We start from the raw sequence: 246,369 nt of genomic DNA on the forward strand, positions 1-246,369 counted from the left end.
CTGAGGAACAACAACTATATTTAGTTATTAAAATTATGTTTCTAAGGCACCTGGCTGGTTCAGTTGGTAGAACATGTAACTTTTGATCTCAGGACTCTAAGTTCAAGCCCCATATTAGGTGTATAAGATTACTTAAAATTTTTTTAAAAATCTTCTTCAGGGGATCCCTGGGTGGCTCAGTGGTTTAGCGCCTGCCTTCAGCCCAGAGCATGATCCTGGAGACCCGGGATCGAGTCCCACGTTGGGCTCCCTGCGTGGAGCCTGCTTCTCCCTCTGCCTGTGTCTCTGCCTCTCTCTCTCTCTCTTTCTGTGTGTATCTCTCATGAATAAATAAATAAATAAAATCTTAAAAATATATATATTTTCCTAGAAATTCAAGGTCTAATCAGTTCTTCTACATAGGAATTCATTTTCATTCACTGATTTAATAACTTATAGTTAGCATCTCCTATAGGATTGGCAGTGTGTTGGACCATGGGGATTTAAAGATGAATATTAATTAGTTCAGGGTAAAAGTTCATAGATTTGTGGAGGAAATAAAAATATGATAATACAGTACTTGAAACAGAGTTGGATAGAATTTTGTCCTACAGTAGAAAAGTCGCTATTTGTTGGAATGAACAAGGCTTCTGAGAAAGCTGGTACTTGCTAGCTATATTTGCCAGACGAAGAATCCATGAGCTAAAGACTATATCCCGGGCACCTGAATGGCTCAGTCGGTTAGACATCTACCTTCAGCTCAGGTCACGATCCTCGAGTCCCAAGATCAAGTCCTGTATCAGGCTCCATGCTCAGCAGGGAGTCTGCTTCTCCCTCTCCTGCTGCCCCCTCCCTGCTAGTGCTCTCTCTCTCAAAAAAATAAATAAAATCATTAGAAAGACAGACTGACTGACTATACCCCAAGGTAAAGAAAACCGTGGGGCCAGAAGCAAGGAGTGGAGACAGGACAGATGTTGGGTCAAAGATCATAAAAAGTTTACTGTGGCAGAGCATAATAATGGTAATCGAGAGGCTGAAGTTATTGCTGGTCATCAGTATCCTTTTCAAATACGAAAAGCCATAATCTAATCAGTCCTGGTCTCTCAGATTGAGATGATAATACAGACAGGATCCTAGTAGGTGAACTACTGAATGTTCACTGTGAGAGACCCTCTCCTGAGCACCCATCTACCGTCCGTTTCAGCCCCGTTTGTTTCACCATCTTCCCTATGTTGACAGGGAGGCTGAGACACAAACATATTAGCAGTCATGCCAACATCACAACACTGCTAAGTGATGGACTTAAGATTAACACCCAACACCTGAGCTATCTTGTCTTCACATCAGCTCAGGCTGAATTGTCAGCCCATATCACGTAAGCATGGTACCATGGGTCCACAAAGAACCCCAGCTTCTCCTGAGAACAAGTACTGAGGCAGTAACAATCTGGCTGGACTGGAAAGTAATTATGCTGAAAGGTTACAAACTGTAGGATGCCAATTTTATAACAGGCTGGAAATGGCAAAATTGCAGAGTCTGAGAACAGGTGAATGGTGGCCAGGTGGTAGCCCTTAGGAATCCTCTCTGAGGCGGTCAGCCCCCCTCTCCTCGTATCTCCTGAGCTCCCCCGAAGGTTTTCTTCCACCTCCAAAGCCAGTCTTCCTCTCTTCCAACGATGCTGCTACAGCTCTTTCTGGGAGCTTCATTCTTCTCATTGAGTCAGGATAGGAGACACCAATTTTCTCTCTGCACCCAAGGGACCTTCTACAGACTAACACTTTTCCCAAACTCTGAAGAACCAAACGTGCATTACTTTCTAGCTATGAACAAATGCACCACACAAAGTCAAGAGGAAGCCAACATATCCATCAAAGAGCAAACCCGAGCACTGCAAAGTGATCGATGGCTGATGGATGATTTAATCCCCTCCATAAACATCGACGCCACCTGAGACCCAGGTCCCCAGCCTGCCCGCCCCAGGTACAGCAAGAGACCCACTGAGGTGGGGGGTGCGGCACAGCTCAGGGTCAGCCCTGGGGGAAAAAGCCCAGCATTCCCAAACCTTGACCTCATGACCTCATGATGAAGGTGTTTGTCAGGAACACCTTCTCCCACCCACTCCTATGTCCTCTACCATTTGTCTCAGTGTTTCCTTCACTTTCAACGTAGAAGTAATAAATACTAAAATCTCACTATCCCCTAAGAACACTGGTGCTCACTCTATCTCCATCTCTATCTCAAATAAATAAATAAATAAAATCTTAAAAAAAAAAAAAAGGAATTTAGAGTAGCCGGGGAAAATGTCTAAAAAGAGAACACCCCAGCATTGAGCAAGCCGGGTTCTGTATCAGCCCTTATTCATGCTCCCCACACTCTAATCATCTCTGGAGTGGTGGTTCTTTCTCAAACACTCCTGCTTCTAAAGAATTTGGAGGAGAAAAAAAGATGATCTCCTTGCTGCTCATTTCCCATTCCCATCATGTCCCCGTTTTCCTCCTTCAATGCCCATCCCCTCTGAAATGCAAGCCATCAGACTCCTACCTCTGTACTGCAGTAGGATCTACCCACAATTAGCCAATTCCTTCATTCACTGAAGACTCTTCACCTGGCTTAGAGTCTTAATCCTTCATGACATTACTCTCCATCATGCATTTCAGCTGTGGTCACTGATTATCACTCTAGTACCTTGGACCCAGTTCCTCAACCTCATTTTCAATAACCCTTTCTGCATCTTACCTGGTCATTGTCAACTTTGCCACTTCCCACATGTCCACTTCAAGCATCCTACTCTCCAAAAACCACTTTCTATTTTCTTTTAAAGATTTTGTTTATTTATTCATGAAAGACACAGAGAGAGAAAGGCAGAGGGAAAAGCAGGCTCCAGGCAGGGAGCCTGATGTGGGACTTGATCCTGAGACCGTGGATCATGCCCTGAGCCAGGGGCAAGTGGTCAACTGCTGAGCCAACCAGACATCCCTCTTTTTTCTTACCACACATCTTAATAGTTCTTCTCCAGTGATCCCTCGGCCCCTTTGAGGCCTCCATGATTGGTTCACTTTTTTTTTAATAGAATTTTTTATTACTTTTATGTACAAAAAATTCAACAGTTTAGCCCAGTTTGGTGGCCAGTTCTTTAGCCTTCACCCTTTCCAGCTCGGCAAGGTGAGCCACCTACTTTGTACCTAGGACATTGCCTCCCTAGTGACAGCAGATCTCATCATATCTGTCATGGAATTGGTCCTGATAACTTCCACCAGCTTAGCCAAAGCTTCTCACTGTTGCAGCCGGATGCAGCAGGGCCTTTTGACAAGATGGGTGAAGTCCCTTTTGGGCTGGATGTCCTATCCAATGCTAAAATTATTGGTCCTTTTCTCAAACAGGGGATTGACCACCTTCTCAACCTCTAGCTTCTTCACAGCAATAGGGACAGGGCCCACCTTCTTCCCTTTAGCCTTCTTTCCTTTTGGAACCTTGGATGGCTGGAGAAGAGTGGCTCACCACTCTTGCTGCCCATAACCCACTTTGTTTCTTCGCCTCCCTTCCACCTAGTTACAATACTGTGACCCCATCACTATAATAATTCACTTCAGTAATCATCAACTCCCTATTCTTTCTGTACCCCAACCCTAGTCGATTTAACTCTACTTATTCGTCACTTGAATCTGAGCAGCTTAATGTGGTGGAAGGAAAAAACCAAACAAACTAGATGTGTGTAGACTGATCTCACATCTAGTTTCTAATCGTGAATCTTATTTGGCCCTTGGCATTATCTAGCAGTCTTACTAGATTTCTCCCATCAGTTTACTCCTCCATTCTCTGAAATATCATATCGTACCTCCTTTTATATCCGAATTCCAGCATTCCTCTCATTTCAGCTTTGACCATTTCTTGATTTACTGAAAATAGAAGAGCCGCCTCACTTTCCAAATCTTCCAACCTGCTTGCACTTCATCCACATCATGTCCTGGTAAAATGCATGGCCCACCTCTGCTCTTACTAAGGTCAACAACTGCTCAGTCTCCCTTCTCTGCTAGTCACTCCCATATATAAAAAACCTTTTCTTTGACTCCATGGTCCACTTCCCCATGTTCCACAACTACAGCTAGTTTCTCTGCTTTCCTTTATTTTCCTTTATAGCAAAATTCTCCAGAAGAACCGTCTGTGCTTGTGATCCCTGAAAATGCCACTCTCTCTATCCAGTTCAGTCTGGTTTTATCTCTACAACTCTATGGATTGTGTTCTTGTGTAAATCACCAACAACCACCATTTTTCTCCAATACAAAACCAATTTCCAAATAAGTAAAATTACAAATTTTGGTTAGCAGAATTGGAAAGCACAATGAAATCTTAGCTTATGAGAAGAGTGAAAGAAAACTTATGGTAAATGTTCCATCAAACACACTATAATAGTGCAACATCTGCCTAACAAATTGGCAGATATTCTTAAAATATGCAAATTCTCATTGGTAAGGAAGATATAAGCAGTCGCTCATATACCGAGAAGGCTGGGTCAGCCTACTTATAGGGAAATTTGAGAATATATATTAAAGGCCAGACACATGTACTGCTTGACCCAAGAATTCTACTTCAAAGTAATTTTTCTAAAAAAAAAAAAAAAAAAAAAAAAAGTAATTTTTCTTTTGGAATGAATTAGAACTAATCATTAAAATTAATGTAAATAATTGGTGCCTGGGCAGCTCCGGTGGCTTCAGCAGTTTAGCATCACCTTCAGCCTAGGGGATGATCCTGGAGACCCGGGATCAAGTCCCACGTCAGGCTCTCTGCATGGAGCCTGCTTCTCCCTCTGCCTGTGTCTCTGCCTCCCTCTCCCCTCCCCCTCTCTCTCTCTCATGAATAAAATAAATAAAAATGTTTTAAAAAAAGAAAAAAAGAAGAAGAAGAGGTGCCTGGATGGCTCAGTCGGTTGAGCATCAGACTTTTGGTTTCAGCTCAGGTCCTGATCTCCGGGTCGTGGAATCAAGCTCCCTTTCTGCTCTGTGCTCAGCAAGGAGTCACTTGAGATTCTCTCCCTCCCCTCTGCAACCCGCCCCCCACTCTCCCTCTCTAAAATAAAATCCGTTTTTTTTTTTTTTTTAAGATTTTACTTATTTATCTGACAGAGAGAGCACAAGCAGAGGAAGTGGGAGAAGGAGAGGGAAAAGAAGGCTTCCCACCAAGCAGAGAGCCTGACGTGGGACCCGAGCTGAAGGCAGACACTTAAATAACTAAGCCACCCAGGCACCACTAAATAAATTCTTTCTTTAAAAAAAAAAGAGTAATGTAAAGGAAAGTCATAGCAGCAGTATTAAAAGAGTGATAATTGTTAATAATCTAAAGGCCAGGCCAAGTAGTATGAATCAATTGATTATGGAACACTCACAATATAGAATATTATAGTCTTTATGCTACTGATTTGGAAGACTCTTAAATGAGAATATTCTCCCAGGTATGACAAAATAATGAGTATATTCCTATAATATATATATAGTATGATTCTAATTTTGCATCATGTTTCTGTATATACAAAACATTGGCTCATTATTATTTTATATATATACACATTTACCGATTATATGTAGAAACGAAGTGATGATAATATCCTTGTAAATCCTTCTTTAAAATTTCCTTGTTAATAAAGACCAAAAGAAGTAAAATAAATAGATAAATAAATAAATAAATAAATAAAATTTCCTTGTTTTTCCTTCTTTAAAATTTCTTTTTAGATGTTCTTAGATACCTGAAAATGTCAGTGATGATATGTCACTGGGGGAAATTCCCTCCAAGCTCATGTCTACTCTTATCTGTTGGGGTATCTCAGTCCTTCCTTTCATTGCCAAGTTATTTGAAATAGGAAGCCATGCTCACGGTACTCACTTTGTCCACCTCCATTCACTCCCCTTGGCAGGGTTATTTCCTCATTCTTGTCCTAATATTGCTATCAAGGAGAGTCTTGGTCTCCTAATTTTCTTTCTTTTTTTTAAGATTTTATTTATTTATTCATAATAGACATAGAGACAGAGAGAGAGAGAGAGAGAGGCAGAGACACAGGCAGAGGGAGAAGCAGGCTCCATGCAGGGAGCCTGATGTAGGACTCGATCCTGGGACTCCAGGATCGTGCCCTGGTCCAAAGGCAGGCTTTAGCTAAACCGCTGAGCCAGCCAGGGATCCCCCGGTCTCCTAATTTTCAAATCAGATTTCCACCTCTAGGTTCTTACTTGAACCCAAGGCATTTTACACTGCATTCCATCATTTAATTTTCCAAAATCTGTACTCATTTGCTTTCTGTAGCAGTGACCACTCCTGGCTTTTCTTGCAGCCCAGTGCTTGCTTCTTCAGTCCATCCCATTTAAGTGGGTCCATCCATGCTCTTTTTTCTTCTCATGTTGCACACATTACCTGATTTTTTTTTAATATTTGTTTATTCATGAGAGACACAGAGAGAGGCAGAAACATTGGCGGAGTGAGAAGCAGGCTCCACGCAGGAAGCCTGATGCGGGACTCGATCCTGGGATTCCAGGATCATGCCCTGAACCAAAGGCAGACACTCAACTCCTGAGCCACCCAGGCGTCCCTTTTAGATTTGATTTATTTATTCATGAAACACAGAGAGAGGCAGAGACACAGGCAGAGGGAGAAGCAGGCTCCTTGGAGGGAGCCCGATGGTGGGACTCGATCCCCAGACCCAGGATCATGACCTGAGCCAAAGGCAGATGCTCAACCACTGAGCCACCCAAGCATCCTGTCACAGTACCTGAATTTTTAATTCCAGTGGAAGATTTACCATGAGGCCTATAAAGTTTATCCCTTATGGCCTCTCACTCACAATTTGCATGGGCTCCTTTGAAGGCCCTGGGAAGGAACCTAGTATTTTTTTTAAAGATTGTATTTATTTATTCATGAGAGACACAGAGAAAGAGGCAGAGACGCAGGCAGAGGGAAAAGCAGGCTCCATGCTGGGAGCCCGATATGGGATTCGATCCCGGGTCTCCAGGATCACACCCTGGGTTGAAGGCGGCACTAAACCACTGAGCCATCCAGGGATCCCCAGGACCCTATTATTAAAGGATTTTTTAAAGGTATTAGTATGACTTTCATACAAATATAAAATAAACAGGGATCCCTGGGTGGCGCAGCGGTTTGGCGCCTGCCTTTGGCCCGGGGCGTGATCCTGGAGACCCGGGATCGAATCCCACGTCGGGCTCCCGGTGCATGGAGCCTGCTTCTCCCTCTGCCTGTGTCTCTGCCTCTCTCTCTCTCTCTCTCTCTCTCTCTCTGACTATCATAAATAAATAAAAAATTAAAAAAAAAAAAAAAACAAATATAAAATAAACATGTTAAAGATTTTAAGCATAGTGAGGGAACCAGGCAGATGTTATATCTAGTTCAAAGGAAAAAACAAAGAACAGACACATTTACAAATCAGGAATATTGAAATAAGTGTACAAATGGAGACAAAGCTCCCTCCACTGGGCAGAATTCATTTGCACTTTAACATATAAGAATTATCTTATGTTGCTCTCAGTTGTCTACAATTTAGAGTTGTTAAATGGCTCCATACAATCAGCTCCATACTTCGCAGCTAATACAGAAGACATGTTGTAGGTAAGTTTTCTATGAAGCACAGATTTTTCTCTACAGTGCAGCAGTGTAACATGATTACAGCTTCTATTTAATAAAACAGACAAAAGTAAGATATCTCGACTGTACTTGGTTAAGGCTGCTCTCTTCCCACCTGGAGTTTGCACATCCCGTGGCAGAGGCTCAGGGCTGGCCATTGACATTTTGGGGGACCCAACTAAGGGAATATTGAGCTGAGAATATACTTAGATTGAACAGGATATATTTCTATGGTCCCTCATCACCTCTGAATATAATTAAGTCATTGCTAACTGTCATGGTACAGAAATGGCAATAGTCTTACTTATCTGACATGAAGCAAATGTGCCGAGCCAGACCCAAAATTGAGGCTGTTTCATGGCAACATCAATTTGCCACCAAGTATCACCAACCTAAATAATATTTAAGATTGATTACTGGATTTACTGGATCCCCAAGTCTTACCCCTCAAAGGAGAGAAGCGTGATACAGGTTTTCTCATATTTGACAATAATTTGACAAATCTCAAGAATTTGCAAGACACATTATAAGGCTTAATGAGCTGTGGTGCTGAAAGACACTTTTCTAATCTATCAGTAATGAAAAAGTTTTGATCCCATGCTAGAGGTAAGATTGAACTACCTCTGTATTCTCTCTGTAGAATACAGAGGCAGAGACCCAGGCAGAGGGAGAAGCAGGCTCCATGCAGGGAGCCCGATGCGGGACTCGATCCTGAGCTTCCGGAATCACACAGCCTGAGCTGAATGAAGGCAGACGCTCAAACGCTGAGCCACACAGGCACCCCTGATTATTGTCACATCTCAAGTGACTGACCAGCAACTAAGCCCTTGTGAACTGTGCTGCAGCCGCTAGGGGTCAGGGATGACACGGGTCCCTATCAGACCAACACCATCCTTACGAGATGCCTCCTGAATGTGACTAAATTACAAACCTTCTACGGGTCAAGCGGTTGTCCCACTGCCAACACCTAGAGTGGGGCAGCCTGTTCCTCAAATAGGAAGCCAGTGTCCTAAGGGTGGCTCCCATCCACCAAAGCTTCAAACGCTCAGTAAAGCCCGTTCTGCTTGTTCATTATTTTACTTATTTCTCACCCTGATCCTGCACAGCAGCTACTAGAATTTCCACTTCACAGTGAGGACTCTGAGATTTGAGAGAGGTGTAATAACCCAGCCAGGGTCACTAATAAGCTAATATGTAGTGATGCCAGGACTTTGTGACCAGTGCTAGACAGGGCCTCTCCTTTCCCTTCATACCAATGCACTTCTCTGTGCTGCAGAACTAGCAGTGACACTTGACACCCAGCGTGTGGCCACTTGCCAGCATCCACCATGCCCTGCATCACTTGAGCCCCAGGGCAGTCCTGTGAGGTAAGGCAGGGCAGGGCTCAGGCCCTTGGTTTGCTCAATGGCAAACCCAGGAGAGGAGATGGTTTTCAAGGAATATCGGGGAGGCCCACCTTCCTAGCATGGAGTAGATGAGAAATGGGAGCCCAGAGAAGAGACAGCTTCACTTGGTGAGGAGGTGGCAGGTCTGAATTAGGGCCTCAGAGAGCTGGCATTTCTGGGCCTCAGCCCACAGAGGTCTTTCCTGAAGGCTGGATGACAAGATCTGAGAGAGAAGGGAGAAAAATTCTCCCTGGATTCACCAGCTCCAAAATAGAGAAAGGTCTTGAGCACAGGTTGAATCAGAGCTCCCTGGGTTTTGGGCTCCTCTCTGACCTCAGGCAAGTTACTGATCCTCTGAGTGACCTCCTGATTCCTCTCCACCTCCAGTTCTACCAATAGGCCTTCCAGCTCCCCACTGCCATGTTTTCCCCTTTAGACCTTTAGATTTCTTGGTTGGAGATATTCTCACCTACCGCTGTCTCCCTCTGGGCCTCTTTTTTTTTTTTTTTTTTTAGATTTTATTTATTTGACAGAGAGAGAGCACATGCGAGGGGAGCAGCAGAGGGAAAAGGAGAAGGAGGCTCCCTCTCAGCCTCAATTCAGGGCTCAATCCTAGGACCCTGGGATCATGACCTGAGTCAAAGGGTAGACACTTAACCCACTGAGCCACCCAGGTGCCTCAGCCACCCAGGTGCCTCTTGATTCCCACCCTCACCTCAGCCTCCTGTACCTGCTGAAGAATGAGGCTCCCAAACTTTGGCCATCCCTGCTCCCTTATTACCCACCCACCAGGAGTTCCCTGTGGGCAGGGCAAATGGGCCCTGAGGGAGGGGGAGGGGTCTTGGAGCTCAGCCTAGTGGCTTGGTTTTTGTGTGTGGGTGATAAGGGAGCATGTTGCTGTGTCCATGTTGTTCATTGTAGTATCCCTAGCACCATGAACAGTGCCTGGCTCATAGAGGCTTTCAAGAAAAATTTGTTCTAGAGCAGACCATAGAGTGAAGTGATGGCACATGAAAGCAAAACCATGATTAGTTGAAATTTATCTTGCTTACAAAATTCTAAATACCTTACATAGATTTATTTGTTCATTTTTCAGCTACATATTGTTTGCTTCATGCTGGACACTTTAGGCACTAGAAATAGGGCAGTGAATAAGCCCAAAGAAGGAGGTGATTTTTAAAAAAATACAAGCCAAATTAATCAATAAGCAAGATAACCTAAGTGATAAATACTAATAAAAAATGAAAAAGAGGGATGCCTGGGTGGCTCAGTGGTTGAGCTTCTGCCTTCAGCTCAGGGCATGATCCCAGGATCTGGGATCAAGTCCTGCATTGGGCGCCTTATGGGGAGCCTGCTTCTCCCACCACCTGTGTCTCTGCCCCTCTCTCTCTCTCTCTCTCTCTGTGTCTCTCATGAATAAGTAAAATCTTTAAAAAATTTTTTTTTTTAAAATAAGAAAACGGGATCTCTGGGTGGCTCGGCGGTTTGGCGCCTGCCTTTGGCCCAGGGCGCAATCCTGGAGTCCCCGGATCGAGTCCCACGTTGGGCTCCCGGCATGGAGCCTGCTTCTTCCTCTGCCTGTGTCTCTGCCTCTCTCTCTCTCTCTCTCTCTCTCTCTCTGTCTCTCTCTGTGTCTATCATGAATAAATAAATAAATAAATCTTTTTAAAAAAATAAGAAAATAGAAAAATTCGACAAATATCTGGATATTTGACTATTGAATAAACTAATGAATAAATAAAATGGCATTGCCAAAGCCTCTAGTGTATCAGTGGAAGGGTCCATGGCAGGCCTGAGGAGGCTGCTAAGGGAGGCCAGGTGGCAGGAAAAAGAGAATATGTGATCAATTATATAGCATGTTAAGTTTGGTAGTGGCAGAGAGTCCTGGAGACTTGATAAATAGGAAACTGAACTTTTAGATTCATAGTCATATATACAGACACGTATGTATCCAGCATGATCAGGAATGAAAATACTTAAAGCAAAAGAAAAGAGAACCCAAATGAGTAGGGAGTGGCCTTTCAAAACCAGAAGGCGGGGATCCCTGGGTGGCTCAGCAGTTTAGCGTCTGCCTTTGGCCCAGGGCGTGATCCTGGAGTCCCGGGATCGAGTCCCACGTCGGGCTCCCGGTGCATGGAGCCTGCTTCTCCCTCTGCCTGTGTCTCTGCCTCTCTCTTTCTCTCTCTGTGTCTCTCATGAATAAATAAATAAAAATCTTAAAAAACAAAAACAAAAAACAGAAGGTGCTATGTGGCCTGTGTCCCAACAGAGCAAACTGCCCCACCTACATAAGGCACACACTGGGCCATTCCTCCATCTCCAACACTACTTCCTCCTCTGAGGCTGGCTTCTACCTTCTTCTTGGTCTCTGCCTTGCTTTAGGAAAAATGTCCTGGAGGGAGATCTTTTCAGGGGAGTTGCCGTTGTTGTTTTGTGGAAGGTGTAGCAATGACAAGCGGTGCTGGAATCCTGACACAGCCTGTTTCTCAGGGATTCTGCTGGAGTTGGCTGAGAACCTTGACATGCTGGCACCTGCCCAGCCCTCCTTGCATGAGGGGCACAGGACAGTGTGTTCTGGGTGGATCCCTCACCCTCTCTCTCCTCATTCCCATGACAAACATGAACACTGTGGGCACATTCATAAACTGAGTACCCTGAGGACCTGATGGGAAGTCACAGTCCAGGTTGGACACCTCTCCTACCCCCTTCTTACTGAGCACTCGTCCCCGTGTCAGCTTCTCACAGATAACCAGTGACTCATCTGGCAGACCAGTGGTCCATGCTGCTGTTGAAATCCCATGCAGCATAAGAAATTATACTGCCTAGAATACAGTGTAAGAAATTATAAATTACAGATTCAGTGACAGCACAGTCCAGAGAAAATAGTCTGTCTTTAGCCTTCTGTAGCAAGGATAGCACATATTACTATAAACAGAACTCTGGATGTTATATATGATAGCCATTTTTATTCTATTCTATTCTATTCTATTCTATTCTATTCTATTCTATTCTATTCTATTCTATAGATTGTATTTATTTATTCATGAGAGACACAGAGAAAGCGGCAGAGACATAGGCAGCAGGAGAAGCAGGCTCCCCCATGGGGAGCCCAGTGTGGAAGGATCACAACCTGAGCCAAAGGCAGAAGCTCAACCACCGAGCCACCCAGGTGCCCTATGATAGCCATTTTATTTTATTTTTTTTAAGGATTTTACTTATTTATTCATGAGAGACACACAGAGAGAGACATAGGCAGAGGGAGAAGCAGGCTCCATGCAGGAAGCTGGATGTGGGACTCCATCCCAGGACTGCAAGATTATGCCCTGAGCCAAAGGCAGATGCTCTACCACTGAGCCACCGAGGCATCCGCGATAGCCATTTTAAAACCTGTTGGGAATGCTTGACTGTAAAAGTTGCCAAGATAAGCCTCAATCACTGAAATCAAAGTTGACATCTTTTGAGTGAAACACCAAGAAACTACCCCACCCAAGAAAACAAAGTTGTTGTCAGGCCACCTGTCCTAGCAGGCCCCGAAAGGGCTTAGTTGAGCAGAAAGTACATTCACATCACAGAACCCACCAGGCATAAATGTGTGAATACCCAGTCAAAACCATGTGTCTGTATGACTTTGGAGTAAAAAGGACATGTTCCCATTTCTCAGTGTTGCTGGAAAATTTTGTTCCCAAACCCAGCTCCAAACTCCATACATCTTCCTCTTAAAGGGTTACCCTCTCATCCTCATTTCTTCCAGAAGTACCCTCATTCTAGCATTAGGCTAGGCACAGAGGGTCAAGAGTAAATGTAAATCATAACCCTGCCTTAAAAAAATAAATCATAGCCTTGTGGGGGAAAAGAAGATCAACACTGGAAATGGTGAGTTAATTGGGAAGACTATAATTGGTTTTAAACTGCCCTAGAGGGACACCTGAGTGGCTCAGTAGTTGAGCGTCTACCTTTGGCCCAGGGTGTGATCCTGGAGTCTCAGGATGAAGTTCCACATTGGGCTCCCTGCATGGAGCCTGCTTCTCTCTCTGTCTATGTCTTTGCCTCTCTCCTTCTCTCTCTATATCTCTCATGAATAAATAAATAAATCTTAAATAAATAAATAGAATAGAATAGAATAGAATAAACTGCCCCAGACGATGCTTAAATGAAACTACCACTTCCTGAATATGAAGAATTAGAAAGAATAAGCCAACACACCCAAAACCTTTGCAGGTGGGAACATGGCCCCCACTTGAATGAAAAATGCTGCAAGTCAGGCATGAAATTAAACCACAGATGGACTTGGCTTACATCCCTGAATATAGCTCACTTCCACACCGTCTACTATTCATTCCTAACTCTGAATGCGTACAGTATTTATGTTGAGGAGAGGGCAATATGAAAGAATATAGCAAGTCCATCCCTATCCAGATGCCAACAGCATTTTTCATAGAACTAGAACAAAATTTCAAAATTTGTATGGAGCTACAAAAGGTTCCAAATAGTGCAAGCAATCTTGCAAGAGAAAAACGGGGGTGGGGGTGGGGGTGACTGGGTGGCAGGCACTGAAAGGGCACTTGACGGGATGAGCACTGGGTGTTATTCTGTATGTTGACCAATTGAACACCAATAAAAAATAAATTTATTAAAAAAAAGAAAGAGAAAAACGAAACTGGAGGTATTACAATTCCAGATTTCAAGTTATACTACAAAGCTATAGTAATCAAAACAGTATAGTACTGGCACAAAAATAGACACATAGATCAATAGAATAGAAAGCCCAGAAATAAACAATTATATGTTCAATTAATATTTGACAAAAGAGGCAAGAATATGCAATGGGAAAAGACAGTCTCTTCAACAAATGGTGTTGGGAAAACTGGACAGCTACATATGAAAGAATGAAACTGGATCACTTTCTTACAACATCCAAAAAAGAAAGTCAATGGAACAAGGACAGGGGCACCTGGGTGGTTCAGTCAGTTAAGTGTCAGATCCTTGATTTCAGTTCAGGTCATGATATCAGGGTTGGGAGATCAAGCGCTATGTCAGACTCTGTGCTGAGTGTGGAGACTGCTTAAGATTCTCTCTCAGGGTGCCTGGTTGGCTTAGTCAGTTGAGCAACTAACTGCCTTTGGCTCAGGTCATGATCTCCAGATCCTGGGATCAAGCCCTGAATCAGACTTTCTGCTCAGGGGGAGTCTGCTTCTTTCTTTCTTTCTTTCTTTCTTTCTTTCTTTCTTTCTTTCTTTCTTTCTTTCTTTCTTTCTTTCTTTCTCTCTCTCTCTCTTTCTTTCTTTCTCTTTCTTTTAGTTCTCTCTCAAATATATAAAATCTTTAAAATAAAAATAGAACTACCATATGATCAGTAATCATATGACTAGGTATTTACCCAATGACTACAAAAACATTAATTTGAGAGGATACATGCACCTTTATGTCTATTTATGTTTATTTATTTTTTTAAAGATTTTTTATTTTTATTTTTTTACTAGGCCTTTTTTTTTTTTTTTAAGATTTTATTTATTTATCCACAAGAGACACAGAGAAAGAGAGAGGCAGATACACAGGCAGAGGGAGAAGCAGGCTTCATGCAGGGAGTCCGATGTGGGACTCGATCCCAGGACTCCAGGATCATGCCCTGGGCGGAAGGAAGGTGCTAAACCGCTGAGCCACCCAGGCATCCCCCCCCCCTTTTTTTTTTTTAAGATTTTATTTATTTATTCATGAGAGACACAGAGAGAGAGAGAGGCAGAGACACAGGCAGAGGGAGAAACTGGCTCCACGCAGGGAGCCTGATGAAGATTTTTATTTTTAAGTAAGCTCCATACCCAACATGGGGCTTGAACCCACAACCCAGAGATCAAGTCACACACTCCACCAGCTAAGCCAGCCAGGCATTCCCACCTCTATGTTTATTACAGCATTATTTACAATAGCCAAATCATGGAATAAGCCCAAGTGTCTATTGATAGATGAGTGGATAAGATGTGGTATATATACAGGGGAATATTACTCAGCCATAAAAAATGAATGAAATCTTGCAATTTGCAACAACTCAGATGGATCTAGAGAATATAAAGCTGAGGGAAATAAGTCAGAGAAAGACAAATACCATATGATTTCACTCATAGGTAGAATTTAAGAAACAAAACAAATAAAGGGAAAAAAAGAGACAAACCAAAAACAGACTCTTCTTTCTAGAGAAAAGATAGTTACCAGAGAGAAAGGTGGGAGGGGATGGGTGAAATAGGTGAAGGGGATTAAGAGTTCACTTACCATGGTGAGCACTGAGTAATGTATAGAATTAAACACCTGAAACCAGTTTAACACTGTGTGTTAACTATGCTGGAATTAAAGAAAGAAAAAAGATATAGAAAGTCCATAAGGAGAAAATAAAGCCTATAGGGACACCTGGGTGGCTCAGGGGTTGAGCATCTGCCTTTGGCTCAGGGTGTGATCCCAGGGTTGGGGATAGAGTCACACATCGGGCTCCCTGCAAGGAGCCTGCTTCTCCCTTTGCCTGTGTCTCTGCCTCTCTCTCTCTCTCTCTCTCTCTCTCTCTGTGTGTGTGTGTCTCTCATGAATAAATAAACAAAATCTTAAAAAAATAATAAAAAAATATAAAGGAGTTTGAGGGGCTCCTGGCTGGCTCAGTCACTAAAGCATGTGACTCTTGATTTCGGGGTTGTGAGTTCAAGCCTCACATCTGGTGTAGAGATTACTTAAAAATAAAATATATTTTTTATTTTTTTAAAAAATAAGTTCGACTTTTTTACAATCAATGACATAGCATTTTATACATTTTAGGGGGAGCAAATGGTTGTTGTTGAGGAGTGAGGCAATAAGGAAAGACTACTCTTCTGACCTGCAGCAGGCCAAACCCAAGTCCATCCCATACCTGGACACTGTAACATCTACTTCAACCACTGAGGGAGGGGAGGGCCTTGGCATCTCACCCTGAGTTGTTTTTGTATTTACTTTGGTAAGTGTGATATAAAGGGAAAAACTTAAGACATTTTCCTTTCCTTATTTTGTACTCAAGATTTTGCTGATATTTGTCTGCTGATCAGTGTGTAAACACCATGAATAATTTCAATATGATTCTTAACATAAGCATGAACTTCTAATGTCATGTTAATACAACTCTTCTCTAAAGAAGTATTCTAACCACCTTCCAAGTTAAAATTTAGAAGCAATTTTTCCCCCAAAATGAAAAGCTCGGGCAGCCCAGGTGGCTCAGCGGTTTAGCGCCACCTTCAGCCCAGGGCCTGATCCTGGAGACTCGGGATCGAGTCCCACGTCGGGCTCCCTGCATAGAGTCTGCTTCTCCCCCTGCCTGTGTCTCTGCCTCTCTCTTTGTCTCTCATGAATAAATAAATAAAATCTTAAAAAAAAAAAAAAACCAACAAAACACCAGTTTAATCGTGAGAAAACCAGACATATTCAAAGTGAGGAAATATCTAAAGATAACCCTCAAAAGTATCAAAGTCATGAAAAATGAAGAAAAATTGATAAACACCACAGATTGGAGCTTATTTGGGAGCATGATGACTAATAACAGAATTAGTCGCAGGACAGAAAAAGTACATTAGTGGCTAAACTGATGAATCAAAAAGAGTCTCTGGTTTAATTAATGGTATGGACTTGATGGGATGAGCACTGGGTGTTATTCTGTATGTTGGCAAATTGAACACCAATAAAAAATAAATTTATTATAAAAAATAAAAATAAAATAAAAATAAAAAACTGTAATGTATAAAAAAATAATTAATGGTATGGTACCGGGATCCCTGGGTGGCGCAGCGGTTTGGCGCCTGCCTTTGGCCCAGGGCGTGATCCTGGAGACCGGGGATCGAATCCCACATCGGGCTCCCGGTGCATGGAGCCTGCTTCTCCCTCTGCCTATGTCTCTGCCTCTCTCTCTTTCTCTCTCTCTGTGACTATCATAAATAAATAAAAATTTAAAAAATTTTAAAAAAAATGGTATGGTACCAATGTTAATGTATTAGCTTGATATATATGTTATAACATTAGCAGACTTTTGGTGAAGGGTATACAGGAACCTTCCATGTAATCTTTGCAAGTTTTCTGTAAATCTACAATTACTTCAAAATAAGTTTAAAAAATAGAAGAAGGAATTCTATATGTTGGCAAATTGAACACCAATAAAAAATAAATTTATTAAAAAAAATAGAAGGAACAAGAAAAGGAGGAGAAAAGCAAAGGGAAGCAGGAAAACACAATTGGCAGGATTGTAAAATGGTACAACTGCTATGGAAAACAGTATAGCAGGCCCTCAAAAAATTAAAAATGGAATTACTATATGATCCAGCAATACCACTCCTGGGTAAATACCCAAAGAACTCAAAGCAGGATCACGAAGATATACTTGCACATCCATGCTCCTTTCAGCATTAGTCCTCATTGCCAAGAGGTAGCAATCCAAAAGTTCATCAGTGGATGAATGAAGAAAGAAAATGTGGTATACACATAGAGTGAAATACTATGCAGCCATAAAAAGGAAATTCTGTCATAAGCTACAGTGGGCCTCCAGGATATTATGCTAAATGAAATAAGCCAGTCATACACAAAAAAATATTGTATGATCTCACTCATATGAAATGTCTTAGGTAGTCCAAATCATAGAAACAGAAAGTGGAAAGGTGGTTGCCAAGGGCTGGGGGAGGGGAGAGGAGGAATTAGTGTCTAATGGATATAGTTTTATAAGATGAAAAAGTTCTAGAGATCAACTGTACAACAATATGAACATACTTAACATTACTGAACTGTGCACTTAAAAATCATTATCATGGGGGGTGTGGTGCGGGGGGCTCTGTCTGTTAAGCATCCAACTCTTGATTTCAGCTCAGCTCATGATCTCAGGGTCTCAGGATTGAGCTCAGTGTCAGGTCCCACACTTAGCACAGAGTCAGCTTGAGGATTTCTCTCCCTCTCCCTTTGCCCCTCCCTATGCTTACACTCTCTTGCATACTCTCTCTCTCAAATAAATAAATAAATAAATCTTTTAAAAAATGGTCAAGATGGTAAGTTTAATATTATAGGGTTTTTTTTTTACCACAAAAAATACGATATAGCAGATTAAAATTCAACAACTGAAAAATATAAAAACTAAAAATCAAGAACTCAATAGATGAATTTAAGAGAGATTTCGTCAACTAGAAGACAGGTTTTAAAAAAAATCTAAAAATGAAGTTCAGAAAGACAAAAGATGGAAATGTAGAAGCAAAGGTAAGAGATACAGATGATACATGAGAAGATCTAGCATACATTTAATAAGACTCCTTAGAGACAGAGGAAATAATGAGGCAGAAGCAATAAATAAATAATAATTAATAAATAAAAATAAAATAAAATAAAATAAAATAAAATAAAATAAATAAATAAAATAAAATAATGACTGGGGCACCTAGCTGGCTCAGTCAGTAGAGCATTCGAATTTTGATCTCGGGGATGTGAATTCAAGCCCCACACTGGGCATAGAGCTCAATTAAAAAAATTAAAAAGATACTGAGTGAAATTTTTCCAAAATTGTTGGACAATGACCAGAGGCAATTTCACCGCAAAGCCAATGAGGTCTAGATAGCTTCTGTCTCCTTCAGGAAGAGTCAGCCTCGCCCTGGTGGTGGTCCTGAAGCTGCAGGCAGGGGAGGCGGTTGGCCAGTATGATCACTATGTCTGGTCAGCAACAAACAACCCACAGTGGGTCTCACGAGCAAGCACACCATGTATTTAATCCCAAGAAGGATTTATGCTAAGTGCTTCCTTGCTTCCCACTCAGAGACTACCTTCATAGTTACTGCGCCTCATCCAAGATGGGTGGGGATGCAGCCAGGAGAGGAATCCCAGAAGCAGGGGGACATGGACTACCCACTGGGCCACTGTGTGCCATGTGCAGCAGGATCAGGGCTAGTGTTCCCTCAAGGCTTGGCAATCCCTTACTCCCTCCCCACCCCAATCACACTGAACAAGTTAGATGAGACAGACAAAAATGAGCTATGAAGCTGAAATGTTCCTAAATTATCAATAATAAAAAATAAAGTTAAATCAACCATTCCAGAGGATTTTTCTTTTCCCTCTGAATAACATGAGATTTTATCTTTTTTTAATAAGGAAATATATATATTTTTTAATTTTTATTTATTTATGATAGTCACAGAGAGAGAGAGAGAGGCAGAGACATAGGCAGAGGGAGAAGCAGGCTCCATGCACCGGGAGCCCGACGTGGGATTCGATCCCGGGGCTCCAGGATCGCGCCCTGGGCCAAAGGCAGGCGCCAAACCGCTGCGCCACCCAGGGATCCCTAACATGAGATTTTAATATATAGTTGCCTTATGAAGAGGCAATTAAAAGAGTCTGGGGCCAAAAATATATGGCTGGAAAATGTTATAGAGATGTGTTGACAGTTACTAATAAATGTTTCCCTTTAATTTTGTGATAATTATGGTACCCATCAGCATTTTAAAGAATTTATTTATTTATTAGACACACACACACACACACACACACAGAGAGGCAGAGACACAGGCAGAGGGAGAAGCAGGCTCCATGCGGGGAGCCCGACGTGGGACTCGATCCTGAGTCTCCAGGATCACACCCTGAGCTAAAGGTGGCACTAAACCGCTGAGCCACCGGGGCTGCCCCCCACATTAGCATTTTAGAAGTTATTAGGGACAACTGCGTGGCTCAGTAGTTAAGCACCTGCTTTCAGCTCAGGGCCTGATCCCAGGGTCCTGAGATCAAGTCCCACATCTGGCTCTCTATAGGGAGCCTGCTTCTCCCTCTGCCTGTGTCTCTGCCTCTCTGTGTCTCTCATGAATAAATAATCTTTTTACAAATCTTTAAAAAAAGGTGGGGGGGGATCCCTGGGTGGCTCAGCGGTTGAGCATCTGCCTTTGACTCGTGGCATGATCCTGGGGTTCTGGGATCGAGTGCCGCATGGGGTTCCCTGCCTGGAGCCTGCTTCTCCCTCTGCCTGTGTCTCTGCCTCTTCTCTGTGTTTCTCATGAATAAATGAATCAAATCTTTAAAAAAAAAAATCTTTTTTAAAAAAGTTATAATTAGTTGTGTAGTTGTGATTTCTTTTCTCATTCAAAAATTCACTTTTATACCTATTTTGTATTCATAATTTTATGTTTATATTTTTATAAAAAGAGTCTTGAAAGTTGTACAGGCTTCAGTCTCCACAAGTTATAGATCTGTCACTAGTAGTCACTACAAGAATAAGAAAAGGAATGTATAGTTTCAAAGGTAATAGGGCAATAAAGAGTAATTTTTAAAATCCTTAAACCAAAGAAAGTATGAAAGGAAGGAACGGGAAAGGAGCTAGAATAGTAACAAAGCACATAGTGTGCAAGACTGAAACCTACCAGCCACCCCACTTCTGAGAATTAGCACTGAAGATACATCTCTACCAATAAGCAATAGAAAGGCACAACTACTGTCACCAGGTTATTCTCTGCAAAATATTGCAAACCACCCAAATGCTATACACTAGGAGTGGTTGCGGGGACTATGGGAACCACATTGCAGAGTATTATACAGCTGTAAAAAAGAATAAGGATAATCTCTATGAGGTGCCCTACCCTTCTGGTCATTTGTTCAATGAAAAAAGCAAAGTGCAAAAGAGTACAATATGCTCCCTTCGTGCAGAAAAGATGGGAATCTAAGAATATTTATGTATTATGTATTATTATGTATGTATTATGTATTTCTCATTCATGCCAAAAAACTTCAGGAAGGATAAACCACAGACTAAAGAGAGCAATTGCCTACAAGGGGGGTGGGTGGGGCAGGGTGGAAGGAATGGGAGGGTAGGAATGGAATTGTGGGCACGACGGGAAAGTAAGGCTTCTCTCCATGTACCTTTACCTTTTGTTTTTAGCAATTTTTTAAAAGGTATTTATTCATGACAGACACAGAGAGAGACAGAGGGAGAAGCAGGCTCCATGCAGGGAGCCTGATGCAGGATTCTATCCCAGGACCCCAGGATCACGACCTGAGCTATAGGTGGATGCTCAACCACTGAGCCACCCAGGTATCCTTTTTAAAGCAATTTTAAAAGATTTTATTAATTGAGAAAGAGGGAGAGGGGGACTGTAGGAGTCCCCACTGTAGGACTCGATCCTGGGATCCCAGAATCCTCAGGCAGATGACTGACTGAGCCACCCAATTCCACATCTTAATGTATCTTTGTGTATAGCTTTGACTTTTAGAACCTGGTAATGTTTTACATAACCAAAAGTAAATAATTGCCCTTAACCCAAATGTGGGAGAAAACTCAGAAGAGAAAAACTCAGAAGAGAAAAAATAACAAATGAATCTAACTGTATTATAGTCTGAATACCTTGGTGAGTTTGGGTTAGAAAAGAACCTAAGAAGTCTTGGAAGACTGTATTTTGTGAGACTTATTGATAAAAACAACAGTACACAAATATGGTATATTTGTTAATAAATTTGTTTTCAGATGAAAATGGGTTAGCATTTCTGAAACTACTGGAATTGTATTCTAGGATTGGGCAAATGAGTAAATATGTTGTGGATAACAGGTCCTGGATTTCTCTTCCTGTGAAGAAATGGAGTTGCAAATTATAAATGGGAAAAAGCTAGCATGAAGCCTTTGGGGTTGGACTAGAATCCTCACCATCACTATGAACTCATGGTGTTTAGTATATTACAGACAGATGTAGAAACAGAGGAGATGACCGACATCTCCCACCTTGCCCAATCCTCTTTTGAACCGGCTTTACCATTCTTCCATTCCTTTATTAGTGAGCTGAGCAAATCTGGGACATGGGCACACTCTCTATTGTGGGAGTTATTTAACTTCTTGAAATTCATACTTTGTCAGGCTCATCCTGAAAGAATCTAAAAACTAAAGGTCACCATTGCCTGAACTATTATTTCTCTGGTGGACCCACTGTTTGTTGAAAACGGCTAGTCCTGAATCCAATGATTCTATTCAGGTGAAATTCTGGAGGAAGAAAAAGAGGAAAAACAAACAAAAGAAAGAGAAGAGAGAAAACAACAAGGGAACACCTCAGAGCAGTGACTGTCTGGGTTGAGGTTGTTGGAGGGATTGACAAAGTGCCCAAGGATTTGGGGCAGGATGGAGCTTTTTCTAGGTCTTGATCATGGTGCTGGTTACATGTCTGTACATTTATCAAAACTCACAGTAAAAAAAAAAAAAAAAAAAAACCACCTCACAGTAATGTGTATCAAAAACAGTTAACTCCATTTTATGTAAAGCATATCTATATTCCCAAAATGAAAGGTGCTAGTCCCTTAAAATTGAATTCCATCTCAATAATCCACCAGGTTATATATATATCTTTACATTGATCTACTCCAGTGTTTACCATCAAATATTAGGTGAATGACATCGCTTGTAGCCTAGGAAACATAAAACCCCTTTTTAAACAAGTCTAAATCTAGCATGAGACACATAGGGAGAAAGAGTGGTCACAGGTAAGCAAAAACCAATGTTCAACATATCTGAGGGAGAGGGGGTGGTAGAGGGGCGAGGTGGGGGCACCACTTAGATCTTTTGTGGAAAGGAGATTTCTTGAATTTTATACTACTCTGTTCTTTCTAGAAATGCAAAGTTCTATCCTTGTTCCTATCTTTCAGTCTTTCAAGTGTCCTATTTTATGAACAAGTTAGAATTTTTACTGGAAGAAAAGGAAAAACAGAAGTTGTAGGATTTTCATCTTCTTGGTCATCCTCCATTTTTTGTAACCATAAGGGTATTGGTTGCTTTTTCTCTTCAGATTCATTCATTCATTCATTCATTCATTCATTCATTCAAGACACAGAAAGAGGCAGAGACATAGGCAGAGGGAGAAATAGGCTCCCTGCAGGTGCTCGATGAAGGACTCAATCCCAGGACCCTGGGATCATGCCCTGAACTAAAGACAGACACTCAACCACTGAGCCACCCAGGTGTCCCCAGATTGGTTGCTTTCAACTTTACAACTCCCTCTAACAAGGAATCCACCTGCAACCCACCAAGCCACTTCACCCTCACTGAACAAAAACTAAATTGATAACAAATATCTAGCATTGACTTTTTATCCCCAAACGTTATGTAAAAGGTACGGTATAAAGTCATTCAGGAATTTGCTCTTTTCACTCAACATTAAGATTTTCAGATATACCCACACAGCTCCCACACATTCATTCTGACTTCCATTGAATAGATGAAATAGGTTCTTCTCTTCCTCCACTAACAAGATCCTTGGTGTGGCCAACACTGGGCAACAAGGTCACTGTGTATGTCCTGCTGTTAATTCTTGAAGGTGAAATGAATGGATCTTTTTTTTTTAATATTTTATTTACTTATTTATTCATTCATAGAGACAGAGAGAGAGGCAGAGACACAGGCAGAGGGAGAAGCAGGCTCCATGCATGGAGCCCGGACGTGGGACTTGATCCCGGGTCTCCAGGATCATACCCCGGGCCGAAGGCAGCACTAAACCACTGCGCCACTGGGGCTGCCTGAAATGACTGGATCTAAGTGTACCCCCTCTGCCCCCGACCACTCCCCATCGGCTTCATCAGCTACACTCTTTACACTCCCACTAGCTGTGGATGCTTCCTATTTCCCACCAACACTTACTATAATTAGACCTTTATATTTTTATCAAGTTAATGGGCATGAAATTATCTTATTGTTGCTTTAGTTTGTATTTCTCAGACTTCTAGTGTAGGTAAGCCCTGTAAATTATGAAAGCACATCCTTTACCTGCTTTAAAAAATTAGATTATGTTGGGGCACCTGGTTGGCTCAGTCAGAAGAGGATGCAACCCTTCAATAATATAAACACATACATAAATACATTAAAAAGGTAAAAAATAAAAATCAGGTTGTTTCCTTAACAATTTGTAGGTCTTACTTTGCTTTTTGTTGGTTTTTCCAGGTCTTTATTTTGGATATCAATTCTTTGTTAGTTGTAACTTACCCCTATAGTTTTGTTCTTATTTTAGTATTGTTCATTGGACACATTTTTTAGACATTTTTAAAAAAAGAAAAATAGGGCACCTGGGTGGCTCAGTGGTTGAGCATCTGTCTTTGGCTCAGATGTGATCCTGGGTCCTGGGATTGAGTCCTGCATAGGGCTCCTGGCTGAGCAAGAGCCTGCCTCTCTCTCTCTCTCTCTCTCTCTCTCTCTCTCTGGGACTTTCATGAATAAATAAAATCTAAAAAAAAAAAAAAAAAAAAAAAAAAAAACCCACAACTGTATGCATTTTGACCATATATACATCCTGGTTGGCTGGGTGTGCTGCCTATGACAGCCTCACTCCCAGATTCTGGCCACCTTCCATTAGAATATTGCCTGTGGCTGTGGGAGGGGCCAGAGCTCTGCAATGAAACAGCTTGGCTAGGAAGTGGCACCATATCACTGCTGCTCACACCCCACTGGGAAGAACTATTGTCACAAGGAGGCCAGAAAAGGCAATCAGCACCTTTCATTTAACATGTTTTCAATGTAGTCAGATGTACTAATTGTTTTTTTTTACCTGTTGCCTGTACCTCCTCATATTCACATATCATAAAACTTACCTAGTTATAAAACCATCACCATTATCTAATTCCAGAATATTTCCATCATCCCCCAAGAAAACCCCAGGAGGATGCTGGTAATGTGGGAAGGCTATCTATGTGAGCAGGGGGAGGCAATCTCTGTACCTTCCTCTCAAATAAAAAATGTTTTACAGGGGCATCTAGGGCAGTCGCTTGAGCTTCTCACATCCACATCGGCTTGGGTCGCGATTTTTGGGTCCTGGATCAGCCCTGAGTTCAGTGGGAAGACTGCCTGTTCCTTCCCTCTGCCCCTCCTCAGCCCCCACTTGTAATCTTTCTCCCTCCCTCAAATAAAATCTTTCAAAAAAGAATGTTTTACAAGGGTACCTGGCTGGCTCAGAGGGTGGAGCACACAACTCTTGATCTCAGGGTTCTAAGTTGGAGGCCCACATTGGCAGGAAAGATTACCTACATGATATCTTAAAAAAAACAAAAAACAAAAACAAACAAACAAACAAAAAAAAAACCGTGTCTTGAGAGCCTGGGGTGGTTCAGTTGGTTAAGTATTTGCCTTTGGCTCAGGTGGTGATCTCAGGTCCTAGGGGCCAGCCCCAAGTCTGGTTCCATCAGGCTCCCTGCTCCAAGGAGAGCCTGCTTCTCCCTTTGCCCCTCCCTCTCTCATGAATAAATAAAAATCTTTAAAGAAAAAAATAGGGTCTTAAAAAAACAAACCCATAGCAGTCACTGCCATTCAACCAAAAACTCCCAGCGCCCAGCAACTAGTGATGTGCTTGGTCTATTGGCCTACTTTGGTTATGTCGCGTAGATGAAGTCATGCCTGGTTGGCTTCTCACATCTTCCTGGTTCATCCACGCAATATCAGTACTTCATCTCTTTGTATGGCTGAGTAATATTCCACTGGGAGGATATACATTTTGTTTATGCAGTCATCAGTTCCCATGTGGCTTGCTTCCACTTTTTGGCTCTTATGAATGTTACCATAAACATTCACATACTGGTTTCTGTGTGGACAAGTCTTTGATTCTCTCAGATATACACCTAGGAGTGGCATTGCCGAGTCCTGCTCAACACTTTGAGAATCTGCCAGGTGGGTCCCAAAATATTTTTTACCACCTTATAATCTCATTGGTAACGTATGTGGGTTCCGATGTGATAGCTGGCCGTTCACTTTCCGGAAGGGCTGGCCTAATGGCCAGCTGCACAGGAAGGCAGTTACCCTCAAGAGGTTTGGGTCTTTCCAAGCTCGCCTCATTCACTGGAAGAGACTGAAGGCACTAGGGTGCACGCCTAAAGATGAGGTCTTGATTTGTTCCAGAGCTTTCCTGCTCTGCCACTTCCCTCAGAAATAGGTCCTTCCTCATCTTTTTAGCCTCATCTTTTTTTTCCTGGGTCTTTCAGAGGATTAAGATTCTTTTCCTTTTTAAAAAAAAAAAAAAAAGTGCAACCATCCAGCTTTTTACATTTTAGAGTGTCTCCCACGGTGTTCAGTTAAAGGTAAGGGGGAAGGATATGAGGGACCTGGAAATGGAAAACAACAGGTACTGGGCTCACTCCCAGCTTGAGTCTTCAGGAAACTGTTGCTCACAATGTGTCACGATTTCAAAACTAAGGTATCAATGTGGCAAACAAAACAAAAAACACTTTAAATGCTCACTGCCAACACAGGATCTAGTGAAGGAAAGCACATTAGGTTCCTTATGCTGGGCGCTGCTGCTGGTTGGCACTTAAACAAGGTGGTTTCTGTACTGGAGGGTACTACTTACCCCCGTTAGAACCCCTGTGAAGGCTCATCACAGCAGGAAAGGGACATGGGACGGGAGGAAAGTTATGGAAGCCGGTGCACTGCTCACCTCTGTCCAAAGATCAAACTGATGCTGTTTGAGACACAGACAACAGGGTGAGGAAGGTTGGGGGACCCTTGGCTCCAATGAAAAATGACAAATGATGTCTTCCAGTAAACTGTGAACACACTGGGCTCAGAAGAGGTCTTGATCCACCTGGCGTCTATGGTAGGTACCCTGCCAAAGAGCAGCTGCTGGAGCGAGGTGCTCACTCTTCCCGGGGCCAAGTCTCCATGAAGGCAGAGGCATCTGTGGAGAAGGGGGCGTAGGTGGCAGAGGACTGCAATGAATGGGAGAAAAACACCTGTCCCTCTACAGGGTCATCTGCTACTCAGGAGAAAGTGGACCTGGGGCTCCCAGATCCCCAATTCCCCCAGGATCCACAAGTCCAAGTGTGACCACATTCAGTCTACTTAATATTTCCTCTATTTTAAGAAATGTTAGTAGCAACCACTTTTTTAGAAACCCTGCATGGACCCAATAGGCACATCCACTGGAATACAACCTCTGGACCATCCTCCTCACAGATTGCCTTTCCCCGGAGCACAATAAACACAAACCTCTTTTATTCTGGATTAAAAAGGATCACACAGACACAGATTTCCATGGAAAAACCCTCTTGTTTATTTGATTAAACAAAAATAAAATAAGCTGCATAGGAACAATTTTAAAGTCCAAAGAGACACCAACTTTGTTTTAAGGCTGCAGTAGCTGATACAGCATCTCCTTGCTACCTTCTCCAGCCTTCTCTGTGGACCACAGTGATACATTCAGAAGCCTTGTTAGCTAACACACGAGTTTTCAAACACTTTCCCATTGGTTCTTCACCTGCTCATTGCCTGTCATGCCTGCACAGCCTGCAGGATAACATATAAGATTTAAAAGTAAAAATTCAGAGGGTGGAAAAACCCACTCCAAACAAAAACCCACTTTAAAGATGTGGGGGGAAGTCTTTGCTCCCCCATTCTTCACTAACTGATGGGGTCTGCACCACCACTGCAATGCCCATTTTTAAAAAGTGTCAAAAGGCAGTCAGCACCCCCAGATGAGCTTGCAGGAGCTTCTGTGGCCCGGACAGTTACTCTGGTGGTGCATATTCCTTACTCCTTACATCAGGTCTGCCTTGGACCAATTAAAAAAAATTTTTTTTAAAGGCTTAACTTAGTCATTTTAACATCTGGCAACATGCCCATGTTAATCTCTCCAATTCTGCATTTACCTTTCCCACAAAACAAAAACAAGTCGTGTTCTACACTTAAAAATTATTTTGCTGACTGGGCATGACAGCTAATGGACAGTATTAAGCAAGATTCATTTAAAAAAAAAAAAAAAAACTACCCTCCCACCCACCCAATTATAACTAACATGCTACTTAAAAATAACATCCCTTACCCACAACCCACCCTCTCACCTGCATTGATTTTAGGGGAAAAGAATGGGGGTAAAAAAGGAAAGAAACCATACCACCCTAAAAACAAGAACACCCCAGAAATGTGAAAAATCTTCCTCTGAAGAAAAACTACACAGACTGCTAGAAACAAAGAACTATTCCAGAGCTGGTTAAAGAAAGTAAACACTTTGCTACACACGTTAACATTCAGTCAGTGTGCTCCAAGACAGAGCCTTAAGAAAAATACTACCTGAGCTTGTAAGTTAATACAATCATTAAAAGGAGGTCTAAGACCATGTGGATACACAAAACTTTTAGAACCATTACTGGTTAAATGATGGATGGAAAACATCCCACCAGGCTGGCTTGTTAACCCGTAAGATCAGTTTTAAAAATAGACATCACTGAGGTACTGCTTCACCATGACATTTTAAACCCAATCTGCAATCATTACAGTGGTCTTAGGACCCCTCTCGTCCAACCAAAACAAAAAAGAACCAGGGGAATAAGAGAGGCAATACAGTATATCATGGTAATGTGCTTCAACTTCATCAAGTATTTAATTAAGAAAAACAAAAAACAGTAAAGAACAACCCGTCAACATGTTACCTTTGGTAGAAAAAAAAACAACACACAAAACAAAAGAGCAACACACACTTCACCAGTCACTGCTCAGTAAGGTAGTGACTGTTGCAATGTCATGGTGATGAACATCCTGCTGGGTCCGGGAAAAGGTACAGATACAATCAAAGTCTAAAGGATTCTTATTCCCTTCAAATATTTGATGTTTCCAAAAACTAGACCCTCAGAATTGCTCTGAAAAGGGTAAATTTGCAGGCATTCAAAATACAGATAAAATATTTTTCTCTTGAAGAGGAAAAAGAGACCTAAAGGTCTTTCTTTGCAGGTAAAGTCCTCAAATAGGTCAGATGAACCAGTAGTTTTATAATACTGAACAACAAGGTAATGGTGTGCATAATTCCTAGTGGGGTGGAAAGGTCAGGTTGGTTAAGGAATCCTTGGGATTTAGGACTACATTTGCCTGAGTACAGGAATATTTGGTTTCAAAGTATCTTTTTCAAGGTCAATCAAATGTTTCTCCTGAGAGAAAACAGTCCTGCATTTATAAAAGCATTTTCTTCTAGAGGTAGCTTCCCACTCCCCCACCCATGCCACACCCCGTGGATTAATACTATGCTTTTCAGAGACCCATTAGATGCTAACATGAGGTAGATGACTTTCGCCAAAAGTGAGGTAGAAACTAAACAAAAGCAAATGGTGTGGTGTGGAATGCTATGTGTGTCCTGTGCCCCTGGCCTGCAGGAAGCCAGAGAGCTAAAGCCCCAGGAAGTCCTGGCTCTAGGGTATCATCACATGCGACGAAGTACAGGAGTTTGACTTTTATACAGCCCCAGACTGTTGGGATAATCAATGAGTGATGTTTTTAAATAAATACCCTAAATACTTTTTGGCACCACTGGATTTTTGTTTTTAAACAGAAAAACAAGCCTATAACTTTGGCATATCTTCCGCTATCTACCAGAACACAGCAATTGTAGAATCTTCCAAAGAGGAAGCCAAAACATATACAAACAGTATTCTGCTCCTTCAAGCCTAAAAAGACTTCCCTCCTCAAATTATTAAGCTTTGGCTTAACTAGAATAAAACACACTGAGCCAATCTCAAGACATTCTCTTATAGCTCCATCACAAAGTGCCTTAAATCTGGCAACTTTTTTGGCCCAACACACAATTTAGATTCTATTTATGGTACCCCTGTAGGTATTTTCCCCAAATAAGTTAGACTTAAAAGGGCATCTATCAATCAATCAAAGAGTTAGTGCACTTGGGTACTGCCTGGGCCACTGGGCTCCAGCCAACTCAACTCACGTGCCACCTGCCAGCCAACATAAAGCACAGGTTTCTGAGACAGCATTACTTCTTGGGACCAAATTTACAGAGTAGTGATTTACCAAACAAACAAAAAAACCAGCACTTTTGAAACGTTAACTCAGTCAACCAAAAGTGGCTTTTATCTGCGTGTTATTTAGATCTCCTTTAGTCATCTCATACCCAAACTTACAAATCCAAATCCAATTGGCATCTCCAAACATAAACTGACCTCATACCCCCAACGCCACCCTGCCACCTGACCAGATCAGACATGCATGGGGACTTTGTCTGAATACCTCATTTACTTGACAAAAAGTTTATACTCCCCCCTTGCAGCACCCACAACCTGGTCTTTTCACCGTGTTCAAGACTCCCCTCCTCGACCCAATTCCTACCTACCCTAGCATCACCTCCTAACAGGCAGGAGATATCCAGTTGAAAACCCCAATTTTGAACAGCCTCACTCACACCAGACTTCCAAATGTTGGCTTTCCCCATCTTTCTTTGATTTGGAGCATTCCACATGGTACAATAAACACACTCCAAAGTGCTTCGCACCAATCCATGTGGGTCAGGAGTCAACCATGGGCAGCCAGAGGTACCTAATGTTTTAAAAACAAAAGCTTCTCAAGAGTGTGACCATGTTTGTCAAATGGCAGTTTGGGTGCAGAAAGGGGAGGAGACGTACCAGCACTGAGGGGAAAGAGGCAGCTTCCTGCACCTACACACTCCTATCGGGGGAGGACCTTCCAGCTTAGAGCCCGCAAACTTGTCTATTAAGACCTGATCATTTCAGTCACATGTGGAATCTCTGGCTTTACAACCAAATCCACAGACAAATGTTACCTACACAATTTTACATTACCGCTATTCACCAGGAAAATTTCTCACTCAGGTCCCACGATGCCCCCACATAGGGGGACACTGGGAAGGCGGGAGAATCAAAGGTAGTGACTATCTGAAGTAAGTCATCTCAGGTTGCTGAGAACATTTTTGAGAATTTCCAAGTTTCACTTCAATAAAATTTTCTAAGTATTTAAAACCAGTTGTCTTTGGTGTTTCCAGGGTGGTTTGCTGGGGGATGGGGTGGGGAGTGGGGGGGTGGGGCGAAGAGGAGGGTCAGCACCAAGTCATTTCCAAAATAAAAAGTGGTTAATTACACAAACTGTTCACCAAAGAACTTAGAACCTAGAGGCAAATACAAGGCAACTGAATAGGAGTGGGGGAAGGATTCAATCTTAAATGCTTCAATAGAAGAAAGAGTGGTTCTACAAAACAAATTCTCCTGCCTCCTTCTCGTTCTGGAACACAGCAGGTGGAGGCAGCAACTTCACTACTTTCCAATTTTTTGATCGTTTATTGCATGCGGTTCTCCATTATGAAAGGAGTTTTTCCCGTTTTGGTCATTCAGAAATAAAGCAAAGGGGAAGACACAGGGTACCTCCCGTCCTTCAAGGGCCGGACGGGAGAACAAATTTGATTGATTTGCTACACGGCCCCCATCATCTCCTTTCCTTCTGGGATGACAAAAACAAATTCCTCCATGTGTTACTTTATTCTGTTCACTTAAGACTAAACATCTCTATTGCAAGGGGTATTTCTCTTAAATACAGAAACAGAAACTGATGTGTCCTGTCTTTGTTTCAACAAGAGGTTTCCCTATAAGCCATGATCATTGAGCACCTCTCTCCTGAGGAGTGCTACTCTGGAATCTGGTTCTTATTCAGTTATCTGGGGGAGTGCAGGGACCTATATAGCTTCTCACAATCAAGGTATCTGCTATACCTACTTTCTGCCTGTAAGACAGATAATGCCCAGAAGCACAAGGCTTTGTACCCAAGTCCAGCTCACTACAAACCAACCCTGTAAAGTGACAGATGCCAGCCCAGTTCTGCAGCGAGAGCCTGGCTTTAGTTTTCATTCTTTGGTACCGAGACAGAGGTATACATCCTACATTTTGGGTTGGGGCAATTTGGTTTACAAATCTTTTACATTCAAAGGCATTTGGGGGAAAAAAGTTCACGTTAACCACGAGGTCCTACTGCTTGGCTCGGAGCAGAGAGTAGCAGACTACTCTGTAAGTGACCCGAGCGGAGAGTGTGCAGGGATGGGCTGTTCTTATTTTCACTTTCAAAAATTCTATTTTCCCTGAACTTCCAAAGCAGGAAAAAATTGTGCTTTTAAAGTAAAAGTTCATTTCTTTGCCTACTCTTCTGAGAAAAAGAAATACCTAGCATTAACAGAATAACATTCAAGCTGGGGTCGGGGACTGACCTCTGCCCTCCTGCAGATTTTGAGGGTAGCCAGTGTCTTTCTCATGCTCTCTGCAGATTACCTTGGCACATGCGTGCCCGCCCTCACTCAAGTCCACAGGCCAGGCAAGTCTGACACCCTCTTTTTGAGAATGAGGTTGGTTTTCTTCTTCCTTCCACTGAACTTTATAACCAATGACAAACTAAGAATACTTAACTTTTGAGAATACTTTTAATCAAAAATCCTAAGCTACATCTATTTTTTAGAAACCAAAGTGTGAAAGAAAAGTCCCTTTGGGTGGTGGTGTATAATCTTCAGCTTTACTATTTTGGTGTAAGATGGCTCAGTACACACACACACACACACACACACACACACACACCATCCTTAAAAGAAGCAAAGATTACATACCCTAAAACATCAATAGTCTGCTTTTCTTGGCTAGCAAGCCACAGCCACATCCACATCTTCTAAGAATAAGAAAAGATGCTGAACAGGATGATAAACACACTGAGGTATTAAAGGAGAACACAAAAAAGTTCTCTGTGGCAGCATTAAAAAAAAAGGGGGGGGGGAGATTTCCTAAAAAGATCAAGATAACAACACAATCTAATCCAATAAACAGTATTCTCCAGAACACAAATACTCTATCATTCAGCATTTTAAATCTTATTTTTCCACATTTTATAGTTTTTCTTTTTTTTCTCTTTTTTACTTAGTAGTTCTTTCATGTTTCCTTGGCTCAATCTACAGAACAAAACCCATGCCACACATCCAGTGCCCCCCCCAGCCAGAGACGCCAGGCTTGTGCATATCACGCCCCACAAAGGGTCTGAGGGGACCGTGAACTCCAGAGTGCGGGTGGGGACGAGGGCAGAGGGCCTGCTGGAGAAGGAAATGTAAAGATTTATGAGGTAGATAGAAATTATCACGTCACAGGCTCAGTCCCTGCAGAAAAGATAAGTACATTCATCTGTAAAAAAATAAAGATGAGGTAGGACTCAAGCAATGTTGTACTCTTCTTGTTCTCTTTAAACAAAAGAAAAAAAGAAATTTCCCTGAGACTGTTTCTTCTTTGAAATTCAAAAGGGGGGGGGAGGAGAGGATGGGAGGGAGGAAGGGAGAGAGGGTGGGGGAGAGAGAGAGAGATGCATGCACACACGCACGCCCCAAACACAGAAGCCTAGAGAACGTGATTAGAAAATGAGGATCCGATTGTTGCCAAAGTCCACCACCACGATCATGCCATCGGGGGTGACAGCGATGCCAGAGGGCCGGTCCATCTGCCCAAAGCCACTGCCCTGGGTGCCAAACTTGCACAGGAAGCTGCCATTTGACTCGAACATCTGCACCCGGTGGTTCCTGGAATCGGCCACAATGATGCGCCCCTCCTGGTCCACGGCCACACCCTGTGGGCGCAGGAACTGCCCATTGCCAGTGCCCTCAGAGCCCAGGAAGCGCGCAGACTGGCAATCAGGGTGGATGACCAGGAGACGGTGGTTGTTGAAGTCGGTGACCACCAAGTGGCCCTCATGGTTGAAGGCCACGCCCCGGGGGGAGTCAAAGTGCTTCCAGAGTGCTCCCTCGAAGCCATACTTATTCAGGAAGACACCGTCAGGCCCAAAAAGCTGGATCCGGTGGTTACGGGTGTCAGAGACCAGGATCTTGCCCTCAGAGTTCACCGCCACATCCCAAGGGTAGTTGAACTGCCCATTTTTGGTTCCTTTCTCACCAAACTTGAGCAAGAACTGGCCCTCGAACGTGAAGACTTGGATGCGATGATTGTCCTTGTCTGCCACCACAATCCTGCGGGAGGTGTCGCAGGCCACGCCGGCTGGCCGGTCGAATTGCCCAGGCCGGGAACCCAGGGTGCCGAATTTGTGGTGGAAGGTGCCACATGGCTTGAACACTTGGATGCGGTTGTTGCTGCGGTCGGCCACTACAATGTAGCCTTCCTTGTCCACACTCACGCCCCAGGGCCGGCAGAGCTTGCCGTCACTGTCGCCCTCGCTGCCGAAACTCAGGCCCGGGAGCCCAATGCCCACATAACTGCGACCCGACTTGACCACCACCTTGAAGGGGCTGTTCTCGATGTGCTGGTTGCACATGGTGACTGACACCAGGTGCTCACCCTCCAGCTGCGGCCGGTAGCTGACCACGTAAGTCCCATTCTGCTGATCGCTCACCTCGGCACCAAACAGGTTGCCATCAGGGCCCAGGACCACCGCTGACATCAGGTCACCTCCTGAGAGGCGAGGCTCCCCATCGTGGTCATAGCCAATAACAGTGAAGGAGGCCACCTTCCCCTGGAGGGCTCGCTTGAGGCCATCACCCGTGGCCTTGGTGAGCGGTGCAAAGGCCCCGCTGCTGACGAAGCCAAAGGACTTGATGGCAAGGTACAGTGCCTGGTCGGGGGGCGTGAACATGACGCGGTCATCCTCTTGGGGCTGTAGGAAGCTACGCACGGTCTTCAGCTCCTGCACCTGGGCCAGCATGCGGTCCCGGGCCAGCAGGACATCCAGCGCCCGCCCTTCCTCCAGGACCTGCTGGACAGCGCTGATGGTGCTCTCAAGCTTGTTTAGGCTTTGCCGTAGCTTTTCCACTTGCAGATAGAGGGACTTGGCTTTCACCTGGCGGATCTTCTCTACCTGTAGGGAGAGGAGACAGAGGCTTTGAAGCCAGCAAAACAAAACAAAACACACACACACACACAAAAAAAAACGCCACTACACCATCTGACATGGATCACAGGAAGTTGCCCTTAGACCCATGATGAAAAGGTGGAGGCTAGGGCTCCAGAAACAACTATTCTGCTCTTCAAAATGGCAAAGATCCAAGGGCAATGGGAGCCTGAGGAACTGTACCTAATACAAGAGGTGACTGCTAAAAGAACCAGTATTTGCAGAGCGGGACCATGGACTGGGGGGACACTGACGGACAGTGCTGGTGCACAGTGACCAGGCACAGAGGGATTAGACACCAGCATGGAATCAAGATTGGATTTCCTGCTTTTGAGGAACTGTGATGATGGAAGAGAATACCCTTGCTGAGAGCAAATAAACACAGAAATGTTGAGGGCTAAAGAGGCATCCAGTCTCCAACACGTCACCTTACTCTCCCCTGAATCACATTACATACAAGAGTAGACACAGAGAGAAGAATGAAAAGGGGGCAAAATGCAAATAATCAGTAAATCTGAGTGAAGGATATATGCACCCCTTTTACCATTCCTTTCACTTAGAAACAAAATAGAAAAGCTAAGAACTGAGCACCTCCTCAGCACCTGCTGTTTACTGAGCACCTGCTCTTGTGCCAGGCACTGAAGGTGAATAATGACCAGTACAGAATATGGTCCTTGCCCTCACCAGCAGGACTTGCCCATGGACAAGACTTGCACAGGCCAGTCTTGCGTCCCCCTAAGGGCTGAATTCTCAGCACGACTACAGAGCCTGCCATCTCTTCCTATTCTCCTTTGCTCCACCCCCCTACCTTGCCCCAAGCCCCCACCAAGACAGAGACAGAGAGAGACAGAGAGAGAGATGTGGGGAGGGGGGAGAGAGAAAAGACAGTGTGTGGAGAGAGCGAAGGGATTTGTTGAGATCCTAATTCAAGGTTACAACCTGTACCTCTCCACCCTGCCACACATCCCATCTTCATCTTCTCTGTCCTTCTGTCTTCACAGGGAGCCTAAACCTCAGTCCCCAAATATGGATATAGTAAGTCTTTGGAAACCATTGGCTTGTATAATTTCCAGAGGGGCTCTCAATATCTAAATTGCTGTAATACATAAATCTAAATTGTGACCTGCTCAGATAATTCCCGTTTCTGAGGTTCTCAAACCACATTGCTCTTAGAAATGTGGGATTTTGTCTGACCAATGAAACAGAGCCACTTCTCCATTCTTAAGTATTAAATCTGTACAAGTCCTTCAATTCTAAGTGAGTTCTCCTGTGAAGAGGATAACTGAGTCACCCAGCTGATTTGTGCCATTTTGTAGAGAGAACCAGGACTTCTGAGAGTTCTACTAGTCAGAATGCTACAGAAAGTCTATTTCAGAATAAGGCCCCACTGTTGGGGAGGCCTGGGTTTCAGTTAGATTTTTCCCCTGGGAAGGGGGGTGATGATGTGAGTTTTGACCCATCCATGCTTTTCTGTCCACTCTGGAAGCAGGACCCATGTGCGCAGAGGGCCCATGTGGGGACAGATCAAAGAGAAGCTTTGTCCTTTGGTTTTGCATTGGGCCAAACCTCTGGGCTTTGGTTTGGATTCCTCAGCCAGGTGGTTGCAGCGAGTCCCACTAGGTAGCCAACTCCACTAGAAACCTGTAAGCCACAAGCATGAAGAAGTCCATCTAGATACACAAAATGGGTCACCTGGCACTCAAGTGTCTTTAAGTAACGGGGAATGCAAGAAAATAAGATGTGTAACAAGGAGGTGGCAGGGCAGAGACAGGCAGGAAAGCTTTGCTGCAGGGGGCAGAAAAGTCAGTAAAACAGAGTGGGACTCCCACAGGTTTTGAGCTAAGGTACCATAATAAAAATTAAAGACAAATGGGACTCAGGTGTTCAGAAGGAGTAAGCTTATTTTAGAGGTTATCTGAGAATGAGTTTTTGGAAATGAAGTAAAAACAAAAGTATATTACACAAAGAGACCAACTCTTCTTTTTTTTTTTTTTTTTTTTTTTTTTTTTTTTTTTTTTTTTTATAAATTTTTATTTATTTATGGTAGTCACACAGAGAGAGAGAGGCAGAGACACAGGCAGAGGGAGAAGCAGGCTCCATGCACCGGGAGCCCGACATGGGATTCGATCCTGGGTCTCCAGGATCGTGCCCTGGGCCAAAGGCAGGCGCCAAACCGCTGCGCCACCCAGGGATCCCGAGACCAACTCTTCTAAATTTGCTTCTCCAAGACTAAAAACTTGCTTTCCAAGCCTTCTGAAAGAGAAGTGCCTTTGGGGAGAGGACAGGAGTCGGCCTCACAGGAGGGAGGGTACCTAAGGTGAGATCTGCAGGAACTCCTATGCACAAAGGCCTTTTCATCAGCAAATCCAGAAGAGCAAGTTTGTGGCAGAGTGCACCAGAGAGCTCTCAGGTTGCATGAAGTGGGCCTCTTTCAGTTATAAGTAACATTCGTGGGTGGCATGAGCCTGGCAGACCACGGGGGCATGTGAATGTCTGGAAGCCATGCCATGCCATGTCCACAAAGGTGCCTGCCTAAAATAAGTGCTGAATTAAATCCTAAGACTTTCTACGCAAGGATTCTTCTCTTCTTGTCAAAAGGCAACTGAGCATATTTCTTGAGGGCAGCAGAGGCAGAAAGCAATTATTTATGAGCTAACTAAATGGAAAAATGCAATGAAAAACCCAACATAGCCTTCCCGAAACAGAGATCCCACCTCTACCTTCACATAGTTTAGAGGATTAAAACGAGCATTCACACACTTAAGTGCACCCTTTAAGTCAGCTATGTATAAAGTCTTATGCATTAAGAGAATGTAATTATATAGCTGAATTCACTTGAGATACTGGTCCCTTCATAGGCACATGCTCCCCTCCCCTCTTTCTGAGGAGGGGGGGATGGTAAGATCATAGAAGAAAATGTTGGGATAAGGACTTGGGTGGGGAAAGCCCACCTACCAGCTGATTTTTACGTGCACAGCACACCAGCACGCTAGGCACTCTTTCCTGCCGCACCAGAAGAAAGGGTGCTCGCTCATTGCCCTCTCAAGTGGGAAGCTGTTTTTCAAGGGGTCAGAAAGTGCAAAATAAGGCAGGACACCCAAAATAAGGATACTTCCTAGCAGCCTGCTTTCATACCAACAGTCTCAATCATGCTCTCGTGTCTCCTTGAGTGTGTGCAACATAAAATCTGAGGTTTCTTCCAGTCCTGGGTACCCGACTACTTCTGAGAAGGCTTCTTGTGGCTGTAGTGCTCAGATGGCATCCACAATGTTATAGGGATCCCTGCACCTGCTGCCAACCAGCTTTATATGTAAAATCTCCAAGTGTTCTAAAGTTAGACATTAGAATCCAGCTAATTAGAATTAGCTGCAGTTCACTGAAAAAGTGCTGGCTAGACCAAGAGGCCCAGGTGGGGGTGGGCAAGCTCCTGTTACCTTCCATAGCAGCTCGCACTCCCGCTCCTCCAGGGCTTTCTTGTGCCTTGCAGTCACAGCTTTGACCTCCGACTGTACCACCTTTGCCTTCATCTCCACCTGCTCCGCCACAGTCTGGGCCTGCTCGATGCTCAGCTGAAAATCAAGAACAAGCTCATGCCATTAGAAGGACTTCCACTCCTCATGCAAAACATTTAAGTCTACTTGTTTCAAATCCAAAAAACTAACACCCTGGGCCCCTAGACCACTTGATCCACTTCCTTGGAAAGAAAGCGGGCACATAGGGAGAGAATGGCATCTGTTGGACATGTAACTGAAGGAGTTGCTGGCAAGTGCTGTGTTTCTTTGTATGGGAAATGGCACCTACACAGTGAATGTCAGGACTATTAAGAGCTGCTCTGACACAGTGAAACCAGTATAGTTGGGATCAATGTGAAATGTACCACTCCCAGCACACGAACCACTTCCCACAGACTTTTCTGGCCTTACTTGTGGCCTGGGAAACCCCCGCAGGCTGGCACAGCGCTCATGTCAAGGTGCAGAACAGCTGCAGGCCAGCAGTTAGCCACCATGTTCCTGTCGAGTCATTACCAACTCAGCTCTTTCCAGCCCGCACCTGCACCAAGCAACACTGGGGATACTGTCTGAGCCACCAAAGAAACCACACGTGCCCTGTGGTCAGCTTGCCAGACTCTCTACGCACCACCACACACCCTACCCTTTACCACCAGCCCTGGGTAAATCATCCAGTTTAATCAGAAGTATTCTTGTTCATAAAAAATTAATCAAGACAGAAGGCCCAGTGTTGTCATTATTAATATTAGATGATGTGTCTTGAAAAGCCACAGGATTTCTTTGATATACTGAGGTATTAAATCAGGGATTCCAAACTGCTGGTGGTGCAACAGTTCTTAGGGTGTATGCTCCAAATCAGGAGGTGCCTAGAGAAGCACAAAGGGTTTGTAACCTGGTTTGAGATCAAGAATTGCTCACGGGTGACCAACCACCAAGTGTGCCCTGGACTAAGGGTTTCCAGCATGTGCAGCACATCTACAACTGAGGCTGTCCAGTCCTCCTAGGAATCAGGCTTCAAACCCTACCTCCACATCCTTTTATCTGCAAGACCCCAGGCAAGTGCCCGGACTTCTGCAATCTTGGCCAATGGGAGAAGATAGAATAATAGATGGAAGACCCAACCTAGCTCGTGTCATACAGGTACAGTCATGTAACTAGGCCTACTCACACTTCCTGACCCATTTTGCTTTTTAAATTGTGATAAAATACATAGAACTAAAATGTACAGTTACTGACATTTAGCACATTCCACCCAGCTCCCAAAAACTTCCATCACTGAAAGGAAGCTTCCATACCCATTAGGTAGGCCTTCTCCATCTCCCCTCCCTCTCCTCCATTGCAATCATAATGGTTTCTATTCTGGATATTTCACAGAAATGGAATCAGACAATACACTGGCAGCCTTATTTGTATATGAATATGGCTATGATTCGTTTAGCCACTTACAACTAGGAGGCTCCTCACCCCCTTAATTCTCTCAGTCTAGAGGACACGCCAATGGTACAAAAGTCACATCCACATCGCAGGTGCCCCCTCATCACCCATGGTTGCCATAGCTAGGTGCTTATGGTATTCTCTGCCCCATCCCTGTGAATACACGTGTTGCATGGACTGATCTGGAAGGCTCATAGACTATCCATGGGCTGGAATGCCTTCTCTTCCAAATTCACCCGAAATTCTAATCCCAGCTTAGATGCCACTTCCTTCCTGAAACTGGCAATGAAGGACACCTTCCCATGTTTCTGTTCACCTTTACTACCCCAAGTGTCATTACACATCCAACTATTGGGGGGGGGGGGGCGCGCTAACGGGTTAGGTATATATAGTTCATGATACTTAGCCACTGTTGTAGCAGAAATAATCTCTATATATTTTACACTTGCTCACTTCTACAGCCATAAACATTTATCAAAGCAGTTGTTAACTATATTGTTTTAAACACAGTCTCCCCCAAATTCAGGCTGACTAGTCAAGAGCAGGTCATACCAGATAGTGCAAGTCCTAAATCCAATGACTAAAAATCACGTAAGGTCACATGGAGACAGGCATGTGAAGGGAAGATGGAGGCAGAAATTAGGACTGATGTAGCTAACAAGCCAAGGAAAACCAAGGATTGCTGGAAAAAGCACAGAAAGATTCTTCCCTACAGCCTTCAGAGAGCACAGCCCTGCTGACACCTTGCTTTTGGACTTTTAATACACTAAATTATATGAGAATAAATTCCTATTATTTTAAGTCACCAGATTATAGTAATTTGTTATATCAGCCCTAGGAAACAGTAGCCAACAAACTGAAGCAGATGGAAATACCAAATTACCCAAAGATAAAACAAAAAATTGATCAATCAGTGGATGAATCTAAGCACCTATCCTAATAGACTTGGCAGATTTCAAATGTCTCAGGCAGTCAGGATTGATTTAGAAAACGGGAAAAATCTCATTAGACATATACACAGAGAGGATTTAACGTAGAAAATTGTGGTTGAACAGGAAGTGGAAAACTGCCAGGGCAAAGGGCACTCGCAAGATGAAAGACGGACAGTGCCTGCCATGAACAGCAACCACCCTTGGGCCAGGAGGACACAGAGAAGAGAGGAGGGGTTACAAGTAGAGACTAGGGGTCCATGCCCAGCTCATTCTGGAAGCGGCTGAAGCTGCAAACTGGAACTAATCTCTGCTGCTGGGGTGAAAAAAAATGCTGCTGCTAAGAACAGGAAGCCAAACAAAGAAGGAAGTCCCCTTTCCCAACTTCCGGATATGTGGTTTGAAGTGCTGCAGCCCAGCACCACGTGTGAAAGGGTCGGTTATAATGGAGAGCATAGAAGAAGTGACCCACACATGCTGTCTTCAGATGTGCTGGTAGTAATTAGCACTAGCTGATGTCCAAGTCAATACATGACCAAGGCAACCAAAACTTCGTACACGTATTTCTTAGATTACTCAATGGAAAACACAGGCGGCAAATGCTTTCTATTTATATTGATGCTATATTATATATTGAATGAACTGATTCTCTGTAAATACCAGAAGAAATCAAAGCAACAGGCCTACATTCCTGCAGGGCAAGAACAGGCAGGAGGGTACAGTGACCACCCCCTTGTGTAGCAAGAGGGTCTACACAGCGAATGTCTGTCTATTTACCTCCCCCTCCAGTCTCCTAGCCAGGCCTGCTCCCTCGTGTTTCCTGCCAGGTCCCTAGCAGGTCGTTGGGTCTGGAATTCCCGTTCTGCGACAAGAACGGTTTCTTGCATTTTTTAATCAGGTAGAAGGGGTACAAAGCCCTTACTGTGATTTGAGGGATCCCCAAGTGTGCAGGGTTAGGATCATTCCTCGAGTTAAGAGTCATAAGAGCCCTATGTGTGGAGACAAAAAAACAAAGCTTTCTTTTCCAAATCATACGCAGTCAGGCACTGCATTCCAAGATGTATAGACCAGGACCTGCTTAACTAGTTCCCATTATCTAAACAGGGCATTTGAGGGAACCCAGAGGTAGGTGGGGTGTGAAAACAACAGCAGGTAAAAAATGCCGGGTAAATCTCAAAAACAGAAACACAATTTGAAATACAGAGAGAAAATTTAAAAACTACCCACCCAATAAGCACGGGGCTTGAGAAGAAAAATAGAAGTCATCTTTTAGATGTTAATGCTGTGTGCCAGCTGAGCACTGAGTGCTGGCCACTGAGTACAGAGGAAGCAGAGGCCGCCTGGGTTTCACAGGGAAGAGTACGGAAAGTGATGAATGATGTCTGCTTGTGAAAACTGCGGTGGCCAGATGACTGGTGTTGAATACCAGTACGGATAGGGACACACAGGTTGGCTTAGTCTGTTAAGCATCTGACTTCAGCTCAGGTCATTTTCTTTGGGTCCCGGCATGGAGCCATGCATTCAGCTACCCACTCAGTGGGCAGTCTGCTTGTCCCTCTCCCTCTGCCCCTACTCCTGCTCACGCTCTCTTAAATAAATAAAATCTTTAGAAAAAGAAAAGAAAATGTCCTGATAGAACATAACAGAATGCAAATGTCACTCAAAAACTCAGACCACAAAACCACGTATGCGAACTACTGTATTTCACTCTAAAATATAATTTTATCACACTTAATACCCTGAAACTATGATTTATCTTAAGTGTCAATGGGCTTTTCCCTCTGCTAAGTGTATATAAAATAAATGTACATATTACAATCAATGGTGTCTTATGTGTGATAAAGAAATACAGTAATTGGGACGCCTGGGTGGCTCAGCGGTTGAGCATCTGCTTTTGGCTCAGGACGTGATCCTGGAGTTCTGGGATCAAGTCCCGCTTTGGACTCCCTGCATGGCACCTGCTTCTCCCTCTGCTTATGTCTCTGCCTCGCTCTGTGGGTCTCTCATGAATAAATAAAATCTAAAAAAGAAATATAGTAAATGAAAAATCAAGGCACTCTTCGCATGGGCAGCAACTATATTGTTGGTCCTAATTATGGGTATCTCCCCCACCCCAGATCAGTGCACCTTAGGAAATCCTCTAATTACGTTAAGTGGCCAAAATGTTGTACTTCCAAGAAGACTCAAAGTGAAAGTAACAAGATGTTTTCAAAAGCAATAAAAATGAGTAGTCACGCTGAAAACATTTATGAGGTACACTACATCTTTCATGCTTCCTTTGTTGTAGGTAGCTCTGGACCCTCACCAGGATCAATTCTTTTTACAGGAGTAAATATAAGTAATTGGGAGAATTTACATTTGGGTGCTTTTTTCTAGAACTGAGTCTTTCAAGCTAAATATACACAATAGTGAGTCTTGTAGTCATAACTTAGAAACTGTAGTTCATAGTCAACTGTACATTGGAAAGTTATAATTTAATAATGAATAAATGTCCCTGGTTGAAGAAAGGGACTGGAGGTCCCGAAAGTATTTTCTAAACAAAAGCTAGTTAAAGGAAATGAAAACATACAAATCCCAAGTTGTACTGAGTTCAGATATATTGTAAAAGGTCACTGATACTCAAGGAAGGTGGTGTAAAGTTTCTAAGAACTTATATCTGCCTGCAGATTTGGTCTGGCGAGTGTCCTTTAATTTTGGGATATGTCCACGCATTTTCATCTGGTCCAAAGGAAGCTCCAATCTGTGCTACCCAAGCACGGTGCCCAAGGAGAAATGAAGGATGCCAGGCCAATCAAGAGCCCTTCCCTGAAATTTTACAAATGGAGGTGCCAACCTCTCCCTCCACCCCAAAAGAGGAAAGGAGAGGAAAAAGGAAAATGCTTCCCTGAGGAAGGCTTGCTTGAACAATGCAAGACTGAAGAGATATCCATGTATGCCAATCATGTTCAATAGCAAGAATGAGGTCACCATGGAGAGAGGCAGAGTTAAGTGACAGAGTACTGGCATCAGGGTCTGAGTCCCTGGACACCTGAAGCCTGATCCATCTATATTCTCCTACCCAGTCACCTGAGACTATTCATCTCCTTTCATTCAACCACCACCAAGCATCCTAATTAAGAGAGCATGGGGGAAACGTTAATTAGGTCATGGCATATTAAAGTTCTTCAACCATTTTTCTTCACCTTTCCATACATTTATGTGTGAATGTACAAGAAGGGAGGGTAGGTGTGAACTGCGACCCCAAATGAGAGGTAACCATCAGTTTTGGATTCAAACCGCAATTCCTCTACTCATTGTTAGTGTGACTTCTGGAGGGTTACCTAATCTCTTTTAAGCAAAGTTTTGCAAAATGGAAAGCATGACACCCAAACCCCAGGCATTATTTACAGAAAATGCCTGTTGCAATGTGCTCAGTAGACAGGGACTCTTAATTCTTGCTGATGAAAAGAGAAGGCCTATGGTTAAGTTAATGAGATCTGGGATCTTAGGCACAGCAACTAAATTTTGTGCTTCCATTTTCCTATCTGTAAAAGTAATTTCTAATAAAAACAATGTCTTCTTGATCTACTTCCTGGGCTGGTTTACATTAATTCATATAAAATAGACATTCTCCGCATTCCTCATGGCAAGGAGTTCCTGCAGGTTACGTGGTCAACAAGTGATCAAACAAAAAAAGTCAGGGAACCAAAGTAGTGCAGAAAGTCTAAAAGTAATTTACATTTTCATTTACAAAACTTAAGAAAATTATGCTTAGTCATCAACTCAGCACTCCTAATTTTTAAAAAATATATATATTTATTTTTTCATGAGAGACAGAGAGAGAGAAAGAGAGAGAGAGAGGCAGAGACACAGGCAGAGGGAGAAGCAGGCTCCATGCAGGGAGCCAGATGCGGGACTCAATCCTGGGTCTCCAGGATCCCGCCCTGGGCTGAAGGCAGCGCTAAACAGCTGAGCCACCAGGGCTGCCCAGCACTCCTAACTTTTTGCTAAATGGTACAGTATCACTCTTGTTTAACATGAAGAGTTTTTTTAACCAGGTAAACAACTTACGTTCAATAAGGGACTCGTCACCCTTATCATTATTATTTACTTTATACTAATATCAGATGAAAAGTAACAGAAAGGTCTATCTTATTTATTTTTTATTTATTTATTTATTTATTTATTTATTTATTTATTTATTTATTTATTTATTTATTTATTGTCTATCTTATTTAAGGCTATAATGAACATGGATAAAAACTCCCCTGAAAATGGCTAAAATAAATACCACAGGAAAACAACGCTGGTTAAGATGTGGAGAAAGGAAGGGGAACCCTCTTAAACTGTTGGTGGGAATGCAAGCTGGTGTAGTCACTCTGGAAAACTGTATGAAGGTTCCTCAAAAAGTTAAAAATAGGGGCGCCTGGGTGGCTCAGTGGTCTGCCTTTGGCTCAGGGTGTGATCCTGGGATCAGGATCAAGTCCCACATCAGGCTCCTTGCATGGAGCCTGCTTCTCCCTCTGCCTATGTCTCTGCCTCTCTTTCTGGGTCTCTCATGAATAAATAAATAAAATCTTTAAAAAAACTTTTTAAAAAGTTAAAAATAGAACTGACCTATGATCCAACAATCCAATTCTAGGAATTTACCTAAAAGAAAAATACAGGGAACCCTGGGTGGCGCAGCGGTTGAGCGCCTGCCTTTGGCCCAGGGCGCGATCCTGGAGACCCGGGATCAAATCCCACGTCGGGCTCCCGGTGCATGGAGCCTGCTTCTCCCTCTGCCTGTGTCTCTGCCTCTCTCTCTCTCTCTCTCTCTCTCTCTCTCTCTGTGACTATCATAAATAAAAAAAATTAAAAAAAAAAGAAAAATACAGAGGGTACACATGAACCCTGAGGTATATAGCTGCATTATCAACAATAGCCAAATATGGAAAGAGCCCAAATGTCCACCAACTAATGAATGGATAAAAGGTGTGTGTGTGTGTGTGTGTAATGGAATATCACTCAGCTACCAAAAAAGAATGAAATCTGGCCACATTCAACAATACAGATGGAGCTAGAGTATGTCATGTTAAGTGAAATAAGTCAAAGAAAGACAAATATTGTATGACTTCCACTTAAATGTGGAATTTAACAAAACAGATGAACATAAAGGGGAAAAAGGCAAACCAAAAAATAGACTTTTTTCAACATTTTTAAGATTTATTTACTATTTGTTTGACACAGGAGACAGAGCATAAGCAGGGGAACAGCACAGGGAGGAGAATCAGACACCCTACTGATCAGGGAGACTGATGCAGGGCTGCACCCCAGAACCCTGAGATCATGACCTGAGCCAAAGGCAGATACCTAACCAACTTAGCCATCCAGGCACTGAAGAAACAGACTCACAGAGAACAAACTTGAGGGTTGCTGAAGGGGAGGTGGCTAAGAGGATGGGCTAGATGGGTGATTAAGGACAGCACTTGTGGTGTGGACTGGGTGTTGTACGTTAAGTGATGAATCACTGAATCCTAAACCTGAAAATAGTACTATACTGTATGTTAACAAACTGGAACTTAAAAACTTGGAAGGAAAAAAACAAAACTCCCCCTTGCAACTGATGTGGAAGACTGGATTTGGGCCAATGGATTTAAGTGTTGTGCAAGCCATCTGGGAATACTCAATAAAAGGTGGGAGAATGCCTGTTTCCTTTCAATGGTCCAGAATATAGATGTGCTATCTTGTGTTCCATCAGCCATTTGTGGCCATAGGGATGAATGTTAAATACATTTCTATTTCCTCTCATAATCTTTTTATGCATTGTTTAACTGTTTTTTTGTGATTTTTCCTGAGCTAACTTCAGGGTTTGCTAATTTTGGTTAACACTGTTTTGTAATGTGATCACAAACATTTTATAAGTTTAAGGGGCTAAAAAAACCCCAATTCCTGTTCTTGACCATCCATGCCTTGGCTTTGCAGATTCCTACAAGAGGCCCTTCCATATGTGAAGTTCCAGATATTTTTCAAAACAGGTTAGCCCACCCACAAAGATTAAGCGTGGTATACATACTTACTTACCAAAAATAGAACTCTCTAGTGTCTTTTTAATTGGTTTAACTGCTCAGTTTGCATTAAGTGCTTGGACTGTCCTTTGGAAGGTGTTTGCATCTCTTTCATTCCTTTATCTGCTTGTGCTTTCCTTCCTAAAAATAGTGCTTACCTATTATGATCTTCTCAGAACAACTATTTCTCTACCCCATTTCTACTTTTTACTTTTTTTTTTCCCCCTTAAAGCTGGTCCCATGCTGGGCTCCAATCCAGGACACTCAGGAAGATTGACAAGGAGTCAGGCACTGTGGCTCAGGTCGGGATTCAGGGGTCCCTGCAAGGAGCCTGCTTCTCCCTCTGCCTATGTCTCTGCCTACCTCTGTGTCATACATACATACATACATAAAAATCTTACCCAAAAAAGAGGCGCTTAACCAACTGCCTTTGGCTCAGGTCATGATCCTGGAGTCCCAGGATGGAGCCCCACGTGGGGAGTCTGTTTCTCCCTCACCCTCTCCTCCTCCCACTTGTACTTACTCTCTCAAATAAATAAAATCTTTTTAAAAAATGGTAATAATATGCCCAAGTTCTTGGGGCTCCTGGTTGGCTCAGTCAGAAGAACATGAGATTCTTGGGACACGGGGTGGCTGAGTCTCTGTCTTCAGCCCAGCATGTCATCCTGGAGTCCCAGGATGGGGTCCCCCATCAAGCTCTCGCCAGGGAGCCTCCTCTCTCAGCCTATCTCTCATGAATAAATAAATAAAATCTTTAAAAAGAAGAATAAGAACAGCAAAAACAACATCATCATGAGAATCTTGATCACGGGGTCATGAATTCAACCCCGTGTTGGGTATAAAGGTTACTTAAGGTTACTTAAAAATTTGGGGGGAAAATGCACAGGTTTCTTGTATCCCATATAATCTTAGAATGCTTTTGCGTCTCTGGGTATTTTAACATATATATCCACTTTCAGTTTGGGTTTCTCTTTTGTTTAAATACTGGCCCCCTCCTTTCCATGCAATATTCCTTTAACCTAGTTTGGTTTTTATTCTGGTATTTGCTACAATTTAAATCTATTTATATATATATATATATATATATATATATGCCTTTATCACCTCTTATTTAGTGTGATGCCTTCTTAAGTTATTAGCAGAAGTAAAGCCTATTTCCAGGATATATACTGTTTCTTGGATCTGCCAATTTGCCAATACAAACAAGCAGCACCTAAAAGCTCCCGAATGATATGTTTATTCAGTATTACTATTTTTTTTTAAAGATTTTTTTATTTATTCATGAGAGACAGAGAGAGAGAGAGGCAGAGATACAGGCAGAGGGAGAAGCGGGCTCCATGCAGGGAGTCCGACGTGGGACTCGATCACGGGGCCCCGGGATCACTCTCTGAGTCAAAGGCAGACGCTCAACCACTGAGCCACCCAGGCGTCCCAGATTACTATTTTTTTATTATTATTCAGTATTACTATTAAGAGTAAATGAACAGGTTGAGGACAGTTTCTTAGACCAGTGACTTCCGACTCAAACTTGTGATTTAAATGTTCCTTGAAAAGGAAATCAGAATCTCTTTTTACCCTGTGATCAGAATTATTCTGTATTTTGGTTAAATGGATTTAGTGATTTAAAGGGTGGAGGAGGGCTGTGTGGCACCAATTATATGTATTTTTTAAAATAACTTATCACTCCCCCAAAATTTTATTGTAATTGCCTGTGTTCCTCCTTCCTTCCCCAGTTTGCAGAAACCAGTCTTCTGATATATTCTTTAATATAAAAGCTATAAATGGCAGCATAAAAATTATATGGTTGGGTCCTTTACCTCATTAACATTTTAATCAACTGCAAGGGAAAAAAAAAAAAATCAAGGACCTGAAGCACCATACACCCAAAGCTGTGTCTGTTCCTGGCATTTCAAGGTCACTTCTTTACCCTGTGGGGAACCTCTCAAAATCTCAGAATTTGTCATCTTGAGTGACCAAAGGAGAAAACACCTGTGGATTCACATACAAGTCTTATTATCTCTTTATATCAATAAACAAAAGCGTGCCCTGTACTAGATGGTGGCTGTCTTTTCCAGTGTCTTCTAGATGGCTTTTAGAGGAGTCCCTGAGACAGAACTCTACACAACCTTTCAGAACTGTATTATCCCTTAATAAAGCAAAGGCTCAGTTAAATATTCACTTAACACATGCAAACTCCTCTCCATTCTCAATGAGTTTCAATGACACACAACTGAGTGTCCAGACCCCTAGAAGGAATCCATTTGCAAAACACTAGCTCACAATGAAAAGTGGGTCATACCCACTCTGACTTTGGAGACAGAGCTTGTTTCTAAGGCTCTCATGGGAACAAACTGGTTCTTCAGGCAAGGATTTTTGAGCAAAACTAACTTGTTCTCAATCTTTACTTCAATTTCTCTTTCCCCACAAAGGCATGTGTTGGCATCAGAGTGAAAGCAGAGGGAAAGAAGGCTGTGTTTTTTCTATCAACATCAAGAGGAGTTCCTTCTTAACAGGTACGAAGGCCTCATTAGAGGGCCCCCAGATAATCTTAGGAATGGTCAGTGTGTTGAGAAACTGACAAGAACACCCAGACAGAAATGGGTAGCCAATCATGCCTTAATCTTCAGATCATTGGGCGAATGTAGGTTCTGAAGAATTATAACCAAGAGCCACAAAAGAGTACCCTTCCTGCCTCCCACACACTCTTAATTACACAAGGACTTCTAGAAGTTAATTCATAACTGATGCAATTGATGTTCAGCAGATGTAGCTGGATGTGGCCATACAAACTGAGCCTTCCACCTCAGCCCAGGTATCCCACCTGCCACTTGGCTCCTCTACCCATCAGGCACAGTACAGTAGTACCAACTGACATTTGAGTTTCATCCCAAGGTTCTTTTCACTACTCATACGGCAGACCCTCAGCTAACACTGACTGTGTTTGCTGTAGAAAGATAAGCCCTGCAGACAAATTTTCTGCACGTCTACTTTCTTTCCTCTCCACAGAAAATTGAAATTTCTACTTCCTTGAGATTTCATCATTTTAACCACAGATCTCTCCTTAAGCCTCTAGCAATTCTCTCAAACACGTTTTAGAGACCCCTGAGTGTTCTCAACCTCCAAGGACAGAAAGGGGTTAATAACATTATACCACAACCTGGGTGGCAGAACTCAGACACAGCAGGTCTTTAAGCTCACCCAGGTGATACTGACAGCAGCCAGAGTCCAGGAGACACCAGCAGGGTAAGGCAATTAATCGACCGAGTCCTAATGGTAGTGGGAAGCCATAGACCATTTCATCCACGGGGACAAGTTCACCGAAATAGAACAGAAATAAAATAGAACCATGCACTAGCAGGGATGCTGGCAAGCAATGATTTAAGAGCAACCAAGAGCCACTCTAAAGGCATACAAAAGAAAGCAGACAACTCTGGCATAAGAATATGCCAGAATTAGTCACTGCAGAAACAGATTCTCAAACCTCTAATTATATGACTTAAATATCTGATGGTCTGACTCTTCAGAAAGACTACTTCACTATCATGCATAGGAATGTGATAGTTGCTGAGAAACTTGCTAACACCCAAAACCATTCATCCGCCCCTTCAATAGAACACAGGATCCATTTTTCACCATTTCAAAAAAAAAAAAAAAAAATCTTATTTTTTTTAAAAACAATTCACATATTCAAATACTCTTCAGAATGTCATTAGCAGTTTCCCATTCAATTTTTCCTCTAACGATTAGCAATGTTTCCTGGCTTTCAAGCTTTATCCTAGGAGACAAAAACACATCCCATGATTTTTTTTCTTTTCCTAAAACCCTGTCACCTGGACCAGACAAGAAGATTGTAAATGAATTTAGTCATGCCATCACTTAACTGTAAAAGAACTCTGCTATGTCCCAAAGTTACACCTAACCCAAAACGGATGGGGACTCAACAGAAACACAAGGTCTCAGTTACCAGGTGGTGGCTTTATTACTTAGAAAGAATTTGAGATAAACTTCTGTTGCTCACTGATTGCTCACCTATAAATAAATAAATCTGAGCAGCAGAGATATCTCTCTTGAAAGCATTAAGTAGCCAGTCTTCCTGCAGTCCCGGCTGAGGTATGCTGGATGCCCACCTCTCTTGGGGAGAGGTCTGGAGGAGAAGCAGGCTGATGGCGTGGTGGGGGCCCAGCCTCAGTGTCCACAACAAGCCCTGACTGGCTAGTCACCTTCAGCCACACCCCTCTCATCTTCACAAACCCTCCACCTGCCCCCAAGGGATTACTGCTGGGTGGATGTCACATGAGCTCATTGGTTCATTGTTCCATGGCCCCCACACACTGGAACCTGCCCAGTAATCTACACATGCCATCTGAAAGGGAGTGGGAAAGGTTTTATGTGCAAGAAAGAACAAGGAAAGCAGATGAAAGGCAGAGAAACACTGACCTGGATTGCCTGGCGGCCCTGCTGTGCGTCAGCCAGCAGCTGGATGGTAAGTGCCCGCGAGTCCTGCAGCGCCTCCTGGAGGTAGATGAAGCTGTGGCCCCCATGCCGGCCCATTGTGCACTCACGACAGATGGGCACTGAACAAGTGTCACAGTACAGGTGCAGCACCTGCGGACCAGAGAGGAGACAGGCATTATTAATCAGAGATTTGGGACTAGTGGGGGAGGGGGGCAGCCATGGGGGTGCTCTGTGGATTCCAGAGCCTCAGCCAACTGCTTCCAATTTAACAAACACACCCCTACAGAAATAGGGAGCACTTCAATGTGAGCACAGCATGCCCTCCTTCCCACCCCCTCTGCCCCAAAAATCAAAGAAAAAAATAACCAATTCCTCTATCCACTCCAGTTTCGTTCAGACCTATAACTGAGACACTCCAAAGGCAAAGAGGAAACAAAACAATTCTCCTGGCATAAGAGATTTTCCCTATATCTCCCATTAATTACCTAGAAAAGTTTTAAGGTTATATTTCCCTGGTCTGAGATTGGTGGCCCAAATGAAAGAATACACCAGAAAAATCTGTCTTGCCACCCGTGTCTGATTCTGTGAAAGGAGGTTAGGAGCCAGTATTAATCACCCTCACACCACAGCGTGCAGCCACCCTCCAATCAAGGAGATTAGTGCAAAGTGCAAACCATGGTTCTCCCAGGCACTCAAGCTACAGGCTTAAGCTTCTGGAAAGAAGGCAAAAAGCTAGTGGTAAGGTCAGCCAGCTTCTTGTCTTTCTTCTTCCTGCCAAGTCGTTCCAAGGAGTTGACCCTGAGAGGCAGCCCATGCTGACAGACCGCTTTATGTGATGTTCTGTATTTCCTGGGGCCCAGCATGCTGGGAGGCAGAAGGGTTGGCACAACCTCCACCTGCTGATAAATGAGAAGCTCTTAAGAGTGAAAGCTCCTTGGCACAGAAACTGTGCCAGTCTGGTTGCATCCCTCCAGAGCAGAGCACTTAGCACCACTCTCTGTAAATGTTTGCTGGACTGCTTTCAAGAGCAGGGCTTAAATTTGCTGCTGGTATACCTGGGTGTGAGCAAAAGCCAACCAACATGCAACAGGCAGAGAAGCGGTGTCCAAGGGGCAGTTTTCCTATACAGAATATGCTTAATCCCCAGAGGAAGACAAGAGGTCATGTCGTCTTAGGGCCACACAGCAAGCAAGGGCAGAAGTGGGGGGCCAACATAAGCCTTGTGGAGAGCTGGTTCCAAGATATGCCTGACACCAGCTCTTCACCAGAGCACTAAGCACCTTAACTCAGTAAGGTGAAATAAGTCCTGTATGGGAGACTTGAGGCAAGGTGATTCCATGTCGCACAGTAGAGGAGCTCACCCTGGCCCAGGAGCAGACAGTGTTACAGGACACAGAGATGGGGAAGGAGGGCTCCAATGTTTCCAACAGGAAGACCCACACAGAAAGGGCCCTGGGTAGAAGTGAGAATGTTGCATCTCTTCTCTTCAGGTTATTTTAAAGATTTATTTATTTGAAAGCATATGCTAGCTCAAATAAATGAGTGGGGAGAGAATCTCAAGCAGATTCCTCATTGAGCAGAGCCGCAACGAAGTGAGATCACAACGTGAGCCCAAACCAAGAGACAGACGTCCAACCAGCTGAGTGACCCAGGTGCTCCCCATTTACATTATCTTATTAACTAACCAACACATTGGAAGAGAGCGTGTCCACTAGAAAATAAACTCAGGGACACCTGGGTGGCTCAGGGGTTGGGTGCCTGCCTTCGGCCCAGGGCCTGATCCTGGAGTCACGGGATCGAGTCCCACATGGGGGTCCTTTCAGGGAGCCTGCTTCTCCCTCTGCCTGTGTCTCTGCCTCTCTCTCTCTCTGGGTCTCTCATTAATAAATAAATAAAATCTTAAAAAAAAAAAAAGAAGAAAAAAGAAGAAACTCAGAGCTCAGTCAGGGAAGCAGGCCTACTCCACTCAGGGTTCAGGGCATTCAAAGTGATCCTGCATGGGTTAGTCTAATTCTCTGGAACTTTTGGATTCACAAATAGGGGGAAGATTTAGGATATGATGTTCCTATTTCTAAGAAATGGTTCTGATATGGAAAAGTTTTATGGACCCTGTTTTATAGGAGGGAAATGGGACCAGGTTTGTGACTGGACTCGGACCCTTTGTCCAATGCAGTGCTTCCCCAGGAACCTTGGGAGACTGAAATTTGGGGATGGTAATTTGCCTTCAAGACCAATAGTGTTTGGGGGAGGGAGAGGATCTTAGGCAAGCTCCACACTCAGCCCAGATCCGGCCTGCTGCTGGGCTAGATCCCATGACCCTGAGATCATGACCTGAGCTGAAATCAAGAGTCGTATGCTTAACCAACTGAGCCACCCAGGGGCCCCATGACCAATAGCATTTTAAAATAGGTTCACCTTTTAGAGATGATCTAATCTTTCTAATCTGATAAAGCTAAAATTCTCAAGCTAACTTTCAATGCTAAACTGGAAAAGCTTAGGAGAAATTCTTAGTCTCTTTTCATAATGTGGTGCTAAAGCAACCCCTGCTCCCGTTTCAACAACTCAACCTCATGTTTCCATCTGTGCAAGCATAACCACTCTCACTTATACAGTGAGTGGGAAGAACCTGAGGCTGTTAGCCCCAGCTTGGCACCATCTGGCCACGAAGCCATCTATCCAATCACCTGACTGAGTTTGTCTCATATATGAAACACAAGGGTTCTGGCTAGGTGCCTCAGGAGACCACTTTCATCCATAAAATCCCAGGAACCCTATTCTCAGGAACCCAACACCAGAAACCAAAAGGCTTTAAAATAATCCTAGGCTAAGCAAGGAAGCCAGGCACCAATTGTGTAACTACAAGGGACAACGGTAATTTTTCCAGGTTTTAGGTTTTTATAATCCAGAGCCTGGATGATGTTGTACATAGGAGATACCTTGCAAATAGTTAAGTTTTAAAGCATTCTGCAGAGGAAGTAGCCAGAAAAGAAATCCTGGTCATAACAGGTAGCAACAGGGTACCCACAGCCCCTGGCACTGGGCCACTCTCAATACCTATCCCTGAGAGCCCAGATATCTCCAAAGTGGGCAGTGGGGTCCTCTGGATGCAATCCTGCCTGGCATCACTTCACAGAGGATTGATGCAGCTCTAAGTGCCTAGAACACTTACAACATTATCACACTGTAATTTTGGAGGTGCCAGTACTCTGCAGTTCCAGGAGGACAACAGGGTCATCACAGAGGTGCTAGGGGACACCCACATAGTTGATAATAAAAAGCTATGGGTGAGTAAAACAGCATAGTCCCAGTAGTGCTTATAATGAATAAACGATGAACTTTTTAAATAAAAAGGCCCTAAAACTGAAAATATGGCCAATTTTTATACACCGTCTAGCTAAAGCTGGCATAAACCTTTGGGAAGATTTCAAGTTCTACTTAGAAACTCCACATCATCTACGTGCAATTTCTAAGGTCAAAAACCCACAATTTTAGAGCCTGTGATAACACAGATAATAGGTAAGGGTGCACGTGGGTGCAATTCTCTCTGAAATAGCTGGAAGATTATTTGTTTATTTATTAAAGATTATTTATTCATGAGACACACACAGGCTTCCCGTGCGGGAACTCGATCCCAGAACTCCGGGATCCCAGAACTCCGGGATCCCAGAAGTCCAGGATCCCAGAACTCTGGGATCACATCCTGAGCCAAAGGCAGATGCTCATATGCTGAGCCACCCAGGCATCCTGGAAGATTTTTTTTTTTTTAATTTTGATTTATTTATGATAGTCACACACAGAGAGAGAGAGAGAGAGAGAGAGAGAGAGAGAGAGAGAGAGAGAGAGAGGCAGAGACATAGGCAGATGGAGAAGCAGGCTCCATGCACCGTGGGATTCTATCCCGGGTCTCCAGGATTGCACCCTGGGCCAAAGGCAGGCGCTAAACTGCTGCACCACCCAGGGATCCCTGGAAGATTATTTTATTTTATTTATTTTTTTTTTTTAAATTTATTTATTCATGATAGTCACACGGAGAGAGAGAGAGAGAGAGGCAGAGACACAGGCAGAGGGAGAAGCAGGCTCCAAGCACCGGGAGCCCGACGTGGGATTCGATCCCGAGTCTCCAGGATCACGCCCTGGGCCAAAGGCAGGCGCCAAACCGCTGCGCCACCCAGGGATCCCTGGAAGATTATTTTAAATGAAAAAACTGGAACCCACGTCCTCCAAAGGGCTAGAAATGTGGCAGAGGCCATGAACTGCAGCTCCGGAAAGCTGGGGAAGGAGTGGTCCTCTGGCGGCAGGAATTCCAGGGCCTGGAGCTGCCTGTTTGGGGCTTCCCAGGCAGATGCACAACACGCCCCCCTCCATCCCCCCCTCCTCCTTTGCTTGGCGACAATCTGGCTGCCCCAGCTGAAAGGAGCAGGCTGACCTCTGACCTTCCAAGTGACCACCCTCTTCCCTGCCCCCAGCTTTCAGAAAGCCCCACCCACTGCCTTCCTCTCCCATAATTTCTAAAATACCAGGCAGAGACAAAGACCTAGGAATGTGGGCCCAGCAGGAGAGGAAGGAGGGAGGTTAAAGAAAAAATAAATAAATAAAAATACCAAGCAGGCAGGTTTACCTTAGCCAGGATCTAAATAAAGTGCTTTATTAATGAACAAGACTGTGTATGTGTTTCTGGAATCTACTTTTTATACTACCTGAGATGAAACAAAGAAAACACACACACACCCAGGGGACTCCTATTAGAGCACCGTGCATCTGAAAGAATGAGCTTCCAGTTTAAAATACAACTAACCACATCACTAAAGAATGTAAACTGAAAGGATGGAGGGGCTACTCCTCATCGAAATGCCCCAACAAACCGAAATGTATCAACTGCTGTACATTTACATTGGAGATTTCTTTCACATCCCTTAAAACAACTGGGGACATATGGCCTCCCACAAACTCAGGCCTGAACAAAAGGAGGTCACCACGCACGCAAAGGGGGTTCTAAGCCTCCCACTACAGAAATGAATTGGAGGATGGCGGGTGACAACCAAAAGCCTTACCTGCATAAGCCACCCTGCATGCTATTAAAAAAAAAAAAAAATTAAACCAACTTCAAGGAGTAGAGTCGAGCCAGTCTGAAACTAAGCCTATTCAATAACCTCAAAACCAGCTTTTACATGATTTAGGGAAAATATACAGAATGCCAATGCTCCAAAACCAAGTTCAAATCTGGAGTCCCCCCTGCATCTCTGGCCACGTGCTGATACAGAGCTGTGACCTGGGGGCCATGGAGAAGAGGGGAACGAAAGAATCTCTACCAGCTGCACGCACAATCACTACCACCACCTCAAATCGGCAGAATCATAGCTGAGGATGAGTTAATGTGGCCGGGGCGGGGCGTGTGCTGAAGCATTTAAAAAAATGTTTTAGGGGATCCCTGGGTGGCGCAGCAGATTGGCGCCTGCCTTTGGCCCAGGGCGCGATCCTGGAGACCCGGGATCGAATCCCACGTCGGGCTCCCGGTGCATGGAGCCTGCTTCTCCCTCTGCCTGTGTCTCTGCGCCTGTGTGTGTGTGTGTGTGTGTGTGTGTGTGTGTGTGATGACTATCATAAATAAATAAAAAATAAAAAAAAAAGTTTTAGGAGGGTGCCTGGCTGGCTCAATTGGTAGGGCATGCAACTCTTGATCTCGGGATTAGGAGTTCTAGCCCCACATTGGTGTAGAAATGACATAAAAATAAAATCTTAAAAAAAAAAATACTAGGGAACACATATGCATTTTTAGTGCAAAACGATGTAAGTACAAAGTTTTTTTTTTTTACAAATAGTTTTTAAAATCTCCCAATTTAGGGATCCCTGGGTGGCGCAGCGGTTTGGCGCCTGCCTTTGGCCCAGGGCGCGATCCTGGAGACCCCGGATCGAATCCCACGTCGGGCTCCCGGTGCATGGAGCCTGCTTCTCCCTCTGCCTGTGTCTCTGCCTCTCTCTCTCTCTCTCTCTCTCTGACTATCATAAATAAATAAAAAATTAAAAAAAAAAATAAATAAATAAAAAAAAATAAAAAAAAAAAATAAAATCTCCCAATTTCTCACTTGTTTCTTTTTTATGTAACCATCTAAAAATATGTTACATTCTATGCATATGTAAATTTTTAAAAATTTTTTATTTATTCATGAGAGACACACACAGAGAGAGAGGCAGAGACACAGGCAGAGAGAAGCAGGCTCCATGCAGGGAGCCCGACGTGGGACTCGATCCCGGGACTCCAGATCATACCCTGGGCTGAACGCAGGTGATAAACCACTGAGCCACCCAGGCTGCCCATATGTAAATTTTTAAAAAGACACAAATAGGAATATATTTTGTCAGCCTTTTTCACTTAACTATATTTACTTGGAGAATGTTCTGGGTCAAGCTGCCTGTTTTATAAATGGCTGCATGGTATGTTGCCTGTGGATGTACCACAACTTATTTAATTCGTACCTGCTAAGACTTTTAAAGCCATTTCCTGGTTTTAAAAAAAAAAAAATCACAAGCAATGCTATGTTGCATTACCCTTGTTCTTTATACACCTCTATTCCAATTTGGCAATATATATAAGATTGCTACATCACTTGAAGTATGAGAAGAAAAATATACTTGCGAGGGTGAATAACAAAGATTTTCGAACTTACTAACTTTAAATCTCATCAACCTCCACACAGGTGAAAAAAGGTTGTCAAGGCCCAGTTTCTGTTCCTGACAGGATCAAACATACACAAAAAGCCAGCAGGGGGACACCAGATGAGATGGTCAATGTTGGGATTGGGAGTTAAAGTCCATTTCTGCTTGGCTAGAAGGCTTCAGTGGACACTGAGACTAAAAAGAACCAGCTCAGAGGAGCAGCAATAAAGCAAGCCTTGTGTTTTGTATCCTCAGTGGTTGGTAAGGAGATGGTTCCCAAACACAAAGGCATGGGGACAGTGGGGCTGCTAGTTGGGGGTGTCTTTGGAGGTGGATAGCAGAAAGGGTCTGAGGCAATGTACATGGAAAGAGGTGTTAAGAATAAAAACAACAGGGCAGCCAGGGTGGCTCAGCGGTTTGGCACCGCCTTCAGCCCAGGGCGTGATCCTGGAGACCCGGGATAGAGTTCCAGGATAGAGTTCCACGTCAGGCTCCCTGCATGGAGCCTGCTTCTCCCTCTGCTTGGGTCTCTGCCTCTCTCTCTCTCCTCTCTGTGTATTCTCATGAATAAATAAATAAAATCTTTAAAAAAAAGAATAAAAACAACACTTATCAGTCCCAGAGAATATTGTTCGAACACCATGTGAAGCAAACATTGGGGATCCATATGCAAACCCACAATGCCCTTTCTGCAATTCCCAAATCAACAGGCTCTGGAAACCCAGTGTTTATATAAGCTATTTGGCAGCAAAACCCAAACAGGCATGAAAATGATTTATGACTTTTACCTATAGCATTTAGTGTGAGAGTTCATGCACTTCACATGAGAAACACTAATATTCATTATTTTGTGGCATTGTTACTTAATATACGTACACAATATTAACTGTCTAAAATCAGAAATCTTACATGTCGAGGAACATCTGAATGCAAGGACTTAGGGTATTGTCTATCTGGATTTGGACTGCCTATCTGGCCAGTAGTTGAGCAAGATTCATTCCTAAGCTAAACTAAGAAAGAGTCAGAACTACCTGGTGGTGGAGTGGAGTGTCCAAGAACAGCCCAAACTGAGGTCACAGGAACCTACTCAGCTCCAGACCAAAATTTTAGGCTTGGCATGGATAGGACAAATTTTATAAAGAAGGGTTAAAAACAGAGAGGAATGTCATTAAACTCTAACAGCTTCAGGCTGGGGTTTGGTGCCAACAGAGACACATTACTTTGAAGACCCTGAAAAGCCATGTGCTTTTCACTTGAGGTTTCTGTGCTACCCTCCAAAAGCCATATATTGATGTTCTGTCCCCAACCCGCCTTTTAAAGCCAAACTTATCTTCAAGGTGGGGCTAGAACTCACAATCCTGAGGTCAAAAGTTGCATGCTCCTCTGAGCCCAGCCAGGGGCCCCTCCCTTCCCTATTTTTTTTTTGAGAAAACTTCACACTTCCAATGGACACTGAACCCTCTCTTTCCAACACCAGCAAACTACCACCAAACAGGGCCCAGCTCACAAGGTTACCCAACCCTTTAATAGATCCTTCCCAACCCCCTCCCATCACCTGCTTTCCTGCTGGTGAGAACCAGGTTCCAAAGCCCCAGAGCCAGGTATACAGGTCCCCATTTTCTATCCTAACAACGCTGCCACATTATTCCCTGGTCTCAGAGCCCTCACATATACCATTCCTTCTCCCTAGAAGGACACTCCCTGAGCACACAGCTTTTGATACTGATATATACAAAAACAGAACCATTACCCTTTTAAAGCTAAAAACCAGGGACACTTAGGAGGCTCAGTGGTTGAGCGTCTGCCTTTGGCTCGGGGCGAGGTCCCAGGATCCAGGATTGGGATAGAGTCCCTCGCAGGGAGCCTGCTTCTCCCTCTGCCTAGGTCTCTGCCTCTGTGTGTTTCTCATCAATAAATAAATAAAATCTTTAAAATGAAAATAAAGGTAAAAACCGAATAAAAAGAAAATTAGATGAGTAATTCTGCTTTCAAATTGAGTGCTTGAATTTGGCTGGGCTTACGTGCAGATGGGGGTTTTTTAAAAAATATTTTATTTATTCATGAGAGAGGCAGAGACCTAGAAAGAGGGAGAAACAGTCTCCATACAAGGAACCCGACGCGGAACTCGATCCCGGGACTCCAGGATCATGCCCTGAGTCGAAGGCAGATGCTTAACCGCTAAGCCACCCAGGCGTCCCACCTGCAGATTAAAACAAACAAACAAAACCTCAATTTATGGTCCCCAGAAATGTTAGATTAAAAAGTATGAAAGGGACTTTTTGAGTTCATCCTGGAAGAAAACCCCTCCTCTATCAAGGGTTCTCAACGATGGAAACCCCAGAGAACAATGACACCCTGGGCAGCACAGCACACAACGCCTTCCAGTTTTGTCAGTCACAGACAAAATACGTTCACAAATTCTTATGACGGCCACCTCTTATTTAAAGCTGAGGGTACAGCAGTAAACGTGACAAGAAAGGGCCTGTCAGGGGCAGCCCGGGTGGCTCAGCGGTTTGGCACCGCCTGCAGCCTGGGGTGTGATCCTGGAGACCCGGGATCGAGTCCCACGTCGGGCTCCCTGCGTGGAGCCTGCTTCTCTGCCTCTCTCCCTCCCTCTCTCTCTCTCCCTCGGACTCTCATGAATAAATAAATAAAATCTTTAAAGGGGGGGGGGGCTGTCAGAGGCAAAAAATGATGATACAGGCCACGTTTTGGACCCTACTCAGAGAGCTGTGGTTTTGACAGGGCTGGGCAAACCCTCCAGGTGAGCTCTCAGGGCAGAGCTGAGGTGGGAAGGAGGCACAGGGATTTGGAGGAAAACCAGCCTGCATAAGGTCCATACCTCCCACACTGAGCTACAGTCCGCAGTTCTCAGAACCTTTGAAGTCACAAAAAGACACATTTAGTTTTTTCCCCTCTCTTTTTAGAAAAGATTTAAATAATCTCTACCACCAATGTGGGGCTCAAACACAATCTCGAGATCAAGAGTCGCATGCTCCATTGACTGAGCCAGCCAGGTGTCCCTAATTTTATTTATTTTTTTAAAAGATTTTATTTATTTATTCATGAGAGACCGAGAAAGCAGAGACACAGGCAGAGGGAGAAGCAGGCTCCCTGTGGGGAGCCCAACATGGGACTCCATCCCAGGACCCCAGGATCACACCCTGGGCCTAAGGCAGACACTCTACTACTGAGCCACCCACGTGTCTCCACACCTCTAATTTTTTTAAGGTATTAATCATGATGTCACAAAACACTATGTGTGAGACAATATACATAGCAACTCTGGGGGTGAGCAGCTAAGCCTCTTTCAAACGGTTTCTGTTACCTGAAACATCCTCCCTATACTAACAGCTCTCTATCCCTCCTATTCCAGTCAGGCTTTGCAGCAGGTGGCACAGGTGGCAGTGAGGGCATGACAGTCCCACCCTTGGTAGGCCTGCTTCCATCTTGCTTCCTCCTGCCTCTCACAGCTGCTGATAAACTCCTTCTCCAGCGTCTGCCCCTAGGGAACCCAACCTGTGAGAGCTCCCTTGATTACTGGACTATTTATTCATTAGTCTCCTGGTCAGACTCTGGTTTTCAGGCTGGAGCCTTGTTATCTTTGCCCAACCTATGCAGCCTAAGGCACATTCCCTGCTGACCATAGCCACACCAAGACCAGCAGAGTTTACGCCCATGGCCTGGAGTTCCTCTCATACTCCCTGAAGGCTTTAACAAAGGCCCACAGTCAAGGAGTATATTCTTGTCACTTGCAAGTGACCCACTTGTGCTTGGGGGCTCCTTCAATAGATCAAGTTATATTACATGACACCAAGGGACATTTTAGAACATGCCAGAACTGTGGGGTGCCTGGGTGGCTCAGCCAGTGAAGCATCTGCCTTTGGTTCGATCATGATCCTAAAGTCTTGGAATTGAGCCAGGCGTCAGGCTCCCCGCTCATTAAAGAATCAGCTTCTCCTTCCTCTCCCTCTGCCCCTCCAGGCCCCACAAGTGCTCTCTATCCAAGTATGAAGGGGGGTGGGGGTGGGGAGAACATGCCAAGAACATGCCAGAATTGTATTTTTATTTTTTTTAGACGAGGGGAAGGGTAGAGGGAGAAGGAGAGTATCTTAAGCAAGCTCCATGCCCAGCACAGACCTAACAAACCCTAAGATCATGACCTGAGCTGAAATCAAGAGTTGGGCGCTGAGCCACCCAGGTGCCCCGAGACTTGTGCTTTGGACTACTGCCTACCAAACAGTTTTTAATAAACTTGTTGACTTAAATAAAACTGGAGTTACTTAAAAATTGTTCCACTTCAAAAGCCGAAACAAAACTTCCATATCAGAGAAACAGACTATGGTAATATCTGCACAATTTTTCAGACTCATTTATTTGAAAGGATTATAATTGCTGGAAAAAGCCAAAATAAAAAAATATACTATTTAAGGAGTGCACTTGCTGTGATGAGCACCAAGTTATAAAATGCGAATATTTCTAAGACTTTAATAAAAACTATTGTTTAAAAAATTAAAATATACTGCATGATTTCACTTACAACGAAGGCAAAACTAAGGTGAAAATATCAAGAGAAGCTGACAAAAGGGGTGTTACAGAAGTATATAATTGTCAAAATTCAAAATGTACAATTATGTTTATTTTATGTAAATTATGCCTCAAAAAAAAGTGAGGGGAGAAACCCTCCCACCAATGACCTAGTGTGGCCATGATGTGGGGGGATTTGGAGCCCTGACTCAGTGGTGAGGCACTCATCCTGGCTACGGACCTGACAGATATACTCATGGAGCTCATGAATGAGTTGCTCTGACAGCCCCACATAATTTACTTTAATAGGTTACTATCATTCTTTCCACAATGTTCCCATTAGTTATTATTTTTCCTTTGCCCTCCACTATAAATATTATCTTAAGTTCTATCTCACAAGAAGTGTTGGACTAACTCCCGTGAGGTTTTGAAAAAATTAGAACTCTGAGCCCGATTTACAGCGCCACAGGCCATCGGCACTCATACAAAGCCGTATGAAATCATCAGTGTCCCAGCTGCCGCCCCGGCATGCATCTGACCTCTGATGTACTAATGAGTGGCCCAGGCAGCTTCCAGCAGCAAATAAAAGAGATTTGTTCCAACACTGAGATCATTGCCCACGTAAATTACAGATTTTTAAACCAGACATGAAAAGATAGATTTTGACATAGATGCACAGCTTTCCTGTTGCCTCCAAGGTCACAAAAGGCAGAGTTTTAATCTGTTGTGTTCTGGACCAGAGTAGGTGGTGCTGCGGGCTGACTTAATAAAATGGCCAGACTCCGTAGGTGGCCATGTAACTCAGTCCTCACCTCTTAAACAGCGGGCAACATTGTGCACCTGAAACCTTTTCACTCCCTAAACTAGCAAAAGGGGTTTCAATTGCCTCTGTGGCTCAGATCACATGGACAGGTGAATTTTAAGCAAGAAAGCGCACTCATCACCTGGAGAAAAGTGTCCCAGTGAGGGACAGTCGAAACAAAGACTCGGGTAATAACAAAAAGGGTTTTTAAATATTACTAGCCATATTTTCTCCACCCAACAAAACAAAATGAACACTTTCTTTTCCCATTCCAGCAAGTTTTATATTCCTGAGTAGCTGGACTCCTACATTTATTACTCCGACCTGGGTAAAAAAGGTCCAACTCTAGCTTTCCTAATGGCCCAAGGTTCGAGGTCACATCCACTGACAATTTTAAGAGCAGTTCCCTAATAAGCAATGCCTCCAAATCCAGACGTCAACCAAGTATTTATATTTTTTAAAGATTTTATTTTTGGGGACTCCTGGATGGCTCAGGGGTTGAGCGTCTGCCTTCGGCTCAGGGCATGATCCTGGAGTCCCAGGATCGAGTCCCACATCGGGCTTCCTGCGTGGAGCCTGCTTCTCCCTCTGCCTAGGTCTCTGCCTCTCTCTTTCTGCGTATCTCTCAGAGACACAGGCATCTCTCAGAGACACAACCCCTGAGCCATCCAGGAGTCCCTCAACCAAGTATTTAATTGCTGTAGAAATTGTTTTAATCTGGACTTGTTTGCAGCCAGGTATTGGGTAGCCCAGTCTCTTGGTTTTGGCTCAAGTCATGCTCTCCAAAATGTAGGATCAAGCCCTGTGTTCCAGGCTCTGCCTTCCATGGGGCATCTGCTTAAGGTTCTCCCCCTCCCTCTTCCCCTCCCCCCCTAAAAAATGGGTAAATAAAATCTTAAAAAATAAAAAAAACAAACTGAGAAAGAGACCAATCAAGAAAGCAGTGGACAGCCTGTAAGTTCTCTGCCTTCCAGTAAGTGCCCACTCCCCAACAGGAGGCTATGGTGCACATGCCTGGCAGCACCCTTCTTCACAAGGTCCCCAACAAGACAGGCATTCAGGGACGCCTCGGTGGCTCAACAGTTGAGCATCTGTCTTCCACTTAAGGCGTGATCCTGGGATCCAGGATCGAGTCCCACGTGGGGCTTCCTGCATGGACCCTGCTTCTCCCTCTGCCTGTGTCTCTGCCTCCCTCTCTGTCTCTTTCATGGACCAATAAATAAATCTTAAAAAAGAAAGAAAAAAAAAAAAAAAAGACAGGCATTCAATATGAAAAACAGCCAGACAGTATTCATGGCACCTCCTCCTTCCCCCACCAGCACACCACAGGAACCTTTCTCAACAGCTTCCTCTGAGTAAAAGCAGGAGAGCAAAAGGGGGCTTAAGACAGTTCTCTAGTGCCACAGCAGAGGGGGAGGGCACACGAGAAGACCTGAGTTGTGTCAGGAATGGATTTCCTTTTTATTTTTTTTTTAATTTTTACTTATTTATTTATGAGAGAGAGAGAGAGAGAGAAGCAGGCTCCATGCAGGGAGTCTGACGTGGGACTCGATCCCGGATCTCCAGGATCAGGCCCTGGGCTGACGATGGCGCTAAACAGATGAGCCACCTGGGCTGCCCTGGATTTACTTTTTAAACGCTTCACATGGGACACCTGGGTGGCTCAGTGGTTGAGCATCTGCCTTTGGCTCAGGTCATGATCCTGGGGTCCTGGGAGGAGTTCTGCCTTGGGCTCCTAGCAGGAAGGAAGCCTGCTTCTCCCTCTGCCTGTGTCTCTGCCTCTGTCTCAAATGAATGAATTGATAAAATAAAGTCTTTAATTTTTTTTTTTTTTTATTTATGATAGTCACAGAGAGAGAGAGAGAGAGGCAGAGACACAGGCAGAGGGAGAAGCAGGCTCCATGCACCAGGAGCCCGATGTGGGATTCGATCCCAGGTCTCTAGGATCACGCCCTGAGCCAAAGGCAGGCGCCAAACCGCTGCGCCACCCAGGGATCCCGATAAAATAAAGTCTTTAAAAAAAAACTTTTACATGTTAGCAGCTTGTGAGGCAATTAATTTAAGTCGCCCATTCCTTCCTTTCCAACAATAGGAAAACAGGTCCCATAGACAAATGCCACAGGGGCACTGGCTAGCCAGAGCCAGGCCAAGCCAGGAGACCAACTGTAAAGAGCCTCCCCTCCAGCCACCCAGGCTGGTAGCCACCAGAACAGCAGCCGGGGGCAGTTTCTGCCATCCTTGCAGTTCCGGGGGCAGGTCTCCCCTTGGAGATCTCCTATCAGTGACCTCTGGAGTCTGGCAGGGCACAGGTAGGGCAGGGACAGGAAAGCTAGTTAAACAAGACAAGCAGACATTTCAGACTGAGACATTAACATTTCAAGGCCTTTAAAAGAAGGGTGTGGAGAACAGAAAAGAAGCTCTTGAAAGGGTGAGACAAAGAGCCTAGGCAAACCAGCAGGAACTGGTCCAAAGGGAAGAAGAAAGTTGGATTCCTGTTTTAAGTGAGGAGGCACAGTGTAGACTGCCCAGAGTGTGCTGGAACCACAGGGGACAAATAGGGATAAGCCTACAAGTGCAAGGGAGTGAGCCAGCTGCCAAACCAGGGCCAGAAACGGAAGCCCTCGTCCCTCAGAACTCACCCCTCTTTCCCACAAGTGTGCACGGGATTTGAAACAGCTGTGCTCTGGGGGTGCCTGGGTGGCTCAAGGGGTGAAGTATCTGCCCTTGGCTCAAGTCCTGAACCCCGGGCCCAGGGATGGAGCCCTTGCTTAGCGGGGAATCTGCTTCTCTTCTCCCTCTGCCCCTCCCTGTTCCTGCTCTCTCTCAAATAAATAAAATCTTAAAAAAGTAAATAAAACAGGGATGCCTGGGGGGCTCAGAGGTTGAACATCTGACTTCTGGGAGTCCCGCATCGGGCTTCCTGTGGGGAACCTGCTTCTCCCTCTGCCTATGTCTCTGCCTCTCTGTCTCTCATGAATAAGTAAAATCTTAAAAAACAATCAGGGGTATCAGTTATGTCATCTAAAGCTTCAGGAGGAACATAAGGGAAAAGAATAGCCCTTCAGTTGGTCTCTACTTGGTCCTGAAATTCCTAACTTCATCAAACCTTATGCTGTTGGGTTTTGGGGTTTTTTTTTTTTGCAAGTCCCTCCTATTCTGGCTAGCACCTATGTACCAGGAAAACGTGAGCTATGAGGCAGGAGAACTCTAAATACAGGTCACCCTTGAAAAACATGGAGTTTAAGGGTGCCGACCTCCCGCAGTTGAAATTCCACCTACCACTTATGGCTCCTCAAAAGCTTAACTACCAACAGAGCCTACTGTTCACCAGCAGCCTTACAGATCATACAGTTGATGAACGCATATTTTATATTTATATGTATCATATTATACTATGTTTTTGGGATCCCTGGGTGGCGCAGCAGTTTAGCGCCTGCCTTTGGCCCAGGGCGCGATCCTGGAGACCCGGGATCAAATCCCACGTCGGGCTCCCGGTACATGGAGCCTGCTTCTCCCTCTGCCTACTAGGTCTCTGCCTCTCTCTCTCTCTCTCTCTCTCTCTCTTGCTGTGACTATCATAAATAAATAAAAATTGAAAAAAAAATTTATACTATGTTTTTACAACAAAGATGGAAAAAAACAAAGATGGAGAGAAAATGTTATTAAGGGAATCATAAGGGAAAATATAGTACTGTACAATATTTATTGGGAGGAAAAAACGTATCAAATGGACCCATGCAGTTCAGATCTGTGTTGTTCAAGGGTCAACTGTAACTGGCTGCAACTGATCCTCAAATTCATGTTTTGAAGTTCTGGCCCATGTGGGTTTTTCCTTCAGCCACATGAATCCCACTGAACTAAAACTACCTTCTCCATAAGAAACTGACCTGGGAGGCTCAGGCTAGCCTGTTGCCTAATGGTCAGCTGTGAGGGGCCTGGGCCTCCTGGTCTCCCAACACTTCCTTCCCTGGGTGTTGGGCTTCCTCTGTTTTATTCAGAGAGGGCTCTTCTACTTGGCCTGCACTCAGGCTGGAGTCTCCTGAATCAGTCTCTGAGGCCACAATACCCTTATATCAAGTGTGCTGTTTAAGTTTTGTTTTTTAAATTCATGAGACAGAGAGAGAGAGGCAGAGATATCCTTGGGGACGTGGAAGGAGAGCTGGGCACATACACGGGGGCCATTTCATATGGAGGAGTCAAAAACCTAGGTTCAAATGTCCACGTGGCCCTGCCTCCTGCAGTTCTGTAGGTTAGGCTGGCTCACTGAGCTCTCTATTCCTACCCATAAAATGGGCATTGTACATCTTATCTCATAGTTGGTAGTTTCCAAGTCATGAGAAAAGGTGCAGGAAGCAAACACGGACCAGCAGTCCTACACAGGACAGGGACGGCAGCCTGCAGCCTGCCCCTGTGGGGGCCAGGCAGTACATAACAGGGCAGCTTACTTGGAACTCTAGGAGTACATCTGTAAGGCAGGACTGGGAATGCTGAACAGCCACGCAAATGGCCTTTGGGTCAGGGCTGTTGTTTTTGTTGGCCCACTGAAAAGAATGTGAGAGATTCCAGTCTCTTGGAATTGGAGATTGCAATAAGCGTATTGGGCAACAACAGACCTGTGGAGGTCTCCAATTTTGTGTGGGGCCGTGGGGCTTGCCTCTGGGGCCAGACTCTGCCCTCCACATGTGACCAATCACACTAGCCTCTTTCTACCCCCACCTGCATTCCACATTTACCATGAATTCCCAGGACGCACACGGTGCTCAGCACTGCACCCTTGTCCTCAAAGGGGTTTCAGTCCACTAGGAGGAACACGTGCTATTACATTACGGAGGGGAGAAAACCAGGAAACACTGGGCCCAGCATAGAATCCCAGCGGACTTCCTGAAAGAAGGGAAGTCTGAGACTTCAGCCTAAAAGTGTAACAGAAATGGGTGGGAGGAAGTTCCAGACAAAGAACGCTGTTAAGGGAAAAGCAAGATACCTTCTCACTCTACCTTTCAAAGTGGAGATGGAACCGCAGGCACTGCTCAGGATGAGGCTGTTAGAAAGGGCCAGTGTGGGGATCCCTGGGTGGCTCAGCGGTTTGGCGCCTGCCTTCGGCCCAGGGCATGATCCTGGAGTCCCTGGATCAAATCCCATGTCAGGCTCCCTGCATGGAGCCTGCTTCGCCCTCTGCCTGTGTCTCTGCCTCTTTCTCTCTGTCTCTCATGAATAAATAAATAAAATCTTTAAAAAAATAAGAAATTAAAAAATGGCCAGTGTCCCCAACCTCTGGCCGTGCATCCTTAGCACTGTGTGCTGCCAATACCACAGGTTAATATCAAGACACCTGCTCAGCACTGAGCCCCTGCTAGGCCAGCCTAGGCTGCTCAGCATCCCCCACTTCCCTCCCCTGGTAGATCTGAGGTCCCTCTGAGGCCACTGCCCCTCTCAGGCAGGGCCTGTCCGCGGTGTCCCCCAAACCACTTTCCCTGAGCAGCAACCTTTATCCTGGCACAAGGCCCTGTGCAGAATCCCTGTCCCCAGACATTCCTGCACAGGCCACCACTTTTCAGACTGCCGGGAGGCTTGGGACTGGGCCCTTCCCTGCTCCAGAGAGCAAGAGAGAGCGAGAGCGCTTTCCATCAAGTCAGACAGACCCCCGGGGATGCTCAGCAAAGCTGCATGGCACTCCCAGAGGCCACTGCACTCCCGGGGGCCACTCTGCGTATGAGGTTTGGCAGGGCCATCCAGGATCCTTGGCGTTCCTTTAACACAGGTGTATTATACTTGCTGTTCTCTCTGCCTGAGAGCTCTGGCCTCACCCCACCTCTGCAGCGACCCCATATCTGTACCTTTGCTGCTGCTCTTCACGCCAACATATGGAGTCTGTTTCCACTATGCTTGTGTCCAGTCTGAACCTGCCTTGCCCAGTGAGATGTGAAAGTCAGACTATGAAACAGCAGAGGGACAGCCAATGCTTTCGAGTGCCCAGAACAGTCTCAGAACCAGTGGCCACACTGTGAGGAGCCCAGGCCACATAAAGGGGTTAGAACCCAGGCCAGATGAGGGAGCCACCTTGGAGATCCTGCCTCCAATAACAAATAGGATGAAAGACTTGCTCCACCTACAGATTCATGACAAACAATTGATAAAAGAATTTAGTTTATCTATTGAAGATAAAACAGCATTTTAAGGAGTTAAGAGCTGAGAGCTACAGATTTTCTTCAGTTAATGCCTTCCTTCCTCCTTGAGTAAACCCTACCAAGATGGAATAGGATATTCTAGTTTCCTTCCTCAAACTGTCAAAATTGAATCCAGGGTTGCATTCCAAAGCCATCCATGGTCAGGCAGCAGCCACAAAGGGAAAGCCAGAGGGAAATTACGGTTCCCCAAACCCCAAAAGCTAGTTATTACCTCTCAGGGCCTCAACACAGTGAGTATTAAGTGTCCAGAAGCATCTTTCCATGTCTTTCCGAGGTCTATAAACCAGGTGGTCCTCCAGAAGTAACTATCCAGAAGTAACTATCCAGGAGAATGTGGTAGAAAACAAACTCAAATAAACTCATTAAAAAGGAAGGGGGAAGGGATCCCTGGGTGGTGCAGCGGTTTGGCGCCTGCCTTTGGCCCAGGGCGCGATCCTGGAGACTCAGGATCGAATCCCACGTCGGGCTCCCGGTGCATGGAGCCTGCTTCTCTCTCTGCCTGTGTCTCTGCCTCTCTCTCTGTGTGTGTGTGACTATCCTAAGTAAATAAAAATTAAAAAAAAAAAAAAAAGGAAGGGGGAAAATGCAAATCCCCAGTAAGCTTCCAAAGGGGTTAACCCTAAGGAATCTTTCCATGGGTTTCCCTAAGCCACCATCTCGCCACACACTTTTGACAAAAAAGAACTCCAGGGGCACCTGGGTGGCTCAGTCTGTTAAACATATGCCTTCAGCTCAGGTCACACGATCTCCGAATCCTAGGATGATGGAGCTCTGCATTAGGCTCCCTGCTCAACAGAGTCAGCTTCTCCCTCTCCCTCTGCCCCTCCCTGTGTTCTCTCGCTCACTCACTCTCTCTCAAATAAATACAAATTTTAAAAGCTTAAAAAAAAAAAAAAAAACAGAACTCTAGATCTGGGACGCCTGGGTGGCTCAGCGGTGGAGCATCTGCCTTTGGCTCGGTGTGATCCCAGGATCTCGGATCAAGTCCACATCGGGCTCCCTGCATGGAGCCTACTTCTCCCTATGCCTATGTCTCTGCCTCTCTGTGTCTCTCAGAAATAAAATCTTATTAAAAACAACAACACAGAACTCTAGATTTGACCTGCTGTGGCCCAGAACTCTATAATCTTACTTCTCACCACTGACCCAATGTGATCTCAGGAAAAGCTATAACCTCCATTTCTTCTCAGGAAAAAAAGAGGGCATCCTTTCTCCAGTAAACAAGAACCTTTGCAAGCTTTAGGACAGATCTATGTTCAAGCCATCCAGGTAAGAACGAGGCATTTCCTTGAAAATACAGATGATTTATGACACCATATTTGTGATGAGAAGTAAACCAAATGTCCATTAATATGACTGGATAAATAATTAAGAAGAGTGATAATGTAAGGGACCACTGGGTGGCTCAGGGGTTGGGCGTCTGCCTTCGCGTAGGGCATGATCCCGGAATTGAGTACCACACAGGGCTCCCTGCATGGAGCCTGCCTCTCCTTCTGCCTGTGTCTGCCTCTCCGTCTCTCATGAAATAAATAAAGAAAGAAGAATCTTTTTTAAAATGTTAAAAAACAAAGATTACTGGGCAACCATGAAAAAGAACGAGATGCTCTGCACCCATGGAATTATCTCCAAAATACATCACTATGCAAAAAAGTAAGCAAGGAGTTATATACATAGTATTCTAGTCTATCTGTGTAAAGGAAGAAAAATAGGTACAAGTATTCCTTGCTAATTAAACCTTATAGAAGTGTACCTGAATGTGCCTGGATGTCAGAGAATACTACTGTGTTTTTTTTCCTATGCCAAACTGGGGTGTGTTTATGTAGTTACTTAGGACTTAATGAGATTGCAAATTTCCTTCACATCCTTAAAATATCTTAAGATAAATTACACATTTAATTACAATTCATATTAAGTAACAACACCCAATAAAAAAGAACAAAATACAAGTTATTTACAATATGAACTTAGTTGTTGGGAAATGAAAGAATACCTTTTTCTACTTCTTTTTTCTTGTTTTTTTTTTTTTTTGTTTTTTTTTTTTAAGATTTATTTATTCAGAGAGAGCGAGAGAGGCAGAGACACGGGCAGAGGGAGAAGCAGGCTCCATGCAGGAAGCCCAACGTGGGACTCGATCCCGGATCTCCAGGATCACACCCCGGGCCAGAGTCTAAACCGCTGCGCCACTGGGGCTGCCCCCTTTTTCTTTTTCTTGAGAGAGAACACGCATTTGTGAGTGGTTGTGGGGGTGGGTAGAGGGAGAGGGAGAAGCTCAAGCAGATCCCAAGCTGAGCACAGGGCCCAACACGGGGCTCTGTCTCACAATCCATCTCACAACCATGAGATAAAGTGTTGGACACTTAACTGACTGAGCCACTCAGGCAATCCAGAAATGTCCATACCTTCTTTTAAGCCATATTAGCAAGAATGACATATATCAAAATGGTAATATTTATCTCTGGGTTAAGATGATCAGCAATTCTCGGGATTCCTCCCTGAGTGGCTCACTGGTTGAGCGTCTGCCTTCGGCTCAGGGTGTTGATCCCAGGATCCGAGATCGAGTCCCACATCGGGCTCCTTGTGGGGAGCCAGCTTTTCCCTCTGCCCGTGTCTCTGCCTCTCTCGCTCTCTCTGAATAAATAAATCTTAAAAAAAAAAAAGATGATCAACAATTCTATTTCTAGGTTTCCCCACAGGGCAAACAGGAAGCTTAAATGAAGCATACGGCTCTCTCCCCTGAGGTTCTTTTACTCAAGCTTCGTCAGACCCAGAAAAAGTTGAATAATAACAAATGTTTTTCTAGGTATGCTTTAAGGTCACTTATCCTGATCACAACATTATGGGGTAGCTATTATTATCTTTTTACAGATGAAGAGATGGAAGCATAGATAGTTACTTGCTCGAGAATACAAGCAGAGAGTGGTAGATAGAGCCTGACTCCAGAGTTAACACAGAAACCACCAGGCTTTAACAGTAACAACACTCTCTACCCTACTGCTTTGAAAATCTCACCTCTGTAAACTTCCATCTACCATGCTAGGATCTCATAAAGCCTGTGGCATTTTTATCTGTGTACCAGATAACTGATTCCCAAACTTAATGTACCTTGATGGCTCCCCTATTGCCTAGGAGTCAGGAATAAATTCCTCAATTTTATTTTAGGGGGGAGGAGGAGCAGAGGGAGAGGGAGAATCTTAAACAGGCTCCATGCTGTGGTGCTACATCTCATAAGCCCCTGAGATCCTTACCTGAGCTGAAATCAAGAGTTGGACACTTAACCGTCTGAGCCACCCAGGTGCCCCAACATGCCAGACTTCACAACAGTAACTGCCAAGGCATCTTAAAATGAACCTAGTTGATGAAACCTCTAGCCAAACATATGCTTAGGGACCCCACCCTCCTCTGAACTCTTAGAGAGCCCTCTTCTTCAGTGCATTTATTCCAACCACTCATCTTGCCCCTAATACCTCAAATTTCTATACAACTCCATCAGGCATAACTCAGAAGTGGACACTTGGTGAAGCTGGAAAAGCCTATTTATCCTACCCCCACCCCACTCTGGTCAGAGGGAAGAACATGATCTCCATGTCCTTCCCCAGGATGTGACCCCCGGGGGCTCCAGTTTAGGCCACAACACTGTCCCTGTCCCTAATTTCACTCATGGCCCCACAATCCAAAGGCTACCACTACCCCCAGGGGACCTGTGATCAATTTAGTCCTAGAGTCAGGGCCAATTGTAAAACAGCTGGACCAAGGTGGCAGCTGGTCCAATACAGAGCCTTTGTTGTTATAGGTTCCCTCGGGCATATTCCAGCAGGAAGGTTCCAGGCACTCTCTCTCCTGCTCAACAGTCTCTTGAAAGTGAGAAGCGGACAGAACATTCCTCACTCACTCCCCCAAAAGAAATTAGCTGTTCTATTATGCCTGCATGGTAAAAGGAGCTTTTCTTTTTATTTTGCAACTTTGATATACTCTTCTCTTTCACACACACACACCCACACACACACATTTTGCTACCCTGAAATCCTTAAATTCCAAAAAGTAAATTTTTTTTTATAGCTGGCACATAAGGAGTCTTACTTTAAACCCATCCCTTCCAAAGCTGTCAGCTCTATTATCATTACTAGTCAGAAGGTGTGGATAACACTAGACTTCAAACACTTTACATTTTTAGCTGAGTGTATTAAGTTGAGGAGGAAGGCATTCGGTCAATTCTGCATATGCTTGTCATTGACTCAGCTCTTTTGCTAATTACATCAGCTCTATTACTAACTGTATTCATCTCTATTATCAATTGTATTCCATTCCAACTAGGAGTGGGGGTGGGGAGGGAAACGACACCCATCTCAAAAAGAACTTCTCTCTTTGCCCCCAAGAAACACTGTCAAACAAGGTTTTAAAATATACTGACCTGAAATAGTGACATTTCCAATCACATTTTGAGAAAGGGAACTTTTTTTTAAAGGTCTGTTTCACAAAAGTTCCACTTAAAAAAAAAAAAGTAAGGTGGGGACAATAGCTTTTAAAAATAATTTGAGGGGGGCAGCCCCGGTGGAGCAGCGCCGCCTGCAGCCCAGGGCGTGATCCTGGAGACTGGGGATCGAGTCCCACGTAGGGCTCTCTGCATGGAGTCTGCTTCTCCCTCTGCCTGTGTCTCTGCTTCTGTCTCTGTCTCTATGAATAAACAAATAAATAATCCTAAAATAAATAAGTAAGTAAATAAATAAATAAATTAATTAATTAATTAATTAATTAATTTGAGGGACGCCTGGGTGGTTCAGTGGTTGAGGGTCTGCCTTCAGCTCAGGGCGTGATCCTGGAGTCCCACATCAGGCTCCGTGCATGGAGCCTGCTTCTCCCTCTGCCTATGTCTCTGTTTCTCTCTGTGTGTCTCTTGTGAATAAATAAATAAAATCTTTTTAAAAATAAAATAATAAAAATATTTTTAATTAAAAAATAAAAATAATTTGAAAGAGATAAATAGTGTTTTTTATTTACGCCCCTTCCCCCTCACACCTCAGGTTTTTCTGAGGTGAACAGGGTTGTTGGTGGGGGTGGAGAAAGAACTTGAGATTTCGGGATTTGATCAATGCAACATGTTAGGGGCAGAGCACAAGGTCAAAAGGAAATGATTAATCCCACAAGAGAAACAGGCGGATGGATGGGGCAGGGAATGGTTTCCCTACAAAATCCTGACTAATAAACAGGTTAAAAGATACTCTGGTTAGCAAAGTTTTCTCTGAACTTGTTTGCAGTTATTTCATCCTAAAACACATCTTTATGAAGCCCAAAGAATATTAATCTACACAAGCTAGTTTTCCTTATAAGTTATATTTACTTGCTGGCTACACTTGCTTATTGCCAAGGAAGGCCCAGAATTGGGGGGGGGGGGGGGGGGGGGGGAATGACCCCAGGCATCTGGAGGAGTACTACATTCTATGACAATTTCCATTACTACAGGGAACCATGCTGATCATTAATGGAGAAGGGGATATTTTAGGCCTACTTAAAAGAAGTTACCAGTCAAGACATACAATATCCCTTTGAAATGCTATGACATCAACACTCTGAAAGTACATAAATAGGTCAAACACAAGAGGAGGGGGAAGGGAAATGCCTTACAAAAATCCTTTGGGAGACAGCTTTCCTCTTAGCTTTTCTCCCTCCCAAAGCCTGCTTGCTTTCAGAAGTGCATGCAAAAATTTGCATTATTAATTAATGATGCAAATTTCCCTCTTTAATCCCTACTTTCTCATATACAAACCCCAGATTTGCCACACAGCTGGCATTTTAAACAAGCTCAGGGATCCCTGGGTGGCGCGGCTGTTTAGCGTCTGCCTTTGGCCCAGGGCGAGATCCTGGAGACCCGGGATCGAATCCCACTTCGGGCTCCCAGTGCATGGAGCCTGCTTCTCCCTCTGTATGTCTCTGCGCCTCTCTCTCTCTCTCTCTCTCTCTCTCTCTCTGTGTGTGTGTGTGTGTGTGTGTGTGACTATCATAAATAAATAAAAATTAAAAAAAATAAAAAGATAAAAAATAAATAAACAAGCTCAGAACTCCCTCAACACCATTCTGCCCCAGTGTACCTCTTCCTCCAAAGCAGCACGAATACAGAAGACTGGAAGGCTTCACCACCACTGGCTCAATCTGAAACCATCCAGGCTGGGTGTGGTTTTGTTCTGCTTTTTAAAATTCATGATAACAGAAGGACTATCCTGCTTTTGAAAGGCACCGGAGACATTCCCCCACCAAAAGTGCTTTGAGTCATAAAATCTTTTTTTTTTAATATTTTATTTATTTATTCATGAGAGACACACAGAGAGAGGCAGAGACACAGGCAGAGGGAGAAGCAGGCTCCATGCAGGGAGCCCGACGTGAGTCTCCAGGATCACACCCCGGGCTGCAGGTGGCACTACACTGCTGAGCTACCCTGGCTGCCCTGAGTCACAAAATCTTAACTAGATGGGAGCAACCCTCAATTTGAGTGGAAAACTGTCAGTGTACACATTTTTCTGGGAAGGAAGTATACATGTTAGAGATTTTAAAAAGGTACAGAATCAAAAAAAAATAAAAAAAAATAAAAAGGTACAGAATCTGCAACCCATGCACTCAACTCTGCCAATTCCACTAGACAACAAAGTGGAAGGGAAGGAGGCCTGTTTATCCAAGTGAAACAGGCACAAGTTAATGTAGGAATAAGGATTAGAATTCGGGGGGAATAAAAAAAAAAGAAAAGAAAACAAGAGGGGAGGGGAGGGGAGGGGAGGGGAGGGGAGGGGAGGGGAGGGGAGGGGAGGGGAGGGGAGGGGAGGGGAGGGGAGGGGAGGGGAGGGGAGGGGAGGGGAGGGGAGGGGAGGGAAAAAAAAAAGATTAGAACTCGGGCCCCCAGTTCTTTTCAGGCTCCTGCCTCTAACCATGCTGTTAACAAATTAGTGGTGGGAGGGGATCACAATACCAAGTTTATAATCTAAGGAAGGTAAAAGGACTCAGCTCTGCCTTCCCTATAAAAGCATGTTTAATCACCAAGATTTCATGGTAGCTCCACAAGATCTGGTTCCTTCTGACCATATCCATCCAAACAGAGGTCTACTTTCTAATATACAGCTTTTATTTTTTTTTATTTTTTTATTTTTTTTTTTTTACAGCTTTTAAATTTAAGTTGTACGGGATCCCTGGGTGGCTCAGCGGTTGAGCACCTGCCCTGGGCCCAGGGCGTGATCCTGGAGTCCCCGGATCAAGTCCCGCATCGTGCTCCCTGCATGGAGCCTGCTTCTCCCTCTGCCTGTGTCTCTGTCTCTCTCGTGTCTCTCATGAATAAATAAAATCTTTTGAATGAATGATTGAATGAATGAATGAGGAAGGTTGTACAGAGACACCTGATGCCTGGGTGGCTCAGCAGTTAAGGGTCTGCCTTTGGCTCAGGGTGTGATCCTGTTGTGCGCTTCGGGCTCCCTGCATGGAGCCTGCTTCTCCCTCTGCCTAGGTCTCTGCCTCTCTGTAGGTGTCTCTCATGAAATAAACAAACAAATTTAAGTTTGCACATATCATGCTTACCACCCTCTCTGCCCCAGCTCTTTGTTTAAGGCCCCTCTTGACTGCCCAGGGCCAGGATCACTAAGAGATCAATTCCTAAAACAAGGAGAATCCTTGAAATTTTTAAAAAGCATCTTAACCCTTTCTCAAACCCAGACACTGTAGTTGCAGGGAACTCTCTGATGGAGGCAGGGATGTGCACCCCATGTTAAGTGGGCTCTGGCATTTCTAGTGGGGCTTGGTGTAACTAGAAGGGGCAGGAGCGCCAACCTGGCTCTGGGTTTTCTTGCAACTTTGAGTCCCAGGGGCTCCTCCACCAGGCACCTTGGTTTGGCCCCAGGCCCAGGTTTCATGCAACCTACCATGACCAGTGGCTAAGGGGCACAAAGGAAAAGGACATCAGTATTTAAGGACTGCCTGGCAAGGGAAAAGGGACCTCAGGCTCCTACGCACGGATTAAGTGAAGTGTATTCTGGAGCCTCATTTCCCAAAAGAAGCGATGAAATAAGCAAATTATTTAGAAATATGAAATGGTGAACGGGGATGCAAAGAATCAGCAAAAACCATCTCCTGTTTCTTTGGAGAGACACCCTCCCAGGACTCAAGTGCCTATCCCTCCAGAGAAGATGAGTGGTATCAGGGACAGAAGTGAGCAACAGACCAGCTGACTTCTGGAGAAATGATAAAGTTTATGGGCCTGACCTTGTGAAACTCCCTTGGCAAGATTCCTCCATCCTGTAGAATCAAGAGGGCAGAGGACCACACCCTACCCCAAGGTGTACAACTGTCAAAACACAAGCATTTCAGATCTGTGCATATAGGAATGAACCTATCCCTATTTAACACATAGGGAAACCAATGCAGAAATCCACTACCTTGCATGAGGTCACTCATGAGAGTAAGTGGCACTTTGCTCTTTGCCACTCTTAAAAAAATTACACCCAAACACATTACTTCCACAGTATGTCCTATCACAACTACAAAGAAAAGGACAGAGCCCCGTACAGAGAGCAACCTGAGCTAAGGCTCTCGGAAGCCCAGTGTGGGAGGGGGCAGACCCTAAGCAAATCTGTTTGGTTGTCAGCACATTCATTTGTCACATGAGGAAGGGGCCGCATTTCACTGACTGCAATGCTGATTCTCCATGTACACTTGCCAAATGGATGGATACAATAGGTCAGGCACCCGGCTGAACGCTTCCCTGTATCATCACATTTCAAAAGCACAACCTAATGAGCCATAGTCCTGTCTCCACTTCACAGATGGTGGAATGTGAAGTTTTGCCCAGGTCATATAGCTGGTAGGCAACATGTCCCAGAAACCTCTTAAAGACCCCAAGGTGCTTTATTCCCTCAAAGGGCTGGGCGAGTTCACATGATTAATCCACAATTCATACAATTGGCTTAAAACCTCATATAATAATGCTCTGTTACCTGGTACCCACTGCTGTAAGGAAAGATCTGTACCTGTGAGTAACTCTAAGCAAACCCTTACCAACCTGCTAGAGTGTGCCAAAGACATCAGTGCTGATTTATGAAAGAGCTAAGTGCTTTATGGGGGAGACATAAAAAGAGGCAGGAGGGAAAGCTGCCACCCTGGTGTGGCAGCAGGAGACTCCCAGCCAAATGAAAGATGTGGGGAGACCTGAGAACCAGCTGAGAATGAACAGCTGCTTTCAGCTTCCATCCTCTTTGCCCCCAGGGATTCCTACATCTTTGCAAGCCTTTTGTTTTGTGGGTCTAGTTCCCAGTCTCCAGTGTTTCCACCACCATGGGCACTGGAGAGCAGCCCTGGATGAGTCTCAGAGACAAAGCCACAAGCCCAACATCTCAGCTTAATCTTAAAATTACTGTATTCCCCACCCCCACACACACAGCACAGCAGCAGTGGTTTTTATACAGTCTTCAAATGAAAACAGGGACGCCAGGGAAAGATGTGTCCCATTTGAACATACCTCCCTACACTTGTCAGAGGCTGCTGCAGGGGAGGGGAGAGAGATTAGTTCAAGATGGCCTTTGCCACTGTAAAGCATTTGTACAAAACAAGTAGACCAAGGGAGCTTATCTACTGACTCAGTCTTTCAAGGAAACACGGAGATAAGAAATAAAAATACTGGGCTATAGCACAATAGTAACATAAATTTTCTGAGAGAATAAAACAGTGTAGCTCTAAGAAAATCTTATTTCTTAAGCCAAAATGAAAGTTAGAACTGCGACACAGAGATGAAGGCCTGGGCTCCTTTGGGGAGTGCTAGGATCATTACCGACTCAGGAGAGGGGGCCACCGTTCCTAAGCTCCCCTAAGATCCTTCTGCAACCTTCTAGCAGCGCCCTGGGCTCTGGGTCCTACAGACAGGTACCTGGAAAGCCTCCAGGTAGCTCCCAAAAGGCTCTATTTGCATGAAGGAGATGCCAAATGGCAGCAGGACCAGGAGCTGAAGACCTGACAAGAGACACAGCTTCACACTGTCCACACGCTGTGTGGACACCCGGAATTTGGTGCCAGGATCCAGTTGCCAAGCAGCTAACCTAGTTCCAGATGCTTTTATGTTCGGCAACAGTTCCACACGCAAAGTAAGTTATTGTCTTCCTTAACCCAGTTAAACCGGATTTTCTTTCTAATGCCATTAAGACTGGAGAACTCTGGAGAAATAGGGATTTCTTAGAAACATAATGTTCTCCCTGGCCCCTCTTTTTCAAGAGGCTGAGGGGGTGATGTTATGGCTTGAAGATGAATAAACACCAAATAATGATAAGTTAAAGCATAATCAAGGATCACTTTAAATCAGGCCATCTGATGATAAACACCTGTTACAACTCAGGTGCAATCACTGAGACAGAATAAAGGAAATATAGACAATTTATGATTGACAACTGGCGAATTAATATGCCAATACAAAAAAATCGAAACTGCACTCAAGGACTGCAGTGACCTCAAATCCACTCGTCGGGGGCATCATTTAAATCTATTTCTTCAAGGGGCCATCTACATTAGAACCCTGAGGCTTCGGTTTAAAAATGCAAATCTAAGCCCCACCCCAGTTTTAAAGCATCTCTAGGAATCTCTACAAGGGAGGGAGCCCCAGGGTTAAGCAACTGTTAAATAGGGAAAGGCGGATTTAAACTAAAAATTGAGCCTGGATGACAAAAAAGCAAAACACTCGCGTGCACTCATGGTGGGCAGTCGACTAAAAATGCTTTTTGCATAAAATACTTCAAGAAAATACTTCTACTCTAATAGTTTAGGATACTTTTGTTTTTCTTTATTTCACTTCCAGGCACCTCAAGTCCTTAGAAGAAAAAGTCCATTATCTGGAATTATTTGCATAACATAACATCTAGGAGGATTCAAGAAGACCCTCCACAGAGGAAGGCTGAGCTGAGTTTCCGGGGCTGGAGGGCCCAGGTTAACCCTTGCCTATGCCCTAGACGCTTCCTAGTGGATTTCTGGGCTGGCTCTACACCTTCCTAGAATGTAGCAAAATGGGAGAAGATTCAGGGATGTTCCAATGGCCCTTGAGCAAAGAGCCCTTCTCAGAAGGATCCTTGTCCTTGGCTGGACTGGAACAGAAAACTCAGCAGGTAACGGGATAAGCAGGCAGGCGGGAAGCTTCCCGGGGAAGATTAAACACAGTTAATTAAAACCCTGCAGAACGGGAGGCAGGGGATTAGTGGGGGGAACGGGGGGGGGGGGGGCCTGCTAGCAGGAGAGTTGATGCCTGCCCAGAGGTTTCCTTCCCAGACCTTTTTTGCAGCTAATCAAGATTAAATGTGCTGTGCACCCCAGGATCCATTCCATTTTGACAGATATCCCAGCCACTCTATAAGCCTGTCCGAAGAGATGGGCAACCCCACATATGTTTGCTGTTATTCCTCAAAAATTAAGTTTACTAACAATTTAAAAATAAAAAATAAAAATTAATCTTACTGCTATCCTAAAACTGGTGAACGAAACACAGAAAACAGGGTGGGATTATCAGCACATCTCTCCCTATGCCCCGACCCTGCGGCAGGCCAGATGTGGGGGACTGCAAGCAGCAGCAAGAGAGTGTCGCCAAGAGAGGGATGCCCTGCCCCTCCAGGACCCTCCTGCCATATAAGTTCAGTACAACCTAGCTCCAACACCTAGGGAACACTTGCTCACTCACAATGCCTCCAGCTCAAGCCACCACCACGGTAATCCTACAAAACCTCCCACCCCACCTTCCAATTACAGAAGACCAAGGGCATCACCATCAAAAAGCATTTATTAACCACCTAAATGCCTAGGGTCTGGGTAAAGATTCATAGGGGCCTGGCCCCTGCCCTGGGAGAGGGTCATTTATGACCATTAAGGCCAGAGTAAGGCAGGCTCCCAGAGGCCCATAAAACTCCCAGGGAAGGAAGTGGGGATTAACCACTTCCTCCTGCCCCTCAAGAAGGGGTTTCAAGCTCTACCAAATTGCAGAGGGTTCCTGGGAGGGGGTGGGGAGACCTGGGTCAGAAGATCCTACATCCAACCAGAGCCTCTGCTCTGCTCAGAGACATGACTAACCCTGGGGTTTCTCAAATTGCTTTCCTACAGATGAGGGCTTTGTCACCCTGCTGCCCTAGCAGCTCTCTGAGGCACATTCTAGCAAGCCTCTCCACCACTCTTCAGCTTGGGTCTGAACTCTGTCCAGGGAGGGACAGAGCATACATGAGGATTATGCACTTGTTTGACAAGTACTATACTGCTACAATGGCTTAATTCTTTTACATATTCATCAGCCAGATTTATGGGAAAACTGTTCCTATCCTAGGGGCTTTACAATCCTCTCATCTTTCATTCAATTTTTATTGAAATGTATTTCAGCAACTTTCACCAAATCTAAGAAAAGCAGCTTACAAAACCAGTAACATGCAGAAACAAGGTTGAGTCAAGAAAGGAGAAGCAGGTCACTGAGACTTCCTGGATTGAGACCATGAGTTTGGCTCAGAGCTTCCTGGCAGTCAAAGCAAAATGAGCAACACTATACAATTATGTCATTGTCAAACCATCAGTTTGAGAAAGGACCAATAGTTTTCCTGGCAGCAAATCCCAAAGAAACAGTAGTGGAACCTACAAGTTTTCCCCTTCTAGGCAACCCTAAATAGAGAGCTTTGAGCCCACAGTATAACCTGCTCGGACCTTCCCTTCTTCCTGAACTGTGGAAATCCCTGCTGGCACGTTACAGGGATGAACGTTCTCGTGCTGGAGCAAAGCAGATGCCCAGATACAGGTGCCCAGAACTAAGTGGGATGCCTCCACAGTGCATGGAGCAAATTCCCAAAAATCTGTACCCTAAAAATTATCTTCTAAAATACCCAGGAGGGCAGCCCAGGTGGATCAGCGGCTTAGTGCCGCCTTCAGCCCAAGGTGTGATCCTGAAGACCCGGGATCGAGTCCCACGTCAGCCAGCTTCTCATTCTGCCAATGTCTCTGCCTCTCCCTCTGTCTCTCATGAATAAACAAAAAAAATTTTTTAAATAAATAATTAAATAAAAAACCCAGGAACTATTCTCCCTATAGTTCTGACCAAACCCTGAAGACAAGACAGTAGTGGGAAGGGGATCTCACTGTGAATGCTCAAAACCACGTTGGGGAGTGGGGGGGCGCAGTACTAAGACCTCAGTGTTTGGCAGCAGAAAGGAAGACCCTCCCTCCAGGGCTGACATTTGGTTTCCAAGGTGAGACTTTGCATCCATCTTCCCTGCCCATCCTTGGCCAGGGCCTACACAAACAGGGGTGGGAAAAATCTGTTCAAGGAAGGTATTGTGTGTCCCCTGTGACAAACTGCTGTCACCTATGGGGAACCTTGCAACAAAGATTTTTAGGACCCAAATGCAGAAAGGAAGGGATCCCTGTGGGGAGCAGTCTTTCAGGCTGGAAATTTCAGCCCTCCCTGGTAGCTTTAAAAGGAGGGTCAGAAGTAGAACTGCCATATAAAATACAGCACTATCCACTTAAATTAATTTCAGACAGACAATACCTAGTATAAGTATGTCCCAAATACTGCATGGAAAAAAGACTAAAAGAATTATTTACTATTTATGAACTGGGCATCCTGAAGCACTGAGGCAGAGCTAAGGACAGCAATCCTGGTAAGGGGCTTAGTGAGTCCTCAGGGACCCAGTTAAGTGAGGTAAACCTGGAATTTTAAGAGAACTCTTCATTGGGTTAGCATGGGGTCTTCTGTGTTTTGTTTTTTTAATGGAGGAGGGGTCTTTAGTTTGTGGTTAGGACCAAAACAGGCTCATTTAATCCATCAGTAGTGACCAAGCCAGGAGATGCACCCTCAACTTCACCCCCATGTGAGCCCTGAGAACTCCCCAGGAGCAGAGACACAAGGCTTCAATGGTGCTCGCCACTCAAGCCTAGGCGATCAACATTCCAGGAGGCAGCTATTCCCGCCCTTCAGGAGGAACAAAGAACCCGGGGAGGAATTCCTGCTGCCCAAGCATGGGGGGTGGGGTGGTAGCCAAACAAACCTGGGCAGAAAAAAAAAGCGCCCCCCAGCAAAGGGCTCTAGAAAGCTCATTCCTTCTGTGTCTGTCAGAGAAATGAGAAGGTCCAAGGGAAGAAAGAGTCTAGTGCATGTATTAAAAGTGGACCCTATAAACATAGAATGTGATTTGGGGGCTGAGTCTCTAAGCACGATGTTAGAGTAAAGGTCAAGAGAGAAAAATCTCTAAAGGAAACAGGCCAAAACCTCTGAATGTAATTATTAACTTTATCTTCAGGGTCTTCTTTGTATTCATGCTATGAACTGGCTTTTACAGTAACCAATGCAAACATTTTACTGTCCTTCAAAACATGGAAAGTGGGTTTTGTTGGCTTGTTTTTTAAACTACAGCTCCTGCATGCATCCCCAGAAATGAGGATTCCAAGCAGATTCCAGTCAGGCAGGACCTTTGGAAGTAGAAAGTAGGTGGGGAATAGGAACTGAGGAAAGCGACCTTTCCTCCCTCCAAAAGCTGGGGCACCCACTTGTGTAGACAGCACAATGGACAGGATCTTCAGATAGCCAGATAGCTTCAAAGGCAGGGGACACTTGGACTTTCAAAGGAGTTTTGGGACAGACTTACAGATTTTTTGCTCTGAGGACAGAGGTGGTTCCAAGAGTAAGGGTGACTGTATTCCCATGAAAGTCCCCTTTCACCATCCCCAATCAATTTTAAATGGGGCCCTACAGCTCCCTGGAGCCTGTCTGAATGAACTCCGTAAACATTGGCTGAACGTTTGCTTTGCAGATAAAGTTCTAATCACCAATGGATTCCTCAGCAAAGTGCTTCCATGTTTTTCAAATGCCCAGAGTTAGCTCCTCAAAAGGTTCCCAGCTTTCTTCCTGAAACACAGGTGGTCCTCCCACCCCTCTACCTGGGCACCACCCACCGGAAACCCCCCCAAAAGACCCTCAACAGGTCAGGGATGGGGGTGGGGTAGTGTGTTTTCACGCCTTGCAACCAGGCCCAACAGTATCCAACCCTTATTCAGTTTCAGCTCCAGATCATGACTACCTACACTTCAACAGACCCGGTTCTCCCTGGAGGCTAGAGACCACACAAAGTGTATGAGCTAGATAGGAGGAAAAGTAGAGAAACTATGAATCTCAATAGTGTCCTGCTGTTAGAGACCCCTTCCCCACAAACAACACTCAAATCTATCCAGTTTAGAAAATTTCTAATCTGAAAATTCAATCATTCTGCACAAAGGAAATTGTCTAAAACCTACTGCAAAGTTCTCCAGTTAAAGGCAGTACTAAATGATATATATAACAATTGGTCCATGAACTGCCCTCACCCCATAAGTGAAATTTCCCTTATAAATTCTCCAGGAAGCTCAAAACCAATTTTTTTTTTTTGTCTTCTCAAAGAAGAGTCTTTGGGAATGGAAGTCACCAACCTGTCACCTCCAACTGACCTGGCAGGCCTGGAAAAGCCATGAACTTTCTCTTAAGTGTTCACTACCAAGGACCTAGATTCCAAGTACAACGCTTAGCTCCCCTATAACCACTCCCTCTGGAAAAACACAGGAAGCTGCCACTCTGCCATTAAGCCTTCACTGCAAACCCTTTGTGAGCCCCTGAATTTAAAGGGGGGGGCATAAAAAACGTTTAAAGTTTAATACCTAACCAAATATAATTTAGTACTTTTTATACATACATTGTTCACCATGGTGCCAAAAAAATCCCTGGTAATTCTATTTCCCATTATACTGATGTAAGGGTCCCCAGAAGGCAACCTCTGTTCTGGTCCTTTGTGTCCTTAAACACCCGGAGAGAACCAGGCACCAGGCAGATGCTCAAAGCGAAGTGTATTGATTGGATGGAATTCACTTCCACGTTTTCCAAGCAATCCTGGAGGAATCTGCCTCCCAGCAGGCATCTGCTCATTGGAAAACAATGTGCCCTGGCCATTTGCATTGTGGCCCTGGAACAGCAAAGATTTAAAAGAGAAAAAGAGACACTAGGGGCTTTCGGAGGCTAAAATGCCTCAGAGGTAAAGATTTTAGGGCATTTTACTGCTATTTTGCATCAGCAATAAACCAAGGCATCAGATATTGCAACTTTCCATCATTAGAGATTCACTCACATTTAAAGTCCTATGGCTTACTCCAGTTTCCATAAATCATCAAGACCCATGACCAAAGCAGCAGACCAAATTCTCCAGAGATTAGCACTAAAAGCTACTGCAGCACCGGAACTTTCTGGGATGGCAGAAATGTTCTGTCTTGATTGTGGTGGTGGTATATAAATTTGTGAGAACTCATGAAGATGTGTGCTTAAAATGCGTGCATTTGAATGTGCCTAAAACTATATCTCAGTAAAGATGAGTAAATGACCTGTGTATTTTTTTGTCATACATGGATATGCCAGATGTATGATCAGATGCAAAAAAAAAAAAAAGCAGAATGCGGAACTGCAACTACAGGATACAGATAAATGACACTTCGAAACAGTTTTATCATAAAGATAATGTTATATAGGCCTAAGAAATGTGACCAATGATTCAATCCAAACTATCAGTAGTTACATGTGGGGAGTGGAATTAACGAGTTTTATTTTTTTAGCCACTTAAGAGGGGCAACAGAGCATATCGAAAAAAAAATTTTAAGACATCACTGGCAAATTGCCCCAAAATCATGAACACTCAGCCAATATATACTGCAAGCCAGTTGGCATTCACAGGGTAATAGCCTTAATATGCCTACTCTTCACCCCCAGCCAACAGCTACATTCAGAAAGGTTTCCCACAAATGTGAGGTTCAGAAAAAAAAAAAAAAAGGGAAATAAGATTATTTGCTAACTGGCTTTTAGGCTCATATATGTAAATCCCATCTCATATGATACACCAAGAATATATTCTAAAACAGGATTAGAGACATGAAATGTAGACTTACTATTGCCAACCACATAAAAATGTAGAATATCTACCAGGCTAAACTAAATCAAGGAAACATGGACTGGAAGAAATCCTCTGCAGATAGCTAGTACTGTTATTTATCCAAAATGCCAACAAATTGATTTTTTTTAAACCCAGGAGAGAGAGGCCCAGGAACCGAGGCAATTGGGGGAGGAAACACAAATGGCCAATAAACATATGAAAAGACTCGCCTCACAGTATCCCGGAAATGCAAAGTAAAACAACAGGACGAGCCATGAGCCATTTCTCTCCCATTAGATTGATGGCAATGAGGACTGGTGGGGCGGGAAGGAAATGTGACTGGTAGGAGGCAGGCTCTCAGGAGCAAATTAACATTTCAAATGCACCCCTCAGGTCCTAGCAATTCCAGGGCTGGGGGTGGACAGGATCTTCTTTCCAAAAGTACCAGGGACACAGGACAAGCATGGTGAAGGCAATGGACAAATGTAGAGAAAATCCAAATTAGAGGACAGCTAAATAAATCCCACATTATTAACACCAAGTTCAGAGCACTAATGACCAGCAAGTCAGTACAAGAAAACGTCTACATGTTTTTACGACCACATTTCTATAGGCTAATGTGTGTGTCAATGGATGTTAAAAGGATTTAGAAGAAAACGCACAGAAACTGAGATGACACTTAAAAAAGAAGTAGCACTGGGCATACGCTTTTTAAAAATTTTACAGATAGGGCACCTAGGTGGCTCAGTGGGTTAAACGTCTGCCTTCGGCTCAGGTCATGATTTCAGGATCCTGGCATGGAGCCCCTCATTGGGTTCCTTGATCAGTGGAAGCCTGCTCTCCCCTCTTCTTCTGCCCCCTCCCGACACTCAGCTCTTGTGCTCACTTCTTTCTAATAAAATCTCTAAAAAATTTTTTTGCAGATAATCACAACTTAGATATATTCCTGTATTACTTGATTAGAATAACTGATCCAAATCACCTCCTGACAATAGAATACAAGGTAGCCCTGAGGAAAAGCTCAATTCTCCATGCATCCAGCAACTACAAGCTGAGTATGGTAAGTTGGAAAGAATGAAAGGTCAAATACAGTCACAGGCATATACATATTCAGAAAAATTACAACCCCAAATGACAAGTGCTGTGAAATTTTTAAATAATTTCAATGTTGTTAAAAGAATACAATTTAAGGGGGGATCACTGGGTGGCTCAACAGCTTAGTGCCTGCCTTCAGTGCACCGGGCTCCCTGCATGGAGCCTGCTTCTCCCTCCGCCTGTGCCTCTGCCTCTCTCTCTGTGTCTCTCATGAATAGATAAAATCTTAAAAAAAAAAAAAAAAAAAATACAATTTAAGGGAAGCCTGGGTGGCTCAGGGGTTGAGCAGGGCGTGATCTCGGGTCCATCTCGGGTCCCTGGATGGAGTCCTGCATTGGGTTTCCTGCGAGGAGCCTGCTTCTCCTTCTGTGTCTCTGCCTCTATGTCTCTTGAATAAATAAATAAAATCTTTTTTAAAAAATACAGTTTAAGATTTATTTACTTATCTGAGAGAACAGGAGAGAAGGTGCTCATTGCACAGGCATGAGCTAGGAAGGAATCCTCAAGCAAGATTCCCCACTGAGCACAGAGTGACTTGGGTGGATCACATGACCCTGGGGATCATGACCCAAGTCAAAAACTGAGTGGGTTGCTTAACCTAGGAGCCCTCCAAAAATACAAATTTTTAGAAAGAGGATTACCTCCCCATCCACCCCCCCACCCATATCAAGTGTTTGCCAATGTTCCATAATTTTTATTACATATTCATTCATTTGGGTTCCTCTTTTTTGTTCACTGCGCACAAACCTGTCTCCAGCACCAAGAGCTGATGAGGGCCCTCATACAGGGACAGCCCTTACAAGAGCTGCCCGCAAGTCAAGGAAACTAAAATGAGAAGGGATTGGCAGACTTGACAGGGACCTCCAAGTTAGCTTTGGACTTTTGTTCTCTTATCTGCTGAACCTAAAATGTTTTACCTTGAACATTCTGGGGTTACCCCATGCAATACCCCTCTCCATCAAGATACACAAGATAACTGTTAGGAGCCAACAATGGGGACCTGAGAGCCAAACACCCCATTTCTTTCCCTAAACCTTGGGTGTCTAGTCTCCCCTCTCCTCATCTTCGTAATTTGATCTTGCACACAGTTTCTTAACTTTATTCCCACTTATTTGTTGCTTTTCATGCCTTTTTGAGTGGAGGAGAACTGGTTTTGTATCCTGACAAACATATACACACAAATACCTGAAAGTAAATTATATGGGGCTAGAACAAAATAGGCACTGATGAACTGGGCAGGCTGTTGCTAAATTATTGTGCTTGGTTCTGCAGTAGACCTTATACGATCAAAGGGACAAAAAATAAAAATATGAATGCTAAAAAAAGAAAAAAACAAATATAAACACCAATCTTCCTTGAGAGGGAATTTTATTTTCAAACTTCAAATCTGAAGTGTAACTTTCAGTCTGACATGCACAAATATTTGTAGTGCCTTTCTTTGCATATATTTGTTAGTAATATTTGTATAAATAATTAACAGTATTAAAACACACAATTTAGTAAGCAAATAAAGAGTAAAGCAAAGATGCTGCAGATGAAGATATCTTAGTGTCTTATAAAAGACACATCTATGTATTGCATCCTACATTTAAAGTGAATACAATTACAAAATTAATAGCAATTGTGGAAAGCCCCAAATGTCTAGAATTAACCACTATCTCTTGCTAGTAGACATTTTGTAGCAGAGATTTTGCTGCCCCTTCAGAATTGCTTTCCAAGTTATTAAGAAGAATAAATCCTAACAGGGACTCCTGGGTGGCTCAGTGGTTGAGCAGCATCTGCCTTCACAGCTCAGGTCGTGATCCCCTTCCCTCTGCCTCTCATTCTCTCATGAATAAAAAAATAATAAATCCTAACACAAAAACTTTCTCCCCTATTAACATTCAACCTACAACTGAAGTTTGAATCTAAAAGGGTAGATTCTTAAACCTTACTTCATCCATACTATGTGGGGATTCTATCCAAGATTCCCTCAAACCTCCACAGACTGGAGTTAGCCCATAGCTGACTTGAGCTAGGATTATTACTTTTATTATTATTATTCCTATGTGGCTTTTAAGTCCAATTACATTGGTAAAACAAATCTTCCTTTTAGAATATGTCTCTAAATCCCTAAAAACTCTGATAAAGCTAACAAAAAAAAGAAAGGAAAGAAAGAAAAGGAAAGAAAGAAAAACCAAGGGGAAATGGTGAAGGGGAGTGGAAGGTCCGGGCTTCCAGTTACAGAATGAAGAAGTCATGTGAAAGGCACAACACAGGGAATATAGTCAATGGTACTGTAATCGTGCTGTATAACAAGTGGGATCTACATTTTCAGGTAGCACAACATATAGTTGTCCGATCACTCTGCAGTACACCTGAAACTAATGCAATACTGCGTGTCAACTGTACTTCAATTCAAGCGATGGGGGAATTCTGAAGGATTATTTAAAAAGAGCAGCACTGGCAGGTAGTTAGGCAGTGATTCCACTGGCCCCAAATAAATTCCTTCACTTTACACTTCCAAATTTCTTCACTTATATTTATGTACAGGCACACTCCAATTTATTATCAGAAAATACTTCATTTGATTCTCAAAAGTCAGCCCAGGCAGTCTAGCATAAATGTCACCATCCCCCCTCCCCCCCAAAAAAGTCACCATCCCTATAGTTATGGGGACACTGAGGCTCAAAGGCACACAAGGTCACCCACAACACACCTGCTGGATGAGAAGGGGTGCTAGACGCTCCAAGACAAGACTGGACCAAATGGACCACCACATTCAAGGCAGCACTGCACATATTCCAGGCAGGAAAGATTCACGATCACAGGAAATACAAGAGCCCTTCAGCTGGCAACTATATACAGTGTGGTACCTCATACGGTGGAAAACTATGCAGCAAGTGGAAAACTCTACAGCAATAAAAAGGGAGGAACTGTGGACACAGGCAGCAGTGTGGATGGCTTGGCTGCAGTATGCCAAGTGAAAAAACCTGACTTGAAAGTCTTCATCTCTGTGTCATTCTGTTCTCTGACATTCTAGAATAGACAAACCCACAGGCCTGGGGAACAGATCCATGTTGCCTGAGGTGGAGGCATGGGACATTTTGGAAGTGATGGAAGCATTTTGACTACGGTAGTTTTCACACCCTGTATAATCTCACCAAGATGGGCAAAACCATACACCTGAAGAATGTGAATCTTACAGTATGTAAATTATACTCAATAAACAAATACCAAAAAAAAAAAAAAAAAAAAAAAAAAAACCACCAAAGTAAGAAAGCACCAGAGTCAGGCCTTCTTTCAATCAAAGGTTCTGCAGCATGAACTGCAGACAAAGCATGGGGTTGGGGTGGTGGTTCTGGACATCTTCAAGGCTAAGGAGATGGAGGAAAAGCAGGGAAGGGGGGGGAGGGTTCCTTCCTGCAGCTTCTACTGAGCCTCCCTCCTCCTCACTCAAGATTAGGGCCATAATGGACCAGACAGTCTAGTTCACACCAGAGAGCCAGGAGGCAGCCATCCACAGAAGTCCCCTCTGTGTACCAGCAGCAGCTCCACTTAGGAGTCAGAACCAAATCAAGGCCATTGGGGAAGGCAGGGAATCCCAACCCCTAAACGGCTCTGTAAACTCCATGAGGGAAAGGACTGGAGGCTATTCTGCTGTTTCTCCAGGACCTACACACACACACACACATTTTTTTTTAACCAAGTCACGTCTCATAGAATTTTTCTGCATTCATCTCATTTTTCCTTAAACTGTGTGATTACATCAAGTACAAGGGACATGGGGACACCTAGGTGGCTCAGCAGTTAAGTGTCTGCCTTCAGCTCAGGGCAAGATCCTAGAGTCCCAGGATCAAGTCCCACATCCGGCTCTCTGCGTGGAGCCTGCTTCTCCCTCTGCCTAGGTCTCTGCCCCCCCCCCCCCCCATGAATAAATAAAATCTTAAAAAAAAAAAAGTATAAGGGACTTGAAAAGATTCGGGAACAGACAGAGCAGTCTCTCCTGGTTAGCACAGAACTGGTGAGAGCTGGATGCAGGGTGGGGAGGCTTGTCGGTAGTGCAACCCGCTGGCAGGAGTCAGCTGTGAGCTAGGTGCAGGGGACATTCACTGCACTGATAGGGACGGCACAGCTAACTTTGGCCAGAACACATTCTGGTTATTAGTCTGAGGTCCTCCCCACATTCCATGAGAAGTTTCATATGGAATCAGGTCAGGTGGTGCCTGCTAGAAGCAATGGCCCAAATGGGACGCCATCTTTCCAACTATATGCTTGCAGAGCCATTGTTGTCTCAGCCTCAAACCCAAACTCCTTGGGTCCCTTCATGACTTTGGGTGGGGGGGAGTGATAGGGACTGAGGAAACCACATCTCTGCTTGGCCTGATGAGTCCCTGGTTAGACTCTGACAATAGGAAAACAGAGGGAATAAAGATGTGCTCAATCTTGTAAGCTTCTGGGTAACAGCATTCAGGCTTCTGTACCCAGCAACATTGGAGCACTTCTAACACTGGAGGAACCAACTTCACCATCCCAAACCAGAGAAATCCTTCCATAGGAAACTACTGCTAAAACTTTCTTTACCACATCCATATTTCTGCTCCACACTTGTCCATATATTCCTGTGGCTACATTTTCAGTACAAGTCTATAGATGATCCTAAGAAAGATCTCCCTCTGACCTTGATCCCAGAGAGGCAGAGGGCCCTGACCCAAATTTGTGGATGTGGTCTAAACACACCCTAATAAGGACTGCCAGCTTAGTCACAATTCTCATTTCAAAAACATCTGTGCTGAAGTAGTGCTCAGAACCATATTCAGCAGCAAAATCTGTGTCTATTTTTTTAAAAGGTTTTATTTTAGGGGTGCCTGGTTGGCTCAGAGAAGCATGCCACTTCTTGATCTCGGGGTCATGAGTTTGTATATAGATTTCTTAATAGCATTTTCATAATTATCCCAATTAGTCAAAAAGAGTATGAAAGTAGTTCCCCAAACCCACTGACATTTCAAGAAAAAACTTTTGAAACTGCAAGTGGTTAAGGCTAGAAGGAAATGGCTGGCCAAGCTTTCCAGAAGTAACAACTAATCGATACAGTTGCTGACACAGGTTTAGGAAGGCACAGGAGCTCCTGTTATTCCCACCCGCTCCTCACCAGCTCAGGGTCCAGGGCTCATTCAAGGGCCCTCAAAATTCCCCAAGGTGTCAGGGCCACAAAAGAATGCCCTCAGTCTTCACAACTGACCTTGACCCACTTCATTCTCTTTTGTGTACACTGCTCTGTTTCATTCAAATTCCATTAATGTTGGCAGAATGTGCTATTCTGCAGAAGTTTGTCTGGATAAATCACAATCAAGAATTATCCCCCTTTTCATGACCAAGCCCAATATTTATAACACTTCATCTGCTAATGCGTTACTGAGAGCAGTAACTTTATCGCTAAAGGTTACCAGTTCCTTAGGGCATCTGTGTGGAAAAAGCTTATTTTTGAACAAATTACAACTGGCTACGAATTGTGGTGCCTTATGGCCATTAAACTGGGATTATCACACAGATTCATTTTAAAAAGAACTCACTTGGTGGGATCTGATGTTCAGGTAAGGAACTAAGATTGGGAGAAACTCCACATTAAGGAGGACAAAACAAAATATTGGCCCAAAGTCTTCAGATTAAATATGGATCTCCCCAAATGTCAGGTGGGTTACAGTAGGAAGTGAAACTCAGAAACTGAGGTCTTCCGGCATTTCACTGCACCCTACCTTCAAAGCCAATGGTAAGCCAACTACCTAAAGCAGGAGGGATGCTGGAGATGGCAGATGGCATCAGAAGGAAAGAATTACACTGGAACAAGGCTTAAGTCCAATAGTGTCTGATATAAGTAGCCAGCATTCAAGCCCCCATCCCTCTCCAATTTTTCTGCAGTTCTTGTCAGTCAATATACTCAATCTGGTTTCAGTCAATGTGGTTTGTGGGTATAGACAAAACCTCAAAGGGAGAGGAATAATTTAGTACTGAACAAGCACGAGGTCACATCAACTGAAGAGGAAAGATGGATCAGGCTTCCTCTTCCAAGTCACAATGCTTGAAAGGTCAAGAGAAGGGGGAAAAGAGTGGGCTGCAATGGGTGGCCATCTTGCTCCCTTTAGGCAACTGTAATTCTTTACCAATGTCTTTCTCTTGCTCTCTTCCAAAATAAGAGATGGCAAAAAAAAAAAAAAAAAAAAAAAAAACAGCCTTACTGGGCCAAGCCTCTAACTCTTTGTTAGTGTTGGGGGGGGGGAGGGAACACTACTTTGAAATCGCCTGCATGGTAGGATACTTCTCAACCTTTTGCTTAAGTGTCACGAAGAATGACACCAAAATGGTCCTTTATTCACTAAGAATGAATGCATCTAAAATAAACCCTGCCCTGTGTGAGGAACTGAGGTGGAGAAATGGCAAGACTAAGCAAACCATGTGACTTTTAAGTTAGCACCAGAGAAAATAAAATTGGGGAAGGGAGGGTTACATTTTAAAGGCATAGAATTGATAAGTTAAAACTTCTCTTTAATCAGGAAAAATTACAAACCCTGGTCTCCTGGCCAACTAACCACCAACAAAAGCATTTTAACGATTTCACCTCCTCATTTATAGCTTCCCCCAAAAGCTAAACTTCCTTTCTATATATGTACAATGTTTGTAAAACGACAACATAAAAAGCTAAACAGCTATGCTCAAAATTTTACATACAAGAAATTGTTTCTATTTTAAGTAGCACTTTAGGAAACCATACATTTTAATGTTGGTTTTAGTGTCCCGCAATCTGAAAGGACTCTAAAATAGTATCTATAAGTAGCTAACGTGGGAGGAAAAATTGGGAGTGTAAAAAAGGAAAATTTACTCCTATCTTCAAATCTTTCCAGATTTTAAGATTTTATTTATTTATTCATGAGAGACACAGAGAGCGAGCGAGAGAGGCAGAGACAAGGGATCCCTTCAGATTTCTTTATTCCATGTCTTAGTATTTAACTTGAAAATATTTGAATCATAAAGAATGTATAGTAGTACCAATGGAAGAACTTGTTTTCTTCATAAAACATCTTCACTGTTTCCAAAATATGTGTTTCTGATCATTGGAAATAAAAATTCTGCAGACCAAACACAAGTCTATGCAACCCTAAAACCAGTGCAGTTTAGGTTCTAGGAAGAAGAAATCAAAGGTTCCTCAGACTCCTGATACCACAACAGCCTCGCCAAACTAGCCATGGCTCACTTCCCTGGGATCCACATTGGTAAAGTCCATCCCTATGCACTTTAATGGCAAGCTAGGCACACTCCAGTGCAAATTTTAAGAGTGCACAGATTACATTCAAGGCTAAGGAATTAAGGTATATATATATATATATAAAAAAGAACACTTCTCTTCCATAAATCTTCATCAAGCATTTTTTTTTAATTAATTCAAGAGACTTCAACTTGCTAAACTGGATTCAAAGCATCAAGCTCCAAATATTTCCAAGGTATGTGTGGAAAGTTTGATTATCTGGCAAATAGAGGAGATGTAGGTGTTAAGACATACACGGCAAATCTTGTAGAGCAGATCAAAGAAATACTAGAACACAATTTCTATTCATTTTCCCCCTCTTGTTCTTATGTCTTTTGATATACAGTTTATAATTAATCTACATAGCACATACATGGTTTAAACACACACACACACACACACACACACACACTGGAGGTGCTTGCCTGAAAAAAATTAAGACTCTAGGACTGTAAAATACATTGGTACTAGTACTGGTAATATCCCCACATTCACCATTACTTACTCAAAATAAGACACAAGACAAGAATTCCTTCCACAACCAATTTTAAGGCCGCAAATGGTCTTTCTCAAAGTGGTCTGAGTGGTTTCCTGAGGAAAGACAGTAGTCCAAGCCAAGGATGGTCAATCTCCAGGGATCATACTGGGTTAGAATTCTAGGACATTATATTTGTAGGAAGTCTTTTTTTTTTAAAGCCCAACGCAAGGACTAAATATAAATTATCTCAGCACCTGCACTTCATTTTCCTTCCTGGAGACCCAGGAAAGTAGCTCCTGCTGGCCCTGCCTAACTGGGTACAGTATTGCCATGGTCAGTGGGCTGAGCTACAATGTTGCCCTTGGCTCAAGAGGGCAACTGTGTCACCCCCACAGCCCCACATTGCTTTGACAGGACCTTTCCTGGGGACAGAACACGCTCACACCTCACTCTGCCTCCCACCACTTACCGCATGCCGATGCCCAGCCCTCTGGCACACAACACACACCCTGGCCGCCCCCACCCCGAGGTCTGAGCTTCCAGCATCCCTCCAGAGCCGCAAAGGGCTGGCATCCAACACGTCGAGAATACAATGAAGAGCAACCCTCAGGCAGCTGGAGCAGCCTGTTCAAGTCGCACTGAACTCAACTCTGCCCAAACTGCGTGCACAGCCTTTCCTCGAGTGCCCTTTCTCAGGTGCCCGCGCGGAGAGGAGCGGCCACCGTCCCGCGCGTGCCCACCACCGAGACGGCCGGGGGGGGGGGGGGGGGGGGGAACGGACACCACCCCCCGGGCCCCCGCCGGTCCTGACCGCCGCGCCGTCGTCCCCCCACCTCCCCCCACCGCCCGCGGAACCGTCCTTCCCGGCCTGGCTGCGCCTGGGGCCTGCGGCCTTGCAGGCCTTCCAACTGACCCTTGTGGGCACAAAACGAACGGAAAACCCAACCTACGTCTTTTTAAATGAGCCACGAATCTTTTATCATTTTGTAGGAAAACACAATTCACTTGAGGTTTTGCAGGTACATTTTAAATCAAGTTCTCAAAACACCTCCTTGCCAATCCAGGGGGATGCTTAAGAAAAGCGGTGGGGAAAGAGATCCTGCTGCCTGCCTCAGCATCCCTGGGTGTCCCAACTATTGGAGGCACCCTCCCCAAAATTAAATGGGGAGAGAAAGCCAGGGTTCCAGCCTCCTTCCAAGGTCAGGAGGCATCACTGTAAGGCAGGGAGGACCCTGAATTATTTAATGGCGCCTGTCGACACAGAAGGCAACTCAGTAAAGAAACACCTTTTGAAAAACGAGGTAGACTCTGCACACAGAAAACTGGGTTTAGAGATTCCATCCATCACAATCAAACAGAAGACAGTCACCTTCCAGTCAGAGGCATGGTTTTTTTTATAAGAAGAGTATTCCAAAGCAGTTGCTGATCATCTTAAAAAGGAAGGGAGAATTTGTGGGTGGGACCCCTTATATGAACCTGGTGCTTTCTCTCCTGATATTTTGGTCCTTTATTCACAGCATTGGTTTCTCAACTTTAAACTAAAAATTTCTAGCATTCTAAATGCAGAGATGATGAAAGGGCCAAAAATCAATTTCCACGTTTTCTTCTTTAAATAAAAGAGGGGAAGCAAAATTCTGCTCAAACAAAAAATTTCATTTTCTAAAGAATTATTTAGTTTAACAACAATGTAACATCTTAACATCTTTGCCAAAATTCAATCTAGTATTGCACAACTTACAAAGTGAATCTTCAGGGCATCCAGGAACCTCCAGGGAGAGGCAAGCCTCACTTCTCACTTTACACTCGCCTACACCGTTTGAATAGTTTTATAATTTTAAAAGTGTATAAATCTTTTACAAGTCTGGCAACGCTGAGCATCTTTTATTTTCACCCAAATAAAATGAATGTGGATCTCTAACGGGGAGTAATTTAAATAAAACCTGACATTTAAACTCAACTGCTGGGAGGGGGAATTCAATCAACGGCCCCTCCCAGGAGGGAAACTGGCGGATTCAAGACGCTCTTTCCCTCCCTTCATTACCCGACCCCCCCCCCACACACACACATTTATTTGACCCTAAATCTTCAAGTGATTTGACTCCATCTTTTCATTCCTGGGCTTCAGGATAGGCATTTTAGCTCATTTATTTTTCTAAAAGTGATGAAAGAACTTACTACAAACATTCACCCACGAATGTGGAAACTTCTAAGATGAATCTACTCAAAGTTTAAAAACGAAGGAAAAGAATGCCCCCTAGCCTAATACCTATAAAGGAAACTTAAAATGCGGCACCCACAACAAGCAGATTAGAATTTCAACTTTTTTCCAATAGGAGACGCCGGCTTAAGGCCATCAGGCAATAGCTCCGCCCTCCTGCCCAAATAGCAGGTTAGGAGTGAAAAAGGCTGCGCTGTGCAAGCCTCTGCCGTGTTGGGCACCAGCACGCCGGCTCCAACGCGCGGGCAGCAACTTCCACTAGGATTTTTGAAACCTTTGCCATCTGCTCTCCCTCCAAGGCAAGACCGCGGCGATTACACACATCTCACGGGTCTACAGGTAGATGGCTTAAACTACCGACCCTCCCAGCAGACCTAGCGCCTCAACATTTCTGGTCCCTTCCAGGAATGCGCTCAGGTTAAGTGGAAGTCCTCACATGATGTAAAGAATAGGCAAGGAAGTGTTTATTCGACAGCCAAAAGGGCGAACTCAAAACCCCGGGTTCGAGCCGCTGCAGATGGGTCTGGTTCTTCTCCACCGGCAGCCGAGCCCCGGGCAAAGCGGGATGGAGATACCTCCCCAACCAGGGAAACCAGTTTCCGCGGGGCTAGGAGTCGGGGCAGGCGGGAGCGGCCCCAGGGACTCCCAGCTCGGCGAGGTCAATGGGCAAGGTCTCCCACAAGCGCGCACGTGGAAACCAGGTCTCCAGACACACGCAGCCCCCCCCCCCCCCCCGCACAGCCATCTCTACCCGAGCTCACGCCCTCCCTAAACGACCACAATCTGCAAACTTGCCAAACAAAACTGAGAACACATGCTACGGGAGAGCCCTCACTACGCTACTCCGGGAGGCCTGTGGCGCGCCCGTACACGGCGACCACGTCCAGACACACTCTTCCATCCCGCGTCTCAACGGATTGCACGTTTCGTCAAACAGAAATGTTAAAAAAAAAAAAAAAAAGTCAAAATCAAAATCCACAGAGGAGGTGTTCTCAACCCGAGAACCATCGAGGTAGGGGAGGGGGAAGCCCTCGCGCCCGGAGACCAGCTCTACACACACCCTGTGTGTGCGCCCTGGCTCGCCCTGGCTCGTCCCGGCTCCTCTTACGGGAGACAAGGGCTGCCACAGGGTGCCCTACGGAGGAGAAGGGACTCCCCGTCTTGGAGGTCGCACGCGGTCTCTCGCAGCAAGCACCCCAAAGCCAGCCTTCTGCGCACACACTTCCCAGGGAACGACCTGCCGGGCGGCGCCCGCCGCCCCCCCAAAGGTAGAACAGGCAACCCGGGGAGCGACCCCCACGCACACCCCGCTTGCTTTGGCACCGGTGCCGCGGCCCCCGGCCGGCAGGACGCGCGCCCGCGGCGGCCGCACACCCCGCTCCGCCCCCGGGGAGGCCGCCCGCGCGCTCACCTCGTCGTCGTGTTGCTGGCAGAAGCCGAGGCGCTCGGGGAACACCGACAGGATGGAGAAGGGCGCGCCCGGGAAGGGCGGCCCCAGCCCGAGCTGCGGCGCGGCGGCGGCCGCGGGCCCCGGCGGGCCGCGCTCGATGTAGTGGTCCTTGGTGAGGCGCACGCGCTGGTGCGCGCGGACGCAGTTGTCGCACAGGTGCTCCTGGCAGTCCAGGCAGCGCGACGAGGCGGCGTTGCCCTCGTCGCAGGAGCTGCAGCCGTGAGGCCGGCGCAGCAGCAGCGCGGACGGGGAGGCCGCGGGGCCGCCGGGCGCCGAGCGGGAGGGCGCGGGCGGCGGCGGCGCGGGCGGGAGCGGCGGCGGGGCCGAGGCGGGCGCGCGCGGGTGCGCGTGGTGCGCGTGGTGCCGGTGGTTGCTGTGGCCGCCCGCGCCCGCCGCGGCTCCGGCGCGCCCGTTCTTGGGCGGCGGCTCGTCGGCCGTGGCCACCACGGCGTCCAGCAGGTTGCTGAGCAGGAAGGCGGACGAGGGCAGCGCGTCCATGCCCGCCGCCTCGGCCAGCACGACCTTCTGGTCGCACACCGGGCAGCGCAGCTTGAGGGGCTCTCCGGGCGCGCCGCCGCCGGCCGCCGGCAGCCGGTGCGCCTCGAGGCACGGGCGGCAGAAGGCGTGCAGGCAGGGCAGGACGTGCAGGCGGCGCGCCGCGGCCCCCGGGCCCCCGCCGCCGCCGCCCGACGACGTGGACGTCTGCGAGGACGACGACGACGCGGACGAGCTGGAGGAGAGCGGCGCCGGCGAGCCGCACATCTCCTTGCACAGCAGGCAGACCTGGAAGTCGGCCTCGGGGAACGAAGCCATTTGCACGCCGACTGCGAGGAGGGAGGAGACCAGAGAGGAAGAGGAGGAGGACGGAGGCCGGCGGCCAGGCGGGTGGGGGAGCCGCCGACTCACTCACACGCACGCATCGGCCGGGCCGGCGATCCGGGAGCTGGCTCCAGAGCCGCTCGGCCGCTCCCGGGCGCGGCGGGCATCAAATGCCACTCTGCAGGGGCGACGCGGACTCCTCCCGGGACGCGGAGGCTGCGCGCCTTAGGAAGCCGAAGCGCCGGAACAAGTCCCGACACGCGAGGCGCGAGCGGGGGCAGGGGGGTCAGCGGGCTCGCCGGAGCGGCCGGAGCGGCCGGAGCGGCTGGAGCGCGGCCCTCCCTGCAGAGGTTAGTCCCCCAAAGTGGAGTCCGCGGTGCAGTCGCAGTCCCGGCGGCCGAAGCGGAATTTGGCCCCCGAGTGTCCGCTGCGTTGCTTTTCCTCCAGCAGGCTTAGTTCGGCTCTTCTTGGGAGAGGAGAGCGCCCCAGACTAGCAAAGGCGGGAGCGGCGCGACGCCAAGCCCGTGTCCCCCCGCGCGACGCCGGCTGCCCCTCCGCATGACGCGGCGGCCAGGGGCTCCCGGGCGGCCCGGCGCGCGGCGCTCGGGGCCGGCGCGCGGCCGGGCGCGGCCGGGCGCGGCCGGGCGCGGCCTCCCCAGCAGGGCGGTGGGCCCCGGCGCGGCTGAAGCGAGCGGGGGCCCGGCCGCGGCCGCACGCGGGTGTACGCACGCGCCCCCCGCGCCTCGAGGCTCCCGCGCGCCCGCCCGGCGGACGCGGCCGCCGACACCCAACACGCACGCGCGCCCCACGCGGCCCGGCCCTCGTGCCCCGCCGCGCCCGGCCTCGGCGCCTCCTGCGCGCGCTCCGGCCCCTCCGGCTCAGCCGCGCTGCAGCGCGGGGCCGCAGGTCCCCGCGGGCCGCCCTGAATTATTCATCGGCGGGAAGATATTAGGTGTACCCGCCGCCCGCTCCGCGCGAGCCGTCGTGCAATGCTATCCGAGCTCCGCGCGCGCCCCGCGCCCCTCCTCCTCCTCACGTCCGTCCTCTCTGAAACCTTGGCAGCCAAGGGGGATCACATTTCCTTTGTCATCGGGCCATTTCGCCCTCGCCTCGGTCCCCCTCCGATCCCGAGCCGCGAGGACGGAGCCTCCTCCGGGGCGCGCTGGAATCAGTGGAGCCGGCCCCGGCCCAGCCCGGTGAGCCCGGGAGCCGCGTGGCCAGCGCTGCCGGCCCGCGTCATCTTCCTTCTGAACGAGTCGCCGAGCGAGACTCGGGTGGCCCCGGCCCCGGCCGCGCCTGCCCTGCCGGCCTGCGCTCGGGCGGTGCGCTCCGGCCTCCCGGGGTTTGCACGACCCCCCCCCCCCGGTTCGGGCCGAGTGCGTGCGCGCGCGCGCGTGCCCCTCTTTCTCTGCTTTGCCGCCTCTTCCTCCTCCTCCTCTCCTCTCGGGACGCCGGTTATTGGGACTGATTGGAATTCGGAATCCTTTTAATCTCCAAAGGAGCAAACTCACTTCCGCCCGAGTGCTGGGAGGGGGCTGGGGGAGGGGACGCAGGGGAGGGGGTTCCAGGCAAACAGGAAACATTAGCCCTCTCGGCACGGCTCGCTTTTGTGTGCTCCCTCCCTCCTCCCTCCTCCCTCCTCCCTCCTCCCTCCTCCCTCCTCCCGGCCGCTGGGGAGAAGAACGCCCCCGGGCTTCGGTGCGACGACCTTTGAAACCTCCCGGAGCGAGGAGAGGAGGGCTACTCTTCGTTTATTTAAAAAAGAAAAGATTGCGTTCTGAATCCTAGTTCCACGGAGGCCGATAACCACCGCCAGTGAGGTCTGGGTTCTCCCCCCCACCCACACACACACACACTTTTTTTTTCTTTCCTTTTTACGTTTTCTTAAGGACTCTGCAATAGCAACACCAAAACACACACTTGCGTGCAATTGGATGCGTGGAATTTAACGAATCTGAATTCAGATCTGCGGAGGAGCCAGTTTCCTTTTGAATGTAATGGGGGTTGGGGGGCAGAGGGCAGCTGTTCAGGGAGGCTACCCGGTGATGGCCCCGCGGCCATCTGGGTGGTGTCTCGGGCTGCCTGAGCAGTTTTGAGAGAGGAGCTTGCTTGGCCCTAGAAGGGCTGACTTCGAGGAGCAGAAGGGCCACATCCCAGGATTTAGAGGGTATCTGGTCTGAAGGCCAGGGGGTGGAACAGTTGTCCCCACTGTCAAGCTGTTAGTGACATCTTGGGTTCTACTTGTATGGGCAGCTAACTGGATGAATCTCAAAAACATCATGATAAGAGAAAAAAGCCAAACACAAAAGAGTTCATACTGTGTGGTTCCATTTACAGGAGATTCTAGAATAGTCCAAAACCAAGATGTGAGAATACGAAAGGCATCCCTGGAGGTAAGGGACTTGGACTGGGAAGGGGGATGACAGAAGCTTCTGGCATAATGAAACCAATATATCATTGGTGTGTACATTTGTCAAAACTTGTAAGCCTGCCATTCAAGATCTGTGCAAAATTTCACTGTGTGTAAATTGTACCTCAATAAACAAACAAAAAAACTCGGTATCCAGCTTAAATAACCAAAGAGATAACAGGAAGAAACAAAAAATAAAGGCAACCATATAAACATTCCCAGCTCCTCTGAATTTGGGTTCATCAGGATTCAGGGTGTTTTCCAGGGAAAATCAACATGGAAAGCTCTCAAATCCACCCAGCTGGACAAATGTGCTCAAGTCCTCAGGCTGCAGAAACACCTCCCTAAAGGGACAAATCCATCCTGAGGCCCTGAGATAGGTATTGTCCTGAGATGGGAAGAGCTTCCAGGTGGAGGAAGAGCCTGGCAGGCCCAACATGGAAGGCCAGGTCCTCAGCTGCTCTTAGAAGCTCTCCCCTCAGCACCTGGAGTGAATCTAAGCTCACGGAGCATTCACTGAACTCTGCAAGGAGTGTAAAAATTATTATCACATAAAACCAAAACATATGTTCATTGTATCTCGATAAAACTAGAAAAACACAAAACAAAGCTCTTCTTTGCCAATGAAAGAGAAGTAAACATCTTATACTTTAAGATTACGTTGGAGCTTCTCTTGCTACCATCTACTGCCAGTATGAGTTTCTTCCATAATTTGAGAGCTGCATGTAAACATGTACATGCTTCCACATGAATCTAAACACCTATAGAATTTTCTACCATACTGGCGTTGCTCCAGAGGTGTTATATTTCTAGAGTTTGTTTCTTTTCCTTTCTTTGGTTGTTTTTAATTCTTTTTTTTTTTTTAAACAAAAACAAGAGGAAAACAGATGGGGGAAGAGAATTGCCAGAAGGAAGATGGCCCCAGAGGGTCACAGAAGGGATAGGCGGCCAGCCCTGCTGACACCCAGTTGGTTGGCCCCACCCTCCATCGTCTAAAAAGGTTTAAAAAAAAAAAAAGGCCAAGGGGGGAGAAAAAAAAAAACCTCTACAGTCCTCCTGGTCTTAAGACTCTAAGAGAGAGTTTGCAAGTGGATGACCAAGATGAAAAGCCAACTGAAGGGCAGCTCAGGTGGCTCAGCAGTTTAGTGCTGCCTTCAGCACAGGTTGTGATCCTGGAGACTGGGGATCGAGTCCCACGTCGGGCTCCCTGCATGGAGCCTGCTTCTCCCTCTGCCTGTGTCTCTTTCTCTCTCTCTCTCTCTCTCTCATGAAAAAAATAAATAAAATCTTAAAAAAAAAAAAAAAAGAAAGAAAGAAAGAAAAGCCAGCTGAGACATCCTACATCCTAGAGGAGCAGAAAGGTGTAACTCCAGGAACAGGAATCAAACTTGACAGCGGTGTGTGGGTTAGTTTCCTGGGGACAACTGCTCAGAATAAAACAAAAAGTAAGAGAAGGGAGAAAAAAAAGGTTTTGATTTTTTTTTTTAAGATTTTATTTATTTATTCATGAGAGACACAGAGAGAGAGACAGAGACACAGGCAGAGGGAGAAGCAGGCTCCATGCAGGGAGTCCAACGTGGGACTCCATCCTGGGTCTCCAGGATCACATCCTGGGCTAAACCGCTGAGCCACCCAGGCTGCCCAGGAGGGTCTTTTAAATATGGTAAATAGATAAAGAACAAATTAGGATTGGACTAAGGCTATAGCTTATTCATGAGAGGAATAAGAGCCACCTATCCAGATGAAAGGTCCAAGACAAGTCCCCTGCTATAAACTAGTATTAAATTTTTCATTGCCACTAGCTAATAAACACCCTTCCTTAGCAAGGGAGGAGCAAGCAACCTTTCAGTTTTCCCTCCACTAGTTAATATTACACAGGGGGTACATATACATTTCTGGATCCTGAAAATAAATCATTTGTATTTTTTTTTTTAAGATTTTTTTATTTGTTCATGAGACACACAGAGAGGCAGAGACATAGGCAGAGGGAGAAGTAGGCTCCTTGCAGGAAGCCCAATGTGCGACTTTATCCCAAGACTCTGGGATCAGGCCCAGAGCGGAAGGCAGAAGCCCAGCCGCTGAGCCACACAGGCGTCCCTCCTATTTTGTTTTCAAAGATGACATTGGGGGATCCCTGGGTGGCGCAGCGGTTTAGCGCCTGCCTTTAGCCCAGGGCGCAATCCTGGAGACCCGGGATCGAGTCCCACATCAGGCATGGAGCCTGCTTCTCCCTCTGCCTGTGTCTCTGCCTCTCTCTGTGTGTGTGACTATCATAAGTTAAAAAAACAAAAAACAAAGATGACATTGGATTGCTGCTCTCTCAGACCTGGGGTGCGGGGTAGGGAGTGGGGTGGCTAGGCTACATTATCATCACCTGCTTTTTTTCTTTTTTCTTTTTTTTTTTTAAGATTTTATTTATTTATTCATGAGAGAGACAGAGAGAGGCAGAGACACAGGCAGAGGGAGAAGCAGGCTCCTCGGAGGAGCCCGATGTGGGACTTGATCCTGTGACTCCGGGATCATGCCCTGAGCCAAAGGCAGACTCTTAACCACTGAGCCACCCAAGCATCCCTATCATCTGTTTTCATCTTGTCCTTTAATTAGATATTTGATGTATCCGCTTGTTGTGATGTCAAAATTGCACCTTTCACCAGCATCCTGAGGGTGCATTTACATAATTTTAAGTACACAAATCAGCAGAGTATTCTCTTTAAACATTTTTTTTTCTTTTTTTTTTTCTCTTTAAACATTAAACAAATATTACACAATTACTATTTTGAGCCATATAGGTAGAGAGGTACCAGCTTCACAGACACTGTTGAATCATTGCCTGCATCCTGCCAGTTGCAAGGGTGCAGTGGAGTTCTACATACCTAGCCAACTTGACTCTACCCTGACTCTGGCCTTGAAATCATTTGACAGAAGTGTGTCAGCTGCTTTCATCAACCCAGAGTTCAGAATAGGCACATCAGGACCATATAACATAAGCTCTAGTCACCTAGAAATTTATAGACTACAGTAGAGATATCTGAACTGTACATGTGAAAGGTAAAAAATCCATAAGCAGATGTGGTAGTTAAAAGTAGTGCAGAGCTCAGCTAGGCTTATATCCCAGCTCCACCACTCTTTACTGTGTGACCTTGAACTAGTTAGACTCCCTGTACCTCAGATTTCTCATGCTTTTAATGGTGCAAGCACCTAGCTCACCAGGGATAAATGAGCTACTAAAAGTACTGTGCTTAGTATAGCACCAATCACATGTAAATACTCAAGCACACATTTAAATATTAGCTTTTTATCATCATTATTCTGCAGTGTCCCTACCACTTAAATGTATCATGGCCTCATCACTGCCTTCCACTGGCCCTCTGCCTCTTGTACAACCAATTGAGTTTTCCTTCCCTCCCTAACAGTTGCCATCTCCTGTCACTCTTCTTCAAGCCCCCAGTGTGGCTGCCTGTGGCCCACTATGTTGAAGCTAAGCTCCCAGCCTAGATTTTCTAAAATGAAATATCTACCTTTCATAAGGGGGCAAATAACAGTAAAGGTGGTTTTTAAGACAAACATAGCAGAAAATCAAAATATGTATAAATCAATACGTACTGTATATCTGAGCAGCTTCTTATTCCAGATGCTCTCTGATTTTGTAGCTGAAAATCTCCATGCCATTCAAATTTCCCTTTTTCGGCCTAACCCAGGCCCTCACTCATTCCACCTGCTCCAGATTTCAAGGGCTCCCTCTTACCTAAATTTGACTCAAACTTGGGACACCTGGGTGGCTCAGTGGTTGAGTATCCGCCTTTGGCCCAGGGCCTGATCCTGGAGCCCTGGGATTGAGTCCCACATCAGGCTCCCTGCATGGAGTCTGCTTCTCCCTCTGCCTCTTTCTCTGTGTCTCTCATGAATAAATAAATAAAATATTTATTTATTTTTTTCTCCCCCTCCCCTAAAATCTTAAAAAAAAAAAAAATTAACTCAAACTGCTTAACCTGACGGCCAAGATCTCCATGCCCGATATCAAATCTCCCTTTCTGCCACTCTTCAACACAAGCCCTGCCCACCACCTGTCTACCTACACCCAAACTCAACTGCTTCAGACCCATTGTCTTTTGCCTGGCCCTGGCTATTCTGACTCCATGTCTCCGGATTCCTTGCCTGTGCTATTTCGGTTGCTATCTCTGTCTCTCTCAAATAAATAAATAAAATCTTTAACAAATAAAATAATTTCAAAATGCAAAGTAAACAAATATAAAAGTAAGTAAAACTAAGTAAGCTTAAGAGATAAAAGCTAAAAAAAGGGAGAAAGAAAAAGGGGTGGTATATAGGGAAATAAACAAATGCTTATGTCTGGGGGCAGCCTGGGTGGCTCAGTGGTTTAAGCACCTCCCTTTGGCCCAGGGCGTGATCCTGGAGACCCGGGACCCCCGTCGGGCTCCCTGCATGGAGCCTGCTTCTCCCTCTGCCTGTGTCTCTCTCTATGTGTCTATCATGAGTAAATAAATAAAATCTTAAAAAAAAAATGCTTATGTCTGACGACAACATTTATTGGTTTCCTCCTACCTGATAACACCCTCAGGAGGTGCCAACAGTCTGCTCAGGAATTAGGAATCCCCTTAAGAGAGGACTATGACCAGGCTGGGGAGACCTAAGGCACTGGCTTGTAGCCACTGAAAACCCATGGTCACCCATGCATCCAGCACCCATCATCCAATGAAGAGTCACTGAGGGCCACTGGTGTCCAGACCAGAGCTTGCAACTTAGCCCCCACCTCCAAGGAGCTGGCTCCAAGGAGCTAGTTTTATATGGGAGACAAACACATGAAACTACTACAGTGTGGTTTGGCAGAAACCTACAGCAGCAGGAATGTGGGAGTTTGTGTCTAGATCTGGAGAGGGAACCTGCCAGAAATGAGAGAGAGAGAGAGGGAGAGGGAGAGGTAGAGACACAGGCAGAGGGAGAAGCAGGATCCATGCAGGGAGCCTGATGCAGGACTCGATCCCAGAACCCCGAGATCACAGCCTGAGCCGAAAGCAGACACTCAACCACTGAGCTACCCACGTGTCCCTCAAAATTGTGGGGGTTTTTTTTTGTATTTTTTTAAGATTATTTATTCATGAGAGACACAGAAGGAGAGAGAGGCAGAGGCACAGAGAGAGAAGCAGGCTCCATGCAGGGAGCCCAATGTGGGACTCGATCCGGGGACTCCAGGATCATGCCCTGAACCAAAGGCAGACGCCCAACCACTGAGCCACCCAGGTGTCACTCAAAGTTGGTTTTGAAGGCTGTGTAAAAGTTTTCCAGTAGAAGAGAATAAGCAGTTATAGAGGGGACAGTCTAACAAGCACAGATGTCGGAGACAGTGCGCAACTCCCCAGCAATGTTTCAGCAAGTGCATGCAGAGCAAAAGCACCGGGCTGGGAGGCTGGACAGCTGAGTCACTGTTGAAAGGCCTAGAGGAGGTCAGGGTTTCTGAGTTGGGATTTTAAGAGGATATTGCCACGGTTGTGTGAAAACTATTACACACAGACAGAGGGAGTGGCTGGTACAAAAGCACAGAGGTCAAGAACGAGCAAATCCCAAGGTGAGGGCTGGTAAACACCTGGAGCCCATGAGTCTGCACAGGTGGGGTTGTGCAAAGTGTTTGCTTCTCACCTGGGCCTGAGTGCTTTCACGTAAGTCCTTAGCCTGTCGCCCCACAGCTGAGGGCAACCAGGAAAACAACATGACTTCACAGATTTATAACAGAGGCAATTTAGGGGAAGATTCTGTTGGACAGGTAATGGAACCCAGCGGTCAGTGAGAGCAGGAAGCTGCTGCCATTTTTGCCAGAGGGTCAGAGCTCAGGGGTCACCTGCTGGAAGCTGAAACCACAACAGGCCTGAAGCTGGAGCCACGGAAGAGACGCAGCCACAGCTGGAGATAGGAGCTGCTACCCAGGACGGGGAGAGAGGAGGGCAGAGATACCCTGCTCTTTCCCTTCCTCCCACTTTCCAATCCGCCAGCAGCCTCTTCTTAGCCAAACTGGGCCAGAGACCGACTGACTCAGGAACCTTGAGGGTGCAGATGCCAGGATCAGCATGTGCACGGTGGGACACAGAGCCAGGCAGGCAAGGGCAGGAGCAGGTCTGAGGGCACAGGGGTCCACAAGCAGCCTTGTCAGGATCTCTCCAGGAATTGTTTTGTTCTTCCTATAAATTGCACGATCCTTTTGGTACCAGTACCAGCGTAAATCTAATCAACCCCCAGGACCACCAGTATCCAGCTGCTCAGGCCAAACACTTTACAGTCACCCCCACCTCTACTTCTTCACTTTTGTCTTTTTTTTAAAAAAATATTTTATTTATTTATTTGAGAGTGACAGAGCAAGCATGAACAAGGTGGTGGGGGGATAGGCAGAGGGAGAAGGAGAAGCAGACTCCCCTGTGAGCAGGGAGCTGATGCGGGGCTTGATCCCAGGATACTGGGATCATGACCTGAGCCAAAGGCAGATGCTTAACCACCTGAGCCACCCAGGTGCCCCTTCACTTTTGTCTTTCTCTCATCCAATCCATTATGAAATCCACCCCCTTGATCCCTGGGTGGCTCAGTGGTTTAGCATCTGCCTTCAGCCCAGGGCATGATCATGGAGTCCTGGGATGCAGTTCCACGTTGGGCTCCCTACATGGAGCCTGCTTCTCTCTCTGCCTGTGTCTCTGCCTCTCTCTCTCTCTCTCTCTCTCTCTCTCTCTCTGTGTGTGTGTGTCACTCATGAATAAATAAATAAAATCTTTTAAAAAAAATTAAAAAGCAATATCTCATTTAATCCTTATAATCATCCAGAAAGCTAGGATCTATCTTTACCCCAATTTTATAGAAAAGGCCTAGAGAAAGATTTTTTAGGTCACCAAAAGTACAATCCATGAAAGAATAAATTGATAAATTGAATAAATTGGACTTCATAAAATTTCTTTATTTATTTGAAGATTTTATTTATTTATTCATGAGAGGCAGAGAGACAGACATAGGCAGAGGGAGAAAGAAGCAGGCTCCCTATGGGGAGCCTGATGTGGGACTCGATCCCAAGATCCCAGGATCACAATCCCAGCCAAAGGCAGACACTCCACCACTGAGCCAGCGAGGCTCCCCTGGACTTCATAAAATTTAAAATCAACACAAAAGACAATGAAAACAGAACAGATTGGGGATCCCTGGGTGGCGCAGCGGTTTGGTGCCTGCCTTTGGCCCAGGGCGCGATCCTGGAGACCCGGGATCGAATCCCACATCGGGCTCCCGGTGCATGGAGCCTGTTTCTCCCTCTGCCTGTGTCTCTGCCTCTCTCGCTCTCTCTGTGTGACTATCATAAATAAATAAAAAAAAAAATTAAAAAAAAAAAAGAAAACAGAACAGATTGGAGAAAAATCTTTGCAAAGCATGTATCTGATAAAGGATTTATTTCCAAGATATATATAAAGCACTTTCAAATAAAGGGAAAACAATTATAAAACAACTTTCCCAAAAAAAAGGCCAAAGCTTTAAACAGACACTTCATGATTTGCAAATGAACATATAAAAAGAAACATATGAAAAGAAACATCATTAGGTGTTAGAGAAATGCAAATTAAAACTACAATGAGGGGCACCTGGGTGGCTTAGTCCATTAACAGACTCTTGATTTCCTCTCTGGTCATGATCTAGGGGTGGTGGGATCAAGTCCCTCATTGGGCTCCACACTCAGTATAAAGTCTGCTTGAGGGACACCTGGGTGGCTCAGTGGTTGAGCATCTGCCTTTGGCTCAGGACATAATCCAGGGATTGAGTCCCACATCTGGCTCCCCTGCATGGAGCCTGCTTCTCCTTCTGCCTATGTCTCTCTGTCTCTTTCTCTCTGTGTCTCTCATGAATAAATAAATAAAATCTTTAAAACAAAATGAATAAACAGGGATCCCTGGGTGGCGCAGCGGTTTAGCACCTGTCTTTGGCCCAGGGCGCGATCCTGGAGACCCGGAATAAAATCCCACATCGGGCTCCCGGTGCATGGAGCCTGCTTCTCCCTCTGCCTGTGTCTCTGCCTCTCTCTCTCTCTCTGTGTGTGACTATCATAAGTAAATAAAAATTAAAAAAAAAAAAACTAAAAACAACAAAACAAAACAAAATGAATAAACAAAATCTTAAAAACACAATGAGGGCAGCCCAGGTGGCTCAGTGGTTTAGCGCCACCTTCGGCCCAGGTTGTAATCCTGGAGTCCGGGGATCAAGTCCCACGTCAGGCTCCCTGCATGGAGCCTGTTTCTCCCTCTGCCTGTGTCTCTGCCTCTCTCTCTGTGTCTCTCATGAATAAATAAATAAATTAAATTAAAATTAAAAAACCCCACACACACAAAAAAATAAAATAAAATAAAAAATAAATAAAACCCCCACACAATGAGAAATGACATGCGTCTATTACAACGGCTAAAATTAAATAAAAACACAAAACTGAGCATACAAAGCTTTGATGAGGACGTGGACAAAACAGAACTCTCATACCTCCCTGGTAGAAATGTAGAATGGTACATGTTTAAGCCATTTTGTAGTTCCTTGAAAAGTTAACAGCCATTCCACTCACAGGTATTTTTCCCAGAGGAAAGATACACTCATCCAAACAAAGACTTGTATATGAATGGTCATAGCACCCTATGTGTAATAGCCAAACTTGAAAACAACCCATTGACCATTAGCAGAGGAATAAATCAACAAATTATAGTATATCCACATGATAGAATATTACTCGCCAATAAAAAGAAATGCATTACTGATTCATACAACTCGAATTAATCTCAAAGTCAGGCTGAATGAAGGAAGTCAGACCCCCACCCCCGCCAAAGTACAAATTGTATAGAAGAATATACATTATGTGGTCCTACCTATGTAAAACTCCAGAAAATGCAAATTGACCTTTAGTTAAAGGCAGAACAGTGGTTGCCTCCGGGAGAGAGGTTCAATGGAGGGATTATTAAGGGGCTCAAGAAAACTTCTAGGGGTGAGATATACTCATCCTCATGGTGTGGTTATGGTTTTGCAGAAATACCCATATATCAACACTGGTCAAATTGTGTACTTTAAGTGTGAACAGTTGATTCATTGTATATTAGTTAGACCTCAACAAAGCTGTTTTATTTTTAAAGATTCTATTCATTTATTCATGAGAGACTCAGAGAGAGAGAGGCAGAGACACAGGCAGAGGGAGAAGCAGGCTCCATGCAGGGAGCCCGATGTGGGACTCCATCCCGGGTCTCCAGGATCACACCTTGGGCTGAAGGCGGCGCTAAACCGCTGAGCCACCCAGGCTGCTCTTTACCCTTTTATTTCTAATCACATCCTTGTGCATTTCCTAAAAATACAAACATTATCTTATAGAACCAAAGTACAGTTACCGAAACCAAGAAATTTTGCATTTATCGACTCCTATTACCTGATCCATCAGCTGTATTAACATTTTATCAGTTGTCCTAATAATGTCCTTTCTGGACACATATGTGTTCCCCTTCCCAGGCCTGTCGGGGCACATGCTGCCTTCTGTGCCCCTCCCTCTCCTGTCCCCGTTAAGCTGGGATGGACCCTCCACCCTCATTGTCTCTCAGGGCCCTGACGCTGCAGAAGGTTCCAGGCCCATTGTTTTGTTTCCTCACAGGGTTCAAATGCCCCCGAAGATCTCACCTCTCACCATGCTGTTACCAAGCTCTTCTTGTCCAGACCCAGGGGAGGGGCTCCTTTCAGAGCCTTGTAAAACCTTAAATAAACGACATGAACAAATTCCACTTTGACCACTATCTTGTTAAAATTCCTTAAAAAAGTTAACTCGTTGGGCCCAAAGCACCTTAACAAAAGCCAGGCTGTACTTCTCCTACTATTCACTGTTCCTCAAAGGGTTTTATGTGCTGTTTAATGATTTTTCACAAATAGTTTTCCTTGCCCTTAAAGTTGGATTAATTGAATTTTAATTCAGTAGGATCACCCTCTAAAAAAAGAAACACTGGTTATGCAGGTTGAGTTAAGGCCACTAGACTAATTGAGACCTTCTCCAAGCAGAGTAGGATTTTTTTTTAAAGATTTTATTTATTTATTCATGAGAGACAGAGAGAGAGGCAGAGACACAGAAAGAGGGAGAAGCAGGGTCCTCAAGGGGACCCCAATGTGGGACTCGATCCCAGGACCCGGGATCATGCCCTGAGCCGAAGGCAGATGGTCAGCCGCTGAGCCACCTAGGAGTCCCGAAGCAGAGTAGGATTTTTTTTTTTTTTAAAGATTTTATTTATGTATTCATAGACACAGAGAGAGAGAGGCAGAGACACAGGGAGAAGGAGAAGCAGGCTCCATGCAGGGAGCCCGACGGGGGACTCGATCCTGGGTCTCCAGGATCACAGCGCAGGCTGCAGGCAGCGCCAAACTGCTGCGCCACCAGGGCTGCCCCAGAGTAGGATTTTGAAGGGTGGAAAATCCAGCCATGCGGCACCCTGAACACACCTCTCCTTTGGACCATAAAGAAAACATCCCCTGTTCCTTCTCAGAAAGGAAACCTGCCATTGCAACCTTCTTGGGCTGCATCTACTCATCCTGTTAGTGGGTAGACCTAAACCACTCCTGTGGTTGTCCACTTGTCCTGACCATTTCAGGAAGCCACTGTCATTTAAAACAAACAAACAAAGCATTTTTGTTTTGATTAAAATAAATCCTCGAACAGATAAAACATAGTTGGAATTCCCCAAACACAAAAGACTATACCTAGAAAAGTTTAGACTTTCTCTCCGGAATCCCAGCCTCAACTTCACTATTCTCAGCTGTTTCTGCTGGCTCAGGCAGCAGAATCTTTAAATAGAATCTTTAAAAAAAGAAAAGAAAAAAGTAAAATCTTCACTTTTTATTTATACATTTATTTTTTTTTAAGATTTATTTATTTAAGAAAATGTATTTATTTATTTATTCATGAGAGACACAGGAGGAGGGAGGAGCAGGCTCCATGGAGGGAGCCCGATGCGGGACTCGATCCCGGGACTCCGGGATCAGGCCCTGAGCCAAAGGCAGGTGCCAAACCACTGAGCCACCCAGGGATCCCCCTATTCATACATTTATTCACACAGAGAGGCAGAGACACAGGCACAGGGAGAAGCAAGGAGGCGGATGCCGGACTTGATCCTGGGACTCCCAGGATCATGCCCTGAACTGAAGGTAGATGCGCCCAACTGCTGAGCCACCCAGGTGTCCCATAGATAAAATCTTTAAAAATATATATAAGCTTTGTAACAGGCTTGTGAGTTTCATATTATTACAATCCCATTGTACAGATAGGGAAACTGTAGCAAGAGAGGAGGAGTTGCCCAAGGTCACACAGGAAGGAGCGCACCTGGGACCAGGACCCAGGTCACTGGGCTCTGGAGTCTGTTTCCTACCTTCTTCCCAGCCAGCTCCAGGAAGAGAGTATACAAGGGGACGCTTCGCAAACAGATGAGAAAGAAAGCAAAGTGGGACAGGCCCCCAGAAGAAACCGGTCTCTTGCCCGGTTTGAGTGACTAGAGTCTCACTGGGAGTCATGCCTGGGCAGTGTCTTCACTGGGCCCTTTGCCAAGCCCGCTCTCCCCGGGGACCCCTTTCCCACGGGCACAGCAGGAATCCTGTCCCAGCAGGCTCCTTGGTCCTACTACTGACTGTGGCAACAGGAGTCATGGGGTCCAAGGACTGGAAGGAGGCTCCTCTCTTTACGCCCCCTCCCATCCCTGCTCTCCCGCAGACTCATCAAGCCCTGATGTGGGGCCTGGGTGGCTCAGCAGGTTAGTCTTCTGCCTTCAGCTCAGCTCATGATCCCAGGGTCCTGGGATCCAGCCCCACCTGCGGCTTCCCACTCAGCAGGGGTGTCTGCCTCTCCCTCTCCCTCTGCTCCTCCCCTGGGCTTGTGAGCTCTCTCTCCAATAAATAAAAACTTTAAAAAAAAAAAAGCCCTAATGTGAGCTAAAGGTCCCCAAAGATTTGTCGCCACTTGTAGACGGGGTAACCCCAACTCAAGACTGCTGTCCACCAGCATTTGGCCAGATGAGGCTGAAGTATGGGCAGCCACGGCTGGTGGCTCCTCGTCGCGTCGCCCTGGCACCCCCTGATCCCAGCGGGGTTCCTCCCAACAGCCCTGTGGATTGCCCGGGGCCGACTCTCCTGTCACCCACGCTGTTCCCTTGCCAGCGTTCAGGACTAATGAAAACCACCATCATTAAATGGCAATTGAAGATGGAGTTTCTGGACCTGGAAAACGTGCTGTTTTAAGACAGGTAATTTTTTTTTTTTTTTTAAGATTTTATTTATTTATTCATGAAAGAGAGAGAGAGAGAGGCAGAGGGAGAAGCAGGCTCCATGCGGGGAGCCCGACACGGGACTCGATCCCGAGTCTCCAGGATCACACCCTGGGCCAAAGGCAGGCGCCAAACCGCTGAGCCACCCAGGGATCCCCCTAGCAAGAGCAGAGAGCTTTGTAAGAAACCAGGGTCCTGGCTTCTGAACAGAGAGGTACTTTCGCCTGGGGCACGGGGCATCAGGAATTAAAACAGTAAGTACATCTTCAACTCATAAAAATGCATGCCTGACCATCAAGAAATAATCAGATAGATCAAGGTAGAAGAAACTTCTCCAAGAACGCTGGCCTGAAACCCTCAAACCTATAAATGTCCTGAGTGACCAAAAAGACTTGGGAGATGTTCTGAGTTCAAGAGGACCTGAGACAAGCAAACGCAGTGCATGATCGTGAAGTGGATTCAGGACCAAGGGGGAAAATGATAGAGGGCATTGTGGGGGCAACTGAGACATTTTAAATATGGATTGTATGTGGGTTTTTTAAGATTTTACTTATTTATTGGACATGGAGGGAGACCCCAAGCAAAGGGAACAGCAGACAGAGGGAGAGGAAGAAGGTGGCTCCCCGCCAAACAGGGAGACCTTGGTGCGGCTTGATCCCAGGACCCCAAGATCATGACCAGAGTGGAAATCAAGAATCAGATGCTTAGCCCACTGAGCCACCCAGGCGCCCCAAATATGGATTGTGTGTTACTAAATAAAATTATTGTATCAATGTTAAACCTCCTGGGAGCTATAACTGTGTTTTGTTACATAGAGAAAGGCCCTGTTCTTAGAGATAGAGGCTGAAGCATTCAGTGGTGAAGTATCATTGTGTCTCCAAAGTTCACTAGACAGTTCAGTAAATAACTGGAGGGGTGTGTGTGTGTTGAGAGTGGAAGCATGCTAGAGCAAATGCTAGCAGAGTGTTAATTGGTGGATCCAGGAGATAAAGGTGTTCATTAAACCACTTCTTTGGGGCACCTGGGTAGCTCAGTTGGTTGGGCATCTCTCTTTGACAAAGGTCATGATCCAGCCTCAGGTCAGGCTCCACAGGGAGTCTGCTTCTTCCTCTCCAGGATCACGCCCTGAGCCAAAGGCAGAGGTTCAACCAGAGTCACCCAGGTGTCCCTAATCTTTCTGAAAATAAAAGAGGGGAAGGTGAAAATTTAGAAATGCAATTCATAGAGCCTTCTAGAGAACCAATAGCAAATAAATAGTGACTTAGTTTCCTCTCCTCCAAAAGAATACAGGTCTTTCAGGGGACTCACAAGCACTAAGGCCCTCTATGGAACTTGGAGAATTACAGTGTCTGAGAACTGAGACTTCCCTGACAAAGGACCCCTCTACCTCACTGTATAAACCACCTTCCCTCTAGTACCTGACACTCTCTGCAGTGTGACAAGAGACTTTCTTAACTGGTTTTATTTATCTGGAATTGCCCCTTATGGTTAAGTCACCTGCAGCAGTCTCCTGTCCCTCCCTATCTCCCCACCTGAAATGAGACTTTCTCCAAGAGGACTTTGTGTTTGAATTCTCTGGTCCTTGTCTACAATCTATTTGGCTTGGAGCCCTTGAGGCTGGGGCTATGTGCTCTGAACTTGACTTCTACCCAGTGTACTTGCCAGTGTGCCTTGCCCAGAGCAGGTGCCTTGGAGTTTAGAAATCTGATTGAGAACCCACAATGAGGGCAGCCCCGGTGGCGCAGCGGTTTAGCGCCGCCTGCAGCCCGGGGCCTGATGCTGGAGACCCGGATCGAGTCCCACGTCGGGCTCCCTGCGTGGAGCCTGCTCCTCCCTCTGCCTGTGTCTCTGCCTCTCTCTCTGTGTCTCATGAATAAATTCTTTAAAAATAGTAACGAAATGGAATCAACGAAATAAAAGTGGTAAAATAAATAAAAAGTAAAGTGAAACTAAATGAAAAACCAAATAAATAGAAGTAAAAAGGAAATTCATCAGATCGACGCCGCAGTCCTCGCAGGAAGCTGTTGGCAAGACCCTGCTCTGCCACCGCATCCCCCGGCTGCCGGGGCCACAGCTGCCGCTCGGCTCCGGGGCGTGCGGGGCCGCGGGGCGGCCGCGCTGACCTCGCCCCCAGCAGGGGGCGCCTCGCGGGACTGCGGGCCCCTCTACCCCTCCACCCCGCGGGCCCCTCTACCCCGCCCGCCGCGAGGGGTCTCTGGGCTGCGCCGCTCCGAGGATGACGCGCGGCGGGAAGCCCTGCCCTGGGCCTGCCTCGACGCCGCGGATGTGAAAGGCTCATCCCACGCCTTCATCCTTCTCGGCCGAATACGCGGTTTTACATGAAATACCTGACAGTGGTACATAAAATGGAAATTGGAGTAGAAAAGAAAAATAAACCTGCCTGGCGCCAAGGAGAAGGATATTGGTTCAGCAGGTTCCGCAATCGGGACGCCCGGGGGGCCCAGCGGGGGAGCGCCTGCCCTCGGCTCGGGGCGTGACCCCGGGTCCTGGGATCGAGCCCGCGTCGGCTCCCCCCGCAACCCCCTCCGCGGGCCCGCTTCTCCCTCCGCCTGGGCCTCTGCCTCCCTCTCCGTGTCTCTCATGAATAAATAAATGGAATCTTAAGAAAAAAATTCTGTACCAGGAAAGCGGAAGTGTCCCCTAACTTAATGCTCAAAGCCTTGATTCTACCTGTTCCGCACCTTCTTGCGCTGCCAGAGCTGCCTGTTATTTTATTCATGAGAGACACAGAGAGGCAGAGACCCCGGCAGAGGGAGGGGCAGGAGCCCGACGCGGGACTCGATCCCGGGACCCCGGGATCACGCCCTGGGCCCAAGGCGGGCACCAAACCGCTGGGCCATCCCGGCGTCCCAAATAAATAATAAAATCCTTAAAAAAAAAAAAAAAAAAAAGTTCCGGGACAGCTACCTGTGGGCCGACCGGACTAGGTGAGAGCGCGGCCTTGTGCAGCTCCCCGCGCCGGCCGCCCTGCGGGGGGGAGGGGAGGGCGGGGGGGGAGGGGGTGGGGCGGGGCGGGGCGGGGGGGGTGGGGGTGGGGACAGGGACCGGACGGGCCGCTCACATGCAAATGCCGCGGTGACGATCCGGCCCGGCGCCTCCGCGCCTCCGGGAGGCCGGGGCTGGAACAAAGCCCGAGCATTTTCTAGAAGTGAAAAGCCCGCATTCCTGGGCGGGGAGGCCGCGGGGGCGCCGGCCCCCTCCCCATTCACACCCCGGACCACACAGAGAGCCTCTCGCGCCAAATGCTAGAAGGTTCGCTGCAGCTTTTCTTTTGACCCGAGCGATGCATACGAAATGTAGATATTTCCCTAAACGCCGGCTTTGACATTTAATGCGATCCTAAGTAGTCTGAAATGTGGACGGGATTAGGCGGGGGCTTGGGGCCTACGGGGACACTTGGCCAAATCCTCCTAAATCCTCCAGGACGATTGTTTGTCACCGCACGGATCCCCTTTGCCCCAAATGAGGGGGCTAATGAACTCCGCTGCCCCCTCCCTGGCACCCCCACCCCTTCCTGCCTCGTTCTTCCCAGGGAGGAGGGAAGCTCAATGCGTCAACTGCCTGCCGGTTCTGCTTACTTGAGGCTGGGCCGGCCGAGTCTGACCGGTAACCCACCCATCCTGCGCCACTGCTTAAATCTCCCCTGGTGAGGCTCGGAGGGTCGAGGATGCGGACACCCTGGGAACCTTGGGTTATGTGACTAGGCCGCCTCCACCTTGAAAGAAGTGGGTCCTGGGACACTGCCAGGCCTAGAAAGAAAAATCACCAAAAATTCTGTCCAGTGGCTTCTGTTCATCTGGAACAGTCCACACACTGTATCATGTACAGCCCTGTCTTCAAAGTACTCACAGTCCTGGAGAGGGAAGAAAATATGTGACAAGAACAACAGAGTGTGCCTGAAGGCTGGCTGGGCCACCATGGGGCTCAACACAAAGGCTCAGTAGCCCAGAACATATCCTTGGTAAGCATGGCTGGCATGAATGAAGACTTGGGGTTTAAGAGAAATGAGTCTCTTTGGGGGTTATGGCTGCAGACAGGCAGTGGGATGGCAAGGATGTTGACATGTCCAAACTGGAAAGGAGAAATTTCTGGGGAGTGGGAAGCAGTGATTCTTTTGGGGCAATGGCAGAGAATCCAGTTTGGCTGACAGCTGGGGTGGGAGGGAGAGGGGAGCAGGGAGCGTGAAGGGCCCTTGCAGGCCTTCCTGAAGGAATCATGGGCAGGACCCAGCCCTGCCCTGTAGGCAGTCACAGGCTGGGCTGAGGAGGGCCCTGAGGCAGGGAGGCCCATGAGCTCTCACCACCTGAGGCCAAGGTGGTGAGGACGGATGAGAGCATGGGAGGCCAGTATTTACCGAACAACTACTACGCCCCGATACTGGTAGTAAAGACAAGACAACAGGCTCCGAATAGAGTCCCTTATGCCAAACATCTCCCCACCAAACTGAGCCTCAACCAATTTACGCTTTTTGGGTCTCCCAATAAATGGAATCTTAACCTAGTTAGTCAGGAATCACCTGACCAGCACTAGTTGAGTAATCTGCCTAATAGATCCCTTCTGTGCAATAACTTTTTTTTCCCCATCATAACTTCCTTGCTCCCATTCCATTCTGCCATCTTTTTTTTTTTTTTTTTCCATCTTTCATTTCATAAAACATGTCAGGGCTCCTGTTAGACTGAATGATGCCCGATTCGAATCATTTTTGCTCAAATAAACTCTTCAAAAATGTTATTTATTTATTAAGGATTTTATTTATTTATTCATGAGAGACAGAGAGAGAGAGGCAGAGACACAGGCAGAGGGAGAAGCAGGCTCCATGCCGGGAGCCCGATGTGGGACTCCATCCCAGGACCCCAAGATCACGCCCTGAGCCAAAGGCAGATGCTTAACTGCTGAGCCACCCAGGCGTCCCATCTTCAAAAATTTTAATGCCTGTTTATCTTTTAACATTGGACATACCCAGAGTGAAGAAGATCATTTATCTAAGGAGCGCCCCTACTCCTACCACCTACCTGCAAAGCTACTTCAATAACATAATGTGAAATGTTTCCTTAATAAAGCAGGAAACAGTTTTTTTTTTTTTTAAGATTTTATTTATTTATTCATGACAGACACAGAGAGAGAAAGAGAGAGGCAGAGACACAGGCAGAGGGAGAAGGAGAAGCAGGCTCCATGCAGGGAGCCCAACGTGGGACTCAATCCCGGGTCTCCAGGATCACGCCCTGGACCGAAGGCAGGTGCTAAACCGCTGGGCCACCCGGGCTGCCCAGGAAACAGTTTCCGCTTTGATTTCCTTCGTATCACAGAGTAAAAATCATGGAGCTCCCATTTGGAATTCATGGCACTTCCAGCAATAGCAAGGGCCAGGCCCTCACAGCTAGTTCCAACTCAGTGAGAAGGTACTGTTACATCCTCATTTTACAGATGAAAGTGCTGAGGCACAAAGCCCCAAAACGACCTGTTCCCCATCAAACTTAGCCCTGTGAGAGAACCATGATGTGAAGCCCATCAGAGTCTGGCTTTGGGTCCATGAAGTCATCATTCACTTTTCCCCAGAAGGTTTCCAAGAAGGGGCATAGAGCAGAGACTGAGAGTGGTAATACTCAGATGAAGGAAGGGTGCAGGATGCTGGGCTGAGCAGGTGGTAGACAACAGGAAGGGCAAAGGAACTCACTGACACTGTGAGTTCATCACCAGGAGCACTATGCAGTCACCACCTCGTTTTAATCCTCACACTTGGGGCACCCTCATTTTATGAACTGATTAAAAACCTCAAGAGATGGAATACCTGCTGGCTCAGTGGTTGGGCATGTGTTTGGCTCAGGTCATGATCCCCGAGTCCTGAGATTGAGTCCTGCATCAGGCTTTCCACAGGGGGGCCTGCTTCTCCCTTTGCCTATGTCTCTGCCTGTGTATCTCATGAAAAAAAATAAAATCTTAAAAAAAAAAAAAAACTGAAGAGATTAACTCATTGGCTGGGTCATTTGGGTTGAGTAAAGGGCATATATGGCTCCAGCTAACAATCAGACAGTGGAGTGTGAGTGGAGGAGAGATCAGGGTAGGTTATGAAAAGGTGGCAGGATTACAAGCTGCTGGAGGGTGTGGAGTCCGTGCATAGGCAGGTGGAAGTGGCCAGGGTGCCAGTCAAGGACTTGGTAGGGTGGAGCTCTGCAGGAGGCCAGGGGCATAATGCTCCAGCTCTTCTGAGGGTGAGTGCCTTAGTTTGGGGGCCATTTGCAATCACATTCATTTTTTTTTTAAGATTTTTATTTATTTATTCATGAGAGACACAGAGAGAGAGAGGCAGAGACACAGGCAGAGGGAGAAGCAGGCTCCATGCAGGGAGCCTGACATGGGACTCGATCCCAGGCCTCCAGGATCACACCCCGACCTGAAGGTGGCGCTAAACCACTAAGCTACCTGGGCTGCCCTGCAATCACATTCTCATTGGGTCTGTGAATTTTGCCCGTTTTTGAAGCTGAATGCGTAGTGGGGATTAAACAGAAGCTAATGAGGCACTTCTCAAAATTTACCACCTTGGGGGGCCTGGCTGGCTCGCTGCATAGAACATGCAACTCTTGATCTCAGGCTCGGGAGTTCAAACCCCATGATGGGTGTAGAGATTTCTTAAAAGTATTAAAAAAAAAAAAAACAAACACATACACCCCTAGCAAATAAGATTTAAGGTTGATGCCTACAACACCCACACCTGTTTACAGAAAACCATAGAATAAATTAAATCTTAAAGAAAAAAAAAAGAAATTGGAGACACCTAGGAAAAACTTCAGGCAAGTGGGATTTTATTTTTATTTATTTTTTAAAATTTAAAGATTTTATTCATTCGTTCATGAGAGACACACAGAGAGAGAGAGGCAGAGATACAGGCAGAGGGAGAAGCAGGCTCCATGCAGGGAGCCCAACGCGGGACTCGATCCCAGGACTCCAGGATCACGCCCTGGGCCGAAGGCGGCACTAAACCGCTGAGTCACCCGGGCTGCCCACCAGTGGGATTTTAAATCTTTTAGTACATTAGGATTACCTCACTTTTTTTTTTTTTTAAGAATTTATTCATGAGACAAAAAAAAAAAAATTTATTCGTGAGACAGAGAGAGAGGCAGAGACATAGGCAGAGGGAGAAGCAGGCTCCATGCAGGGAGCTCAACGCGGGACTCGATCCCGGGCCTCCAGGATCATGCCCTGAGCTGAAGTTGGTGCTAAACCGCTGAGCCACAGGGGCTGCCCAAGGATTACCTCACTTAACAAACGTGGCATTAACAAATTGGGGCAGGAGTAAGTGGGAAGGCAGCTTCCTGGCTGATGCCTGTCAGAACAGTCATGGGAATGAAGAGTATACATTGCATATGCTGGGGTCTGCGGAGGGCAGGCTGTGAGAGGCAGAGCTTAGCTGATGGAACTTTCATTTGACAACAAAGCATCAGAAAGAGTTCATAGGCTGGGAAAACACTTACCTGGCCTCCCCTCTAGATGTGCAGGGCTACCCTAGCAACTTTAGCCAACACTGTTGGTGACTTCTTTTACAGCCTTCCCTGCAGCTAAGGATGGCTACCTGACAAAGGAGATGTGAAGCTGGGAATTTCTGGGAAAACTTTGTTCCTGATCATTTCCAAGGAGGATGGGCTGCTTTTACCCTCTTCTTGCCTTCAATGCACATGTAATGCTGGAACATCCTGTGACCAGGGACAAAAGCCCAAATGCTATCGACAGTGGCAAGGATAAAGGAAGCTGAGTCCCTGAGGGCATCACTGAACATTAGAACCAAGACCAGCAACTGCCTATGTACCCACCTCTTAAGTGAGAGAAAAAACAATCTTCGTTGAAATCACGAACCCATTGTTTACTACTAGCAGCCAAATGTAATTTTTTTTTTTTAAGATTTATTCATGAGAAAAAAAAAAAAAAAAGATTTATTCATGAGAGACACAGAAAGAGAGAGAGAGAGGCAGAGACACAGGGAGAGGGAGAAGCAGGCTCCCTGTAGGGAGCCCGATGTGGGACTTGATCCAGGACTCCAGGATCACACCCTGAGCCCAAGGCAGATGCCCAACCGCTGAGCCACCCAGGCGTCCCACTATTCCCACTTTTCCATCAACCAACCAGCAAGCAAGGAAAGTTCTCATTTCCTTTTTTTTTTTTTTTTTTTTTTTATGATAGGCACACAGTGAGAGAGAGAGGCAGAGACACAGGCAGAGGGAGAAGCAGGCTCTATGCACCGGGAGCCCGACGTGGGATTCGATCCCGGGTCTCCAGGATCGCACCCTGGGCCAAAGGCAGGCGCTAAACCGCTGCTCCACCCAGGGATCCCCAAGTTCTCATTTCCTGAGATTTCTCCAAAGATATATTGGCCTCAGGTACAATAAACAGGCCTTTATGACTTCACAATACCAAGACCTTGTGGGTCTGGTGACTCACTCTCCAGAAAACGCCCAGGATTGTAGCAATTCTGCTACCATTCTGCAGCACATGAGCAGGTCCCACAGTGCTGCTGCAAGTCTTGGACTTGGAAAAGCAGACTTGGATCACCACTAGGGAAGCTTAAGGATCATTCTCTCATCTGGAAACAGCTTTGAGAAGCCCACAGAAGCAAGGCCACTGCTTTTGAGATCTACCTGGGAAGAATTTATTGTGTAAAAACAAATTGTGGCTCTTAAGAGCAATAGAACCCCCTATGTGCCCACCCCTCCCATGTTTAACTGAAAAAAGAAACTTCCACCTACTCTGAGTCCTCTGTGGGCAATGTCTAGTTGCAACCAAATACCCTGTTATAGTAGATATCCCTATCTAAAGTGATTTCAGCAACAGAATAAGATCAAAGGTAAATTATGTGCTTTGTTATCCACTTTCCTCTCCAGGCAAGAAAGTGAGGAAGCACTGAAATTCAGCTGGTGTGTCATACTTCCCTATCTAAATGTGGTCTCTAAACTAGGGATCGATCTATCTATCTATCTATCTATCTATCTATCTATCTATCTATCTATCTATCTATCTGGATATATATAGGGATATATATATATCTATATATATATCTATATATATAAACTAGGGAGATATAGACAACAAAGGATGCTCCTAAATAGCAAACTTTGATGGATCTACGAAACATGATCTCAACCAGGAGGTCACCCAATATTTCCTTCATTCTTTTCATTCATTTTTTAAAAAGATTTATTTATTTGAGAGAGAGAGAGAGAGAGAGAGAGAGAGCTTCAATCAGATTGAGATCCTGGCATTCTGAGATCGAGTCCTGCTTCTCTCTGCCACTCTCTGTCTCTCATGAATAAATAAATAAAATCTTAAAAAAAAAAAAAAAGTCTCGCGGGGGTTAGCAATGAGCCCTGAGCTCCTTGGTAGCTGACTCTAGAACCAGTGCCTCTGCCTAGGGGTACAGGAGGATGAACATGGCCAGTGCCCTGAACCTGGTTTATCTTCATCTATAATCTGGAAGCAGTAATTCCTATCAGACCAGTCATCTCTTCTTAAGCCAATGTTACTGGCCCTATGGGTTCTACTATGCATTTTCTGGTCCTTTTAGTTATAAGTAGGCAGAAAACACATCTACCTCCCCTTCTCTCTGCCCCTAGACGAGGTTCTGGATTGGCTACTCAACTGCTGACAGGTCTCTCATATTTTAAGACTTTAACATTAAACCTCAGAGGTTAAAATAGTCCAACAGTTGCAAGAAAGACAAAATGTACCATATGAGATTGTTCTGATAAGACCATGTTTTAATTGCCTATGACATGGATACAGCACATAATGGCTCAAAATGTAAGATTAAAGAAAAACATGAAAATGAGTTCGTGAATCCTTAATTTTAAGTAAGCTTCCAGCAAAAAAAACAAAAACAGGACCTCCCCCCAAACCCCCCCCCCCAAAAAAAAAAACAAAAAAGCAAAAACCAAACAAACAAAAAAAACCCACAGGGGTTAGAATCATTTTAAAATTGTGTCTTCAAAACTAGCACCTTTCATCATCTGTCTTTTATTCATTTTGCTGTGATACAACTAAAAAGGCCCAAAAGTACTCCCCTCGGTCTCAAGTAACAGTTTTCTGAGAGCAAAAATGTCACTTTCTTTGTGCAGTGAAGGCTGGCATTTGGATGGGCTGGATCGGGTGGACAGGCTGGAACACTGGCTTCTTTCTCATTTCAGACAGTGTTTTCACTGCAGGGAGCAGCTGATTTCTTTTGATGATCTGTAAGGCCAGCTGGGTATTACCTATAAAAACAATTCCCATTAAAAAAAGGCACAAACAATACCACCACACACAAAGCAAGTCATCAGCATCATGAAACTAAGAGGTGGTAAGAGCAGTGGTCTGCAACCTTTGCTAGACACTGGAGCCACATCATGCCTCCATCCCATCCCCAGAAATTCTTACTTAAGAGACCTGGGGTGTGACCTGGGCATAGGCATTTTCCAAAGCCCTAAGGTTTTTCTTAGGTATAACCCAGCTTGCGAACTGGTCTCCAGGTAGACGGCATAGAAGAAGGGCGTGTGGGACCAATGCACTAACCCTAATCACACCTTTTAGGAGGACAAGGCCAGCTGGGTACCAGGCACTTAACGCTATAAAAGAAAACTATCAAAAGAGGGAACTATGTAAGGATCCCCATGATTCCAAAAGGAGGCATGATTTATTTTATTTTTTTATTTTTTTAAAGATTTATTTATTTATCCATTCAGAGAGAGCGAGAGAGAGGCAGAGAGACAGGCAGAGGGAGAAGCAGGCTCCATGCAGGAAGCCTGATGCGGGACTCGATCCCCAGTCTCCAGGATCACACCCCAGGCTGCAGGCGGCGCTAAACCACTGCGCCACCAGGGCTGCCCAGGAAGCATGATTTAAAACTTTTTTTTTTTTTTTTTAAAAAAGAAAAAAAAAACAAAACTTTTTTTTTTTTATTTAAAACTCTTAATATTTTAAAAGATTTCTTCCATTCGTGTCTCTTCTCTACTTCATGCTGTCTCTTACATAGGGCCCACAGTCTAATTTTCTCAGAAGCCACATCCTTAAAGGCTTTATGTGCCCCAAAGGTAGGACCTGGATTTAGGTCTGGATAACTGTCAGCAAGAACTGGTTTGCTGTAAAAGTCATTAATGACATTTCTATTCAAAATAATACAGTGTACAACTCTTAGCAACTGGCATTCGGACTCATGTTCTGTATTCAAGTCATTTGGCTGCCTAAGAGAAAGTTTAATTAGTAGGAATTAATTATAATTAGGTGTCAGAGTTAAGTAACCTCTACACCTAACACGGGGTTTGAACTCACAACCCTGAGATCAAGAGCTGCATGCTCCTCCAACTGAGCCAGCCATCTCTGAAGGAATACAGTCCTAACTAGAGAGAAGAATTACTTACCATTTTGCAGTTCAAGGTAGACTGCCAATAAGATGGCTTCAGGCGGCACCTCTTTAGGATGGATCATTGAAGCCGCCTTTGCTCAAAACAAAAAAAGACACCCATGAAAAACCATCAGCTTAAGACACAAACACCAAGTAATGCTGGGAGGCTGGGGCGGGGGGTGGGGGGGGAGTCTACCAATGACAAGTCAGCAGACTTATCTAAGCTCATTCCCACATGACCTCCTAGGAACTACTACCATTCTGTTCTGATGTCCCTCAACTACCTTTGTCCTCATCCCTACTGATTAAACTAGACGTGTAATTTTTTGTTAAATGATTCGTTATTTTCCTTTACCTAGTCCATGAGTTCTTTTTTTTTTTTTAATTTTTATTTATTTATGATAGTCACAGAGAGAGAGAGAGAGAGGCAGAGACACAGGCAGAGGGAGAAGCAGGCTCCATGCACCGGGAGCCCGACGTGGGATTCGATCCAGGGTCTCCAGGATCGCGCCCTGGGCCAAAGGCAGGCGCCAAACCGCTGCGCCACCCAGGGATCCCTAGTCCATGAGTTCTTAATAGGGGAAAGCTTTTCTTCCCTCTTGGTTTTCACCTACTTGGGACTCTGCTTCCATGTCTTGGCTCTATTTGGTTTTGAGAAGGGTGATCAGACACTCCTGATTCTAAACTCCAGTCATTGGTCCAGGTCTCTTCACCACATGGTTGCGTTTATATTTATATGGTTGCACTTATATTATATATGCATGCATGTCCATTTGTTTTCCTAATAATGACTCAGTAGTGTGGGTCCCAAGTTCCCAATGTTAGCAATAAGAATTCAAACTTAAAAAAGAAAAAAAAAAGCACCACTAGACATGTTCACTATCTCCATTCTTATGGACTGAAACAGTAAAAGTCTGTCAAATAAAATAATTGTTTAAGCAACATGCTGTTCTTTCCTGGATCTGAGAGTCACATCTCCAGCTAGCAGCTTCTGTCTGACCCAGTCCTGAGAAAAGCAGCCTGGCCTGCTCTGGTCAGCCGTGCCAAGATCACAGGGTTATTTCCTCAGTCTGGGCTCTGGGCTGCAGCCTTTTCCTGCCACCTTAATATCCCCTTGTATTCCCCCACCCAGTTTCAGGAGCTCTGGCTTCCAGGCTGTTCTGCTTTTCCCCTTCATCTTATCAGAAAGTGTACTTGTAGAAACATTTATTAACCAGAGGTGGGTGTGTGGGTAAGACAGGGACTCATCCTGATCATAAACAGGAATGCAAACAACAATAATCCAAATTTACCCAAATGCTAGAGAGAGAAGAGAGTGAAAGTACTGTGAATATGAAGAGAGAAAAAGGTTTCTTTTGAATGGAGAGCTTCAGGGCAAAGGGCACCTGCCTTAGTCCTCTCAGGGTAGACACTGGGTAGGCAGAAAATGGGGAGAAAGGCCTTGTATGCCAAGCTGTGAAGATGGGAGATGTCTAGGGGACCAGACGCTTGCTGCAGGGTCAATTCCCTGCAGCCTCAGAAGAGATTATGATGAGCGGGGACTCTTATCCAGGGCACACACTAAGTTCTTCATGCACGAAGCAGGGAGGCTTTTTTCCTCTTACCACGTCACTGAGGTATAATGACTCAGTTTAGAAAATGAGAGTTTACACTTTTAGGCCAAGCTTTATACAGGCAAGGTCATCTGTACAGCACTTTGTGGATATTAAAATCTCCATTTTGCCTCCCAAGTGACTGGTTAACAGAGGTCATTTATTGTTCTTTGAGCTGACCAAAGTCTGCAGCGTTCCCTAAAATACAGGAATTCACAAGAGCAACTTTTTAAGACTTTTTTTTTTTAAAGATTTTATTTATTTATTCATAGAGACAGAGAGAGAGAGGCAGAGACACAGGCAGAGACAGAAGCAGGCTCTATGCAGAGAGCCTGACGTGGGACTCGATCCAGGGTCTCCAGGATCACGCCCTGGGCTGCAGGCGGCGCTAAACTGCTGCGCCACCGGGGCTGCCCAACTTTTTAAGACTTAATGGTGCTCTGCTTACTGGCTGTTCAGAATGGCTACTGGCGGGCAGACAACCTTGGAAACATCTCCGCGGAGCCCTTTCAAACTCTTCACGTCACTGTCCTGCCCTCCCAGGCAGGGCGGCCTCCCAACTAACAAAGGTCCAGCCACTGGATTAACCTAAAAACCAAGGGACCAAACAAAACAAAACCTCCTTCAGACCCTGAGTCAGGTCTGACCTCGTTTGTCTCTCCCAGCGTGGCAGCTGCCAGGGCCACCTGCTGTATGAGAACCTTGAGCTAGACTGTGCATCCTGTAAATTTAGATCAAACGTCCTGTCTGCTGCAGTCAACTCCGTCCCAATCAACTTGTATAACTCAACCATACAAGTGAGATAACAGCAAGTATGTTTCCCTGGATAGTCCATCACTTAACATTTCTGATTTTGGATCAGAATGCCGACCAGATGCCACTAAGTTAACTAAATATCACTTGTGGTTATTTCCCACATGGTAAGATTCTTCACGGCTATACACAAGGTGGTCTTCATAGGAAGAACATTTCCAGAAGCCACTATCTCTCTTGAGAATAGGTTTAATTTCAATTTCAACTACTGTGACAAGTGTACAGGGACACGGACTCTCTCCTGTGCTGCTGGTGAATCTATCATTTGGCACAAACTTTCCATATTAGAAGACTTAAACCTACAGATGCTCAGAAGACCTACTGATGATGTGCCATTTCAGTGGTAGAATTCAGAGGTGTATTTTATTTCTATGTTGCCAGTGGCTTTCTTTAGTGTATGTGGAGTTTCTTTGGCACCAACTTTCTTCTGAAGTCTCCCGTTTTAGTGCTCCAGCCACACAGTACTTATCCTGCTATCCCATAACCAACGTTGGTGGCTTCTAGCTTTTATAAGCACATACACAATTTTAAAGGAAAGGTATTAAATCTTGGTCTTTTCGCTTAATATGTCTTGGATATCCTATTGTAATACAGAGTTTACAGCTGCACTGTGTTAGGCTGTATGGATGCACCATTATTTAAGTGAGCCCTCATTTAGATGATTTCCAATCTTCTGAAATTCTAATTATTTTTTAAAAGATTTTATTTATTTATTGACAGAGAGAAAGAGAGCACAAACAGGGGGAACAACAGAGGGAGAGGAGAAGCAGACTCTCCTCAAGCAGGGGCCCAATGTGGGGCTCGATCCCAGAACCTTGGGATCATGACCTAAGTCAAAGGCAGACACTTAACTGACTGAGCCACCCAGGCACCTCTAAAATTTTAATTATTAAAACCTTTGGGGAGGGATCCCTGGGTGGCGCAGCGGTTTGGCGCCTGCCTTTGGCCCAGGGCGTGATCCTGGAGACCCGGGATCGAATCCCACATCGGGCTCCCGGTGCATGGAGCCTGCTTCTCCCTCTGCCTGTGTCTCTGCCTCTCTCTCTCTCTCTCTCTGTAACTATCATAAATAAATAAAAAAAATTAAAAAAAAATTAAAAAAAAAAAATAAAACCTTTGGGGAAAACCCTTCATTAGGTGTCTAGATTCATTTGTAATAGCTGATCAGGTGTTTACCTTACATGACTATTTTTAAGCTTGGAAAAGTAATACTCCAATTTTTAACAAACTGACCAGAGCCTCAAACAAAATAACAAAAGCTACCGTTTGCTGGCTGCTTAACAAGAGGGCTTGGCCCCGCCACCTCCATCCTCACCTGGTGGAGACACTTTCGAGCTTTGTCATATTCACTCCTCAGGCAGTAGGCGCTGCCAAGATTAAACAGCATCACGGTTCTGGCAGAGGTGACCGAACTGGGGTAGCACTGAGGGGCCCGCTTCCCAGCTGGGGAAAAAGAGCATGGACCCTGGTGAAGAGGCCGGGTCAAGGGCAAGAGGGGGAACCCAATCTACCACCCCAGCAGCTGCTCAGAATAAAGCACAGTGCTACTTCTTAGGTTGCCAAATGAAGGACACATCACAGAAGGCTTGAGTCTACATCTATGGGATGTAAGCCAGGCTACTTTAAGTATTTACAAAACTTCTTACTCACAGGATTCCATTGCTTCATTTTCACCTTTGTCTGATCCTATAAAAACATGAAAATAAACCTGAGGAAGAAGGACAACAGAGTATATTTTCTAGAAACCTAATTTTTTCTTTTTATTTATTTTTTTTACAAAATGAAAATCTAGTATCAAAACGATCTGTCACAGTGTTTACTATTCATGCAGTGGAAGTTCTATTAGAAGATATCAGAAGGTACCACCCACCACCTCCCCATGCCTACATAATAATACTGAACAAGGTGAATGCCAGTCTCACTTCCTTAAAAACTGAACCATGATTTAAAACTGACTTCTGAATGCTTATTTCTACTTTCCTCTGACTGCAGATTCCCTTCAAGGAGAAATATACAGTACGAGAATCAAATTTTTCTAACATTATCACAACCTTTCAAAAGTGACAATTTATTATTTATTTAAAAGTCTTTCTTTGGGGATCCTTGGGTGGCTCAGCGGTTTAGCGCCTGCTTTTGCCCCAGGGTGTGATCCTGAAGTCCCAGGATGGAGTCCCACATCGGGCTCCCTGCATGGAGCCTGCTTCTCCCTCTGCCTGTGTCTCTGCCTCTCTCCCTCCCTCTCTGTGTGTCTCTCATGAATAAATAAATAAAATCTTTAAAAAAATAAAAAGAAAAAATAATTCTTTTTTCTTTCATTTTTTTAAGATTTTATTTATTGAGGGCAGCCCGGTGACTCAGCGGTTTAGCACCGCCTTCAGTCCAGGGTGTGATCCTGGAGACCCAGAATCGAGTCCCACGTTGGGCTCCCTGCATGGAGCCTGCTTCTCCCTCTGCCTGTGTCTCTGCCTCTCAATCTCTCTCTCTCTCTCTCTCTCTCTCTCATTGGGCGCCTGGGTGGCTCAGTGGTTGAGTGTCTGCCTTTGGCTCAGGTCATGATTCCAGGATCCTGGGATTGAGTTCCGTGTTGGGCTCCCCACAGGGAGCCTGCTTTTCCCTCTGCCTACCTCCCTGCCTCTCACTCTGTGTTTCTCATGAATAAATACATAAAATCTAAAAAAAAAAAAATATGTATTTGAGAGAGAGAGAGCAAGCAAGAGACAGAGCACACCTGTGCCCACAGCAGGCAGAGGGAGACAAAGAAGCAGGGTCCCTGCTGAGCAAGGAGCATGATGCAGGGCTCCATCCCAGGACCCCTGGATCATGACCTGAGCTGAAAGTAGACGTTTACCTGACTGAGCCAACCAGGTGTCCCTCTTTCTTTCTTTTCTTTCTTCGTGGGGGAGGAGGGGGGAGGGAGGAGGGAGGGAGTGATGAGAGGGAGGGAGGGGGTGGAGAGAGAGAGTAGAGAGGGCTGTGGTTGGAGGGAGGGGGCGGCGTGAGGGATGAGGGGATTTGGTGGGCGGGGGAGCTATGTCGTTTCTCTGTTATATGGAGATTGGCGTTCTTTGTAGTTTCTGTTTCTTTTTGGGTGTCTTTTTTTTTTCTTTTCTCTTTTTCTTTCTTCTTCTTTCTTTTTTTTTTTTTTATTTTTTTTATTTATGATAGTCACAGGAGAGAGAGAGAGAGAGAGAGAGGAGGAAGAGCAGAGACAGCAGGAGAGAAAGGAAGAAGCAGGCCCCATGCACGGGAGCCCGACGGGGATTCGATCCAGGGTCTCCAGGATCGCGCCTGGGCCAAAGGCAGGCGCCAAACCGCGCGAAACCAGGGACCTTGTTAGGGAGGGAGCGGGGTGAGGGAGGAGGGAGGGGAGCGGGAGGGAGGGAGGAGGGAGGAGGGAGGGAGGTGAGGAGGGAGGGAGGGAGGGAGGGAGGGAGGAAGGAGGAAGGAAGGAAGGAAGGAAGGAAGGAAGGAGAAGGAAGGAAGGAGGAAGGAGAGGGAGGGGAGGAGGGGGGGAGGAGGGAGGGAGGGAGGGAGGGAGGGAGGGAGGGAGGGAGGGAGGGAGGGAGGGAGGGGGGAGGAGGGAGGGCGGGAGGGGAGGGAGGGGGGAGGGAGTGGGCAGTGGGGAGTGCGGGAGGATTGGGAGTGACGGAGGAAGGAAGGCAGAGGGAATTCCCGTCCTGTCGTCATTACCGTTACGACGTCAGGCTTCATTCTGCTTCCTTCTTTTCTTGTCTTCTCTTTCCTTTTCTTATCTTTACTGTCTCTCTTTCTTTTTTCTTTTAGGTAAGTCATCTCTACACCCAACGTGGGGCTTGAACTCATGACCCTGAGATCAGAGTTGCATGACTGAGCCAGCCAGGTGCCCCTCTAGAGTGAGCACTTAGACCATGTGATAATCAACTCTTACGTCTACTCAGAAAACAATTATTACAAAATATGTACAGCTAAAAATGTAGAAAGCCAACCTAAAACTTCTTTCCCTTGACAACTATGCCTTTAAATCTCTACACATCCAGGAAAGCAGTGGAAATGGTGACTTGTTCTGATCAAATGTATCCTCACTAACCTTGGTCCTGCTCATTTGAAGAGATCCCTAAGGAAACATCAGTGACATTCTCCGGGTTCAAGTGAGTAATGGCATCAGATATTCTGTCCAGAGAGATGAGGGCTTCTGCAGCATATAAATGGCCCAAAAACCTAAGATGATAAGATTCCAAAACAGGTAGTAGGTTATCACAAAACACCCAATGTATAACAAGATTTGGTGTACACATGCTCACATATTTCATATATTTGAATTGAAATAAAAGTTTACAAATGGATCAATTAAAGGTCACTTAAAAAAATAAATAGGGCAGCCCCCCATGGCGCAGTGGTTTAGCGCCGCCTGCAGCCTGGGATGTGATCCTGGAGGCCTGGGATCGAGTCCTACGTCAGGCTCCCTGCATGGAGCCTGCTTCTCCCTCTGCCTGTGTCTCTGCCTCTCTCTCGCTCTCTCTCTCTGTGTGTCTCTATGAATAAATAAATAAAATAATAAATAAATAAATAAATAAATGGTCACTTGAATCTTATCTCTATAAAAATATCTTAAAATATACAATAATTTTTATATAGCTAAGCTGGAACAGGTATCAAGAAAAAAGTTCAAAATTGGCAAATTTACTGTTCTGTTTATGCAGAAAATAACATTAACATAAGATGGGAATGAAGTTCTAAAATAAGAGGCAGGTCCAAGGATGAATCCTCCAGTCTCTGCTGCTGGAAAAGTCAAAAGACACCAGAGTACCAGACTGGACTGGGAACAGATTTGGGTCAGATCAACTTTACTTCTATCCCAAAGATTCTCTGCTTTTCAAATAATCTTTTTTATGCCCATTGATGTTTTAGGACAGATATGCATCCTCCTGGCTTATAATAGCCTGCTTCTTCAGGTCTTTTACTTACAGGCCATTTTTCTCTATGATCACTTGATAGATTTTTCAAAATTAAAACAGAATGAGATATATATACCTTTGCTGAAAATCTTAATGACTTTTCCTACCTGAGAACAAAACAAAACTTCTATTTACAGTTTTCCACATTTGGTCCCACTTTTCTATATCCAGTCAATATTCCTACCCCCTCAAAAATTGCTCTGATCCTACCAGACAGTGTCCCGGGCAGGGCACACCTGCTGCTCCCCCGGGGCCTGGCTTTCTGGAGCAAGCCTGGTTTCATCTCCACAAGTCAAAATCTACTCTCCTCCTTTTATTTTAGTTCTTTTTTTTTTTTTTTTTTTTAATTTTTATTTATTTGTGATAGTCACAGAGAGACAGAGAGAGAGAGGCAGAGACACAGGCAGAGGGAGAAGCAGGCTCCATGCACCGGGAGCCTGATGTGGGATTCGATCCCGGGTCTCCAGGATCGCGCCCTGGGCCAAAGGCAGGCGCCAAACCGCTGCGCCACCCAGGGATCCCTATTTTAGTTCTTTTAAGATTTTATTTTCAAGTAATCTCTATACTCCTTGGGGCATGGGAACCAGGGCAGCCTCTCTCTCTCTGCCTCTCTCTCTCTGCGTCTCTCATGAATAAATAAAAAAATAAAAAGAAAAAAGAAAATAACTGAGCCAGTTAGGCATCCTCTAGTCCTCCTTTTAAATGGCCAGCTAGGTCTCACCTGCCCCAACTGAATCTGTCCCCATGAATCTCAAATCCTCAAATTTTAGGCTTTATTTATTTATTTATAATATTTTATTTATTTATTCATGACAGACACAGAGAAAAAGAGAGGCAGTGACACAGGCAGAGGGAGAAGCAGGCTCCACGCAGGGAGCCCGACATGGGACTCGATCCCAGGTCTCCAGGACCACACCCCAGGTTGAAGGCGGCACTAAACTGCTGGGCCACCGGGGCTCCCCTTTTGGCTCTTTTCCTTTTTTTTTTTTTTTTTTTTTTAATTTTTATTTATTTATGATAGTCGCACAGAGAGAGAGAGAGAGAGAGGCAGAGACACAGGCAGAGGGAGAAGCAGGCTCCATGCACCGGGAGCCCGACGTGGGATTCGATTCCGGGTCTCCAGGATCGCGCCCTGGGCCAAAGGCAGGCGCCAAACTGCTGCGCCACCCAGGGATCCCCTTTTGGCTCTTTTCAATATGACTTTTTAAGGGATTTACAAACACTCAAGGGCTCTTTAATTCTTTTTTCTTTTTTTTTTTTTTTTTTTAAGATTTTATTTATTCACGAGAGACACACAGACTGAGAGAGGCAGAGACACAGGCAGAGGGAAAAGCAGGCTCCATGTAGGGAGCCTGACGTGGGACTCGATCCTGGGTCTCCAGGATCACACCCTGGGCTGAAGGCAGCACTAAACCGCTGAGCCACCTGGGGCTGCCCGGGCTCTTTAATTCTTAAGCAATTTCTTTTAACTACCAGGGGCTGCAATGATCTTTTATTTTGCTTGTCCACCAAATACCCTAACAGAAATGACAAGTTTTTAAAAAATCAGTAACTTTAATTATGAGAAAATATAATTTAAAAATTTAATTAAAGTAGTATCCACAAGCCAGTAACACATAAATTAAAAGCCAAACACATACATTCAAAGAACTACTTCAAAAACAGATCACTTCAAAGGCAAAAAAGTAATTTTACTTTGGAGATTATAGCTTATATACTCACAGGATGAATGAAAAAACAACTGTTCTAACGTTATACAGAGTATTTGTAGTGTTGAATAAAATTTCTAGCATGGGCATCATATAAAGACTCAAAGAATGCTGCATCTCATTCAGTCTCCATAAAAGGAAAGACATGCTTTAGCAGATTGTAGAATGACAATGTCACTAATCTGAAGTTTGAATAAAATTCCTATAGTCTCAATTCTTATTTGCCTATTTAAATTGCATTCCTTGAAGCAGATCTATCATGCTGACTAAAGTCCTTTTACTGTGGGTCTTCTTCCTGAGGACTGACCTTATTTTTGGGACTAATACGCGAAAACACACTCCAGTCTGGCCTAGTAGTGGACACTAGAGAGTGCAAAGTTGCTACCTCCTGATGCTCAGTAGAGTGAACACTATTTCCCTGAATCTCTGAGGTACAGCAAGGCTAAAGAGCCTAACACAGACCTACCAAATTAATGTTTCAATCAGTTGTTGCTTTGTCTAGATAATATATCCCACTGGGGGAGTAAGCAGCAATATGCACCACAAACTAACTGAAAACCTCCAAACAAAACGAACCCGGGACACACAGGGCAAGTCACACTTACTTAAGTGATCCTGACAGCTTGGGCTGCTGAAGAAGTTTATCTGCATGATTCAAAGCCATAAGGTTATCACCCAAAGCCAGAGCCACGTAAGCACTACAGGCAAGTATGGAGCATCTGGAACACAAAAGGGAAGGGTTGAAAACTTGAATTACAAAATGGACAATGGTTGTATCTGCTACTAAACAGGAAAGAATGTCCTAATTATAGCTGTGACAATCTGGACACTGGAAAAGAAGAGAGGAAGCCACAATAGTAATGGTAAGAATTAGGATGACATAGAACTACCATTTGAGGCACAGTGTGGCTATTTGCCTAAACCATCTTTAGCTTCCATCCAACTCACCCCCATCTCCAACAAAACCAAAAGGAGTTACAATATATACTTAGCCTATAAAAAAAAATAACAGGGGAACCCTGGGTGGCGCAGCGGTTTAGCGCCTGCCTTTGGCCCAGGGCGCGATCCTGGAGACCCGGGATCGAATCCCATATCGGGCTCCTGGTGCATGGAGCCTGCTTCTCTCTCTGCCTATGTCTCCGCCTCTCTCTCTCTCTCTGTGATTATCATAAATTAAAAAAAAAAAAAATAACATAGTTAATGGCCTAGTGAGAATTTACTTCCCACAGAACATTTAACATCCTAGAAATAAAGCTACAGAGGCAGATATTCTTTCAAACTCATTTCACTAAGAAACACAATTTACTCATTAAAAAATCCATTTAGCTTAAAGTGTTCTTCTCTGAACCTGTTAACTCTATAGTTCTTAAGTAACAGTATCAAGATAAACTAAAAGAATTTCATTCATATGGGTACTATCACCCTAAATGAATATTCAAGAAAGAAACAAGGCTGAATAAATACACGTGAAGGTAAAAAAAATTAAGTTATATTGACTTTGCTAAGGTGGGCTGGAAAGCTAAATTTCTGCTTGGTTTTCTACTTAATGGGCAGCTCATTTAAAACAGGCCCGTGCCTACGTCTTGGGTGTCTTGAACTGTTTAGTGTAAGATGTCGAAAGACTTTTCTGTCGGATTGTCTCAGAGGTATAGCAGATCATTGGTTCAGAGGGAGGCGAGTCTGCTTCAAGGTTGTGAAGACTATTGACTGGCTTCTCTTGAATATTTTAAACTGAATTGGCATTTTCAGTAATAACTGCAATTTCTTTTCAAAGCATTTTATAGAGGGGCTCTTAATTTTCTACCATTAGTATATATATCTTTTTATTAAAGGAAAAAGAACGTTCCAAGAATAATAAAGAATAAAGAAAAAAAAAAAACAGGTCTTGCAAAAGACTTGACACTAATAGATCACCTGAATGTTAAACAACTGCTCCAAAAAGCAATCTTAAAATAAACCTCTGTCAAATAGAAATGAGGTCTGAATGGCCAACCGCAAATGACCCAACTTAGATACAGAGTTTTGAGTTATGTTTACAAATTACAGTACATATGTGTATCATTAAGTGCATTCGGGTTGTAATTTCAGTCTAAGGAAGAATGCAACTCCCATAGCACTGCAGTTTTCTGATAATCCGAAATTCTTATAGAAATGGCCCTTTAAAAGCACAGCTAGGCAAATCCAGAAGTAGCTTGCTGTATACTCTTCACTGGATGAGTTCTGGTTGTTCGGACCTTGGAAAATTGGATTGTTGGGATCTGGGTTGTTGTTGGGATCTACACAGAAAAGTAGACTGGCCAGGGAGGAGACACAAGGAAATTTAGATTTATGGCCTCAGGCTATAATCGTAGGTGCTGAAAGGGTGCCTAATGTGGTCCCTTGTTTTAGGAAGGTAGAGACTGAAACCCAAAGTTATTATAAATATATTCTGTAGCTTAGAGTATGTGATTAGAGTTAGGTCTAACATTTAACATCATGGACTCCGAATTCACTGCCCTTCCCATCCTATTACTTCACTATCAGTTTACAAGACTGCCTGAAAATAAAGTAGAAAGAAAAGATTGTTATAGTTTTTCTAATGCGTATGTAACGGTGTATACAACTGTAGGTACTCAAGCTTGCCTCTTCATTTATTTATTTATTTTTATTTTTTATTAAGTTTTTTTTTTTAATTTTTATTTATTTATGATAGTCACACACAGAGAGAGAGAGGCAGAGACATAGGCAGAGGGAGAAGCAGCCTCCATGCACCGGGAGCCCAATGTGGGATTCGATCCCGGGTCTCCAGGATTGCGCCCTGGGCCAAAGGCAGGCGCTAAACCGCTGCGCCACCCAGGGATCCCTCTTCATTTATTTTTTAAAAAAGATTTTATTTATATATTCATGAGAGAGAGAGAGATCGAGAGAGAGAGAGAGAGAGAGAGAGAGAGGCAGACACACAGGCAGAGGGAGAAGCAGGCTCCATGCAGGGAGCCTGACGTGGGACTCGATCCCTGGACTCCAGGACCACGCCCTGGGCCAAAGGCAGGCGCTAAACCGCTGAGCCACCCAGGGATCCCTTGTCTCTTTATTTTTAAAAAAGATTTCACTTATTTGAGAGAGGGAGAATAAGCAGAGAGAGCAGAAAGCAGGGAGAAGCAGACTCCCCTGAGTAGGGAGCCTGATGTGGGGCTCGATCCCAGGACCCTGAGATCACGGCCTGAGCTGAAGGCAGACGCTTAACTGACTGAGTCATCCAGGTGCCCCATGCTTGTTTCTTTAAAAGGGAAGAAAACAGAATGAAATCCAAACAAAGTTTAAATTTTCTTACGAAGCCTAGAATTTAAAATCTGAACCCTGTTCACAGGAGTAAGAGCCGGCAAGCAATGTCCTTCTCAAAGGGATTTTTTGAGAAAAAAATCTGGGCTGCCCTGTGGCCACAACCTCTGGGGAGCATCCTCTCTCTGATGGAAGAAGCAAGGGCCCAAAGATGGAAGGCACTGGCTAGTTAGCTCCTTTGTGCAGAAGCTCCTCAGGGTTTAGCTCTGTGTTGTGAGATTAGGATGACTTAATTTCCTCTTTTGGCTTATTTGTACTATGTTAAAATGGCCATGAACACCCATTCATCAGCCAGGTGTGTACTGCTTATGAAGAAAAGGACTTTTAAGGCCTAGGTCTACGGAGGCACAAGACCACTATCAGCTTGGGACCCATATGAATGAAACTCATAAAGTTTATTTATTTATTTATTTGGTAAAGATTTTATTTATTTATTCATGAGAGACAGAGAGAGAGACAGAGAGACAGAGAGAGGCAGAGACACAGGCAGAGAGAGAAGCAGGCTCCATGCAGGGAGCCCGATGTGGGACTCGATCCCAGGTCTCTGGGATCACACCTGTGGGCTGAAGGTGGCGCTAAACCGCTGGGCCACCGGCGCTGCTCGAAAATCATAAAGTTTAATACTGTTTTCATCTGTGATGTGGCCAAAGGTCAGGGCAAAATATAAGCTCCTTAAAAGCAGAAGCTTTGTGTTTCCTACACAAAGACTAGAGCAATTCCTCAGCATTTGTGCAGTAGGTATTACACAGGTCATCACTGAAGACCACAGCTCTGGATATCTTTTCACTTACTGCTCCAGACACCCAGACCTCCACCTGTCTCAATGGTGAAGCTACCTCCTTCCCAGCTCCCACAGACAGGAGAGTCATCCTGCACGCTTTGGGGCCTATCATCTAGGACTGCCGCACGTCAGGCAGGCTCTCAGGCAGGCTTGCTGGGAAAAGCCTGCCCTGGCCTCTCCCTGACAGTAGGGGGCTATTACTGCTCCAGCCCACTGTCAAGCCCACTTTGGGTCCAGAAATCAGTCATGTAAGATTGCAGCAGGTTCCTGTTATCCAGGAAGTCCAAACTACAGTTACGTACCAGGTAAAAATTTGGTTTCTTCAGCTTTTACCTCTTTTCCCAGAAGGTATCATATCAAATCACAACAGTATAGAAGATTCTAATAATAATCTTTCTTTGCAAAAATATTTAAGTATGTGAATGCAGAACTCTGTGTCTGGCATTCTTATCAAGACTGACAGGATTAACCAAGTTTCACTGCACAAAACGAAAACTAACATTTATGGCTCCTCTTCCCTTAGCGCCTCACAACCAACCCCAACCTCTCACCACACTCACCCATCTTTCCTCTAGGAAACAATACTCCATTCTGCATAATTCCTACTGAATGGTGACACCAGAAGCACATAGAGCTCTCTCTAGTAAGCCCCTGGAGAAATTACTTTACTTTCAAGAGTTGCTACTTAAAATACTGAACAGCCCCCCCCCCCCCTATTTCTTCGAGTCACTGTCCAATCTGCTTTACCAACCACACAGTGGATCTGACAGTTCATCAGACTGGAAGAACCATACCTCAAGGGAAGAGACACACTAGCTTCCCACCCCTCCCATCCCCCCCACCATGGAGGATCTGACTCAACCCCACACTCTCCTCTCCAAGTGGGAGGAGCTTGCTCTAGATTCACAGAATGCCAACCCTTGGAAAAGAAAAAACAAAAAAGACAGGAAAAAAGAAAGGGAAGAAATGGGGGTGGGGACTTTCCTTAAAGCATCAAATTACAGCAACAAGGCATATAAAACTAGGCATTAAAATCTGTCAAGTCAGATATTCCGTGAGTTACGTGAATCTAAACCAAATGTTTGAAATAGTTTAACCCTTAATAAAAAAGGCTAAAATGGGGGTAAATCTAGTCAATCACCATGTGTCAAAAGAAACAATCTTATGGCAAACATGTTTGAAAAACTGGCCAAAAAATCCAATGAAGCATCTCTTCCAAGATGAATATGGTTACTAGATTATATAATTAAAAAAAAAAATCGGGCGCTTGGCTGGCTCAGTTGGTAGAGCACTCCACTCTTTTTTTTTTTTAGCACTCCACTCTTGATCTCAGGGTCATGAGTTTGAGCTTTATAGTGCTATAAAGCAGAGTCTACTTTAAAATAAAGTCTGTCAACCTATTTCCATTTCTATAATAATCTCGAAAATGTTAAACTTGTCAACTTTCAAATCTTTAGAAAACTTAAAAGTTAAATGTTTTTCACTTCATGTGTTTTGTAAACATTTTGCTTTCTAGTAACAGATCTGTGCAAAAACGCTGACAAACACACCCCGAAATCCAAAACAAATAGAAGCCCAACACAAAGAAGCTGAAAAAAGGCTTTTTCAACTAAATCTAGGATCTCAAATGACCCAGTCCTAACCCAGTCCAGCAAATAAAATTCATAAAGTCATAGACAGCATTTTATATACAAACGGGACCTGAAGATCACCCAACCCAATTCGCTTTCTTGACAGAAGAGAATTGTAAGGCCTATAGAGGTTAAATGATTTGTCCAATGTCAGCAGTGGCCGTATGGGGCTTACACAGAATGACAGCACACTGAAGAATTACTCGAACTCTGCCAATTGATGAACATTGTTGATGATGTGAAGGAAGTGCCACACATACAGGTTTTCTTTGGTAGGGTTGATTATAGATGGATACATTTCAGCAGGACCACACACTCATTTATACAAGCAACAGGAGATTCAAAAGATTATTAGCTATAATTCTGTTTTAGGTATGTCTCATGAGCTACAACAGGATAACACTAAAAGAAACTGGATTTCCTAAGTACATGAGGACTACCTATAATATTTATGTTATCAACCATTTGTTTGATTCATCTTCTCTCATAAACACTGGGTCATGGGAGGGCCCTCTTAATTGAATGGGAAATCATTCACTGAGTATTACATCAGATTCTAAATGAACTAATAAAAGTTCTATTATTTATGCTTGTAGAGTAATTTGATCTGAATACTTCTTTTTTTTTTTTAAGATTTTATTTATTCATGAGAGACACAGAAAGAGAGGCAGAGGGAGGAGAAGCAGGCTCCATGCAAGAAGCCCGATGTGGGACTCGATCCGGAGAATCCAGGATCACGCTCTGAGCCAAAGGTAGATGCTCTACCACTGAGCCATCCAGGCGTCCCTGAATACTTCTTTTAATCCATTTTTGAGCTTCTTATATATAAAAAAAAGGCAAATAGAAATTTCATTTTTACTCTGTGTGCTATTTTTAATTTTTTTTTTTTAATTTTATTTATTTATGATAGTCACAGAGAGAGAGAGAGAGAGAGGCAGAGACACAGGCAGAGGGAGAAGCAGGCTCCATGCACCGGGAGCCCGACATGGGATTCGATCCCGGGTCTCCAGGATCGCGCCCTAGGCCAAAGGCAGGCGCCAAACCGCTGCGCCACCCAGGGATCCTATTTTTAATTTTTTTAAAAAAATATTTATTTATTTATTTATTCATGAGAGACACAGAAAGAGAGAGGCAGAGACACAGGCAGAGGGAGAAGCAGGCTCCATTCAGGGAGCCCGACGTGAGACTTGATTCCGGGACTCCAGGATCACGACCTGAGCTGAAGGCAGATGCGCCCAACCACTGAGCCACCCAGACATCCCTATGATTTTTAATTTCTAATACAGATATTTCCCATGTAGGCCCCCAAATTATTTCCTACCCTTTTCAAGTTCTGTTACACTTACTTTCGAGTTCTAGAGCAGCCTCCATTTTAGTTTTAGAAATTAAAAGTTCAATTAATATCACAATCTCAGAATGAGTAACAAAGATGTCCTAGAATATGCAATATTTAAGACTCAGTACACACCCAAGCTGGCTATTAAACCACTATGCAACAAGGAAATGTTAATATGTGACTAATCCTATGAACTTATTTCTTTCCTGTTAATAAAGCACTAGTATGGGGGCACCTGGGTGGCTCAGAAGGTTAAGTGTCTGCCTTTAGCTCAGGTTGTGATGCTGGGGTCCTGGGATCAAGTCCCACATCAGGCTCTCTTTTCCAAGCAGAGCCTGCTTCTCTCTCTCTGAACCTGCCCCTGATTCTCGTGAATAAATAAATAAAATCTTTTAAAAACAATAAGGTACTAATACACAAAAGAATTAAGTTGAGCCCTTACTTCATATCATATATAAAAATTAATGGAAAAACAGATAAAAGACCTAAATGTAACAGGTAAAAACTATAAAACTCTTAGAAGAAAACATAAGGGGGATCCCTGGGTGGCTCAGCGGTTTGGCGCCTGCCTTCAGCCCAGGGCGTGATCCTGGAGTCCCGGGATCTAGTCTCACATCGGGCTTCCTGCAGGGAGCCTGTTTCTCCTCTGTGTCTCTGCCTCTCTCTCTCTCTCTGTCTCTCATGAATAAATAAATAAGATCTTAAAAAAAAAAAAAAAAAAAAAAGAAGAAAACATAAGGGCCAACCCTTATGACCTTGGATTTGGCAATGGATTCTTAGATAGGACACAAAAAGTATGACCAAGGGGCAACTGGGTGGCTCAGTTGGTTAAGTGTCTGCCTTCAGCTCAGGTCATGATCTCAGGGTCCTGGGATTGAGCCCCATGTCGGGCTCCCTGCTTGGCCAGGACTCCTTCTCCCTTTGTCCCTGCTTGTGTTCTCTCTCTCTCAAATAAATAAATATAATCTTAAAAAAAAAAAAAAAGAAAAAGAAAAAAGTATGATCAATAAAAGAAAGAAAGAAAATAAAACAAACAAGAAGTGCCTGGGTGGCTGAGTCAGTTGGATGTCAGGCTTAGTTTTAGCTTGAGCCATCATCTCAGGGTCCTCGGATCAAACCCGTGTTGGGCTTCATGCTCAGTGGGGAATCTGCTTGGATTTCCCTCCTTCTCCCTTCACCCCATCCTCCCACCACTCACGTTCTAAAATAAATCTTTAAAAAAAAAAATAGATAAGTTGAACTTTATCAAACTAAAAAAATTTCACTTCAATTTTATTTTTTTTACCTCAATTAAAATGAAAAACTTCTGGGACTCAAAGTTTACCTTCAAAAAAGTAAGAAGATAACTGATAGAATGGGAAAAATAATTGTAAACTATGATAAGGGTCTTGTGTCTAGAATGTATAAAGAACTCTTACAACACAATAAAAGGGCAATAACCCAATTACAAAATAGAAAGAAGATCTGAATAAACATTTCTCCAAGGAAGATATACAAATGCCCAATAAGAACATGAAAAGAAGCTCAAAAGCATCAGTCTGTAGGATGCCTGGGTGACTCAGCAGTTGTGTATCTGCCTTTTGCTCAGGGCATGATCCTGGGATCTGGGACCGAGTCCCCCATTCCGCTCCCTGTGAGGAGCCTGATTCTCTCTCTGCCTACGTCTCTGCCTCTCTTTGTGTCTCTCATGAATAAATAAATCTTAAAAAATAAATTTCTTAAAAAAGACAAATAATCCAAATGTCTATAATGAATGAAAGGATAAATAAAATGTGGTGTGTCCATATGATGAAATATTATTCAATAAAAACAAGTATGATACTTGCTACAACTTGGATAAACCTTGAAAACATTCACTATCCTACGTGAAAGAGGCCAGTCATAAAAGCCTCCAACATTGATTCCATCCATATGAAAGTCCAGAATAGAAAAATCTATAGAGCTAGAATAATTAGGGCTGGGGAGTATACTGGGGGCAAAGGGATGATAGCTAAGGGTTGCATGGTTTCTTTTTGAGGTGATGAAAGTGTTCTAAAATTGACGGTGGTGATGGTTGCACAACTATGCACTAAAAACCACTGGGTTGTAAATTTTAAATGGGTAAATTGCATGGTTTGTGAATTATATCTCAGTGTTTTAAAAACATAAGCTATCAGTAGAAAGTAAAAAAATGTTTTGTTAAATAAGATCTTAAAAATATACCCTTATAACTAATCACTGTATAAGAAAATCATTCTCTCTCAAATGCATGTGGCAACATCAATATTTAAATCAAAGCAGATGGCCAAAATATCAATCCTGCATAAGTGTCTCTATTCTTTTTTTTTTTAAAGATTGTATTTAAGAGAGAAAGGGAGAGAGCGGCGTGCCCATGAGCAGAAGGAGCAGACTCCCCGCTGAGCAACAAGCCTGAAGACAGGCTGAATCCCTTAGGATCATGACCTGAGCTGAAGGCAGACGCTTTACTTACTGAGGCACCCAGGTGCCTGAAGGGTCTACATTCTAATAAGATTCATTTGGAAATCAGGGCTTTTTTTTTTTTTTTTTTTAATTAGGGCTTTTAAGATAAAAATTTCTCTGAAGAGATGGCTAAAATTATGGCATGTAAGAAAACTGGCATAGTAACAATATTAGACATTTGTAAAAACCATGTATCAACAAATACAAACAATTCAAACAGGGTTCTAAAAACTCAGAGCAGGGGCGCCTGGGTGACTCAGACCCTTAAGCAGTTAAGCATCTATCTGCCTCTTGGTTTGGGCTCAGATCGTGATCTCATGAATGGTTGAGATCAAGCCTGACAAAGGGCTCTGCACTCAGTAGGAGTCTGCTTGAAGACTGCCTCAATCAACTCATGTAAACACGTGCAGTCTAAGATAAAGTAAAAACTCAGAGAGCACTGTCCAATAGAAATGTAACTGGAGCTGTAAAGTGTACTTTACATTTTCTAGTGGACACATTAAAGAAAGTAGAAGAAACAGGTGCATTAGTTTTAACATATTTATTATTATTTATTTATTTTTTAAAGATTTATTTATTTATTCAGAGAGAGAGAGAGAGAGTGAGAGAGAGGGAGAGAGGCAGAGACACAGGGAGAAGGAGAAGCAGGCTCCATGCAGGCAGCCTGATGTGGGACTCGATCCCGGGTCCCCAGGATCACACCCTGGGCTGCAGGAGGCGCTAAACCGCTGTGCCACCGGGGCTGCCCAGTTTTGACATATTTAAAATAATCTATCTAAAGTATCATTTCAGGGCAGCCCGGGTGGCTTCAGCGGTTTAGCGCTGCCTTTGGCCCAGGGTGTGATCCTGGAGACCTGGGATCGAGTCCCGCGTCGGGCTCCCTGCATGGAGCCTGCTTCTCTCTCCCTCTCTTTCTGTGTCTCTCATGAATAAATAAAATCTTTATAAAAAAAAATCATTTCAACATATAATCAATATAAACATTACTGATACATTTTACATTATTTTTGGTAGTTTTGAAATCCCTTATTGTACCATACACTTAAACAGCGCACCTTTTTTTTTTTAATATTTTATTTATTCATGAGAGAGAGAGAGAGACAGAGAGACAGAGAGAGAGGCAGAGACACAGGCAGAAGTAGCGCTCCGTGCAGGGAGCCCCAAGTGGGACTTGATCCCGGATCTCCAGGATCACACCTTGGGCTGAATGCGACACTAAACCACTGAACCACCCGGGCTGCCCAATAGTGTAACTTTTATGTGCTTAGTAGTGATATGGTAAGTGGCTCTGGTACTGGACACTGCAATCTTGGGTTTAAAGAATGCATGCTATTTTTTTTTTAATTTCTTCATATTTTTTTAAAGATTTTATTTATTTATTCATGAGAGATACAGAGAGAGAGAGAGGCAGAGACACAGGCAGAGGGAGAAGCAGACTCCGTGCAGGGAGCCCGATGTGGGACTCGATCCCGGGTCTCCAGGATCACGCCCTGGGCCAAAGGCAGGCGCCAAACTGCTGAGCCACCCAGGGATCCCAGGAATACATGTTAAATACAAATAGGTTTTTTGCTGTTGTTAAGAAATAAAGTTCTTGGGACGCCCGGGTGGTTCACTGGTTGAGTGTCGACTTTGGCTCAGGGCGTGACCCCAGGATGGAGTCCTATATCGGGCTCCCCACAGGAAGTCTGCTTCTCCCTCTGCCTTTGTCTCTGCCTCTCTCTGTGTTTCTCATGAATAAATAAAATCTTAATAATAAATATCATGAATATTATTTAATAAATAATAATAAATATCATGATTTTATTATTATGAATAATAAAATCTTTCCTGTCCCGCCACCTTGTAAGTGATATGTAAGGGAAACTGACCATGTATCAGTCATTAGTAGTTAAATTATATTTACCAAAAGAATATGTTTAAAATTATATTAATTTTTGTAAAATTTAAAAATACTTCAAATTTTTTAGTAATCTCTACACCCAACATGGGACTCAAACTCACAACCTGAGATCCAAAGTCACATGCTCTACCGACTGAGCCACCCAGGTATCCCAATATCTTAAAATTTTAATGAGATATAATTTATATATACTAAAATGCATCACTTTAAGTGTACAGTTTGAGGAGTTTGAATATATACATGTAACCACCAGCCCAATTAAGATACAGAACATTTCTATCACTGAAGAAAGATTCTCCCAGTCAATTCCTCCCAACCACTGCTCTGATTTTTTAATTTTTATTTATGATAGTCACAGAGAGAGAGAGAGAGAGAGAGAGAGAGAGGCAGAGACATAGGCAGAGGGAGAAGCAGGCTCCATGCACCGGAAGCCCAACGTGGGACTCGATCCCGGGTCTCCAGGATTGCGCCTTGGGCCAAAGGCAGACGCTAAACTGCTGCGCCACCCAGGGATCCCTGATTTCTATCAACATAAATTAGTTTTGTATAGTTTAGCCTGTCCTATAAATGGCATAATGGAATGATATGTTAGGTACCTTATGCTGCATAAAAGAATGTTTATGTGCAACAATTTGTTGCTTTTTATGGCCAATAAGTACTCCAATGTATACAGTAGATTATTAGTTATCCATTCTCCTACTAATGGTTACTGGGGCTATTTCTAATTTTTCTATAATGAGTAAAGCTGCTGTGATTTATTGTGTGGACAAGTTTTCACTTATCTTGGTAAGCACCAAGGCTAGCCTCGGTGGCTCAGTGGTTTAGCGCCGCCTTCAGCCCAGGGTGTGATCCTGGAGACCTGGGATCGAGTCCCACATCAGGCTCCCTGAATGGAGTCTGCTTCTCCCTCTGCCTGTGTCTCTGCCTCTCTCTCTGTGTCTCTCATGAATAAATAAATCTTAAAAAAAAAAAAGTTTTCATTTATCTTGCTAAGCACCCAGAAATAGAATCACCTTTTATTTTGAAATTTTTAAGTCATAGCACTTATTTAAGGCTGTAGAATGTGTATGTGTGTGTATCTGTGTTTGCTTTCCTAATTGAATGAAACCAATGGCTTTGCAGTGCTCTGAGTGATTCAGGAACTGAACAATATTCTAATAGTGTTCATCTGAGCCTCACAATTAAACTGCTTAGTTGATTTCTGAGATAGTTCCTGATTTGGGGCAAATTTGTTTTAATTTTGAGAATATTCTTCTGTAAAACGATTTTAATTCTAATACAGAATTCTCACAATTGCTTTAGGTGTCATCTGTCTTCAAAAATATACTTGAAACTTGATTAGAATGAATATTTTTTGGAACCCATCTTCATTTATATACAAATGAAAAAAAAAATCAAAGTATTCAAGAGGCTGTGAATCCATACTATAAGAAGTGGCCTTAGAACACACATGATAATTTACTGCATATTAGTTATGCTGGAAATAGAAAATGAGGTTTTACATTGATGTCTTGGATATTATAGGGCACAAAGGGTCAGATATAATAGTCCATAAAAGCTAAACTATACACTAGTCACAGACCTTTCCAATCACATAAAAGAATTCAGGTCAGAAATGGATGGAATCTCTAAGAATTCCATGATCTTAACAGAAAACCAATCTACTCCGTCTTCTTCCATCTACAGAAGACAGCTGGCTCCTGCCACAGAACTGCCCTTTAACACACCCAACTGCATTATGAGCTCTTATAGCTCTGAAAATTAGGACACAAATCTTTTACTACTCCTTTCCTGCACCATTTGTCTCCACATTACCATTACTACTGTCTTGCATAGCAGTTCTTTTTATAAATCTACCCTAAGGCTCCTTCCATCTTGTTCCATTTCCTTTCTCCCATCTGCTCCATAAGAAAAAAGGTTAATATATACCAGCAAACCCATCTTTACTTCACTTTATGATGATGGAATTCCCTAAGGAGACCCTTTGTCCCTGTCCACAAAAATAGGGAAGTAATTTTATTTTCTCTGAAAATCATCAATCCTCCCACTAGGGCATGTGGAAAGCAAAGAGTTGTGCCATGAAAGGTACAAAACTTAAAGAGGGTGTATGCCACTCTGCACATACCCTTCTCTTTAATGCCATTTTCAGAAGGCAAAATTAATTTTCACAGCTCTGCAGCTGTTCAACCATTACAGAATAATATACTTGTTAAATTGCATAAAGCCATCCTAAGATAAGTACTCAAATAAATTTGTAAAAATTAAACCAAATTTAAAATTGTTTAAAATACTTTATTAAGGATTCTCCTTAAAAACTATGTACAATGATGTTCACTACAGCATTATTTGTAATATCAACGACCGAAAACATAAACAGCTAAATATAAAAGAATGATAAATTATGGCATATCTATATAATACAATTCTATACACCTATCAGAAAGGATGAAAAGAGCTTTGTACCAATACAGAGCAATCTCTAAAGATACATTGTCAAATGGGAAATCTCTTTTAAAGATTTATTTATTTCAGAGCGAGTGAGCAAGCAAGAGATTCGTGCGTGTGCCAGTATGCACATGCCCATACAAATGAGACAGGGGCCAGAGGGAGAGGGAGATGGACAGAAGCAGACTCCACACTGAGCGCAGAGCCCAAAACGGGGCTCAATTCCACGACCCTGAGATCATGATGTGACCTGAAATCCAAAGTTGGACACTTAACTGACTGAGCCACACAGGCACCTCTTCACTGGCAATATGTTACACTATTTTTATTTCCTTGCTATCTTATGACTCATATGATAATTCAAGAAATTTTAATGAACTACAGATTACTGAATAAAACATTTAATTACCTTTGTCAGGCTTTAATAAAACAAAACTTCACTTTCAAAATCTTAAATGACCAATTCCTCATCTAACTAACTTGAGATTTACGATTTTCCTCCATATAATCAGAGCATTAGTTCCTTGCCCTGATAAAACCCAGGACAGAGAAAGCATTAATGCAAGTGAAAATTTATGGTACACTCTGACAGAATAAAATAAATAAATAAAAAGTTGTTGTTTAGGTGAACATGGTGCATAAAGCCCTTTGCCCATGGACAGCAATGCCCTGTCATGAACACACTGATCTGACAGCATCAGAAAAAGGCACATCTTTATTTAAATGGAAAGAAAGGGGGGGGGGCGGGGGGAAGAGAGAGAAGGGCATGACCAGCTGGCCAATATTCCTCCAAAAACACTAGACATGCAAGGAGGGGCATCACTAACAAGAATGAAATATCTTCCTTTTTAAAGAGTTTGAAAAAACAGATATCCAAAAGAAAATAATCAGTTATTCCACCATGTAGGGATAATCATGAAGGTTTTGACAGATCTCTCTAAATTTTTTTATGCAAATAAACATATACATGCTATTTTATAAAAATGTAATTTTAAATTGTTTAGACAAAATCTCAACATTTTATAGTTTCATACTTTATTTTTTAAAAAATACTTTATTTGTTTGAGAGAGAGCACAAGCAAGAGGAGAGACAAAAAGAGAAAGAAGCAGGCAACTGGGATTCCTGGGTGGCTCAGCGGTTGAGTGCCTGCCTTTGGCCCAGGGCATGATCCTGGAGTCCAGGGATTGAGTCCCACATCGGGCTCCCTGCATGGAGCCTGCTTCTCTCTCTGCCTGTGTCTCTGCCTCTCTCTCTCTGTGTGTGTCTTTCATGAATAAATAAATAAAATCTTTAAAAAAAAAAAAGAAGCAGGCAACCTACTGAGCAAAGGCCCTATAATCCCAGGATTCTGGGATCATGACCTGAGCGCAGGTCATGGCAGATGCCTAACTGATTGAGCCACTCAGGCACCCCTTTGTTTCTTTATTTGAAAATTAAATGAACAGATCTCTATCTTTTTTGCTTATATATAATAAATTCTATTTTTAAAAAGATTTTATTTATTTATTCATGAGAGAAACAGAGAGAGAGAGAGAGAGGCATAGACACAGCAGAGGGAGAAGCAGGCTCCATGCAGGGAGCCTGATATGGGACTCGATCCTGGGTCTCTAGGATCACACCCTGGGCCAAAGGTGGCACTAAACCGCTGAGCCACCCGGGCTGCCCTATATGATAGATTCTAAATGAAACAAAAATTTAGATTGGTGCTTGTGACAGTGTTAGAAGAACACACGGGAGAATTATTTTCTAATCTTTGGAGGCAAGAAGGCCTTTCTACACATTAAATGAAATGGACAAAATGTAAAGAAGAGTGATAAATTTGATACTTAAAAAATGAAACTGTTTTACAACTAAATATCAAACAATCTCAGAAATGATAAAGGCCAATTTCTGTAATATATAAGAACTCTAATAGAAACAAAAAAGATGAAAAACCCAGTAAGAAAATGGTAAATTCTATCAAAAGGAGGTTCACAGAAAAACAGGTGCAAGTCATCAGTAAACCTTGTTATCAGATTGAGCACTCTGAGCAGATGGAAAGAAACAAAAAGGTCATATTTTCATTTTTCAGGGTACTAAAATATCACAAGAAAAAAGAGACATCCCATATTTCACCACCTAATAACTAAGCTACTAAATAATATCATTTTTAAAAGATCTTATTTATTTATTTATGAGAGAGAGAGAACGAAGAGAGAGAGAGAATGAGAGAGAGAGAGAGAGAGAGAGAACATGAGTGGGGAGGAGGGGCAAAGGGAGAGGGAGAAGCAGGCTCCCCACAAGCAGGGAGCCCAATGTGGGGCTTGATCCCAGGACTCTAAGATCATGACCTGAGCTGAAGGCAGATGCTTAACAGACTGAGCCACCCAGGCTCCCTATATCATTTTCTCCTAAGTATTTCCCATTTGCTTTTTTTTTTTTTTTTAAGACTTATTTATTGGAGAGAGAGTGTAAGCAAGCGAGCACGCCTATGAGCTCAGAGAGGGGAGGAGGAGGAGGAGAGGGAAGCAGACTCCCCACTGAGTGCTAAGCAAAGCTCAGGGTTTGATCCCATAGTCCTAAAATTGTACCTGAGCTGAAATCAAGAGTCAGATACTCAACTGACTGAGATATCCAGGCACCCCTCACCATCTGCTTTTGAAGGCAGTGTTTTTTCCTTTACCTCTAATTCTCTTGTACCTTTCACAAGGCTAAGGCTAGCACTGTTTGTTGGAGAAAATATGGTAATAAATGAAATATTTTCCAAAAACAATCTATTAATTTACAATGCTACCAGCAATGAATAACTAAATAAATATTTAAATGTACTTCTGTCATTCTTCTGCAGTAGGCAAGAATTTAAGAAATCATGGCTCTTAAAATAATGGTTCTTTGTTTCCATTTTAATTTAAGTTCTATTATTGAAATCACTCTTAAAAGTAATGCTATACCATTCAGCCTAGTTCCAAAAATAATATGAAGAAATTATGGTCAAAACATATCAAAAGTATTTAAAGATAAATTTATAGAAAGTCAACTAACTCCAAGGCAAGAGTAAAAATGAAGAAAATCATACTCCTCATAGTCTAACTGCTATGAACAGAGCAAACAGAGACAATCTACAGATAGACAGAAAAATACAATGACTATGAACTTCTAATCAGAAATAACAGAGGTTAGGGATGCCTGGGTGGCTCAGCGGTTGAGTGTCTGTCTTTGGCTCAGGGTGTGATCCCGGGGTTCTGGGATCGAGTCCTACATCCAACTTCCTGCATGGAGCCTGCTTCTCCCTCAATGTCTCTGCCTCTCTCTCGGTCTCTCTCATGAATAAAGAAAAACTCTTTAAAAAAAATAACAGAGGTTGAAGATAATGCAGTGACCTTTATAAAGAGCTGAAAGGAAAAATACACTCTACCAACCGAGAGAGTTCTGTTCTCAACGAAAATATCCTCCAAGAATAAAGATGAAATAAAGACAATTCTTGGGCAGCCCTGGTGGCCCAGCGATTTAGTGCCACCTTCAGCCCAGGGCATGATCCTGGAGACCCGGAATCGAGTCCCACATCAGGCTCCCTGCATGTAGCCTGCTTCTCCCTCTGCCTGTGTCTCTGCCTCTCTGTGTGTGTCTCTCTCATGAATAAATAACATCTTAAAAAAAAAAAGAAGAAGACAATTCTAGATTTAAATAGTTTAAAAAAAAAAAACAAACCCTAGGAAAATGACCTGTATTATAAGAAATGTTGAAGGAAGATACTCAGAATGAAGGGAAATGGTATCTTATGGAAACTAGAATCAGCTGAAAGTGCTAAGTATGTGGCTAAATATAAAAGGCTACTTTTTTCTTTAAGGATTTTTAAGTAATCTCTACATCCAGCATGGGGCTCAAACTCACAACCCTGAGATCAAGAGTTGCATGCTCGGGATGCCTGAATGGCTCAGTCAGTTAAGCACCTGCTTTCAGCTCAGGTCATGATCTTGGGGTCCTGGGATATAGCCCTGCATTGGGCTTCCTGCCCAGTGCAGAGTGAGTATGTATGTATGTATGTATGTATGTATTTATTTATTTATTTATGATAGTCACAGAGAGAGAGAGAGAGAGAGAGAGAGAGGCAGAGACACAGAGGGAGAAGCAGGCTCCATGCACCGGGAGCCCGATGTGGGATTCGATCCCGGGTCTTCAGGATTGCACCCTGGGCCAAAGGCAGGCGCCAAACCGCTGCGCCACCCAGGGGTCCTGCGGAGTCTGCTTCTACCTTTCTCTCTGCCCCTCCCCCTGCTCATGCTTGCTCTCTCTCAAATAAATAAAATCTTGAAAAAAAAAAAAAAGAAAGAGTTGCATGTTCCACCAACTGAGCCCACCAGGCACCTCTAAAAGACTGCTTTAAATTAATTTATCTTTCTTTTCTCTTTTCTTTCTTTCCCTCTTTTAAAGATTTTATTTATCTATTCACGAGAGACAGAGAGAGGCAGAGACAAGGCAGAAGGAGAGCAGGCTTCATGCAAGGAGCCCAATGTGGGACTCAATCCCCAGACCCAGCATCATGCCCTGAGCCAAAGGCAGATGCTCAACTGCTCGAGCCACCCAGGCATCCCTGATTTAAATTTCTTTTACATATGACTGTTCAAACCAATAAAGGCCTTATAGTGTACACAGACAAAAGTATATTTTACCCGAATTGATACAGATGAAATAGAAAATGTGAGGGGCATCCTGATGGCTCTCAGTTGTTAAGTATCCAGTTCACTGACTTCAGCCCAGGTCATGATCACAGAATCCTTGGATTGGAGTCCCACATTGGATCTCACAGTCAGCAGGGAGTCAGTTTGAGATTCTCTCTCCCCTTCCCTTTGCCTCCTTCCCTCTGCTAGCATTCCCATCTCCCCCCAATAAATAAATATTTTTTTAAAACAGGAAAGAAACCTGAATAGTTCTCATCTATCGAGGAATTTCAATTCAGTATCAAAAATTTCCCACAAAAAATTTTTAGGCCAGACTGCTTCCCTGGTGAACTCTATTAAACATTTGAGGAAGAAGTAATACCTATCTCACACAAACTCTTTCAGAAAATAGAAGAGGAAGAAGCACTTCTGAACTCATTTATATGGTCAGCATAACCCTGAAACCAAAGTGTGACAAGAACATTACAAGGAAAGAAAAATATGGATCAACTTTTCTCATGAACCTAGAAGCAAATTTTTAGTTTTTATTTATTTTTTTTTAGAAGCAAATTTTTAGGTAAACTCTACCTCCAACATGGGACTCACACTCATGACCCCAAGAGATCAAGAGTCCCATACTCTACAGATTGAGCCGGCCAGAAGCAAATATTCTTAACAAAATATTAATAAATCAAACCTAACAATTTGTAAAAAAGATAATACATTCTAGTTAGTTAGATAATACATAGATAATAAACTAGTTAGTGGGGTTTATCTAAGATTGAAAGGTTGGTTTAACATTTGACCTTCCATAAATACAATTCATAATATTAACAAAATAAAGAAGATTAAAAATAACATATATGCAATAATATGCTATATTAATTTTGTTTAGATACTCACTTTAAGTTTTCTAATTCCTGTTTTCTCAATGGAGAAGAAGGTGGAGCTGGAATGAATTTGTCTCCATCATGGCTTTTACTGCTAAAATAAAGATAGCTTCTGAATTATGAAGAGCAAATAAACAATTAAATATAAAATTTTGTTTCCCTATTCCCACTTCCATGCAATTTTTTTAATGCCAAATGTATACATGAGCAAAAAACAATCAATTAAAAATGCTTAGTAACTTGGCATCACCAATGTGTTAAAGCTATACTGTATTTCAGTTTCTTTCCTTCAATACACAATACTGCTTTTAAAAATTTCTAATTGTAAACAATATCTCTACAAAGGAAACCACCCCTATATTTTCACACATTTCTCAGTCTTCTGATTGTTTATCACCTATAATAAAACTTATTAACCCCTGGAGGATAAAACTAAACCCCCCACAATTTTGTTTCAAATTTTCCTTAATAAATATATTTCTTAAAAAAATATATATATACATATTTCTACCATAATTAAAAAAAATGCTAGGATGAAAGACTTGAATTTAAAGGTGCCATGTGTAAAAAGAACTTTATATATAATGGAGCTTTACTATTATTAGAAGCTCTCATAATTTCTAGAGACTGGGATAATACTGAACTTATACTACAAAACTAGAAATTTAAAGAAATATTCTGGAGGTTAATGGTTTACAGTATGTTAAGAGAAAAGGCAGAGATTAAGAAGAAATGATAAGTTTTAGGATTTAAGTATTCATTTTCTTTATGATTTTTTTAATTTTTTTATTTTTTAAATTTTTATTTATTTATGATAGTCACAGAGAGAGAGAGAGAGAGAGAGAGAGGCAGAGACACAGGCAGAGGGAGAAGGAGGCTCCATGCACCGGGAGCCCGATGTGGGATTTGATCCCGGGTCTCCGGGATCGCGCCCTGGGCCAAAGGCAGGCGCCAAACCGCTGCGCCACCCAGGGATCCCTCTTTATGATTTTTAAAATAATTTTTAAAAAAGATTTTATTTATTCATGAGACACAGAGAGAGAGAGGCAGACACATAGGCAGAAGGAGAAGCAGGCTCCATGCAGGGAGTCCGATGTGGGACTCATCCCAGAACCCCAGGATCATGCCCTGAGCCAAAGGCAGACACTCAACCGCTGAGCCACCCAGCCGTCCCTAAGTATTCATTTTAATGCAAGTAAAAACAAAGTGCGTCACTGAGTGCAACAAGATTTCTTTACACCTATTCCTCTTGTCAATGAGAAGCTGTTTCTTTCCACTTCTCTTCCAGTGTTCTCTCCTCACTTAGTCTTCGTTTCTCTCTTCCAGAAATACTCAACATTCATATTTTCCTTTCTTATTATTCAAAACAGGGGATTTAGGGAATTCTGACTGGAGATTTTAGGAATTCATCTAAAGGACAAAGAGGCTTACAATGAAGTCCTTCATTCCCGAGGGGCTGCACCAAAGGAGGCCAAAGGGATTAGAATACCTGCAAGTTTCACTGCTTTCACTGCTTTCCGTGTTCCCACCTAACTGATTACTATTTTTAGATCCATTTTCCTGCTTTGGATCTTGCTGTTCTTCGGGTAACAGCAACAAGGCGTTTCTGAGACAAATGGCTGCAAACTCCATACTGGCTACTGGAATGGCTGAAGATTGTCCATCACTTAAAAGAACAAAACCAAATTAGCTAAATAATTTAAAAATAAATAAGACTTTTCAATTATCAGGAATAAAACTGATATAATTATAAATGAAAATTTGCCGATAAGTAGAAATTTGAAAATAAGCAATTATGAGAATCCTAAAGAACCTAAATCCTAAATATTACATATAAAATGTAAAATGTATGAATAATAGATTGCAAGTATATACATCATACAAGTTGTATCTCTAGGAATGGGACTAAGGACAGCAACCAACTTGAAGGTTATCTGCAATGTCGATGTTAATGTAACTGGAGAGTAATAGACAAGTAAAATTGTACTGAGGGCTGGGGCAAGTGTAGAAAGAACTGGAAAGAAAGGAAGTAGATTTTCACATCTGAGCCTTATTCTGTTTTTTTTTTTTTTTAAAGATTTATTTATTTATTTATGATAGACACAGAGATTGAGAGAGAGGCAGAGACACAGGAGGAGGGAGAAGCGGGCTCCATGCCGGGAGCCCGACGTGGGACTCGATCCCGGGACTCCAGGATCGCGCTCTGGGCCAAAGGCAGGCGCCAAACCGCTGAGCCACCCAGGGATCCCTGAGCCTTATTTTGGTTGATCCTTGCTTTCGAAAATGCTTAATTTTTAAGTTTTGTCTTATAATTTTTTTTGAGATTTTATGTAACTTTCTATTGGTTTGACACACCACACTAAACTTTATTAGGGAAAAAAAGTGAAAAGTAATAATATATATATATTTTTAAAGATTTTATTTATTTATTCATTCATTCATTCATTCATGAGAGAGAGAGAGAGAGAGAGAGAGAGAGAGAGAGAGAGAAAGGCAGAGACACAGGAGGCAAAAGCGGGTTCCCCATAAGGAACCTGATGTGGGACTCAATCCTGGATCCCAGGATCACACCCTGAGCCAACTGCTGAGCCACCCAGGCGTCCCGGAAAGTAGTAATAATTTTGAAATTGTGGGAAATGATTCTTTACCTTAAGTCTTGAAAAAAAAAGTCTGCATTATAAATTAAGACCAAAATATTGTGTGCCAGATACTATTTTAAAACTTTGGGGAAACTTTTATTAATTTTTTTTTTCGTTTATTTATGATAGTCACACAGAGAGAGAGAGAGGCAGAGACACAGGCAGAGGGAGAAGCAGGCTCCATGCACCGGGAGCCTGACGTGGGATTCGATCCCAGATCTCCAGGATCGCGCCCTGGGCCAAAGGCAGGCGCTAAACCGCTGCGCTACCCAGGGATCCCTGGGGAAACTTTTATTATAACAATTTTATTTTTTGGAAAAGAAAAAAAATTCAGGAAATTTTTTACAAAGCCTACTACTTTAGAAATAATAGCAACTCTAAATTAGAATCTTTATACAAGATAAAGATGTTCGTACTTAAAAGTTACTCATTTTTAAAAAAAATATTTTATTTATTTATTAATGAGAGAGAGAGAGAGAGACAGAGAGGCAGAGACAGAGGCAGAGGGAGAAGCAGGCTCCATGCAGGGAGCCCGACATGGGACTCGATCCCAGGTCTCCAGGATCATACCCTGGGCTGAAGGCGGCGCTAAACGGCTGAGCCACCAGGGCTGCCCCTTAAAAGTTATTCAATTGAAAGTTTACATGTGACAGCTTTTTAATGCTTTGGTTACTTTTACGGATTAGTACCGTTCTCTCCAAATACTACGAATTAGCTTTAGGGACTATAAGAAAATACATAAATGAGGGACACCTGGGTGGCTCAGGGGTTGAGGGTCAGCCTTAGGCTTAGGGCATGATCCCAGGATCCAGGATGGAATCCCACATTGGGTTCCCTGCAGGGAGCCTACTTCTCCCTCTGCCTATGTCTCTGCCTCTCATGAATAAATAAATCTTAAAAAAAAAAAAAAAAAGAAAATACCTAAATGAAAAGCATCAGTGATAAATTGCATAAAAAGGAAACATCAAGATGCCCTCTTCTGGACATTTTGAATAATGGTATTGAATAGAGCAGGGTCTCTTAGGGCATCAACAGTTTCAGCACAGATGTAATAAACTGAAATCCTATGTCAGGTAATATTCACTGCGAACGTATATATGGGCATCTATTTTTTTTTTTATGGGCATCTATTTTTAGAAGCAGCAATAAAAGCCAGTTACAAAGTGGTTTCTCCTATAAAATGGTAAGTCTTAAGTATGTTCTTAAAATTTTTTTTAATTTTTATTTATTTATGATAGTCACACAGAGACAGAGAGAGAGAGAGAGAGAGAGAGAGAGGCAGAGACATAGACAGAGGGAGAAGCAGGCTCCATGCACTGGGAGCCCGAAGTGGGATTTGATCCCGGGTCTCCAGGATCGCGCCCTGGGCCAAAGGCAGACGCTAAACCACTGCACCACCCAGGGATCCCTTAAGTATGTTCTTATACAAAAATAACATTTGTGAGACAATATGAAGTATCTATATTTTCTCTTTGCAAAATACTTACTTATATACAGTATTCTGTATGGACTGTGATGCCAAAACTATTTTACGATGATAGCCTTGACCAACAATAGACTGTACAATTCCTTTCTTACTTGGAAGGCCTTTAGTTTCTTGTTCAGCAGTCTACAAAATACAAATGATTTCCAATTAATTTAATACAATTACAAGACAGGATGTGAAAAATGATCTAATATTTCTCCAGTTAAACCAAGGAAGTTTCTAAGATCCATCAATGTGGAGTTTTGGTGATAAAGGAAAACAGGTTCTGTATTGAAGAGGAGTAGTTAATTAGTACATAGAGCTGGACGTCTGTGATGCATGCGATGCATGCTATATTGTATTATGAAGTTTGAGGTTATTTTTTTTTTTTTTAAGATTCTATTTCTTTATTCATGAGATACAGAGAGAGGGCAGAGATACAGGCAGAGGGAGCAGAAGTAGACTCCATGCAGGAGCTTGATGCGGGATTCAATCCTGGAACTCCGGGATCACATCCTGAAGTGAAGGCAGACGCTCAACCGCTGAGCCACCCACGTGTCACGTTTAAGGTTATGCTCAGGAAAAAAGGCAAATCAAGATTGACTCAAGCATTTACTTAGAATGATTTATTTAGAATATTATACATGGGGCAGCCCCGGTGGCGCAGCAGTTTAGCGCCGCCTGCAGCCCAGGGTGTGATCCTGGAGACCCTGCATCGAGTCCCATGTCAGGCCCTCTGCATGGAGCCTGCTTCTCCCTCTGCCTGTGTCTCTGCCTCTCTCTGTGTCTCTATGAATAAATAAATAAAATCTTAAAAAAAATATTCTACATGCCAGGGTAGAATATACAATGCTGTATATTAAGGGCACTTTGACATCACAGTAAGGAAACATAAGAGAGCCACAAAAAGCGAAAAAGGGAAGCAACTCTGCCTTCTGAAACACATATCTTGTTCTTCTTCTTTTTTTATTTGAGAGAGAGTAGTGAGCTAGTGAGCAAACATGAGGTAGGTAGGGGCAGAGAGAGAAGCAGACTCCCTGCTGAGCAGGGAGGCCAACATGGGGCCGTGATCTCAGGACCCTGAGATCACGACCCAAACCAAAGGTAGACACCGTACTGAGCCACCCAGGCGCTCCAATCTTATCCTTCTTATTGAAAACATTAAATGGTCAACAACGTATAAATTCAGACAAGCTATATGTTAAAATTAACATGGGCACAATTCTTGCCTTCTAGGAAATTAAAATGCTTAAAGCCCTGAAAACATTAAACTGAAAATATACATTTTATGGAATGTAAAGTTCCTTACATATATATAGTATTTTGGGATATTTCACTAAGATGCATCATCTTACTATGGGAACTTGATAGTATCCAAACTGCCTTTATCTTCCCTTTCACTCAAAGTCTTGGAATTGTCTGCAAGTGGATTCCCAACTATCATTTTATAGTCAGGCAGATTCTCATAATGCAGGAATAAACTGGAGCCAATCCATACAAACTTGCAGAGCTAAACTCTGCCCTGCAAAAAAGTCCTCTCTAAGCACAATGTTTCTGTACTGTTACTTATTGCTCCTACTGTAAGTTTATTATGGTTATACTTCTATTTATGACTTCTAATAAAACAAGGGTTCACTTGCATATTCATTTTAAACAGAAAATATTACATAATGCTTAAAAAATACAACATGCTTAAAAAATACAAAACTGCTCTGTTTGAAGAATTTTAAAAATCTTTTATTTAGGGATCCCTGGGTGGCACAGCAGTTTAGCGCCTGCCTTTGACCCAGGGCGCGATCCTGGAGACCCAGGATCGAATCCCACGTCGGGCTCCCGGTGCATGGAGCCTGCTTCTCCCTCTGCCTGTGTCTCTGCCTCTCTCTCTCTGTGTCTATCATGAATAAATAAATAAAATCTTTTAAAAAAATATTTTATTTATTTGAGAGAGGGAGAAGGAAAGAGAATCTGAAGCAGACTCCACATTGAGCACAAAGCACAACTCGGGGCTTGATCCTACCACTGTGAGATCACGACCTGAGGAGAAACCAAGAGCTGGACACTTAATCCACTGAGCCACCCAGGTGCCCCTCTGATTGGAAATTTTGTGCTGAGGAGGCAGCCAAGCAATATTAATGAAAAATTACAGAAAATGGATATTTTGAACCATTACTGGGAGGGACTTCCATTCTGACTTCTTTTCCTAGTGGTGGTAATAAATTTATAAGGATTCATCCATATATTCTTTCCTCATCCTTAAGGTAACACAAGCTGATCAGATGGGTAGATTTAAAGATGCGACAGATGAAAACAAAGATGGGATGGAACTAAAAATCCACAATAATAAAGTATACTTTCAATAATACACCAATAGGCAAAAAGTGTGTCAGATTAGTCATGATGTAGAATTGCAATTAAAATATTACTTTACAGTGCCATAACAAATAGCACTCAACATATCTGAATTTCAGTAGCCTTCCCTTAAATTGCTTAAATATGCTCCCTACAATTGTCTATATTTAATGATTAGCAGATCTTCTCTCATATATTAACCTAGCCAAGTAAGCATAAGCCCTACTTTTGCCAAAAGCAGTCTGAAGCAATGTGCCAGATAAACAGGACATAAATCATCTCCTTAGCATCACAAACTTAAAACTTAAGTTGGTTCTTTTTATTCAAAACTGTTATTTCTGAAGGTGCCAACTGCTTTGTTCAGTATTCCTTCTTTATTGATGATATACATTTTATGGAATTTTATTTGGAGTTTATAATATAATCTACAATATAATATCTACAATTGGGATTTTGCTTTCTGGTTTTATTCAAGAGTGTTTTGGGGGTTGTTTTTTACTGTCTTTTAGGGCACTTCAGATCCTTTTTAGAAGGAGAAGCATAGACAAAAGCTAATTATTTTTTTTTTTTTTTTCAAAAGCTAATTATTTTTGACAAATTCCTTATTTATAGCACAAATTGAATATTCTGAGATTCACCAAATTATGGCAATCAAGTCATCTTTACCATTTTTTTTTTAAAGATTTTATTCATGAGAGACACAGAGAGAGAGAGAGAGAGAAAGGCAGAGAGAGACACAGGCAGAGGGAGAAGCAGGCTCCATGCAGGGAGCCTGATGTAGGACTCGATCCTGGGTCTCCAGGATCATGCCCTGGACTGAAGGTGGCGCTAAACCGCTGAACCACCTGGGCTGCCCTACCATTTAAAAAAAAAAAAAAAAGATTTTATTTATTTAAAAAAATTTTTTTTAAATAAATTTTTATTTATTTATGATAGTCACACAGAGAGAGAGAGAGGCAGAGACACAGGCAGAGGGAGAAGCAGGCTCCATGCACCGGGAGCCCGACGTGGGATTCGATCCCGGGTCTTCAGGATCGCGCCCTGGGCCAAAGGCAGGCGCCAAACCGCTGCGCCACCCAGGGATCCCAAGATTTTATTTATTTATTTGAGAGAGAGGGAGACTGCATGTGAGCAGGAGGACGGAGAATCCCAAGCAGACTCCCGGCTGAGTGCAGAGCCCTTAGGCTGGGCTTGATCCCATGACCCTGATATGTAGGCAGAAACCAAGAGTTGGATATTCAACCAACTGAGCCATCCAGGGCACCCCTACCATTTTTTAAAAATTAGAAACTTAGAATTCTGGAGAAGAAAATGGGGCGGGGGGGGGGGGGGTTCATAATAAAATCCACAGAATGAAGACAATCCTAAAAGTACTATTTCTAAAAATAAGTATTTTAAAAAGAAATATTAAAAACCCTACTGTATTTCTCTACTCTTTGGAAGATAATCCCCTGGTTTCCAGTAATTATTCAAATGAGATGCCTCCAACACTTAAATTCATGAATGGATTAAAGAGAATAAGCGATTTCTAGAGTTCTTATTTTTTAAAAAAGTATAAATACTCCCTAGAACTGTCAGTTAATTTAAGAATTATCCAATAAGAAAGTTGCCTTTTACTTTTTTAAAAAGATTTTATTTATTATTCATGAGAGAATCGGAGAGAGAGGCAGAGACATAGGCAGAAGAAGCAGGCTTCCTGGGGAGTCCGTCCGATGCAGAACTCGATCCAAGGATCTTGGGAACATGACCTGAGCGGAAGGCAGATGGTCAACCACTGAGCCACACAGGCACCCCAAGAAAGTTGTCTTTTAAAAGGCAAATTACAACTAAATAAATCATTAAAGCCCTTCAAAGATACTACTTATCTCTTTCCCTAGTGGTATACCCAAATCATAAACTACTTTTAAGTATCGTCTGAAAACTACCAGGCAAACATACTTCTCAATGGTAGTTTTTGCAGCTGTTTCTCAGGAAGTGCTGTTCAGCAGTAAGAGTGCATAAACATCTATATCATCTATGGCAGGCAAATCTTAGGTGCCATACCTCCCAATCTCTACATGGCCAAAGGTGCAGCAAGGGTGGGGGGTGGGCAGGAAACGGGGTAATACAGGCATCTGGTAATTCCGATACAACCTGTCTCCTACCCTTCACTGACCACTCCCCACTTGAGATTCCCAAGGCTTCCACCAACCATCACATGCAGATATCACATGCAAGGACACCCATGTAAACTGGCCTATTTCTCACAGTCACTGTGGACAAAGGTGTGAGAGAGACAGCCTGATAATCCTGAACCATTCACTGAATCAAAAGTAAAGTGCCTAGGCACTGAAGGAAATGCAGTGTCATACACTTCTTTCCACATTCATGGTGTTAGTATCAGTCCTTCTCTAACTATCTGCGGCATGTACCACTCACACCAGCAGATAGATGATATGGCCCCTGCCCCAGGAGCCAATAGCAGCTAGCAGACCTCTATTCCAGCAGGCACAACCCTCTCATTGGCTTCACCTCTTTAATCTGACTGCTGATACAGGCTGCTATACTTTAAGAACCAGAACGTTAACAAATGACTTTAAGAAACTAAACCTTTGTCCAACCTTTAAAGAACAGTTTATAAATTCCCTGAATTAAAAAGGGAATGAAGTCTTGTATGTTTCCAAATATTTTTTGCTATGTAACAAGTTGGGGGCACAGTATAGGTTCAAAAAGATACCCAAGGAGCACTCACCCCTTTATTTGCAGCAATGCAGCATTCAGCCAGCCTTAGCCAAAGGCGTGGATTTGCATGATAAACCTGAACAGCTTCAATCAGACACTCAAAGGCAGCAAGAGGTCTTCCAATGTGAAGAAGCTGAATGCCACAGTTATACAGCAACTCATACCTCTTGTTGGTTAGTAATGTACACATAGGTCGTCCTGAAAATTTTTTGCCTAATGATATAAATTAGGTAAGAAAGAAAATCATTAAAGTAACAGTTACATTGAAAACACTTATTCCACTAAATACTTAAATACTATCTTACTTAATACCAATGACCCCAGTGTGAAGTTGTAATAGCTCTTGACCAGTGAAGACCTTCATCCCCAACCTCACAAATATTCTCCAGAGTCATCTCAGTTGTCTGTGCTGGTGTGGCCAGAGATGTCTCTTCTCATTTGCTAGCTCCTCAGGCAGGCAACAATGGTCCAGAAAGGCAAAGAGAGAGAGGACCCACCGACTCCTATCAATCTTTTATTTTTTATTTATTTTTTTATTTATGATAGTCACACAGAGAGAGAGAGAGAGAGAGAGAGAGAGAGGCAGAGACACAGGCAGAGGGAGAAGCAGGCTCCATGCAGGGAGCCCGACGTGGGACTCGATCCCAGGTCTCCAGGATCACACCTTGGGCTGAAGGCGGCACTAAACCGCTGGGCCATCTGGGCTGCCTTAGCCAGAAGTATATAGCTAATGTTAGTGAGGGTTCAGGGAACTTTACTATGAAAATAAAAATTAATATACCAATACCCACAATGACTATGGTTCACTTGCTTATTCAAAGTTTCACAGTCTATAATAAAATAAGACTACTTATGATTCTGGATGCATTTTTCATCAGTTTTTTTTTTTAATTTAAAAAAGCTAAATAATTGCTTTTAAGCATTCCAGGTCAAGGATCCATACCATATGAATAATAAATACAGTTATAGACTTTAGGAATTTGCTCAAAGATTGTCAGGTGCAAAAAAAAAAGAAAAAGAAAAAAGATTGACAGGTGCTACCTATAGTGAAACCTTGGAAAGAAGCTATAATAAAACTAGGGTGCCCAGCTGGTTCAGTCTGTAGAGCATGCGAGTTTCAGGGTCATGGTTCAAGCCCTAGGGTGGGCTTATAGCTTACTTAGAAAAAAGAAAACCAAAACAAAACAAAAAAAAGTTTAGCACAGTCGAGAAATCTTAGCAACATATTTTGCTGTATAACATTACCATATGTGATTACTGATTTTCAAGTCCATGAAAAAGTGAATGTAATTTAAATTTCCTTAATATTTGAAGTAGCAATTATTTACTAAAAATCTCGAATAAACGTGTTTTTGTTTTGTTTTGTTTTGTTTTTGAATAAACCTGTTGATCAGGGTCAATGTTAACTGTAGGTAGGCACATACGGACGCATTTTGACCAGACACTTGATCACTATCTACCTATTTATTCTTTTAGAAAAAATTACTTTTTAAATTCTAGTATAATTTATGTACCATATTATATTAGTTTTAGGTATACAATACAGTGATTCAACAATTTTATATATCACTCAGTGCTCGGTTGCTTGCTCTTTAATATCGTGCTCTCCTCTAGTAGAAAAATATGACTATCCCCCAGCAATGGGCTCACCTGGATCAGTGCTGCCTGCACTGAGCTGTGCACAAACATTGTCATTCTCCTGTAAAGCCTTTTTAAAGTAGAAAATTCCCAGATTGTGCTTGCTCATGGCAAAATGAATGCAACCAAGATTATTCCAGAACATGCATCTCAAGCATTCACCTGAAAAAAAAAAAAAAACCACAAACAAATCTATCCTAAAATTTTACTGTTGATACATGCCACACAAGAACTGGCAATGAAACAGCAATTCCACCTAATCCTTATAGAAAAGTTTACAAGGCACCTGAAATTTGCGACATGCGAAAATTCTGTAAGCTCCTTTACTTTTAAAATCCTTTGTTTTAGGTGATAAACCAACCCTACCCATTGATTTGGTTACCCTGCTTAATATTTTTCCTGATTTAATTTTTTTAAAGATTTATTTATTTATTTATGATAGACAAAGAGAGAGAGAGAGAGGCAGAGACACTGGAGGAGGGAGAAGCAGGCTCCATGCAGGAGCCTGATGTGGGACTTGATCCTAGGTCTCCAGGATCAGGCCCCAGGCTGCAGGCGGCGCTAAACTGCTGCACCACCGGGGCTGCCCTGATTTAATTTTTAATAATAGGCAAATGATACAATAGTGCAAAGGACAAAAAATACTTCTTAGTAACATTATATGTATTTTGTCCACAAAAATATTATCTAGAAACTGGACAGAATAAGTATATATGGACACATTTACTATGGCAACATATTAATGGTAGCAGGAATGCATAAAACAGAATACATAAATTCCTGCTTTTGCTTGTTAAAGTCTCCACTGCTCTTTCAGTTCACACTTCTTTCTTTCTTTCTTTTTTAACTTTTTTTTTTTTAAGATTTTATTTATTTATTCATAGAGACACACAGAGAGAGGCAGAGACACAGGAAGAGGGAGAAGCAGGCATCATACAGAGATGCCTGATGTGGGACTGATCCAGGGTCTCCAGGATCACGCCCTGGGCTGCAGGCGGCGCTAAACTGCTGCGCCACCGGGGCTGCCCAGTTCACACTTCTTTAAATACTACTATGCGGCAGCCCAGGTGGCTCATCGGTTTAGCGCCACCTTTAGCCTGGGGTGTGATCCTGGAGACCGGGGATAGAGTCCCAGGTCAGGTTCCCTGCATGGAGCCTGCTTCTCCCTCTGCCTGCCTCTCTCTCTCTCATTCCATGAATAAATAAATAAAATCTTTAAAAAAATAAATAAATACTACTATGGCTGAGCAACTATCTTCTCATGTTTATTAGGCATTTGTACTTCTTATCCTGTAATGTACACACTGCTTCTTTCTTTTCTTTATCTATTTTTAAATTTGGTTACAGATGTTTTTCCTGTTGGTTACCTGTTTGTATGTTATAGAAATCTTCTGTCACATGTTTCAAATATTTCCAATGCCATCATGTGATCTGTCTTGTGACCTGCTTCAGTGTGTGTGTGTTTAATGATAAAAAAATTTTACATGATTATGTGGTTAATTTTAGTCGTCTTTTCTAAACTCTATGGTTCTTGCATTTTGGATAATATTTAATCAATCCCCCCAAATTAAGATATTCAAGTTTCCTTTAGCTGCTTTTATGATTGTATATTTCGACACTTCATTTCTCTGGGCTTTCTTATGGAATAATGAAAACAATCCAAGCTTTAGTTTTCTTCTTCTAAACTGCTTCTCAAATACTCCAAAAGAACCTAATGAGAGTCCATCTTTTCCTCAATGATATAAAATGCTGGACTAGACTGACAAAATTAAGACTCAGGTTATCCAGGATGTCTGGGTGGCTCAGTGGTTGAGCAACTGCCTCTGGATCAGGGCGTGGTCCCACATCAGGCTCCCTGTATGGAGCCTGCTTCTCCCTCTGCCTACGTCTCTGCCTTGCTCTCTCATGAATAAATAAATAAAATCGTAAAAAAAAACCGCAGGATATCCAAAGCTTAATACTAAAATCTAATTTTCTTCTTATGTGCTTTAAAATTGAGCAATGATTTTTAAAAAGATCAAAACTAGGCTTCAGGGCAAGATAGTAAGAAATATACTAACATATTTAAAGGAGGTTGCCTCTGGTTGTGGCACTGTCAACAATTTAAGAAACATTCTATTCCCAGAGCTTCTCTAATAAGTGTATTTTATCAACAGCAAAAACTAAATTTTAAATATGAGAACAAGTATTTTAAAATTAATAACTATAAAAATATCAATAATAAAATATATAGCTACTGTATAAAAATCTCCTGTTAGATCATCTTAACTGTTGACTAGTCAACTGCATGTCCTGCTCCTCACTCCACTGTAGAGCTTGACAATATTGATTCTGAAAACTGCATCAAGACAGTCCTAAGCAAAATTTTCTCAAGGATACTGAATTTTTAGCATGAAAGATCATTTCAGTGTTTGGGTATTATGGGCCTCTGAGGGGAAATTATGACAATAAAAATAGCAAAAATGAAAATTCAGCAGAATTAAAAAATGGGTACTCAGACAGAATATCCAAGTAAACTATAATGGAACAAACTGTTTTTCTCTATTTTTACAACCCCAGTGAACAGAACAGGCAAAGGGGCTGGGGGCAGTGGGTATGTCTGCAAGTGTGTTCTTTGTATCTGAATAGAATCTAAAATAAAAATTACCCAAAAACTTATTCATTCTTTGTGTTTTAAGAGTTTATTTATTTATTAATGAATGAGTGAAAGAGAGAGGGCAGGCACATAAGCAGGGGAGGAGAGGTGAAAAGAAGTCTAAGCAGACTCCATTCTGAGCACAGAGTACCACATGGGGCTCAAACTCACGACACTGATACCATTACCTGAGCCAAAACCAAGAGTCAGACGCATAGCCAACTGAACCACCCAGGCACTTCCATTCTTTGCATTTTAAACTTGGTGTAAAGCATTTTCAATAGTTTTACTTCATTTCTTGAATAAATGGATTTTCCTCCTTTCTCTCCAAAAAATAGCAATGCTATGAACTTAAAGCCCCAAATTTTACCTTTTGTTTTTCCAACAGTATTAAGCAATTTTTTAAAAGATTTTATTTATTCATGGGAGACAGAGAGAGAGAGAGAGAGAGAGAGAGGCAGAGGCAGAAGCAGGCTCCATGCAGGGAGCCTGATGTAGGACTCGATCCCGGGACTCCAGGATTACGCCCTGGACCAAAGGCAGGCACTCAACTGCCGGGCCACCCAGGTGTCCCAGTATTAAGCAATTCATTAAAACTCTCTTTCTTGGGACGCCTGGTGGTCATGGGATTGAGTCCCGCATTGGGCTCCCCACAGGGAGCCTATTTCTCCCTCTGGCCTGTGTCTCAGCCTCTCTTTGTATCTCTCATGAATTTTTATTTTTAAAAACCTTCTTTCTTATTAAAAATAAATAAATAAAATCCTTCTTTCTTTTTTATTAATTTTTATTTATTTATTTTTAAAGATTTTATTTATTTATTCATGAGAGACACAGAGAGAGGGAAAGGCAGAGACACAGTGGCAGAGGGAGAAGCAGACTCCATGCAGGGAGCCTGACGTGGGACTTGATCCTGGGTCTCCAGGATCAGGCCCTGGGGCTAAAGGCAGCGGTAAACTGCTGAGCCACCAGGGCTGCCCTGAGGAGACAGAATCTTAAGCAGGCTCCACACCCAGTGCGGAGCCCAATGTAGGCCTCCATCCAACTATCTTGAGATCATGATCTGAGCCAAAATCAAGATTCAGGTGCTTAACTGACTGAGCCATCCTGGTGTCCCTCATTAAAACTTTCTAATTAGAAAATAAATAATAATTATTTTCCTAACTTTATAGAAATATTTTTTGAAATATTTTTGACATAGTTAATAGTCTAAAAAATCATCATATGCAAAAAAAAATCATCATATGCTCACAGCTTTATGGGAGAAAAGGGACAAGTATAAACATTATCAATTCATTTTCTTTTTTTAAATTTTTTTTTTCAATTTTTATTTATTTATGATAGTCATAGAGAGAGAGAGAGAGAGAGAGAGGCAGAGACATAGGCCGAGGGAGAAGCAGGCTCCATGCACCGGGAGCCCGACGTGGGATTTGATCCCGGGTCTCCAGGATCGCGCCCTGGGCCAAAGGCAGGCGCCAAACTGCTGCGCCACCCAGGGATCCCTCAATTCATTTTCTTAAAACGTCTCATTTCACAAAGTAAAAGCCCAAGTACCTTACGTCTTGGATCTAATTTGTTAAGCTGGTATTAAAAATAAAATGAGGGGTGCCTGGGTGGCTCAGTTGGTTAAGAATCTGCCTTCGGCTCAGGTCATGATCCCAGAGTCCTATGACTGGGTCCCATGTTGGGCTCCCTGCTCAGTGTGGAGTCTGCTTCTCCCTCCTCACTGTTCATGCTCCCTCTCTCTCTCTCAAATAAAATCTTAAAGAATGAAAGAAGAAAACGAATACAATGAGGGGAAAGAAAAGTAAAAGAAGTGAGGCTTCTTCTAAAATGGAAAACAAATATGGGCACCTGGGTGACTCAGTTAAGCATCCAACTCTTGGCTTAACTCAGGTCATAGCATAGGATGGGCCGAGCCCCAGGTTCTGTGCTCAGTAGGAAGTTTGCTACTCTCCCCCTCTCCCCTTCTGCCCCCTTACCCCTGCTCACACACACTAAATAAATAAATCTATAAAATAAATAAAATGGAAATAATAGAATTTCAGAATTTTTCTGCAGCAGAATAAAACATTACATGTAAAAAATTAGCAAAAATCACACTGAAGAGCACTGTAGGAAACAACAAAAGACAGAAGAGACAGGAAGAAAATACCAGAATTTCACGTTTTCTTTTACCTGTTTTCATGAATCCTGGATGCTCAGCAATGTTTGAACTATTTAATAGCTTCACAGCTTTTCGATAATTGCCTCTTAAGTACTCAAAATTGCTTTTAAGAAACAGAGAGGGTGCAGACTGTAAAGAAAAGGAAAGTTGCTTATATTTTGTTTTCAGATGCCTAATGAGAGATCATAATCATATTGCTATACTGGCATGTCCTGAAGAGCATAAATGAATCATTTAAGTCATGATCACAAAAAACTATAGTCTCAAAATTTTTCCTTGCTTTCACAATCTAAAAAAATTAAACTTATCAGAGAGCACCTTATCAACTGAATTAAGAGTCTGCCTAAAAAAATACATACAGTATATAAGAACACAAGACTGTCTTCACCTATTATACTACTAACTGAAAACCAATTTTCCTAGGCCCTTTATTTCAATTACTATGAGAGACTGGAAGTCTCCCATATTTTTTAGGGTACAAATGCACCTTCATTAGAACCCAAAGGGATACAATCATTCAATGCTTTCCCAAATAGGAAAAAAAAAAAAAGGTGTCATTCTATGGATGGAAGTATTGCCTAACAGAATGCCTTATTTTTGGGAGCTAATCTTCCTGTGACAAAAATCAGATTTTGGATGGTAAATCATGTTTCACTTCCCCTAAGCATCCTCCTAGTGGAGGATCACCTGTATAGTTCCTATTTAGAATGCATTTGCCTACATAGATTTGCACAATGAACATCCAACCAGGAGGACATGAGGAATCCTGGTCTCATCATTTATTCACTTTAGCTTAGCTACAGGCTTTTTTTCTAAGTCCCTGTTCTTGCTTTGCTCTGTACCTCCTGATTTAGGTACTACTACTACACTGCATTACAATATTTATTTTCCTGTTTCTCTCTCCCCTGTGACTCTGGCTTCTGTTAAGGCAGGGATCATGTCTTTGTCTCAAAAAAGCTTTGATAATGGTTGGCTGGCTAGTAAGGCTTTTCCCTCTTAGCCTCAAGTCTACCCTCTCAGACCTTACTTACAATTTGTTTTCATCAAAAATCACTTGAGTACTGACCCAGGGATTAATCTGGATCCTGTCTAGGATTTTGAGGGTCAATTTTCCTGAACTATTCCTATTACAAACTGTATCTCTTTATGCCTTCATACTTAAAGTTAACAGTTTTCCTAAAAGCATCAAGAATGTTCACAATTCTGTCTTTTCCTTTCACAGTCTTAAAAAATTACGTATCAGTGGAGGAGTGGGGTAGAGGGAGTGGAAAGAAGGAGTAAGCTTATTTCAAAGAGTCTAGCTTAGTCAAATTGAAGTTATTGTCAAGCCAAAGATCACTGGAAAGGGGCAGGTTTGGGCTACAGCTGAACTGTTCATCTTTACTAAATGTTCTGAGTATAAGCTAAAAAAATCCTGAAGTGTCTAATAGTAAATGTTTACATGAATTATGATAAACTACTCCCAGAATACTAAGTATTTAAAATGGTGGTTTTGAGGACTATATGCCAAGGAGAAATGCTTGGTTTAATTTTAAGTGAGGAAAGTATTAAATTATAGACACAGTATGATCACCACTTCACAACTCAATGTCAAGGTTTGTATCTAGTGGTAAATATACACTATAAGAGACTAAAATAATTTAAAACTGACAAACACTTATTGTACAAATAAGATAGTTTTAGGACATAAAAATTACAAATTGAAAAAAAAAAGTCAAGAAGAAACTTACATTTCCAGCTGTGTTCATCACTGACTTGATTTCCCTTTTGCATGCTTTCAGGGACTTCATTTGGATATAAGCTCTCACTTTATACTATCAAAGGAAAATGTGAGTATGTGAGAACTATGATGGATTTTTTAAAAAAAATTTTATTTGTTTATTCATAGAGACACAGAGAGAGAGGGGGGCAGAGGCACAGGCAGAGGGAGAAGCAGACTCCATGCAGGGAGCCTGACGTGGGACTTGATTCAGGGTCCCCAGGATCACACCCCGGGCTGCAGGCGGCGTTAAACTGCTGCGCCACCGGGGCTGCCCTATGATGGATTTTTTAAAAGATTTTTATTTATTTATTCATGAGAGCCAAAGAGAGAGAGGCAGAGACATAGGAAGAAGGAGAAGCAAGCTCCTGTGGGAAGCCCAATGTGGGACTCTGAACCCAGGATCCCAGGATCATGACTGAAGGCTGATGCTCAACTACTGAGCCACGCAGGTATCCCAGGACTATGATGGATTTACACATGCTGAAGCAGTCTTACTTTCTAGTTAAAAGGAAATTCAACCCTATCTGTTTACAACATGGTTATACCAGGTACTGGCAAAAGCAGGTTGTAAATTATCTTAATCTATTTTTATTATACTCTTGGAATACATGTAAAAAACAAAAAAAAATGTGGTAGGATAAAATTTATATTTAAGTTCCACAAAAAATCCTAACAACTTTAAGCTTTAAAAAATTTATTTATTTATTTTTAAAATATTTATTTATACATGAGAGACACAGAGAGAGAGAGAGGCAGAGACACAGGCAGAGGGAGAAGCAGGCTCCATGCAGGGAGCCCAATGCAGAATTTGATCCCGGGTCTCCAGGATCATGCCCTGGGCTGAAGGCAGGTGCTAAACCGCTGAGCCACCCAGGGACCAACCCCCAAATTCATTTATTTTTAATTCAAGTATAATTAATGTACAGTATTAGTTTTAGGTGCACAATATAGTGATTCAGTAATTCTATAATTCCTATCAATTTTTATCTGCACATGGCTAATTAAGAATGAATTTTGGGATCCCTGGGTGGCTCAGCAGTTTAGTGCCTGCCTTCAGCCCAGGGCATGATCCTGGAGTCCTGGGATTGAATCCCACAACAGGCTCCCTGCATGGAGCCTGCTTCTCCCTCTGCCTGTGTCTGTGCCTCTCTCTGTGTGTCTCTCATGAATCAATAAGTAAAATCTTAAAAAAAAAAAAAAAAGAATGAATTTTAATAGTCTACAAACTGATTTTATCATCCAATACATTCCCAGGCCATTTCTCTCAATCTCTTATCAAGAAATTGAAAGATACTGCATTATCATTTTAGGCAAATATAGTCAGAAGAATAAATGTGCTTTTAAATTACAATACTTCAAAGCTAAACAAACATACATGCCTCAAATTATTTACTTCTTCCAACGATTTATCACATTCTTTATCATTCATAACTATTAGTAAATATACATGATAATAAAATCTCTCTTAGAGTGTATGCTACCTGATGTATCTTTGATTTTGCAGCTTCTATTAGGGCTCCACTTTCAGCTTTATGATTAAATCCGTCTTTGTTGGTGTTATTACCAGTCTGTAGTGGTAAAACAAAGTTAACCAAAATTAAATATATATATATTTTTACCATTAAATATATATATTTTTTACCATAATTTAAATCAGTAATTTCCAAGGAAGCTAATCTGAATCATCTAGAAAGCATTTTCGAACTACAGAATCCCAGGTCTCACTCTCAGAGATTCAGGTATAATAGTCTGGAATGGGTAACAGGAAACTTACTTTGTTTTGTTTTGTTTGGAGGAAACTACTTTTGAGAAGCTCCCATTGAATATAATGATACGCCAGGTTTAAAAAGCATGGATCGTACTCAGGCAAAACTCAAGATTATCTTTCTGAAACCCAGAACGGATCATGTTCCCTTTTTTGTCTTTTTTAACCTTTTGAAGTCCACGTTTTTCTTTTTTAAAGATTTGTATTTATGTATTTGAGAGAGAGAGAGAGAGAGAGAGAGAGAGAGAGAGAAAAGAGTGGGCTAGGGTCAGAGGGAGAGGAAGAAGCAGATTCTCCACTGAGCAGGGAGCCTGACACAGGCGAGGCTCAACCCAGGACCCTGGGATAATGACCTGAGCTGAAGATAGACACTTAACTGAGCCACCCAGGCGCCCCATGTCAGTCCCTTCTTAAAAACTTTCTCTGGTATAAACACTACCAACATCATATGCTGGATTCCTAGTTATCCTTCGCAATGTCTCTTAGCCACTTTCAAGTATGTAATCCTATGGTATTATTAACAATATTGACCATTTTGTATAGTGAATTATATTTCAATAAAGCTGTTAAAATATTTAATAACCCCAAATATTAACCATAAACTTTAATCTGATCACCTCAGAACACTTACCTCATTTTTTCCATTTTTGTTATTGTTACCCTGTGATATCATTTTTTCTAGGACAGCAAGAAGATGCAAAGCTTTCTCAGCTTGATAGGTTAATATATAAAGGTCTACAAGCAAAAAACACACCGCCTGGGCAAATTTTTCTTCTGGGGGGAAAGAAACAGGAAAAGAAAAGTTATAATCCAAAGTGAAGCAAACATACCAGACCACTCCTCCCCAAAAAGTTCTAAAGAGCAAAGACTAAGTTTTGTTTATGTTTTTTAAGATTTTACTTATTTATTTGAGAGACAGAGAGAGAGGGAGAGCATAAGCCGGGGAAGAGGTAGATGGAGAGAGGCAGACTCCCCACTGAACAGGAGCCTGGTTTGGTACGGTGCTCTATCCCAGGGCCCTGGGATCATGACCTGTGCCAAAGGCTTAACTCACTGAGCCACTCAGGCGCCCCCTAAGAAAAATGGATTTGAATTCTAGGGGATCCCTGGGTGGCTCAGTGGTTTAGCTCCCATGTCGGGCTCCCGGTGCATGGAGCCTGCTTCTCCCTCTGCCTATGTCTCTGCCTCTCTCTCTCTCTCTCTCTGTGACTATCATAAAAAAAAAAAATAAAAATAAAAAAATTGAATTCTATCTAGTTGGTTGCTATATTCTTTTTTTTTTTTTAATTTTTTATTTTTTTTTTATGATAGTCACAGAGAGAGAGAGAGGCAGAGACACAGGCAGAGGGAGAAGCAGGCTCCATGCACCGGGAGCCTGATGTGGGATTCGATCCTGGGTCTCCAGGATCGCGCCCTGGGCCAAAGGCAGGCGCTAAACCGCTGCGCCACCCAGGGATCCCTAGTTGGTTGCTATATTCTATACTCAGCCACAATATAGATTAATAGGATTTGATGAATTGTTTCAGAAATCCTAAAGACCAGCTTTGTAGGGGGACCCAGCTGGCTCAGTTGGTAGAGTATGTGACTTTGATCTCAGGGTCATAAATTCAAGCCCCTCTTAGGCGTAGAGATTACTTTAAAAACAAAAAAACCAACAAAACCCCCAGCTATATAGAAAAACACATCTGTGTCATCCTAGAAGTAGAATTCTGATTTCTAGCTTCATAGAGAAAGGTCACAATTTATACCATCTTCACCACTGGTATTTCTCCTGCCCAATCTGCCCAGCCACCACACCCACAGTACAGAAGAGGAGTATCTTAAAAATGCCTCCCTAGATCCATAGTAAGCAGCTGTTCAACCAGTTGACAGCAAAGGCGATCCTGTAACTCTTCTAAAGCCCCACAGAGGTGCCATCACACTCTACCTCTTCTCCTGTGGGGACTGATCAGCAATCAGGTATTTATAAATCAGGAACTGGCATTAGTGTTTTAAATGCAAAAGAAAGTAATGTAAGAAAAAGACAAAAATGTGAATCACAACTGAAATCTGACTGATTGTGAGTTGAAAACAAACAGCCCTAACAACCATTTCCTGAGTCAGGCTTTGCTACTTTATTTGCTCCCTCTTTGTTCCTTTGCCTTCACCTTTCTTATTATACTTACTCAAGGCTAGTAACTGCAAGCTAATTAAGATATAAAAAAATGCTAAGATAGTCTGTACTATCTATTCTATAATTCTATAATTACCCACAAAAATGTCAGTGAGGCAATGGACAAAAAAAAAAAAAAAATTGTCCCTTAATATCTCCGAATACTTCTTAATATATTGCCCAAGTAACAAGATTGGGTACACTAGGTAGTGTAAAAAGAGCAAACAAAAATCACTAAATCTTTCCAATCAGAAACATCATTTTTTTAAAGATTTTATTTATTTATTTACAAGAGATAGAGAGAGAGGCAGAGTCATAGGCAGAGGAAGAAGCAGGCTCCATGCAGAGAGCCCGATGTGAGACTCGATCCTGGGACTCTGGGATCATGCCCTGAGCCAAAGGCAGTCACTCAACTGCTGAGCCACCCAGGCATCCCAAGAGACATCATTTCTAACAGTTGTTTTTAAAAATAGAGTGAGGAGGAAATGCTGAAAGAAAACCTAGGTTCATCTAAAAGTAATGTCATTTTTATCTTTTCTATTAAGAAAATCTGACATAGCTTTTTTCTTTTTTCATAAATAGTAACAAGTAATTCCCTGATTTAGGTTAATTAGGTAAAAGTACCAGAGGCCATTGCAAGTATGAGAAGATACAGAATTCTTTTTTTATAGTGGGAGAGGGGCAGAGGAAGAGATAGAATCCCAAGCAGGTTCCATGCCCACCCAACTTAGGCTTGATCTCACAACTCTGAGATCAAGACCTGGGCTGAGATCAAGAGTCAGGCTCAGTCAGACTTAACTGACTGAGCCACCCAGGTCCCCTGAAAATAGGGAAATTTTCAACGGAAAAATTTTGACAGAACATACCAAAAGGTTCTATGAACTGGTAAAGCTTTTCACCAACTGCTATCGCTTCTGTGTACTGCCGCAGATGATAAAGAATGACTGCCTGATTGTAATACAACATGCTGTTCTCTACATCATCTAATCCATCCATTTCTTCAACAGCCGAGTGGACCTAAGAAACAATCAACAAAGAATATGTTCTCACAACAGTAAGAAAACAAAGAGCAAAAATGAAAGAATCTATATGAATAAATAGAAACAACTCTGAATTTTTCCATTTTAACAGGACCTCTAGATTTTAATTATTCTCACATATTAAAAATTATTTTATTCATAATAAAATTCCATTAGGTAAGACATTTTCATGGACTTCATGTAGTGCCTAGCACAAGGCAAGATAAGTCTCCTCCTTTCCACTGTGAAGATATCATCAATGTTTTAACTGCCAACATGGCTTCCAAATTGGTTCCTCACTTTCTAGCCTCCCTGGGAGTGGGTAAAACTCAAAAGACCTTTCCCATATGCACTGTTTTTATGCACTATGTATACATTAGCTGGATTCCATTTTGTAAAAACTAAAGTAAAATTTAAATGTTAGAGGCTCCTGGTGGCTCAGTGGTTGAGCATCTGCCTTTGGCTCAGGTCATGATCCTGGGGTCCTGGGATCGAGTCCTGCATAGGGCTCCCTGCAGGGCGTCTGCTTCTCCGTGTCTCTCATGAATAAATAAAATTTTTAAAAAAATTTAAATATTAATAAACAATAGCTAACTACTTAGCTATGTGCCAGGCCTACTACATTAAACCTTTTATAAAAAATACCTCATTTAATCCTTATCATACTTCTAGGACATAGATATTATCATCATTTGCATTTTATAAATAAGGAGACCAGCACAAAAAGCTTAATTATCTTGCTGAAGACTTTACAGCTAGGAAGTATATTTTCTGATTTTCTTCTTAAGTTCAGGTTTTTGTTCCCACTAACTAAAAAAATAAAATAAAAAAAGGGCTTTGCTAAAACTAACATTTACATCTAATCCCAGAAAAAAAAATCACAATACTTTGCATTTTAATAGTTTTGCAACCATTCTGTAATTTCATTTAACACTCAAAACTGGAATTCTATTTATATTAAAAGTAATCTTTCTTTGCCACTACTGTGATTAGAATAAATTATTTTCTTAAGGACTTACTTGAGAGTAAGAGACTGAGAGAAAGAGAAAGAGTAAGCAAGAAGGACCTCAGGGGGGAGGGGCAGAGGGCAAGGGAGAGAGTCCCAAGCAGGCAAGGCACTGAGCTCTGAGCCCCTGACCACAACCTGAGCCAAAACAAGAGTCGGATGCCCAACCGTCGTCACCCAGGGGCCACCGAAGATTGGGACAAATTATTGAGCAATATTAAGCAATCAACCCTAAGGCTGACACTTCCCTAAATTAAACAGTGTGACTTTCATATACATGACCAACTTAACAACCTTGGTTTGGCTGACGGCAAGGAACCGGAAGGTCCATGACAGACTGATTTGTAATCAGACATCTGCAGACTTCAGTCATCTACACAGTGAGCTTGACAGGAGTACTCAAGTGTTAACAATTGGTCCTCTCAGACCACAAGCTCTTGCATCTCCATGAGTTTGCACATTCTGTATAATCTTCACTTACCAAGTCACTAAAAACAGTCTCTTTAGAGAAAACTCAATTTCCAAAGAAAGACAATACTTCTTCATAGTAATGTAACAGAAAAAAAATGAGCTAAGAAAGGGTTAATTATTAGCCAGAAAGGGGACAAATTAGGAATTTTGGTTTAAAAAAATGGTTGAGGGGCAGCCCCGGTGGCGCAGCGGTTTAGCGCCGCCTGCAGCCTAGGGCGTGATCCTGGAGACCCTGGATCGAGTCCCACGTCGGGCTCCCAGCATGGAGCCTGCTTCTCCCTCTACCTATGTCTCTGCCTCTCTCTCTTTCTGTCTCTATGAATAAATAAATAAAAAATCTTTAAAAAAAATGGTTGAGCTTATGACATAAATAACAGCCACATTTTCTTTTCCTTTTTTAAAAAATTATTTATTTATTCATGAGAGACACACACAGAGAGAGTGAGAGAAGAGGGAGAGAGAGAGAGAGAGAGAGAGAAAGGCAGAGGGAGAAGCAAGCTCCATGCAGGGAGCCCGATGCGGGACTCGATCCTGGTACCCTGGGATCACGCCCTGAGCCAAAAGCAGACAGTCAACTGCTCAGCCACCCAGGGGTCCCAACAACCACAATTTCTACAACTTACCAAAAACATCTAGTAAGTACTCTAGCCAGAACAAAAACTACTCATTAAATGAGATAAAACATCAAGAAAAATGGAATAGATTATAAAGCTATGTAACTATGCCAAGGATATGACTCTGAACTAGAAGTGTGATTTAAAGAAAGCTAGGAAAAAAAAATAAAGAAAGCTAGGGAACACAGGTACAAACACTTCTAGGAAATATAGGGATTTGGGTGGTATGAGGGGAATTACTGAACTAGCCTTATTATGAATAAAAGAAAAAAAAGACTCAAGGCTGGTTAAAGCATTTCAAAAACAGCAGTTTTCTTTGCTTAACAGGAAGTTTGCAGGAATCTCTTACTCTAGAAAAGTTTTTTTTTTTTTTTCCTAGGAAAGGTTTTTAAGGATGAACTTGTACTCAAAGACCAAATAAATGTTCCCTGGAAGACACAGTCTATGGGGTCATAGGACATGTGTACTAGATATCCACAAACATCATCTTTCCTTTGATTCTGGAGCTCCAGATAAAGTCACGGTTAATAAGACTAGAGAAATAATGAAATGTGAAGTCATATAAATTTGTGAAGACTGGGGTAGTTACAAAAACAGGCTCACAGGTCAGAAGGTCTGAGGGTGCCTGGGAGGCTCAGTCTGTAGAGCATGCAACTCTTGATCTTGGGATCATGAGTTCGAATCCTACATGTAGAGTTTACTTCAAAAAAAAAAAAAAAAAGAGTCAGAAAGTCTGGTTCAAATCTTGTTTTTCCCCTTCCAGCCTATGTAATTAAAATTATTAGGCTCCCTAAACCTCAGTTTTACAACTGAGATAACAAGCACCTATCTCAGGATTTTTTTTTTTTTAATTTTTATTTATTTATGATAGTCACACAGAGATAGAGAGAGAGAGAGGCAGAGACATAGGTAGAGGGAGAAGCAGGCTCCATGCACCGGGAGCCCGATGTGGGATTCAATCCCGGGTCTCCAGGATCGCGCCCTGGGCCAAAGGCAGGCGCCAAACCGCTGCGCCACCCAGGGATCCCTATCTCAGGATTTGAATGTGAGGATTATGAGATAAAACATAAAAAGCAGTTAATATGGAATTTGGAATCACATTAAGTATTTGAGAAACATTGAGTATTATTCTCATTTTCTCTTTTTTTAATAGTCTCTACACCCAACTTGGGGCTTTAACTCACAACCCAGAGATCAAGAGTTGCATGCTCTACCAACTGAACCAGCCAAGCACTCCTCTTATTCTCATTTTCATTGAAGAATTGTTTTTTGTTTTAAAGATTTTATTTATTTTATTTTTATGAGAGATACACAGAGAGAGGCACAGACACAGGCAGAAATGGAAGCAGGCTCCTTGCAGGAAGCCCGAAGTAAGACTCGATCCTGGGACCGGGATCATGCCCTGAGCCAAAGGTAGACGCTCAACCTCTGAGCTACCCAGGCATCCCTTCATTGAAGAATTGTAATAGGGTATTCCTGTAGGGATGCCTGGGTGGCTCAGTGGTTGAGCGCCTGCCTTTGGCTCAGGTCATGATCCCGGGATCTAGAATCAAGTTCCACATCAGGCTCCCTGCCAGGAGCCTGCTTCTCCCTCTGCCTGTAGCTCTGCCTCTCTCTCTCAGTCTATGTCTGTCATGAATAAATAAATAAATCTTACAAAAGAAAAAAAAAGTATTCCTGTAAAGAATTAGGAAGAGCCTGAACAGGTTACTTATTTCTAACTACACCATGTTTAGGGTGATACCGTAGAGTAGCTTTATTCTTATAAAAAATTACAAAGAGCCTGAAGGAGTGAGTTTTTTTTTTTTTCTTTAAGATTTTATCTATTTACTCATGAGAGACACATAGAGAGAGAGAGGTAGAGACACAGGCAGAGGGAGAAGCAGGCTCCATGCAGGAAGCCCAACGTGGGACCTGATCCCAGAACTCCAGGATCACGCCCTGGGCTGAAGGCGGTGCTAAACTGCAGAGCCACCCAGGCTTCCCGGGGTGACTTATTTCTAAATGTATCACTTATGAGGGAGATACTTTAAAACTGTCTACAGCATGACACAGTAATCAGAAGAATAGGCCATAAAGTCAAACAGGACTGAGTTGATGGAGCTCTTTTCATTTAAGAGCTTTGTGTCTTTGGACAATTTATACAAGTTATGTGTACTTCAGTTTTCCCTCTGTAAAATGAGAAAAATTATAGTAGTTGTTTCATAGGACTACTGGGAAGAATACATGAGATGCTGCACACAAGGTTCTTAGCAGGATCTTGTTCCATCATAAGCAATAAATGTCTGCTATGTGATCCTAATCATCATCATCATCATAATTATTGTTATTAATTACCAGTAACAACTCTCTGGACTATCCAAGCTCTAAATCTGTGATGTTGCTGTTATGACCAAGACAAGCTCCAAACCATACATAAATCAGAATATCTTCTATTTAATCAATTAATCATGTCCTGATCCAAAATGCTAGAACAATCTGACATTATAATCAGGTCTTTTAGAGTTATACAAAAAAAGATAATCTCGGCAGCTAATCAGCCTTTTCATTTATTTCCACTTTATATAATTTTTCTCAAAACTCCAAAGCTCACTGAAATTTGGTATATTAGTCTATTCCGTTCAAGTTAAAAATATAATAGAAGGGGTGCCTAGGTGGCTCAATCGGTTAAGTGTCTGCCTTCAGCTTAGGTCATGATCCAGGGTCCTGGGGTTGAGTCCCACATCAGGCTCTCTGCTCCAAGGGGACCCTGTTTCACCCTCTGCTAATTTTACCTCAAGCTAATTTTAAGGATTTTCTGTATAGATTATTCATAATGTCAGGCCAAGAATTTAAATTATTTTAAGAGAGGCATTTAATTCTAACAAACCAACTATTAGAAAAATTCTGAAACAATCTCTGTTTTTCCTGTCAGAGGTTTAAAAAACTGAAAAGGTATACCTCAGCCAGAAAATAAAAGTTTGGTTTAGTTTGCCACTCCCTCTGCTTGTGCTTTGTCAAATAAATAAAATCTAAAAAAAACCCCCAAAAACCAATAGAAATTAAAGTTATACAACATACCTCTTATTTCCTGGAATAATAATTTCATACAAATAAAACTAATGCCAGGAGGTGCTTTAGATACATTAGAAACTGTGCTATCAATATCAGACATGTCACGTTAATTTTCCTTAAGTATTTCTATTGCAAAATTGAGAAAATACCACCGTATTTTTATAGCTAAATTCATTTGTATATCACCTGATTCTTCAGCTGGTTAAGTGTTTGTCTCAAACTATCTGTTGTTGTTTGGTTATTTTTAAAAAACTCAGCCACTGCTGTATTCAAAATTATTTTATAATCATCTTTGTTTACATCTTGTAGGCAGGCAAGGTGCTGTAGACAGGCATCGTAACTTCCAGCCTAAAACAAAAAACAGATAAAATTACATATTAGCTTTAAAACCATATATTCATTTCCAAATATATTTCACTCTTCATTTGAAAAACCCTTTCAAAAGACCTACAACAAAAGTAAAACAAAAGATTTACAGCTCTCCTAAATATACTAATTGAAGTCACTAGATGAAGTAATATTCTTATCAATTAAGCAATTGAGATATGTCAATCTCATCTTAATAAAGCTAGAAAAAAATTGTAGATATTTATATCCTAAGACTTAAACTCTACTATCAATATTTGTGTAAGACACCTAGACAAGGACGCCTAGGTGGCTCAGTGGTTGAGTGTCTGCCTTTGGCTCAAGGCATGATCCTGGAGTCCCGGGACTGGGTCCCACATTGAGCTTCCTGCATGGAGCCTGCTTGTCCCTCTGCCTATGTCTCTGCCTTTCTCTTTCTGGTATCTCTCATGAATAAATAAATAAAATCTTAAAAAAACAACAACAACACATACACACAGATATATACCTATATATGTATAAAACAACATGATTTATATACACACATACATATGTATATAGGTATTTAATGCTAGTAAGGTATAAAAGCTGAGACTAGTGAAGAAAGGTAATATGATTAGTTATTCTAAATTTTAATTTCCAGTAAATACACTTTGAATACCCAAGTATCAAATTCTTCTGCTTACATGTACCTAACCTGATAATCAAGTAAGGTTTTTTTCCCATATCATTTAATGTCAGAAAAGGTAGTTTTGACAAGAAATCTTTGGGGTTTAATTTTAAAGCATAGTCAAGATAAAAAATTGAACAAAACAGTGAACTGAAAAGACTGACCCACATATTTACAAGTCTAAGTTTTTAAGACCTAACAACAACACTGTAAGAGTTAAAACATGTTTATGAAAACACAAAAACTTGGTAATGGCTCAAATTACTCCCATTCCTTTTAAACTCTAATTTTTTAATTTATATTTAAATAATAATAATAATAAAAAATATATAATAATAAAATAACAATAAAAATATAACAAAATAAAATAATAAAAAATATATAATAAAATAATAATAATAAATAATAAATAATAAATTATATAATAAAATAATAATAAAAATATATTTTTTAATTTATATTTAAACTAATTTTTTAAATGTTAAAACTAAACCTACTATCTAAATTATTACAGAATAAAAATTATAAATTTAAAAATTCATTGTGAAAAGATTCATATTCGACAGATCCTAAATATGGAGCAGATGGAAAGAAGAAACTACTGCTTACTGTAAAAGCTTGGAAAGCACTGGTAGACAACTCTTTCTCTTGATCAGTGATCCCAGAGGACTGACTTGTCCCTTCATGTTTCTCTGCTCCCTGGTCTGCAAGCACACAAGTTTTACAGTTGTTTAGAAATAAAGCTAAAAGAAAAGAAAAAAGAAAAGAAAAAAGAAAAGAAAAGAGAGAGAAAGAAAGAAAAAAAGAAAGAAAGAAAAAAGAAAAAGTAAATTATACAGCGAACGTCCCCTAGTTTTCTTCTTGTCTTCTTCCTGATGAAGTTGCCACAGTTAGGATTCTCTCAAATAATGGTATATTAGTGTTACACGTGAGTTAGAAGCCACTCCTTCAAAAACTTAAAAAAAAAAAAAATGTTTCCCTTAGCTATGGTCAGGTACAATGAACACCCACATTTATGTAAAGATTTACATTTATGTAAAGATTACAACTCAGTCCATCAGGACATCTGGGCTCAGACTGTTGTGTTCGCTTAAAAATATTAGATCTGCTCCCCAGCAATATACTAATGTCCTACATATTCAAGAAACTATGCGAGGCTTTGGAGACAAAAGGAGATTATAAGTGTATATACAATACTTTCAAAAAGTTTATAATCCAGTTTGTAATCTAGTAACATTAAACAATTAGAAAACTACACAAGAACTCCTAGTTAATTTCTAGGCCAAGAATACTTTCATAGGCTTAGAAATCCAAAAGCCAAGGTTAACATGTTTAAAAAGCTTCCTGAAGGGACACCTGGGTGGTTCAGTGGTTGAGCATCTGCCTTCAACTCAGGTTGTGATTTCAGGGTCCTGGAATCGAGTTCTGCATCTGGTTCCCCACAGGGAGCCTAATTCTCCTTCTGCCTATTGTCTCTGCCTCTCTTCATTTCCCATGAATAAATAAATAAAATCTTAAAAAAAAAAGAATGTATATGGATACTTAATCATGTTAAGGAAGGACATTTATTTACTTTAAAAATTTTTTTTAAAGATTTTACTTATTCGTGAGAGACACAGAGAGAGAGAGGCAGAGACATAGGCAGAGGGAGAAACAGGCTCCAGGCAGAGAGCCTGATGTGGAACTCGATCCCAGGACTGTGGGATCACGACCTGAGCTGAAGGCAGCTGCTCAGCCGCTGAGCCACCCAGGCGTCCTTCCATATGCATTCTAAGATTAATGATTCCTGCCCTAGAATTTGGTATTTTCAAAATTAGGTATTTTTTATTTGAAAACCAAATTCCAAAATAAACAAAAATCTCTGCTAAATCAAGTCTAAAACTACGTGGGTATAATACTTTTATTTATTTTTTAAAAGATTTTATTTATTTATTCATGAGAGACACAGAGAGAGAGAGGCAGAGACCCAGGCAGAGGGAGAAGCAGGCTCCATGCAGGGAGCCCGACGCGGGACTCAATCCCGGGACTCGAGGATCATGCCCTGGGCTGAAGTTGGCACTAAACCGCTCAGCCATCCAGGCTGCCCTGTACAATACTTTTAACTGTTCTGATAAATGCTTCAGGAAAAAAAAAAAAAAAAAAAAAAAAAGTTTTCTGGGGCATCTGAATGGCTTGGTTGAACATCTGACTCTTGGATTTCAGCTCACATCTCCAAGTTGTGGGATCAAGCCCCTCATCCAGCTCCATGCTTAGCGGGGAGTCAGCAGGAGATTCCCTCCTTCTCTCTAAATGAATAAATAAATTTTAAAAAAGAAACTTTTCTCTTTCACAAAAGAAGAAACATCGATCCCAACATCTGGGAGCACAATTCAGTCAAATGATCTCATTTCTCCTGGTTTCTCTTTCTTAACTAAGCCTTCTTTACATACTGTGGTAGATAATTTATTGGGAGATGAGCTGACAGAAATCTTTCTTTTCCTTGGGATTTGGGGTCTCAATGTCAGGTAAGTGACAAGAACCTAAACCACAAAATCACTTTCTAGAGACAACACGACACTTATCTAGTTTTCACAAACTTTGAAGTTTGCTCTGTAAAATTACATAGCAGTAGCCTTAAAACATAGCTCCCATTCTACAGTAAGAAACATACCTGAGTTTTTAAATCTTTTTTTTTTTAAATTTATTTATACGTAGAGACACAAAGAGAGAGAGAGAGGCAGAGACACAGGCAGAGGGAGAAGCAGGCTCCATGCAGGGAGCCTGACGTGGGACTCGATTCAGGGTCTCTAGGATCACGCCCCGGGCTGCAGCGGCGCTAAACCGCTGCGCCACCAGGGCTGCCTTTTAATTCTTTTTCTAAAGGAAAGGAGAAAAAGTAAATTATAAAAGTTAGTAAGAATAAATACTTCCAGGTAACCACATCTACAAAGCCAATAAAAAAGCAGCATCTAGTGCATCAAAGACCATAAAAAATTTTAAATTCTTTAAAATCTTTCACCCTTTTCACATTTATTAAATGCAGTAATAATAATAATTAAGACTTTGGGAATGGGAATAGCAGGGTGGGGAGGAAAGTGACAGCACCTTGAGAAGGTATAGACAGCTATAATGCTATAGATTATTTTAACTTCATTTAATCTCAAATTAATCATGTTATTTCTTGCTTTTCCCTGAGATACTGAACTCAAAATATAAATTGTACTTACTCTAGATCAGTCTTTAGGGGCACCTGGGTGGCTCAGTGGTTGAACATCTGCCTTCGGCTCAGGTCATGATCCTGGGGTCCTGGGATCGAGTCCCAGATCCGGCTCCCTGCAGGGAGCCTGCTTGTCCCTCTGCCTATTCTCTCTCTCTGTGTCTCTTATGAATAAATAAATAAAATCTTTAAAAAGGGACACCTGGGTGGCTCAGCAGTTGAGCTCTTGCCTTTGGCCCAGGGTGTGATCCTGGAGTCCCAGGACCGAGTCCCACATCAGGCTCCCTGCACAGACCCTGCTTCTCTCAGTATGTCTCTGCCTCTCTCTCTCTCATGAATAAATAAATAAAATCTTAAAAAAAATATCAGTCTTTAGAAACTATCCTCTACAATTTGTAAGTATTTCCCACCTAGAAAACCTTCTTTTGATTTAAAAAACCCACCAATCAGAGGTCCCTGGGTGGCTCAGCGGTTTAGCTCTTGCCTTTGGCCCAGGGTATGGTCCTGGAGTCCTGGGATCGAGCCCCACATTGGGCTACCTGCATGGAGCCTGCTTTTTCCTTTGTCTGTGTCTCTGCCTCTCTCTCTCTGTCTCTCTCATGATTAATAAATAAAATCTTAAAAAAAAAAAAAAAGACCACCAATCAATTTCTCTATTAATTTTTTGGATCCTTTTATTCTCCAACCCCTCCCCCAATTTTCAATTTAGAAAATTGTCATACCTACAGAAAAGCTGAAAGAATATGCAATGAACACCCAAGGGTGCCTGCTGGTATAGTCAGTCAGCTGAATGTCCAACTCTGGGTTTTGGCTCAGATTGTGATCTAGGGTCATGATATTGAACCCCACATCAGGCTACCCAGAGTCTGCTTAAAATTCTCCCTCTCTCCCTCTGCCCCTCCTGCTCATGCTCTCTCTCTCAAATAAAATCTTAAAAAAAAAAAAGAATATACAATGAATACCCATATTGTCTTCACCTAGATTGTTTTTTTATGTTAAGCTTTTTAAGATAACTGTCAATTCACATGCATCTGTAAGAAATAATTTTGAGGGGCACCTGGGTGGTTCAGTCGGTTGAGCATTCCATTCTTGATTTCAGCTCAGATCATGATCTCAGGGTTCATGAGACTGAGCCCCATGCCAGATGGCTCCACACTAAGTGGGATATTGGCTTCTTTCCCTTTGCTCCTCCCCCTGCACTTGAATGTGCATTCCTTTCTCTCTAAAATCAATAAAAAGTCTTCAAAAAAAATTAGGGAAAAAAATAATGTTGAGAGATTCTTTGTATCCTTTACCCAGTTTCCCCCAATAGTAACCTCCTCCAAAACCATAGTACAACCAGGATTCTAACAACGATATGGCCAAGAAACACAAATTTCCATCAACAGAAGTATCCTTCCTTTTAATTTTTTAAAAAGAGTTTTTAAAATTTATTCATGAGAGACACAAAGACATAGGCAGAGACAGGAGAAGCATGCTCCATGCAGGAGCCCAATGTAGGATTCAATCCTGAACTCTGGGATCACGTCCTGAGCTGAAGGCAGATGCTCAACTAGAAGCCACCCAGGTGTCCCAGTATCCTTTCTTTTATACTTCATAGCCGCAGTCACTTCCTCTCTGCCTCTCTACCCCTAGCAACCACTGATTTGTCACTCTCCGTTTAAACAGTCATTTCAATAGCGTTATGTAAATGAAGATTCATAATTTTTAACATTTTGCCACATTATTCATTACTTCTTTCTTTCACTGAATCATTTGAAAGTAATATGACATTTAACTCCCCTACTTCAACATGCCTCTCCTATTATTTAAAGATAGTCTCCTACATAACCAAAATAAAATCAGACTAAGAAAAGTAATAATAATTCAATAGTATCATCTAACAAATTGTCCACTAATTTCCATTCAAATTTCCCTGATGGTTCTAAGACAAGTCTTTTAACTTTATTTTTCCTTCCCAATCCAGGGACCAATCAAGGCTTACAAATTTCCTTAAATAGCTTTCATTTATTTTAGTCTAGAACACCATCTTTTTTTGCTTATCAAGTCACTAACGGTTTTATTTATTTTGTTCTTGGGTTTTTAAATTTTTTTAGATTTTATTTGACAGCAAGAGAGAGAGCACCAGCAGGGAAAGTGGGAGGCGGGGAGGAGGGAGGGGAGAGGGGAAGAGAAGCAGGCTCCCCACTGAGCAAGCAGCCAGCTCAATGCAGGCCCTGATTCCAGGACCCTGGGATCATGACCCTAGACCAAGGGAGATGCTTAGAAGGGAGATGCTTAATCCACTGAGCCACCCAGACACCCCTCTAATTGTTTTAAAAAGTCTAAGCTAGTTACCTCATAGAATGTTTCATATTCTAGGGCAGCCCGGGTGGCTCAGTGGTTTGGTGCCGCCTTCAGCCCAGGGCCTGATCCTGGAGACCCGGGATCGAGTCCCATGTCGGGCTCCCTGCGTGGAGCCTGCTTCTTCCTCTGCCTGTGTCTCTGCCAATCTCTCTCTCTCTCTCGAATAAATAAATAAATAAATCTTAAAAAAATGTTTCATATTCTGGGTTTATCTGTTTCTTCATGCATAAAGTCTAACATTTATGGCAAGAATATTATGTAGGTGATATGAATATTAGTCTTTTTTTAATATTAGTCATTTTTAATATTAATACTTTAAGTTGGTTTAAAAATCTGCCTCTCATTTTAAAAAGGTGACTTTTATGTTTCAATATCTCCCAAAGAATATTCCGGGCTTTTTTAGTTTTACTTACCAACAAAAGCTCCATGCATCCATCAATAATGGAATACCAATAAAAAGAAATATGACCACTGCAAAGTATGATGCAATGGGCTGCAAACATAGGCATGCGAGGGTGATGCCACTATTTATGACTCAAAATAAAGAAGTCTTTAGACTATCAAAGTCTCGTGATATTTGAATTTCTTATTTATAACAGGGACTTTTTTTTTTATTCCCCAGATAGAATGGTTACTTCTGCCTGGAATCCAAAGACCTCCAAAGCTCAAAGCCAGGTGCAAAATGGGGATAAGAAAACATTTTTTAGTTATTGGGAGGCTTTATTAAGAATATATGTGAAGTGACTGAAATGTATCTGGCAGACTAAGTCCCCATATGTAGCATAATAGTACAGAATTTATTATTTTCAACATACAGATGGGACCAGGTAGCACAGTGAGATGGAGACAATACCTGGAATTGAAATAAGATGGCAAAAACTCTAGCACCGCCTCTGAAATTAAAAGGATGATATAGAAGTGGAACTGGGGCAAATGTCAGTTTCCCTGTTTACTAAAATGAGCAGCTCTATTAGATGACTTCTAGGGTGCCCTCCAACTCAGAAATTCAGTAACCTCAAACAAGTTTATAGAAACAGCTATGTTTGTTCACAAAACAACACTTATATTCAACTAAGGTATCAATGGAAGACAAATTTCCACATGGGGGGAAAAGGCAGATAATCTCATCCTCCAAATTTACTATTCAATAATTCCTACAACCACTACCATTACCACCACCCCAAGTGTCTCAGAAGACATTGTTCACTCCTTAACTCTGGCCATGCAGAAAGGCACAACACTTGCCGGGAATTGTTTTGTTTTAACTGTGATAGCTTGGCTTGTACATAATAAATCCAAGCCATGCATTCAATTAATAAATAACTCAGAGACCACTATGGGTCAAGCACTGTTCTAAGTGCTAGGGATGTAAACATGAACCACACAGACAAGATTCCAGCACTTGTGAAACTCAAAGACTCCTTGGGGAGATAGGATGCAAATATACAATTCCAGATGTGAATAATGCTATGACAATAACAAGGGTGTGTGAAAGAGGAGTGGGAATGGGAGGTGAGTTTGAACCTAAATCAGAAGTCAGGCATGGGAAGTCCTGAGGAAACAGGGCTCCAAATGTAAACTGCTTGCAGCTTTTAAGCATCCATCATTCTTTCTAGCCCCTACTATGCCAGGTTCTAGCTTGAGAAACTGTTTCTCCATCTTACACTAACCTGCAATTTCTGCCTAACTGTAACAATAGCAGCTAACATTTATTGAGCACTCACTCTGTGTTAAGCATGTAAGCACTTCAAATAGGTTAACTCATTTAATCTTCAAATCGATCCTTCAGGAGCCTAGTGACTGCTTCTGGGTCTGTGAGGAGTCATTAAGCTCTATTTACATTCATGATATGGGCTTTTGTTGTTGTTAACGTTCCAAATATATATAAAAATATGGAACATTTCATGAATTTGCATATATCATCCTCACACAGGAATTGTGCTAATTGTCTCTATATCATTCCAATGTTAATACATGTGCTGCTGAAACAAGCATGACGTGAACATTTTTGATAACTATCTAGAAATCTATAGTCCAGGAGCATTTCAAAGAACCAGTCCTCCACAGAGCTGACTCTGGGAGTCCTGGATTGGCACATGGCAGTCAGTAAAGACTTCCAACTTCCCTCTCTCAAGAGGGAAACACGGTGCCATGAAAGCAGTACAAGCCTTGGAATCAGTCACATCTTTGGTCTGGTCTCCCCTTGGCCACCTAACTCTCTGCCTGGAGATGGGAAATACATATTAGCTCCCTTCCCCTTTCTTTTTGACAGAACAACTAACGATTCTTACAGTTTCTTAAAAAATATACTTATTTCTGCACTTTAAACATACAACTTGGGACTCCTGGGTGGCTCAGCAATTGAGCATCTGCCTTTGGCTCAGGATGTGATCCCGGGGTCCTGGGATCGAGTCCTGCATTGGGCTCCCCGTGGGGAGCCTGCTTCTCCCTCGGCCTATGTCTCTGCCTGTCTCTCATGAATGAATAAAATCTTTAAATTAAATAAAAATAAAATGTCTAAAAAAGAAAGTAAGAAAAAATATACAACTTAACAATGAAATTAGTATGACTTGATTATGGAATAGCTCTTAGATTACTGTGAAATCCCTGGTAGACTACATGTTCTTTTGAGAAACCACTTAACACCAAGAACAAAATATAACTTGTGCTTAAGTGAACTTATCAAAGACTTAAATCCGCTCTACAAAAAAATGGTATTTTGGTATTAAAGTTAGTAGATAAGGAGTGCCTGGCTGGCTCAGTCAGAAGACCATGCGACTCTTGATCTCGGGGTCATGCCCACACTGGGTGCAGAGATTACTTAAATATATAATACTTTAAAAACATAAAATAAATGAAAAAAGTTAGCAGATAAATTAGTATTTCACTTCCACTTCAGTATACAGATAAATAAGAATTGAGTCCTAATAGGGAGGAGGAAAACTAATAGTTTATTAGAGGAAGTTTAAAAGGACACTGTTAGGGGCATCTGGCTGGCCCAGGCAGTGGAACATGCAACTCTTCATTTTGGGGTTGTAGGTTCAAGCCCCTCGTTGAGTATAGAGATTACTTAAAACATGAAAAAAATTTTTTTAAAGGACGCTCAAACAGCTTTTTCTTTAGAAAGCCAGGTGACATACATACATAATTTATTTTAAAAAATAAATAAAAATTTTTAAAAAGCCCGGTGATGAGTTATCGTTAACCTATTTAAACACAACATACCTATTCTGCAAAACTTTCAGGTGTATAATAACAATAAGGACCAATTACTTTTACTTATTTATTATTATTCTAAGATTTTATTTTGGGGGCACCTGGCTGGCTCAGTTGGTAGAGTGTGTGCTTCTTGGTCTTGAGGTTGTGAGTTCAAGCCTCACATTGGGTATAGAAATTACTTAAAAATAAAATCTTTTTTATTTTATTTTTTAATAGTAAAACTGTTTTTTAAAATTTTTATTTATTTATTTATTTTTAAAAAGATTTTATTTATTTATTCATGAGAGACACACAGAGAGAGGCAGAGGGAGAAGCAGGCTCCATGCAAGGAGCCTGATGGGGGACTTGATTCTGGGACTTCAGGATAACACCCTGAGCTGAAGGCAGGTGCCCAACCGCTGAGCCACCCAGGCATCCCTATTTAATTATTTTAGATCCTATGTTCTTTTAAAAGATGTTATTTGAGAGAGAGGGAGAGGGAGAGAGAGAGAGAGAGCATGTGCGCAGGGGAAGAACAGAGGGAGAGAGACAACCAGACCCTGCCCTGAGTGTGAAGTCCTATGTGGGGCTCGATCCCATTACTCTGAGATTATGACCTGAACCAAAACTAACAGCTGGATGTTTAATAGACTGAGACACCCAGGTGCCCCAGATTTTATTTTTCAAGTAATCTCTACTTAACGTGGAGCTTGAATTCACGACCCTGAGAGCAAGAGTTGCATGCTCTACTGACTGAGCCAGCCAGGTGCCCCAGAGCCAATTACCTGTAAATGTGTAAAAATGGGACATAGGATTTTGGGACCAGAAAGTGAAGAGTGCGTTCAGAGTGAAGCATAACCCTCAAACGCATGTACAACTGTCATACAATTTTAACAATGAACACACTTCAAAAATTTTTAGGAAACTCAAAATGTTTACTACATTTATCTTCCCTCATAAGGAAGTACATACACTAAATTTAAAGCAAATGTCAAAATTTCTTAGTTTGCCATCAAGCTACCTCCATACCTTCTTCTAAAATATACCCTCTCTAGGTTACAGTCTTTAATAGGACTTCTGGGCCCAACTGCCGAAGAGTGATTTATAAAAACTTCAAAGCAACGGGAAATAACCCAATAATTCATCAACGCACTGAAGAGTTAAAGCTTCTACTTTCCATCATTATCCTCCAGGAATTGTAAAAGTCCCCTACAATCTTCCTGGGAAAGAGAGAAGCCAACTTTAAGATAAATAAATAAACCAGACTCTAAGGCTTACAAGAGACTCTGAAATTCCCATTTCTAGACATTTCAGAGAACTGAGCTCAAGAATTAGCCTTTTACAAGTTAATCAACCATTATTTTATCTGCATTTTTTACTTCAAGATAAAACTTTAAAAACAAAAGCACTCCCATGGGATTACTATTTTCCTTGTTATCTTTCTGTACTTCTTGAGTTTTCTGTAAGGAATAAGTGTTATTTTCATAATCAGTTTCTTTTTTTCTTTTTTTTTTTTTTTAATTTTTATTTATTTATGATAGTCACAGAGAGAGAGAGAGAGAGAGAGAGAGAGAGGCAGAGACATAGGCAGAGGGAGAAGCAGGCTCCATGCACCGGGAGCCTGATGTGGGATTCGATCCCGGGTCTCCAGGATCGCGCCCTGGGCCAAAGGCAGGCGCCAAACCGCTGCGCCACCCAGGGATCCCTCATAATCAGTTTCTAAAACATTATTTGTAACTTCTGAGTTCTTACCAGAAAGAGCCTGCACATAATTCCACAATGTGTCTTTATTTGTCCAAAAGTAGTCTCCATTGCCAACTGTAAGAGTGTATGGCCGTTCATCCATTAGCTTGACTTTCCTTCTACTCTGGCTTAACGAACATGGTTGACTTTCCAGGCATACAGAGCTCTTAGGCACACAAACCTTGACACCCTTTAAGCCAATAGGCTTCATTTTGAACCAAACAATTTCCTTTAGGTTTGAACTAAGTAGAAAAGAAATACGCTGCTTTTTCAAAACTGAAATAAGTCAGTTAACTGAAAGCACAGACACATTCCAATACAGAATGTTAACAACTGAAATCTGATTGGAGGAGGGTCTTCCACACAAAGTACACTTTTCAAAATACAGCTCCAATGATATTCAAGAAAGACATTTTTCCCCCAAAGGAATAAGGAATGTTAAGGCCTAAGAAAACCTACCAGTAAGGTCACAAAGTAGTGTTGATGCCTTTGTGAAGGTAAGTTTTAAAAAAAAAAAAAAAAAAAAGCAGCATGCCGGTGCACCTGGGTGGCTCAGTGGCTGAGCATCTGCCTTTGGCTCAGGTCATGATCCTGGAGTCCTGGGATCGAGTACCGCTCAGGCTCCCCATAGGGAGCCCACTTCTCCCTCTGCCTATGTCTCTGCCTCTCTCTGTGTGTCTCTCATGAATGAATAAAATAGAATTAAAAGAAAATAAAGGATGCCAGTTCAAAGAAAAATAATTCAGGTTTGCCGAAGTCACCATACAGCTGAAGTTCACAAATCTCACATGTGGTTTTCTATCACTTGGACAAGTGTCTCTGACTTATCAAAATCCTACATATACCAGCTGATTACTACAAAGCTTAGAGAAATATGTGACCAGCAATGCCTGATTTGAGTACCTTGTCCATGAAAAATAGTCAAATAAATCATCCTAAAACACTGTTGGTATTTCCTTGGTCAAAAATGAAAGTTTCACGTTACTTTTATAGTTATATAGGGACACAAACCTTGTAAATCTCCCACTGCCCCGTTGATCTTTGTCTTTGGTTGGTCTCCCATCAACCCCTCCTCTACAATTTGATTGAAATACAAATCAGGGTGTGAGAACTGCTGGCAGATCAGTCACTGAGAAGCCACACAATCCAGAAACACAGGTTACTTTGTTACTCATGGAGTCTTTACCAATTGGAAACAGAGAATGGGAGGAAACTGGACAGATAAATTATCCCTTTTTTCTCTCTCATATGGACTATTCTGAAGTAGTTTCTCCTTGAAACCCTTTCAGAAAAATCGCTTATGCAAGTGACCTGCTCTGCCTCCTGGCTCAAGGTGAAACAGGAGCCAGGTATGTAATATACTGCACCTTCCTTTCTTCTCTCTCTCTCACTTCTACTGTGCCTTTGTACCTTTCAAATAAAAAGCACTTTACCTGGGCTCTGCTTCTCAGAGGAGATGAGCTAAAACATACACTTTACCTCAGGTGATACACCCAAGCTACAACTCTATGAGGTAAATAAATTAAGATGCTATTGAGGGCACCTAAGTGGCCCAGCTGGTTGAACATCCAACTCTCAGTTTCAGCTCAGGTCATGATCTTGCAGTTGCAGGATTGAGCCCCATGTCATGCTCCATGCAGAGTCTGCTTCAGATTCTTTCTCCCTCTTTCTCTTAAACAAATAAATAAAATCTTGAAAATAAAACCTTTTTTTTTTTTTAAGGTTTTATTTATTTATTCATCAGAGAGAGGCAGAGACACGGACAGAGGGAGAAGCAGGCTCCATGCAGGGAGCCTGACGTGGGACTGGATCCTGGGACTCCAGGATCAGGCCCTGAGTCGAAGGTAGGCACTAAACCACTGAGCCACCCAGGGATCCCCTTGAAAATAAAGCTTAAAAAAAAAGCTATTAGTAAATTAGGCTGGCCCATATGGTAGTGCGTACAACTCTTGGTCTCGGGGTTGTTAAGTTTGAGCTCCACATCAGGTGTAGAGGTTACTTACAAAAAAAAAAAAAAGTTAGAAAACTGTTAGGACGCCCATTTTACAAATGAAGAAACTGAGGTTCAACTAAGAACTTTTCCTAAGGAACAAGTTTTTCTGCTCACCTACTACACCCAATCAGTCACAAATTCTGCCAGTTTCACTCCTTAAACATTTCTCGCATCTGCCTCTCCTCACCACCTACCACTTACGCCAAAGTTAATATTATCCTACATTTAAAAAAAAATTAGGGCCTGACATTATGTCATTTTAATCCTTTACTAATGCTGAGACATAGATAATGTTATCATTCTCCTTCTACACAGAGGAAAGGTGAGGCTTAAAAGGTCTTAAAATTTAACCAAGGGGCACCGGACTGGCTCAGCTGGTTAAGCATCTAACTCATTTATATATTTATGAGAGAGAGAGAGAGAGAGAGAGAGTGTGTGTGTGTGTGTGTGTGTATGTGTGTAGGAGAGAGGGGCAAAGGGAGAATCTCAAGGAGACGCCCTGCTGAGCATAGAGCCCCACATGGGGCTTGATCTTGCGACCCTGAAATCATGACCTGAGCGGAAATCAAGAAACCACTTAACCAACTGAGCCACCCAGGTGCCCCAAGTGTCTGACTCTTGATTTCAGCTCAGGTCTTGATCATAAGTGTCCCTGTTTGTTTTTTTCAGAGATTTTATTTATTTATTCATGAGAGACAGAGAGAGGCAGAGACATAGGCAGAGGGAGAAGCAGGCTCCCTGCAGGAAGCCTGATGCAGGACTCAATCCCAAGACCCTGGGATCACGACCTGAGCCATCCAGGTACCCCCTGTTTACATGTTAATCTGTGTTTCATACTGTAAGATTCATGACTAAAGAGATTGTTAGTGCCTGGCAAAGCGGGCCACGGGTAAATATTTACTGAATAAATTAATAGCACAACATGAGCTGGCTTTAGCTCTTCTCTGGGCTTCCAGTCTTGTTGCACTTAAATCTACCCCTCCCACACGGTGATCAGTTACTTTCTTACCTAATTAAGAATAAGCACACAATACCCTCCATGACAGGGAACTGAGCCCAGGAGCTCAGAGATGAAGCAGCATATAAACAGACTTCGGGGAGAGTGTTTACCAGATAGAGAAGAGAAAGGAGGGCATTACTACTCAGCAGCTCAAAAGTACACAATGCTTTTGGAGAGAGTCACTTCTGGTGTGAAGAGCTAGGTGTGTCGATATAGAAACATCAGCCGGAAACAGACCAAGAAGTTTCACAAATAGCATTTAGGAGTGAGGATTTGAGGCACACAAGATGGTACAATCTTAGGAAGTTTATAGGCACGGGAATGGTATGTTCCAATTAGTGTTTTAGAAATAAAAAGACAGCAGTGAAAAAAAATGGGCTGGATAGAAAGAGAACCAAACAGCAGGGATCCCTGGGTGGCGCAGCGGTTTGGCGCCTGTCTTTGGCCCAGGGCGCGATCCTGGAGACCCGGGATCGAATCCCACGTCGGGCTCCCGGTGCATGGAGCCTGCTTCTCACTCTGCCTGTGTCTCTGCCTCTCTCTCTCTCTCTCTGTGATGACTATCATAAATAAATAAAAATTAAAAAAAAAAATCTTTAAAAAAAAAAAGAACCAAACAGCAGTCAGAAAGCTGCTTAATGTGAAAGAGACCACATTAAGAGATAAAGGCTAGAATCACAGCAGGTGAAATGGGGATGGACAGGAGAGATTCAAGGGAGCCACATAAAACAGTCATCTACTTAACACAAATTTAACATTACCTAGTTAAGAAGTTTCCTACAATATGGCCAATAAATTTCAACCAAAGACACAGCCCCAAATAACTCTGGACTTTATTCCTCCACTACACGTATTAGATAGCTACGTTACATGACAATATTACATATGTACTACCAACGGATGTGCCACTATGATAGGTCTGTCTCTCACAGACTGAGCAGTTGGTCCTCAAAGGCAGGGAGTGTGTCATATCCAATTCTTCAACATCCAAGGCAGTGCCTGGTACTCAATCTTTGAGTTAATCAACAGGTAGAAGAATGCTCTTTGACAGGTAGGACTTGAAAACTAGAAGGGCTTTCAGCCTAAAAAGGTTATTCCAGGCAAGTGCAATGATATGGTTAAATAAACCTGGGGAAACAGATACACTGCCTTCAGTTAGGAAGATGTGGGTCCCCTTGATCCAGCCTTGGACAAATCATGCTTATTTCCTACCTGGAACACTCTCCTTATCCATTCCACCCCATTCCATATGGCTCACTCCTTCACTTCATGCGGTATCTGCTCAGATAGCAGCACCTCAGCAGAGGCTTTCTGTGAGCAGCCTACCTAAAACTCTATAGCATACTCCATCAACATCGCTTTGTAAACCTTTTCTCTATTGTTTTTCTTCTCGGATTACTGATGAGATGTTTCAACAATTTCATTCATCTGCACCTATCTTAGGACTAGCTCACTTTCACTTCAAATCAAGTCCGTCTGTCAGTTATCGAGATCAAAACCTACAGAGTATTGAGACTCTCCTTTCTTTCTTTAAAAGTTTACTGTAAAAAGTCTAAGTGTTGACCACTTGTAAGATCTGTCAGTTAAGTTCTCCCAACATAACTTGAGATGCCACCAGGAACACTAATTTCTTTACAGGACACCGCAGGCAGACCGTCCCAGAGGCAGGCAGGAAAGAACTGTACATAACGTAATGGAGAAGACTCTAGGAATGGGCCAGTAAGTGATCCGTAAAGAAAACAATCGAGATTAAATTAATTAACCGTGAGGAACTAGGAGAAAATGGGTTGTCAACGCAAGATATCTGAGAGCACACAACGACGAGAGACACTGATCGTAGTAGGTCTAGGGAGCCGTTGGGCAGTCTTCACAAGGCTAACTTCACAGTCCGTCGCTGACCACAGGCCGGGGCCTGTGCGGCCAAGGAGCCCGGGCGAGTCCCACCCTGAGCCGGGGGACACAAGGCAGCCGCGCGCTCGGGCCCCGCGGTGGACTCTCCATGTTCTGCTTCCCCGCTGGAACACCGAGAAGCCTGTGAAGTGGCTGGGTAAGTCTAAGTCAGATATTCTGCAGACGGGGGCAAAGGCGATCGCCAGCGGCTTCACGCTGCACTTAAGTGAAAACCTCTCGGACCTGGGGGGAAAGGCTCACACTTGGGACGGCTGGGTGAGGGGACAGGGGAGCGGAATGCACACCCAAACGAAAGTCGCCCTGGGGTCCCCACCGACTCCGCGCCAGGGCCAACCCCCGCGGGCGTCCCACCCGCATCAGCACCCGGCCGCGGGCGCCTCACCTGCAGGCTTGTCTGCAGCCATCTTCCTACCCCAGTTCAGGTTCTTCCCGCAGGTGGCGTGGCCTCGGCTCCAGCTGCCCAGCCGGCTCCGGTCCTGGGCTTCGGAAAACCAGTCCACCCCGGCTCCGGACCCCCGGTTCCGGCCGAGGAGCGGGCAGGCGGCGCGCTGAGGAAGTGACGAAGGCTAGTTCGCGTCGTCTAGCAACAAGAGGCGGCGGCCCCGGCCGCGGAGGCCCACCGGATCCCGCCAGGCGCGCCTTCCGGGCCGCGGCATCCCTGTACGCACCACTTCCGGGGGCCGCCGCGGGTGTGGGAACGCAGCCCGGCCACGCCCCACGCTGGCGTCCCGCGGCGCCCCGCCCCCTACGGCGTGTGCGTGCAGGCAGCGTGCACGCGCGCCCGACCCGCTGGTCACGTGCCCGCTGGGGGCTGGGGGCTGGGGGCGGGGAGGGGTCTGCACGCGGGTACCTCTCACCCTGCTGAAAATTCCCCGGAGTCTGCGTTTCCGTCCTGCATTTTACGTAGGATTACGGTAATACCGCCTGGCACCTGCGTGCTCAGCACTGCGGCCTGCGCTTGGCCTGTACGCGGTTCACTCATTTCTCACAACTCTGAGAAGGCACGGTTGCAGTTCCTGTTTGTTTATTTAGTTTTAAATATATTTTTAAAGATTTTATTTATTCATGAGAGACTCGCAGTTCCTGCTTAAAAACAAAACATTTTACTTTAGGGGATCCCTGGGTGGCGCAGCGGTTTGGCGCCTGCCTTTGGCCCAGGGCGCGATCCTGGAGACCCGGGATCGAATCCCACGTCGGGCTCCCTGCATGGAGCCTGCTTCTCCCTCTGCCTGTGTATTTGCCCCTCTCTCTATGTGTGACTATCATGAATAAATAAATCTTAAAAAAAATATTTTTTTTAAATTTTATTTATTTATTCATGAGAGACCGACAGAGACAGGCAGAGGGAGAAGCAGGCTCCATGCAGGGAGCCCGATGTGGGACTCGATCCAGGGACCCCAGGATCATGCCCTGAGCCAAAGGCGGATACTCCACCACTGAGCCACGCAGGTGCCCCCAGACATTTTATTTTAGAATAGTTTTGGGTTTGCAGAAAAATTGCGAAGATGTTACATAGAGTTCTTGTATACTCCTCACCTAGTTTCCACTGCTCTGAGCATCTTAAACGTTGACTAAATGACTATGGTACACCCGCCACATCTAGGAAATCACTTTGATTGGTACATTACTCTGTATTATTTTTATTTTATTTATTTTATTTTGTTTTTAAATATTTTATTTATTTATTCATAGACACAGAGAGAGAGAGGCAGAGACACAGGCAGAGGGAGAAGCAGGCTCCATGCGGGGAGCCCGATGTGGGACTCGATCTTGGGTCTCCAGGATCACACCCCGGGCTGGAGGCGGCGCCAAACTGCTGCGCCACCGGGGCTGCCCCGTATGTTTTTATTTCACCAGTTTCCCCCAAGGCCCCTTTTCTGTTCCAGCATCCTGTCAAGGACGTTGTGTCACATTCACTCATTATGTCTTCTTAGGCTAATCTTGACTGTGATAGTTTCTCAGTTTTTTCTTGTCCTTGGTGATTTTGACAGTTTTAAGGAGTACTGGTCAGGTTTTTTGAAGAATGCACATTTAATTTGATTTGTTTCGCTCATGGTTATGAAGCTGGCATCCAGACATCCATCTTGTCAGTTCAGAACAGAAGCAGTCACGTTGTGTCCAGTCACAGCTGGACCAAACAGAAACACATAGGCCTAGCCTCCAGGGGTAGGAGTGCCTGCTGTATGGTTCTAAGTTAATCAGCACTACCCGAGAGATACTATTTCCAAATATACCTCATGAAGTCATTACATAAAAAATAAAGGTATTTTTAAGATTCCAAGTCTCTTGAAATGAAAAAGACCTCTATGGAACGGGACAAAGTGGCACCATCCTTCCTAACATGACTTCAGGCCCTCAATCAATGGGGTCTACCTTCTCGGGACATCCCTGCCCTGTTAGCTAGGATGCGGCAGGGGAGTTACTTAGATCAGAGGGCAGAGAGCCTCTGTAGAAGGGAGAAGGCAGAAGGGACAAAAGCAGAGAAGGAATGGGTTTGTTTTGCAGAACCAGCAGTTCCAGCCAAGAAGACTACCCAGCTAGGTGTTCTACCTAATAGCCCCTTACCTGAACTAGTTTGAGCCACACTGGAACTGAGGATCTATGCAGAAGCCCTCCTGAGTTGTCTGGGTTTTTTTTTTTTTTTTTTTTTTTAATGATTTTATTATTATTATTATTTTTATTTTTTTTTTTTTTTTTTTAAGAGAGTGAGAAGGGGTGGGAGGGGCAGAGGGAGAGGGTAGCTCCATGGCCAGTGCAGAACCTAACACAGGGCTCAATCTCACAACCCTGGGATCATGACCTGAGCCAAAATCAAGAACTGGACACTTAACTGACAGAGCCACCTTGGCGCCCCCAAGAAGATTAAAAAAAAGTTTTTTTTTAAACGTTGCATTTATTCATGAGAGACAGAGAGAGAGACGCAGAAACATAGGCAGAGTGGGGAGAAGCAGGCTCCATGCAAGGAGCCTGATGCAGGACTTGATCCCGGGAATCCGGGATCACGCCCTGAGCCAAAGGCAAACGCTCAACCACTGAGCTATGCAGATGTCCCAGAAGATTTTATTTTTAAGTAATCTCTACACTCAAACGGGGGGTTGAACCATATGCTCTAGCAACTGAGCCAGCCAAGAGCCCTGTTATTTATTTATTTATTTATTTATTTATTTATTTATTTATTTATTTTTCTCCCTGAGTCATCTTGAAGTTGCCTTTAGCCCATTATAATACTAAGATCCCCTCCCACAGTTGGGGTTTGCTGCCATTTTTTGAACATACCTATATGTGCTGGCATGTTAACATGTTAGGCAAGCACAGTTGAAGCAGAGCCTAAGTAATATGTTTAAGTTGCTTAGTGTATATGTGAGCTGCCTGCCCTGCCCGCTAATACAATGAATAAAAGCATCCTGTGTGGGCAGCCCCGGGTGGCTCAGTGGTTTAGCGCCGCTTTCCGCCCAGGGCGTGTTCCTGGAGACTCAGGATCGAGTCCCACTTCGGGCTCCCTGCATGGAGCCTGCTTCTCCCTCTGCTTGTGTTTCTGCCTCCCTCTCCCTCTCTGTGTCTCTCATGAATATATAAATTTAAAAAAAAGCATCCTGTGTTTTGAGAGCTGTCTCATTATATGTAACAAGTAATAAAAAGTTCTTTGCTTTCAACAACTTCTTTAGGTGATATTTAGTTTGATGCACCCAAAGCACAGCACAACCTTGAGTTCAGTTCCAGTTATACCAGGACTGTGGGTTTTTAGGAGGAAAACAACAAAACTGACTTGCCATTCTCATCACATCAAATGAAGCGTACATGCTAGCAAACGATGATGTTAACTTTGCTTACCTGGCTCAGGTAGTGTCTGCCAGGCTTCTCCACTATAAAGTTATCTCCACACTACTCTTTGGAAGTGAGTCAGTAAGTGCAGTTCACACTCAGGTTGGAGAGTGGAGGATGTTTTAAACTCTATCTCCTGGGGCACCTGGGTGGCTCAGTGGTTGAGCATCTGCCTTTGGCTTAGGGTGTGAACCTGGGGTCCTGGGATGGAGTCCTGCATCAGGCTCTGCGTGAGGAGCTTGCTTCTCCCCCTGCCTGTGTCTCTGCCTCTTTCTGTGTCTTTCATGAATAAATAAATAAAATATTTAAAAAATAAATAAACTCTACCTCCTGCTGTAAGGAATATGTGTGTCTTCCCTAAGGGAGATTTGTCTCATCCCTGATTTAGTTACTTGTTAAATCATAAATTTTATGAGTATAGACTCATGATTCTGTTGACAACCCAATATTAAGTTATTTTGTTGCTGAAATTGTTTAGAGCTTTGTTAATTGGGGGCTTTTTCAGGTAAGCTCCTATGTCCCTTTAAAGTGGTTGCCCACTTTTCAAAAACCTTTTTTTAATTTTAATTTTTTAAAAGATTTTATTTATTCATGAGACAGAGAGAGAGAGAGAGGCAGGTAGAGGGAGAAGCAGGCTCCGTGCAGGGAGCCTGACGTGGGACTTGATGCTGGGTCTCCAGGATCACGCCCTGGATCTGAAGGTGGCGCTAAACTGCTGAGCCACTCGGGCTGCCCTCAAAAAACTTTTTTATTCACATTAACGTACACATAGAAAAGTGCACAAATTGTAAGTACAGTTTATTGAATTTTCAACATAACCATAAAACTAACACCCAGAGAAAGGACAACAAACCACCTGCATCTACAGGCGCCCCCCCATGCCTCCTCCCACTTCTTTACAAGGGTAATCACTGTGATGATGGCTAACACCACGGATTAGTTTCACCTGTTTCAAATTTAATATAAATGGATCATACAGCATATATTTATATATTTTAAAGATTTATTGATTTTAGAGTGAAAAAGCACATGGAAGTGTGGGGAAGGACAGAGGGAGAGGGAGAGAATCACAAGCAGGCTCTCCACTGAGCATGAAGCTAATGCAGGGCTTGATCCAACAAACCTGAGCTGAGATCAAGAATTGGACACTAAACTGACTGAGCCACCCAGGTGCACCCATATAGTGTATTTTCTTTAGAGCCTAGCTTCTTTTGTTCAACATTATGAGATTCATCCATGATGTTGAGTTTGCAGTTCATTTCTCATTGTCATGTAATGTTCCATTATGTGAATTATGCTGTAATTTATGAGCTCATTTTATTGTTGAGTATTGGGGTATTTTGTCTATATTGGTTAAGGCCAATATGAATATTCTAGTATGTCTTTTGATGATTATGTTTGTAGGGGCTCAAGGGTAAGCTCTCCCAAGATAGGTCACTTTGGCATGGGAAAAACTTTATTTTCGAAACATCTCTCAGCTTCCTGCTAATGATTTTTTTCCTCTTTGTATCCTCAGACTCCTATCCTTTCCTTAGCTCATATAAGCCTCATGTTACAGTTGTTGGAATTTCCATGTCTGTGTGGATTCATCATATGGATGCTATTAAAGTTTATTTTTTCCCCATTAATGTGGCTCATCTCAGTTTGATTCTTAGTCCAGCTAGAAGATCTTTGAAGGACGGAGGAGATTCTTTCTTCTAAACATGTTGGAGTTCACATAAAAAGATGCCTGAAGTGCTTAATGATCTTGCTTAAGGAAGGAGTCTCTCAATAAAAGGGAATTAGGAGGAACCTCTTAAATAATTTGGATTTATGCTAGATGATTTTTTTAAAGATTTTATTTGCTGGAATGCCTGGGTAGCTCAGTCCCTGAGTGTCTGCCTTCGGCTCAGTTCCTGGGATCGAGTCCCACAAGGGGCTCTCTGCCTCTCTTTCTCTGTGTCTTTCATGAATAAACAAAATCTTTTTTTTTTAAGATTTTATTTATTTATTCATAGAGACACACACAGAGAGAGGCAGAGATACAGGCAGAGGGAGAAGCAGGATCCACACAGAGAGCCCGACGTGGGACTTGATCCAGGGTCTCCAGGATCACACCCTGGGCTGCAGGCGGCACTAAACCGCTGCGCCACCGGGGCTGCCCAACAAAATCTTTTTTTAAATCTTTTTTTAAGTATCTTCTTTTTAAAGATTTTATAAAAATCTTTTTTAAAGTATCTTCTTTTTATTTTTTTAAATATTTTACTTGCTTTACTTGCAATTTAGAATTTGATTCACTCAGGAAATAGGCAATTTAGTGATTGTCTTAATTTTTATCTAGGAGACAGGAGGATTAAAGCAAGGCTCGAGTTGTCATTGGACAAGGGGCAGCATCACTCATGTTAGAAGAAGGGGGTGTTCCCTCATTTTTATGGTTGTGGAGGTCTTTGTTTCTGTCTTATTCCAAACACAGTCATGATGTAAAGTTCTTTGAACATTGCTCATATTCTGTGATTGTTGTTTGTGTCCTTTTGGAAACATTCTGCTCTGAAGGAGTTTTTATTTTCTTAGTAAGGCCTAGATGTCAGCAGTTATTTTTCACTTTCTCACATGTGGTCACTTTCTTGTTCTTTCTCCTTTCATAGATAAGAAAACTGAGGCATCGGGCAGCCCCGGTGGCGCAGCGGTTTAGCGCCGCCTGCAGCCCAGGGCGTGATCCTGGAGACCCTGGATCGAGTCCCATGTCGGGCTCCCGGTGCATGGAGCCTGCTTCTCCCTCTGCCTCTCTCTCTCTCTGTGTGTCTCCATGAATAAATAAATAAAATCTTTAAAAAAAAAAGAATACAAAACTGAGGTATAGTTGTTAACTCACTTTCCCAAGTCACAAGATGAGTAAGAGACTATTATCTTAACCACTACATTCAGCTTTGGAGTTTATACAATTTGCCTACACTGAAGATATCTTGGGTCTCTTTTCTCACCTCTCAGTATTGGCAGTTATCCCTTATTCACATATAGGGTGATATCAATGATGGAAAGAAGTCAAATCAGAAGTGAGGGGCACCGAGCTGACTCAGACAGTAAAGCATGAGGCTCCTGATCTTGAGATTGTGGGTTTGTGCCCCACATTGTGTTATTTATTTTATTTTATTTTATTTTATTTTTATTTTTATTTTTTCCCCACATTGTGTAAAATTATTAAAAAATAATTTTTTAAAAGATTTTATTTATTTATTCATGAGAGACACAGAGAAGCAGAGACATAGGCAGAGGGAGAAGCAGGCTCCCGGCGAGGAGCCTGATACGGGACTCAATTCCAGGACCCCAGGATCATGACCTGAGCCGAAGGCAGATACTCAACCATTGAGCCACCCATGCATCCCAAAAAATAAAATCTTAAAAAGAAAAAAAAAAAAAAAAAAGAAGTAGGAGGTGGAAAATCTCAGTGGGACTTTGTTCTGTCACCAACCTTGGCTCTGCACTTTCCCTCCAGTCAGTGAACAGTGCCTTAGACTGGATGTGGTCCTCATCACTTGTGTGAGACTGTCTCCAAGGATAGTTGTCAGCAGTTACTCCTGTCCCAATATGCATATGCTACTCTTCCTCTCCCTTTGAAATTGAGCTGTGACTTGCTCTGACCAACAGAACACAGAAGTGATGTTGAGCCAGTTTTGGGCCTAGTCCTTCAACTTTATGGCAACTTCCACTTTTCTTCTTTTGTTCTCAGCCACCGAGGTGTAAGGAAGCTCAGGCTGTCCTGCTGAAGAGAGACCATATGAAGGAGACCCAAGATGCCCCAACTGATAGCCTGCACCAAGGTTCCAGACATAAAAATGAAGCCTTCTTCTTTTTGTTTTTAAGATTTAATTAATATATATTTGAGAAAGAGTGAGAGAGAGAGTGTGTGAGAGCATGTGCACAAGAGCCAGGAGAGGGCCAGAAAGGGAGGGAGGAAGAAATGGAGAGAATCCCAAGCAGATTCAGCACTGAGCTTGGAGCCTGACACCAGGCTCAATCCCAGGACGCTGAGATCATGACCTGAGCTGAAACCAAGAGTTGGATATTCAAATGACTGAGCCACCCAGGTGCCCCAAGAATGAAGCCTTCTTGAAACTTTCTTTTTTTTTTTAATATTTTATTTATTTATTCATGAGAGACACAGAGAGAGAGGCAGAGACACAGGCAGAGGGAGAAGCAGGCTCCATGCAGGGAGCCTGATGTGGGACTCGATCCCGGATCCTGGGATCATGCTCTGAGCCAAAGGCAGACGCTCAACCGCTGAGCCACCCAGATGTCCATCAGCTTCACTTTTCCTTCACTGTCTATTCAAATCAAGTTTCTATGGCACACACTTAAAGTATGCCAAGAATCATTTGACCCAAATCTGGTGTATTTTATAGGACCCTAAAATGAATCCAAACAGTGCTGAACACTCACTTCAGGTGCAAAAATTTAAGGAAGTGCCAAAAAATTCAGTAATCAAGACAAATCATATTTTAAGGCAATATTTTTAAAAATTAGGTATTAATGTATACATGATGAGCAGTATATCAATATTTTAAGTAAAGGCAGGATTGGTATTATTGATTTTTCTTTTTGCCTTGGGTTTCAATATGTCTCAACACAGCAATGTTAATGGTCCTCTCATACTAAAATTTTTGATATTTTGGTCTTGGTGAATTTTTTGTATTCATTTTTATTTAAAAATATTGTATCAAAAAATTGTATCAATACATTATTTATCTTGATTGCTTACTAAGTTTTTTGGCATCCCATTAAATTTTGCTCCCAAGGTCAGTGACTCACTTGCTTTACCCTATGTCTGGTGCCATATCCAAAGGTTATGTCACCAGATTGCTTGGAACACAATGACATTATCCAATTTTGCGAAATAGTGTTTCCTGCTATCTTACAGATGTACAAATTAGGATAAGTTCTGTTTTTTGTACAGTTGGGTGTATAAGTTAGTTTTGTTTTTAAAACAAGAACAACGAAATAACTCCAAACTTCATTTGGAGTTATACTTGGTATATGGTATACAGTGTGTAAGATAAAATTTTAAGCACAGGACGCCCAGTTAAGTTTGAATTTCAGATAAATACTAAAAATTTTTTGTTATAAATATATTTCAAATATTGAATTGTTTATCTGAAATTCCTATTTAACTGTCATCCTGTGTCTCTCTCTCCCATTCCCTAAATCTGACAACTCTAGGTACATAGGAGTTGAGAACCATTTTAAAAATAAATATAAGAAACAAGAAAATTTAACTATAACTAATTAAGGTTACAACCAGTGGGATGGATCCTCTCTGTCCTCAGGTCTCATTTTTGTCCTTGCCCTGTTCTGCTCTGCTCTGTATCACTGGGCTGACTCCAACAGGTTGTTTCCCAGGCTCCCAGGTCAGATGACTTCTGGCTAAGTCCAGCCGTGGGAGGTATTATTGGAAATCAGAAGGCAAGAGGAAGGGGGAAACCAGAGTGTTTCTCCTCTTCCTTCTCTGCCTCAGGTAGTCTTTCTGGTGAAGACTTCATCCCTCAACAGGCTCAGGGTAGTTCGATTTTGCTCAATGAACCCAGCCCTTGGGCTCCATGAACACCTCTGGCTTCCTTTCTTTCCTCCCTGTGCCCCCAGAGGAGGCAGTAGTGGTGTCCTGCTCTTGGTAAGGGCTAGGTTGCCTCAACTGCCTTGCCAGGTTCCTCAGCTCCTCCATCCAATTCCCTATAATAGGTTCCTTCTGGGGTTTTCTCCCGTTTTAAATGCCTAGAGTGGTTTCTATTTTCCTGGTTTGGCCCTGACCAATATAAATCCTTTGGCAAAAGATCTAGAAACAACATATTGAGTCAGGTAGTCTCTTCTTATCCCAAGCCCTCCTGAAGGAGATTTTTTATTCCTTCTGGAGGTGTCCAAAAAAGTCTGTTAGCATTTAGGTTTGTGTCTTTATCATTGTTTCTGAACCATTAATATGCAAATAAAAGATATTGTTGATAGAAGTCTTAACAGTATACATGGGGTTTTCTTTTTTTTTTTAATTTTTATTTATTTATGATAGTCACACAGAGAGAGAGAGGGGCAGAGAGACACAGGCAGAGGGAGAAGCAGGCTCCATGCATCGGGAGCCCGACGTGGGATTCGATCCCGGGTCTCCAGGATCACGCCCTGGGCCAAAGGCAGGCGCCAAACCGCTGCACCACCCAGGGATCCCTACGTGGGATTTTCATAATTATATCTAGTATCCTTAAAGTAATTATTCTAGGGATGTCTGGGTGGCTCAGCGGTTGAGTGTCGGCCTTTGGTTCAGGGCATGATCGTGGGGTCCTGGGATTGAGTCCCACATCGGGCTCCCTGCATGGAGCCTGTTTCTACCCTTGCCTATATCTCTGCTTCTCTCTCTGTGTCTCTCATGAATAAATAAATAAAATCTTAAAAAAAAAAGAAAAAATATTCTATCACATAGCCTAGTGTTTTTGTGACTCTTTGGTACCATCTCCAGTGGACATTTCTAATTTAAAAGTGAAGAAAAAAATGTACTATATTAAATATACTTTTATTAGACTCTAAAATATGATTTTGAGATTATTTCAATTATAAACATGGGAAAATTAACTACGGTTCTATCATCATCATCATCATTGTAATTATGAGATATTTCAGAACACAAAAAATGAAGAATATGACAAATTTATTTACCACTCAGAATCAACAAAGTTAATATTGGCCACATTTGGTTTGGATAGTCTTTTGTAAACTATGCAAATCAGGGCAGCCCCAGTGGCAAAGTGATTTAGCGCTGACTTCAGCCCAGGGTGTGATCCTGGAGACCTGGAATCGAGTCCCACATCAGGCTCCCTGCATGGAGCCTGCTTCTCCCTCTGCCTGTGTCTCTGCCTCTCTCTCTCTCTCTGTATCTCTCTCATCTCTCTCATTTTATAAATAAATAAAATCCTTAAAAAAAAGAAAAGAAAAATATGCAAATCATTATTGGTACAGATGAGTCCTGGTTTATATTACCTTCCTGATTGCATTTCCTTTACTCCCTTCACAGTGATATCCACTATGCTAAAGATAGTATGTATCCTTCTAGCCCACGTTTAATACATTTAAATAATACATTCATTCCATTTTACGTAAGTATTGCACAGATGATATTATTCTGAAACTTGCCTTTTTTAACCCAACTTTGTATTTTTGATATTGAAATATATACTTATAAAATACATAGTATTCATATAAAAGTTTATATTTATATAAAACATGTTAAAATATATATTTATATTAAACTATATAGTGTATTTTAAAGGTTCAATATTCTCTTAAATGATTATCACTTCAGTATACTTTTGTAGCATGATTCCTCAGTAAGTCTTTTCTTTTTTTTAAAGATTTTATTTATTTACTTAGAGATAGCATGAGTGGTGAGGAAGGGCAGAGAGAGAGGGAGAAGCAGACTCTTAGCTGAGAAGTGGGCCCAACATGGCTTGATCCCAGGACCCTGGGATTAAGACCTGAGATGAAGGCAGACACTTAACTGACCAAGCCACCCAGGCACTCCCTAAGTAAAAGTCTTATAAGTAATATAGACATTAATTATCACCTTGATGGAAATCTAGAAGTAGGATGTTCCATTTTATTTTATTTATTTTATTTTAGTTTTAAAAATATTTTATTTATTTATTCATGAGAGACACAGAGAGAGAGAGAGACAGAGACAGAGACACAGGCAGAGGGAGGAGCAGGCTCCATGCAGGGAGCCCGACATGAGACTCGATCCCAGGTCTCCAGGATCGCGCCCTGGGCTGAAGGTGGCGCTAAACCGCTGAGCCACCCGGACTGCCCAGGATGTTCTATTTTATTTTATTTTATTTTATTTTATTTTATTTTATTTTATTTTATTTTATTTTATTTTATTTTATTTTATTTTATTTTATATTTATTTATTTATTTATTTATTTATTTATTTATTTATTTTTTGTGGGGCGGAAGATCCGGGGACTTTATTTCCAGTCACCACCCCTTGGATGTTCTATTTTAGATTAGAGATTCCCCGATGTCAGGATTCAATTTGGCATCCCTGGGATCCTTTTGTCTTCTCCTGGTGGTCCCAAGATAACTGCCATAGCTGTGCCATTGCCTGACAGTATCCAAAGGAAAGGGAGGAAGGGGAGAAAAGAAAAACTTTCATTTTCTAGCCTTTTTTCGTTACAGATAGGTGTCATATTCCATCAATTGTACAGCTCACATTTTTTTAACTACTAAAAACCCCAATTCCAACACTGAAACTGACACTTCCTTATCCCTTAGAATTTTTGTTTTATGCCCTTAAAAATAGCCTTTTTAAACTTAGACATAAAAGTTTTAAAATTATATATTATTCTTGAGTATACAAAATAGGAAAATAGAAATGAAATAAATTGGTTAAAGGTATTTTCAGAATGTCTTCTCACCTTAGTTCTACCCTAAATCACTTTTCAAGTCGATGCCTTCCGTGTCCGTGTTTCCCCCCCAAATGTTACCCCCTGTGCCACAAGGAACATTGGCAGTGCAGCATCTCCTCAAAGTGTGCCACTGTTTTCTCAAGAAGACCCATTCTGCATGTTGTAATTCTAGTACTTTCTGGATCTCACCAAAAGATAGTCACAAGGGGTGGGTTTTCAGATTATGTTTGTGTATACACAGGGTTGACAGACACACTACACCAGCAGTCCAACGACGTTGCTTGTGAGATGCTATCAATTGTGAGAAGCCTGCCAATTTCAGAAATGAAAGAAAGATTGTGTGCCTTGGAATCAAGGAAGTATGGTGGAACTCACTAGACTCTCACCAACATTTCCCTTGGTTCTCATTGGCAAACTTGTTGCCTGCCTGCCACTGCATCAATCAGTGCTAAGAAATGAGATTCCAACACATGCCTTGGATTCATCACACTGCATTCACAAAATATTTCTATGGGGGAATAAATAAAATCAGGAGTTTGTTAACTAGGAGGAATGGGGTATGGCTGCTGATATATTTACCTCTATTTATCTCTTCTTTTATTCACAGACATTGAACTCATCTCTGATTTTCATTTTACAAAGCACAACTCACTCTTGAACATGGTGCACAGTTATAAGAGTTTCTCTAAGATACATACTATACAGTGGGATATAGCTGAATAATGGTGTACCCATATTTTTGGAATTCTTATTGTGAAACTTTCCAAATATGCCCCAAACCAGAAAGTATAACAAACCTCATGTGTCCATCCCCTAGCTTCATTTAACTCTAAACTTGTTTCATGTATCTCTTCCCCCTTGTTAGGTTTTTTGCTGGGTATTTTAAAGCAAATCCCAGACATTGTACCGTTCGCCTCTAAACACTTCAGTATGCAACTCAAAAAGGAACCTCCGAATATTTCCTTGCATGGCTGCAATGCCATTATCACATCTAACAAAATGCAAATAATTATTTAATATCATTCAATTACCAAGCCATACTCAAATTTCCTCGATTGCATAAAAAATTCTTTTTGTAATTTCTGTTTAGACTCAAGATCAAACAGGATCCGTTTTATTTGGTTGTTACGACTCTTGTGTTTCTTATAAGTCTTTTAAGTCTTAAGTTTCTCTTAATCTAGAACAGTCCCCTCCCCTTTTATTTTTCCTTTCATTGACTTGCTGATGAAATTAGAGTCTAATATAAAATCCCTCTTTTGAGATCTTGTATATTGCTTCCTTGTGGACTGCATCCTTCATGCTCAATATTTCCTGTGGACTAGGGGTCAGTTTTAAAGGTTTGATTGAATTATTATTATTATTTTTAAAATATTTTATTTTATTTTTTAAAAGATTTTATTTATTTATTCATGAGACACACACACACACACACAGAGACAGAGACACAGGCAGAGGGAGAAGCAGGCTCCATGCAGGGAGCCCCATGTGGGACTCAATCCCAGGTCTCCAGGATCAGGCCCTGGGCTGAAGGCGGCGCTAAACCGCCGAGCCACCCGAGCTGCCCCAAAAGATTTTATTTTTAAGTAATCTCTATACCCAATGTGGAGCTCGAACTCACATCCCCGAGATCAAGAGTCACATGTTCCACTGACTGAGCCAGCCAGGTGCCTCAGTTTGATTGCATTATGATTCAAAATTTTTTCCTGAGGATCCTTACTAAGTGGTGCTACTATGTAATTTCTGTAACCACATCAGAAGGCATGTACTGTTGGTTGCCCCACTTTTTGTGACATTAAGATTGATCATTGGGGGCAGCCCGGGTGGCCCAGCTGTTTAGGGTCTGCCTTCAGCTCAGGGGCCTGATCCTGGAGACCCGGGATCAAGTCCCATGTCAGGCTCCCTGCATAGAGCCTGCTTCTCCTTCTACCTATGTCTCTGCCTCTCTCTCTCTCTCTCTCTCTCTCTCTCTCTCTCTCTCTGTGTTTCTCTTGAATAAATAAATAAAATCTTTAAAAAAAAAAAAAGATTGATCATTGGGTTTGGATGGTGACAACCTGATTTTTTTTTTTTTTGACAACCTGATTTTTATACATTTCCTATCAGCTTTTCTTGTAGCTGTTTTGGCAGTATTAATGACTAGTGCCTGAATCAGTTACTTCACTAATGGTTGAAACAATTTCCTAATTTGGACACTCCTGCATTTAACTAGAATCAGGGCTAGGTGAGTGCCTCCTTGAATTTTTCACTCTAGGCAATTGACTCACCTTACCCTCATCCCAGCCCTAGCCAGAATTCTTCTGTACTGAAACTCTTTCCCTTATCCATGGGGATATTAGGCTATACTGAAATTCTATTTATATTAGAAAAGCAGGAATGTTTAGTTCTAATTAACAATTTTCAGAGGAATAAATTGATGGCCTGGCTATCTCTAGGACTATTTCCTTTCTAAAAAATTATTCTGAAAAAAAAATTATTCTGAACTCATGACTTTTTATATATTCAATATGTTTTAATCAACTGCAGTCCTTAACCTTTTTGAAATTAAAATTATTCCATGTGTGCCTGTGGAAGCACACAACCCCAGTGATTGTTTGCTATTATAATTCTTCCATGCTTTTAATCCCTTACTTGGCTGTTGTTGTGTTTGTTTTTAGATACATCCTCATGTTCATCAATTTCTTTGTTTATCTTTGCTTCTTTTTTAAAAGAAATAGCTATTTGAGATATCATTCATATACCATTAAATTCACCCACTTAAAGTGTAAAGTTTGGTGGGTTTTAGTATCTTACCAAGTTGTGCCACCATCACCACTACCTAATTCCAGAACATTTCGTCTTTCCCCAAAGAAACCACCCATTGCTAGTTCTTTCTTACTCCTTCCATGACCTGGCTCCTGGCAATCACTAATCTGCTTTCTGTCCCAGATCAACTATTTGAGGATGTGCCTATTCTGGACATCTTGCCCAAAGAGAACCATACAATGCTTTCTGTGACTGGCTGTTTTCACTTAGCATAATGTTTTCAAGGTTCATCTGTGTTATAGAATCCATATAAAAGCACTCCATTCAGGGGATCCCTGGGTGGTGCAGCGGTTTGGCGCCTGCCTTTGGCCCAGGGTGCGATCCTGGAGACCCGGGATCGAATCCCATGTCGGGCTCCCGGTGCATGGAGCCTGCTTCTCCCTCTGCCTGTGTCTCTGCCTCTCTCTCTCTCTCTCTGTGACTATCATAAATAAATAAAAATTAAAAAAAAAAAAGCACTCCATTCCTTTTCATGGCTGACAAATATTCCATTGTTTGTAAATACCACATTTCATTTATTAATTTATCAAGTAATGGCCATTGGGGTTATTTCCACTTTAGAGCTATTATAACTAAAGCAACTTCGCCTGTTTTAATTTATCTTATCTTTTTTTTTTTTTCAAGCAATCTCCACACCCAACATAGGGTTCTTTTTTTTTTTTTTTAAGATTTTATTTATTTATGCATGAGAGACACAGAGAGGCAGAGACATAGGCAGAGGGAGAAGCTGGCTCCCTGAGGGGAGCCCGATGCAGGACTCGATCTCAGGACCCTGGGATCATGACCTGAGCCAAAGGCAGACACACTCAACCACTGAGTGAGCCACCTGGGCATCCCAACCAACGTGGGGTTCTAACATCAAGAGTTACATGTCCCACCAATTAAACCAGCCAGGTGCTCCTCTTTTCCCATTTTAATTTCTTTTTTAAGTTTAAAAAATATTTAATATTTTATTTTTATTAATTTTATTTATTTTCCAATCTGGATGCTTTTTTTATCCTTGCCTAGTTTCCCTGACTAGAACTTCTATTACAACTTTGAACAGGAATAGCAAAGGTGGACATCCTTGTTTTATTCCTGATTTAAGGGGGGAAAACATCAAGTATTTCACCATTAAATATGTGAGTTGTGAGTTTCTTATAGATGCTCTTTTGTCAGGTTCCCTTCTTGTTGAAGTTTGTTGAGTGTTTATGTTTTTTTTAATGACAAGGTGTTGAATTTTATCTTATTTTTTAAGAAGATTTTATTTATTTATTCATGAGGGACACAGAGACAGAGAGAGAGGCAGAGACACGGGCAGAGGGAGAAGCAGGCTCCATGCAGGGATCCTGATGTGGGACTCGATCCTGGGACTCCAGGATCATGCCCTGGGCTGAAAGCGGCACTAAACCGCTGAGCCACCAGGGCTGCCAAAGGTATTGAATTTTATCAAATGCTTTTTTGTGTCTATTGAGATGATCATGGGATTCTTTTTTCACTTTAGTGATATGATGCATTAAAATAATTATTTAAAAAAAATAAATAAAATAATTATTTTTCAGATGTTAAGCCAAACTTGCATTCCTAGGATAAATCTTTCTTGATCATGGTGCATCATTTTTGAGTTGCTTCATTTAGTTTGCTGGTATTTGAGTGGCCATGTTTTTCTCTTCACACACTTTAGTTTCTACTTTTTATGTTTTAAATTCACCAATAAAGAGTGAACCTGGAAAACCTTAGGCAACCCTCCCCTGACCACAGTAAAGGCAAAACCCCAGGCCTATGCTCTCTCTGTCTGTACCCGATCTCACTGTATGGCCCTGGATGTGCCACGTATCCTCTAGGACTTGTGAGTAATAAACCTTGGGTTTTTTCAAAGTTTCCTGATGGTTGTTGCCTAAGGTGCATCTTGCAATCAGAAGAACCACATGGGCTGGTCTGGCCTCAACACTGGAGAAATGGGGAGCGCCCCTAAGAATTTCTAGCCAATAACTTCACTATCTATAGGCTGGACCAACATTAAACAAATGGCTACTTGGAACATTTTGTTGTTAAATCTGACATCTGGTTGCTCTCACTTGCAGTATCTATGGCCTGTTTTTGTTTTTGTTTTAATTTTTTTTCAATATTCAATACTTTCTTTGCGTGTCCCATAATTTTTTTTTTTTTGTCAGAAAGTGGACATTTTAGGGGCACCTGGGTAACTCAGTGGTTGAGGGTCTGCCTTCCACTCAGGGTGTGATCCTTGGGTCCCAGATCGAGTCCCGCATGGGGCTCCCTGAATGGCACCTGCTTCTCCCTCTTCCTATATTTCTGTCTCTGCCTCTCTCTCTGTATAGCTCATGAATAAATAATAAAATATTTTTTTAAAAAAAGATTTTACTTATTTGTGAGAGACACACAGAGAGAGAGAGAGATCCTAGGACTCCAGGATCACACCCTGAGCTGAAGGCAGGCACCTAACCGCTGAGCCACCAGGAGTCCCTAAATAAATAAAATCTTAAGAAAAAAAGGAAACGACATTTTAAATAATGTTGTAGTAACCCTTCCTATAGGGCTTGTTATTGTTATTTCCTTATTTGTTTAGTGACTGGCCGGGTTTAGTCTAGTCTATTCTCTCTCCATCCTCCCCTTTCCCTATGGTAATCTTCTAATGTTGCCTGGGGCTGGGGGAAGCCTGATTGTCCAGGCTTCCTTCCCAGGAAGTCACCCTGGGACGTGCAGGTTTGGGTACCCCTCTCTTTGGTATCTCTTCCTTGGACCACACCCCTGTTAGACTCCACTAATTGCCCACTGGTTATTCTATTGTTTTCAGCAAAGCCCAGGTGCAAAAATTGCTCCCCAAATTAAATCAATCCAATTCAGTCTCCTTTGACAAAATAGATTTCTTTTTAATAGTGCATCGCTAATTTTTTTTAAAGATTTTATTTATTTACTCATAGAGACACACATACACAGAGAGAGGCAGAGACACAGGCAGAGGGAGAAGCAGGCTCCATGCAGAGAGCCTGACGTGGGACTCGATCCAGGGTCTCTAGGATCACATCCTGGGCTGAAGGTGGCGCCAAACCACTGCGCCACCGGGGCTGCCCGACAAAACAGATTTTTTTTTTTTTTTTTTTTTTTAATTTATGATAGTCACAGAGAGAGAGAGAGAGAGAGAGAGAGAGAGAGGCAGAGGGAGAAGCAGGCTCCATGCACCGGGAGCCCGACGTGGGATTCGATCCCGGGTCCCCCGGATCGCGCCCTGGGCCAAAGGCAGGCGCCAAACCGCTGCACCACTCAGGGATCCCCAAAACAGATTTTTTAAAAAAGATTTTATTGGGCAGCCTGGGTGGCTCAGTGGTTTAGTGCCGCCTTTAGCCCAGGGCCTGATCCTGGAGTCCCGGGATCGAGTCCCACCTCAGGCTCCCTGCATGGAGCCTGCTTCTCCCTCTGCCTGTGACTCTGCCCCCCTCCCCGTGTCTCTCATGAATAAATAAATAAATAGTCTTAAAAAAAGAGAAAGATTTTACTTAATTAATTTGGGAGGGAGAGAGAGAATGAGCTAGGGAAAGAGAGCTTCAAGCAGATTTCACACTCAGAGCGTTGAGCTCGAAGCAGGGCTTGATCTCAAGATCCTGAGATCATGACCTGAGCCGGAACCAAGAGCCAGGCACTCAACTTACTGAGCCACCCAGGTGCTCCGATGGAATAATTTTTTGAGAGCGGTATTTGAGTTGGTTCTGATCCCAGGCAGGCTCCTCGCTCTCTTTCCCAGGTTTTCTAGCTGGCCTATACTTTGCCTGTACCTGTATCATTCTCCTCCCACTTGTGTTTCACCTCAATCTCTTCTGTTTTTTGAGAGAACCTCAGGCTTGAACGTCTCCACATTGATAGCAAATGAAGTCAGTTCCTTTGGGAAGAGAATAAGAGCTGTATTTTTCTTTTTTTAAAATATTTAATTTATTTATTCATAAAGACACACACAGAAAGAGGCAGAGACACAGGCAGAGGGAGAAGCAGGCTCCATGCACCGGGAGCCCGATGTGGGACTCGATCCCAGGTCTCCGGGATCACGCCCTGGGCCAAAGGCGGCGCTAACCGCTGAACCATCCGGGCAGCCCCTAAGAGCTGTATTTTTCATCCCTCTTCCCTTAGGCAAAATCTCTGAGCCGTTGCTCTGAAGAGTGGGGTAGCGTTGGCACGCTTCTCTGAGTGACATTCTTGCCCTAGGAAGTGAGCACTCAGTAGAGAGGGCAGTAACATCACATCTTCTGGGCTTGCCTCTTCCGTGGAACTACTGCTTGGGGAGCTGAGGCAAGGACAATCAGAGCCCAGTGGATTCTCAGTGGCGCCACCGCAGGGTAGAGCCTCAGTGCCGTAGGTGGGATCTGGGCAGAAGAAAGAGCCCTCATTTCTCAGCCACATTCATAGGAAGTGAGCCTCAGCCACAGATTGATGGGGACAAGATGAGAAATGCTAATGTCCTGCCCCTCATAGGAAATACCCCATGTAGGAAATAGCTGGGGGAGGAGAGGGAGCCATCTGTTCTTTCTTGGCTGTACTGGTTTTGAGTGTTCATCTTGCTGAGTGTGACTGGGGGAGGGAGGGAATGGGTCTCAGCTTAAATACCATAGACACTTAGTGTTTGCACCGAATTTTTGTTCGTTTTTTTGTTTGTTTGTTTAACTAAATGTTTCTTGGTAGGCTATATGTCCTCAGGACCATTTCTAGAGATTTTATTTTAAACATTTTATTTATTTATTCATGAGAGACACACAAAGAGGCAGAGACAGAGGCAAGAGGGAGAAGCAGGCTCTGTGAAGGGATCCTGATGTAGGACTCGATCCTGGGACTCTGGGAGCCAAAGGCAGATGCTCAACCGCTGAGCCACCCAGGTGTCCCCATTTCTAGAGATTTTAAATGATTTTGTTGTTTTTTTTTCTTTTTCAACAAGAATCAGCTTTTTTATTTGTTTATTTCTTGCATGTGAAGTATCCCTCGATGACATCCTTGGCCTGCTTTGCCTTAAATACCATGCAACTGCAACCAACCACTTTATGGAGTTTTCTCTCTGTTGACTTTACAGAAGCCTACCCATCCTCCTAGTTTCTTGTTGTCATCAGCTTTAATTTGGTGTTCAGCACAGAGGGCATCCATCCACCTGACATACATAGGCTCATCACTGTTGGATGCAAGTACACAGAGATGGGCTTGGAGCTTGTCTAAGACTCTGGCCACTTAGCAAATTCCATGAGCTAGGCTGCTGTGGATGAGGGAGGTATTCAGCATGTCTTGCAAAGCAGTGTGAACACCCATTACAGCTCCAGCAGCCATGCCTTCCTCAGCCATGGCAGTGGGTTCCTGGGGGAGCTGAATCTTGAGCGCACCTGAGCCTCTGCCTCAATGAGACTCAGTGTCAGTGTCAGGGAAAAACAAAGACTGATTTTGTTAGTTTGTTTTATTTATTTTTTTATATTTACTTATGATAGTCACAGAGAGAGAGAGAGAGAGGCAGAGACACAGGCAGAGGGAGAAGCAGGCTCCATGCACCGGGAGCCCGACGTGGGATTCGATCCCGGGTCTCCAGGATCGTGCCCTGGGCCAAAGGCAGGCGCCAAACCGCTGCACCACCCAGGGATCCCTGTTAGTTTGTTTTAAAGAAAAACGTTCAACAGTTTCACTGAAGAGGTCCACAGTATTTTTTTTTTTTTTTAAGATTTTATTTATTTATTCATGAGAGACCTAGAGAGACAGAGAGAGGCAGAGACAGAGGCAGAGGGAGAAGCAGGCTCCATGCACCGGGAGCCTGATATGGGATTTGATCCCGGGTCTCCAGGATCGTGCCCTGGGCCAAAGGCAGGCGCCAAACCGCTGCACCACCCAGGGATCCCTGTTAGTTTGTTTTAAAGAAAAACGTTCAACAGTTTCACTGAAGAGGTCCACAGTATTTTTTTTTTTTTAAGATTTTATTTATTTATTCATGAGAGACCTAGAGAGACAGAGAGAGGCAGAGACAGAGGCAGAGGGAGAAGCAGGCTCCACGCAGGGACCCGACATGGGACTCCACCCGGGTCTCCGGGATCACGGCCTGGGCCGAAGGTGGCGCTAAACCGCGGAGCCACAGGAGCTGCCCCACAATGTCTTTATGGTACTCGTGGGAGTCTTCCCCTCCACCCTGATTTCTTGCATCACACCTTTGCTTTCTTAGTTTCTTTTCCTAATCTAGAAGTCCAAGATATATTTTGTTAGAACTTTGTTAAATTAACATTTGTTGAAGAAATGCAAGATGTGGATGTTGCTGTGGTTCAACTAAAGATTATGAGAGAAATAAAAATAGACAAGGATTTTTACTCACAAGACCTGGAGGAAGTACACAGTATGTGTCAAGGTGCCACTTGGGAAGGTCAAGGCAAGTGCAGGCAGAGAGTGACAGGACCTGGGACACATGACTGTATCACTCTCCTTGGGTGGGGTGGGCTTTGGGGTTCCTGAGTGAAGGCCAAATTGGTCAATTCAGACCCAAAACAGTGTGGTCTGGGGAAACTCCACGAGGATTCTTATCTCTAGGCGTACAAGAGGAAGGTTCTGGGAGAGGACAGACAGTTGGTCACAAGGGCTGTTGAGGAAGTCCTGTCAGAAATTTACATTTGCTTGTGACTCTGCAGGCCGTTGCCTAGGACAACGGTTGCTTGTTGGGGTGGGGTGGGGGGGGGCGCTAACGTGAGTTAAGCCCCCTGGTGGCTGCTTGGCTAAACAAAATAAAAGCCAAGGCAGCAATAGGCTAGCTAGTTTAGCTAAACTCCTGACATATTTCCTTTAATGGTATATATATATACACACACACATATTTGAAGACTTTATTTATTCATAGAGACACAGGCAGAGAGAAGCAGGCACTATGCAGAGAGCCTGACATGGGACTCGATCCAGGGATCCAGGATCACGCCCTGGGCTGCAGGCGGCGCTAAACCGCTGCACCACCGGGGCTGCCCGCTCGTGGCATATTTCTTACTAAAACAAGGTTGTTACAGGACTTCACTTAATTGCCCTCGGTTTTTGGTCACACCGCTTTGGAAGAATGAAGAGGTAGACCAGATAGAGTGGTGGGCAGCAAAGCAAAGTGGGCAGTAAAGCTCACTTTACTTTTGAGCAATAGGAAAGTGATAATACAAAGCTCCAGAAGAGGGAAGGGACCCGAGAGGGTTGCTAATTTGACATTTAAATCTAGGGGTTTTTATGGGCTTGTTGGTGGCTATTTTAATTTGATTAACCCTCATGCACTTGTCATCCAATCAAGTCTTATCACGTGGGAAAGGAGCTCCTTCCAGGGTGGTGTAAAAATACTTTTAAAGGTTTCCTCCTAGGGTGCAGCACCTTGTCTCTGCCCGCCTTTCTTCCAACTATCCTTCATCAAGGCAACAATTTTAAACCCCTTCTCTTTAAAGCAGTATGAAGTATATGTAACAACAGCTGTTAGATATAATAAAGTATTAACACCAAAACATATTTAACTTTTTTATATGACATCTGACATTTGCAGAACTGCATATTGTATTGTATTTATTGTATTTATTGTATTTTATAGGAAGATCTAGGTCCAACATGGGGCTTGAGCTCATATCCTCAAAATCGAGTGGCATGCTCTATGGACTGAGTCAGCCAGGTACTCCACAAGAATACCTTTTTAAATTTTTTATTTATTTATTTTATTTTATTTTATTTTATTTTATTTTATTTTATTTTATTTTATTTTATTTTATTTTATTAATGAGAGACACACAGAGAGAGGCAGAGACATAGGCAGAGGGAGAAGCAGGCTCCCTGCAAGGAGCCCGATGCAGGACTTTATCCCAGACCCCAGGATCACTCCCTGAGCCAAAGGGAGACGCTCAAACGCTGAGCCACCCAGGCATCCCACCATACCTTTTTTTAAAAAAAGACTTTACTTTTAGTCAGTTTTAGAATTATAGAAAAGTTGCAAAAGTATTTCAGAAAATTTCCCACATATTTGCACTTTGCTTCACCTAATTCTAGCATCTTACATGACCAAAGTACAGCGATTAAAACCAAGAAATTAACCTACTATTATCTAACATACTGAACTTATTAGAATGTCAGCAGTGTTTCACTGATGTCCTTTTCCTGTCTTGGGATTTTACAGAGCTTTGAGCTGTTATTTCTCTTTAGTGTCTTCTAATCTGACAATTTTGTAGTCTTTCCTTATCTTCCACGACCTTGACATTTTAAAGAGTATTGGTCAGGAATTTTGTAAGATATCCATCAATTTGGGCTTGTTTGATGTTTTCTCATGATTGGAATGAGGCAATACATTTTGGGAAAATGATTTTTTGTCTTTCTCAGTGCACCGTATTACCGAGTTTATGACATTGTTATATTATTACACCTTGGGTTACCTGGATGGCTCAGTGGGTTAAGCATCTGCCTTCAGCTCCAGGGGGAAGCTGTTTTTCCCTCTCCCTGCTCTTGTGCTTTTGCTCACTCTCTGTCTCTCCTTCTCAAATAAATAAAATCTTTTAAAAAAATTGTCACAGGTTAACCTTGATGATTTGGCTAAGGTACAGCCTGTACAGTTTCTCCACTGTAATGTTACTATGTTTCCCTTTTGTTCATAAATATCTTGGATAATATCTAAGATTATCTGAATATCCTGTTTCTTTTTATTTTTAAGATTTTATTTATTTATTCATGAGAATATACAGAGAGGAGAGAGAAGAAGAGACAGAGGCAGAGGGAGAAGCAGGCTCCATGCAGGGAGCCTGATGTGGGACTCCATCCTGGGTCTCCAGGATCACACCCTGGGCTGCAGGCAGCACTGAACTGCTCAGCCACCGGGGCTGCCCAATATCCTGTTTCTCCTCAAATTTTGCCTGCTGATTTTAGTATCCACATTGTCTGCAAGGAATTAACACAGTGGTACTTATCTAATATTGATTTTTCTCTTTCCCTCTTTCTTTCTACTTGTATTAGTTGGAATTCTATAAGAATTCTTTCCCATTTATTTATTTATGTCAGTATAGGTTTATCATTTTTATCTTATTCTATGGGTTATAATCCAACACCATACATTTATTTTAATACTCAAATTGTTCTAACTCTGGCCATTCAGAACTTCTTCAGGTTTGGTTCCTCTTCCTTTTTTTTTGGCATTTCCTTGCTTTCTGGCACCACAAAATATTCTGTATTCATCTTATATTTTCCCTGCCACAGCCCTTGAATCAACCACTCTCCAAGGCATTCTGGTTCTTTTACTGAAGAATGGTATAGAGAAACCAATATCTGGGTGCTAAGTGTGCTCACTACTACTGAGATCTCATTGCTTCTAGGCTCCTTCTGTGGAAAATGCTGGAAATACATGTATCTCCACTAATCCACGCACATATGCATCTGTGTTTATTTTTTTAAAGATTTTATTTATTTATTCATGAGAGACACACACACAGAGAGAGAGAGAGAGAGAGAGAGAGAGAGAGAGGCAGAGACACAGGAAGAAGGAGAAGCAGGCTCCATGCAGAGAGCCCGATGTGGGACTCGATCCCAGGAGTCCGGGATCATGCCCTGGGCGGAAGGCAGACACTCAACTGCTGATCCACCCAGGCGTCCCTGCATCTGTATTTCTATATAACTCCATCTGTATACATATTCTATAACCATGATTTTATGCAATATCTCTGATTCCAATCCAATACTATGGGGTTTCTTATTTGTAACTTTTTTCCAGTGGTGAGAAACCAGCCTCTCCATTGTACACAATATTCTTACTTATTTATTCATAAAGTATACATAAGGTACCCATACTCCTTTGAAAAATACATTTCTATCTTAGATTACAGTGTTTATATAGCATTTATTTTCATCTTTAATTTTTTTCATTTTTTAAAAAAAGATTTTACTTATTTATTTGAGAGAGAGAGAGAAATAGAGAGAGAGAGAGAGAGAGAGAGAGAGAAAGCATGAGCTGGGGGAGGAGCAGCGGGAGAGGGAGAAGCAGACTCCTTGCTGAGCAGGGAGCCCAATGTGAGGCTCGATCCCAGGACCCTGAGATCATGACCTGGGCTGAAGGTAAATGCTTAACTGACTGAGTCACCCAGGAGCCCCCGTCTTTAACCTTGTATTATGCAGATAAGATCCTGTTTTCTTTTTTTTTTTTTTTTTAAGATCCTGTTTTCTAAGATTACTTAGAGTAGTTCTTTTCTTCCTCACCTTTAGTGAAATTTTGTTATTTATTTATTAAAGATTTTATTTATTTATTCATGAGAGACACAGACAGAGGCAGAGACACAGGCAGAGGGAGCAGCAGGCATTCCATGCAGGAGCCCAGTGTGGGACTCGATCCCAGAAATCTGGGACCATGCCCTGAGCCAAAGGCAGATGCTCAACCACTGAGCCACCCAGGCGTCCCTGTTTTTTATTTATAGTCTAGGTTCATGTGTTAACTATTTGTATTATATCTTGGATTCCCAACACATCTGGATAGGTCTTAATTACTTGTTTATTTTGGGGGGGAATGTGAAGGGCATGTAAAACATTACTATGGCTCTATAACAGAAAGGTATTCCCAAAGAGGTATAACTCTGTCCTCATCTGCATTACTCCCTTCCTATTCTCCTCTTCTTTTTTTTTTTTTTTTATTTATGATAGTCACAGAGAGAGAGAGAGAGGCAGAGACACAGGCAGAGGGAGAAGCAGGCTCCATGCACCGGGAGCCCAACGTGGGATTCGATCCCGGGTCTCCAGGACCGCGCCCTGGACCAAAGGCAGGCGCCAAACCGCTGCGCCACCCGGGGATCCCTCTCCTCTTCTTTTTACCCCTTTCCAACCACTCCTTATAACCAATTTCTTAAATTTCTACGCATTCCCTCCCATTAAAAAAATAGTAATATGTGAGTCTGTCTGAAATAGACACCATTAGTCACCTATTTCAACTTGTCTTCATCTTCCAAAGTCATATAATCTCTGATTTTAGCTGGTCACATAATGACCTGGATCATATGGTTCCATTTTCCCAGTCTCCCATGAAGCTAGGTGTAACCACATGGTTAAATTCTTGCCAGTGAGATGCAAGGAGTTAAAATTCATTTGGTACCTTTGGGAAAACTGCTTTAAAAGATTGATACATATCTTTTTTCTCTCTCTCTTTTCACCTAGTATTCTATCCTGCTGCTTAGAATGTAAATGTGATGGCCAGAACTCCAACAGCCATCTTAGACCATAAAGACAAGAGTTCTGGGAATGGAGAAGTGGAAAGCTTAAAGAGCTTATGTTCCTGATGATATTTTAGAGTCTCCATACCAAACTGGATTTGTGTATCTATGTATATATGTGTTGATGAAACCTTATTATATGTAAGACATTCATTTTTTAAAGTTTATTTATCTTTTTTAGTAATTTGTATATAAAGTGTGGGACTCAAACTCACGACACTGAGATCCAGAGTTACGTGTTCTTCTGACTCAGCCAGCCAGGAACCCCAAGACTTATTCATTTTTAATTTGTATTTTCTATTATATGCAGCTGATATTAATCCTAACTGTTCAATGTCTAAATCAAACTAAGCAAATAGATCTAGATCTGATTTGATTTTTGTGTTATTTTAAATTTATATTTAATTATTTACAGTCCCATGTAAATCCTGTACCAGGTCAGAATGAAAGCAGTACATTTATGTTAGAACCTATAGTATTGTGGGGGCACCTGGCTGGCTCAGTCAGAAGAGCATGCAACTCTTGATCTTGGTGTTGTGAGTTCAAGCCCCACTTTGGGTGTAGAGATTACTTAAAAAAAAAAACAAAAAACAAAACCTTTGGTATCATAATACAGTCAGGATTAATATATAGTTGGTGTTGACATGTACACTTATGCTGGTAATATATGGCTATCTCAAGTACTGAATGAGAAGTATCTGTATCATATTAGTGGTAAGCATTTTGAAAATCACAAGTAAGAATTGCATTCGCGGATACACACATTTAACAAACAGTTATGGAATGTTTTGTGCTAGGTGTTGATGCAATAGAGAATGAAAATGAACACAGGCCCTGTCTACTTACACACCAATGAGGCTAAAGACATTAATCAAAACAGTTGTACGTGTCTATACACATGAATATGAGAGGTCGAAGGATGAGAAAAATGCTGTTCTGAGAGTACATATTTGTAGGAGTGGAAAGCTTAAAGATTAGGGGTTCCTAGTCAGAAGAACAGGGAGAGCCTGAGGAGGCTGAGATCTGAAAGCTGGGTGGTAGTTAAAAACGTAAAGGGAAAGGATGCCTGGGTGACTCAGTGGTTGAGCGTCTGCCTCCAGCTCAGGGTGTGATCTCAGGAGTCTTGGGATCGAGTCCTGCATCGGGCTCCCTGCATGGAGCCCTCTTCTCCCTCTGCCTGTGTCTCTGCCTCTCTCTGTGCCTCTCATGAACCAATAAATAAATCTTAAAAAAAAAAAAAAGAGATAAAGGGAAGAGCACGTGCAAAAGCCCTGTTGTGAGAGGGATCCTGGTGTGAGGGATGAACACATGCTCAGTGTGGCTCGAGCAGAGAGAACAAAGCATAAGATGAGGTCCATGAGGCAGGGAGGAGTTAGACTGTTCCTGGCTATACAAGCCATATTATAGAGTCCCATAAGGATTACTGTCCTTTATTACCTGATGTCCAATATTTTGAAAACCATTTTTTAATGCATTTTTGTTCTTTTGTTGTTCTCTTTAACTTTTCCTTAAGGTTACCTAGGATTCCATGGTTTGGATGTGTCTTGATTTACATAGCCAATACTCCACAATAATCACTGAGGTATCTTCCGATTTTTTTTACCATTTCAGTGTTACAATCAACATCTTGATATATATATATATATATGTATCACTTTTTAAAATACATACATATACATATATATATATATCACTTTTTAAAAATGTTTATTTGAGAGAGAGTGAGTGCACGAGCAGGATGGGGGGTAGAAGGAGAGGGAGAGAGAGAAACAGACTCTCCACTGAGCAGGGAGCCTGATGGGAGTCTCGATTCCAGGACCCTGGGATCACGCCTTGAGCCAAAGGCAGACACTCAACCACTGAGCCGCCTAGGTGCCCCTCATCATCTCTATTCTCAAGAAATGCCTCCCACGGTCTTTGCCCATTTCTACAGAAATTGCTAACACCTGCTAGCACTCACATGGTCTTCAGTTCTCTATGTATTTGCCACGTATGTGGCTTGAGTAACAGATAAATTGGACAGTACCTGTCTGGACCTTTGACTTTGCTTATCTACCCTGAACTTGAAAACAAATTTACCATTGACCAACAGGTGGCACCATATCCCAAACTACAATACTACATTGAGGATAGGCATTCTTTTTTTTTTTTTTTTTAAGATTTTATTTATTCATTCATGAAAGACAGAGAGAGGCAGAGACACAGGCGGAAGGAGAAGAAGGCTCCATGCAGGGAGCCGACGTGGGACTCGATCCTGGGACCAGGATCACACCCTGGGGCCAAAGGCAGGCACTTAACTGCTGAGCCACCCGGGCTGCCCAGGGTAGGCATTTTAAAACAGCTTTCTTTGGGAAGCCTGGGTGGCTCAGTGGTTGAGAGTCTGCCTTTGCCCCAGGGCATGATCCTGGAGTATCAGAATCAAGTCCCAGGTCGAGCTCCCTGCATGGAGCCTCCTTCTCCTGCCTATGTCTCTGCTGCGCTCTCTCTGTTTCTCATGAATAAATAAATAAAAATCTTTAAAATAAAAAAAAAAAAAAAACAGCTTTCTTTGAGAATGTCTCGTCTGACCTCCCTCTGGAGTGTCAAGTTTAAATATTGTGGATCCAGTCCCAATATGAATTTAAAGAACCTTATAACAAGTAACCAGATAGTGAAATTGGCTGTGGTCTCTAACTCTGCTCCTCCCCTGTTCATTCTGTATTAATTGAGTGTCTACTATGGATTAGTCACTGCTTCTCTGTAGAAATAAGTCTTATGACTTGCTTCCTTTTTTTTCCTTATTATTTACTTCTAACTGGACTGCCAGATATCTCTGTCCATGACAATCTCATGTGTCTCCTCCTTAGTTCAACTGGTTTAGTGTCAGAACTTGCCAACTGGGCATAACTTTCCACCTTTGCCCTTTCACTTATCAGTAATACAGAAGGAAGAACAATAGGACCACAAATCCTTTCTCTACGCGAGTACAAGGAAGCCAATGCCATATAATAGTATAGCAAGCAAGGCAAGAGGAAATAAATCAAGATACCTTCTCTTGTAGGTAACTTTGATTGTTCTGGTTCCTTGTTACTTTTTAACTTCCTTGGATGATTGTAGTCATATGTCATAAGCCCTTCAAGCAGCTGAACCTTGCTTAGTGCCACCAGATGCTGGGAAATCTGACCCAATTGTCCTTCCATCTTATCCCATTGTACTTGCAAACTGACAAAACTAACTATCTGATTTCCTGTGATGGCATTTTGCTTTATTTCATGTCTCTACCATTGTTGATTCAAAGCATTTTCAGCCCATAGTCTATATCAAGATCCCTTTTTGAACTATATGGTGGCCACTCTGTGAAGAACTTTGTCCCTGGCAAAGTATTAGAAGATGCAGAGAATTTTAAAGTAGGGAAAGTGGAGAAAGAGTTTGACAGTTTAGTTTCAGTGAAAGATCACAGCCCTGTTTACCGAGGTGGGAATCCCCTGCTGGTTTGTATTTTCCTTTAACTCTTTCAAGAGAAAACGGAAACTGAGAAACCAGCAATGTAGGGTTAACCTATTTTTGGTTTGTGAAATTCAAAGCAATTCTTGTTTTCTTTTTTTTTTAAGTTTTTTCTTAATTTTTATTTATTTATGATAGTCACACACACAGAGAGAGAGAGAGAGAGAGAGAGAGAGAGAGAGAGAGAGAGAGAGACAGAGGCAGAGACATAGGCAGAGGGAGAAGCAGGCTCCATGCACCGGGAGCCCGACGTGGGATTCGATCCCGGGTATCCTGGATCGAGCCCTGGGCCAAAGGCAGGCGCTAAACCGCAGCGCCACCCAGGGATCCCCAATTCTTGTTTTCTGATCACAAACTTCACGATTATCTGTGGATAGTAATTTGTGCACACAGTGCAGAAACAACATAAGGCTCTGACTTTATTCAAAGTTTGGCAAATAGGGGAACTTGGGTGGCCCAGTTGGTTAAGCATCTGCTTTTGGCTCAGGTCATGAGGCTCAGGTAATGATCTTGGGGTCCTGGGATTGAGCCTTGTGTCAGGCTTCCTGCTCAGCAAGGACTCTGCTTCTCCCTGTCCCTCTGCTTCTCCCCCTGCTCATGCTTGCTCTCTCTCTCAAATAAATAAAGAAAATCTTAAAAAAAAAAAAAAAAAAGTACAGGTCCAGCACTGTCCTGGAAAAGCAAGTGGCCTGAACTTCAAATTTGAATTGCCCTTCTTTGTCACAAATATAAGACAATGGCTGCTATTTTCATTTAGGCCTCCTTTTCTTTATCTATGAAATGAGAGGATTAAATAAAACAATGTAGGGAGAGATGTGAAAGATGCTGAAACAGAGCCAACTAATGACTGAGTGTGTGCAATGGAAAAACAAGTGGATCTATCTAACCAAACTCACTGGGTAATCCTTGTCCTTGAGCACTTTTGTAAGTCTATGAATTGTAGAGAGCAAAGCAAATGGCTCTTGCCCACAGACATGCAGATAAATTTCTATATGTGCAAATGCAATCAAATTCCCTATCTCCTCAAGTTCTTCTAGTTTTGCCCTAATTTGTAAATACATTTCAGCATTATTGACTGCTTATATATACGTGGATCTTTGAATAATTCTTTGAACCATTGTAATATCTTAGTTCTCTAACTTGTCAGTGAGTTAAGTAACATCTTTGACCTATACTCTATTTTATATTTGCTTGAGAGTCAGGAATTTATTCTGTAAAACACTAGCTGTTAGCAACAATTGCTCAAAAGTCCAATGTGGGGGTGCCTTGGTGGCTCAGTTGTTAAGCCTCTGCCTTTGGCTCAGGTCATGATCCCAGGGTGCTGGGATTGAGCCCTGAGTTGGGCTCCCTGCTCAGTGGAGAGTCGGCTTCTCCCTCTCCCTCTGCCCCCTCCCTGCCGCTTATGCTTGCTTCTGCTGTATCTCAGATAAATAAATAAAATCTTAAGAAAAAAAAAGTCCAATGATCACAAATTATTTGGTCAAGAAACCATATATATATATTTTTAGTAGAATACTATGGTAAAAGTGATAAATTGCTTCCCAAGTTGCTTAACTTAGTCCATGTTATAATTATAACCAGGAATATGGACAAAAGAGACCAAGTGCTAAAGAAAAATGCGTTTATCAAATACTCCAGGTGTCTGCTTTGAGTTAAGTAGAACTTGTGGTTGAAGGTGCTTTCTGAACATAAATTTTTTTTCAAGCTTTTTTTCTTTTTCCTTTTTAAGAATCTATTTGAGAGAGAGAAGAAGGAGCAGAGGAAGGGGCAGAAGAAAAGCAGACTCCTTACTGAGCAGGGAGCCCAACTTGTGGCTGGATCTGGGGACTCCAGGATCATGACCTGAGCTGAAGGCCAATACTTAACCAACTGAGCCACAGAAATTTTATTGGCTAGGTTTGTATCTGAGATTATTCAGAGTGAAAAGATTTCCATAGTAGCAACTCTTTGCCCCCGCCATACATTAGTAATATGCCATCTGCGTCTACTTTGGGCTTTTTGCAGAGAGAAGTGGCTGTGACTTACTGCACTGGAGTGGTCTCACCTAAGACCACATTGCAAGAAGTGATGGTGGAATGGAATTTGGGGCAGGTGGCCTTGAGAGAAGGAGTACATATGGGAGGAAGGAATTCTTACATGAATCTTCACAAATCTGGAGTAAATCTTATTCCTTTCCTTTACTGTGTATCTTTGAAAAGCTGATTCTATAATCTGAAAAAAAAAAAGAATTTTTAAGGATGGGGTAGTTGCGTGATACACATTAAGGAGGGCACGTGATACAATGAGCACTGGATGTTACATACAACTGATGAATGATGAATCACTAAACTCCACCTCTGAAATTAATACTACACTATACATGAATTAACTTGAATTTAAATTTAAAAGTTTTAAAAAGAAATTTTATGGCCTGATCTCCCTGAAATCAGACCTTACCATTAAAACTTATATGCAAGTTGTTTATTTGGGGATGTGATCCTAGGCAACTTGAGTAAAAACAGGAATGGAGGAAAAGCCGATGCCTATGCTCATGTGTATATGTTAGGGTTTGGAACTAGGGCAGATGGGGCCATCCTGTACAAGGCCCCATCCCCTCCCAGCCCTGGCAATATACTTGAGATTTCTCTAGCTTTTCCTTCAGAAGGAATATGTGCCTTGTGTAGGTTATGGCTTGGAATTAGGCAGATGTGGGTACCCCCAATAGCTCACTCCCCAACCAGGCCTCTCCCTGTAGCTGCCCTGTTTCGGATGCTTGCCCTCCCTGCCCCCCATGCAGAGACCATCTGCACTCTGTCTACCAGCCTTGTGCTCTCAGGGCCCTTCAGGTCTGTGGGGCTCAGACCAGTCCTTAAAACCCACGTAGCCTCTGGAGAAGAGGGTGCCCATGCCCAGAAAAATCTTTCTGAGGTATCAGGTTTAAGTGATAATAGTTTGTTCCCATTTAGACTGGCTGCCTGAGGCATTCCCAAGCTTTCTCAACCATCAAGGCTCCCAGATATCTGTTACTAGAGGGTACTTGAGCATCCCCCTTGCCCAGCAGTGGGGGATATACACATGTGTGTAGATTAAGACTTGGAATTAGATAGATATCAGGTACTCCCAACAGCCCCCCTGCACAAAACGGCCTCAAGATACATGGTCCTGGGATCCCTGGGTGGCGCAGTGGTTTAGCGCCTGCCTTTGGCCCAGGGCGCGATCCTGGAGACCCAGGATCGAATCCCATGTCGGGCTCCTGGTGCATGGAGCCTGCTTCTCCCTCTGCCTATGTCTCTGCCTCTCTCTCTCTCTGACTATCATAAATAAAAAAATAAAATAAAATAAAAAAATTAAAAAAAAAAAAAAAAAAGATACATGGTCCTATTCTAGGACCTTGGCCACCCTAACCTGTGCAGCTTGAACAGGCACAGTATGTAGCCCATCAGTCTGGTAAGGGCACCGGGACCTCCAGACTGCCTGGTGTCAGTTGAGAATCACCTCCAGAGCAAAGAAAGCCCATTCCACAAAAATCCTTCTAAGGCAACATTCTTCAATTGGTGACAGTGCCCATTTGGACTGGCTGCCTGATGAAGTCCCATGCTCTCCAGTGATCAAGGCTCCCAGGTGCTTCTCGTGGCAGACTATCTCTGCAGCCAGTCAGAACCCGCCTTGGCAAGACAATCCAGACTCTCCAGCTTTATCATAAGATGGAATAAGTATGTACATTGGTGTATATTAGACCTTGGAAATAAGCAGATGCCTTGTACCCCAACAGTTCATCCTTTGATCAGCCTATCTGGACTTTTGCCCAATTGCAGGTCCCCGGCTACTCTGACTTGCAATGCTCCTGAATGAGCACTATGAATTTTGATACTGTAGGATGGATAGCCAAGACCCCACAGGCCTAAAGAGATCGTTTGGTCCTTAAACACCTGCACAGCGTTGAGCAGAGGGACCCTCCCCCCACAAGGTTCCTTATTAGGCAGTAGATTTAAAACTGGGGACCTACAGTCCCCAGGTGGACTAGCTGCCAGATGGGTCCCTGGCTCATCTGCCCTTCTTCTTGGGGCGGGGGGGGGGGATATACTTCACAAGGAACAGCCTCCTAGAAGGGCTATTCAGGGTGTTACAATATACATCTTGAGCTCCAAAAGCCTGAAAGGCACCTAGTACCATCAACCTTGAGGGACCAGGTTACCTCAAATGAGCTGATAGGGTACATATTGTGCGTGTGCCAGCCAAGTCAATGAGGGTTACCAGTGACCCGACAGAACAAGTGTCTAAAGAGACCAGGTCACAAGAGCAGGCTGTTGAACAGACAAAACACTTATCTCCTTCCAAGCCCCTAAGCAATACAAATACACATGTAGATTCCTTCCACAAATAAAGCAGGAGGAGTCTGGACTACCTTGGCAAGATGGGACTCCCTAACAGAGGTGGGGCTGAGCCCACTTGTCTGGACTGTCCTCTCAAAGGGAAACCACAAATGCTTGACAGCAAGGGGTCAGGAAGGACCATCCTTGAGCAGACTGTTGGAGGGGCACCCGGGTGGTTCAGTGGTTAAGCATCTGACTCAAGTCCAGTTCAGGTCATGCTCCGTGGGGAGTCTCCTTGACATTCTCTCTCTCCTTTTGCTTGTCTTGCACATACTGTCTTGCTAAAATTAAGTAAATTAAAAAAGGGGGGGGTGCTTGTACTTGGCAGTACAAGCATCCACCCCCTTCCAAGGCCTCACCTACACAAACTCACATACCTATTCCTTCGGAAGGTGAAGCTGGAGGAGCAGGGACCGCCTTGCGCAGTGGGGGTGTCTCAGGCAGCTGGGGCTCCTCCAACGGGGAACACCTGGAAACGGTGGTCACCAGGGGGCCTGGGACCCCATCGGGTCAGTGCAGACAGCGACTGAGTGGGGGCGGTTCCAAGCTGCCACCTCAGAAAGATGGGTTTCCTCATCTGCTGCCCAGAGCCCCAGCAGGTGGTTTGGGACCCAGGGAGCTGCTCAGGCTCCCAGGGTCTGGCTGCACCCAAAAAGCAGATGGGGTGCTTAGAGCACATGCAGGAGACAGGCAAGCACCCTGTGGCCAGAGTCTGGGAAGAGGCCTAGTGGAACAGGACAGGCGGGTTGGGGCTGCTGCTGGTGTTTTCTGACAGCCGCTCATCCAAGCCCTGACCTACACAAATGTGTGTATTACCCCTAGCTGGACTGCCTTACTAGGCACTTGGTAGGCTGTTGGGCTACCTCCAACAGGAGACACCTTGGAGGCTGGATGGAGCTGGAGATTCTATCAGGCAGCTTGTCCACTTGGTATGCGGACTGGCACTGCCATTTAAAACTGCAGCCTCAGAAAGATTTTTTTGTGGGAGTTCTCCCAGCCCCCTGAAGGTTTGGGGTAGAGTGGATACTGTACTGGCCTGAACCCTGCCAGCTGCACCCTGCTGGCTTGGCAATGTGCCCACTGGACATGGATGAGCTGCTTGTGTCAGTGGGTCTATGGATCTGAGGCAGGGCAGCTGTAGGAGAGGCTGTGTCCTGTTAGTGGGCTATCCTAAGTATGTGGTATCCTCATAATTCCAAGGCACAACCCACACTGAAGTGCATATTCTCCCTGAAGGCAGATGTGTAAGAAAGAATCTGGACTTTCCTGAAGGGCAGGTGCCCTTTGGAAAGGTCAGGCTCCCCTCCAAAAATAGAAACTGAGGAGGTTTGATTGCTGGAGAAGCCCAGAACGCGTCAGGTAGTCAGTCTTATTGGTGACTTTCTATCTCCATTTTTTTTTTTAAGATTTTATTTATTTATTCACAAGAGACACAAAGAGAGAGGCAGAGACACAGACAGAAACAGGCTCCATGCAGTGAGCCCAATGAGGGACTCGATCCTGGGACTCCAGGATCATGGGACTCCAGGATCATGCCCTGGGCTCAGCCACGAGCCACCCAAATGCCCACTGTCTCCATTTTCAGTGTAGCTCAGAAACGGTTTCCTGGTATGGTCTCCCTTCCCCCCTGAGGCCGTTCAGGTGCCCTTGGTGGGCTGTCAAAGTGCACACGCGCCATCTGGGCAGGTGAATGTGTCAGGGACCTGGTACAAGGCGAAGTCTGCGAGTCTGTTCACAGGGTTGGGCAGGTGGGGTGCGTGCCATCTGCCTGTTTCCAACCGCTAACCTACATGAACCTGCGTATACTCCCCGAAGGCAGAGGTGGGGGGAATCTGGAAGCTGGCAATGGCTGATTTGTACTTGCTGACTGGATTCCTCTGGCAGGCATTCAACTGCTGAGCCACCCAGGCATCCCTGACTGGTTTCCTCTGTAAGACACCTGGGAGCTTTGATTGCTGTGGAAGCCGGAGACTGCAGCACACAGTAACTACACATGGGGAATGGCTGGCACCCATTTCAGTGGCTGCCTCAAAGGGAATTTCAGGGGTGGGCCCCTTCTACACTTGAGGCAATGCAGGTGATTAGGGACAGGCCCCAGCTCCATGGCAGTTGACAGGCTGTGTACTGCTCATGTGTGAGCCTCACAGGGCAGAGTAGCCTGGGCCATGTTGGGAAGATTGGGTCACAGTAGCAGACTCTTGGGGGTACTCTTGGGGGTACCTGCCTAAACCCATCCCTAAACCCAAGCCCTAAAGTATACAAATGCACATGTTCCCCCTGATGTCTGCTTGTTTTTTTTTGGGGGGGGGCAAGTAACGTGTTCACACTGATTTTATCATTATCAATGGTGTTTTGTTTTGTTTTGTTTTCCCAATGGTGTCTTTAACATTGGTTCCCCGTGTGGTTTCTCAAGCCAACAGCATACAGGATCATGTTTTTAAATTGACCATTAAATAGTTGGTTAAATAACATAGTTCCATGTTAGATCAATTCCATTAATCACACTCTTGTCCAAGCAAGGAGAGAGGAAATGAATAAAATTCAAATTTAGTTGAGGTGTATTTTTATAACAGTTGGTAATTGGAGAGACATCTTAGTCAACAAGATCTCATCTCCAGCTGCCAGAGCAAGAGTAAAAGTTCAGGATTACTAGAGCACATTTCCAGGGAAGGAGGGTGATGGGGTTGGTGGGTGAGATATTTTTTGCTGAGAGGCCTTTGCATGGCTTTTACCACTGCTTGTAAGTGTCTCCTTTACTGTAGCAGGAGCTAATTGCTTCAAGATCTTTGGAAAGATACTTTGGATCAGCAAAGTGTAGCTTCGCCAGTCAGGCTCTCTTGGATAGTTCTCACAGCTCCCAGGATTCATGCTTTAAATGTCTTCTTGTCTGTCTAGCGGCTTCTTCCTATGTTTCCATTAATAAGCCCACAGTAGGGGCAGCCCGGGTGGCTTCATAGTGGTTTAGTGCCGACTTCAGCCCAGGGTGTGATCCTGGAGACCCGGGATCGAGTCCCACGTCAGGCTCCCTGCATGGAACCTGCTTCTCCCTCTGCCTGTATCTCTGCCTCTCTATCACTCTCTCTCTCTCTCTCTCTCTCTGTGTGTCATGGATAAATAAAGAAAATCTTAAAAAAAAAAAAAAAGCCCACAGTGGGGTCCCTTTGCCATAGAGCTACTACTGAGTTCTTGAGGGTGAGAACAGAAGAGATGATGAAATCCTGACACGACTCACTTTGTTCTTGCACCGAAACAACTTTACTACTAAAAACAACTTTTTTTTTTTTTGCCATAAATTGAGTGGGTTTAAAATAATATCAATCCACAACAATCTATCCTGTGGTTTCAAGTCATTCACATACTAATGAATGCTAGGGCCTAATGCCCTAATCAATCCAAGTTCATAAAAATATAGTCCATCCTCTGATTCTTTTTTTTAAGATTTTATTTATTTATTCATGAGAGACACAGAAAGAAAGGCAGAGACAGAGGGAGAGGGAGAAGAAGCAGGTTCCATGCAAGGAGCCCGATGTGGGACTTGATCCCAGGAATGTGGAATCAGGCCCTGAGCCAAAGGCAGACACTCAACTGCTGAGCCACCCAGGCATCCCTCACCCTCTGAATCTATATCACTTGCAATCTTAATCAAACACAATCATATTTTGTGACTGTTTCTCCTTTGATGCACATTCTTTTACACCATATGTTAATCACCAGTATAAGCAGTCACATTCCTAATATTATCATTGTCAGCATGAAAAAGGAGGCTCTTCAACATGGGACCATGTGCAATCACCAACTCACCAGACGTTAAGTGCCTTATACCACTCAGTGCAACTCCCTTGACAATTACTTTTCCAAGTAGAGCTTCCAGGATACAAGCTTACATAGCACTATCAAGCATGCATTCCTTTGCCAAAACATCAGAATCCAAGGTTTATCATTATTTTAGGGAATGCGTGTTTTTTTCTCCTTTCAATCCCTGCAAAATTATTTTGACTTTATTAGTTCAAAATGTTCTTTTCTTGTGTTCAGTTTTCCAATGTATAATTTACATTTACTACATTAACTTTCAAAAGTCCAACGTGAAATACATCTTAGGTTCCTTTATTTTCTTTAACCTTGAATGGCGTTTTTTCCTCCTACTGTCACACCCATTGTCTATTTTAGTTTTATATGCTTCACCGTCTGAGTTCCTTGGTTTTCCTTTGACTGCAATAGATTAGTGTGAGGCTGGTGGAGGGTGTACTTTCCTGGACCAGTTTTCCAACTCAGGTATAACTGGTTGAGGAAGTATCAAGGCCATGGTCAGAGGTTATACAGAGGTGTAGGCACAGGTGTAACAGTAATAAAGGTATTTTGTTCCCTTTCACCAACATATCCTTAGGAATATGTTTTCCTTCTGTCATGAGAGGCTTGTAGGCTCCACTCTCTTTTTTGATATTGGGGAACCACCGAAGTGTGGAAACTCAATGTCGTGTTTCCTCAGTTGGTTTCAGTAATCCAATTCTATAGCTGACTAAGGAATCATAGCCACTAGGATGTGTGGTATTTACTCTACTTCAGCTGTGTTGTCACCATAGATAGGTGATCAGGATTGTCCCGAGAATACAGCTGTTCTAGGATGCCTGGGTAGTTCAGTGGTTGAGTGTCTGCCTTCGGCTCAGTTAATGATCCTAGGGTCCTGGGATCAAGTCCTGTATCAGGCTCCCTTTATGGAGCCTGCTTCTCCCTCTGCCTATGTCTCTGCCTCTCTCTCTGTGTTTCTCATGAATAAATAATTAAAATCTTAAAAACAAAAAATCAGAGTACTGGTTTCAGTAATAGCTCTAGCTTGGGAGTGGTCTTGACATAGCCCTTCTGTGTTTCAACAGAGATACCTTGTGGGGCAGAGATAGAAGACACTGGGGTCTCAGAACTAGAGCAGTTTTCTTTCATTACTTCGTTTCCAACTTGCTTTTATTTTTTATCCCTTGGACTTTATGGAGGTATAAGTGACAAAGTTGCGATCTCTTTAAATTGTGCAATGTGATATTTTGATATACATTGTGAAAGTATTCCCACCTTCCTTCACCTTTGTGTGTGAGAACCTTAAGTTCTCTTTAGCAGATTTCAATGCTTTCATTAGATCCTCTATTGTTCATCTTATGACTGAAAGTTTATGCCATTTACCAACCTTCCCTTATTTCCTGTCCCCAGCCTCTGGCAACGACTATCCTACCATGTTTCTGTGAGTTTGACTTTAATTTTTCTCCCTCTGAGTCCACATGTAAATGGTACAACACTGTATTCATCTTCCTCTGTCTGGCTTATTTCACTTAGCACAATGCCCTCCATGTTCATTCCTGTTTTTGCAGATGACAGGGTTAGCTTCCTTTTATGGCTGGACTTAGATACACATAAAATTGTGTATTTTCTGTCAGCAGACACTTGGGTTGTTTCCAAAACATGGCTATTGTGACTAGTGCTACAATGAACACTGGGGTACAGATACCTCTTTGAGATAATTACTTTGTTACCTTGGCTATGTACCCAAAAGTAGGATTGTTGGATCATACGGTAGTTTTATTTTTAATTTCTTGACAAAACTTCATTCTCTTTTTCAGAGTGGCTGTACTAGTTTACATTCCCACCAAATGTGCAAGGGTTCCCTTTTCTCCACATCCTTGCTAGTGCTTCATATTTCTTGTCTTTTTGATAAGACACTTGTTCTAACAGGTGTGAAGGTGATAGCTCATTGCAGTTTTTTTTTAAAGATTTTATTTATTTATGCATGAGAGACACAGAGAGAGAGAGGCAGAGACACCAGCAGAGGGAGAAGCAGGCTCCATGTAGGGAGCCTGATGTGGGACTCGATCCTAGGTCTCCAGGATCAGGTCCCAGACTGAAGGCGGCGCTAAACCGCTGAGCTACCGGGGCTGCCCTGACATATGGTTTATATTTTCTCCCATTCCATGGGTTGTCTTTCTGTTTTGTTGATGGTTCTTTCTTTCTTTCCTTTTTGCTGTGCTTTTTAATTTGATGTAGTCCCACTTCTTTATTTTTCTTCTTGTTGTTTTTGCTCTTGATGTCAAGCCCAAAAACTCATTGCCAAGACTAATGTCAAGGAGATTATCTTTTATGTTTTCTTCTAAGAGTTCTTCTTAAATTCAAGTTTTTAAGCCATTTTGAGTTGATGTTTGGGTATAGTGTAAGATAGGAGTCCAGTTTCATTCTTTTGCAGATGGATATACAATTGTTGCAATACAATTTACTGAAGGGACTATCCTTTCCCTATTGTATATTCTTGGCTCCTTTGCCAAAAACTAATTGACCAAATATGCATGGATTTATTTCTGGGCTCTCTATCCTATTCCATCAATCTATGTATCTGTTTTTATGCCAATACCACACTGGTTTGATTATTATAACTCTGTAATATAGCTTGAAATCAGAAAGAGTATGCCTCCAGTTTTGTCCTTTCTCCAGATTTTTGGGGCTATTTGGGGTCTTTTGTAATTTCATAAGAATTTTAGAGTTGTTTTTCTATTTCTGTAAAAAATGCCATTAGAATTTTAATAGGGATTGCATTAAATCTATAGATGGCTCTGCATAGTATGGACATTTTAACAATATAACTCTTCCAATCCATGAACACAGGCTAGCTTTACATTTTTGCGTATCTTCTTCAGTTTCTTTCACCAGTGTTTAATAGTTTTGAGCGTATAGATCTTTCATTTTCTTGGTTAAATTTATGCCAAAGTATTTTACTATTTTTGATACTATTATAAATGAGATTGTTTTCTTAATTTTGCTCCAAAAGTTCATTGTCAGTGTGTAGGAATGAGGTTGAATTTTTAATATTTTGTATTTTTCAACTTTATTAAATTGTCCATCTTTCATTCTTAAAGCAAGGTTGATCCTTTGGATCATTGGATCCTTTGGATTCTCTTCCTGAGCCTACCATGGAAGGACATAAACATACAGTACATACAATGTATCATGTATACTTGCTAAATATATATATGTTGGAACCTATAATTTATATGTTTGTATATTATATATGCTTAGAATACCAAATATTCCCAGGCAGTCTCCTCTCCAAGTACTACCCAGACCCAACCCTGCTTATCTTTTGAAATCAGGTACATTCCAGGCAGTTTGGGCACAGACACACCTGTTTAAAGTGAATGTTAAAAATAGATACATACAAAAAAACAACTGACAAAATGGTGATATAAAATATATGACAAAAGAATATTTTTTTCATAAACAAAGAGCACTTGTAGGTCAGTAAGGAAAGAAATGAACAATCCAATAGGAAAATGGTGAAAGGATAAAATAAGCAGCTACAGAAACAATACAAACAACTGACACTTAAAAATAGTTGTTAGGGATGCCTGGGTAATTCAGTTGGTTAAGTGTCTGACTCTTGATTTTGGCTCAAGTCATGATCTCATGGGTCATGGGATTGAGCCCCACATCAGACTCCACACTCAGCGAGGCATCTGCTAGAGATTCTCTCTCTCTCAAATAAATAAATAAGTCTTAAAAAAAGAGCTCTTATTTTATTTATAATCAAGTTATTGAACATGAAGATTAAAAACATAGTGAATGCTACTCTTCATCTAACAGGTTAATAAATATTAAAAATAAAATATTAAAAATAAATATTAAAATTAAAAATCAAAAATATAAATTTTTAAAGTAAAAGATATTAAAAAGCAAGAAGTAAAAAATAAAAAATTAACTAAAAATTAAAATTAGTATGAGGGTGAGGTGTGAAGAAACTCTCACAAACTGCTAATGGAAACAGTGCAAAATTTTGGAAGGTAATTTAGTAATATAATACAAATTTAAAATGTACATAATTTATAATCAATAATTTAATTGTTAGGGATCCCTGGGTGGTTCAGTGGTTGAGCGTCTGCCTTTGGCTTAGGGCATGATCCCGGAATCCGGGATCAAGTCCCACATCAGACTGCCTGCATGGACCCTGCTTCTCCCTCTGGCTGTGTCTCTGCATCTCTCTCTCTCTCTCTCATGAATAAATAAATAAAATCTAAAAAAAATAATAATTCCATTGTTAAAAATTTATCAGTGTTTTACAATTATTTTTTGTTTATATATAATTCAAGATGAATTCATTTGTAAGTAATAGAAATCCAACTCAAACAGGTTCAAATAACAATAGGGTGGCGGACCTCCATCCCATAGACAGGGTGGGCTTTAGCTCTGGTTTGATTCAGCATCTCAGTGATGCCATTAGTTTCTTTATAGCTTTCCATCTCTGACTCTCTGCATGTCAGTTTCATCTAAAGCCTAATACCCCATCAAGGTTGCAAGATAGTAAAAACTCCCAAGGCATAGTTGACATGTGCATTCCTTATGCCAAAGAACAACTTTAAAAACCCTTCCTATAGGGAGTTCTCTGTTGTATGAGTCCTTAATTCACTAATATGGAATCTAGAAATTCTGTTTTCCAGCTTGCTGCATGGTCAGTGCCCTTTCTGGGCATTCAGATGGAACTTGGTGACACGAAGGTACAAGAACCATGCAGAAGCCTTATGGCAAGGTACTATCTCCAGAGGCTACAGTTGTAGAGGTTCAGACAGAAGCCCCCTGGGCCCAGCACCCTTTGCCTGTGGAGTATTTGTGCTCAGTGGGCCAGCAGTGATATTTTCCCTAGAGCAATTATGCAATAGGATATATTCTGCTGTATGGCCCTGAAGCCTGATTTTCTGGCCTCCTCAGAAATTCTGTGAACTCCCTGATATCCATCAATACATTTATTTTCTGTTTACACTATTCACAGTTAAATTGTGAAAGCAAGAACTCTGACATACAGAGAAATGTTTCTGCATCAGATCTAAAGTAAGGAAGGTCATATTCACAAATTATCCTAAAAGAACAAAAAGATGTTTCTTTCTCTGAGACCTCTGGCAAACCTTTTTTATCTCTCAAAAGCCAGAGTTGGGTCTTTTTTCCCCCCCCTGAATTACTGGGGCTTGAGGATGGGATTACACTAATGATCTAAGGCTCAAGCCACATCTTTATTCCTTAAAGCTTAAAATAAAGGACAGAGAGAGAAGTGAGGACAACCAGGTGAAGATTAGAATACTTAAAGAGGATGAATAAATGAAGGTATATGGGAGGTAGGAGGACCTTGACATTTACCAGATAAAGCAACTTATCTTAAACCCTTTAGTTGTACTTTGTACCCTGCCCTTGCACATGTATTCCTCTTTGGTGCTCTCATTTCCATGTGAACACTTGTCATGTTGCTCCTCGTCACCACCTGGAACTCCTAGACACAGTCACCAAGACAGTCCTTCTTCCTGGGGACAGCAGAGGTGTGAATGAGGGGCCAGTTCTTTGCTCCTTCATTCTCCATTTAGTAAGAATTGGGGCAACAATACAACAAATATGACAATGCCTTTCTCCTAAGTTTTTGAATTTATTTTATTTGAAAAAATATTTTCATTTTTTTATTCACAAGAGACACAGAGAGAGGCAGAGACACAGGCAGAGGGAGAAGCAGGCTCCATGCAGGAAGCCCCATGTGGGACTCAATCCCAGGATCATGCCCTGAGCCAAAGGCAGATGCTCAACCACTGAGCCACCCAGGCACCACCCTTTCTCCTTAGTTTAATGGAAAAGTCCTGATGAAATTCAACCCTCATTGTTATACTCCATGTCCTGATTTTTCTCCCCTTTTCTTAGCCACCAGTCTCTTTAAACAATGCTTCTTTCTCACGTCTCAAAGTCTTCATTCATTCTTTGGAACAACCCACTCCTTCGAATGGATTGGACTATACTCCTAGCAGTATATTCCTCAAAATTTGGAGCCTGTTCTGAACAGTATATTTCTCAAGAGTGAATCTCTCTTGTTACTGCTGATGTTTTGGGCTGGATAAGTTTTTGTTGTGGGGCACCGCATTGTGAATTGTAAGTAGCATCACTGGCTTCTACCGACTAGATGCCAGTAGCATCCCTCCCCCATCATTCTCCGCCCCCTCAAATTGTGAAAACCAAAAATATCCCCAGATATTGCAACATGTCCTCTGGGAGACAGAATTACCTCTCATTGAGAACCACTGGACCAATATCCTGGGGAGACTGTGATGGGTTAAAGCACTGAAGTCCACTCATAGTCCAAGTTTGAGTGGGGAACTTTGACTACCCAGGCCACAAAAAGTAGGTAGATGAGTCACTTTGTTCTTTTACAGGTGCTGCATGTTACTGTTGAATCATCAACAGTAAGACAAATACTAATTTTGACAGAGTACAGCCTAACAACACAGTAAAATATATTTTTTTGTCTGCCCTATAATTTGTAAGGCAACATCTCTCATAATGAGGTTAGTATTACACATTATTAGTTTTAATCCACCTACGTTGCTTCCAAATGCATCTTCTTTGGATAATCCCTGAGCAATATTCCTTTTAAATCCTTTCGCTATTCATAGCTACTCATGATTTGTCAGCTTTAAATGACATTTGATGATATCATTTAAAAATCTTTTGATTCTCATCACCTATTTATCAAATTACTTATTCTACTTTTCCTTTCTGATGTTTTCAATGTACCATGAAATATATCCAAAAAGTAAGATAGATTAATGGATAGATGGATAGAGGGAAGATTAGGTAGATGTGTGATAAAGATAGATACATGTGGTAATAAAATGTTAATATTAGAATCTAGGTGGTAGATATGGAGATGTTCACTTTAAAATTCTATACTGTGTTTTGAAATTTTATTTTTTTCACTTTTTAAAGATTTAGTTATTTGAGAGAAAAAGTGTGTGCAGGCGGGGGGAGGGGCAGAGGGAAAGAGAGAGAGAGAGAAGGGAGAGAAGCAGACTCTCTGCTGAGCCCCACACAGGGCTAGATCCCACGACCCTGAAATCATGACCTGAGCCAAACCAAGACTGGGCACTCAAACAGCTGAGCCACCCAAGCACCCCTGAAATTTTAAATTCACTTATTGGGGGTAAAAGAACATAGGAGCCAGACTGAAGGTGCTTCCATTGGTCAAATCTTAGATGAAATAGAGTATCAAAATACATCATGATAGGAAAAGATTATGATCTACCGAAAAAAAAAATCCATGAGTCCATGATGATATAAACAAATATATAACTGAATGAATAAATAATGGGAGAAAAAGGAAAATTCTTGTTAAATAATGCCAACTAATAAATATAGGAGGAATGATGGATAAGAAAGTTTCCATTTTGCAACCATCATAGAAATAATAGGTCCAGGCAAGAATCATCAAAGCATGAAAAAAACAGTGGAAAAATTTGTAATGAGGAACAATATATTTGTACAGTTTCCCAGTATATTACAACAAATTAATTACAAAGACAAAATAGTAATTTTTTTCAGGAAAAACTCATGGACATAACCTTAAAAATATCAGTGTTTAGAGGCACCTGGATGGTTCAGTCAGTAGAGCATGTGACTTTTGATCTCAGAGTTGTAAATTCAAGTTGGGGGTAGAGATTATTTAAAAATAAAACCTTTAAACAATTAGTATTTATTAAGACTGCAAATTTTGTTAATAGCATACTAGACTATGTGCTATATTTATATCCTTACTTGCTCAGTCTTTTTTCTTAGAGTATCACTGTCAATTCTTTCCTTCTTCCTGATAATATATTTTTTCTTGAAACCTCTATCATATCAGGTAGTGTATCTAATCTCATCTATTTTTCTTTTTTTCTCTTGGGGAGCTTCCTTCTGGAGCCCTTCATCCCTGGCTACTCGGTAGGTCTGTTGCACATCTGTTGTTTTAGGGCTTTCCTTAACTCCTAGACCTCTCCCTATGAATTATCTCCCAAACTATCCTCTGTGAGGATGGAATCAAGACCTCTGTACATATATACAATATATACAATAATAGATTGATAGGTTGGTTACAGAATTCTCTTGATTTAAATTTTGCTTGGCATACAGTGGAATTCAGAGATATTTGCTGAATAACTTAGTATGGTCATCCTAATGTTATTGATGCTTTGTACCACAAGGCTTACAGGGTTAGTTTTTTAGTACAAGATCATAAATATTAAGTAACCAAAGATAACTGAAATTACACATACTCTGTGTATATACATAATTTTTTCTTTTTTTTTAATTTTTATTTATTTATGATAGTCACACAGAGAGAGAGAGAGAGGCAGAGACACAGGCAGAGGAAGAAGCAGGCTCCATGCACCGGGAGCCCGACGTGGGATTCGATCCCAGGTCTCCAGGATCACGCCCTGGGCCAAAGGCAGGCACTAAACCGCTGCGTCACCCAGGGATCCCAATACATAATTTTCTTATGAAGAAACACAAGTATGTTTAATATGAAGAGACACTAATAACACTTAGTAACTGCTCCCTGAATCTGAAACAGAGCTAACGTATGTTTCAGGAAACAGACTAAAGACATATTCTTATATAGCTGTAAAAGCAAATTAACAACAAAAGTCAGGGTGAAAGGGTGGGCATGCTCCTTTTTCAACTTGAAATACTTAAACAAATATTGGATTTTAGTGAAAATAGGAGTCTTGAAACATGCTCTCAGTGTTCAGATGCCCACAAGATAATTTTCAGCTCTCCAGAAATGTTTATTTCTATTCCATAAAGCATTTAAAAAATAATTTGGATACTTTATTCTTAGAAGTTATCTTACTGAAGTGAAATGACTGTCATCTAGGAGATACTCTGGTGGAAAGGAGCAGTAGTTATTTCAATGTGAATGGTATTAGAGAAGTGGCAACTGATGGAAATATGAGCAGCAATATATAGGATGAGAGCAGGTTTACCTAGGGAGTCATTCTAGATAAAAGACTTAATGGTGTCCCTATTTATTTTTAAAAATCTTGGTGCCATAACAAAGAGATAGAAGAAAGGGAAATTAAGGAGTCGATTCCATTTACAATTGTACCAGAACCCATAGAATAGCTAGAAAAAAAACCTAACCAGGGCAGCCTGGGTGGCTCAGCAGTTTAGCGCCTGCCTTTGGCCCAGAGCCTAATCCTGGAGACCTGGGATGGAGTCCCACGTCAGGCTCCCTGCATGGAGCCTGCTTCTCCCTCTCCCTGTGTCTCTGCCTCTCCCTCTCTCTCTCTCTCTGTGTGTGTCTCTCATGAATAAATAAATAAAATTAAAAAAAAAAAAGAAAAATTTAAAACCTAACCAAAGAGGCAAAGGATCTGTACTCTGAAAACTATAGAACACTCATGAAAGAAATTGAGGAAGACACAAATAAATGGAAAAATGTTCCATGGTCATGGATTGGGAAAAAATATTGTTAAAATATCTATGCTCCCTAGAGCAATCTACATATTCAATGCAATCCCTATCAAAATACCATCAACTTTTTTCACAGAGCTAGAGCAGATAATCCTATAATTTGTATGGAACCAAAAAGACCCCGAATAACCAAAGGAATGTTGAAAAAGAAAAGCAGGGACGCCTGGGTGGCTCACTGGTTAAGCATCTGCCTTCAGCTCAGGACATGGTCCTGGAGTCCCAGGACCATATTGAGCTCCCAGCATGGAGCCTGCTTCTCCCTCTGCCTGTGTCTCTGCCTCTCTCTCTCTCTGTGTCTCTCATGATGAATAAGTGAATAAAATCTTAAAAAAGAAAAGAAAAAAGCTGGAGGCATCACAATTCCGAACTTCAAGCTCTAATACAAAGCTGTAATCATCAAGACAGTATGGTACTGGCACAAAAGTAGACAACACAGACCAATGGAACAGAATAGAGAACCCAGATATGGACCTTCAACTCTATGGTCAATTCATCTTTGACAAAGCAGGAAAGAATATGTAATGAAAAAAGACAGTCTCTTCAACAGATGGTGTTGGGAAAATTGGCAGCCACATGCAAAAGAATGTAACTGGACCATTCTCTTACACCACACACAAAAATAGACTCAAAATGGATGAAAGACCTATATGTATGACAGGAATCCATCAAAATCCTAGAGGAGAACATAGGCAGCAACTTTTGTGACCTCAGCTGCAGCAACTTTTTTGCTAGACAAGTCTCCAAAGACAAGAGAAACAAAGGCAAAAATGAACTATTGTGACCTCATCAATATAAAAAGTTTTTGCACAGCAAAGGAAACAGTCAACAAAGCCAAAAGACAGCCAACAGAATGGGAGAAGATATTTGCAAATGTCTTATCAGATAAAGGGCTAATATCTAAAATCTATAAAGAGCTTATCAAACACAACACCCAAAGAACAAAAATCCAATCAAAAAATGGGCAGAAGATATGAACAGACATTTCTCCAAAGAAGATATACAAATAGATAGAAGATATACAAGCAGACACATGAAAAGATGCTCAACATCACTCAGCATCAGGGAAATACAAATTGAAACCACAATGAAATCCACCTTAAATGTCAGAAAGGCTAAAATTAACAAGTCAGGAAACCACAGATGTTGGCAAGGATGCAGAGAAGTGGGAATCCTCTTATACTGTTGGTAGGAAGGTAAGCTGGTGCAGCTACTCTGGAAAACAGTATAGAAGTTCCTCAAAAAGTGAAAATAGAGGTACCCTGCCCCAGCAATTGCAC

General features: G+C 43.1%; 3 protein-coding genes, 1 long non-coding RNA gene, 1 other non-coding gene and 1 pseudogene across 12 annotated transcripts; 1 reads left to right on the top strand and 5 right to left on the bottom strand.

Moving 5' to 3' along the window:
- Positions 1-27,743: 27,743 nt before the first annotated feature.
- Positions 27,744-99,652, bottom strand: TRIM71 (tripartite motif containing 71). The gene is made up of 4 exons (XM_038570331.1): positions 98,503-99,652; positions 50,923-51,090; positions 38,022-38,156; positions 27,744-34,554 (listed from the first exon to the last, which is right to left on the bottom strand). The coding sequence occupies exons 1-4, from the start codon at positions 99,352-99,354 to the stop codon at positions 33,103-33,105; spliced, it is 2,607 nt and encodes an 868-aa protein (XP_038426259.1). The 5' UTR covers positions 99,355-99,652; the 3' UTR covers positions 27,744-33,102.
- A 9,399-nt stretch (positions 99,653-109,051) lies between these two features.
- On the bottom strand, positions 109,052-117,070 carry LOC111091877. Of its 3 annotated transcripts, none has more exons than XR_005376678.1 (4): positions 116,992-117,052; positions 112,511-112,607; positions 111,446-111,518; positions 109,052-109,103 (listed from the first exon to the last, which is right to left on the bottom strand). It is a non-coding gene; the product is annotated as an uncharacterized LOC111091877 (long non-coding RNA). The 3 variants fall into 3 exon arrangements; XR_005376677.1 differs by lacking the exon at positions 109,052-109,103 and adding an exon at positions 110,977-111,119; XR_005376679.1 differs by lacking the exon at positions 112,511-112,607 and having other exon boundaries at positions 109,059-109,103; positions 116,992-117,070.
- Positions 117,071-123,806: 6,736 nt separating this feature from the next.
- On the bottom strand, positions 123,807-198,436 carry CNOT10 (CCR4-NOT transcription complex subunit 10). 6 transcript variants are annotated; one of them, XR_005376809.1, is made up of 19 exons: positions 192,855-193,133; positions 182,972-183,066; positions 181,534-181,695; positions 176,050-176,200; positions 173,663-173,805; positions 172,748-172,834; positions 171,235-171,318; positions 169,516-169,633; positions 164,718-164,867; positions 163,078-163,280; positions 158,020-158,141; positions 155,383-155,559; positions 153,907-153,987; positions 135,100-135,213; positions 131,918-132,048; positions 129,502-129,559; positions 129,167-129,294; positions 125,463-125,538; positions 123,807-124,319 (listed from the first exon to the last, which is right to left on the bottom strand). XR_005376809.1 is itself a non-coding variant. In XM_038570335.1 (19 exons), exons 1-19 carry the CDS (start codon positions 198,151-198,153, stop codon positions 124,168-124,170), a joined length of 2,232 nt encoding a protein of 743 aa, XP_038426263.1. In that variant the 5' UTR covers positions 198,154-198,436; the 3' UTR covers positions 124,064-124,167. The 6 variants fall into 6 exon arrangements, 5 of the variants coding, with proteins under 5 accessions (XP_038426263.1, XP_038426261.1, XP_038426260.1 ...); XM_038570335.1 differs by lacking the exon at positions 192,855-193,133 and adding an exon at positions 198,132-198,436 and having other exon boundaries at positions 124,064-124,319; positions 129,502-129,537; XM_038570333.1 differs by having other exon boundaries at positions 124,064-124,319; positions 129,502-129,537; positions 153,907-153,984; positions 192,855-193,132.
- LOC119865498 lies at positions 189,791-189,899 on the bottom strand. Its single transcript, XR_005377325.1, has one exon. It is a non-coding gene; the product is annotated as a U6 spliceosomal RNA (small nuclear RNA).
- LOC119865340 lies at positions 193,208-198,338 on the top strand. The gene is made up of 3 exons (XM_038570337.1): positions 193,208-193,342; positions 194,135-194,194; positions 197,477-198,338. The coding sequence occupies exon 3, from the start codon at positions 197,621-197,623 to the stop codon at positions 198,299-198,301; it is 681 nt and encodes a 226-aa protein (XP_038426265.1). The 5' UTR covers positions 193,208-193,342; positions 194,135-194,194; positions 197,477-197,620; the 3' UTR covers positions 198,302-198,338.
- A 19,288-nt stretch (positions 198,437-217,724) lies between the features above and the next one.
- On the bottom strand, positions 217,725-218,100 carry LOC100686293 (annotated as a pseudogene).
- Between the last annotated feature and the right edge of the window lie 28,269 nt (positions 218,101-246,369).

The sequence above is a fragment of the Canis lupus genome, chromosome 23 (assembly GCF_011100685.1).
Source record: "Canis lupus familiaris isolate Mischka breed German Shepherd chromosome 23, alternate assembly UU_Cfam_GSD_1.0, whole genome shotgun sequence".
Classification (NCBI taxonomy): Eukaryota; Metazoa; Chordata; class Mammalia; order Carnivora; family Canidae; genus Canis; species Canis lupus.

Excerpts from the sequence above, each read along its gene's own strand:
- CNOT10 (XM_038570332.1), bottom strand. The coding sequence starts at position 193,056 with ATGAAGCCTATTGGCTTAAAGGGTGTCAAGGTTTGTGTGCCTAAGAGC. Across the intron at positions 183,067-192,854 it reads TTATGTGCAGGCTCTTTCTG|ACCAGGGAGCAGAGAAACAT; the intron begins GTAAGAACTCAG and ends GTGTGCTTGCAG. Across the intron at positions 155,560-158,019 it reads ATACAGAATACTGTATATAA|TGATGGACAATCTTCAGCCA; the intron begins GTAAGTATTTTG and ends TGTTCTTTTAAG.
- TRIM71 (XM_038570331.1), bottom strand. The coding sequence starts at position 99,354 with ATGGCTTCGTTCCCCGAGGCCGACTTCCAGGTCTGCCTGCTGTGCAAG. Across the intron at positions 38,157-50,922 it reads AGGGCCGCCAGGCAATCCAG|CTGAGCATCGAGCAGGCCCA; the intron begins GTCAGTGTTTCT and ends CTTGATTTTCAG. Across the intron at positions 34,555-38,021 it reads AGTGCGAGCTGCTATGGAAG|GTAGAGAAGATCCGCCAGGT; the intron begins GTAACAGGAGCT and ends CTCTCCCTACAG.
- LOC119865340 (XM_038570337.1), top strand. The coding sequence starts at position 197,621 with ATGGGTTGTCAACGCAAGATATCTGAGAGCACACAACGACGAGAGACA.